The sequence below is a fragment of the Bufo gargarizans genome, chromosome 2, assembly GCF_014858855.1.
Source record: "Bufo gargarizans isolate SCDJY-AF-19 chromosome 2, ASM1485885v1, whole genome shotgun sequence".
Classification (NCBI taxonomy): domain Eukaryota; kingdom Metazoa; phylum Chordata; class Amphibia; order Anura; family Bufonidae; genus Bufo; species Bufo gargarizans.
The window spans coordinates 250,804,795-251,093,152 of record NC_058081.1 but is presented as its reverse complement, the minus strand read 5'-3'; the positions used below and the strand labels follow the sequence as shown (position 1 = coordinate 251,093,152).

The following is a 288,358-nucleotide window of genomic DNA, read 5'->3' as shown; positions in this document are numbered from 1 at the left end:
ATCAAATTTTTAAATTTCACTTTTTTGGCAGATTTTCCATTTTAATCAAATTTTTTGTTTAACACATCGATGGTTAACAGCCAAACAAAACTCAATATCTATTACCCAGATTCTGCGGTTTACAGAAACACCCCACATGTGGTCATAAACTGCTGTATGGGCACACGGAAGGGCACAGAAGAAAAGGAACTCCACATGGTTTTTAGATGCCATGTCCCATTTGAAGCCCCCTGATGCACCCTTACAGTAGAAACTCCCAAGAAGTGACCCCATTTTGGAAACTAGGGGATAAGGTGCCAGTTTTATTAGTACTATTTTTGGGTACATATGAATTTTTGATCATTTATTATAACACTTTATGGGGCAAGGTGACCCAAAAATTGGTTGTTTTAGCACAGTTTCTATTTATTTATTTTTACAGCGTTCACCTGAGGGGTTCAGTCAAGTGACATTTTTATAGAACAGATTCTTACGGACGTGGCGATACCTAATATGTATACTTTTTCTAATGTATTAAAGTTTTACGCAATAATAGCATTTTTGAAACAAAAAAAATTATGTTTTAATGTGTCCATGTTCTGAGAGCTATAGTTTTTTATTTTTTGAGAGATTTTCTTATGCAGGGGCTAATTTTTTGCGGGATGAGGTGACTGTTTATTGGTACCATTTTGTGGGACATACGCGTTTTTGATCACTTGGTGTTGCACCTTTTGTAATGTAAGGTGACAAAAATTGCTTGTTTTGACACAGTTTTTTTTATTTATTTTTTTACGGTGTTCACCTGAGGGGTTAGGTCATGTGATATGTTTATAGACCTGGTTTTTACGGACGCGGCAATACCAAATATGTCTATTTTATTTTATTTTTTCTATTTTTAAATTTTTTTTTTATTCCTTACTTGGGGACTTTTTTTTTTACATGTGAAACTTTTTTTATTTTATTTTTTCAACCCTTTATTTATTTATTTATTTTACACTTTTCGTCCCCCATAAGGTCATACAAGACCTCTGGGGGACATTTACTTCACTTTTTCTTTTTTTTTTCACTGTTGATTTCTCCTGTAACTGGGGCTGACATAGTAGCCCCAGTTACAGGAAAAATACACCCCCCAGAGAGGCTGTACAGCGCAATACAGCGCTGTACAGCCTCAGTGCAGGGCTGATCGAGGTCTGTGAAAGACCTCACACAGCTCCTACACTCTCCGGTCCCGGTGGTCACATCACCGGCGGGCCGGAACAGGAAGCGCATAGCGCTTCCTGCTCTGCATACACAGTGCTCGGTGAGCGCTGTGTATGCAGCGATCTAGAAGGCAGGGACACCTGGGCACCTGCTGTCACTGACAGTGGGCAACCCGATCAGCAGCTGCACGATTAGCGTGCAGCTGCAGTTTCTGAACGGACGTTTTAAAACGTCCATTCAGAAATAGAGATACACCCGTAGGACGTTTATATCCTATGGGCGGACAGAAAGTGGTTAATCACGTGCATGAAAAACGCATCAAAACGCATTGCACCCGTGTGGAAAAAAACTGAACAACTGCACGCAATCGCTGACAAAACTGACTGAACTTGCTTGCAAAATGGTGCGAGTTTCACTGATCGCATCCTTAAGCCTCATTCACACATCAGTGTTTTGGTCAGTGATTTCCATCAGTGACTGTGAGCCTAAATCAGGAGTGGAACCTCCGCAGACATGAGGTATAAGGGAAATATCTGTACCTGTTCTATGTTTAGAGCCACACCTGCTTTTGGCTCACAATCACTGATGGAAATCACTGACCAAACATTGACGTGTGAATGAGGCATTAAGGTCCCTTTCACACGAGCGAGTTTTCCGCGCGGGTGCAATGCGTGACGTGAACGCATAGCACCCGCACTGAATCCTGACCCATTCATTTCAATAGGTCTGTGTACATGAGCGTTGTTTTTCATGCATCAGTTTTGCGTTGCGTGAAAATCGCAGCATGTTCTATATTCTGCGTTTGTAACGCAGGACAGGCCCCATAGAAGTGAATGGGGCTGCGTGAAAAACGCATTGCATCCGCAAGCAAGTGCATGTGCGATGCGTTTTTCACTGATGGTTGCTAAGAGATGTTGTTTGTAAACATTCAGTTTTTTATCACGCACGTGAAAAACGCATCAGAACGCATTGCACCCGCGCGGAGAAAACTGAATAAGGCCTCTTTCACACGGGCGTCATGTTTTTTGCCCGGATAAGAGGCGGGTGCATTGCGGGAAAATGCGCGATTTTTCCGCGCGAGTGCAAAACATTGTCATGCGTTTTGCACTCGCGTGAGAAAAATCACGCATGTTTGGTACCCAGACCCGAACTTCTTCACAGAAGTTCGGGTCTGGGATTGATGTTCTGAAGATTGTATTATTTTCCCTTATAACATGGTTATAAGGGAAAATAATAGCATTCTGAATACAGAATGCTTAGTATAATAGTGCTGGAAGGGTTAAAAATAATAAAAAAGTTAACTCACCTTCTCCTCTTGTTCGCGTAGATGCCGGTCTGTTCTTTAGCTGTGGACTGAATGACCTGAGGTGATGTCAGATCACATGCTCCAATCACATGGTCCATCACCATGGTGATAGAGCATGTGATCTGACGTCATCAAAGGTCCTTCAGCCACAGCTAAAGAACAGACCGGCCTCTACGCGAACAAGAGGAGAAGGTGAGTTAACTTTTTTATTATTTTTAACCCTTCCAGCACTATTATACTAAGCATTCTGTATTCAGAATGCTATTATTTTCCCTTATAACCATGTTATAAGGGAAAATAATACAGTGAATAGACTGTCACCTAGAACCCATGCGTGAAAATCGCACCGCATCCGCACTTGCTTGCGGATGCATGCGATTTTCACGCAACCCCATTCATTTCTATAGGGCCTGCGTTACGTGAAAAACGCACAAAGAGGAGCATGCTGCGATTTTCACGCAACGCATAAGTGATGCGTGAAAATCACCGCTCGTGTGCACAGCCCCATAGAAATAAATGGGTCAGGATTCAGTGCGGGTGCAATGCGTTCACCGCACGCATCGCACCCGCACGGAAAACTCGCCCGTGTGAAAGGGGCCTAACTAAACGCAATCGCAGACAAAACTGACTGAACTTGCTTTCAAAATAGTGCGAGTTTCACTGAGCGCACTCTGAACGCATCCGGACACAATCCGCAACGCCCGTGTGAAACCACCCTAAGGCCTCTTTCACACGGGCGTCATGTTTTTTGCCCGGATAAGAGGCGGGTGCGTTGCGGGAAAATGCGCGATTTTTCCGCGCGAGTGCAAAACATTGTCATGCGTTTTGCACTTGCGTGAGAAAAATCGCGCATGTTTGGTACCCAGACCCGAACTTCTTCACAGAAGTTCGGGCTTGGGATTGATGTTCTGAAGATTGTATTATTTTCCCTTATAACATGGTTATAAGGGAAAATAATAGCATTCTGACTACAGAATGCTTTGTATAATAGTGCTGGAAGGGTTAAAAATAATAAAAAAGTTAACTCACCTTCTCCTCTTGTTCGCGCAGATTCCACTCTGTTCTTTAGCTGTGGACTGAATGACCTGAGGTGACGTCAGATCACATGCTCCAATCACATGGTCCATCACCATGGTGATGGAGCATGTGATCTGACGTCATCAAAGGTCCTTTAGCCCACAGATAAAGAACAGACCGGCATCTGCGCTAACAAGAGGAGAAGGTGAGTTAACTTTTTTATTATTTTTAACCCCTCCAGCACTATTATACAAAGCATTCTGTATTCAGAATGCTATTATTTTCCCTTATAACCATGTTATAAGGGAAAATAATACAGTGAATAGACTGTCACCTAGAACCCATGCGTGAAAATCACACCGCATCCGCACTTGCTTGCGGATGCATGCGATTTTCACGCAACCCCATTCATTTCTATAGGGCCTGCGTTACGTGAAAAACGCACAAAGAGGAGCATGCTGCGATTTTCACGCAACGCACAAGTGATGCGTGAAAATCACCGCTCGTGTGCACAGCCCCATAGAAATGAATGGGTCAGGATTCAGTGCGGGTGCAATGCGTTCACCGCACGCATCGCACCCGCACGGAAAACTCGCCCGTGTGAAAGGGGCCTAAGGCTGAGTTCACACGGGCGAGATTTCCGCGCGGGTGCAATGCAGTAGGTGAACGCATTGCACCTGCACTGAATCCTGACCCATTCATTTCAATGGGGCTGTGCACATGAGCATTTTTTTCATGCATCACTTCTGCAATGCTTTAAAATCGCAGCATGTTCTATATTCTGCGTTTTTCACGCAGCCCTGGCTCCATAGAAGTGAATGGGGCTGCGTTAATAACGCATTGCATCCGCAAGCAAGTGCGGATGCAATGCGTTTTTCACTGATGGTTGCTAGGAGATGTTGTTTGTAAACCTTCAGTTTTTTATCACGCGCGTGAAAAACGCATCAAAACGCATTGCACCCGCGCGGAAAAAACTGAACAACTAAACGCAATTGCAGCCAAAACTGACTGAACTTGCTTGCAAAATGGTGCGTGTTTAACTGAACGCACCCTGAACGCATCCGGACCAAATCTGTCACGCTCGTGTGAACTCAGCCTAAGGCTGTATTCACACGTCCGCAATGTGTTTTGCGGATACACGGAGACACGGATCCGCAAAACACGGAAAGGGGCAATGTGCTTTCCGCATTTTGCGGACCGCACATTGCCGACATAATAGAATATGCCTGTTCTTGTCCGCAATTGCGGACAAGAATAGGACATGTTCTATTTTTTTGCGGAAACGGAAGCACGGATGCGGAAGTGCGGATCCGCAAATGTGGATGCGGACAGCACATTCCGTCCCCATAGAGAATGAATGGGTCCGCACCCTTTCCGCAAAATTGCGGAAAGGATGCGGACCCATTTTGCGGACGTGTGAATGGAGCCTTAGGCCTCTTTCACACGGGCGTCATGTTTTTTGGCCGGATGCGTTCATGATGCGTTCAGTGAAAATCTTGCGATTTTTCTAGCGAGTGCTGTCATTTTACTATGCAATTGCGTCGCGTTTCACGCGCGTGTGGCATGCGTTTTTCACACGCGTGAAAAAAAACTGATCCATCCACTAGATTCACCTGTAATGCAAAGACAATATAAATAGCCCCAGCATGCAGTGTTTTGTTGGACAGCTCCATTTTTTTTGTGGAGTGGTTTTTGTGTGGTTGACGTGTGTCTTTGTTATTGGATTATCCTTTGCAGGATGTCCACTTTCACCCTGTCATCAACTGACCATGTCTTTTTGCACTGGCTGGTGTCCCGTTGTTTTGGGGAGCAGCCAGAAATGATTGAGGAGGAGCCGCGGAGGAAGCGTATGTGGGTGCATCCTATACTTTCGCAGCGGGCCAGCAAAGGTCTCTTTGTTGGCTTGTACGCCGAGCTCCGTGCGCACCCTCCAAAGTTCTTCAATTATAGCCGAAAAAATTTACAGATTGTGAATAAAAAATTTAAAATGTATGGATCTTTTGTGGCTAATGATGTTTTCCACAAATCATAAATCTATATTGTATTGTGTGTGTTTGTGCAAAATAAACACCAAAGTTAACAATTATAAACTTGAAAAATAAAAGTGTTTTATTGCACACTATATTCCAATATACTCTGGCTTTTCCCAAAAAAATAAACAGGGTACAAATATAAATTATAAATTGACATAACGTCTTGATGGCGACGAGGCTTCCTGATAATGAGGGGCAGAAATTTGTTGCTGCGAATGAGGCCCGGAGTAGTGACTAGGCCCAGGTTGAGTGGACGATGGGCCCTGATATTGTGGTCCACTAAATTGTGTCTGGGAAGGGGGCCCAGAGTATTGGCTTGTGCCAGGTTGGCTGGATGATGGGCCCTGATATTGTTGTCCATGAAATTGTGTCTGGGAAGGGGGTCCAGAGTATTGGCTTGGGCCAGGTTGGCTGGACGATGGGCCCTGCTGACTGTAACTGGGTTCCCCCTGATACTGTGGCACATATGGGGCAATTGGTGGCCCATAGGGATCCCTTTGGGGAGGAAATTGTTGGGGGCCCTGTGAGGGCTGACTACCTGCGGGGTGGTGGGGGCTAAATATGTTGCCATGACAGCACAGGCTTTCGAGCGCATCAAACATTTCAGTCGGCTCTTGTGGGCGATTAGCTACCTCCAGAACTATTTCTAATGCAGTTCTGGTTCGCAGTAGTCGTTCTGGAGGTAGCTGACGCATAAAATGGGCCAGACTACGGGCAAACATGTCATGATGATCCTCCTACCGTGCCCTAGATAAATAATCTAGAACTTGTAAATTTATGTTAGATTCGGCAGGAGGCATTTCCCGTCGTCTGGCCCTGCTGGGTAGAGCCAGAGGGGAGGTGGGGGACTCGCCACCAGATGCTGCAGGAGGCCTTGATGTTGCTGTGCTGGGTCCTGGTCCACTTTCAGGCTGGGCTGATGTGGTGTCCTCCTCACATGCACCTGATTGGTGCGGGCCCGACTCATCAGCTTCCTCCTCTAGGTTGTGTTCAGTTCTAAAAACCATAGAAAATGTATAAACATATGTGGAAATTTCAATACTTTAGTTACATTATAAGTACAGATTTAGCAGGAATAACACACACACTCTTTAACTTGAATGTCTATAATAATCATGTTATCTTTAAGCAAAATGGCGCGATAAGCTATTGCATAATGCATTTATAAGCATTTAGTTAGCATCACATGTCACATAAAGCATGTGTATTACCCTGCTACATCTGTAACCTATATGTCTATACCATAAATACAACTCAAATGACCATTTCAGTATGACTATAAAATGAACTTACGGACGCAGCTCCATAACATCACGCAGGAACATCATGTCACGGCTGTTTAAGGGTAACAAGAGTATACACAGTAAAAAGAGCTACTGACCGGACCCAAACTAGGGAAGAGAAAGGGTGACCCCTGTCAGACCCTCAACACTCTCCCTATGCTGCTAAAGCACATGCCCGGATCCAAATGGTGGAACGAGGCATGCCCGCGTACCTTAGACTGATGAGCCCTGTAACCCCTACAATAGTGGAAGGGGCACGGCCTCCGATGCCCTGCACAGAATAAGGAGGGAACCGGGGCCACCTCAGATCCAGTCAGGAAATCACCAGGTACATAACAAAGTCTGCACACTTAGCTGATGGAGCTGCAGCCGTAGAGAAGACGGATCCAAGGACCGCTGGCAATATCCGGAGTGCTTGCAGCAGCAGAACACAGGTCCAGAGAACTAGTAGCTAAAGGAGTGAAGATACTCAAGGCAGAGCTACAACTGAAAGGAGAAATATAATCCACGCCCTGCAATAGGAGGAGGGGTGATTTAAAGGCAGAGAAATCAAACGCAGGAGAGACAGCTGAGAGTAAGACCTCATCACAGGGGCGGAGAAACAGAACAGTGAGAAAACCTCCAACCCTAAGTGACATCATCACAGGGGTGGAGACACAGAGCTTTGAGAACGTCTCAAAGCTCTGGTAGTGACACATCAGCTGCTCCCTGAAAAGATAGGGCCTTTTCTTGGGGGGACCAGCCCCGCTCCACCCACGATGTTTCATCTCTTTGCGGAACTGGTCCCTGAAGCTCCGCCAACGATTCTTGACCTCTTCAACTGGTAATACAAAGACATGAAAGGAACAGGTATCAATATCTACATCTATTCATAAAAAATAGTCAATTAACGCCTATATACTAGGAACAATAACGTATAACTACGACTATATACTAGGAACAATAACGTATAACTACGCCTATATACTAGGAACAATAACGTATAACTACGCCTATATACTAGGAACACTAACGTATAACTACGCCTATATACTAGGAACACTAACGTATAACTACGCCTATATACTAGGAACACTAACGTATAACTACGCCTATATACTAGGAATAGAGTTGAGCGAACACCTGGATGTTCGGGTTCGAGAAGTTCGGCCGAACATCCCGGAAATGTTCGGGTTCGGGATCCGAACCCGATCCGAACTTCGTCCCGAACCCGAACCCCATTGAAGTCAATGGGGACCCGAACTTTTCGGCACTAAAAAGGCTGTAAAACAGCCCAGGAAAGAGCTAGAGGGCTGCAAAAGGCAGCAACATGTAGGTAAATCCCCTGCAAACAAATGTGGATAGGGAAATGAATTAAAATAAAAATTAAATAAATAAAAATTAACCAAAATCAATTGGAGAGAGGTTCCATAGCAGAGAATCTGGCTTCCCGTCACCCACCACTGGAACAATTCTAGTAAGAAGCAGGGCGGCAATACCAGAGGGTTAGACGGATCGTTAGTGATAGGGATATGTGTCAAACAAGATTAGACGATATGACCAATAAATTTAGAGAGCGAGGCTACCCCCCTGATCTATTGAAAATACAGCGTAATAAAGCTGAGATTACACCACCAGATAGAACTAAGAAAGAAACAAGGATCCCCTTAGTGATTAAATACCATCCCTGGTCCCAGCGCCTTAGGACTATTGTTAATCAACATTGGCACATATTATCTAAGTCCTATCCACGGATAGGAGAGTTCCAGAGGCCACCCATGATATGCTATAAACGGGCAGAAAATATTAGGGATAAAATAGTCCGGGCGGATGTGGGAAGTAATAAAATAGAAAGAGGACAGAGTACTTTATCTACACCTAGACGGGGCACTTTTCCTTGTTTAAACTGTGTCAATTGTTCCAGCGTTATAAAGGGTTCATGTTTCTCCCACCCTCACTCAGGTGAAAATATTCCAATAAGGGGCACGTTCACTTGTGATAGTAGATTTGTGGTTTACATTCTTAAATGTCCATGTGGATTACTATATGTGGGGGAAACCTCAATGAGAATGAAGGACAGACTAAGTAAACACAAATCTACTATCCGTAAACAGAATTTATTACTCCCAATACCCCTTCATTTTTATGATAAAAAACACAACATCTCGCAGTTGAGGTATCAGATTATTGAAGGTGTATCATTACCCCGTCGAGGGGGTGACAGAAATAAATTGTTATTGAAAAGGGAGGCTTACTAGATCCATCGTCTTCAGACAATGGAGCCCAGGGGCCTCAATCGTGAGTACAATGTGTCCTGCTTCCTATAAGGCATTCGGCCTTATGCAATCTGATAAATATATTTATTTTTTTCTTCAGCGTGATTAATCACTGCAAGAATGGACTATGTGACTGAAAATCTTCGCCAGTATAGAGTGGATATGTTTTTTGCGAATTTTCAATTGCGAATTTTCAGTTGCGAATTTTCAGTTGCGAATTTTCAATTGCGAATTTTCAATTTTCAATTGCGAATTTTCAGTTGCGAATTTTCAATTGCGAATTTTTCAATGCGAATTTTTCATTGCGATTATTTGATATGCGAATTTTATTTAATGAGGGAGGCGGAGCTTCTTTGATGATGTCAGTTCCTTTGTGTTTCATTTATGTATAAATAGCTGGAGTGTAAGATGTTTTATGCAGTCTGATGAAAGCACATCTGTGCTGAAACGCGTCACTATGCCATTTTGAATATGTGACTGAATAAATCTACATTGTGATCTACATCAGCGAAGTGCCGGTCCTTTCCTTTGAAACCACCACTGGAACAGTCCATTCTCAGATATTTAGGCCCCGGCACCCAGGCAGAGGAGAGAGGTCCCGTAACAGAGAATCTGTCTTCATGTCAGCAGAGAATTAGTCTGCATGTCATAGCAGAGAATGAGGCTTCACGTCAGCCACCACTGCAACAGTCCATTGGCATATATTTAGGCCCAGCACCCAGGCAGAGGAGGGAGGTCCCGTAACAGAGAATCTGTCTTCATGTCAGCAGAGAATTAGTCTGCATGTCATAGCAGAGAATGAGGCTTCACGTCAGCCACCACTGCAACAGTCCATTGGCATATATTTAGGCCCAGCACACACACAGGCAGAGGAGAGAGGTCCCGTAACAGAGAATCTGGCTTCATGTCAGCAGAGAATCAGTCTGCATGTCATAGCAGAGAATGAGGCTTCACGTCAGCCACCACTGCAACAGTCCATTGGCATATATTTAGGCCCAGCACACACACAGGCAGAGGAGATGTCATGGAACCATGAACCAGACGTACAACAAGAGATAAGTGGAAAATAAGAAGGTTTTATTGAAGAGCAAGCCGTAAGCAAAGTCCGAACGGATGGCTAAACCGAAGCAGGGTCTTGCGGAGACAGAGGTCAGGAACCAGAAGGGTAGTCAGACGAAGCCAGGAACAGGAACCAACGGGGTAGTCAGACGAAGCCGAAATCAGGAACCAACGGGGTAGTCAGACGAAGCCGGAATCAGGAACCAACGGGGTAGTCAGACGAGGCCAGGATCAGGAACCAGAAGCAGCAGCAGTCTTGGAAGCATGTGAACACAGGAGGACCAAGCAAGGAACTGAAGCCACAGACCTCCTATATATATGAGCTGGGCATCCAGCTCCTCCCAGTGGGAAGGAGGAGCCGCAGGGTGGGAGGCTACAAGAAAACCCAGAAACCAAGATGGCCGCCAGCACATGTCAAACGAAGGGAACAGCAAGGAGGTAAGACCATGACAGTACCTCCCCCTCAAGGGCCCCTCCTCCGCGGAGTAAGGAACGGTTTCTGAGGGAAGCGTGCGTGGAAGGCTCGGAGCAAAGCAGGAGCATGGACATCTGCGGAGGGAACCCAGGAACGCTCCTCTGGACCATAACCACGCCAATGGACCAAAAACTGCACCCGGCCGCGGACCAGGCGTGAGTCCAGGATATTGCTCACCTCATACTCCTCACGATTGCCCACTTGGACCGGACGAGGCCGAGGAATCGAGGAAGTGAAACGATTACACACCAGTGGCTTCAACAGGGAGACATGAAACACGTTGGAGATCCGCATGCCAGGAGGAAGCGCAAGGGCATAGGCTACCGGGTTTACCCTGCGAAGCACTCGGAAGGGACCAACAAAGCGAGGCGCCAGCTTGGGAGTGGGCACTCGAAGGTTGAGGTTGCGGGTGGACAACCATACGCGGTCTCCGACCTGGTAGGAAGGAGCGGGCGCTCGTCTGCGATCAGCCTGGAGTTTCTGGCGCTGCGCAGAGACCTCAAGGGACCTCTGGATCTGTACCCAAGAAGCACGTAGGACGGAAAGGTGATCCTCCACAGCCGGAATATCCTGGGGAGAGAATACCTCCGGTAACACGGCAGGTTGGAACCCATAATTGGCCATGAAGGGAGACGTCCCAGAGGAAGAGTTCACCGCCGTGTTCCTGGCAAACTCAGCCCAAGGCAGGAGGTCAACCCAATTGTCTTGGTGATCGGAGACATAGCAACGAAGGAATTGCTCCAAGGCCTGATTGGATCGTTCTGCGGCCCCATTGGACTGAGGGTGGTAGGCCGAGGAGAAAGAGAGATGAATCCCCAACTGGGAGCAAAAGGCGCGCCAGAACCTGGACACAAACTGACTCCCCCGATCCGACACAATCTCCTTGGGCAAACCGTGCAACCGGAAGACCTCCCTGGCAAAAATCGAGGCCAACTCTTGTGCAGAGGGTAACTTCTTGAGAGGAACACAGTGGCACATTTTGGAAAACCGATCCACAATCATGAGAATGACCGTATGGCCTCGGGATGCAGGGAGGTCCACAATGAAATCCATCCCCAGGTGTGACCATGGACGCTCCCCGGTGGCTATGGGTTGCAAAAGGCCCAACGGAAGGTGCCGAGGGGACTTACTCTGGGCACAAACGGAGCATGCCGCTACATATGCGGCGATGTCGGAACGTAGAGAAGGCCACCAGAACAGACGTGAAACCGCCCAGGACAGCTGATTCTTTCCAGGGTGCCCCGCGGCCTTGGAGTTATGGTAGGTTCGCAACAACCGAGTGCGCAACTCCTCAGGCACAAAACATCTGCCGTTGGGTCTCCCAGAGGGAGCACCAGATTGAGCCGCCAAAATCTGCTCACCCAGAGGAGAAGTCAGGCTGGTGCGAATAGCGGCCAGGATCTGATTCGGGGGTATGACCGTAGTCGGAATCGACTCCTCCCCGGACAGCTCGGAGTACTGCCGTGATAAGGCATCCGCTCTGATGTTCTTGGAGCCGGGTAGGTAGGAGACCACGTAATTAAAACGTGACAAGAACAGAGCCCATCTGGCCTGACGTGGTGTCAATCTCTTGGCCTCAGAGAGGTAGGTCAGATTCTTGTGGTCCGTCAGGATGAGAACCGGAACCACCGAGCCCTCGAGCAAGTGCCTCCATTCTTTAAGGGCCTGCACGATGGCCAATAACTCCCTGTCACCAATCTGATAGTTGCACTCCGCGGAAGACAGTTTCCGGGAGTAAAACCCACAAGGAAGCAGAGGACCCTCTGGTGTTCTACGCTGAGACAGGAGGGCGCCTACTCCCGTCTCAGACGCGTCCACCTCGAGGACAAAAGGCAACCCAGGGTTGGGATGCGACAGAATCGGAGCCGACACAAAGGCGGACTTTAGAGCCTCAAAAGCTCGGATGGCCTCGAGCGGCCAGACCTGAGGATTACTGCCCTTCCTGGTCAGATCCGTGAGAGGCTTGGCTAGCATGGAAAAGTCCCTGATGAACTTCCGATAATAATTGGCGAAGCCCAAAAAGCGCTGCAGGGCACGAAGCCCACTGGGCTGGGGCCACTGTAAGACAGCCGAAACCTTCTCAGGATCCATGGAGAACCCCTCAGCGGAAATGATGTAACCTAAGAAGGTTACCTGGGATCGGTGAAATTCGCATTTCTCAAGCTTACCGAACAGCTTGTTCTCTCGTAAGCGTTGCAACACTCGTCTGACATCCAGAATGTGGGCCTCCATGGATGCAGAATATACCAAGATGTCATCCAAATAGACCACCACACACTGCTGCAACAGGTCACGGAAAACATCGTTGATGAATTCCTGGAAGACTGCGGGCGCATTGCACAACCCAAAGGGCATAACCAAGGATTCATAATGACCGGTCCTGGTGTTAAACGCGGTCTTCCACTCATCGCCCGCCTTGATCCTTACCAGGTTATATGCCGCCCTCAGGTCGAGTTTGGTAAAGACCGTGGCCCCTTTGAGGCGATCGAACAGCTCGGAAATCAAGGGTATCGGGTAAGCGTTCTTGATCGTGATGCGATTGAGACCCCTGTAATCGATGCAAGGCCTCAACTCGCCGCCCTTCTTTTTCACAAAGAAAAATCCAGCCCCTGCCGGGGACGAGGATTTGCGAATGTGTCCGCGTGAAAGCGCCTCCCTCACGTACTCCTCCATGGCCTCATTCTCCGCTACCGACAGTGGATAGACTTTGCCACGAGGAGGAACGGCACCGGATTGTAACTCTATGGCACAATCGTATGGGCGGTGCGGAGGTAGGGCAACCGCGCGCACCTTATCGAATACATCCCGGTACTCTTCGTATTCAGGAGGCAACAGAGAGTCCGAGGAAGTACACAGCAACTTGACAGGCCCATGGATGCAACTAGCCCCACACTGCGGTGACCACGAGAGGATCTCGACCGATCTCCAATCGAAAGTCGGATTATGCTTCTGGAGCCAGGGGTACCCCAAGACCACCGAGTAGTGTGGAGACGAAATAACCTGGAGACAGACCGACTCTCTGTGAACGGCACCAATGGCTATCCCCACTGGAAGGGTCTCATGAGTCACGTGTGGCGGCAGAAGGGGTCTGCCGTCTATCGCCTCAAGAGCCAGTGGGGAACCTCGAGGCTGCAGAGGAATGGAATTGGCGGCAACGAACACTCTATCAATGAACAAACCACCAGCACCAGAGTCCACCAACGCCTGGGTCGTCACCGAGCCCCCGACCCAGGAGAGGACAACCGTGATCAGTGGTTTGTCAACACGGGAAACCGGGGACGAGGAGACTCCACCCAAGATCTGCCCCCGACAGGACCTCAGGTGCGAGCGTTCTCCCGGACGGTTCGGACATGCCAACCGAAAATGCCCACCGAGACCACAGTACATGCATCGGCCCTCGCGTCTCCGGAGTACCCTCTCCCCCTCAGACAGGCGAGCAAACCCCCGCTGCATGGGTTCACCCCCAGACAAGTCATCCCCAGGAGGCGTGGGAGGAGAGGGAGGCACGGGTGGGACAGCAAACGTAGGCGCCAATCTGTTAGGAGACCTCCGCAGGCTCTCCTTAAAGGAAGGTCTCTCCCTGAGTCTGGTGTCAATCAAAATCAGGAAAGAAATAAGAGACTCGAGCTCCACTGGTAGGTCCTTAGCTGCAACCTCATCCTTCAAGGCATCCGAGAGACCATGAGAGAAAGCAGCGACCAGAGCCTCATTATTCCAGCCCACCTCTGCTGCCAGGGTACGAAACTCAATGGCGTATTCAGCTACGGATCGTGAACCCTGTCTGATGGACATAAGGAGCTTCGCAGCAGAGGCAGCACGAGCCGGCACATCGAATACCTTCCGAAGAGAAGCAACAAAACCGGAAAACTCGGCAACCACCGGATTGTTGTTCTCCCATAAAGGGCTGGCCCAGGCCAAGGCCTTGTCCGAGAGCAGCGAGATCAAGAAGCCCACCCTTGATCTCTCAGTAGGAAAGGCATGTGGCAGCAACTCGAAGTAAATGCCCACCTGGTTAAGGAAACCTCGGCACTGAGTTGGCTCTCCCCCAAAGCGCTGTGGAAGGGGGGCAGAACCGGTCATACCCTGAAACACCACAGGCGCAGCAACAGGTGTCAGGGTAGACTCTGGCGCAACAACCGGAGCGGCAGTAGGAGCGGGCCCAGGAGCGACAACCGACCCATCGGCAACGGAAGCTAAATGAGCCGTGCGTTCAAGCAGGGTTTGCAACGCCACAGCGAACCGACCCAACAGGTGATCCTGCTGATCAAGTCTGGCAACCAGCGTAGGTAGCGAGGGTGGCCCTGTACCGTCAGAATTCATGGCTTGGTCCTAATGTCATGGAACCATGAACCAGACGTACAACAAGAGATAAGTGGAAAATAAGAAGGTTTTATTGAAGAGCAAGCCGTAAGCAAAGTCCGAACGGATGGCTAAACCGAAGCAGGGTCTTGCGGAGACAGAGGTCAGGAACCAGAAGGGTAGTCAGACGAAGCCAGGAACAGGAACCAACGGGGTAGTCAGACGAAGCCGGAATCAGGAACCAACGGGGTAGTCAGACGAAGCCGGAATCAGGAACCAACGGGGTAGTCAGACGAGGCCAGGATCAGGAACCAGAAGCAGCAGCAGTCTTGGAAGCATGTGAACACAGGAGGACCAAGCAAGGAACTGAAGCCACAGACCTCCTATATATATGAGCTGGGCATCCAGCTCCTCCCAGTGGGAAGGAGGAGCCGCAGGGTGGGAGGCTACAAGAAAACCCAGAAACCAAGATGGCCGCCAGCACATGTCAAACGAAGGGAACAGCAAGGAGGTAAGACCATGACAGGAGAGAGGTCCCGTAACAGAGAATCTGGCTTCATGTCAGCAGAGAATCAGTCTGCATGTCATAGCAGAGAATGAGGCTTCACGTCAGCCACCACTGCAACAGTCCATTGGCATATATTTAGGCCCAGCACCCAGGCAGAGGAGAGAGGTCCCGTAACAGAGAATCTGTCTTCATGTCAGCAGAGAATTAGTCTGCATGTCATAGCAGAGAATGAGGCTTCACGTCAGCCACCACTGCAACAGTCCATTGGCATATATTTAGGCCCAGCACACACACAGGCAGAGGAGAGAGGTCCCGTAACAGAGAATCTGTCTTCATGTCAGCAGAGAATTAGTCTGCATGTCATAGCAGAGAATGAGGCTTCACGTCAGCCACCACTGCAACAGTCCATTGGCATATATTTAGGCCCAGCACCCAGGCAGAGGAGGGAGGTCCCGTAACAGAGAATCTGGCTTCATGTCAGCAGAGAATCAGTCTGCATGTCATAGCAGAGAATGAGGCTTCACGTCACCCACCACTGCAACAGTCCATTGGCATATATTTAGGCCTAGCACACAGGCAGAGCAGAGAGGTCCCGTAACAGACAATCTGGCTTCATGACAGCAGAGAATCAGTCTGCATGTCATAGCAGAGAATGAGGCTTCACGTCAGCCACCACTGCAACAGTCCATTGGCATATATTTAGGCCTAGCACCCAGGCAGAGGAGAGAGGTCCCGTAACAGACAATCTGGCTTCATGTCAGCAGAGAATCAGTCTGCATGTCATAGCAGAGAATCAGGCTTCACGTCAGCCACCACTGCAACAGTCCATTGTCATAAATTTAGGCCCAGCACCCAGGCAGAGGAGAGAGGTCCCGTAACAGACAATCTGGCTTCATGTCAGCAGAGAATTAGTCTGCATGTCATAGCAGAGAATCAGGCTTCATGTCAGCCACCACTGCAACAGTCCATTGGCATATATTTAGGCCTAGCACACAGGCAGAGGAGAGGTTCATTCAACTTTGGGTAGCCTCGCAATATAATGGTAAAATGAAAATAAAAATAGGATTGAATGAGGAAGTGCCCTGGAGTCCAATAATATATGGTTATGGGGAGGTAGTTAATGTCTAATCTGGACAAGGGACGGACAGGTCCTGTGGGATCCATGCCTGGTTCATTTTTATGAACGTCAGCTTGTCCACATTGGCTGTAGACAGGCGGCTGCGTTTGTCTGTAATGACGCCCCCTGCCGTGCTGAATACACGTTCAGACAAAACGCTGGCTGCCGGGCAGGCCAGCACCTCCAAGGCATAAAAGGCTAGCTCTGGCCACGTGGACAATTTAGAGACCCAGAAGTTGAATGGGGCCGAACCATCAGTCAGTACGTGGAGGGGTGTGCACACGTACTGTTCCACCATGTTAGTGAAATGTTGCCTCCTGCTAACACGTTGCGTATCAGGTGGTGGTGCAGTTAGCTGTGGCGTGTTGACAAAAGTTTTCCACATCTCTGCCATGCTAACCCTGCCCTCAGAGGAGCTGGCCGTGACACAGCTGCCTTGGCGACCTCTTGCTCCTCCTCTGCCTTGGCCTTGGGCTTCCACTTGTTCCCCTGTGACATTTGGGAATGCTCTCAGTAGCGCGTCTACCAACGTGCGCTTGTACTCGCGCATCTTCCTATCACGCTCCAGTGCAGGAAGTAAGGTGGGCACATTGTCTTTGTAGCGTGGATCCAGCAGGGTGGCAACCCAGTAGTCCGCACAGGTTAAAATGTGGGCAACTCTGCTGTCGTTGCGCAGGCACTGCAGCATGTAGTCGCTCATGTGTGCCAGGCTGCCCAGGGGTAAGGACAAGCTGTCCTCTGTGGGAGGCGTATCGTCATCGTCCTGCCTTTCCCCCCAGCCACGCACCAGTGATGGACCCGAGCTGCGTTGGGTGCCACCCCGCTGTGACCATGCTTCATCCTCATCCTCCTCCACCTCCTCCTCATCCTCGTCCTCCTCGTCCTCCAGTAGTGGGCCCTGGCTGGCCACATTTGTACCTGGCCTCTGCTGTTGCCAAAAACCTCCCTCTGAGTCACTTCGAAGAGACTGGCCTGAAAGTGCTAAAAATGACCCCTCTTCCTCCTCCTCCTCCTCCTCCTGGGCCACCTCCTCTTCCATCATCGCCCTAAGTGTTTTCTCAAGGAGACATAGAAGTGGTATTGTAACGCTGATAACGGTGTCATCGCCACTGGCCATGTTGGTGGAGTACTCGAAACAGCGCAACAGGGCACACAGGTCTCGCATGGAGGCCCAGTCATTGGTGGTGAAGTGGTGCTGTTCTGTAGTGCGACTGACCCGTGCGTGCTGCAGCTGAAACTCCACTATGGCCTGCTGCTGCTCGCACAGTCTGTCCAGCATGTGCAAGGTGGAGTTCCACCTGGTGGGCACGTCGCATATGAGGCGGTGAGCGGGAAGGCCGAAGTTACGCTGTAGCGCAGACAGGCGAGCAGCAGCAGGATGTGAACGCCGGAAGCGCGAACAGACGGCCCGCACTTTATGCAGCAGCTCTGACATGTCGGGGTAGTTGTGAATGAACTTCTGCACCACCAAATTCAGCACATGCGCCAAGCAAGGGATGTGCGTCAAATTGGCTAGTCCCAGAGCTGCAACGAGATTTCGCCCATTATCACACACCACCAGGCCGGGCTTGAGGCTCACCGGCAGCAACCACTCGTCGGTCTGTTGTTCTATACCCCGCCACAACTCCTGTGCGGTGTGGGGCCTGTCCCCCAAACATATGAGTTTCAGAATGGCCTGCTGACGTTTACCCCGGGCTGTGCTGAAGTTGGTGGTGAAGGTGTGTGGCTGACTGGATGAGCAGGTGGAAGAAGAGGAGGAGGAAGCCGAGAAGGAGGAGGTGGCAACAGGAGGCAAAGAATGTTGCCCTGCGATCCTTGGCGGCGGAAGGACGTGCGCCAAACAGCTCTCCGCCTGGGGCCCAGCTGCCACTACATTTACCCAGTGTGCAGTTAGGGAGATATAGCGTCCCTGGCCGTGCTTACTGGTCCACGTATCTGTGGTTAGGTGGACCTTGCTACAGATGGCGTTGCGCAGTGCACACTTGATTTTATCGGATACTTGGTTGTGCAGGGAAGGCACGGCTCTCTTGGAGAAGTAGTGCCGGCTGGGAACAACATACTGTGGGACAGCAAGCGACATGAGCTGTTTGAAGCTGTCTGTGTCCACCAGCCTAAATGACAGCATTTCATAGGCCAGTAGTTTAGAAATGCTGGCATTCAGGGCCAGGGATCGAGGGTGGCTAGGTGGGAATTTACGCTTTCTATCAAATGTTTGTGAGATGGAGAGCTGAACGCTGGCGTGTGACATGGTTGAGACGCTTGGTGACGGAGGTGGTGGTGGTGGTGTTGGTGGTACATCCCCTGTTTGCTGGGCGGCAGGTGCCAACGTTCCTCCAGAGGCGGAGGAAGAGGCCGAGGCGGCAGCAGCAGAATAGGCCGAGGCGGCAGCAGCAGAAGAGGTAGCAGGGGGAGCCTGAGTGACTTCCTTGGTTTTAAGGTGTTTACTCCACTGCAGTTCATGCTTTGCATGCAGGTGCCTGGTCATGCAGGTTGTGCTCAGGTTCAGAACGTTAATGCCTCGCTTCAGGCTCTGATGGCACAGCGTGCAAACCACTCGGGTCTTGTCGTCAGCACATTGTTTGAAGAAGTGCCATGCCAGGGAACTCCTTGAAGCTGCCTTTGGGGTGCTCGGTCCCAGATGGCGGCGGTCAGTAGCAGGCGGAGTCTCTTGGCGGCGGGTGTTCTGCTTTTGCCCACTGCTCCCTCTTTTGCTACGCTGTTGGCTCGGTCTCACCACTGCCTCTTCCTCCGAACTGTGAAAGTCAGTGGCACGACCTTCATTCCATGTGGGGTCTAGGACCTCATCGTCCCCTGCATCGTCTTCCACCCAGTCTTGATCCCTGACCTCCTGTTCAGTCTGCACACTGCAGAAAGACGCAGCAGTTGGCACCTGTGTTTCGTCATCATCAGAGACATGCTGAGGTGGTATTCCCATGTCCTCATCATCAGGAAACATAAGTGGTTGTGCGTCAGTGCATTCTATGTCTTTCACCGCTGGGGAAGGGCTAGGTGGATGCCCTTGGGAAACCCTGCCAGCGGAGTCTTCAAACAGCATAAGAGACTGCTGCATAACTTGAGGCTGAGACAGTTTCCCTGGTATGCATGGGGGTGATGTGACAGACTGATGGGGTTGGTTTTCAGGCGCCATCTGTGCGCTTTCTGCAGAAGACTGGGTGGGAGATAATGTGAACGTGCTGGATCCACTGTCGGCCACCCAATTGACTAATGCCTGTACCTGCTCAGGCCTTACCATCCTTAGAACGGCATTGGGCCCCACCATATATCGCTGTAAATTCTGGCGGCTACTGGGACCTGAGGTAGTTGGTACACTAGGACGTGTGGATGTGGCAGAACGGCCACGTCCTCTCCCAGCACCAGAGGGTCCACTAACACCACCACGACCATGTCCACGTCCGCGTCCCTTACTAGATGTTTTTCTCATTGTTATGGTTCACCACAACAACAAATATATTATTTGGCCCAATGTATTGTATTCAAATTCAGCGGGATATAAATTTGAGGCCTAGTATTTAGGCGCTGGGTGACCGGTATGGATTTAGTGACAGAATTAGACTTGGAAATGCACAGAAGCGTGTGTGTGTGAAGTTATTCTGAATGACCCGATGTGCACCTTGAATATTATATACCCTTTTAGGGATAGATTTCAAATAGCTCTGATATAGCAGAAACCACTAAATTATGAAATTGCTAAATTGGGAATTGTATTTCAACCCAGAACAAGAAATGTGCTTGAACGGACACTAAATAACTCGCCCAGCTACAGCACTAAGGACAGATTTAGCTGGATATAAATTTGAGGCCTAGTATTTAGGCGCTGGGTGACAGGTATGGGTTTAGTGCCAGAATTAGACTTGGAAATACACAGTAGCGGGTGTGTGTGAAGTTATTCTGAATGTCCCTATGTGCACCTTCAATATGATCTACCCTTTTAGGGATAGATTTCAAATAGCTCTGATATAGCAGAAACCACTAAATTATGAAATTGCTAAATTGGGAATTGTATTTCAACCCAGAACAAGAAATGTGCTTGAACGGACACTAAATAACTCGCCCAGCTACAGCACTAAGGACAGATTTAGCTGGATATAAATTTGAGGCCTAGTATTTAGGCGCTGGGTGACAGGTATGGGTTTAGTGACAGAATTAGACTTGGAAATACACAGTAGCGGGTGTGTGTGAAGTTATTCTGAATGTCCCTATGTGCACCTTCAATATGATCTACCCTTTTAGGGATAGATTTCAAATAGCTCTGATATAGCAGAAACCACTAAATTATGAAATTGCTAAATTGGGAATTGTATTTCAACCCAGAACAAGAAATGTGCTTGAACGGACACTAAATAACTCGCCCAGCTACAGCACTAACGAGAGATTTAGCAGGATATAAATTTGAGGCCTAGTATTAAGGCGCTGGGTGACAGGTATGGGTTTAGTGACAGAATTAGACTTAGAAATACACAGTAGCGGGTGTGTGTGAAGTTATTCTGAATGACCCAATGTGCACCTTGAATATTATATACCCTTTTAGGGATAGATTTCAAATAGCTCTGATATAGCAGAAACCACTAAATTATGAAATTGCTAAATTGGGAATTGTATTTCAACCCAGAACAAAAAATGTGCTTTGACGGACACTAAATAACTTTCCCAGCCACAACAGGACAGCGTTAACGAGAGATTTAGCAGGATATAAATTTGAGGCCTAGTATTTAGGCGCTGGGTGACAGGTATGGGTTTAGTGACAGAATTAGACTTGGAAATACACAGTAGCGGGTGTGTGTGAAGTTATTCTGAATGACCCAATGTGCACCTTGAATATTATATACCCTTTTAGGGATAGATTTCAAATAGCTCTGATATAGCAGAAACCACTAAATTATGAAATTGCTAAATTGGGAATTGTATTTCAACCCAGAACAAGAAATGTGCTTGAACGGACACTAAATAACTCGCCCAGCTACAGCACTAACGAGAGATTTAGCAGGATATAAATTTGAGGCCTAGTATTTAGGCGCTGGGTGACAGGTATGGGTTTAGTGACAGAATTAGACTTGGAAATACACAGTAGCGGGTGTGTGTGAAGTTATTCTGAATGACCCAATGTGCACCTTGAATATTATATACCCTTTTAGGGATAGATTTCAAATAGCTCTGATATAGCAGAAACCACTAAATTATGAAATTGCTAAATTGGGAATTGTATTTCAACCCAGAACAAGAAATGTGCTTGAACGGACACTAAATAACTCGCCCAGCTACAGCACTAAGGACAGATTTAGCTGGATATAAATTTGAGGCCTAGTATTTAGGCGCTGGGTGACAGGTATGGGTTTAGTGACAGAATTAGACTTGGAAATGCACAGTAGCGGGTGTGTGTGAAGTTATTCTGAATGACCCTATGTGCACCTTGAATATTATATACCCTTTTAGGGATAGATTTCAAATAGCTCTGATACAGCAGAAACCACTAAATTATTAAATTGCTAAATTGGGAATTGTATTTCAACCCAGAACAAAAAATGTGCTTTGACGGACACTAAATAACTTTCCCAGCCACAACAGGACAGCGGTAACGAGAGATTTAGCGGGATATAAATTTGAGGCCTAGTATTTAGGCGCTGGGTGACCGGTATGGATTTAGTGACAGAATTAGACTGGGATATGGCCAAAAAATAACCACACTATTGCTGGTTAAATGCACTTGGTGATGGGCGCAGCTTGCCCCTGATGTAGTATATGGCCAAAAAATGAACAGACTATTGCTGGTTAAATGCACTTGGTGTCACAGCTTGACCAACCACACTACTGAGGGTTAAATGCACTTGGTGACGGGCGCAGCTTGCCCCTGATTTAGTATATGGCCAAAAAATGAACAGACTATTGCTGGTTAAATGCACTTGGTGTGATAGCTTGACCAACCACACTACTGAGGGTTAAATGCACTTGGTGTGACAGCTTCACCCTGATGTAGGCTTTAGCCAAAAAACAACCACACCATTGAGGGTTAAATGCACTTGGTCGCAGCTTGTGCTGGCGCACCACAAGACACAAAATGGCCGCCGATCACCCCAGAAAAATGTGACTGACAAACGGTCTGGGCAGCCTAAAAACAGTGAGCAATTGAGGATCAGCAGCTCAATGATCCACAGCTGCAGATCGATCAGTTAATCAAGTCCTTTGGAGGAGTTAATCTGCCTAATCTCGCCCTACTGTCGCAGCCGCAACCTCTCCCTACGCTAATCAGAGCAGAGTGACGGGCGGCGCTATGTGACTCCAGCTTAAATAGAGGCTGGGTCACATGGTGCTCTGGCCAATCACAGCCATGCCAATAGTAGGCATGGCTGTGATGGCCTCTTGGGGCAAGTAGTATGACGCTTGTTGATTGGCTGCTTTGCAGCCTTTCAAAAAGCGCCAAGAAAGCGTCACAAAAGCGCGAAGAAAGCGACGAACACCGAACCCGAACCCGGACTTTTACGAAAATGTCCGGGTTCGGGTCCGTGTCACGGACACCCCAAAATTCGGTACGAACCCGAACTATACAGTTCGAGTTCGCTCATCCCTAACTAGGAACACTAACGTATAACTACGCCTATATACTAGGAACAATAACGTATAACTACGCCTATATACTAGGAACAATAACGTATAACTACGCCTATATACTAGGAACAATAACGTATAACTACGCCTATATACTAGGAACAATAACGTATAACTACGCCTATATACTAGGAACACTAACGTATAACTACGCCTATATACTAGGAACAACAACGTATAACTACGCCTATATACTAGGGAGTACTGAAAGGCTCAAACATGGTATACATTGTGTACTTACTTAAATTCCTTCTACTTGGGCCTTGTGTCTACTCCCAGATTGGGGCAAAAAGATCCTGGGTAATTTCCGACCAGGCAGCATCCTTTTTGTAGCGGTCCTGGTACTCCGCAGCCCGAAGATCCCAGATGCAGGGCCTCTCCTGCACCAGGACAATCAGTTTTTCAACGTCAATGACGTGTGGTGTTTTGGGCATTTTTGTGCTCCGCAAGGGCTGGAAAAGTTGGGCAGCAAACTTTCTCCCTCTTCTCAGACACCAAACTGACGCAGACAGACGCAGATAGACGCAGACAGACGCTGAAAAACGCCTACTTCCTGTCATTAAATTCCCTGAGTGTTGCTTAGTTACAAGCGTGAAAAACTCAACGCAACGCATGGTATCCGGATGTACTGCGTTTTTCTGCCAGCCCCATTCACTTCTATGGGGCCTGCATTGCGTGAAAAACGCACAATATAGAGCATGCTGCGATTTTTACTCAACGCACAAGTGATGCGTGAAAATCACCGCTCATGTGCACAGCCCCATAGAAATGAATGGGTCAGGATTCAGTGCGGGTGCAATACGTTCACTTCACGCTTCGCACCCGCGTGGAAAACTCGCCCGTGTGAAAGGGACCTAATGCCTCATTCACACGTCAGTGTTTGGTCAGTGATTTCCATCAGTGATTGTGAGCCAAAAGCAGGTGTGGCTCTAAACATAGAACAGGTACAGATATTTCCCTTATACCTCATGTCTGCGGAGGTTCCACTCCTGATTCAGGCTCACAGTCACTAACCCTAAGTTCACACCTGAGCGTTTTACAGCGCGTTCCTACGCGCTGTAAAACGCTCAACAAGGAGAAACCAATGCTTCCCTATGGGAATGGTTCTCACCTGGGCGTTTTACAGCGCGTACGATCGCGCTGTAAAACGCCCAACGCTCCAAAAAGTTCTTGAGCTTCTTTGGGGCGTTTTGTCGCGCGTTCCCGTACATAGACTTTCGGGAACGAGCGACAATGGGCGTTCGCTTGTCTCTGTATGCGCGATTGCAAACGCCCGTACAATCGCGCATACAGAGCGCTCCTTTCGGAACGCTCAGGTGTGAACCCAGGGTGATGGAAATCACTGACCAAAACACTGATGTGTGAATGAGGCTTAACACAGCCAAACCTAATCCGTCACGCTCATGTGAAAGAGGCCTAAGAAAGTTGTCTTGGATTCTAGGAATGATAGTAGTATTCTGCACTTTGACAACCAATCATTTATTGTATTATTAGTGGTATCATTATTAATAGAGGGCTCAAAGATGGAAGATGAGTAAGACGCATTTACATGACTGTTTCATGGGCACTGTGTACTAATGTCAGACAGGTCAGTACATAAATATAGATAGTATTTATGGGCAGCTTTAGCCATGTGTGAGGGAAGGAGTGAGGACAGAGCAAGGTAGTGGAACATCTTCACTGTTCACTACTGCACTGAACATTGAAGACAGGCAGCTTACTACCAAAAGTCAAATTAAGGGTCCGTTTTTTTTAAGTATATTGAAAAAATGTTCACTTTCCCTACATATTTAAAAAAAAAAAAGTGAAGTGGTCCAGGTGGTCCATGACTCCCTGTTATCAGGCCTAGTAGCTGACAATTCCTATGGTCCTAGGTATGCCCTAGATAAAAAGAAAAAAACACATCTGTCTGACCACTGAGAAACATGCAGACTCCAGATATTAGGCTGATATTAGGCTTATGTGACATTCAGGTAATGTATTTGGTATGCACTCAATGTGTGCGATTTTGAAACCGATATTTTTGTCTTCCCCTGAATCTCATTTTTAAAAAAGGTATGTTTACTGAAAAGCATAATCAACGCTTTCTTTTTTTAAAACCAGTACAAACTGGTCACATTTTGATACTTTTAATAATTTTTCAAAAGGCATACATTAGCTATTAGAATTTAAGGGCACATCATCAAAAAAAAGAGAAAAACATTATAGTCCACATCCAACTGGTCAAGTTGAAATATGTGAATTTTAATGTATCAGGCAGAGAAACATTTAAACCTGTTTTCGGGCATTTCCTTTGCTAAAGATGACAAATCTGAAAAGGAAACTGAAAATATGTATAAAAACAAAAACAGACAAAGCATTGTTTATTTTTGTCTTTGTACTTTCAGCCATGGTGACATGCACCTGCGCATTGGGATGTAACCCCCTTTTTGCTTTGCTGAAAATATCTATTGGAATAAGATAGAGTCTTGTAGGTTAACATGATTCTGTGTCCCAGGCGTGACGGGAAGAATGGCCAATACTTTTTAAATAAACAAATTATCTCCCTAGAGCCTCGGGGTATTTAGAAATGGACTTTAAGGCTGGGTTCACACGGGCGAGATTTCCGTGAACACATTGCACCCGCACTGAATCCGGACCCATTCATTTCTATGGGGCTGTGCACATGAGCGGTGATTTTCACGCATCACTTGTGCGTTGCGTGAAAATCGTAGCATGCTCTATATCGTGCGTTTTTCACGCAACGCAGGCCCCATAGAAGTGAATGGGGCTGCGTGAAAATCGCAAGCATCCGCAAGCAAGTGTGGATGCGGTGCGATTTTCACGCATGGTTGCTAAGATGAAAGTCTATTCACTGTATTATTTTCCCTTATAACAAGGTTATAAGGGAAAATAATAGCATTCTTTAATACAAAATGCTTAGTAGAAGGTCAATTGAGGGTTAAAAAAAATAAGAAAATTAACTCACCTCCTCCAATTGATTGCGTAGCTGCCGGTCTCCTGTTCTTTCTTCAGGACCTGTCAAAGGACCTGTGGTGACGTCACTGTGCTCATCACATGATCCATCACCATGGTGATGGACCATGTGATGAGCTCAGTGACATGACCACAGGTCTTTTGACAGGTCCTGAAGAAAAACCAGGAGACCGGCAGCTACGCAATCAATTGGAGGAGGTGAGTTTATTATGATATTTTTTTTTAATCCTCAATTGACCTTCCACTAAGCATTCTGTATTAAAGAATGCTATTATTTTCCCTTATAATCATGTCATAAGGAAAAATTATTACATCTACACAACCTTGAACCCAAACCTGAACTTCAGTGAAGAAGTTCGGGTCTGGGTACCACATTCAGTTTTTTATCACGCGCGTGCAGAGCGCATGGCACTCACGCAATAAAAACTGAGCAACAGAACAGAACACAATCACAGTCAAAACTGACTGAAAATGTTTACCTACTCGTGTGGGTTTTCCGCAATGCACCCGGGACGCATCCTGAGCCAAAACGTGACGCCCGTTTGAACCCAGCCTTAACCTCTTAGTGACCATGCACATTTTTTAAAAATCGCAATCCATGAGCTAGAACTTTTTTGTTTTTTCATCAATGTATGAGGTCTTATTTTTTGCAGGATAAGTTATAGTTTTTAATGCACTATTTTGGGAACATGTAATGATTGATTAAAGCCAGCTGTAACCCCCGTTGTTAATGTCAGTAAAAAGCTGTATTAGTGGTCACTCTAAGGGGTTAAGACAAGAGGCAATTTGTTCGTATATGTCTAAATGCTATGCAGCAAGTTGTTACATATTCCTGACTTGTCACACAGGACCGGCTTCCAAGCCATTCTGTGACTGTCTGTGTGATAATTAAAGACTACCACCCTGGTGTAAGAAGAAAAGGGTTTTAGGTATTATAGATGACAGATTTCAGGAGCTGCTAAATACATGACTTGTTCCTATCTTTAAAACATCCTGTAGTGTTAGCCACGTGCCAAAACGTGAAAGTCTAAAATCACATTGAGTCGGTCAGGGTAAAGGAAAAAGACACAGCAGTCAGCTTCCACATTCACAGCTTTGAATAAAAAGGCTTTACTGAATGAATAAATGGAGCTTACTGGATTCCCAGCTTAAGGTCTCCTGCACACGAACGTTGCCGTATTGCGGACCATATTTGCGTATCCGCAATACATAGGTGTCGTTCCGTGGGCATTCCACATCACGGATGCGGACCCATTCACTTCAATGGGTCCACAAATCCAGAGATGCGGAATGGTGCGGGACGGAAGCACGGAACTGAACTCTACGGAAGCACTACGGAGTGCTTCCGTGGGGTTTCGTCCCATCCTTCGGTTCCGCAAAAAGACAGAACATGTCCTATCTTTTTGCGGAACGGTCGGATCACAGACCCATTAAAGTGAATCCGCTGCGGATGCCCCACAGACAGTGTTCGTGCATTGCGGCCCGTATTTTGCTGGTCGCAGCACGACCACGGGGCGCACACGTTCGTGTGCAGGAGGCCTAACTCTAAGGGTCCATTCACATGTCCGTATGAGTTTTTTTGCGGATCCATACGGACTCTACAGAGCACCCAGGCACAATGGAAGTCAATGGGAGAACCCGAGCATTAAACCAGGTAGGCCTCATTGACATTGTGGTACAATTGTTCAGGTAGTGGGACTCCTACACTCATAAAGCCTATGCACTAAGGGAAAGGGCTGCCAATAATTTCAAGGAACCGTCACTACAATACGCCCTTTATTACACATAAAGGAGGGTATCCTACACACCCTTGAAAAATTATGATTAATGGCCTGCTGGTGACTCTCAAAAACTAGTGGAGCAAGAGCCTGCTGATCTGACCATCTAAAACATTAGGGGCGAGGGCCTGCTGCTGATGTGACCATCTAAAATATATGGGGTGAGGGTCTGCTGCTGAGCTGACCCTCTAAAACATTAGAGGCGAGGGCCTGCTGCTGATCTGACCATCTAAAACATTAGGGGCGAGTGCCTGCTGCTGATCTGACCATCTAAAACGTTAGGGGCGAGGGCATGCTGGTGTTGTGGAAATTTTATTATTCAGACATTTTTGACCCTCAAAAACATTATGAACAAGGGCCTGCTGGTGACCCTCTAAAACATTATGAGCGAGGGCCTGCTGGTGATCCTCTAAAACATTTTGGATGAGGGCCTTCTGGTGACCCTCAAAAACATTATGGTTAAGGGCCTGCTGGTGACTCTCACAAACATTATGGGCGAGGGCCTGCTGGTAACCCTCGAAAACATTATGGGTGATGGCCTGCTGGTGAGCTGACTATCAAAAACATTATGGTTAAGGGCCTGCTGGTGACCCGCAAAAACATTATGGGCGAGGCACTGCTGGTGAGCTGACCCTCTAAAACATTAGGAGCGAGGGCAGCCTAATAAGCATGTTGATATGATGGAGGAGGAGGACGAGAAAAGGGAGGTTAAACCATATACCCTTTTTAGTGGTGGAAGGGGTGCATGGGAATACAGTGTATTCAATACACCATAAAAAACACATTTAGAGTGTCTTTATGTTAAGCCGCTTTCCTTTGGTGGAGTAGAGAAGTCAGGGGCAATCCAGGCCTTGTTCATTTTTGAAAGAATCAACCAGTCAGCGTTTTCAGTTGACAGGCGGATGCGCTTATCAGTTATTATGCCCCCCAGCAGCACTAAATACACGCTCTGAGAAAATACTGGCGGTGGGGCAGGCCAGCACCTCCAAGGCGTAGAGCACCCAGGGCCGTCTTTAATATTGATTGGACCCTGGGCAAAAATTTACTTGGGCCCCCTGGATCCCGCCTTCCCACACCTTAGCAGGCAATCACGCCCTCCACCACAACACACACACAAAAAATCCACACATCTGGTACAGTCCAGTGAATGACTGTAAATACTTCCAGTTCTGAAGACTCCAGCGGCTCAGGATCAGTGCTCTGGTCTCAGGCTGGAAGTGGGCACCAGGAGTTCAGGAGGGAGACCGAGGCTCGGCTCACCCTAGTGTTACAGTGCACCCCAGCACCCACAGTATGCAGTATAGCACCCCACACTATACAGTACCCCACAGTATATAGTAGAGCAGTATAGCAGCCTACAGTATACACCACCTCACAGTATACAACACCTCACTGTATAAAGCACCCCAAACTATACACGATACAGCCCCCCACACTATACAGTACAGCAGTATAGCACTCCACACTATACCGCACCCACAGTATACAGACCCCCACAGTATACAGTACAGCAGTATAGCACTCCACAATATACAGCCCCCACACTATACAGGACCCCACAGTATACAGTACAGCATTATAGCACTCCACAATATACAGCCCCCCACACTATACAGGCCCCCCACACTATACAGCCCCCCCACACTATACAGGCCCCCCCCACACTATACAGGCCCCCCACAGTATACAACCCCCCACAGTATACAGGCCCCCACACAGTATACAGGCCCCCACACAGTTACAGCCCCCCACACAGTATAAAGCCCCCCCACACAGTATACAGCCCCCCACACAGTATACAGCCCCCCACACAGTATACAGCCCCCCCCCACACATTATACAGCCCACCACACAGTATACAGGCCCCCACACAATATACAGCAGCCCACCACACAGTATACAGGCCCCCACACAATATACAGCCCCCCACACAGTATACAGCCCCCCCACACACACACAGTATACAGCCCACCACACAGTATATGGCCCACCACACAGTATACGGCCCATCACACAGTATATGGCCCACCACAAAGTATAAGGCCCCCCACAGTATACAGCCCCCACTCAGTATACAGCCCACCACACAGTATACAGCCCACCACACAGTATAAGGCCCCCCACAGTATACAGCCCCCCACACAGTATACAGCCCATCACACAGTATACAGCCCACCACACAGTATACAGCCCACCCACCACACAGTATACAGCCCACCACACAGTATACAGGCCCCCACACAATATACAGCCCACCACACAGTATACAGCCCACCACACAGTATACAGGCCCCCACACAGTATACAGCCCACCACACAGTATACAGCCCCCCCACACAGTATACAGCCCACCACACAGTATACAGGCCCCCACACAGTATACAGCCCACCACACAGTATACAGCCCCCACATTATACAGGCCCCCCACAGTATACAGCCCCACACAGTATACAGCCCACCACACAGTATACAGTCCCACACAATATACAGCCCCCCACAGTATACAGTCCCACACAATATACAGCCCCCCACAGTATACAGGCCCCCACACAATATACAGCACTCCACTATACAGTAGTTTACAGTATATTAACATAACATCACCTTTTTCTTATGTAATCTTCACACAAAAAAGCTCCACAGTTAACTTCTGCAACACTCCTGATAGGACCTGTGATGACCTCATAACAATGTGACCAGTAATTTCTAGGTTACTGGTTACATGGTGATGATGTCATTAAGGTCCTAGATCACGACGTTGAAGTACACAGACAGCTTGACACCCGGGGCAGTAGCTAGCAGGGCTCAAGAGGCAGCTGCCTTGGGCCCCTCAGGAGCAACTGGGCCCTGGGCAGCTGCCCCTTTTGCTCCTTGGTAAAGACGGCCCTGAGAGCGCCAGTTCATGCCACGTGTCCAGCTTTGACACCCAATAGTTGTAAGGCACAAAGGGATCACTGAGGACGCTGACACGGTATACGTACTCCTTCACCATCTTCCAAAATGTTGTCCTCCTTGTGACACTAGGCCGCGCATCAGGTGGAGGGTGCTGGCGGGGTGTCATAAAACTGTCTCAGGTCTTGGAGAGTGTTGCCCTGCCTCTGTTAGACCTGCTGTGTTTTCTCCTCGTATCCCCTCCTCGGTTGGCCAAGGAACTGTGTACTCTGCAGCCAGCGTTGTCAGATGGAAATTTTTGGAGCAATTTTTCCAGAAGGACCTTCTGGTATTGCACCATTTTTCTCGTCCTCTCCACCGCAGGAATGCGAGATGAGAGGTTCTCTTTGTAGCGGGGTTCGAGAAAGGTGAACAACCAGTAATCGGTGTTGGCCAAGATGCGTACAACGCAAGGGTCATGGGAAAGGCAGCCTAACATAAAGTCAGCCATGTGTGCCACTGTCCTAATCAGGAGGATGACTCTCAATCTCCTCATCCTCTTCTTCCTCTTCTACCCATCCACGCTGAACAGATGGAATAAAACTTCCATGGGTACTACCCTCTGTAGCAGAGGCAACCGTCTCCTGCTCCTCCTCCCTCTCATCATCCAATTTGCACTGAGAAGATGAGCTGAGGGTGGTCTGGCTATCACCCTGTTTACTGTCTTCCCCCATTTCCACCTCTTCCACATGCAAAGCGTCCGCCTTAATTGTGAGCACAGAGCGCTTGAGTAGACATAGAAGTGGGATGGTTAAGCTGATAATAGTGTTATTGCCGTTCACCATCTGTGTTGATTCCTCAAAGTTGCGTAAAACCTCACAGAGGTCAGACATCAATGCCCACTCATCGCTTGTGAAGAGCGGAAGCTGACTGGAAAGGCGATGACCATGTTGCAGCTGGTGTTCCACTACTGCCCTCTGCTGCTCACAAAGCCTGGCCAACATACGGAACGTCGAGTTTGAGCACACGCTCACGTCACACAACAGTCGGTGAGCTGGCAATTGCAAGCGCTGCTGCAGCGTTGCCAGACCGGTGGAAGCTGTCGATGACGATGAAATGGGCACACACACGGCATACCTTCACCAGTTGCTCAGGCAAATTGGGGTAGGTTTTGAGAAACCGCTGAACCACTAGGTTGAGCACGTGGGCTAGGCATTGTATGTGTATGAGCTTGCCAAACTCCAAAGCTGCCACCAAGTTACGGCCATTATCAAACACAACCATGCCTGGTTCTAGGTTGACTGGCGAGAGCAACAGCTCAGTCTGGTACCTTATCCCCTGACTGATGTCTAACTGATAATTGAGAGGTGGAAGTGGAGGAGGCAGAGGAGGAGAAGGGGGGGTTGCAGCCACTAACTTAGGTGGTGGCGGAAATCCTGATGAAAGTAGTGCCCGCAATCCTTGGCGTCGGTAGCACCTGTACCATCCCAGGGTACGACCCGCGCCCGACCTCCATAACGTTCACCCAGTGTGCCGTCAGGGAAATGTAGCGTCTCCAGCCAAAAGCACTTGTCCATGTGTCAATCGTTAAGTGGACCTTCCCAATAACTGCATTGGTCAGGGCACAGGTGATGTTACGGGACACATGCTGGTGTAAGGCTGGGACTTCACACCGTGAAAAATATTGGCGACTGGGGACAGAGTAACGCGGGACGGCCATCGCCTTCAGGCTGTGGAAAGCCTCAGTGTCCACAAGCCTAAATGGCAACATTTCCAGGGCCAGCAATTTGGAAAGGTGCGCATTTAGTGCTATGGCCTGTGGATGGGTGGCTGGGTATTTGCGCTTTTGTTCAAAGGCCTGAAGTATAGAAAACTGTACGCTGCGCTGGGACACAGAAGTGGATGCGCTAGCTGATGGTGCTTGCAAAGATCCAGGTGCATGGCAAAAGGCATCCGGGCCTGCGTCTTGGACAGTGGATTGGCCAGCACGTAACACAGGGGAAGAGGAGGTAGTCATGTGACCCGCAAACACTGACTGTGGACCTAGGCGTTCGGACCACCTATTAGGGTGCTTTGATGCCATGTGGCGGATCATGCTGGTGGTGGTGAGGTTGCTAGTGTTCACGCCCCTGCTCATTTTGGTATGGCACAGGTTGCAAATAACAATTATTTTTTCGTCCGCACTTTTCTAAAAAAAAAAACACCAGACTGCGGAACACCTACCCCTTGGCAAGGGAGATTGCCGCAAAGGGGTGCTCCTGGGAACAGTTGCAGGCCTGTTTGGTGTGGCCCGCCTTCTCCCTTTTGCCACCCCAGTGCCTCTTCCAGCCTGTTGCGGTGCTGCGGATCCCTCCCTCTCTGTATTTCTGTCCTCGCTCGTCTTGTCACCTTCCCAGGTTAGGTCAGTGACTTTATTATCCACCACCTCCTCTTCCACTTCCTCACTCTGGTTATCCTCCTGACTTGTTGACCTAACAATAACCTCAGTTGACAACTGTGTCTCATCCTCATCATAAACCTCTTGAGACACTAATTGCGGTTGACTTATTGGCAGACAGTGTGCTGCTTAACTGACTGGCAGCATTATGTGCTGCATTCCAACCGACCACCTGGTCGCACTGGTCTGAGTTTGAAAGTGGTGTCCTACGCAGGGCCACTTCAACTTCCCTGACTGCTCGCCTTGCGCATATTAAATGGAATATATGCTTGCAAGTATGTTACACGTACAGTAGCACAGGTTTTGTAAGTGTATGCGCAAATAAAGAACACAGAATGTCACAGATATTTTTAGGATGAGCACACAGTATACAGGAGATGTAGCACAGATAATTTCGTTATGCAGCGGAGTCCTCTCCTGCTTTACTGAAACGGGATGGATCCATTATGCAGCCCATAGACTTCTATTATGACGGAATTAATAAAGGAATACCTCTTACAGTAAGGCATTCCGTTATGCATTCCGTCATAGAATTGCGTTATGGTCTGTGGTAACGGAATCCATAAAGCAATTCACGTTATACCAGTAAACGAAGCATGAACAAATTTAATAACTGGAAATTCGCTCATCTCTAGTAGAGACAGTGGTTGGATGTTTCTAGGGCTTACTGCTCCCTTCCATAACAGGTACATAGGACTGCAGTAGATTATCTATACTCAGATTTATAACTGTGCATTATCTGTGGTGTTACATAGGACTGCATGTGATAGCTACTACATTATTTGTACCCAGAGTTATCACCGTTTTATCTGTGGTGTTACATAGGACTGCAGGTGACATCTACTACATTATTTGTACTCTGAGAGTTATCACCGTGTTATCTGTGGTGTTCCATAGGACTGCAAATAACATCTACTACATTATCTGTACTCAGAAGTCACTGTGTTATTTGTGGTATTACATAGGACTGAAGGTAACAGATACCACATTATCTGTACCCACAGAGTTATCACTGTGGTATGTGTAGTATTACATAGGGCTGCAGGTAATGTCTACTAATTTATCTGTACTCAGAGATATCAGGAGACCAGATGGCATGTAGTTGGGTGCAACATAAAGCCAGAGCACGAGTTATTTCTTAAAGGTACAGCATCATATTTGTTCAATGTCACTTAAAGAGACAGATTATTCTGCTGCCTCTAAATATGGGCTCATGCACGCAACTGAATGTATTTTGCAGTCCGCAAAACAAGGATCCGTGAAAACAATGGATGATATCTGTGTGACATCCGTGTTGCATTAGTTTTTTTTCATGGATCCATTGTAACAATGCTAGTCCTTGTCAGCAAAATGGACTAGGGTACAGTAGGACATGTTCTATTATTTTGCGGAACACAAATGCGGACATACGGACATGAAGTGCACACATTTCAATTTTTTTGCGGCACCATTGAAATTAATAAAAAATATGTTCATGTGCATGAGCCCTAAACTTGTGCCCTCCTTGAAAGACTGTAACCAACAAGCTTGTTGGCTGTGTTGGCTGTCAACAACTAACCTTAACCCCTTCAAGTCCTGGAAGTTTTCAGTTTCCTCATTTTTGTTTTTTATTTGTGTCCTTCAAAGCCACAGCTTTTTTATTTTTCTGTTTACATAGCCATTTGAGGGCTTGTTTTTTGCAGGACAAGTTGTACTTTCTAACGGTACCATTTATTATTGCATATGTACCATGTAGTGGGAAGCTGGAAAGAATTCCAAATGGAGTGGATTTTTTTTTTAAACGCAATTCTGCCACAATTTTATGGGTTTTGTTTTTACGACGTTCCCTATGTGGTGAAACTGACCTGTTACCTTCATTCTTTGCGTCAGTATGATTATGGCCATACCACATAGATTGTTATGAATCATCACTGTAACCTACTGTATGGGAGATTCAATATGTCCCCATAGGCCCCTTTCACACGAGCGAGTATTCCGCGTGGGTGCAATGCGTGATGCGAACGCATTGCGCCCGCACGGAATCCGGACCCATTCATTTCAATGGGGCTGTGTACATGTGCGTTGGTTTTCACGCATCACTTGTGCGTTGCGTGAAAGTCGCAGCATGTTCTATATCCTGCGATTGTCAAGCAATGCTGGCCCCATAGAAGTGAATGGAGCTGTGTGAAAATCACGGATGGTTGCTAAGAGATGTTGTTTGTATACATTTAGTTTTTATCACGCACGTGCGAAGCGCATCAAAACGCATTGCACCCGTGCAATAAAAACTGAACAACTGAGTGCAATCGCAGACAAAACTGATTGACTTTGCTTGCAAAATCGTGCATTTTTCAGTGAACGTATCCACAACACATCCGGACCTATTGCGGACACGCTCATCTGCAAGGGGCCATAGAGTTCTACCACAAGAACATATTGCTGTGATATCGTTGAGCCCCCCTAAGGCTCAGGGCTACCACAAGGAATGGATGGCTTTCCTAATCTCAGCACAAGGGAGATGTTCAGATCCAGGAGCACAGCACTCTCAGGAAATGCCACTCAGATGCCATGGTCACAATTGACCGTGGCATCTGAGGGGTTACCTGAGCTTGTCCATTGTGAGGTGGCGGACTGTAGACCAGGAATTAAGACACAGGAGCTATGCAGAGCTGAGTAGGAGGTCACTTGCTGGAAGACCTGGGTGGGCTTAGGGTACTTTCACACTTGCGGCAGAGAGATCCGGCAAGCAGTTCCGTCGCCGGAACTGCCTGCCAGATCAGGCAAAATGTATGCCAACTGATGGCATTAGTTAGACTGATCAGGATCCTTATCAGTCTTAAAAATGCCTGATCAGTCGAAAAAATGCATTGAAATGCCGAATCCGTCTTTCCGGTGTCATCCGGCAAAAACGGATCCAGCATTTATTTATTTCACCTTTTTTTCAGTCTGTGCATGCGCAGACCGGAAGGATGGATCCGGCATTCCGGTATTCTGAATTCCGGATCCGGCACTAATACATTCCTATGGGAAAAAATGCCGGATCCGGCATTTAGTCAAGTCTTCAGTTTTTTCGCCGGAGATAAAACAGTAGCATGCTACGTTTTTCTCTTTTTGCCTTATCAGTCAAAAAGACTGAACTGAAGACATCCTGATGCATCCTGAACGGATTGCTCTCCATTCAGAATGCATGGGGATAAAACTGATCAGTTTTTTTCCGGTATAGAGCCCCTAGGACAGAACTCGGTGCCGGAAAAGAAAAACGCAAGTGTGGAAGTACCCTTAGGCTACATTCACACGTCAGTATTTTCCTATATCCCGATTTTCGGTCCGTTTTTTGCGGATCCGTTGTTCCTGAAAATGTTTCCGTATGTCATCCGTTTTTTGCGGATCCGCAAAAAACGGAAACATGTATAAATTTCAATAATCAAATAAAGTTGTTTGGAATTCATTGAAAAAAAATTGAAAAAAATAAAATAAAAATTTGTTATGTGTTTCCAGGAACGGATTCTGCAAAAAACGGATGACATACGGAATGACATCCGAATGTCTTCCGTTTTTTGCGGATCCATTGACTTTGTATTGTACCAGGATCCGAATTTTGCGGAAAAGAATAGGACATGTTTTATATTTAAACGGACATGCGGAACGGAACAACGGAAACGGACAGCACACATTGTGCTGTCCGATTTTTTCCAGGACCCATTGAAAATGAATGGGTCCAGATCTGGTCCTGATCTGTTCCACAAAAAACGGAACAGATCAGGAAAGAAAAAACGGACGTGTGAATGGACCCTTATGTGGAGTTAACAAGCCTGGGATAAAAAGAGACATTGTTCTAAATGTGTATATGTTCTTGATCATTCTGCCAGGGTACATGATGCTGAATAGACATCTGGCACTAAGGGATGGTGGAGGAAGGGCTCTTCAAATCTACCTGACAAGAGAACCTGAACAAATCTGATTTAGGACTCTGTTTCGGTCAGTATTTTGTATAAGTACATGTATTTGTAAAACAAAACCAGGAGTTCATCTACAACATGGAAAAGGTACAAAACTTTCTATTTTAGTTTTTCTCTTTGTAAGTTCCACTCCTTGCCTTTGCATAGCAAAACCAAAGTGGCCTAAACCAGTCTTTAATTTTGTGTGTTGCAAAAAAAAAAAAAAAAACCGAACACAGCAGAACAGCACTAAACACAGCACTTAACAGCACTAAAAGCACAATATTACTGGTCCTCTTAAGACATTTGATCTATTCTTGTCTGCTCTTCACATCGGCTTCTACCTTACACCCCACATACTCTATATCTTGTTTCACCAATACATCAGACTCCCTCCCACACTAACCCTGTCTTCTCTGCACAACTGTAAAAGCAGCTTCTTTCCGAATCTCTTTCCTTTGCCTCCCTCTTCTTCTGTGCCAGTCTGTTACCCATGTTAATTGTCCTTGCTTTTTTATTGTTTATTCATGGTACGTAGATGTAGTCAAATCCCTTTTATTTCATTTGCACAGTGGCCTGGAACTTAATGGCGCTATAAAATATTTGAAAATAATAATAATTAAAAGGAAAAGCCACTAGGATGTGGTATAGCCCTTAGTCTTTCATTACACTGTAATATATCGTCCAGATCACAACCGCGGGCATAACCTGCTTGAGAAAGAAAAACTAGACAGGTTGAAACAACACAATAACTGCATGTGGGACATGCGAATAAACTTTAGCACTGAATTTCTTCAGATGCCACCATGTATCTTTACGTTTACTTTAAATATACCTAAATTTGGGATTTTTGGGGGTTCTGTAAATTTTTCCATCCAGTGGCCACAATACCACCATAAATTGTGCTGCTGACAACCTGGTATATGTGATGGTATAACCTGTACCCAATCCTTGGAAACCCACTAGAATGTTCTGTGACCAGCCACTAGAGACCTAATGATGAATTAACATAATGCCACGAAAGTACCGAGACATACGGATGTCACCACGACAGTGAGTGCAGGATATTTTTGAGGCTGGCAACACGTGGTTTAATTTGACATGTTTACCTTGTGGATCAATAGGCGTCTGTGTTGTTTATGGTACTGGTCACACCCTTAACCTCCAGGTGTTGCTATTGTGGACATTAAACTTTCTCTATTTATAGTTGTCTCTCCCACAATGCTGTGCGGTTTATAGCTTCAGTTGGACCTGTGGATTGCTGGTGTTTGGATCTCAGCTGAGTTCCTGGTGCTACCATAGCTTCTTACCTTTCCCTTTGTATTTTGGTTTTTCTGTGTGTTGCATTTCTTTGTTGTTTTGTGTTAGGCCTTTGGGAGACTCCCATTCATCCTTTGTCATTAGTACCAGGGTCATTTAGGGTTAGATAGGACTTTAGGTATTCCTGTGTATGAACTCACCTACCTCTGGGGTCTGTTCATACTGGTAGTCAGTCAGGGCTTTGATAAGGGTTTTCACTAGGAGGTGTTCATCTTCCTTCCCTAGTTTTCAGGCCCTATCTCATTTTCCCTTTCCTTCCTATGGTCAGTGTGGGGGTTTCCCTAACACACTAGAGAATGACACATAAGTGACTGGTCTGCAATAGTCCTTGTAACCAAGCCAATCTCAAATGTTCCAGTCGAATAATGCTCCGTCACTGCTGAACCAAAGTCCAGCCCCAGGTCATTCCCTAGCAATCCAGCACTGCATATAACTACTCCTGTTCTACTGTACCACAGATAGTTTAGTGTCCCGTTCCTGGTAGCCCATTGTTTAATGACATGCCCCTAGGCTCCAGTATTTTGATACTTATTTTTAATACTGTCACATTAATTATGATAATAAGAAGCAGTGAATTAAAACAAATCGTTATATTATTATTCAAAGCTAATTTTGGGTGGAGTCAGAGTGGTTATAAATGTATCGACTCTGACTCCAGCTTAAAAAAGTATTATCAGTTATTAATATTGTTGAGCTGTTACCATTTTAGTACAGTCAATTTATTACTAAATTATTGGCCATTTATGAAGGAGTTGGAGTGTGATAAAAGGCAGGCATTGGAGTCAGAAATTTGGCTTACCGACTCCACAGCCCTGATTATTACTCACTACAAAACAGTGATTCCCAACCCAAAAGTGAGCAGAAAAAAAGACCAAATCTCCAATGTATGAAGCTGAAGAAAAAGGAATGTTATCTCTCACATACAATGTAACTAAGCGCTATAGCTCTTTCGTTTTTGTAAATCAGAAATGAGATCTAACTGCTGCTCTGGTATTTTATCCTGATATCAAATATTTAGCTATAATATTATTTAATGTAATGAAAGAGGACATTCCCACAAGGAAACGTGATTCTTTGAAGGTATTTCATTAGGACGTTGTACTATATTCCTACCTTTGAAAGTCTTAGTGAATTCCCACTGGACTGAATTAATCAGATGAATTTTATTGCCATTTATAATCAAAACTTGCTCAATAATTTCCCTCTTTTCTGTGCTTAATTATGGTTTCAAGTCATAGGGGATCAAAGGCTACTAGCAATTATCTATCCTTTCAGGTTCTTGTCAGGGGCTTCTGTATTAATGGTGGCAACTAAAGCATTTTTGTACTTTCTTTGGATTCAGATACAAGATTTTTTGAAAAACAGTATAATATGTGAATTCTATTCTGTAAAAGACACAGGACATTTTTGAGTAGTCACTTTTAGAAACAGGCATCCAGAAACACACACATTTTTCTAACCAAAATATGGGCTCATTTAGACAATATAAATGGACCAATCTATGTTATATACCCTTGTAGGTGTACTGCTTTTTACTCAGAGTATCCCAGTCCTTCAGTGGGTACCAGATGTCCAGGGATGGACTGGACATAGACCTTTCAAGGAAACCGCCTGCTGGGCTGATGCCCAGGGAGTCACCCATGGCCGCTGGCTGGCTACCTAGCGATCTGATGCTCTCAGCATTAATTAATACTAGGAGCATCTGGTAATTATGCACCTGGATGACAGAAGAAACGTCCATGCATTCAACTTTATTGCCGTCCTCAGGACAGTAATAGAGTTGAATGCTGCAGTGCGGGCGGCAGTATTTTGTGCTGCACTGGGAGATTTGGTTCTACTGAGGTAGCATTTGGTGCTGCACTGTGTATTTGGTTCTGCCAGGGCACTATTTTAAGCTGCACTAGTGTTATTGGGCTCGCCTACTTTTGTTGACTCTGCCTACTTCTATCAATTTGGACCCATCTACAACATGGGGCCACTTTTAGGTTTTTTCCAGGGCCACTTTAGGTTCCCAGTTAGCCCCTGCAGAGACTGGCGTAGCTATAGGGATTGCAGCGTTCACAACTACGACCAGGGTCCTAAGCCAGGGGAGCCCACAACAATACAATAAGGTACTGCGTCAAAGGCACGGGTGCTCCAGGCCCAGCCAGAGGCAGACACAGGCGGCACAACAGCGTAATCATCATTGTGCCACCTCAGCCGGGCAGCGTACGGCTCAGGAAACAAGCCAGAAGAGGCCTGCACCACATTGCTGACAGCGGAGGTAAGTTTCTGGGTTTATTATTTTTTATTTTACACCTTAATGTGGAGGCATCTACTGGGGCACTATGGAGACCATGGGGGAGCATCTACCTATGGGGCCATCTACAGGGGGCACTATGGGAACATTAGGGGGGGGAATACTATAGGGGTATCTACTGGAAGCACTATGGGGTCATTGTGGGTGGATAGCACTATGGGGGAATTTACTGGGGCAGGCACACAGGGGCAGGGTGGGACTGGCATACATTATTGGGGGCACTATAGGGATAGGGATATTTTTTACACTGGCACTCATTTTAAGGAGGTACTTTTTTGTGCTGGCGTATATAAGTAGAAAGTATTGTGTGTACTGGTGCACATTATAAGAGAGTCTTTTTTGTACAACAGGTCATTGTAAAAGTGTATTTGCACTGGCACACATTATAAGGGGATATTTTTGTTACTGGTGCACATTATAAGGCAAATTATTACTACTGGAGAACTATGGGGAACATGAATATTAGTATGGGAATAATAGGGGCATTATTACTATTGGGGGCCCTTTTAACACTAAGTTCAATCTGATAGATAATTATTACTATTGGTGGGACTTTTGGGAGGACTATAGTGTGGGGGCACCAAGGCACAATTATTTTGGGCGACATTATGTTTACACTATTAGTGTCAGGGACACTATTTACTGGGTGCAGTTATTTTCAGGGCACTTTGATAAAAATAACCTGTGTGGTACTAGTATTTTCAGGGGGACTGTTTCTGCAGTATAGTATTGGGGAGCACAGTGGGCACAAGATTGGGGGTATTCGCAGAATGGGGTGTTGAGAAGGTAGGAGGATGATGGAAAAGTAGGAAACTAAGATACTAAGATGTCTTTTTGTCATACTCAGCAGAGATAAGAGATGGCTTAAAGAAATCATCATGGCGGTCTGTTCTGAATAGAGAAGATGAGGAAAGAGAAATATCTACATCAGTGGAGATGTCACTAGATGTAAGAGGTATGTGCTGCTTTATTAACCTGTATGTTTTGTAGCACTGTATGCAATGTTTTCCAAGTATGTCTTTAAGGCCAGACACACACCAGCCAGTTGAATGCGATAAACTTCTAGCGTGTGTCAGTGAGAGTTATTGTTCTGGCCTCCGCTCCTCTGACAGGATCGCACAGAACGATGTCTGTGTAATACGACAGATTCCAGGACTCTCAGGGTTACACAGCAGGGTTACATAGCAGAATGGGAACTCTCACTGACACACGCTGTGAGTTTATCGCATTCAACTCACTTGTATGTGTATAGCCTAACAGTAGGGCCGAAAAAAGGGGGTTAGGTTGAGAGTATGGCATTGGGGGGGTGCAGTTTCCATTTTTGCCTTAGGCAGCTAAAAGGCTAGGCGCAACGTTGCTACTTGCCACAAAGCACTGAGGGAAGGGGGGCCCAAGCTGAACTCTTGCACCAGGGCCTATCAGCCTTTAGCTATGCCCCCTGCCTGCAGATTTTCTAGTTTACAGTTCATGCACACAGACCTGTCAGGGCTCAGAAATAATGCACGCGTGTCATAGTACAGGCACAATGCAAACGGTAATGACACAAGACCAGAAAAAACCCCTGTAAAGGACAGTGTTTAGGCAGATTTCAACTATGCTCAACTATACAGAGTAGTAATATGTACACACAATGATGTCACAGTATAGGAGATAATACACACCATGATGTCACAGCAAGGCACAGTACACAAAATAAATATTACAGTACAGGGATAATTCACAAGGTCATAACACAGCATACAAATTATGCATAGTGATATTACAGTGGCGGCAAAATGTACATGGTGATGTCACAACAAAGAAGTAATGCACATAGTGATGTTTTACAGAAAAAAAGAATGCATACTGTCATGCCACAATGCAGAGATACAGTGTAAGGTCACTATAGATAAATCGGATAATTCAAGCAGTTATGTGTCATGGTCCCTCAAGTGACTGATGTCAGGAAATCAAGGAGATTGGCTGAGCGTGGAAGAATCTAACAGCTTTCTTGATTTCTCTTGATTCGGTGTTGATAGGGTTAATGATCATTCCCTTTTCTCAGCTTTTGCTCAGTGGTCATCACTTCTACCCTTTATAGTCTGACCCCACCCTTCTGACTATGCGGTAGATAGCTTAATTTGGGTTTGGCTGAGCTGGTGTGAGTTTGTCTCTGGTGTTCCTGCTCGTCCGTCTCTACAGAAGTTAAGTGTCACGTTTGTTTGTGTTTGTTATTTTCCCTGTTGTTTGTATCTGGGCCTGAGACAGAGACTTCCATTTGTCCATCTAGGGAGGAATGGGTTGTCTCTGGACCTAACCTTTTCCAGGGCCTTATAGGGATATATAGGCCTAGGTATCCTGCATATAAATATTCCTACCTTCAGGGTCTATTCATATTAATAGATAGTTAGGGCCCAGATTAGGGTTGGTTAGGAGATGACCTGTTTCTTCCCTAGTTTCCAGGCCCAGTTACTGTTCCCCTTCCCTCCTGTGTTTAGCGTGGAGTTTTCCCCCCACACTGATCGTGACATTATGTCCCAGTATAGAAAAAATGACAGCAATGATGTACAGTACAGGTTTAATTGTCTCAATTTAACCACAGTAAGGGTATAACAGAAAGTTATCTAGAAAAGAAGAAAACACAGCAGCATTGAACAAATTAAGAACATATGTATTTAGTACCCTTAGGGCAGTGTTTGGGCTCCAGTAGCCTTTTCCTATAAAGACAATGCATGTAGACAACTAGCCAGGCTATAAAGAATAAACCATGGAGAGAGTTAAGAAAAGAGCTACTAAACTGGTACATGTATTGCAGGATAAAAATTACCAGGAAAGATTAAAGGACCTTAACATGTATAGCTTGGAAGAAAGACGAGACAGAGGGGATATGATAGAAACTTTTAAATACATAAAGGGAATCAACACGGTAAAAGAGGAGAGAATATTTAAAAGAAGAAAAACTGCTACAAGAGGACATAGTTTTAAATTAGAGGGGCAAAGGTTTAAAAGTAATATCAGGAAGTATTACTTTACTGAGAGAGTAGTGGATGCATGGAATAGCCTTCCTGCAGAAGTGCTAGCTACAAATACAGTGAAGGAGTTTAAGCATGCATGGGATAGGCATAAGGCCATCCTTCATAAACTCACGTAAATAATTATTAGGAACACCATAATAATACGGTGTTGGACCCCCTTTTGCCTTCAGAACTGCCTTAATTCTACGTGGCATTGATTCAGCAAGGTGCTAATAGCATTCTTTAGAAATGTTGGCCCATATTGATAGGATAGCATCTTGCAGTTGATGGAGATTTGAGGGATGCACATTCAGGGCACAAAGCTCCAGTTCCACCACATCCCAAAGATGCTCTATTAGGTTGAGATCTGGTGACTGTGGGGGCCATTTTAGTACAGTGAACTCATTGTCATGTTCAAGAAACCAATTTGAAATGATTTGAGCTTTGTGACATGGTGCATTATCCTTATCCTTATCTGGAAGTAGCCATCAGAGGATGGGTACATGGTGGTCATGAAGGGATGGACATGGTCAGAAACAATGCTCAGGTAGCCCGTGGCATTTAAACGATGGCCAATTGGCACTAAGGGGCCTAAAGTGTGCCCAGAAAACATCCCACACACCATTACACCACCACCACCAGCCTGCACAGTGGTAACAAGGCATGATGGATACATGTTCTCATTCTGTTTACACCAAATTCAGACTCTACCATTTGAATGTCTCAACAGAAATCGAGACTCATCAGACCAGGCAACATTTTTCCAGTCTTCAACAGACCAATTTTGGTGAGCTTGTGCAAATTGTAGCCTCTTTTTCCTATTTGTAGTGGAGATGAGTGGTACCCGGTGGGGTCTTCTGCTGTTGTAGCCCATCCGCCTCAAGGTTGTGCGTGTTGTGGCTTCACAAATGCTTTGCTGCATACCTCGGTTGTAACGAGTGGTTATTTCAGTCAACGTTGCTCTTCTATCTTTAATCAGTCGGCCCATTCTCCTCTGACCTCTAGCATCAACAAGGCATTTTCGCCCACAGGACTGCTGCATACTGGATGTTTTTCCCTTTTCACACCATTCTTTGTAAACCCTAGAAATGGTTGTGCGTGAAAATCCCATTAACTGAGCAGATTGTGAAATACTCAGACCGGCCTGTCTGGCACCAACAACCATGCCACTCTCAAAATTGCTTAAATCACCTCTCTTTCCCATTCTGACATTCAGTTTGGAGTTCAGGAGATTGTCTTGACCAGGACCACAACCCTACATGCATTGAAGCAACTGCCAGGTGATTGGTTGACTAGATAATCGCATTAATGAGAAATAGAACAGGTGTTCCTAATAATTCTTTAGGTGAGTGTATAAGATAGGGCCAGGGGCTACTCATAGTATTCAGTATATTGGGCAGACTAGATGGGCCAAATGGTTATCTGCTGACACATTCTATGTTTCTATGTTTCTATATCCTTCACCATAATGAATTATTTATTTATTTAATGCACTTATATAGCGTCACTATTTTCCGCAGCACTTTGCAGACATTAGCATCAAGCTGTCCCCAATGGGGCTCTCAATTTATTTTACCTAAAACAGCATATACGATTTGCAAAATGTAAATCATAATAACTAGTGTTGAGTGAATCATAGTATCAAGTGGAATGTGATCCAAAATTTAGGAAAAATTCGACTCACCACGAATACGAAATTCCTTGTGCTTTTTTTCTAAAATGGCAGTTTTACAAAGTGAAAGTAAGAAGCCAAGGAATATGAGATCACCCATAATGCCATGCAGCCAGCCAATCCGCAGATAGCCATCCTCTGTGATGTCACAGCCCTATAAAAGCCTCATCCCACGTGGTCTCCACCATTTCACTGTGGGCTGAGCATGGGGAGAGACGTGAGAAGCGCTAGGGACAGTGTTGCTGAAAACTGGCAGTCTAATATATCGCCACGTGCATCTTGTTCAGTTGCTGCGACATTCCTAGATAATCAGTTATTTTACACATAGACTTACTCTGCATCAGACTGTCCTGGTCTCTCCCATGACAGAGGTGAGAAAATCGGACAGACTGGCGGCATGTGAGGGTATCTGACAGTCTCTCAGTGTTGTGTTTGGCAATGACCACACCTCTTGTCTGGTGCAGCTGATGGTCATTACTGAGGCTATTTAGTTCTGACTCACACTGCTTACTTTGCTGTTGATATTTTCTGCTGGAGTTGGTTGAGCTGGTGTGTTGTTCCTTTGGATCTCCTGCTCCTCCATTCTGCTTTAAGCTACGGTAAGTGCATTTTGTCTTGCATTTTGTTTATCGCTTGTGTGTGTTGTTGTCTAGGCCTCAGGGAGACGCTGGTTCCTTCATCTGGGGAGGAACTAGTAGTCTAATTCCCTGCCACCATTCCTGGGGCCTTGCAGGGTCTTCAGGGCCTAGGTTACGGTGTATAAGTATTTCCACCTTTAGGGTCTACTCATACTGGCGGGAGTCAGGAGAGGTTAGGGATTCCTAGGAGGTCACCATCCCTCTGCCTTAGCTTTGAGGCCTAGACTCCGGTCTATTCCTTCTGTGTGTCATTTGGTGTTATCCCCTCCCCATTACCCGTGACACAGACTCAGTATTAAAGGGCAGTCTAATATATCAGATGTAGAAGATGATGTAGCAAATTGCACATGGAAGCCAGGTGAAGAGGGGGCATCGTCATCATCAGGGGTAAAGGTGGCAGCATTCCTGTGAGACAGCAGGGTGGAAATGTGCCCATGAGACAGCAGGGTAGAAGCAATAGGAGATTTGCAGCCAAACGGGAGGTGTACACCGTCTGCTACTCGGGAGACTACCTGTGAGAAACACACTGCGCACGGGTTCATAAAAGCAGTGGCATGCAGGGTGGTGGTGGGGAAATGCCATACTCGCCAGTGTGGGAATTTTTCACTACGTTTCTGGGGGACGTTCGTGTGGCAGTATGCAGGATGTTTGGGCAGATGGTGAGGCGAGGCCAGGGTGTTAATGTTGAATGCATCCATTCCGTTCAGACGCAGTTGTCAGATCCATTTTTTGGGGGATCTGAAAAACCCCCAGATCTGGCACTACTGAATTACATTGTTTTTAGTGCCGGATCCAGTTTGTTCCGTTTCACAGACCGGACACAAAAGCGCAGCTTGCAATGGATTTGTGTCCGGTCACAAAATGGAGAAACCAGAACAGAATGCATCCTGATGCATCTTGATCTGTTTCATCCCAATTGACAATGCATGGGGACAAAACGGAAGCATTTTGCTCAGGTTTTGAGATCGGTGTGAAAGTAGCCTTTGAATATGGTAATCATTCTTTGTTTATGCACCCCTTAGGGGGCCAGGTCTCATTGATGACCATCCTCATGTTTTGCTGGCTTTACTTCTTCCAAATCTTCCTTTGGAGTCTCTCTGTCTGAGAAAAGTCAGCAAGATGCAGAGAGAGGAGGAGCTGGATGTTCCTGATGACATATTCTCATCGATATTAGATGATGTGGATAAGGAGGAAAAGCAGATGGCAGAAGAAGGGCTCCCATCTGTAGGTAAGCAGAGCGGTTGGGGTTGGAGAAGTGGGTTCGCAATTGGGGGGGGCCTTTCTTCTTCTGTTTCTCCAGGAATGCGCCATGACCACTTTCTCTACTCTTTTTTCAGTTCATTGGATCCAACTGTCAGGGTCCATTCCCACATCCGTTGAATGGGGCCGGAAAAGAAGCTGACAGCACACAGTGTGCTATCCGCATCTGCATTTCCGATGCGCGGCCCCGAACTTCCAGAACATGTCCTAATTTTTTCCGCAGCTGCGGACAAGAATAGACATTTCTTTTGGGGTGCCGGCCCGGTGTTTTGCGGATCCGCAAAACACTGCAGATGTGGGAATAGACCCTCAGTCACCTGCTGCATCACAAGGTACTCTTCATATGTAGTTTCAGGATGTAAGGGAAGTATAAATTTAATTATTAGGTAAAATGTATATAGTGGTCAACTATTGGCCCCATGTGGCCTCTTTATGTAATTCTCATGCAAAAGGGGCATTTTCAGGAGATTGCAAGACACAACAGCAATAATTTGCTCATTGTGCCATGCACCTAACCAGCCAAACCCCATACCAGCAACAGCCCTTGTTTGGCTAACATATTATATGGCAGCTAATAGTTTTCAGGCTCTTTCCCTTATGGCAATAATTCTGCGGTTTGATCCATCCACCATGTTCAGCCCATCTGTTTTAACCTTAAAGGGGTTGTCCCACTTTGCTTTTTTAATCTTATCAGCAGTAGATGTCCTGATAACTTCCTGGTTCTCAGGCAGTTGAGTGAAGGCCACGCCTCCTCATGACTCACCCTGCGTGCTCGTTCATGTGTATGAGGTCATCCACATGGAGCCGTATGTGAGGTCCCGCCCCCCCCCCATTATAATAAAAATTTAGTGGGGCCCCCCCCCCCCAGTATAATATACATTTTGTGCGCCCCCCCCCCCCCAGTATAATATACATTCAGTGCGGCCGCCCCCCCCCCAGTATAATATACATTCAGTGCGGCCACCCCCCCCCCAGTATAATATACATTCAGTGCGGCCACCCCCCCCCCAGTATAATATACATTCAGTGCGGCCACCCCCCCCCCAGTATAATATACATTCAGTGCGGCCACCCCCCCCAGTATAATATACATTCAGTGCGGCCACCCCCCCCCCAGTATAATATACATTCAGTGCGGACCCCCCCAGTATAATATACATTGGTGGCGCAGTGGGAAGTGCCAATGAGGGTTAAAAAAATAAATAAAAAATTAACTCACCTCCTCCAATTGTTCGCGCAGCTGCCGGTCTCCTGTTCTATCTTTAGGACCTGTGAAAGGACCTTTGGTGACATCACTGTGGTCATCACATGGTACATCATATGATCCATCACCATGGTAATGGACCATGTGATTAGCTCAGTGACGTCACCAAAGGTCCTTTCACAGGTCCTAAAGATAGAACAGGAGACCGGCAGCTGCGCGAACAATTGGAGGAGGTGAGTTAATTTTTTATTTATTTTTTTAACCCTCATTGGCACTTCCCACTGCGCCACCAATGTATATTATACTGGGGGGGTCCGCACTGAATGTATATTATACTGGGGGGGGGTGGCCGCACTGAATGTATATTATACTGGGGGGGGTGGCCGCACTGAATGTATATTATACTGGGGGGGGGGGGGTGGCCGCACTGAATGTATATTATACTGGGGGGGGGGGGGGTGGCCGCACTGAATGTATATTATACTGGGGGGGGGGGGGCGCACTGCGCCACCAATGTTAATACAAATGCAGGAGGTGGGTGCCGGAGTGAAATAGCCGGCACCCGACCTCTATGATAGGGGGCTGCGATCAGCGGCAGTTAACCCCTAAGGTCCCGCTCCCTGTCATAGAGGTCGGGTGCCGGCTATTTGATTCCGGCACCCGCCTGCTGTATTTGCGCATGCGCGGGCGTGCGCGTACTTGTAGGAATGGAGAGGCGGTGACGCGTTATTCTACCCTACCTCGTGAGATTTCCCTACCCTCTGACTTCCTGTCGCATGAGCGATGACGTCGGGGGGCGTGTCTCACCTTTCTCCATCTGCGCATGCCCAAAAGGACACTCTAGTGAAAAGCTCAAGGCTGAACTTAGCAGCACGCCGGGAACCTGCGCATGCGTCTAGGAGCCGAGGTAGGGAAAAATCACGGGTCAGTGCGCAAGCGCAGTTAACTCATTAAAATCCACCCGATATACGCGTCCCAGTGCGCAAGCGCCGAGGGTAAGCATGAATATCCATGCCAAAAGCACTTTTAACCCTTTGCAGGAGCTATTCTCATATTGGTTCTTGACTGATTGTCCTCCTATATATAGGTTCTATTATATAGGGGGTCTGTCTGCACAGTATATGGGGGGGGGGGTCTGTCTGCACAGTATATGGGGGGGGGGGGGTCTGTCTGCACAGTATATTTGGGGGGCTGTCTGCACAGTATATTTGGGGGGCTGCCTGCACAGTATATTTGGGGGGCTGTCTGCACAGTATATTTGGGGGGCTGTCTGCACAGTATATGGGGGGCTGTCTGCACAGTATATTTGGGGGGCTGTCTGCACAGTATATTTGGGGGGCTGCCTGCACAGTATATTTGGGGGGCTGTCTGCACAGTATATGGGGGGCTGTCTGCACAGTATATTTGGGGGGCTGTCTGCACAGTATATTTGGGGGGCTGCCTGCACAGTATATTTGGGGGGCTGTCTGCACAGTATATGGGGGGCTGTCTGCACAGTATATTTGGGGGGCTGCCTGCGCAGTATATGGGGGGGGGGGGTCTGTCTGCACAGTATATTTGGGGGGCTGTCTGCACAGTATATGGGGGGCTGTCTGCACAGTATATTTGGGGGGCTGCCTGTGCAGTATATTTGGGGGGCTGTCTGCGCAGTATATTTGGGAGTCTGTCTGCGCAGTATATAGGGGGCTGTCTGCACATTAAATGGGGGGGCTGTCTGCGCATTAAATGGGGGGGGCTGTCTGCGCAGTATATGGGGGGGGCTGTCTGCGCAGTATATGGGGGGGCTGTCTGCACAGTATATGGGGGGGTCTGTCTGCGCATTAAATGGGGGGGGCTGTCTGCGCAGTATATGGGGGGCTGTCTGCGCAGTGTATTGGGGGGCTGTCTGCGCAGTGTATTGGGGGGCTGTCTGCGCAGTGTATTGGGGGGCTGTCGCACAGTATATGGGGGGGCTGTCTGCGCATTAAATGGGGGGGCTGTCTGCGCAGTATATGGGGGGCTGTCTGCGCATTAAATGGGGGGGCTGTCTGCGCAGTATATGGGGGGCTGTCTGCGCAGTATATGGGGGGCTGTCTGCGCAGTATATGGGGGGGGCTGTCTGCGCAGTATATGTGGCGCTGTCTGCGCATTATATGGGGGGCTGTCTGCGCATTATATGGGGGGGCTGTCTGCACATTATATGGAGGGGCTGTCTGCACAGTATATGGGGGGGCTGTCTGCACAGTATATGGGGGGGCTGTCTGCGCAGTATATGGGGGGGCTGTCTGCGCAGTATATGGGGGGGCTGTCTGCGCATTATATGGGGGGGCTGTCTGCGTAGTATATGGGGGGGCTGTCTGCTCAGTATATGGGGGGCTGTCTGCTCAGTATATGGGGGGCTGTCTGTGCAGTATATGGGGGGGTGTCTGCTCATTATATAGGGAGGTCTGTGCAGTATATGGGGGGGGGCTGTCTGTGCAGTATATGGGGGGGGCTGTCTGTGTGGTACGGTATATTGGGGGATGTATGTGCAGCATATTTGGGGGGGGCAGTGTATTATATTTGTGGCCTGTGTGTTAGATGTGTACAACCCTATTTTAACAAAAAAATAAATAAAAATTCCCTATATCTCCTATGCCATGGCATGTTTTTTGCTACGAAACTGCAGTCATCTCGTCACTTGGAGAAGGATGAGAAGCGGCCCCCATCCAGAAGGACACACCTGCCACCAAATCCGTCTCTCACTGGATTCTGTAATCCCCGTCTGCTGTGTATGTGCGCACCGTCCGTCTGCTGCACTGCGTCTGTTCTGCCATTTGCTCTAACCATTTTAATAAAAAAAAATTGTGTCACAACTCTGACCAGCATGTTCTCCTATGGAACACGAAGTACCTGAAGTGGTAAGAAGAAGCCCATGTTTGAGGCCTGCGCCCTGGCGGGAGCATTGAAGGGGCATCTGACAGGTGACGAGCTGCTCCAGCATTGTGTACTGTGATCACCGCGAGTTCAGAGGTCTTCACCCATAGGCCGTCCACATGCTGTGAATTACATCTCCCATCATGCTGGTAAAGTATTATGGGAGGTGTAGTCCAAAACATCTGGAATACCAAATGCGTATGAATGAAAAGCATGGTGTGTGACTGGTCAGTAACAAGGGTTGAAGCCTTGACGTGGCGTTACTGCTCACATGTGTATCCATGTGCCAATTCAACCAATGTGAGTGACTGTAATTAATACTGATTAGGTAACTATAAATACTGTGACAATGGAGAATTAAACGACCGTATCTCCTACACACCACTTACACCGTGACTGTATCTCCTACACACCGCTTACACTGTGACTGTATCTCCTACACACCGCTTACACTGTGACCGTATCTCCTACACACTGCTTACACCGTGACTGTATCTCCTACACACTGCTTACACCGTGACTGTATCTCCTACACACTGCTTACACCGTGACTGTATCTCCTACACACTGCTTACACCGTGACTGTATCTCCTACACACCGCTTACACTGTGACCGTATCTCCTACACACTGCTTACACCGTGACTGTATCTCCTACACACTGCTTACACTGTGACCGTATCTCCTACACACTGCTTACACTGTGACCGTATCTCCTACACACTGCTTACACCGTGACCGTATCTCCTACACACTGCTTACACCGTGACCGTATCTCCTACACACTGCTTACACCGTGACTGTATCTCCTACACACTGCTTACACCGTGACCGTATCTCCTACACACCGCTTACACCGTGACCGTATCTCCTACACACCGCTTACACCGTGACCGTATCTCCTACACACAGCTTACACCGTGACCGTATCACCTACACACCGCTTACACCGTGACCGTATCTCCTACACACTGCTTACACCGTGACCGTATCTCCTACACACTGCATACACCGTGACCGTATCTCCTACACACGGCTTACACTGTGACCGTATCTCCTACACACCGCTTACACCGTGACCGTATCTCCTACACACTGCTTACACCGTGACCGTATCTCCTACACACGGCTTACACCGTGACCGTATCTCCTACACACCGCTTACACTGTGACCGTATCTCCTACACACTGCTTACACCGTGACCGTATCTCCTACACACCGCTTACACCGTGACCGTATCTCCTACACACCGCTTACACTGTGACCGTATCTCCTACACACTGCTTACACCGTGACCGTATCTCCTACACACTGCTTACACCGTGACCGTATCTCCTACACACCGCTTACACCGTGACCGTATCTCCTACACACCGCTTACACTGTGACCGTATCTCCTACACACCGCTTACACCGTGACCGTATCTCCTACACACCGCTTACACTGTGACCGTATCTCCTACACACTGCTTACACCGTGACCGTATCTCCTACACACCGCTTACACCGTGACCGTATCTCCTACACACTGCTTACACCGTGACCGTATCTCCTACACACCGCTTACACTGTGACCGTATCTCCTACACACTGCTTACACCGTGACCGTATCTCCTACACACCGCTTACACCGTGACCGTATCTCCTACACACCGCTTACACTGTGACCGTATCTCCTACACACCGCTTACACCGTGACCGTATCTCCTACACACCGCTTACACTGTGACCGTATCTCCTACACACTGCTTACACCGTGACCGTATCTCCTACACACCGCTTACACCGTGACCGTATCTCCTACACACTGCTTACACCGTGACCGTATCTCCTACACACCGCTTACACTGTGACCGTATCTCCTACACACTGCTTACACCGTGACCGTATCTCCTACACACCGCTTACACTGTGACCGTATCTCCTACACACCGCTTACACTGTGACCGTATCTCCTACACACTGCTTACACCGTGACCGTATCTCCTACACACTGCTTACACCGTGACCGTATCTCCTACACACTGCTTACACCGTGACCGTATCTCCTACACACTGCTTACACCGTGACCGTATCTCACCTTTTGGACTCTTGTACACGACTATATGCACTAAAACATGTATAGTGTTAGTTAACAGGCCATATTGATCGTGCGTACAGGAGCACATGGCATCTTGATGTTGTTCATGTTGTGCCTCACAATGGGCTATTGTCCCGCATTCATATGATCTATTCTCTATTCGTGCTAAGCAATAGCCCCACCTGAAGCTCGACTTGCGCAGCATCAGTGTAATCTAGGATTGTGTGTACTCCTGTTGGCATGATCAATGCCAGTGCGGGACATATGGCCCTCTTGTAGGGAATACAGTCGTGTGAAAGAGGCCTTAAAATGAGTTTTCTCATCTCAGACAATAGGGGCATATCGCTTGGATATGCCATTGTCTTATAACTGCTGTTCCCCGCACCTATATTGAGAACTGGTCCCCGAAATTGGAGTATGGCGCAATGCGCATGCTCTGCCGTCCTCCACTCTTCTCTATGTGAGAGTTGTGGATTAGCAAACAGTGGTCGACGGACCCCATTAAATCTGGTGTCCTCCAGCCACAGCGCTACCTGCTCCGTTCTCAATATAGGTGCGTGTCCCATCGGTGGTACCCACACCTATCAGACAATGGTTGCATATTCAAGCAATATGCCACCATTGATTGGGATACCCCTTTAACAGCAGTTAGTCCCTTGCGGTAATCACACTAGTTATGTCATAGCGTCATAGGGAAATCATTAATCAAACTGTTAAATTACAATTTATTAATGAATTCCTGATGATGCTGATGGACCGTGACTCCCACAAGGGCTCAAATGAAAAGGGGCAAGATTGAACGACGAACAAGCCTTTGCTGTTCATGTGGCAATCATAGGGTCTACGATCAATAAAGGGCCAAAACATAGCTCATTACTGATGGTATTGTTCATGGTTCACCTTTGGCAATAATGTCGTTTATGGAAAAAAAAAATACCAAGGGCTTTTCAATAAACGTACTGTAGTGACCCTATGGTAGTTGTAATGTCACCACAGCGGTAGTGCTAAAGGGTACTGTTACCCTGTACCGGCCAATGAAAACACAAATACATCGAAGTTAACTATACATTTTTTTATTTTTTTATAAATTACAATATATCCATAAAAAAAAAATATATATATATATATATATATATATATACATACTATACAAAAAAATAATTTTTTTTTGTGGAGTAGGACTGTCGTGTAGGTGGTTTGAGGTTGGCAATGGTAGCCCCCCTGTCCTCTTTATTCTCTGAGCTAAAAATACAGTCCACAAGAAAGGATGCAGGTTGAAATTGTGGGTTGTATAAGGGTCTGAGGAGGAGGGTACCCGAGCATGTGAAGAGGTGGTGGGGAAAATAATGGGACGGAGAAGTAGAAAAGAGACAGAAGGGAACACATGCCCGGGGGCTGGGAATGGGAAGGTTGTCGGTAATGGTCACTGGTGTGGGATGAGGTTGTGGGGGCCGTGGCCAATTTCTGTGACACATTCTCTAAGCATGATATTAAACTCATGCAACTGCTCGGGCGTCATTGAGTCCACCAAATTGATTATGCTTACCCCATAATGGTAGTTAGGGCTGCATTGGATCGCCGACTCTGCTCCCTCCCAGCGGCGAATCAAGGCAGCACTAAACTCCTTCTGATGTTCGTCCAAACCTTCTACAGTGTTGGAAACAACCTCTACACGGGCCACATAATCATTTTGCTTTGGCACACCGGATCTCTGCCTGCTCAGCAGGGCTCTTAAATTTTGATGTCAACCTAAGAGCCTCTGTTGAGCAGAGGGATCCGGTAGGGGACCCGGATTCTCCCGAGCAGATGCATGAGGGACAGGAGGTCTGGCGTTGGCGATCCATTCATTTTCCGCATCAGGAGGTTGTTCAGTCTCCAGAGTGCTGCTCTTAGTTCTGTATGAAAAAAATGAAATAAAAATTTACCTTTAAAAACACCATCCATGTCCGATGCTACGTCTACATTACACCATAAGTTGGCTGTCCAAAACAGGGTAGCCAAACGCTCTGCTGTTACAGACAGTCCCTTAAATTACATTTCTTTTTACATTTCATTTACATTTCTTTAAAAAATATATATAATTTACCTTCTTTGTGCCATTGTGCGTCGTCGTAAACCAAGGCCGCTGTATATGTACTCCCTGAGGTTGCGCCGGACCCAATCGGGACTGAACCTCCTTCTTATAGTCCATCCTGAAGCCGTCCTGGATAGATCAGCAACGCGTTGTGTAACCTGTTTAAATGTTGGAAAAAACAAACATAACATGATGTAAGGTTAAGAACAATATGAATGTTTAAAAAAAAAAATTGCTGTTCTTACAACATATCTTCTGAGACACCGCATTTAAATCCCCCCAGGTCTCAGAAAGGTCAGAACATATGTCCCTCTATGGCCGTGTAAGTGGTGTGTAGGAGATACGGTCACAGTGTAAGCGGTGTGTAGGAGATACGGTCACAGTGTAAGCGGTGTGTAGGAGATACGGTCACAGTGTAAGCAGTGTGTAGGAGATACGGTCACAGTGTAAGCGGTGTGTAGGTGATACGGTCACAGTGTAAGCGGTGTGTAGGAGATACGGTCACAGTGTAAGCGGTGTGTAGGAGATACGGTCACAGTGTAAGCAGTGTGTAGGAGATACAGTCACAGTGTAAGCGGTGTGTAGGAGATACAGTCACGGTGTAAGCGGTGTGTAGGAGATACGGTCACGGTGTAAGCGGTGTGTAGGAGATACGGTCACAGTGTAAGCAGTGTGTAGGAGAGACGGTCACAGTGTAAGCGGTGTGTAGGAGATACAGTCACAGTGTAAGCGGTGTGTAGGAGATACAGTCACAGTGTAAGCGGTGTGTAGGAGATACGGTCACGGTGTAAGCAGTGTGTAGGAGATACGGTCACGGTGTAAGCCGTGTGTAGGAGATACGGTCACAGTGTAAGCGGTGTGTAGGAGATACGGTCACGGTGTAAGCGGTGTGTAGGAGATACGGTCACGGTGTAAGCAGTGTGTAGGAGATACGGTCACAGTGTAAGCGGTGTGTAGGAGATACGGTCACAGTGTAAGCAGTGTGTAGGAGATACGGTCACGGTGTAAGCGGTGTGTAGGAGATACGGTCACAGTGTAAGCGGTGTGTACAAGATACGGTCACAGTGTAAGCAGTGTGTAGAAGATACAGTCACAGTGTAAGCAGTGTGTAGGAGATACGGTCACAGTGTAAGCGGTGTGTAGGAGATACGGTCACGGTGTAAGCAGTGTGTAGGAGATACGGTCACAGTGTAAGCGGTGTGTAGGAGATACGGTCACAGTGTAAGCAGTGTGTAGGAGATACGGTCACAGTGTAAGCAGTGTGTAGGTGATACGGTCACGGTGTAAGCAGTGTGTAAGAGATACGGTCACGGTGTAAGCGGTGTGTAGGAGATACAGTCACGGTGTAAGCAGTGTGTAGGAGATACGGTCACAGTGTAAGCAGTGTGTAGGTGATACGGTCACAGTGTAAGCGGTGTGTACAAGATACGGTCACAGTGTAAGCAGTGTGTAGGAGATACGGTCACGGTGTAAGCAGTGTGTAGAAGATACAGTCACGGTGTAAGCGGTGTGTAGGAGATACGGTCACAGTGTAAGCAGTGTGTAGGAGATACGGTCACGGTGTAAGCGGTGTGTAGGAGATACGGTCACAGTGTAAGCAGTGTGTAGGAGATACAGTCACAGTGTAAGCGGTGTGTAGGAGATACGGTCACGGTGTAAGCAGTGTGTAGGAGATACGGTCACAGTGTAAGCGGTGTGTAGGAGATACAGTCACAGTGTAAGCGGTGTGTAGGAGATACGGTCACGGTGTAAGTGGTGTGTAGGAGATACAGTCTTTTAATTCTCCATTGTCACAGTATTTATAGTTAACTAATCAGTATTAGTTACAGTCACTCACATTGGTTGAATTGGCACATGGATACACATGTGAGCAGTAACGCCACGTCAAGGCTTCAACCCTTGTTACTGACCAGTCACACACCATGCTTTTCATTCATACGCATTTGGTATTCCAGATGTTTTGGACTACACCTCCCATAATACTTTACCAGCATGATGGGAGATGTAATTCACAGCATGTGGACGGCCTATGGTTGCCGACCTCTGAACTCGCGGTGATCACAGTACACAGGAGCAGCTTGTCACGTGTCAGATGCCCCTTCAATGCTCCCGCCAGGGCGCAGGCCTCAAACATGGGCTTCTTCATTCCACTTCAGGTACTTCGTGTTCCATAGGAGAACATGCTGGTCAGAGATGTGACACAAAAAAATAAATTAAAATTGTTAGAGCAAATGGCAGAACAGACGCAGTGCAGCAGACTGACAGTGCACATATACACAGCAGACGGACGGTGCGCACATACACAGCAGACGGACGGTGCGCACATACACAGCAGACGGACGGTGCGCACATACACAGCAGACGGACGGTGCGCACATACACAGCAGACGGACGGTGCGCACATACACAGCAGACGGACGGTGCGCACATACACAGCAGACGGACGGTGCGCACATACACAGCAGACGGACGGTGCGCACATACACAGCAGACGGACGGTGCGCACATACACAGCAGACGGACGGTGCACACATACACAGCAGACGGACGGTGCACACATACACAGCAGACTGACGGTGCACACATACACAGCAGACGGACGGTGCACACATACACAGCAGACGGACGGTGCACACATACACAGCAGACGGACGGTGCACACATACACAGCAGACGGACGGTGCACACATACACAGCAGACTGACGGTGCACATATACACAGCAGACGGACGGTGCACACATACACAGCAGACGGACGGTGCACACATACACAGCAGACGGACGGTGCGCACATACACAGCAGACGGACGGTGCGCACATACACAGCAGACGGACGGTGCGCACATACACAGCAGACGTTGATTACAGAATCCAGTGAGCGACGGATCTGGTGGCAGATGTGTGCCTCTGGATGGGGGCCGCTTCTCATCCTTCTCCAAGTGACGAGATGGCTGCAGTTTCGTAGTATTTATTAAATTAGGGTTGTACACATCTAACACACAGGCCACAAATATAATACACTGCCCCCCAAAATATGCTGCACATACATCCCCCAATATACTGTACCGCACAGACAGCCCCCCATATACTGCGCAGACAGCCCCCCCATATACTGCGCAGACAGCCCCCCCATATACTGCGCAGACAGCCCCCCCATATACTGCGCAGACAGACCCCAATATACTGCGCAGACAGATTCCCCCATATACTGCGCAGACAGCCCCCCCCATTTAATGCGCAGACAGACCCCCAAATATACTGTGCAGACAGCCCCCCCCCCATATACTGAGCAGACAGCCCCCTATATACTGTGCAGACAGCCCCCCCATATACTGCGCAGACAGCCCCCCTATATACTGTGCAGACAGCCCCCCATATACTGTGCAGACAGCCCCCCATATACTGTGCAGACAGCCCCCCAAATATACTGTGCAGACAGACCCCCCCCCCCCCATATACTGCGCAGGCAGCCCCCCAAATATACTGTGCAGACAGCCCCCCATATACTGTGCAGACAGCCCCCCAAATATACTGTGCAGACAGCCCCCCAAATATACTGTGCAGACAGACCCCCCCATATACTGTGCAGACAGACCCCCTATATAATAGAACCTATATATAGGAGGACAATCAGTCAAGAACCAATATGAGAATAGCTCCTGCAAAGGGTTAAAAGTGCTTTTGGCATGGATATTCATGCTTACCCTCGGCGCTTGCGCACTGGGACGTAATTTTCCCCTACCATCACATTGCGCAGGCGCGTATATCGGGTGGATTTTAATGAGTTAACTGCGCTTGCGCACTGACCCGTGATGTTTCCCTACCTTGGCTCCCAGACGCATGCGCAGGTTCCCGGCGTGCTGCTAAGTTCAGCCTTGAGCTTTTCACTAGAGTGTCCTTTTGGGCATGCGCAGATGGAGAAAAGTGAGACCCGCCCCCCGACGTCATCGCTCATGCGACAGGAAGTCAGAGGGTAGGGAAATCTCACGAGGTAGGGTAGTATAACGCGTCAGCGGCCCGAGTACTTGTTCAGCCGTTGTGCGCAGGCGCGGCACAGCGATGCGGCCGGACGAAAGAGGCCGTATCCATGGGATACAGAAAACAACAAAGGAATCGCTTTACATGATTTTTTGAATGAAAGGTAGCTTTTGGATAATAACATGGATAGGAAGATATGTTGTGTGGGGGTAAATAGATTAGATAAAACCTATTTTATGAAGTGGGACAACCCCTTTAATACATTTTTAACGTGAAATACCATCCAGTTCATAGTATATATTTGTATAGTTTTCGATTTTACACTTGGAATATGGAAATCATTCTTTTTTTTAAAGGTATTCATGTGTACAATGTTAAAAAATAATTTCTGTTCTTTCAGTAGTTTTCCATTTGACAAAGCAGAGCCATTTACAATTTTTATATGTACATTTTTATATTTATTCTCAGTCTGTTTTTGAAAGTTCTTCATTGTTTTCAGAGCATATCGTACAGGTCCCATTTTTTGTTTTATATTTTAATTTTTTCCTCCCAACATTCTAATTGACAAAACTTTTTAATTTTCCATTTATACAGCCATATGAGGGCTTGTTTTTTTTGCGGGACAAAATTTAGATTTTATTGGTGCTATTTTTGTGCACCTTCCAACTTTTTGATCACTGTTATTCCAATTTTATTTTTTGGGGGGGTGACAAAAAAATGTGAATCGTGTGTATTCAATTTTTCCATTATGGACTCAGCCCACGGGAAATTTTTATTAACATTTTAATAGAACACAAGCTAAGGCCCCTCCATGTCAGGTGGGTGCTGGCTGTGCTGACACCAATCTGCTGTGGCCAGGATCGGATTTAACTCCACTCCCAGCCATTTAACTCCTCACATGATGTGGTCAATAGCGACTGCAAAATGTCCATAGAATGCAATAGTAAGCTATTGTAGTCTATGGTATAAATGATCAAACGACTGCATGTTAAAGTTACCTAGGGGTACTAAAAATAAAGATAAAAAAAACCTTGAAAAAGCTGACGGCGAAACGCGCGTCGGGGTATGGTCTGGCGGTGGTGTGGTGTACATTTGGGTTAGTATGCTGTGAATTATGCTAACTTTACATGGTGTAGATGTATGGCATGGTGCTATGTTATGTCCGTGTAGGTCTGACGCTGGGTTAACACCTGAGCGTTTTACTGCGCGTTCAAACGTGCTGTAAAACGCTCAACACATGAAAACCAATGCTTCCCTATGGCCCTGGTTCACACTTGAGCGTTTTACAGCGCGTTTGAACGCGCTGAAAAACGCCCTACGCTCAAAAAAGTTCTTGAGCTTCTTTGGGGCGTTTTATCGCGCGTTCCCGTACATAGACTTTCGGGAACGCGCGACAATGGGCGTTCGCTTGTCTCTGTATGCGCGATTGTAAACACCGGTACAATCGCGCATACAGAGCGCTCCTTTCAGAACGCTCAGGTTTGAACCCAGGGTAAGTGTCAGTAATGCTGGTACTGTGATCTCGGTATACTGTGGTCAGAGTAGCACTCTTTATATGTACTGATTATACTACCCTTGGATATATATCCTTGCACTTGCACTTTATATGGATGAACTGAAATTACAACACACCTAAAGCAGATGAAATTTTAAATCTTCTTAATTATGTGAAACCAGATTTTTGTAACTTTTGAAATATTTAATAAAAATGATGATTATTTGAAAGGATATCCAGTTGGTGGAGTTACCGTTTATGAAAATTTTGATCCATAGTATTGGTTCCTAAAACTAAAGATAATTTTACAAAAACTTATGAAAATATTTCCAAAAGTATAAAAAATTTGAATCATCCTTAACAATAAAAAATAAACATAATTGATATGGCCACATCCAAATATGTAGGAACTATTTAAACATGAAAATATTTATCCTAGAGGGTCAATGATGTGATGGGAAAAAAAAAATAGTCAAAATGGTCAAAAATGAGATTTTTTGGGCTACCTAGCCTCTTGAAAAAAAAGCTCCCTCACCAAGCCAATGGACATATACAAAAGAGTGTCAGGATATGGCAATGCAAAAAAAACAGATTTTTTTTTTTTTTATGTACCAAACCTAATAAAAAACTATTGGGATAATTTATTAAACTGGTATAAAGCAGAACTGGCTTAGTTGCCCATAGCAACCAATCAGATTTCACCTTTCATTTTTGACAGCCCCTTTGGAAAATAAAAGGTGGAATCTGATTGGTTTCTATGGGCAACTAAGCCAGATTTACTTTGCACCAGTTTGATAAATGTTCACATGCTCACCCACATAATAAGCTTATGTCATTTTTAGTACACAGTGAACACTGTGAAAGAAAACACTAAAAAACATTGCTTTCTTTTTTTATTTTTTTCATTTTCACCAAATAAATATTTTCCTGTTTTTCAATACAAGATATGGTAAATTAAATTGTGCCATTAAAAAATAATACTTTTCCCCAAAAAGCCATCATACAGCTACGTAAGCAAAGAATTTTTTAAAAAAATGATGGCTCCTGGAAGGCGAGGAAGAATATTTTTTTATGAAAACTTTAAAACTGGCCTGGTCCTGAAGTGGTTAAAGGAAATAATCAGGGCTGCACCACCAATGAGGCCAGGTGAGGCGATTACCTCAGGCAGCACCAGGTAGGGACAATAGATGTGCAGCCGAAGGGCCATGGGCTGAAGGAAGGGGTTAGGTTAAGAAACTGGCATGGGGGGGGGGGCGTTGTTTCAGTTTTCACCTTAGGCAGCAGAAAGGCTAGGTGCACCCCTAGAAATAATCTGTAGCTTTTGGATATGGTTGTAATAAAAGATAACCCCTTTTCAAAAAGGAGCCTCTATCTCCCTCAGCTATCAGTGTTGTTACTGGGAGAGCCCATGGTCAGAAACACATTTTCCCAGCAATGGCCATGGTTGAATCCCCATCCTTGTATTGCATGGTCCACCAGAGCAGCTCTCTGTTCCCACATTGCCCTAAATAGAGGAATGTTTACTGTTTCCAAGTAATAACAAAATGTAAATATAAAATATAAAAAAAGGAAGGGAAAAATATCTGGAAAAAAAATGCAATGAATGTATATTGCAGGGATGTTAGAATTATTATTTTATGACCACATATAACCTATATGAAGATGGAGAATAAATCATCTCAATATTCAATGAAGTCAATGCTGGGTTTGTAAAATAAAACACATCAAATGTGTCTGTCATTAGACAGTCATTGACATCAGCGAACATACTGGTGTATGGAGCTGCTTGACATGGGCCTGATGAACAAAACCAATTTGCAGCCAGCCAGACGACCAGAAATGCTGCTTGACTGAGCCGAGACTTTCGAGCTCTCATTTTTAAATCCTCCGCTCCTGAGTGAGGAAGATAAATAAGGAGATGCTGCGGTTGCCTAGATACCAAGATACTTGGCACTTTAACATGCATATCCCAAGCACATGTCACAATAATTAACTATGTGTGTTCCTACTAGACAGCAAACCCATAGACGGCAGCTGAGAAGGCTTTGCTAACATCAAGGACCCTTATAAGGTACATTTGAACTGAAGCAAAGGTATTATCTATACAGGGAGGGCCCCATCTCAAAATAAAATGGCATATGAGGAAAATGATCACATACAATCATTTGAATAAATTGTATAGTCCAATTATTTACAGGTTACACTTTAATTATTATTCCATGTCAACCAAATTATACAGAATATCATTTTATGCCTGCAGGTAAAGTATAAAAATGCTTAAAATAATGTTAAAAGTTGCAAAAGAGAAACTGTGATCACTAGCCGTTGCACTGCAATCTGCACCTGAAATATGCCTAAAATAGGTGTATTTCAGCGTAATAAATTACCCACTAAAATTTGACATGAACATAAGTATTCAGACCCTTTGCTATGGCACTTGAAATTTAGCTTTGAGGGCCTTACATTTCTCTTGATCATCTTTGAGATGTTTCTACACCTTGACGGAAGTACATCTATGGTAAATTCAATTCATTGGGCATGATTTGGAAAAACACAACCCTGTGTATATGAGGTCTTCCATCTGACATATCAAAGCCAAAACTAAGCCATGAAGAGGGAAGAACTGCCGGTAGATAGTATGGGTAGTAGGTCAAAATTAGGCAGTCACAGCTGAAACGTCAATAAGGCGTCTCACGACGAACCAACTTTTGAATGAAAACAAAGAAAACAGACATAAAAGTGCCAGCGCCACTCTCTACGCAATCAGGGTGGAAAAAAATAATGGTGGCCCAAGAGACCAGGACAACAGGCCTCCGGGTGGAAAGGTGAAACATCCAAACAGTACAATGAAATTATCGTGGTGGTAATGGTGATGTAATTAAAATACTTTGGATATACCAAATGAATAGATATGAAATGTATAAAAGTAATTAAATAAATAATTAGATCATTACACAATCATTGATATTAAATCAAAACCATGTAACACGTACTTTAAAATGATACTTAAAAACAATCCAGAGTAAAACCCTGGTTGACTCACTTCACAGGGGGGTTTGCCACCAGGATAAAGCTCAAGACACCTGGGGCAAGACCCCCCAGCCGGGATCACCTGTAGTATATTGAAGATTGACGTCAGCGCTCCAATCGTACCACAAAGGTGATAAATGGCACGTGGGTCACCAACTCTTCATCAATCGTTTTATTGCAATAATAAGTGGCTTAACGCGTTTCAGGGAAGACAAATAATCCCCTTCATCAGGAGCAAGGGGGTGAGGGTGGCAGATTACCCGTGAGACACGGGCAGTGTGGCAGCGTGCGGCTGAGCCAGCAGGGTGCAAGGGTGCCCGTGAATAGTGATGGACGAACATCTGCCGGGACGGTTCACGAACGAGATCAAATGTTCGCGAACTGCAAGTTCCCATTCGTTTTAATTGCAGGCGAACCTGAAAAACCTTCAGCTCATATTTGCAGCCAAGAAATAATTACTAGAAGTGCACAAATAGTCCCACAACATGGACAGTGACATACCAGATGTATTATTCGAATTTGCGATCTCCATTCATTATGTTTTTCAATGCGAAATATCGGCAATACAATTTTCGCGTACGCGCATGCGCAAATGCACTATACAGTACCCAAATGCACTATAAAGAAAGTATATTGTTATATAACATCCCGCTTCAATCTGTTTTTTTGGGGGACGACTGGTATACCACACCAGTAGAAATTATTTGTTCCAATAACGCATGTCCCTCTATATACCTGCAGTATTGCAGCAGAACCGCACACAACTGCCGCACAATACAAATGCACTATAATATACTTTCTAACATGGAAAGTATATTATAACATTGTACAAGGAAGGCAATCCATTAGAATATACATAAAGATAAAACCCGGACACCGGCAATGTGCATTCCACAATTTGCGGACCGCACATCGCCGGCATTATAATCGAAAATGCCTAATCTTGTCTGCAATTACGGACAAGAATAGGACATGTTCTATTTTTTTGCGGAAACAGAAGCAAGGATGCGGAAGTGCGGATCCGCAAATGCGGATGCGGACAGCACATTCCGGCCCCATTGAAAATGAATGGGTCTGCACCCTTTCCGCAAAATTGTGGAACGGATGCGGACCCATTTTGCGGACGTGTGAATGGAAAAGATATCCCACAAAATGAAAATAAATTAAATTAAAGTTAAGCAAAAAGCATAGATGTGGTAGGCAATAACAAGTGCTCAGCAGCACCAAATCAGAAACCATATGTCCTACCACAATCTGGGGGGTTCCAGTGCACTTCGATGAATCCCGGAGGGAAAGCAAAAAACATCTATCCCTGGGCTAGATGATGATGTGGTATTGAAGGACAGGGTGGGCAAAGAACTGTCCCTGATATTGCCCTACAGGGGGGATGCTATTCTGGCCCTGATAGCCTAACCACAGACCCTAGTAAGCCCCTAGCCCTTAGGCCTTTGACTTCCAGGTGATCACTATATAGATATATGTGTTTTTGACTCATTATAAAAGCACACCTATACCACCCCTCTGTGTATCACAGCTATCGATAGCACCAGGGCCGTTTCTAGGACCGGGCGGGCCGGGCGGCCGCCCGGGGCGCTGTCAGAAGGGGGGCGCCGGCAGGGGCGCCCTCTTGTTGTGCCAGATGTGTCTCCTGGTTATTATTACATTTACTCTCCCGTCTCCTCGCCCCCCCCCCCCCCCCCCCGAGATCTCTCCTGCCGAGTCCTCTCTTACAGTGTCCGTGCGGACGGCGCTCACTTCTGACATCATGCGCCTGCTCCTCCCACTAGGTGGCGCAGGCGCGTGACGTACAGTAAGTGAGTGAGCGCCGGCGCCGCACTGCCTGCCAGCCTGTGTTACCGCCCTGAACACTGCTGAAAAGAAGCACTGCTGTGAGAGACTGGAGTGACAGTCCAGACTCCAGAGGCGTTAAATGTGGTTAGGTTACAACACAAATTATATTATGGGGACACTGTGGTCTGTGGGTGGGCATTAATTACAATGGGGGGCGCTGTGGGAGATATCTGATTTCTGAAAATGGGGGCCACTGTGGGGGACATTAAGTTTAATAAGGTAGGATCACTATGGACATTAGAATGCTGCTGTGGGTGTCATTACTGTATAATGTCTGATAGGCCTAGTCCTGAGCTGAGTTATATTACCCTGCCCATGCCCTGTATAATAATGTCCCCTTCCATGATACCCCATCCCCTTAGTTATATTACCCCTCTGGGGTAATATAACTAAGGTGTATCAGGGTGCATTATTATACAGGACAGGGTAATATAACTCAGGACTAGGCCTATCAGACATTATACAGTAATGACACCCACAGCAGCCTCCATTCTAAATAATGTCCATAGTGATCCTTATTAAAAATAATGTCCCCCACAGGCAGGCTCTGCGGGCGGTGGCGCTCACTCACTGTACGTCACGCGCCACGCGCATTGCCGGATACGATGTTTAGCTTTTTCTGAATGGTTACCATGGCTGCCGGGACGCTAAAGTCCTGGCAGCCATGGTAAAGTGTAGTGGGGAGCGGGGGAGCAGCATACTTACCGTCCGTGCGGCTCCCGGGGCGCTTCAGAGTGACGTCAGGGCGCCCCAGGCGCATGGATGACGTGATCGCATGGCACGTCATCCATGCGCATGGGGCGCTCTGACGTCACTCTGGAGCGCCCCGGGAGCCGCACGGACTGTAAGTATACCGCTCCCCCGCTCCCCGCTCCTACTATGGCAACCAGGACTTTAATAGCGTCCTGGCTGCCATAGTAACACTGAAAGCATTTTGAAGACGGATCCGTCTTCAAATGCTTTCCGTACACTTGCGTTTTTCCGGATCCGGCGTGTACCTCCGGCAAGTGGAGTACACGCCGTATCCGGACAACGCAAGTGTGAAAGGGCCCTTACTCACGTGACGCGCATGCTCGTCTGCTTCATTCATAAAGTAGGTGGAGCAGGCGCGTCACGTGAGTAAGTGACGTTACACCGCCGCCTGCTCTGCCTGTTACTGGAGCTTCATTGTAAGGTAAAAGCAGAAGTAAAGTAAAAGTAAAATAAAGTAAAAGTTACTGCCGGTTAAGGAATACTGCTGTGAGCGGCGGGGCCAGGGCTGTTATGGGAAGGGAGATCTGTGCATTGCACTGTTATGGGGAGGGGGATCTGTGGATGGCACTGTTATGGAGGATCTGTGGATGGCACTGTTATGGGGAGGGGGATCTGTGGATGGCACTGTTATGGGGAGATCTGTGGATGGCACTGTTATGGGGGATCTGTGGATGGCACTGTTATGGGGGATCTGTGGATGGCACTGTTATGGAGGATCTGTGGATGGCACTGTTATGGGGGGATCTGTGGATGGCACTGTTATGGGGAGATCTGTGGATGGCACTGTTATGGGGGGATCTGTGGATGACACTGTTATGGGGGATCTGTGAATGGCACTGTTATGGGGAGATCTGTGGATGGCACTGTTATGGGGAGGGGGACCTGTGGATGACAATGTTATGGGGAGGGGGATCTGTGGATGACACATATAGCATAAGATGCTATACAGTGTCATCCATAGATCCCCCCATAGCATAGTCACCCACCGGTCCCTCTCCCCATAACATTGTCATCCACAGGTCCCCCTCCCCATAACAGTGCCATTCACAGATCCCCCATAACAGTGCCATCCACAGATCCCCCTCCCCATAACAGTGCCATCCACAGACCCTCCATAACAGTGGCATTCACAATTTGTTTTAATAATTTTTCAAGTAAGATTATATAAACCCCTTTTTTGTCATTTTTAGGTTTTTTCCTGATTAATCGATGAAATTATCGACAACTAATCGATTATTCAAATAATCGTTAGCTGCAGCCCTAGTGTCATTATAACTGTATGATGTCTGATAGGCCTAGTCCTGAGTTATATTACCCTGCCCTGTATAATAATGTACCCTGATACCCCTTAGTTATATTACCCCTTGTTACCTCATGTACAGAGTCTGAAGAGGAAGAACCAAAAAAACATACTGCCCAGTGGACGGCATGTTCTTAGACGTTGCCCCCCAGCTGAAGTGGTGTCCGAGATCCCCAAGGTCCAAGCCAAGTAACTGTAAGTTTTCATGTGGAATATGTTTATGTTATACACATATAGCATACACCGTGCCACACAATATACAGTGTACCGCTACACTGTGTAGGGGTTATACTGTTTAATGTACAGCATGGCACAGAGGTTATATTGTTTGGCATGGTGTAACCTCCATACATTTTATGTACAGTATACAGTAATCCTTGCACTATGCCATACAATATACAGTATAATTCATACACCATGCTATACAATGTACATATCCATACACCATGCCAATATACAGCATAGTTCATACACCATGCTGTACAGCATATATTATAATCCTGTACATCCTGTATATACTTTACAGCATGATGTATCAATAAAATAAATAAATGAATAAAAAGGTATCTCTGCATATCGCAATACTCTCGTATTTTATCTTATTTATATATACTTATTTAGTTTTTTTCAGTATGATTAACTGGTGAAAATTATTAGTGCCCCCCCATTTTTGACTGTGTATCCTCTGGGCCCCCTCCCCTATATATTGCTCCTAGAGAATAAATCTTGTGTGCTGTAAAAAAATAAATATATGGTGAGACGGTTGCAAGTACTCTTCTGATATGATTTCATCGAGCAGTTTTGATGGGGGGGGGGGGGAGGGGGAGTTTTTTTGACACTCGCCCTGAGAGAAATTTTACCTAGAAACTGCACTGGATAGCACACCTATACCAGTCCTTAAAAGGACTTTTGTGGCCCTATTAGCTAGCGTTTGGTGTCCCTAACAGCCTGTTCCTGCTCCACACGGCAATCTCTCCCTACACTGGCAAAAGACTGAATGTAAACTGGCGGAGTTTATTTATAAGGTAGGGGGTATGTCCGTGTGCTGAAACGTCTCAATTGGCTGTCCTGTACCACCTGATGGATAAGTCATGAGTCAAAGTTCTTCAGAATGTAAAAGAATATGGCGGGCGCTAATATCTCCATATGTTTGCTTGTTCGGCGAATCGCGAACACGCAAAGTTCGCCGCGAAACGACCGCCGGGCGAACCGCAAGGCCATCTCTACCCGTGAGCGAGAAGGGTGGCAGCAGTGTGAGATCTGGAGCCAAATGTGCCTAGGGTAGACCGTCGGCTACTAAGATGCCTACCTGTCTCAAAATAACTAGCGGTATACAGCTTCATAGAGGCAGTGGCTGACAGTCAGCCTGCAGTGGTGGGGGTAAAATGCCATTCTCGTCGGTGTGGGAATTTTTCATCAAGTCGCTTGAGGATGTCAGCGTGGCCGTATGTAGGATCTGTGGGCAGAAGGTAATGCACGGCCAGGGTACTACGGCCCTGCATCAACATGGAACGTCACAATAAAGTGGCCTGGGAAAACCGTGGAGCTAATGTAGTGATACTACAGTCCCTCCTTTACATGTGGTTGACTCTGCACATTTCAGAAAATGGATGGCTTGTGCAGAGCCAAGGTGGAGAGTCCCAAGCCATCACTTCTTCTCTAATAAAGCTGCACCAGCCCTGCAGACGTACGTACAGCAGAAGTTGGGCCAGTCCTTGAGCCTGTCGTTGTCTATGGGCATCTTTATTCTGAGGTTTGGATTTTTTTTTTAAGAGCTCAGGTCCCAAGAAAAAGGAAGAATCTCACTGCAAGCAAATTGATAAGAACATGTAATGCAGCAGTCTAGAATGGAGGGATAAGATAAGATACTAGTGGATCTTCCTCCATCTTTAAATAAATAATAGCTTGTCTTTCCAGGGGACAGCAGACCTAACAATTATTTGTACTCCTTTCAAAAATGCTTTGTCGCCTCACACAATATATATTGGATAAAAGCTTTGTAATAATGTGCCTTTGGACAAAAAAAGCTATCTTTTTGATGATATACTCGCCGAAATGGATAGCAGAGCAAAACAGTACTATGTCTTAATGACAGAATAAAATGAAATACACCCATTAATTCTACTTTTAAAGAAACCTCGACAATTCCACCATGGATTATTTCTCGGAAAACATTTGCACAAGTCGATGCACAACTGACTTACATAAAGTTGTCTTTGTTTGGACACCATAGGAGCCGGAGAAAATAATGGTCATTAGTCAGGAAAAACTAGTGAAGTGTCTCTTCTATAGCAAACCTTTTTTGTATCAACAAATTTATCATACTGTAGCTACATCATGACTGCTGGGAAATGAATCACGGATGCTGAGCTGTATCATACTGGTACCTTCCATTTACTGTGGCATAGGAACATTTAGCAAAAACGTACAAGAAGAGTAGCTTCACATCAATAATTCAAAAATATTTCCTCTGTCCACTATATCTGGATGGTAAGACGATTATCTAGAAGAACCATTATGTGCATTACTCTTTAGGAGGATAGGTCACAATACTTTGTCTATTGCAGGGCTGGCCTTAGGTGTTCAGGCGCCCTGTGCGAGCTAATCTTGTGGCCTTAATCATACCCAGTGTCACCCATAGCCAGTCTCCTGCCCCCCTTAATCATACCCTGTCACCTTTGCCCAGTCCCCTGCCCCCTTAATCATACCCAGTGTCAACCAAAGCCAGTCCCCTGCCCCTTAATCATACCCAGTGTCACCCTTATCCAGTCCCCTGCCCCTTATTCATACCCAGTGTCTATCACTCTTATCTAGTCCCCTGCCCCCTTAATCATACCCAGTGTCTGTCACCCTTATCCAGTCCCCTGCCCCCCTTAATTAGACCCTGCCCTCATTTAATGAAAGATATTTAGTAAGAAAAACAAAACAATAAGAACAGGTACTCACTATTTGAAGTCTTCTGCTCCCTCCCTGTCTGCAGAGCACCGGCCGCCGCCCTCAAACATTGAGCGGATCCTTCCGCGGCTCTCTGTGAAGGTGCAGCACTTGGACGCTGCGCCTGCGCCCCTAAGCTCCTCCTCCACGCTCCAGAACCTGACCTGGCAGCTGCAGCGGCTCAGCTCGCCGGGCTCGCCTCACACAATCTCGGGCTGGCTTGCCTTAAGAGACTGACTGCGAGCTGTGTCGGCCGCCAGGCGCCCCTGTTGCCATGGCGCCCTGTGCGGCCGCACAGCTCGCACACCCCAGAGGCTGGCCCTGGTCTATTGTTACAGTTTTTTGCAATACTGGGACAACTACATACACGGGGAAGACTCGCCATATTTCCTACAGGGAAATTTCCTGGTGGGCCATGCCCAGGAAGCGACCAAAGCCCTCCTTACAGCCGCCAGCCGGGTACATGAAGATCGGTTGGTCTCAGCATTAATTAATGCTAGGAGCATCAGGTACTTATGTTCCTGGTCAGTGGCTGCAGATGCCCTCCTGACTTCAACTGTATCTCTGTCTTTAGGATATATATGTTGATATTTGATTCTGCTGGGGCGGTATTTTGTGCTGCATTAAGGTGTTGCTGGCCCCACCTACTTGTGTTACCCCATCTTCTTTCATAAGTGGGTCCTGCAGGAAGGAGAAGTATAAATCTTTTCTTCATATTTCTCATTCCATTCCAATACACTTCTGACTTTGGATAAAAAAAACTACATTAAAAACAAAAAAGATGAGGGTGACACCATCCTAAAGGTTTAAAGATTATTTTTTTTACATTTTTTTGTTTTGTTCATCTAAAACATTAAAAGATGTAGCTTCTGTGATTCTGTCTCTGTAACCAAGCCGGACCCAATTTGGGACATCAGTATTGAACTTTATACTTGTCTGTTACTTTTCTACTGGTCCACCCGTCTCTTGGTAATTTCACCAATGAAGATCCTACAATGAGCTTGTGGGATACAAGCGGTTGTGGGACTAATAAGTAGCAAAAAAAAAAACAGCAACTTTTTTCATTAAAAACTAAAACAACTAAATCACACATTAAAAAGCAACAAATAAAACATGAGAAATGAGGGCCCTGCTTGCAAGAACATATAAGGGCTCTTTCACACTTGCGTTCTTTTCTTCCGGCATAGAGTTCCGTCGGCGGTGCTCTATGCCGGAAGAATCCTGATCAGTTTTATCCTAATGCATTCTGAATGGAGAGAAATCCGTTCAGGATGCATCAGGATGTCTTCAGTTCAGGACCAGAACGTTTTTTGGCCGGAGAAAATACCGCAGCATGCTGAAGGAGTTTAAGCATGCATGGGATAGGCATAAGGCTATCCTTCATATAAGATAGGGCCAGGGACTATTCATAGGATTCAGATATATTGGGCAGACTAGATGGGCCAAATGCTTCTTATCTGCCGACACATTCTATGTTTCTATGCTGCGCTTTTTGCTCCGGCCAAAAATCCCGAACACTTGCCGCAAGGCCGGATCCGGAATGAATGCCCATTGAAAGGCATTGATCCGGATCCGGCCTTAAGCTAAACGTCGTTTCGGCGCATTGCCGGATCCGACGTTTAGCTTTTTCTGAATGGTTACCATGGCTGCCGGGACGCTAAAGTCCTGGCAGCCATGGTAAAGTGTAGTGGGGAGCGGGGGAGCAGTATACTTACCATCCGTGCGGCTCCCGGGGCGCTCCAGAGTGACGTCAGCGCGCCCCACGCGCATGGATGATGTGATCGCATGGCACGTCATCCATGCGCATGGGGCGCCCTGACGTCATTCTGGAGCGCCCCGGGAGCCGCACGGACTGTAAGTATACCGCTCCCCCGCTCCCCACTACTACTATGGCAACCAGGACTTTAATAGGGTCCTTGCTGCCATAGTAACTTCAAATGCTTTCAGTACACTTGCGTTTTTTCCAGATCCGGCATGTAATTCCGGCAAGTGGAGTACACGCCGGATCCGGACAACGCAAGTGTGAAAGAGGCCTAAGCTATCAGGATAGAGGGGTGACACAAAGGTAAAAAGTGCTTGTTTTGTGCAAAGGTTCAGCCATCTTAGGAGAGTAGATATAAAGTTGGATGAGCCAGTTACCAGCTGATATCTGTAGTGCTTCTGCGTGCATGGGGTGTGGTGGGGTGTGCTGGATAGTGTTTCATGATGGATTAGGTTCAGAAGAATGACACCTGGTGTAGTTTTGGAGACATCTTAAAAATGGGAGTGGGAGGTTCAGATTATGGTGAATGTTAGTCGTAAGTCATTGGCTAGACTGAAAGCACGATTAGGGTGGTAGACAGAAATGAAGAAGGAGATGTAGTGGGGGTACAGCACTTGTGAGAGCTTTGTGGATGAGAATGAGTTTAAATTGAGTCCTATATAGTACAGGCAACCAGTGCAATGACTGGCACAAGATTAGCAGTTAGACAGCGATATGAGCCAGGCTGCTGCATTAAGGATAGATTGGAGAGGATAGAGTCTGGTGAGAGGGAGACCAATTAGTAATGAATTATAGTAGTTAAGGTGGGAATGGATCAGAGCAACAATGAGAACTTAAATTTCCACAGTAAGAACAGGGGCCGATTCTAGAGATGTTTTTGAGGTGCAGGCAGCATGAGCAGGCAAATGATTAGGTTTAGGGGGTGAATGAAATATCAATTTCAAACATAACACAGGGACAGCGGGTATGCTGCGTAGCCAGGATGGCAGTGCCACACACTGAGAGGAACCAAAGGTATATAACCTAGGGAAAGCTCCCTCACGCCATAACCTGCACGCTATCCCCAGAAGACGCCGTTAGCACGGCGAAACATGTCGGGATGCAGGCACAGCTTTTAGTTCGGACTTAGAGAGGTAGGGCCCCTACAATGGGAAGCAAATACACAGCTAAATATACAGCTTGTGTTGAGAGATTGAACAGTTGATGATAGGTAGAGGGATTGGCCTGAGAACTTATCAGGCACCACATATAGTTCAAAGTGTATCTGATGAAAGGGATACACAGGATATACCAAAAACACATAGCCCCATATCTCTAATTTCCTGAGGAATTTTAATCCTTTGAGTAAGGGTCCATTCACACGTCCGTTGTTTGTTTCCTGATCTGTTCAGTTTTTTGCTGAACAGATCTGGACCAGATCTGGACCCATTCATTTTCAATGGGTCCTGAAAAAAAACGGACAGCACAATGTCAGATTTTTTTTCAGGACCCATTGAAAATGAATGGGTCCAGATCTGGTCCAGATCTGTTCAGCAAAAAAACGGAACAGATCAGGAAACAAACAACGGACGTGTGAATGGACCCTATTAGAGTCCCCAGCAATTTTAAAGTGAAATAAATAAAAGTATATGTTTTATGAAATAAAGATTACAAGATAGTCAGAGAGGTGTACCAAACCATGCTCTGGTCCTAGTGACCCCTGAACTTTACACAATTAATAAAAATAGCATGGTCACCTCCTGTAGGACCTACAAGTTTGTCGGTTGTACACACTGAGAGGGAGACATCACTCAGGTTTAGGTAAGTTAGTAGATGGAGAAAACTCAAGTAGTTCAGTTTTAGAGATATTCCATTTCAGGTAGAGAGAGGACAAGATGTTAGAGACAGCAGTCAGACAGTTACTGCTGTTCTGCAGCACACAAGGGGTAGGGTCAGCAGATGAAATCTATAGTATAGAGCAGGGATTACCAACCTGCGGCCCTCAAGCTGTTGCAAAACTACAGCTCCCAGCATGGTCAGACAGCCTACAACAGGGCATGGTGGGAGTTGTAGTTTCACAACAGCTGGAGGGATACAGGTTGAGCATCCCTGGTATAAAGTATATAGGGTGTCATTATCATAGAGATGGTACTGAAAACTAAATCTACTGATAGTCTTTTCAATGGGGCTGTGTAGACAGAAGAGAGGACCTAGGATTCAACCCTGAGTAACCCCAACAGCAAGATAGAGAGGAGAAGTAGAGCCAGCAAATGATACACTGAAAGAGCGGTCAGAGAGATAGGAAGAAAAACAAGAGAGCAGTGTCCTTAACGAGGACCTTTCATCGGATTTTTTGAATTGAGATAAGTACCTGTACTTGTGGGGTACCCCCCCCCCCCCCCCGCTGATGCTGCCACCCTGCCTGTTTTGTTAAAATAGTGCTCCTACACCGCACTGTGCCCCCCAGTATTTTCCCTGCTCAGTATGCTAATACTGAGCATCGGAGCAATGGGGAGGAGACATCTTTCTCTGTGGGCGTCTCCTTCTCACTAGCTGTAGCGCTGTCCAATCGCATCGGGAAGTGTCACAGCCAGTGAGTTTTTTTTCTCACTGGCTGTGATGCTCTGTGCTGCGATTAGACAGTGCTACAGCCAGGGAGAAGGAGACGCCCACAGAGAAAGATGTCTCCTCCCCATTGCCCCGATGCTCAGTATTAGCATAAAAATACTGGGGGGCACAGCGCGGCGTAGGAACGCTATTTTAACAAAACAGTCAAGGTGGCAGCATCAGCTGGTTAATTAATAAAATCCGGTGAAAGGTGCTCTTTAAGGCGATGGATTGGAGCATGCTGAAGAGGAGGTGGTGGTCTACAGTCAAATGCTGCTTAGAGATCCAGAATAATGAGAAGAGAGTAGTCACCACTGCATTTAGCTGTCAGGAGGCCATCTGTCACTTTGGTGAGGCCAGTTTCTGTAGAGTGTAGGTTGTGGATCAAGGAGAGAGTTAACAGAGGTAGCGCATAAGACGAGAATAGATCAAGAGCTCCAGGAGTTTAGAGATGAAGAGGAGATTATTTATGCCGCAAACTAAATACCCTAAAATTTACTATGTAAAAACTCAATGGTGGTAATGCTGCCCCCCTCCCAAAAAAAAAGAAAGAGTTAATGTTAACAAGTAAGTTATGTGTATCCCAAAATGGTGCCATTAAAAACTACATGAATACAGGGAGAAGGGGTTAAGAGCTCTTTCGGTTTCAGCAAATAAATCTTATTCTTTACATAATGAAAATGTATTCAATTGTCCAATATACTTTGTATACTATCAGTCCTCCAAGTATTTAGTGTTTTTTCTTGCTGTCATTGAATAGGAACCTTCATCTGTCTTGGTCATGTGATGAACAGGTACAGTGTATGTCATTTTTAAAATAATTTTTAAATATAAAACTTTGACCTGTGACCTTTCCTTTCAACCTCTTCCACCAAATGGTAGAAAGAAACTCCTTCACACTCTGCTGAGAAGACATCCACACATAACAAAATATCAAAACATAAAGTCAATGCACACTTTAGCATGAGAGTCCCAATCTAGGACCCAGTCCACATGAAGAGAGTCTTGGCTGTGAATGCAGCAGATCCAGGTAATACTGAAAATGAAACTTGCAAATATTGACCATACAAGTTACCCATAGTACGTATATCTCAAAGCACTAGAAGCTTTTCAAGCCCCCACTTCCCCTGCTTAGAAGTAACATCTAATCAGTTACATCTCAGACCATATTAATACACTGATATAGGAACCTGTAGGGCCCTACTCAACAGGGGCGTGCATGGAGTGAGGCCCAAAGTATTCAACTAAGGAGACCATAGAGCTTCAAATTTTAGTAGCGCTCTGTACAGTATTAGAATGTATTGGTTCCGATGAGCCGAAGCTATTACTTTGTGTAGTCTTGCGGGTGATAACTTCAGAAATTTATTTCTACTGTAAAAAAACTTTTACCGAACTCACTAGGAACCAAAACAGAGTTTGGTAGAAGGTTTTTAAGAGTAGAAATTAATTTCTGAAGTTATTACCCGAAGTCTCGCGAGACCTTGCAAAATAATAAATTTGGCTCATCGGAACCAATACATTCCATTACTGTACGGAGCGCTACTAAAATTGGAGGCTCTATGGTCTTTTTAGTTGAATAGAGGAGAAAGCAGCTAAATTATCAACTGTAGTATATTTCAAAAGAGCTCAATTGTTATTTTTTGCACCTTTGTCCAGAAGTGAAGCTGTGAATTCAGTCATTTTTACTGATCAATTATACAAAAAAGTTATCAAAAAAAAAAAGTTGCTGTGTTTTTGGAAGCAAATAACAGATCGACTGCCTTAAAGACTCTTTCGCACGAGCCAGTTTTCTGTACGGATGAGATGTGCATTGTGAATGGATAGCATCCGGACTGAACCCTGAATTACATCAGCATTGTATATCACGTATCATCTCTGCGTCCAGTAAACATCACATGTTCTATATCGTGCGTTTTTCGCACAGCTCTGGCTCCATAGAAGTGAATGGAGCGTGTGTGAAAAACAGAAGGCATCCGGATGTAATGCGTATTTCACTCAGAATTGCCAGGAGATGTCGACTGTTATTCTTCGGGTTTTCTTCACGAGCATGAAAAGCACATCAAAGCTGATTGCATCCCTGTGGGAAAAAACCTAAAACACTGAAAGTAATTGCAGATAAGACTGAACTTACATGCAAAGTTCATCCGTGAACAGATCCTGGCTCATTCTGAACTGACATGGATGTGTGAATAAGGGCTTACTGAATCTTTTGCCACAAAACTATTTTAGTCATTTATCAAACTGGTGTAAAGTAGAACTGACTTAGTGTCCCATAGCAACCAATCACATTCCAAAAGATCTGTGAAAAATGAAAGGTGGAATCTGATTGGTTGCTATGGGCAACTAAGCCAGTTCTATGAGCTCTGGTTAAAACGTTATCGATGAGTAGAACTCAAGCAGAATATCTGACAGTGCTAAAGGACCCTTACTTAAGGCCTAAGTCACACCCCAAAGCCAGGAGTGACGCCCTCACAGACATAAGGTATAAGGGAAAGATCTGAACCTGTTTTGTGTTTAGAGCTGCGCCTGGTTTTGGCTCAAAATCACTGATGGAAATCACTGACCATGTGAACTAGACCTAAGGCTTTATTATGCTGCTGAATGTTCGGGCAGTGTGAGTGCGAATGGATGATAACACATCCATCTGCATTCGTTTGCACTGGCCTGATGCAACCTGAATGTGGGATAAATATTTGCTACCACAGTCATTCCTCCCTCATTCAGTTCTATTGATTACCAGCAGCACATCCATGGTTACACAGGGAGATGTGCTACCAAAAATCGGGCATCTTTCATCCTGATAAAGGATGCCATCAGCCTACAAACTAGCGTTTGCTTGTTCATCAGCTGCTCGATTATACAGACAGTCAATTATCGGGAATGAGCATTCCTATGAACGCTTGTTCCAAACAACTGGTCTGAAAATTGTGCTATCTAATAGGACCCTAAAAGTCCTGTTACACTGCAGGAATACGAATGCCCATCCCCGATAATGGGCTCGTATTTTCGATCAGCAGATGAATGAGTAAACTTTCATTGAAAGGCTGATCGGGAGCACATCTATCTGTGTAATCAGGGATGTGCTGCCAATAATCAATAGAATTGAATGAGGGAGAAACGACTGCGGTAGCGATCATTTCTCCCACATTCAGTATGCATCAGCCTCTGTAATCAGGTCGGTGCCAATAGATGTGTTATCACCCACTGGCGTTCACACTGCCGATGATCAGGCGGTGTAATACAACCTCAGACTGCTGGATCCATTCAAGCAACTCATGGTGCTTGATAATCAGGAACAAGATGAGAAGATTGCAGCTGATAATAGGGTACTGCTGCTGTGAGGCTACCACTGAGATCTATCATTCTGTAGCAGCTGAGCCAGTCCAAGAAATTCTTCAGTGATATAGTGTCTTTTGGTATCATTTAGAAAGGTTTCCTTCTAACTCTTTAAATAGTTATATGCACTTTTAATGTGCACAAATACAGCAGGCCTGGTGTCCAAATGAAATTAGATGTTAATGTAACCAGCTAATTCAGAAAATAGCTTCTTGTTTTCATGATGTGAAGAGCAACCTGAAAGCCCTCTGCTGTTTTTTACCTTGTAAATACTGCCATCTAGTGGTTGATCTTTAAATTTTACTGGTGAGCAACAAATCTTTGCAGATGCTTATTATAGTGATGAATTGCAGAAAAAGGGCAGTAATAGGGTATGAAAAGCATTGTTAATACCATTAAACACATTCATATAAACACAAATCAGCCATGACTGTGAAAGTGCCTGTCTGGGACTCTACATTATACATGCGTATGCTGCAGATTATATAATATAAATTCATTCCAAGTTATTGAATTCTGCAAAAAGAACGAATACATAATTACTATTAGGATGGCATCGTAAGGAATATAAAAAAAAAAAAATCTTTCTAAACATGTATAGGAGTTTCACAGAATAAAATAGTGCTGTACTCAGCTATCTCTGGAACTCCTATAGAAATGAATAGAGCGGCACATGTGCGACCGGCCGCTCCAGTCATTTCTGGGGAGCAGCAGGGGGCCTACTGGGGGTATGCAGCCTCTGTTCTCGTGACTGATGGGGGTCCCAGCGGTAGGACCCCCACCAATCTGATAGTTATCCCCTATCCTGTGGATAGGGGTTAAATTTTCCCGGAAAAAAAATCACTGAAAAAAGTGGACTAAACAGGTGGAAATGCTTCAAACCCAGACACTGTAGTGTGTCTATAACCTGGGGAGCAATTCCTCCAAATGCGGTCCGCAGATAACGTCAATCTTCAGCAAAAAATGCGTACAATGGAGGATGCCGGGGCGGACCGCATGCACCACAAGGACATCTTACTCAAAATGATACATTGTGCAGATGAAAACATATATACATACACAAATCACTGCAAAAAAATGCACCAAAATGATACGCAACTGACAATACTAGCTAATTCCTCAAGCCGATGTTAAAAGCTGAGAACTTTGCCAATATCTTCCAGTCAGGAACATATTGGATCTCTCATGCACCACGTCACGGTGTCTCAGCACGCATGGGGTCCTACCACTCAACTGCCCGCGGTGTGTGAACAGGGTCTGAACAGAGATAGAAATTAACTCACAGCCAGACTCTCACATGCCTCCATAGTGGTATCACCAATGCATTGTGAGGTAAAATAAAGCTGTGAACCGCACCCACAACAGACCATGTGACACAGAAGCTACCAGGTGCAAAAGAGTGTTACCAACAAAATAAAGTGGCACATTCCATACACATAAAGACAAGAACTCACTGAATAAAGTGGCCTAAACGGGTGGAAATGCTTCAAACCCAGACACTGTAGCGTGTCTATAACCTGGGGAGCTATTCCTCCGCATGTGGTCCGCAGACAACAGCAATCCCCAGCAAAAAAAATGCGTACAATGGAGGATGCCGGTGCGGGCCGCATGCACCACAAGGACATCTTACACAAAATGATACATTGTGCAGATGAAAAAATATTCACATACACAAATCACTGCAGAAAACGCACCAAAATGATACGCAACTGACAATACTAGCTAATTCCTCAAGCCGATGTTAAAAGCTGAGAACTTTGCCAATATCTTCCAGTCAGGAACATATCGGAGCCCCTGGAATGTGCCACTTCTTTGTGGTGGTAACATTCTTTTGCACATGGTAGCTTCTGTGTCACATGGTCTGTTGTGGGTGCGGCTCACAGCTTTATTTTACCTCACAGTGCATTGGTGATACCACTATGGAGGCATGTGAGAGTCTGGCTGTGAGTTGGTTTCTAGCACTGTTCAGAGCCCACGAGCAGTTGAGTAGTAGGACCCCATGCGTGCTGAGACACCGTGACGTGGTGCATGAGGGGCTCCGATATGTTCCTGACTGGAAGATATTGGCAAAGTTCTCAGCTTTTAACATCGGCTTGAGGAATTAGCTAGTATTGTCAGTTGCGTCTCATTTTGGTGTATTTTTTGCAGTGATTTGTGTATGTAAATATTTTTTCATCTGCACAATGTATAATTTTGTGTAAGATGTCCTTGTGGTGCATGTGGTCCGCCACGGTATCCTCCATTGTACACATTTTTTGCTGGGGATTGCCGTTATCTGCGGACCGCATGTGGAGCAATTGCTCCCCCGGTTATAGACACGCTACAGTGTCTGGGTTTGGAGCATTTCCACCCGTTTAGGCCACTTTATTCAGTGAGTTTTTGTCTTTATGTATATGGAATGTGCCACTTCATTTTGTTAGTAATACTCTTTTGCACCTGGTAGCTTCTGTGTCGCATGGTCTGTTGTGGGTGCGGCTCACAGCTTTAGGCCTCATGCACACGACCGTTTTTTTTAAGGTCCGCAAAAACGGGGTCCGTAGGTCCGTGATCCGTGACCGTTTTTTCGTCCGTGGGTCTTCCTTGTTTTTTGGAGAATCCACGGACATGAAAAATGAAAAAAAAAACGGAAAACGGCACAACGGCCACGGATGCACACAACGGTCGTGTGCATGAGGCCTTATCCTACCTCACAGTGCATTGGTGATACCACTATGGAGGCATGTGAGAGCCTGGCTGTGAGTTGGTTTCTAGCACTGTTCAGACCCTGTTCACACACCACGGGCAGGTTAGTGGTAGGACCCCATGCTTGCTGAGACACCGTGATGTGGTGCGTGAAGGGCTCTGATATGTTCCTGACTGGAAGATATTGGCAAAGTTCTCAGCTTTTAACATTGGCTTGATGAATTAGTGTTACGCTGAGCGCTCCGGGTCCCCTGCTGGCCGCGGAGCGCTCACAGCATATGCCCCCAGGCAGCACTCCAGTGTCTCGGCGTGTGCGTCCTCGCTCTCTAGGGCGCGCGTGCGCCGGGACTCTTAGATTCAAAGGGCCAGTGCACCAGTGATTGGTGCCTGGTCCAAAAGGAATATTAAGGGTTAAGGTTTGTGAGAGGCAGTGCTGACTTAATTAGGCTGCACCTGTGCACTGCCCATTTATACCTTCTCCTCCCACAGCTTCCTGCCGGATCTTTGTGCCTTGTGCCTCAGAGAAAGCGTTCCACTGTGTTTGTTTGCCTTGCCTGTTGCCGAACCCGTTGCTACCGTCTACTCGCCTTTGAACCTTTGCCGCCTGCCCTGACCTCTGCTACGTCCGACTATGCTCTTGCCTTCTCCCTGTGTACCACGCCTTATCAGCTGCCAGAGAGGTCGAGTTGTTACTAGGGGACACGACCTGGTAGTTACCGCCGCACCAAATCCATCCCGCCTTGCGGCGGGCTCTGGTGAAGACCAGTAACTGCTTAGAACCGGTCCTTTAGTACAACCCGCGCCATCGCCTCTCTGGTCCAGAGGATCCACTACCTGTCCTGCCGGTACGTGACAGTAAGATCCGGCCATGGATCCCGCTGATGTTCCCCTGCCAAGCCTAGCGGACCTCACCACTATTGTGGCCCAGCAGGGTCAACAGCTGGCCCAGCTGACCGCTATGTTGCAGCAGCTCCTGCCTTCTCAGCAACAGCCAGCTCCTCCGTCTGCTCCTGCTGCGTCACCTCCGACTGCAGTTGCCACCGGTTCCAGAATCCGTTTGTCCCTACCAGACAAATATGACGGAGATCCTAAGCAGTGCCGTGGGTTCTTGTCGCAGTGCTCTCTCCACCTCGAGCTTCTGTCCGACCAGTTTCCTTCTGAGCGAGCCAAGGTAGCCTTTATTCTCAGTTTGCTGTCCGGGAAGGCCCTGGCCTGGGCTACACCACTATGGGACCGCGCAGATCCTGCCACCGCTTCCGTCCAGAGCTTCTGCCTAGAGTTCCGGAATGTTTTTGAGGAGCCTGCCCGGGTTACCTCCGCAGAGACTGCCTTACTAAATTTGACCCAAGGAGGTTCTTCCGTGGGTGACTATGCCATTCAGTTCCGCACCCTGGCCTCTGAGCTGAACTGGAACAATGAAGCCCTTTGCGCCACCTTCAAGAAGGGACTTAATAGTGAAGTAAAGGACGTTCTGGCTGCACGTGAGCTTTCTTCCACTCTTAGTGACCTCATCTTGCTGGCCACTAGGATAGACAAACGTTTCGCCGAAAGACAAGAGGAACTCCTCCTTGAAAAGGAAAAAGCTCGTCCTAGACGCTTTCCCCGTCTGGCTCCCGTTTTTCTGCGTCCACCTCAACCCGCTACTGGGCTTTCCGCCGTGGAAGCCATGCAGGTGGATCGGTCACGCCTGACGCCGCAAGAACGAAGCCGCCGCAGAAACGAGAACCTGTGTCTGTACTGTGCCAGTACTGAGCACTTCCTTAGAGATTGTCCTCTCCGTCCACCGCGTTCGGGAAATGCTCGCACCTAGTAAACGTGGGAGAGGCGTTGCTAGGTGTGGATTCTTCCTCTCCACGTCTCATCATACCCGTGCAGTTGATCATCTCTTCCAAGTCCTCTTTCTCCGCAGCCGCCTTCTTGGATTCCGGTTCAGCTGGCAACTTCATTCACGCCTCCTTGGTTGACAAGTACCGTATTTCAGTAATCCGTCTACCCAAGCCGTTTTTCATCTCTACTGTTAACGGTGAGAGACTCTCTGCCACCGTGCAGTTCCGTACCCAGCCTCTGCAGATGGACATCGGAATATTTCATACCGAGACTATAGAGTTCTTTGTCCTTCCCTTCTGTTCCTCCGAACTCCTCCTGGGTCTGCCGTGGCTTCAACGTCATAGTCCTATCCTGAATTGGTCCACCGGTGAGATCCTGCGTTGGGGTTCCTCCTGTTCGGACCGCTGTCTCAAGCCTGCTCTGGTCAAACAGAACCCGCAAGTTTCTCCGCCTTCTGGGCTGCCCAAGCCATACCATTCCTTCGCGGATGTCTTCTGCAAGAAACAAGCTGAGGTCCTTCCTCCTCACCGATCCTATGATTGCCCGATCGACCTGATACCCGGTTCTACTCCACCTCAGGGCAGAATTTATCCTCTCTCACCTCCTGAGACTCTTGCCATGTCCGACTATATAGGTGAGAACCTACAGAGAGGATTCATAAGAAAATCTTCTTCTCCTGCTGGGGCCGTTTTTTTCTTCGTGACAAAAAAAGACGGCTCCCTCCGCCCCTGCATTGACTACAGAGGTCTTAATAAAATTACCATCAAGAACCGTTACCCTCTGCCTCTAATCTCTGAGCTATTTGATCGTCTCCGAGGGGTTAAGATCTTCACTAAATTGGACCTTCGAGGGGCCTATAATCTGATCCGTATCCGTGAGGGAGACGAATGGAAGACCGCCTTTAACACAAGGGACGGCCATTTTGAGTATTTGGTGATGCCCTTCGGCCTCTGCAACGCACCTGCTGTCTTTCAGGAATTCGTTAATGATATTTTCAGGGACTTACTTTACACCTGCGTGGTCGTATACCTGGATGATATCCTGATCTTTTCCTCCAATTTGGATCAACACAGGGTCCATGTGCAACAAGTTCTTACTCGTCTTAGGAGAAATCGCCTGTACGCTAAACTTGAAAAATGTCTTTTTGAACGGACCTCCCTGCCTTTCCTGGGATACATTATCTCAGCCCAAGGACTTCAAATGGACCCAGCCAAGCTCTCGGCGGTTCTGGATTGGCCACGCCCCTCTGGTCTCCGAGCCATACAAAGATTTCTGGGCTTTGCGAATTACTACAGGCAATTCATCCCTCACGATTCCACTCTGGTAGCTCCTATCGTGGCTCTCACAAGAAAAGGAGCTAACCCCAAATCCTGGCCTTCCCAAGCCGAGGAAGCCTTCCAGTCCCTGAAATGCGCCTTTGCCTCTGCACCCGTTCTCTCTAGACCAGATTCCACCAAGCCTTTCTCTCTTGAAGTGGATGCCTCCTCGGTGGGAGCCGGAGCTGTCCTCACCCAGAAGTCTTCCCGGGGCAAGACTTCTACTTGTGGCTTCTTTTCTAAAACATTCTCTTCCGCAGAGAGAAATTACTCCATTGGGGACAGGGAACTGCTGGCTATTAAATTGGCACTGGAGGAATGGAGACATTTACTCGAGGGCACCACACATCCTGTGTACATCTTCACGGACCACAAGAACCTGGCTTATCTATAGTCTGCTCAGAGATTAAATCCCCGTCAGGCTCGTTGGTCTCTGTTCTTCGCCCGCTTTAATTTTGAGATCCATTTCCGTCCGGCTTGTAAGAACATTAGGGCAGATGCTCTGTCTCGCTCCTCTGATGTGGTGGGCGACGAGTTAACACCTCGATATATTATCCCTCCAGAACGCCTTATAACAGTCACTCCCGTGGACCTGCGCCTTCTTCCTCCTGACAAATCCTACGTACCTCCACGTCAGCGGCTGCGAATTCTCAAGTGGGGCCACGCCTCCCCTTTTGCCGGTCATCCAGGGGTGCAAAAGTCTCTCCAACTAATCTCCCAAAGGGTACTGGTGGTCTTCTCTAGAGAAAGATGTCTCGGACTTCGTCCAGGCCTGTATGATTTGCGCCCGGGATAAATCGCCTCGCCAGAAACCAGCGGGTCTCCTCTTGCCTCTACCCGTTCCTGAAGTTCCCTGGTCTCACATCGCCATGGACTTTATTACAGATCTTCCCTCCTCCCATGGCAAGTCCGTTATTTGGGTCGTGGTGGATCGCTTTTCCAAGATGGCTCACTTTGTACCCCTGCCCGGTCTACCCTCTGCACCCATGTTGGCCAAACAATTTTTCCAACACATCTTCCGTCTCCATGGCCTTCCCAAACATATTGTCTCGGATCGTGGGGTACAATTCGTCTCCAAATTCTGGAGGGCTCTATGTGCTCAGCTCGGGATCAAATTGGACTTTTCTTCTTCGTACCATCCTCAGTCTAACGGCCAAGTAGAACGGGTGAACCAAATTTTGGGTGACTATCTGCGTCACTTTGTATCCTCACGCCATGACGACTGGGCTGATCTACTTCCCTGGGCGGAGTTCTCCTACAACTACAAACAATCCTCTGCCTCTAACAAGTCTCCTTTCTTTGTAGTTTTTGGCCGTCATCCTCTTCCACCTCTGCCGCAGTCTCCCACTCCTTCTTCTGTACCTGCCGTGGACAGTCTTGTACAGGATTTTTCCTCCATCTGGCGAGAAACCCACGCTGCTCTCCTCAAGGCTTCCGCCCGTATGAAGGTTCAAGCTGACAAGAGACGCAGATCTCCTCCGGAATTTCGCCCGGGTGACAAGGTGTGGCTCTCCTCTAGGTACATCCGATTTAGGGTCCCAAGTTACAAGTTGGGCCCTTGTTTCTTGGGACCCTATAAAAGCAAGAGTCGTATCAATCAAGTTTCTTATCAGCTCCATCTTCCTCCCTCCCTCCGAATCCATAAAAAGATTTTTCTTGGTCGACTGGGAGGTCTGCGGTCCTGAGGAGAGGTCATGGGAGCCGGAGGAGAACATCCTGGACCGCAGTCTCATCCGCAAGTTCTTCGGTACCAAAAAGAGAGGGAGACCAAAGGGGGGGGTACTGTTACGCTGAGCGCTCCGGGTCCCCTGCTGGCCGCGGAGCGCTCACAGCGTATGCCCCCAGGCAGCACTCCAGTGTCTCGGCGTGTGCATCCTCGCTCTCTAGGGTGCGCGTGCGCCGGCACTCTTAGATTCAAAGGGCCAGTGCACCAGTGATTGGTGCCTGGTCCAAAAGGGATATTAAGGGTTAAGGTTTGTGAGAGGCAGTGCTGACTTAATTAGGCTGCACCTGTGCACTGCCCATTTATACCTTCTCCTCCCACAGCTTCCTGCCGGATCTTTGTGCCTTGTGCCTCAGAGAAAGCGTTCCACTGTGTTTGCCTTGCCTGTTGCCGAACCCGTTGCTACCGTCTACTCGCCTTTGAACCTTTGCCGCCTGCCCTGACCTCTGCTACGTCCGACTACACTCTTGCCTTCTCCCTGTGTACCACGCCTTATCAGCTGCCAGAGAGGTCAAGTTGTTACTAGGGGACACGACCTGGTAGTTACCGCCGCAGCAAATCCATCCCGCCTTGCGGCGGGCTCTGGTGAAGACCAGTAACTGCTTAGAACCGGTCCTTTAGTACAACCCGCGCCATCGCCTCTCTGGTCCAGAGGATCCACTACGTGTCCTGCCGGTACGTGACAATTAGCTAGTATTGTCAGTTGCGTATCACTTTGGTGCTTGCAGTGATTTGTGTCAAAGTTAAAGGGCTCTCCGGTAGGTAAAAGTTAACAGCCTAAACCGACTTTGTGAGAGCCATGGAAAGAACATGTCCCAATATGAACGGAAAAATAAAGGTGATGTGAACTCAGCCTTACATACTAAAGACAATTGTCCATCAATTGATATCCTACAAGTTGATCCAGAGGAAGGCAAAAAAAATAAAAATGTGAGGTAGCTATAGCCTGTAGTATTATTACACTCCAGAAATACATACAGGACCCTCTTGTACCCTTTTAGTGAACTCACCATCACCACCACTAGAGATGAGCGAATCGACCACTTGGAACCGAACCCAAGTTCGGGAAATGTTTTTTTACAGTACAAATAAATTTATGAGGTTATTACGCAAAGTCTCACGAGAAGAAACAGAAAGAAATAAGAAAAAATAACTTCGGCTCATTCTAATACTGTACGGAGTTCCTGCTCCGTACAGTATTAGGCCTCATGCACAAGACAGTAAATAATGGCTGTGTGACGGCCGTCTAAGCAATGGCCGTCACACGGCCATATTTAGCACCAGTGAAAGTCTATGGGGCTATTCTTATGGCCGTTCTTTTAAGAGCCAGTGAATAGCGTCCGTCGAAAAATTGACATGTCCTATTTTGGGCTGTTTTCACGGTCAGACGGACCCATTGAAATCAATGGGATAGTTTTTAATGGCCGATTGACAGGAGTGCGCCCTTCTAACAGCCGTTAAAAATGGGTACACTTTACCCAGGCCATTTAGGGGTTAAAAAAAACCTCACCTCATCCACTTGCGCGCGGTGCGGCAGTCTCTTCTCCATTTATTGAGCAGGACCTGCGATATGCAAGGTGAAGTAACCATGTGGGAGCTCGCAGTGACATCATCGCGCACCTTCGGCAGGTCCTGTTCAGTGAAGAGAGAAGAGACTGCTGCAGCGCGAGCAAGTGGATAAGGTGAGGTTTCTTTTGTTTGTTTTTGGCTGTGGGACACTATGGAGGCATTATTTAAACCATGGGGGACATTATAAAGCTGGGGGCGTTAAAAAAATAAAAATATCACACACTATGGAGGGCATTATTTAAGATGCGGGTGGTAAAAATAAAAAAAAAATCATACACTATGGGGGACATTATTAACCTCCTCCCGACCGCCTAACGCACGGATGCGTCCAGAAGGCGGTCGATTCATTCCTCCTGGACGCATCCGTGCGTCATCTCGCGAGAGGTGAGATTTCCTGTGAACGCGCGCACACAGGCGCGCGCATTCACAGGAACGGAAGGTAAGCGAGTGGATCTCCAGCCTGCCAGCGGCGATCGTTCGCTGGCAGGCTGGAGATGCGATTTTTTTAACCCCTAACAGGTATATTAGACGCTGTTTTGATAACAGCGTCTAATATACCTGCTACCTGGTCCTCTGGTGGTCCCTTTTGCTTGGATCGACCACCAGAGGACACAGGTAGGTCAGTAAAGTACCACCAAACACCACTACACTACACCCCCCTGTCACTTATTAACCCTTTATGAACCCCTGATCACCCATGATCACCCTATATAGACTCCCTGATCACCCCCCTGTCATTGATCACCCCCCTGTAAGGCTCCATTCAGACGTCCGTATGATTTTTTACGGATACATGGATCGGATCCGCAAAACACATAGGGACGTCTGAATGGAGCCTTACAGGGGGGTGATCAATGACAGGGGGGTGATCAATGACAGGGGGGTGATCACCTCATATACACTCCCTGATCACCCCCTGTCATTGATCACCCCCCTGTAAGGCTCCATTCAGACTGATTTTTTTACGGATCCACGGATACATGGATCGGATCCGCAAAACACATAGGGACGTCTGAATGGAGCCTTACAGGGGGGTGATCAATGACAGGGGGGTGATCACCTCATATACACTCCCTGATCACCCCCCTGTAAGGCTCCATTCAGACGTCGATATGATTTTTACGGATCCACGGATACATGGATCGGATCCGCAAAACACATACGGACGTCTGAATGGAGCCTTACAGGGGGGTGATCAATGACAGGGGGGTGATCACCCATATAGACTCCCTGATCACCCCCCTGTCATTGATCACCCCCCTGTAAGGCTCCATTCAGACGTCCGTATGATTTTTACGGATCCACGGATACATGGATCGGATCCGCAAAACACATACGGACGTCTGAATGGAGCCTTACAGGGGGGTGATCAGGGAGTCTATATGGGTGATCACCCCCCTGTCATTGATCACCCCCTGTAAGGCTCCATTCAGACGTCCGTAGGTGTGTATCCGTGGATCCGATCCATGTATCCGTGGATCCGTAAAAATCATACGGTCGTCTGAATGGAGCCTTACAGGGGGGTGATCAATGACAGGGGGGTGAGCAATAACAGGGGGGTGATCAGGGAGTCTATATAGGTGATCACCCCGCTGTCATTGATCACCCCCCTGTAAGGCTCCATTCAGACATTTTTTTGGCCCAAGTTAGCGGAAATTATTATTATTTTTTTTCTTACAAAGTCTCATATTCCACTAACTTGTGTCAAAAAATAAAATCTCACATGAACTCACCATACCCCTCACGGAATCCAAATGCGTAAAATTTTTTTGACATTTATATTCTAGACTTCTTCTCATGCTTTAGGGCCCCTAAAATGCCAGGGCAGTATAAATACCCCACATGTGACCCCATTTTGGAAAGAAGACACCCCAGGGTATACCGTGAGGGGCATATTGAGTCCATGAAAGATTAAAATTTTTGTCCCAAGTTAGCGGAAAGGGAGACTTTGTGAGAAATGACAAAAAAAATATCAATTTCTGCTAACTTGTGCCCAAAAAAATAAATTTCTATGAACTCGCCATGCCCCTCATTGAATACCTTGGGGTGTCTTCTTTCCAAAATGGGGTCACATGTGGGGTATTTATACTGCCCTGGCATTTTAGGGGACCGAAAGCGTGAGAAGAAGTCTGGGATCCAAATGTCTAAAAATGCCCTCCTAAAAGGAATTTGGGCCGCTTTGCGCATCTAGGCTGCAGAAAAGTGTCACACATGTGGTATCGCCGTACTCAGGAGAAGTTGGGGAATGTGTTTTGGGGTGTCATTTTACATATACCCATGCTGGGTGAGAGAAATATGCCAACTTTGTATAAAAAATTGGGAAAAGTTGTCTTTTGCCAAGATATTTCTCTCACCCAGCATGGGTATATGTAAAATGACACCCCAAACCACATTCCCCAACTTCTCCTGAGTACGGCGATACCACATGTGTGACACTTTTCTGCAGCCTAGATGCGCAAAGCGGCCCAAATTCCTTTTAGGAGGGCATTTTTAGACATTTGGATCCCAGACTTCTTCTCACGCTTTCGGTCCCCTAAAATGCCAGGGCAGTATAAATACCCCACATGTGACCCCATTTTGGAAAGAAGACACCCCAAGGTATTCAATGAGGGGCATGGCGAGTTCATAGAAATTTATTTTTTTGGGCACAAGTTAGCAGAAATTGATATTTTTTTTGTCATTTCTCACAAAGTCTCCCTTTCCGCTAACTTGGGACAAAAATTTTAATCTTTCATGGACTCAATATGCCCCTCACGGTATACCCTGGGGTGTCTTCTTTCCAAAATGGGGTCACATGTGGGGTATTTATACTGCCCTGGCATTTTAGGGGACCGAAAGCGTGAGAAGAAGTCTGGGATCCAAATGTCTAAAAATGCCCTCCTAAAAGGAATTTGGGCCGCTTTGCGCATCTAGGCTGCAGAAAAGTGTCACACATGTGGTATCGCCGTACTCAGGAGAAGTTGGGGAATGTGGTTTGGGGTGTCATTTTACATATACCCATGCTGGGTGAGATAAATATCTTGGTCAAATGCCAACTTTGTATAAAAAAATGGGAAAAGTTGTCTTTTGCCAAGATATTTCTCTCACCCAGCATGGGTATATGTAAAATGACACCCCAAAACATATTCCCCAACTTCTCCTGAGTACGGCGATACCAGATGTGTGACATTTTTTTGCAGCCTAGGTAGGCAAACGCATCTGGGCCCCTAAAATGCCAGGGCAGTATAACTACCTCACAAGTGACCCCATTTTGGAAAGAAGACACCCCAAGGTATTCCGTGAGGGGCATGGCGAGTTCATGGAAGTTTTAATTTTTTGTCACAAGTTAGTGGAATATGAGACTTTGTAAGAAAAAAAAAAAGAAATCATCATTTTCCGCTAACTTGTGACAAAAAATTAAAAGTTATATGAACTCACTATGCCCATCAGTAAATACCTTAGGGTGTCTACTTTCCGAAATGGGGTCATTTGTGGGGGTTTTCTACTGTCTGGGCATTGTAGAAGCTCAGGAAACATGACAGGTGCTCAGAAAGTCCTAGCTGCTTCCAAAAGCGGAAATTCACATTTTTGTACCATAGTTTGTAAACGCTATAACTTTTACCCAAACCATTTTTTTTACCCAAACATTTTTTTTTTATCAAAGACATGTAGAACAATAAATTTGCAAAATTTTACAACTGAAAGTGAAAAATGTCATTTTTTTGCAAAAAAATCGTTAAATTTCGATTAATAACAAAAAAAGTTAAAATGTCAGCAGCAATGAAATACCACCAAATGAAAGCTCTATTAGTGAGAAGAAAAGGAGGTAAAATTCATTTGGGTGGTAAGTTGCATGACCGAGCAATAAATGGTGAAAGTAGTGTAGTGCAGAAGTGTAAAAAGTGGCCTGGTCATTATGGCCCCATGCACACGGCCGTGTTTCACAGCCGTGTGCGGGCCGTGGTATGCCGGCCTGGATCCCTCCTGAGAGCAGGAGCGCACGGCGTCACTAGTTGCTATGACGCCGTGCGCTCCCTGCTGCCGGCACAATACAGTAATACACTGGTATAGATTATACCAGTGGATTACTGTATTGCGGCGGCAGCAGGGAGCGCACGGCGTCATAGCAACCAGTGACGCCGTGCGCTCCTGCTCTCAGGAGGGATCCAGGCCGGCATACCACGGCCCGCACACGGCTGGGTGCATGGGGCCTAAGGGTGTTTCAGCTAGGGGGGCTGCAGTGGTTAAAGCTGGGGACAGTAAAAAAATAAATAAAAATCCTACAGGTTAAACTCGAAAATTTTTAATAAGTTAATTTATTTCAGTAATGCAAATTAAAAGGAATTGCATTAATGCAACTTAAAATTTGAATATTGTGAACAGGTTCAATATTCTAGGCTCAAAGTGTCACACTCTAGTCAGCTAATTAATCCCTACCCCCTGAGCAAAGGCTACCTGAGATTGTGACTTTGGGGTTTCATAAGCTGTAAGCTATAATCATCCAAATTATAACAAATAAAGGCTTGAAATATCTCGCTTTGCATGTAGAGTCTATCACATATGTTAGTTGCGTCACTTTTAAGTTGCATTACTGAAATAAATGAACTTTGCACGATATTCAAATTTTTTGAGTTTCACCTGTACACTATGGGGGACATTTTCTTTTTAGTTGGGGCCAAAATAGGGGGCATTATTAAAGCTGGGGGCAGTAAAAAATTAATTCCTACACTATGGGGGACATTATTTTAGCTGGGGGCCTACCAGCCTGTGGATGTTCTCAGAAGGGTGGGTCTAGAAATGACTGCCAATCAAATTCATCAATTTTTCATGTCCGTTTTTAACTCATTATCTTATTGGCCTTGGCAGAAGCTGCCTGATACTGGTTTCTACAGCTTAGTTTGCTGTTCACTAAAGTTCTTAGCTAGTAAAAGGACGAAAAGTCCTTTTCCATGTCAGTGTTAGGCATCATGCACACGGCTGTGCCATTTTTTGCAGTCCAAAAACCGCGGATCCGCAGAAAACGGAAGCCGCTTGTGTTGCCTTCTGCAATTTAGGGAACGGGCGTCGGCAATATAATTGCATTTTCTTGTCTGCAAAACGGCGGTTCGGATGCGGACCCAAACAACTGTTGCGTGTATGAGGCCTTACCCAGTGTTTTACCATTTAGTATGTACTGTTGACGTGCATAACCTTACATTTGTCAGTTTTAAACCTCATCTGCCACTTCTCTGCCCAAGCCTCCAATCTATCCAGATCCATCTGTAGCCGTTTACTGTCTTCTTCCATGTTAATTACTTTACAGTTTAGTGTCTTCAAAAATTGATATTTTACTGTGCAAGCCTTCTACAAGATCATTAATAAATATATTGAAGAGAATAGGGCCCAGTACTGACCCATGTGGTACCCTTAAAATACTAGCAGTCTCTAATCTTTGTGGTTACTTATCGGTGCTGCAAATCCACCAAGCGACGTGGGTAAAATTCGCTCCACAGTCAAAGTTCCAATAAATGTTGATCGCGCTGCCTTTGAGTGTAGGGTTCCAATCCCAGATTCTTATTCCAAAGGCACAGTTGTTTCACCTTGTAGCTGGTGGACTTTTGGTGAAAACATTGATTTTTAGGCTGAAAATTTATGTCCTTTTCTAAGTAGAATAAAACCTGCTAATTGCGGAACTACCTAGTGGAACTTCACTATTTGTGTTATAACTTCTCTCTAGGGTGCAGGTGTATGTGAGTCCACTAGCCTCTGATAACCGATTGTTTGGCTACAAGGTAAAACAACTGCGCATTTGGAATAAGAATCTGGGATTGGAATCCATGTGGTACCCCACTAGTGACAGTGACCCAATCTAAGAGACCCTTCTTTGGCTGCACCCCTTGGGCCTGCCCTTTTTGCTCTACTAGGATCCAGAAACCAGGGACTAAATTTCTAGTCCAGACTCTTTATATAGATTAGTCTATTCTGTTTTATATAACTTAGGGCTCATGCACATGACCGTTGGATGCAGGGGCGTAGCTAAAGGCTCATGGGCCCTGGTGCAAGGGTTCAGCTTGGGCCCCCCTTTCCTCAGTGCTTTGTGGCCAGGGACCGGGAAGCACATGGCTCTCCTGCAGCCTGAGGCAAAAATTGAAACCTTCCCCCCCCACCCCCATGCCAAATTCTTGACCTAACCCCTTCCCTCCAGCCAGAGGTATAACTTGAAGATTCTGGGGCCCCAGTGCAAAATCTATAACAGAGCCCTCCCACGTTCTAATATACCAGTGTCTTCTTATACAGCACAAGGGTCTTTGGGCCCCCTCAGGCTCCTGGCCCCCTATAGCTACGCCCCTGGTTGGATGTTATATGGTCTGTAAATTCTGGATCCGCAAAACACAGGTACTGGCCGTGTGCATTTCATATTTTTCGGAACGCAACAGCTGGCCCCTAATAGAACAGTTCTACTTTTTTCCGGAACGGACATACGAAAACATAATGCCCACAGAACTATTTCAATTTTTTGCAGCCCCATTGAAGTAAATGGTTCTGCATATGGGCCGCAAAAAATAAAACGGAACGGACATGGACAAAAAAAAAATATGTACAAGTGCATGAGCCCTTAGGCTAGTTTTCACACCTGCGGTAAAGCTATGTGGCAGGCTGTTCTGGCAGAGTAACAATCTTGCCAGAGTTCACCATATCTGACCTAGCCAGATATTGTCTCGCACGGCCAGACCCCATTGACTATAAGGGGATCCGGCACCAAAGCGGCTGGGTAAAAAGAAAGTTTTCATCAGTGTGGCCAGAAACTATCTGGATCCTGTTATAGTCATGAGTTCTGGAGGTACACAGCAGTATCCGGCTAGGCCAGCATAGCTTTGCCGCAGGTATGAAACTCTCTAATTTGAGGTCACATATTTTCGGTAACTACTGCAATTCCTTGTTATCAGTTTTGGAATATTTGTTTCTTTTGTTTATACCGTACTGGCTGCTATATTGATAGGGCTCTGTACTTACAGTTGTGTTAAAAATTATTCAACCCCCAATGCTGCAAAGGGTTTTAGGGAATTTAGTGTACATTTGTAATTGTGTTCAGAATTTTAATAGTATGGGTATTTATAAAAAAAAAAAAAAAGCAAAGTAATATTATTGCATAGCGAATTAAAAACTTATCTGTCTCTAGTCAACTTTCCTATTTGATTGCTAGAATTCGTCATCGTCATCAAATCAGTGATTGCCCAGAATGTATTTAACATAAAAATGTGAGCCACTTCCCTGGACCAGAAATGTGATGTCCTCCGATCCATGATCACATGCCCTGCTGCAGTCATACACTTGCCATAGCAATCACATGTCCCCAAGCAGCACGTGACCACCAAGGCCAGTGATTGGCTGCAGTGGTGCATGTGATGATGGACATAATGGTATACTTCTGGTCCATAGAGGACTATCAACACTGGAATGAAGAACAGGCGACTGGCTTTTGTTATGTTAAACATATTCCAGGCAATAACTGATCTGCTCTACAGAAAGTGACATCACAAAGGTTAATAACCACCCACAAGAAAACAAAGCACCATTCCATTTCATGTTCATCAAAATGAAGTTTTATTTTTTTTACAAGAATTTCTTCATCTTTTTGTTAAATAAAGATCATTTTTTTAAAAAATGTACAGGGTATGTTAATATCCTTACATACAAGATTGTTAGATTAGAATTATTCACAACTTCAAAAAAATAGACTCTCAGACTTCAGACATAGAAATTGTAACATCATTCTAATGCAGTCTGGTACAAGAAATAATAACCGTTTAGATTTACAGTTTAGCAAAAACTAAACATTTCTATACATGAGACAAATGTATATAAATATATATACAATTTATTCTTGAATTTTCAAGAAACTTATGTCTGTGCTGTCACTCTCATAATACACATTTTGCAAAACGGAGGCTGTCCATCGAGTCAATAATATGCCGAGGATCTGCATACTGGTAACAGGTACACTGCCAACCACGTCTACGTATTCTCAATGGAGGGTCACAAATCACTGTAAATAGATGTACTAATCGGTCGTCTTCTAGAATTATTAACCAGGAACTGGTCAATAAGACACTGTTCTGAAAGGTATAAAATACACAGCTTTTCCTTCATAGACAACTCAAAAGCTACTGCCAAGGGGAAAAAGACATACAAATCAGGATCACATAAACCTCCAAATCACCCCGGTCATAAATTAAAGGGGGTCTTCTCATCAAGGCAACCCCTTTATATAAAAAAAAAAAAAAAAAGCTGGTATAGTAATAAGTTAATATATGCTAATTTGCTGAGAGAAGTAGCAGACAGCCTCTATAGGGGACATGTAGTATTAGGGCCCATTCACACAACAGTTTATGCCGCTAGAATGTTGGTGCAAACTTTGTACCAAAATTACAGCAGCGGCCACCAATTTTTACAATGAGAGGCAGCACTGCAGTATGCAGCCGGTGGTTTAAAGCCATGACCGCACCAAGAAGGGGGATGTTCCTTCTTGGGACGGTGTCTGGACGGATGTCGCTGGAGCTGCTGTGGGTGTCCATTCTTGGTTTAGTTCCATTCAATGGGGCTAAACCACAAATGGGTCCAAAGCATCCAAAGGGGGAAACTGGGGCAGAAATAGCAGCGGCTTCTGCTGTGGAGAACACAGCAAGTTTTTTTCAGAGGCAAAATCCCCCATGTGAGTGTAGCCTTAAGGCCTATTGCACACGACCGTATGGCCTTTTCAGTGTTTTGCGGTCCATTTTTCACCGATCCGTTGTTTGTTTCCGTTTCTTCCGTTCTGTTTTTCCATATGGCATATACAGTATACAGCAATTACATAGAAAAAATTGGGCTGGGCATAAAATTTTCAATAGATGGTTCCGCAAAAAACGGAACGGATACGGAAGACATACGGATGCATTTCTGTATGTGTTCCGTTTTTTTGTGGACCCATTGACTTGAATGGAGCCACGTAACGGGATTTGCGGGCAATAATAGGATATGTTCTATCTTTTAACGGAACAGAAAAACGGAAACAGAATGCATACATTCCTTTTTTTTTTCGGACCCATTGAAATGAATGGTTCCGTATACGGAACGCAAAAAACTGCCCATAAACGTGTGCATGAGGCCTAAGGCTGTATTAGACAGCCCGATTCTGCTGAGGATTGTCGGGAGGGAAGCGTTCCTTCCTGGCAATCGCCTGCTCGCTGGTGCAGGAGACTGCTGTTATTACATGCGGCGATCTCCTCCACAGCATGGGGAGTAGCAATAATCATACCATTACTCATCTCCATGCTTTCCAGTTGTTCGCCGACAGCAGATTGTGATTAGACACCACGATCTACCGCTGGCAAATGATAATTTTTAAACCTGTCAAAAGATTTGGACTGTCAGATGAACATCGGGTCATCGGTGGCAGTATTATGCTGCCAGATCATCGGTAATGAGCATTCATATGAATGCTCGTTAGTGATGATTGGCCCAACAATCGCCTTGTGTAATTCAGGCTTTACAGAGTGGCCATTCAAATGAATAGCTACTGGCTCTGGCCACTATAGGCAGGTAAAGACTCCAAGACGTCCATAGGCCCTATTGGAAAAGCACTGCTTAATGAGACAGCCCCTCTAAGTGGCTTTGAATAAGCCTGTGATAAGTTTATACTACAGGCCACAAGCCTATCTTCCAGTTTATGAATTGTACCCTTTGAGAGGTAAACTCTACAAAGCAATGCAGAAAAGTGCATTACTGTACATCGAAAGTGTCCGTTCAGATGAAGCAGAACTCGGAACCAAAAGAAAATGTCAGAGACATATCAGTTAGTCTAACTAGTTGGCACAAAAAAAATATTAAAAAAATGATGCATTCTACTAGGTCCTTGATGCTTGTGATATTTTAAAGTGTAATTCCACAAAAAAAAGTAACTCCCTGAATCTAATAATCCTGATCTCTATGGGCCATTTGTTCCACTGGAGCGCTAATGCTTCTTGCATCAGACAAAGTCTCCAGCATCTACTTAGTTAGGGTGTGTATGAGTTGTGAAACCTCATTCACAAATTACTATATACATATATATTTATTTTTTATTCACTGTGTAGTTGTGGATACAATTAACCCGAAATACCACTATGTAAACACAGAAGCCAGAAAATGGTGTAAGATAGCAACCAGATTAAAACTACTAGAAGTATACTTGATTAAAGCTGGCATGGACTGCTTGCTGCAGAATATTGCACATCATTGCTCTCTATATCATGTAACTTAATAAAAAATATGTTTTGCAATGGTTGTCATGAGTAATAGCATTGCAGAATAATTCCGCTGCACATATGATGCATAAAGAAGGTGCTACTTGGTTCTTTATACAGTAACCCTCCACAGAAAATACAAAGTGTAATGCAGGTTTATCATATCAGCAAATAGGTAGACCCTCTGCATTATAATAAAAAACATCCTAAAGTCATAACATGAGAGTATCAATACATAATGAACTCATCAAGCTGCCTTCATTTCCCCTTACAATGGTAATGGAACTCCGACAAGCCAGATTGATTGCAAAGATACAAACTACAATTACCCTAAACATACATTATTGAAAACCTCTCATAAAAAAACAAAAACTGCAATATAAACAGAAATCCACATTTAACAGTCCAACATCAGCACTGCAAAACAACTACAGTAGTCAACTTTCTTCATGTTGCTTTCTCTTAACAGAAAAGTAATTCCCGTGCCTTGTAACATTTGGTCATACTGAAATTTGTAATGACAACTTACATAACGGTAAATGCCATACACAATATGTTTTCCAATGTAATTGTAATAGAACATGTACCCAAAGAAAAGAACGAGAATCCTGTATTTCTATATGACATCCATCAAGGTATTTCTGTTTTGCAAAATTCAGCCAAAGAATAAACAAGAAATAAGAAAACGTCTCCAGCTCAATAGACCCACATATGAATTGAAAAAGAATAAAAGACTGGCCAAGTGTAAAGAAACTCCTTCTAAAAAGGTGGCTTCACCAATGGTGTGCAGTTTTTAAACAAATCCAGAAGTGTGTGAAAAAATGTTAAATATAAAGGAAGGAATTATACTTCTGACTCCTGCCGGCTTAGAGTACTTTCACACTTGCGGCAGAGGATTCCGGCAGGCAGTTCCGTCGCCGGAACTCCCTGCCGGATCAGTCAAGACGTATGCAAACTGATGGCATTTGTCATACGGATCAGGATCCGTATGCAGAACTGTGTTTTTGTAGTCCGCAATATGGGCACGGTACCCAGTCAACTGAATAGGGCCTATGACTCTCTTTTCCAGGCCTGGGCTGTGATGACTATAAAGCTGGTTCTCGACAACCACTCAACTCATGAGTGACACACTGCTGAAATCAGCATGTCTGTCACTACTTTATGCTGCCATCGGGAAGGGCGGCTTAACGTTGTTGACAGTTTTCCCTTAAGAATCAAAATACTCATTATGTTGTAGAAATTCTTCAGATTTTAAACAAGATTTCACCCTTTGTAATACAGTACATACAGATTTGCTGCAAATTTGCATCAAATTCCACAGTGGAAAATATCTGGCCTCTTCCTAGACATTTTCTCCAGTCTCAGTCATATTAACAAGCAGATTCCCTGCAGCAAACACGCATGCTAATCCCAAGAGAGAAGAGGTACCTGAGGAGTAACAGCCAAACCCACCATTGGGAATCAGTCAGCCAGCACTTGGCCATAAAATAAACCAGTGACATCATTCGTATCTTGTTATTTGATGGGTTCCATTGCCATGAAAAATAACAGCACACAACATGACTGTCCCCAATGGAACAGGTGGCAGATGGGCTTTACACAAGACACACTTTTTTATATCCACTTTGCAGCAACTAAAGCACATACTTTTGTAATTGGTGTGCCAATGACAGGTTCTTTATAAAAAAAAAATTAGGGGGGTAATTTACTACGCTGAAATACGCCTAAATACACATAAGCATTGCGCCGCTATCTGTGACTTCTCCCCACTCATGCCAGGTCTAAAATTGTGGGCGAGGCATGGGCAGGGAAGGAGACGGGCTGGCAGGCCTGTCTCATTCACCATTTCCTAGCCTGTTTTAGTGGTAGAAAAAAGGTCTAAATGTAAGACCACTCAGAAACGGTATTACATTTAGAATTGGCGCTGGATACGCTAAAGTTATGGAGAAGCCTGCGCCACTTCATAACCTCGGCCAGTTTAGGGCTTTATTAAGTCCGTCGTCTAAAATGACAGTCTTAATACATGTGCCCCTAAAGTTCTACCACTTGATGATTGATCGAACAGTGAGCGTGTATACCAAGCATAAAGCTGTAACTGTAAGAACAGCCAACTATGGATCTTTTAGGCATAATTTGTCCAGCACCTACTGTATTGTCTTGTTTATTCCATCAATAAGGCAGCAAACTTAGAGCCCTTAACCACACAAGCTACAGGATGGGTTTGCAGCATTTTTTTTCTTTGTAGCCCAATAATATTGCTGATGGTAACGGTTCAGTAATAGCCTGCATGTCCAGGTAGGGATGGTGCATGTCTGACCTCCGCATATCCACTTAGGTTAGCAAAGCTGTACAAGGACAAACAGCTGTAAAGGTCCCTTTACATGGGACAATTCGGCAGGCTGTTGTCGCGAATGAAGTTTTCCTTCTTGGCAATCGCCTGCTAGTCAGGGAAGGAGACCGCTTATTTACATGCAGCAATTTCCTCTACAGTAAAGCCCTTGAAATGCAATGTCTTTTGGACTACAAGACTTGCTAGCTTGCTTACTGCAAGATAGTGTGTGCGATTTGTAATGCAGATTTAAGGGGGAGTGTTGGCACCAGATTCCCCTAACTATTCCTTTCCTGATCCTACAGGGCACTCATAAACTTGTTTTGCTTGATCATAGAGAGAACAATGTAGCTCTTCTACCCTAGACCACAAAAAAAGCAAAAGATGCTACAGCAGATAGCCAGAACATTAACTACTTACTCATTGTTCTACCCAAGACCACTCAAATCAAATATTTAGCTTTACACTAGGTTGAAAACCCATAGCTAGCCGTCTTAACACTTCCACTACCTTAAGCAAATCATAAAGGAAGTCCTAATGAGTCCGAAATAATTTAATTTCCTATTGTGATTTGTAGAGTGATGTTCCTCAACTCTGGTCCTCAGGGTCTACCTGTCGGTCATGTTTTAAGGATTTCCTTAGTATTGAGCAGGTGATATAATTAGTGTCAATGCATCAGGAGTTACCCCAATATCTGTTGGATATTCTGAAATCATGACGGGCGGGTGGGCCCTGAGGACTGGAGTTGAGTCTGCATTATAGCTCAGTTGAGTTTACAATGCATATGGCTTCCAGAGGATTTACTCTGGTTTGCATTCTGGGGAGTCATCTTTATACCAGGCCATAAACATTCATCTAATGTAGAATAAATAAAAAAAATTACTGTCCTATTGCAGTACAGGAACCTAGAACTAGGTACTGAACTTTTAAACCCTATATTCTCCAGCCTGAGCTGTGTGACTCAGCATAGAGCTGAAGGACGAGTGGCTTGTAAAGCAGTCACAAATAGTCCAATTTTTTTTTTTTTTTTTTAACAATGCAGTTGGGTAGAGGGTTGCAAGGGTAATAAAAAAATCAGAGCATTTCTCTACAGCATAAGATCTAAAGTGAGTGCAAGACAAATAATCACCAAGCAATATCTGTGACAAATGAAAAACTATTTAATCAGTGTGAACATCTACTATCCTGTGAAGTTTCTATAAAATACTGCCATTTTCAGTCTTGTTTTCAGGATGTCATTATCGCTTTCTAATCCAAGGGAAGAAACTCCAGAATAAAATGGATTTTACCAGCTACCAAATTGTTCAATATGAGATTAGTTTACCTAAAATTACTGTTTTGTAAAATAACTTAACTGATCTTTACTTTATGAGTAGATAAGATGCCATACTAAAGTGATTCTGTGTTATGATCAGCTCCCTATTATATCCAGTCTTCAAAATGTTGTAATAAAACAGTGCTCACTATCCACCCTTCCAAAGGCGGTCACATAAGCCCCTTCCCCTCTGTACGCTGTCGTCACCACATTCAAGAATGATCATTGACAACTGCCTGAGAATCATGAAGAGCTTTTTTCCTTAGGCTAGCTTTACACACTACATACCCGTTTGTCTATAGCTATCAGCGTACTGCTACCTCTCGCGACCCCTTCATACAAGTGTACCATCAGCCTGGGAAAAAGAGGATTGGGCAGTTAAAATTCATCTACTTCATCCTCTTCTCCTGTGACATCTGCCATTGTGGACACCTGTGACACCCTCAGACATAAAATGAAAGGCACTTAAAGGGGTTTTCCAGGAACAATACAATGATAACCTATCCATAAGATAGGTCATCAATATGAGAATAGTGGTGATCCAAGACCTAGCACCCCAACTGTTCAGCTGTTAGTAGACTCCAGAAGTGAACAGTTGCCATTTATAGATAGGCTATCAATAGGTTAGTCCCGGAAAATCCCTCTAATTCCCGTGGCCCTATTATTAGCACATTGCTATGCTTTTTATTGGGTGTAGCAGCTAGTAATAAGCTAGTTTAGATATGAAAACCTCTCCAGGTGACAGATTGCCCAAATTACTCAATGGAACATGAAGAAAGTAGTAAACTAACGGCAGCACTAGAATATAAATACCTCATTTATCAAATATGTACCATATAATTTAACAACTCTACAAAACTGTAGAGGAAAAACTTTTGTACAAAACAGATTGTGGCAGTGTTCCTAGATATCAGCCTACAGACCTGCTGCTGGAGTAATAAAGCTGTATACACTGCCTTTTACTGGCCTACAGCATTATGTTAAAGGGGTTGTCCAAGTTATATTCATTGATGACCTCTCCTATCCCCGCCGACCAGCTGTTTGAAGAGAAGGCGCTCGCGTTGCCAGCGCTGCCTCCTCTTCATTGTTTATCTGCAACGGTGAGCAGCTGTAATTACACCAAAGCCATCCCATTCATTTCAATGGGACGGCTCGTTCCTATTCACTTCAAACAGCTGATCGGGTGTCGGACCCCTGCTAATCTGATATTAACCTGGACAACCCCTTTAAGAGGTCTGCAAAGTCACAAATCAAAACTGCACGTGTGTCAAGAAATTGTAGGTGCAACAATTTAAAGGCTATGAACATTTTTGGGGCAATTTTTTATTATGACTGCATTTTACTTATTTTCGGCAAAAAAAAAAAAATCTTTATAGGACTTTATTTAAAAAAAATATCAACATCTTTTCCTGTACAGTTTTACATTTTGTGTGTACTTGAAGACAGGCAGGCTCTACCTTCACAGTGAATCCTATCAGAAAACTGCTCTGATGGCTTAGACTGTAGTCCTCATCTCTGAACCCCTGACAGCTCAAACACTCATTATAGCTAAACCCTCAGTTTGATAACAATATGGCTAAGGGTACTTTCACACTAGCGTTAGAAGATTCCAGCAGGCAGTTTTGTTGCTGGAACTGCCTGCCGGATCTGGAAATCTGTATGCAAACAGATATCATTTGTTTCAGTATTTATCTTTTTCACAGATTTAAAGGTCTGTGCATCCGTTTTTCTGGAACACTTGGTACCGGATCCGGCTTTAAGACATGTCAATGGAAAATCATGCCGGATCCAGGAATCCGCCAAGTGTTCTGGAATTTTGGCCAGAGAAAATACCACAGCATGCTGCAGTATTTTCTGTGGCCAAATACCGTAAAGGGGACTGAACTGAAGACATCCTGATGCATACTGAACGGATTGCTCTCCATTCAGAATGTACTGGGACAAAACTGAAGAAGTGTTTTTTTTTTTTCCAGTATTGAGCCCCTATGACAGAACTGAATACCGGAAAACTGTAACGCTAGTACCCTTAAATGAGTATTTATGAGCTGCTAGGAGTTCAGAGGTGAAGGCTACACATGGAGCCATAAGAGCTGCTGTCTGATGGATTCAATGTAAAAGAATAATTAAACCAGTCTGCAGATATACTGCAAGTGAAGGCTGTAGACCAAAAACTTTGGAATTATTTTTTTTTAAATAAAGACCAATTGAAAAAAAAAAAAAAAATTAAGCCACAAATAAGTAAAATTCAATGATAAACAAAAATTGTCTCCAAAGGAGGTCACAGCCTTTAACTTATGATAAGTACTAGATTTATCTTGACATTGAACCCCATAAAAGATCATTTTTAAAGTTAAAATGCATCACTAAAATGCATGCTTACAGCTAAGGGTACTTTCACACTAGCGTTTTTCTTTTCCGGCATAGAGTTCCATCCTAGGGGTTCTATAAACGGAAAAGAACTGATCAGTATTATCCCCATGCATTCTGAATGGAAAGCAATCCGTTCAGGATGCATCAGGATGTCTTCAGTTCAGTCTTTTTGACTTTTCAGGGCGGCGATAATACCGCAGCATGCTACGGTTTTATCGCTGGCCAAATAAATGGAACACTTGCAGGCAACAGAACTGCCTGCCGGAATCAAACAACGCAAGTGTGAAAGTACCCTAATACAATATGGTGAAAAGTGTTCGGTTCACCTCTGATGTGTATTGCCAACTGTATAAATGGAATACTGGGAACTACAGCTGCATAGGGAAAACTCTTTACAAAGGAAGTTCCCCACATTATACAACTACAGTATCTTTGCTGTTTTTATCAATATCCCATCAAAAAAGCCGGATGACTAAAAAAAGCAGTGATGCATTTTAGGGTTATTTCTAGGCATTATGGCTTCCAGGGCCATAGGGATTTCATTATTTGACATCAAACCAAGTGCAATTTTTATGTTTCATAGATCACTTTCAGGGGAAACGTATTAGAAACAGTTTTCCAATAGTTATCTGTGTTTTTACTGCTCTATGTAACAAATTCTCTCAAAACAGTACTATTGTACCACATATCTGACTGAAAACCAATCAATTTCAGACTTTTCACAGTACACACATTAAAATAAACATAAAAATATAGTACATGAAACAAGGGAACAATTGTTTGCCAGGTGAACCATTTCGTAAAAAAATAGGGGAAGATGCTTAAAAAAAATAAAGCACGTATAAAAGACAGAATGCTTTCTCTCTGTAACAGCAAAATAAATCCCCACTATTCAATTAGGTTATTGCAAAATAGACTAAAGAAGTGGAAGGCAAAAATGAAGATTATAAAGTCAAGGTGACTGATGACGTTGTATCTCATGTGTCACTGTTCATTGCTGCAGAAGTGATTTTCATATATTGGCTGAAGATGGTCTCAAATGCTTCATCTCTGTGCCCCATGGCACCAAAGATAAGTGGCTGAAAAAAAAAAAAGCTGAGATTATTAAGCAGAAGACACACATGCAAAGGCATTCATTATGGGAAAAAAATCATCCAGTGGTATACAGCATATGACCTTGTGTGGCTCATAAATTGCAAAACAGTTGAACAGTTTTGGCAAAATTCTAACGTAATAAAGCAGCTATGTATGGCTTGCAACTATATTATATATACCGTGTATATATAGTACATAAAATAATAAATACCTTTTGTGTTGATGGGGTTGTAACTGAAATTCCCATGCCAGATCCTGGGAGAACTGAAAGAACTTTATACTGGGGGGAAAAAAGGGGATATTTTGCAATATATTAGGCTGAATATATATAATTCCAAATACACAAATCTACATTTTAAGGCTCTTTATTAATGTGCTCTGGTGCTCGAGCACCAAAGTGCTTGTGTGCTCGAGTAGAACACTTCCTGATGCTCGGGTGCTCTACAGAGCACCCGGGCACAATGGAAGTTAATGGGATAAGCCAAGCATTAAACCAGGCACCTATTTTCGGAAGAGGGGAGGGTGTCAGGACTCTAGTTGGGCTCTATTTCTGAAAAGTTTCTTGCGGTATTCAAACTCACAACCTTCTACATTACAGCCAAGAATGTTAACCACTACACTATAAAGCTGCATGACCAGTTACTTAAAAAATAAAATATGAGACTTCTGCTGTATAGCAATACTTACTAGTAGCAAGTATTCCTATACAGCAGAAGTCTCTTTTCTTTTTTTTTTCTTTTTTTTTAAAGTAACTGGCCATGCAGCTCTATAGTGTAGTGGTTAACATTCTGGGCTGTAATGTAGAAGGTTGCAAGTGTGAGTTCGAATCCAGTCAGAAACTTTTCAGAAATAGAGGCCAAATTTAATTTAAACATATAGGTTTTGAGCCATAATATATTGTCATTTATTATTATATATTTAGAATTTTTTGCAGATCTGTGTAGCCGATCCGCAATTTACTGAACAAGTCATATTCTGGTCCGCATTGCAGAAAAAAAAAAAAGCAGAATGTACAAAGAAGGTACCCGTATTTTGCTAATCCATTGTTTTCAGACCGAAATCCAGACATGGCCGTGTGCGAGAAGCCTAATGTTCAGTAAAAGCATAGAAGATTTGCAATGCAGATTCCTTAATGCAAATCTCCAGCAAATTACAGTACAATAGATGCAGATTCACAAACCGCATCCACATGTAGCCGAAAACCTCTCTGTGGATTTCACCCCTTCAATATTTATCTGCACAGAAGTCCTCTGCTACATTTGGATTCAGCCTTATAATTGTTTTAGCGCACAAAAACTTACGTTATAAATAAATATCCACTATGAAGACTCTGATGGAAGGAAATACAAAAAGCTCAAGAACAGACAACAGAGGAGTAAACTGGGCTCAGTGCATTTCAAGGTGAACAGAAACAGCAAAAGTACCTTCTGGATGTCTGTAATATCTGATAATTTTATCACTTTGTTCCGCTTTGATGAACCAGATCTTGAGCTTTCAAAGCATAAGTAGCTGAAAGATAAGTAATGAAAAAAACTGTTTTTAAAGTGTTTTACTCATGAAAATTCAAAAACAACAAATAAAACCAGCAAATGTATTGTAATGTGCCTGGAAAACAATAAGAAGGGCATGGCCATTACGAGACAGCCACAGCCTCTTCAGTCAGTTGACTCCTGCCAATCGGATACTAATGGCCTATCCTAAGGCTACTTTGACACTTGTGGCAGAGGATTCCGGCAGGCAGTTCTGTCGCCGGAACTGCCTGCCGGATCCGTCAAAACGTATGCAAACTGATGGCATTTGTAAGACGGATCAGGATCCTGACCCGTATGACAAATGCATTGAAATGCCGGATCAGTCTCTCCAGTGTCACCCGGAAAACGGATCCGGCATTTTTTATTCAAATTTTTTGCGGTCTGAGCATGCGCAGACCACAATGCTGGTTCTGTTTTGCCGGGACTGGATCCGGCATTAATGCATTTCAATGGGAAAAAAGCCGGATCCGGACAGTGATAAAACCGTAGCATGCTGCGGTATTATCTCCGTCCTGAAAAGGCAAAAAGACTGAACTGAGGACATCCTGATGCATCCTCAATGGATTGCTCTTGATTCAGAATGCATTAGGATAGAGCTCCTAGGACGGAACTCAATACTGGAAAAGAATAACGCTAGTGTCAAAGTACCCTAAGGATAGACCATCAATATTAAAGCCCTGGAAAGCTCATTTAAAGTTAAAACGGAGTTGGAATTAAAAACTGAAAAAAGCCCTGATTATTTTCATTGTACAGTAGAAGAAATGTCCTGCAAGATGAAAGGCTGACATCTAGACACATTTCTATTATAAGTTAATGTCTGATCACAACTTACAAAGAGAAATATAAAATCAGTGACCTTGAGTCTCTCATTCCCTGCAGTAACTCACACACTTGTAAGATGGTCAGTTCTATATGTGGCCCTTGACCCTATTCTGGAGCCCCATTCAAGGATGGCACAGCAATGAGGAGAAAACCTTAGCTGAACTTGCAGCTTAATTTTACTCCAGCGCAGTCTTAGCATTTTGGTTAAATGCACATGATCAGGATTGCGGGTGGATTTTCAGCAAAAATCCGCACCGTAGGTCATGTACATTGTATTCTATGAGAATTTTAAATTCTTAATGAAAACTACGCCGTTTTTTTCCACACAGATTTTAAAATCCAGAGCATGTCAATTTATTTTATTTTTCCTGAACGGATTTTCTTCATACACTTAGTAAAATCTGCATGCGGAAAATTCACACAATTTGATGCGAATTGACCGCACGGATTTGCCTGCGAACACCTACAGATATCAGTGCGGATTCTCCACACACGAATCCTGAACGTGTGAATGTACCCTTACAGTCACAATAAGGCACAAAGCGTGATGGTTACAGATGTATTCTAAGGCTACTTTCACACTAGCGTTCGTCGGTCCGCTCGTGAGCTCCGTTTGAAGGGGCTCACGAGCGGACCCGAACGCCTCCGTCCAGCCCTGATGCAGTCTGAATGGAGCGGATCCGCTCAGACTGCATCAGTCTGGCGGCGTTCAGCCTCCGCTCCGCTCGCCTCCGCACGGCCAGGATCCGTTCAGACTTACAATGTAAGTCAATGGGAACGGATCCGCTTGAAGATGACACCATATGGCTCAATCTTCAAGCGGATCCGTCCCCCATTGACTTTACATTGAAAGTCTGAACGGATCCGCTCAGGCATCTTGCGCACTTAGAAATTTTTCTAAGTTATTAATGCAGACGGATCCGTACTGAACGGAGCCTCCGTCTGCATTAATATGATCGGATCCGTTCAGAACGGATCCGATCAAGCGCAAGTGTGAAAGTAGCCTAAGCTTGGTGGTTACTATATGGAACTAAACTGACATCTAACAGAATCTCCCTGACGGTGCTCGGCATATTAGCCATAGCCCCCTCATGCTACCAAGGCGTGGCACTCTGCAAGTCAGTGCTCTCTGGTCAGGGCCATCAGCAGCTCAATCCTCTCTGCATCCTCAACACCCTGTTACTGTCTTCTTTCCTCACTGACCATCAGCTCATCCTGCTCACCACACCTCCGATTGGCACACAGTTCTCTTCAACCCCCATTTACACTTCAGCCAAAACCAGACAGAAAACCTAGAAGACCGATATGAAACACCAAAGCTGGGCTCAGAAACAACACCCTTATATTCAAAGGATGTATGAAAGTTTTCAGATTAGCCTATAATTTACGTTATCCTCTTGTACTTCTCACTGTCACAAGTACTAGTAGATTGATGCCTCAGCAACTAACATAACAATATGTTTTGCACCTGCGGCATCACACTGGGCTACTGGTATGTGAGGTCATCATAATGGAGAGTAGGCATGCGGATCACTGCAGATTTATTATCACTATAAGGCTAGGGCTACACAACGACATGTGACGCGCGACACATAGGGCACAACATTTTGTTGCGCCACAATTTTTATAATGACAGTCTATGGTGTTGCACTGTGACATGCAACGCAACAGTCGCAGAAAAATTCATCTTGGATTGGTTTTTTGCTACTGTTGCGTCACAGTATGTCGCAGTGCGACACCATAGACTGTCATTATAAAAAATGTCACCCGACATTGGTGCGACAAAATGTCATGCGACACATGTAGCCCTAGCCTAAGGCCTCATGCACACAACTGTAGTTTTGGTTCCGCATCCGATCAGCCTTTTTTGTGGACTGGATGAAGACCCATTCATTTCCATGGGGCTGCAAAAGATGCGGACAGCATACAGTGTGCAGTCCGTATCGGTGCATCCGCCCCAAAAAATAGAACATGTCCTATTCTTGTCTGTTTTGCAGACAAGAATAGGCATTTGAAACATATTGCAGCACCTGCGGAAGGGAAAAAGCAGGATGCACATGGCCGGTATTCGTGCGGTCATGTACATGAGGCCTAAAACAGACCATTGACGAAGGACTCACACATTTTAAGGCTCCATTCACACGTCTGCAATTCTGTTCCGCATTTAGCGGAATGGAATTGCAGATCCGTACTTCCGGGTCCGCAATTCCGTTCCCGCCCAAAAAATAGAACATGTCATATTCTTGTCCGCATTTTCAATTAAGTGCCGGCGATGTGCGGTCCGCAAAATGCGGAACGCACATTGCCGGTGTCCGTGTTTTGCGGATACGCAAAACAATTACGGATGTGTGAATGGACCCTTAGGCACATAATAAGGTATCATATTTCAATCCACTAGCTTGTGAGCTAAACAAAGGTCTGCTTTAAAGGGATTCTGTCAACAGTTCTAACCATGTAAACTGCTGACAGCACTAGGTAGAGGTCAGGTGGAGCAGGACAAATCCTTTTTGTGGAGATTTTATCAGGAGTAGCGTAAGTGGTATTCTGCCGGGCACTGCTCTTGCAAATACCAAGGAGGAAGACCATTGTCTCTCCATGCTACTGGAGACAAACTGGGGGTGGACTATTGAGCTCGTCTTCAGCACTGGAGAGAGACCTTTTTTTCTCGTTCTAGTGATAAGTGAGACTCTTAGCACTTAGACCCAGGGGTCAAGTCCTGGGAAAAAAAGTGTGGGAACTCACCCAAGATCCACTGCAACCCCCCCCCCCCCCCCCCCCCCCCTCCAAAAAATAAAAAAGCACAGAAAATCTAGCATGCTGTAATTTGTGTCGCTGCGGACTAAAAAATAAATTAAAAAAATAGCACTTTTAGAAAAGTTTGTCCTGGGATTCGATCTCATGACCTCTACACAGCAGAAGCAAGGCATATGCCCTCACAGCTATGAAAGCTGTCTAGCTTGCTACTTAAAAAAAATATATATATAAGACTTCTACTGTAGGTAACTTTGCCCACTGTGTATGGATGTAGCAGAGCTGGGTGTGTTGGGGCAGCTGTCATGTGTATGGTTGTACACAAGGTATCAGTAGAAGTATCAGAAAAAGAAAAAAAAACACTTTTAGTTTGTCCTGGGATTCGAACTCATGACCTCTACACATTACAGGCAAGGCATTTACCCTCACAGCCATAAAAGCTGTTGAGGTAGTTGCTTAAAAAAAAAAAACTAAGACTTCTACTTATACCTAGTGTACTGATACCTAGTGTACAACCATACACATGACAGCTGCCCCAACACACCCAGCCCTGCTACATCCATACACAGTGGGCAGCTGTCATGTGTATGGTTGTACACTTGGTATCAGTAAACTAGGTATCAGTAGAAGTCTTATAAAAAAAAAAAACACTTTTAGAAAAGTTTGTCCTGGGATTTGAACTCATGACCTCTACACATCAGAGGCAAGGCATTTACCCTCACAGCCATAAAAGCTGTCAAGGTAGCTGTTTAAAAAAAAAAAATAAGACTTCTACTTATACCTAGTGTACTGATACCTAGTGTACAACCATACACATGACAGCTGCCCCAACACACCCAGCTCTGCTACATCCATACACAGTGGGCAGCTGTCATGTGTATGGTTGTACACTAGATATCAGTACACTAGGTATAATTAGAAGTCTTATATTTTTTTTTTTAAGCATTTACCTAGACGGCTTTCATGGCTGTGAGGGTAAATGCCTTCCTCTGATGTGTAGAGGTCGTGAGTTCGAATCCCAGGACAAACTTTTCTAAAAGACATTGATCTCGTAGTAAAGGAGATGATGTCATTAGGGGGCGGGGCGCCATGAGAGGAGTCGCAGGCAGCGGCACCGCACAGACAGCTTCCTCTCAACTGAAGCCGCCCCTCCTCCCTTAACCTGCCCTGCACAGTGCGCTCCGTCTCCCCCTGTGAATCTGATTCAGCCGTGTTCTCCTGGCTTGAGGCTGAAAGGGAACGGCGTTCCTGCCATGAAAAAAGTGCAGGAACGCCGTTCCCATGCGTTCCCCCTCCACTCGACCCCTGCTTAGACCCACATCAATCAAAACCATTGTTAAAGGGACACTAAACCCACGCCAGCCATGCCTTCTCCCCAAGGCTATTCTCACACTAGCGTTTTCAATTCCGCTATTGAGATCCGTCAAAGGATCTCAATAGCAGAAGAGAACACTTCAGTTTTGTCCCCATTCATGGTCAAAACTGAACTGAACGAAACGGAGTGCACCAAAATGTGTTCTGTCCGCAATGTGGTGCGGAGCAAGACAGATCCATCCTGACACACAATGTAAGTCAATGGAGATGGATCGGTTTTCTCTGACACAATAGAAAACGTATCCGTCCCCTATTGACTTTCAATGGTGTTCATGACAGATCCGTCATGGCTATAGAAGACATAATACAATCTGATCCATTCATGACGGATGCATGCGGTTGTATTCTGCAAAAAATGCTAATGTAAAAATAGCCTAAGGCACACGGCCGTTGTTTTGGTCCGCATCCGAGCCGCAGTTTTTGCAGCTCGGATGCGGATCCATTCACTTCAATGGGACGGCAAAAGATGCGAACAGCACTCCGTGGTCCGCAAAAAAAATATAACCTGTAATATTCTTTTGTGGACAAGAATAGGCAGTTATATCAATGGCTGTCCGTGCCGTTCCACAAATTTCGGAACGCACACGGACGCCATTCGTGTTTGCGGGTCCGCGATTTGTGGACCGCAAAACACAAAACGGTCGTGTGCATGTAGCCTAACTTTGACACTATTGCATGTAAGACAGGACTTTTAGGAGGAGGGGGCTGGGTGTAGTCTCGATAACTTTTGTCTACACAGTGAGAGTGGCCGTTTTGTTTGAAGCAATTTTCTAGTTTCTAAAAGTACAAAATAGATTTGGGGACAGCATCAGCCATAATACCAGCTGTAGTATATACATAGTAGTAGCCATAGTATATACAGCTGAATAGCTAAGCTGCCTAGTTATGTAATTCCTCCCTTCTCTGCATAATTGTGCAGATTTGCCTTTCAGCAGCTTTGAAAAGGTAGGTAGCATGTTGTGGTATGATCAAAGTAGATATACAGTATGTACTCACGGTTATCCCGATGTTATAATTATGGATATAGTGTACACAGAATATATATAGCAAGTGTGGCCTCCATTATACCTCTGCAGAGGTTGTTACCCAGCTTTCCCATGAAGCTGCATTGGAGACAGATATCAAGGCACCAATGTGTGCATTTTATGTAACCAATTTGCCCCCATCACCGCTCCACAGAGGTTGTTACACCCAGCTTTACCAGACTGCTGTCATTGCTAGTCATCAGCCTGGAAAGTAAGAATCTCAGCGCCAAATCCTCCATATAGATAAATTATATTGTTATTCAGCATCCCGGGAAAGCTGGGCAACAAATAAGTGATGACAATGCCTGTAAAGTACTGTGGAATATGTTGGCACTATATAAGCGTGTAAAATAAATAAATTACATGGACCTGTAATAGGGACTGCTAATAATTCTACCTAAACAAGTCATTCTTGTTTCCCCCGAAATAGTGCCATGGCTAGGCACATTTGTCTTTCAGGGTCCTAAGACAGCTGGGTTATATCCATGTGTATCTGTAAGATACTGTAGAATACCAAACCTACCAAGATAAATCCCCTTCCTCACTCCTAAATAGTGCCACAGCTAGGCAGATTTGCTTTTTTCAAGGTCCTGGGAAAGCTGGGCTGCCACCATGTGAAGCTGTAATAGACTGCAGAATACTACATCTACCAAGATAAACCCCTTCCCCATTCCAAAACAGTGCCATAGCTAGACAGATTTGACTTCCAGGGTCCTGAGAAAGATGGGTTACTTGAAAAATGCAATGGTGACATTAAGACTTGTAATCCAAGTCTCCAATGCTAATGTGTTGAGTGTCAAATTTGTCTAAACCAGGCATGCTCAACCTGCGGCCCTCCAGCTGTTGCAAAACTACAGCTCCCATCATTCCCGGTCAGCCTACAGAAGGGCATGGTGGGAGTTGTAGTTTTACAACAGCTGAAGGGCTGCAGGTTGAGCATCCCTGGTCTAGACATACAGTGAGAAATTTCCCCTGGGTATATAGGCAAAAATTACATCCCCACACCTGGGAAAGCTGGGTAGCACTTTCTATAGCACTGTCTAGTACTGTCTAGTATCCCTGCACACATACAAGGGGAGGCTTTATAAGAAGCTACTGAAGTTTTGCAGTCTTAAGCGCCGCCCCTTTCTCGAACTGTGAGTTCAGGCTAGTGCACAGAGCCAGTCTCCAGCCAAAGACTGAGAGGCAGGGAGAAAGGAGACACTTCTCTGACTGCAAGATAACTGTTTAACTGCTTTCTGCCGCAGTTTGCAGATGCCCATGAAGAAAGCACTATAGACAAACTTTACTGAGCAGGTTATACTTCTTTTTTCTTGTTTTTCAGTGTTAAATGTCCCTTTAAGTCATTATGACGTATAATTTCTTTTAAAGAACTGGTCACTTTAAACATAGTAAACTTTCAAATGGAAAACTAGTCAGGACTTCAGGAGTTAGCTCAAGTTACACAGATCAGCTAAGAGTACTTTTACACTTGCGTTGCTGGATTCCGGCAATCTGTATGCAAACAGAAACCATTTGTAGACCGGTTTCGGATGCAGATCAGTCTCACAAATGCATTGCAATACCGGATCCGTCTCTCCGGTGTCATCCAGAGAAACTGATCCCGTATTTATTAATTTTTTTACATTTTCCGTCAATGTGGCAATTTTAATACCATTCCAATGTATGCTGCGTTTTTTTCTCCATCCAAATACCGTAAAAGGACTCAACTGAAGACATCCTGAACGGATTGCTCTCCATTCAGAATGCATTAGGATAAAACTTTTTCCGGTATGGAACTCAATACCGGAAAACTTTGACGCAAGTGTGAAAGTACCCTAAGAGCTAGGAGACAGGTCAAACTGACAAAACAACACTGGACAGCTTACTTTTCTGTAACATAAAGCACACCATTTCGGATGTAGTCTGTGGGCATTTTACGATCTCTATTAATCAAGCAGCAGCGCCAGCCAGTTTCACAAGCTAGAAGAAAGGAAAAAAGTGGAAGCAACTCAATATGTGGGTATGATCATCAATCATCAGCAACTAGCAATGCATACCAATGAAAAGTAACTACCGTATTTTTCGCCGTATAAGACGCACTGGCGTATAAGACGCACCTAGGTTTTTGGGGAGGAAAATAAGAAAAAATATATTTTTAACCAAAAGGTGTGCTGTGTGTTTGGAACTAATGGTGGTCTGTGGATGGCACTATTACTGGGGATCTGTGGATGACGGACACTGTTATGGGGTGATCTGTGGATGACGGACACTGTTATGGGGGGATCTGTGGATGACGGACACTGTTATGGGGGGATCTGTGGATGACGGACACTGTTATGGGGGGATCTGTGGATGACAGAAACTGTTATTGGGGAAACTGTGGATGACGGACACTTATGGGGGGATCTGTGGCTTGCACTGTTACAGGGGGATCTGTGGCTGGCACTGTTACAGGGGGGGGGGGGATCTGTGGATGGCACTGTTATACATGTGTCATCTACAGACCCTCCCAGCCCATAACTGTGCCATCCACAGATCCCCCGCCGCTCCAGTATACTAATATAATATCTCTTATTCAATTAATAGTTATTAAATATGCCTCTTTATTCCTAATAGTACCTTAAATCCTAAGCGTTTCAGTTGCCGGCAGGCCGGGCGGCTGGCGCGACGCGTCTCTCACTGACGTCACTTGCCTGCGCCGCCTGCTTCATTCATAAAGTAGGCGGCGCAGGCACGTGACATCAGGGAGTTACGCTGCCGCCCGCCCGGCCTGCATACTACTGAAGCGCTAAGGATTTAAGGTACTATTAGGCATAAAGGGGCATATTTAATAACCATCAATTGAATATGACATATTATATTAGTATACCAGCGGGGCGGGGCTATAGTACAGTGACTGCACCGCCCCGCCGCTATTGCCGGCCCCAGCTCCTCCTCCCAGTCCCTCCCCGAGTCCCCGCTCGCTTTACATCGCAGCTTGCGATGTAAAATTGACAGCATTCGCCGTATAAGACGCAGGGGCATTTTCCCCCCATTTTGGGGGGAGAAAAAGTGCGTCTTATACGGCGAAAAATACGGTACCTACTTTCTAGGGCCACACCGAGACCTTTTATCTCTCACTGCATTCTGAGAGTAACAACTTTATTTTTGGGTCTAAATGAAGGCAATCGTTTTGCCCCATTTTTGTGACCCATAAAGGCTGCGTGGCCTTTCTCTGACTTGGATCATGGCTCATATGTACAATAAGTTTACCATCTTCTCCCTTTTGTCCCCCTTGCATTTTTCGGGAGGTAGTTTTTAACATGGAGAATGATATGAGATGGGGGGACTCAACTGAGTCTATTTCTGGTGAAGAATTAGTGTTTTACAGCATCTGCCATTATGAAGAAATATTACTCAGATCAAAAAAATGTAGGAAGGAATAGCATTTGAACTTTTGGACTACTGGATAGAATGACTCCTTTGGACATTTTGCAGGACATTCGTCTCTGATATCCCTATGGGGACGCCATATGTATTACTGTTTTTATGTTTTATATATTTGTATCTATTTAATCATGGTCTTTGTAGGTCTATGAAGTATATTATTTACTTTGAGTACATTATGCACTTATTGATTATTGTATGCATTTTACTGTTGTCTAATCATGTCCCTTAAAGGGGTATTCCCATCTTGCCATTTCATCCTCACCTTCAGCCAAGCTCTGGAGTTCACTTCCTGCTTCTATTGCTGGATGGGCTTAGGCAGTTTGAGTGAAGGCCTGCCACGCCCCTTTATCACATCACACTGAGAACTCAGTCTTTGCATGCTATTTCATGTGGATAGTATGAGTCATCAGCCTGCAGTGTCTGTAAGGCCCCTCCCCCCTGCTGGGAAATCATCACTCAGAGAGCTGTGATAAGTGAGCTTAGTAGACAGTAACATGTGGCTGTCCTGCAGTCTAATAGCTTCACACACAGAACCTGTCTTATCTTTTACAAACCCAATCTGTGTAGCAAAACAATAATTCACTAATATACTTTAGCAAACCACCCAAAAAATTACCCTATTTTAGAAACTACACCATCAAGGTATTCAAAACAGATTTTATAAACTTTGCTAACCCTTTAAGTGTTCCACAAAAATTAAAGGAAAATGTAGATTACATTTCCGAATTTCACTTTTTTGGCAGATTTTCCATTTTAATCCGCTTACAAAGCAAGGGTTAACAGCCAAACAAAACTTTATATTTATTACCCCGATTCTGTAGATTACAGAAACACTCCATTTGTGATCGTAAACTGCTGTACGGGCAACATGGCAGGGCACAGAAGAAAGGAGCGCCATGTGGTTTTTGGAGGACAGATTTCACTGGAATAATTTTAAGTTGCCATGTCACATTTGAAGACCCCCTGATGCACCCCTAGAGTAGAAACTCCAAAAAATGTACCCCATTTTGGAAACTACGGGATAAGGTGGCAGTTTTGTTGGTACTATTTTAGGGTACATATGATTTTTGGTTGCTCTATATTACACTTTTTGTGAGGCAAGGTAACAAAAAATTGCTGTTTTTATTTTTTGTTATTTACAATGTTCATCAAACAGGTTAGATCAAGTGGTATTTTTTATAGAGTAGGTTGTTACGGATGTGACAATACCAAATATTACTTTTTTTGGTTGTTTGTTTCAGTTTTACATAATAAAGCATTTTAGAGAAAAAAACATTTTTTGGGTGTCTCCATATTCTAAAAGCTATAGTTTTTTTTTAATTTTTTGGGCGACTGTCTTATGTAGGGGCTAATTTTTTTCGAGATGAGATCACGATTTGATTGGTAGTATTTTGAGGTGCGTATAACTTTTTGACCGCTTGGTATTACACTTTGTGTGATGTAAAATGTCAGATTTTCCTTTTTTTTTTTTACAATTTTATGTGTTTTATTTTGGATCTCACAGGCTTCTGTAGAAGGGAAGGCATCGGTCTTGCCTTCTCTGCCATCCGGTCCCTGCCACTGTAGCGTGGGGACTCGATGGGGAGGCGGAGGGCACCTGTACCCTCCGCGAACCCTCTGCATGCCGCGGTCAGCTTTTTTTCACGCAGCATTTAGAATGAATTATCTATTTATTGATGTGGTTATTAAGTGTCCACAATGGTTCCATGGTCTATAACTACATCTAGTGATCTTCATATATGATGTTATTGATGTGGGTGAGGGTGAATGCCCTCTTTCAAGATGGTACTTGGGGTGAATTCCCTCACTCAGGATGGTGCTTAGGTCATGTAGGACGGGGTCAGGTGACACGCTGCCAGGCAGAGCTATGGCCAACTCAGGTCCTTGGTACAGGTGGCGGCGGCTGCCCCTTACCACCACCACTACGGAGCATGGTCATGTGATAGGGGAAACTCGTCCCATCGTGAGAACATGCAATGAATGGTGTCCTGTGAGGCAGGAATCTCGGGTGTTATCGTGAGATCCTGTGCCTTCTTGAGCAAATACACTTGATTGCACACCCCAGCTGTCATTACAGGTGAAGGTGTTTGATTAGAGATAGCTATTGATCATTCATCAAGAAACAGGTGGCCCATATAGGGAGAGCAGGCAGTGAGGTTAGATACGCCCCTACGAAGAAGCTGGGCGAAACGTACATCGGGGTGGCCGGTCACACCCTGAACTCTGGGTCTGTACTCCATCATGCTCTTGTTTATGATTTATTAAGTGCATATATATGTTATTGTAGGAACGCTTTATAGCACATTATGTGATGATATAGCACCTTATACGATGTGGTAAAGAAGAAATAACCTTTGATGGTCCTACAATATGTTGGAATTGCTCTGATTTTATTCTCAGTACTTTCACCAACCTCCCACTCGGGATACCGATATAGTGGGATGGGTGTTTACTCATTCATGGTTGGTAAGTGCTTGTGTATCATTTAGGAGCATACCAATAGTATTGTGCGGATCCACGGCACTATATATTTGTTAGAGCTTTGTGGTGGGGAGCTGTACCTACAGTTTAGGAGGGAGGGCTGACTATACTTTGAGTCCATACTGCATATTTGTATGATTTTACTTTTTTTTTTTTTATGTAATAAAGGATGTATTTATATTTGATGTGTGGCATTGTGGCTTCTTTTTTGCAGGAGAGGTTGCAGTTTTTATTAGCACCAGGTTACTGTAACTTATTATTACATTTTCTGGGTGGCTGAGACCCTGCTGGATATATCCGTTGATCTTTAAAGGGTTAACTCAAATGAAGAAGCTTATGTATCCTACTGGCTAAAAATGTTTCCATATGGCAATTGATGGTTTCTGTAGCAACTCTGCATGGTGCTACAATATCAATCTCCACCTAACACTACTGCTTTGGAGATCACAGTGATGGCCAGTTGAAGGCTCAGAGGAAGGACAATTGGCTGACGAATGCACAGAGGTCCTAAGGTGTTGAACCGTCTAGTCAATCCAGAGGTCCAGCTGATCGGCCAATCATATATATTTTTTCAGTCTATAAAGGAGATATATGAAGTAGCTTCATCATTTTTTATTCAGTTACCTGGCAAGGGGCGCTCCGTTTCTGATAAACTGAAGACCTCAAGAAAACTGCTCTTTTTTGCAGTATGGTATCTTCCTCCCTCCTCATCTCGGCTTGTTGTTTGTGGAGCTCCGGAAGTCACATTAACTCTCGATACTGACTGCATCTGAAAATAAAGCCGACTGTTATTTTCCTAAAATAAAACAATGTATGTATAAACCGGTTAAAGGGAATCAAGCTAGGGCATACACATTAAGCAGAACGCAAAGGTCTAAGCAGAAAATTACTCATTCCTGATGCAGTGATATTAGGTCTAGCTTACAGGGTAAGGCCTCTTTCAAACGAACGCATACGGCATGTCCGCAATACTCGGGCACCGGCCCGTGTGCACTCCGCATTCCCTTGAATGGGTCCACAATCATGGAGAAGCACTGATCGGAAGCACTACGGAGTGCTTCCGTGGTTTTTCTGTCTGTGCTTCTGCACCGCAAAAAAATATAACTTGCTCTATTTTTTTTTTTTGCGGTGCGGACGGATCAGGGACCCATTCAAACTGAATGGGTCTCGATCCGTTCCGGCCACCGCACGGACGTTGCCCGTGCATTGGGGACAGCAAATTGAGGTCCCCAATGCAAGGAACGGACCCACAACGACGGTGTGCAAGAGGCCTAAATGTAAGAAACAAACTTCTGCTGTTACCCTCAGGGTAAATAGCTACATTTATTGAGAGAGAAGTCAATATTTGATAGACACTTGTCATTGTTGGGAAAATAGCTTGCATTTGACCATAACTGAATACTTTAAGGTGGGAGGGTATGTGACACAAGCTTTAGCCATACAAACATATACACATTTCAGCTCTTTGCCTCTAACCTTTTTACTACAAAATCACAGTGACCACTTTATCCAACAGCGATTTTGTAGTAAAAAGATTACAGAGAGGCATAGAGCATTATTAATCATGTTAATACTCTGTCTCTGCTGTCCGGAACAGAGCTTGGCTCCCTTTCACGCAGCATTTCTTTCAATAAAATTTTGCTTTAGCCCCAAATTTTTCATTTTCACAAGGAGCAACAGGAGAAAAGGCACCCAATAATTTTTTCCGCATTTTCTCCTGAATACGGCAACACCCCAAATGTGATTGTAAACTGCTGTGGGGGCACATGGCAGGACTCAGAATGGAAGGATCGCCACGTGGCTTTTGCAACGCAGATTTTGATAGTTTGGTTTACGGGCGCCATTGGTTTATTTTTTAAGAGATTGTCTTATGTCAGGGTTCATTTTTTGCGGATGAGGTGACGTTTTATTTGCAACCATTTTGGGGTACATATGACTTTTTGATCACTCAATATTACGCATTTGGCAGGTGACAAAAAATTATTGTTCTGGCACAGTTTTTATTTATTTATTTATACAGCGTTTACCTGGCTGGGGAGGTCATGTGATATTTTTATAAGGCAGGTTGTTTCAGATGCGGCGATACCCAATATGCCTATTTTTATTTTCATTAAGTTTTACTCTGTAAAAGCATTTTTGACAAGAAAAATATCTTTTTTTTGTTGCCATTTTCTGAGAGCCATATATTTTTTTTTAACTTTTTGAGCAATGGTCTTAGGTAGGGTCTCATTTTGTGCGGGATGAGATGACGGTTTGATTAGTACCCTTTTGGGAGACATATGACTTTTTGATCGCTTGGTATTACACTTTTAGTTTTTTTGTTTTTTACAGCATTCACCTGACGGGGTGGATCATGTGATATTTTTATAGAGCCATAGAGCCGGTCGTTACGAACGCGGTAATACCTAATATTTTTCCCCTAATTGGCGGCAGCAGTAGTCACACATCCGTGTCAAGAGGGAGCAGGTGGTAGAGACCAGTAGGGTATCCAAAAGAACTTTAACAGGAGAATCAAACAATCATTTTTTTTATACTCTCTCAGTATTTTTTAACGCCTTTAAATGGCTGGACAATCCTTTAAAAAAATATTTTGTTGTACGGAGGCTACTTGCCTGAGAATGACTGACAGAAGCAGTAAGAATGAAGAAGGCAGTCTATCAACCCACTTTTAGTCCAATTAGCAAAGATAATAGTCACACAGAGAATGCATGGCACAAGTGCATTTTAGATTTGGTGAACAGCTTTGAATACAAATGTTAATTCAGTGTGTTCATAACACATTTTAGCTCTTCGCTAAGCTTTGCGTCAGGGTTACACATTGGAATACCACAAATGCTATTCAAAAGTATACCGTGATGGATCCGATCCATCACCCTCATGTAAAGCTCACTGCACGGCTAAAATGTGGTGTGAGCAACATTATTCTTATATCAGTCTATGGCAGAGAAATCAGGAGATGCATTTAGAGACACTGAAAACCTGTGAAGTCATTAAAATGAATGTAAACTGTTGGCTTGAATCATTATTATGTTTTAGTTACCCTATTATACTCATCTATCCAAACTTTAATATATTTCTAAAATGTTAGATTTTTTTTAACTTATGTGACCAGCACCATGCCACATACAAATGTAATTGACATGCACAAGTGTCAAAATGTCAATGTAAGATAGCCTGTAACTGAACACACAGGTTAGAAGAGATGCGGTGCAAAAGAAAAAACAACAAATAGGTCAAGGAAACGATAGTAAGTGGTTAATGGAATCCACAATAAAACCAGTTGCACTCTAGAGTTCCGTACCTTTTCATGCCCTGACAGCTAGCAGGGAAGGAAACAAACACATATGTGACAGTGACAAAAGAAAAAAGGTGACAGCTTCGACATTATCCACGCAGTACACACACGAGCTGAGCAGAAAAATGCACAAACACTACAGATATGCACAATAAAATCAATACTCTACTACTGACTGCGGCAGTGAAATGCAGGGAACATGATGTGAACAATGGACAAAGCTGGTAGTAACATTAAATGTTCATGTAGTCCACCGCTCCTTAAGAACTAGGTCTCCACTGACAACATTCATCACACCAGTGTGGTGGCTCTCCTACATATACTGTTCACAGTGGCGTAAAACTACCATTCCTATCATTTCAGATAGCTATGATCCAGTGAGAGAGAAGCACTGGAAGAAATCCGACGTGTTCATGGACCATATTAGAAAATATCTGAACACATACACAAAAAGAATTTGACCTTTTCTTTCTCTAAATCCTACAAGGAATCCGTTTAAAGGGAGTGTGTCACCAGGAACTTAAACCAGGCGCACTGCCCTGTAGGGATAGCTCAGCTGACTGTAATGCTGCCTTTCACTTAGCAATCCGTTGCATCTCCCTCCCCTTCTTGATTGACAGGGCCAGGGTTCCTGTATAGTCATCTAGCAAGGCCCTGTCAATAAATGAGAGGGAGGGGTTGGCAGAAGATGCAGGAAGAGCCAGAGTACAAAAAGTGACTTGGGCCTGCCTTCGGTGCACTTTAAAGGGGTTATCAGAGTTATGAAAAAATATATATAGCACTGTAAATCTGAAGATCAGCAATATATACATAAGCTAAGCAAGTTTGTTTACCTGCAATAACAACAATCTGAGGTTTTCCTCATGGATTTTTGTGTCCCTTCCCCGGCTCTGCAAAGGGAGTGAATAACAGGTCTGCCCTGAGTGAAATGTCTGACTGCTGGGATACTCAGCAGCATTCTGTATGTGTAGGGCTACAAGTTTACAAGCTGTACAGTGACACTACTGATACACACAGGAGCCTCCCTTCTCATCCTACAGATAACAGATGACAGACTGGAGGAGTTCTGCAGAGCATTGAACAAGAACAGGTAAGGTGAAGATCCTGTGTGTATCAGCACCTACCTGTTCTTGTGAAATGCTCTGCAGAACTCCTCCAGTCTGTCAGCTCTGTTATATGCATGCTGGCGGGGTAAGATCCTGTGTCTCTTCACTGCCGGCAGCTGCACAGCAAAGCCTCCAGCATTAAGTCTGTGCTGGTGATGGTAGAATGGGTTAAACTTTCCTGAAGAATCCAGTGGGAGGGAGACACAGGAAAGACAACAGCAAAGGGCAATGCAGAGGATTGGGCCGAGCGCACAGACACAGACCTGTTCCCAAGGCTTGTGCACGAGACATCAGAGCAGGAAGAGAGGCTGACATCACAGGTCATGTGACCCTCAGTGAAATCTGAGAAAGGAGCTACTGCAGATGAAGTGAATTGTAAACCCCTTACATTTGATTAGTAAGAAACATACAAAGAAGAAAAAAATAACTCAGACAACCCCTTTAACTGCTCACTTGCACAGGGATTAAAAGCACCTCTCCAGGACAAAAGCAGTAGATTGTTATGTGAAATATATCAATACATTCAGGTAAGCCAGACCTACAAGGGCTGTGCATGGCTTAAAGGGGTTCTCCTGGAATTAAGAAAAGGAAAATATGTAAATATTACTTTATTATAAATATATTCCCTAATACCTTTCATTACTTATAATGGCTCGTTTACTCTGGGGAGCAATTATTAGGAGAAATAAAATGGCTGCCGTCCTATTAGTACTCACAAAACCTGTCCTTATCACACAGGAGGACAAGTTACTTCACAGGACTGAGCTAATGAGCTGCCTCGTCCTCCTCTCTATGGGATTATGGTCCTGAATACAGTTTAATATGATCTTCAGCTGAATCTCTGCAGGAATGGAGATCATGAGGAGACATGAAGTACAGAGAGGAGATGGGGATGTGGCTGCGTCCTGCTGTGTGACTAGGACAGGTTTTGTATGTACTAGTAGGACAGAAGCCATTTTATTTCTTCTAATGACTGCTCCCCAGACAAAACGAGCCATTATAACTAATGAAAGATATTTGGGAATATATTTATAATAAAGTAATATTTAGGTCTTTTCATTTTCTTAATTCCTGGAGAACCCCTTTAACAGTGACTTTTCTTGTGACAAATTCCCTCTGAAAAACATAAAAAATAAAATAAAAATGATATGTCGCATTTGACCATTGTCAGAACTATTATACACATGATTAAATAGAGTTTTATACAGCTGCATAAAATGCACCAACTAAGCAGAGTATACCTTCCGCCAGAAAGCATGCATTAACTTTCACTGCCAAGGAGAAAACGTGACTAAAAGCATTGTGCAGCAGATGGGACATGCTGAGATTTGTTTATTTTTTATTTTTTTATTACTGTGTACTACTATCTAACTATATAATGATATGCATAAGCACAGACATTTTGGTGCCCGTCTGGGATATTTTTCCATAAGGGAACCCTTGTTACTACAAAATATCCTAATGTACCCAAGTCCTGACTGATCATTTTCAGTGTTGTGGCCAAAGAAATGTCAACTGCATGAAATTTGCAATCTCGGAGGTTGCATCTGTATGACTCAAAAGCCAACCACTAATTTTATTTTACCTTACATTCTGCCTATGCCCCACACAGGGTGCATACGTACCACAAGGAGTCTCTTCAGTGATAAAACATACAAACATAAAATATTAACCATGACTTTATAACCTACTGTAACAATGACTTTCATAATGCAGCGCAGCACAGAGTATTGGATTGCAGGAGCTCAGCCAAGCGGAGTACTTACTTTTTCCACCAAAGGAAAGGGCAGATCTGAACATAACTTTGTTTAGTGAATTACTGCAAACTCTGTTTGTTAGTGTCTTTTTCTCCATTATCTTTATACAATGAATGAGAATCAGATGGTTATTTGCGCACGTTAAAAGTAGAATAAATTTTAATGGGATGTCATTACTTTTTCGCGTAACTGTATTACTGAAGTGTTGACAGCAGAAATAAAAGGCTTACAAGGCACTTACTAATGTATTGTGATTGTCCATATTGCTTCCTGAATCAATTACTGGTGGTTGTGCTTGCACACTACAGGAAAAAGTGCCAGTCTATGTGCGCTCCCACGGTCCTGGCCAACCGAGAGGTCCGCACTTTTTCCTATAATGTGCAAGCATGGCCACCACTGCTGGATTGCAGAAAATGGATACAAAACCTATTGAAAAATGGGCATGACCGTGTATCATGGCCATCATGGCTGAGAATGTAGCCTGAGGAAGCTACACACGAAACGCACATCAGGGTTTTTGGGAACCATACTGATTTGTATTATTTATTATTATCTACTTTCCTTTGTTGTCTATTGATTGTTTCGGCACTATGCACTTTACACACACATTATATATATATATATATATATATATATATATATATACATATACATATACATACATACACACACACATATAGTACAGACCAAAAGTTTGGACACACCTCATTCAAAGAGTTTTCTTTATTTTCATGACTATGAAAATTGTAGATTCACACTGAAGGCATCAAAACTATGAATTAACACATGTGGAATTATATACAGGTCCTTCTCAAAAAATTAGCATATTCTCATAAAGTTCATTATTTTCTGTAATGTACTGATAAACATTAGACTTTCATATATTTTAGATTCATTACACACCAACTGAAGTATTTCAAGCCTTTTATTGTTTTAATGTTGATGATTTTGGCATACAGCTCATGAAAACACAAAATTCCTATCTAAAAAAATTAGCATATCATGAAAAGGTTCTCTAAACGAGCTATTAACCTAATCATCTGAATCAACTAATTAACTCTAAACACCTGCAAAAGATTCCTGAGGCTTTTAAAAACTCCCAGCCTGGTTCATTACTCAAAACCGCAATCATGGGTAAGACTGCCGACCTGACTGCTGTCCAGAAGGCCATCATTGACACCCTCAAGCAAGAGGGTAAGACACAGAAAGAAATTTCTGAACGAATAGGCTGTTCCCAGAGCGCTGTATCAAGGCACCTCAGTGGGAAGTCTGTGGGAAGGAAAAAGTGTGGCAGAAAACGCTGCACAACGAGAAGAGGTGACCGGACCCTGAGGAAGATTGTGGAGAAGGACCGATTCCAGACCTTGGGGGACCTGCGGAAGCAGTGGACTGAGTCTGGAGTAGAAACATCCAGAGCCCCCGTGTACAGGCGTGTGCAGGAAATGGGCTACAGGTGCCGCATTCCCCAGGTCAAGCCACTTTTGAACCAGAAACAGCAGCAGAAGCTCCCGACCTGGGCTACAGAGAAGCAGCACTGGACTGTTGCATGTCATTCGGAAATCAAGGTGCCAGAGTCTGGAGGAAGACTGGGGAGAGGGAAATGCCAAAATGCCTGAAGTCCAGTGTCAAGTACCCACAGTCAGTGATGGTCTGGGGTGCCATGTCAGCTGCTGGTGTTGGTCCACTGTGTTTTATCAAGGGCAGGGTCAATGCAGCCGCTATCAGGAGATTTTGGAGCACTTTATGCTTCCATCTGCTGAAAAGCTTTATGGAGATGAAGATTTCATTTTTCAGCACGACTTGGCACCTGCTCGCAGTGCCAAAACCACTGGTAAATGGTTTACTGACCATGGTATTACTGTGCTCAATTGGCCTGCCAACTCTCCTGACCTGAACCCCATAGAGAATCTGTGGGATATTGGGAAGAGAAAGTTGAGAGACGCAAGACCCAACACTCTGGATGAGCTTAAGGCCGCTATCGAAGCATCCTGGGCCTCCATAACACCTCAGCAGTGCCACAGGCTGATTGCCTCCATGCCACGCCGCATTGAAGCAGTCATTTCTGCAAAAGGATTCCTGACCAAGTATTGAGTGCAGAACTGAACATAATTATTTGAAGGTTGACTTTTTTTGTATTAAAAACACTTTTCTTTTATTGGTCGGATGAAATATGCTAATTTTTTGAGATAGGAATTTTGTGTTTTCATGAGCTGTATGCCAAAATCATCAATATTAAAACAATAAAAGGCTTGAACTACTTCAGTTGGTGTGTAATGAATCTAAAATATATGAAAGTCTAATGTTCATCAGTACATTACAGAAAATAATGAACTTTATCACAATATGCTAATTTTTTGAGAAGGACCTGTACATAACAAAAAAAGTGTGAAACAACTGAAAATATGTAATATTCTAGGTTCTTCAAAGTAGCCACCTTTTGCTTTGATGCTCTTGGCATTCTCTTGATGAGCTTCAAGAGGTAGTCACCTGAAATGGTTTTCACTTCACAGGTGTGCCCTGTCAGGTTTAATAAGTGGGATTTCTTGCTTTATAAATGGGGTTGGGACCATCAGTTGCGTTGTGGAGAAGTCAGGTGGATACACAGCTGAAAGTCCTACTGAATAGACTGTAAGAATTTGTATTATGGCAAGAAAAAAGCAGCTAAGTAAAGAAAAACGAGTGGCCATCATTACTTTAAGAAATGAAGGTCAGTCAGTCCGAAAAATTAGGAAAACTTTGAAAGTGTCCCCAAGAGCAGTCAAAAAAACCATCAAGCACTACAAAGAAACTGGCTCACATGCGGACCGCCCCAGGAAAGGAAGACCAAGAGTCACCTCTGCTGCGGAGGATAAGTTCATCCGAGTCACCAGCCTCAGAAAGCTCAGGTTAACAGCAGCTCAGATTAGAGACCAGGTCAATGCCACACAGAGTTCTAGCAGCAGACACATCTCTAGAACAACTGTTAAGAGGAGACTGTGTGAATCAGGCCTTCATGGTAGAATATCTGCTAGGAAACCACTGCTAAGGACAGGCAACAAGCAGAAGAGACTTGTTTGGGCTAAAGAACACAAGGAATGGACATTAGACCAGTGGAAATCTGTGCTTTGGTCTGAGGAGTCCAAATTTGAGATCTTTGGTTCCAACCACCGTGTCTTTGTGCGACGCAGAAAAGGTGAACGGATGGACTCTACATGCCTGGTTCCCACCGTGAAGCATGGAGGAGGTGGTGTGATGGTGCTTTACTGGTGACACTGTTGGGGATTTATTCAAAATTGAATGCATACTGAACCAGCATGGCTTCCACAGCATCTTGCAGCGGCATGCTATTCCGGTTTGCGTTTAGTTGGACCATCATTTATTTTTCAACAGGACAATGACCCCAAACACACCTCCAGGCTGTGTAAGGGCTATTTGACCATGAAGGAGAGTGATGCGGTGCTGCGCCAGATGACCTGGCCTCCACAGTCACCAGACCTGAACCCAATCGAGATGGTTTGGGGTGAGCTGGACCGCAGAGTAAAGGCAAAAGGGCCAACAAGCGCTAAGCATCTCTGGGAACTCCTTCAAGACTGTTGGAAGACCATTTCAGATGACTACCTCTTGAAGCTCATCAAGAGAATGCCAAGAGTGTACAAAGCAGTAATCAAAGCAAAAGGTGGCTACTTTGAAGAAACTAGAATGTGACATATTTTCAGTTGTTTCACACTTTTTTTGTTATGTATATAATTCCACATGTGTTAATTCATAGTTTTGATGCCTTCAGTGTGAATCTACAATTTTCATAGTCATGAAAATAAAGAAAACGCTTTGAATTAGAAGGTGTGTCCAAACTTTTGGTCTGTACTGTATATTTTTTTTTACTTGTTGGTATGTACTTCTGGTATATTGTATCCTAGTATCCTAGGTCAGGGTTTTATATTGGTATTACTAGATATCTGTTCCAGCATCAGTATACACATTGGACTGTAGTTAACACTTACTTGTGATGCAGTTATATGGTCCTGTTTGTTCCTGTGTATTTTATCCGCTGTCCCTTTATGTAAAGATTTTGATTTGTACTAATAAAGACAAAATTTTACTATCTTTGCTGTGAACATTTAATTGGTGTGGTTGAGTGTATGTGATTGTGCATGGCACATTACCTGTCACTGATTGATATTGTGCAGTTTATACATGTCCACTGAACATACAGCATGGAGTCTGTGCAAGTTAGTTACTCAATGCAACGGCTATGGATGGGGGTGCAGTACTGACCAGATGCAACAACATTATACTTATCTGTTCCACTGACATCAAGACAGAGTTTCCAGTACACAGCGTATACTTATATCCTATCACTTACTGATCTGCTACGTACACGGATAAATAGTAGAACAATAAACTAAAATCTATCATACAGCAATGCAATGTAAGTGTAGTGTGCAAAATATGAAAATATGTGCATGGGTAAAAGATTAAAAGGAGTCTGTCACCACATTTGGACATTATAGACCACTTACGTTCTGGCATAACTTTAGGTGATTCAAATGGTACCTCTTTTGCATTCTTCTGCGGTTCACCTTCAGCAAAAACGGGCTTTTATTCATATGTAAATGAGGGATCATATGTAAGTGAGGGCTGATCATCCTCTTTTGTTTATATCCCCGACCCAGCCTCTGCCCGCCCTTCTCTTCCCTTGCGTCCTCTCCCAGTGAAATCCTGCGCCTACGCTCTGCCTTGCTTGGCCGGGGCATGCACTCTGCGATGCCCACTGTGGGCACGGCTTGGCTGGAGCATGCGCAGTACCCACAGTAGGCATCGCAGTGTGTATGCCCCGGCCAAACGAGCCAGAGCGCAGGATTTCGCTGGGAGAGGAGGAGGACACAGGAGAAGAGAAGGGCGGGCAGAAGCTTGGGCGGGGATATAAACAAAAGAGAATGATCAGCCTGGGCTCCAAATAAGTTAACGCCGCCCCTGGGCTCTTGCGAGCCCTCATTTACATATGAATACAAGCCCGTTTTTGCAACAGGTGAACCGCAGAAGAATGCAACAAAGGTAACATTTGATTAATCTAAAGTTATGCCAGAACGCTATTGTAAGGGGTCTAAAATGTCCAAATGTGGTGACAGACTCCCTTTAAGATGTGTAAGAAAAAGTACTTCTGACCAGTAACTGGATGCCTTTTCTTTCCCATATTAAATAGCCATTCAACCTAGATAATTTCATGTGAGCTGTAATATAAGACAGAATAGAAGAATTTCCGGAGAAAACGGTCTCCGATATTATAACTGAAGTCTAATGGATTGGAGACGTAATCGCGTTTTAGGTCCAGAGATAACCTCCTCTATTAACTATAAGCAGATAGATGTTCAGCTGAAGTGAGGTCTGATTTTCTCGAATGTAATATATGCGTTTTATATGCTCACCCTTCTAGACGCAGTTACATTTGTTCGTTCTTTAAGTTGTGGATCTGTAGGTAGGTTTGTCCAGATAATGTATGGAGTGTCATACTTGTCTCGAAGCCTTGGGCATCGCTTGAAAACGAAGTCAATGAGGAAAAACTTTATTCCAGCGTAGAGCCCTAAGAACGACAAAAGATCACATGATGAAATATTATGATAATACCTATAGAAAAACCACACATTTATGGTACCTTAAGGCAGGCCACAAAATATTGTTTTTACAGAAACTGATTTGGGAAAATGTCAGTAACTCTTACATACTGTACTTAACATTCTGAATCTATAACAAATTTTTCCCGGTTATTTTTGAATATATCATATCATCATCTGTGATCGCTAGTGAACATTTGCACCTATGCAACATACAACCTCAGAAGGCATATGATATAGAAAGATGAAAAAGAGAGAGACGGATGTGATTCTAACTTCAGTTTAAAGGATTAATCCTATCATGTGGCTAGGACAGGTATGGCCAACCTGCGGCTCTCCAGCTGTTGTAAAACTACAACTCCCACCATGCCCTGCTGTAGGTTGATAGCTGTAGGCAATCTAGGCATGCTGGGAGTTGTAGTTTTGCAACAGCTGGAGAGCCTCAGGTTGGCCATCCCTGGGCTAGGAAATGCCCTCTGAGTATGACTGGTGAGGGTCTGTCCTTTGGGACCCTCACGGACCCTGAAAATGAAGCACCGCAGCACTGGCTTAGTGCTACATCCCCTTCTAGTTTTCTCTGCACGGCATCATTTCCTTCTCACAACCGGTGGAGGTTCCAGATTTCAGACCCGGAGTGATCTAGGGCCTCATGCACATGACCCATTCATTTCTAAGGGGCCATGCACACATCGATAGTTTTTGCAGATCCGTGTAACTGTTCTGCAAATTACAGAACACGTCCTATTTTGGTCCACATTGTGGACGAGAATAGTGATTTCTAGTGATAGGTGTGAGAAAAATGCAGAATACACATGGAAGGTGTCCATATATTGTGGATCAGTGGCCTAAAGGTAGGTTTAGATGCTGCAGATATTCTACTTGTGAAGAGTCTATCAGTTCTCCACCTAGTAATGATTGGTCTCCCAACATGAAGTGAGTTGGGAAATGATCCTAGAATTGCAGGTGGCAGTACCACAATAAAAAATTATATGCAACAGTGTACCACAAGCAGCAAAAACAGTCAAATACACTTACCTATACAGAGTCCAATTAGTCTATATGGAAATAAGCAGGATGTGATGAAGGCCGCCCATAAGCAAACATATAGCTTCTGTGTAATTTCTGGCTGTACCCACATGAATAGACTGCAAAATTGGAATGTAATAAGAGTATACTGTAGGTTAGTTATAATCATACCTAAACTCAGGTTTTTTATACTAAAAATGTATGAAAAATAAAAACTTACTTTTTAATTTTTTCCAGTATGTCTGCCATCTTTCCAAAAAGGTTCTGAGAAAGGAGCACAAGTATATTTTCTTGGACGCTGTCACTTGACATTAAACAAAGTATTCATAGGAAGTGACCCATATTGCTCGGACAACTTATTATAAGGCACTCACTTCACAAAATTCTGGTGGAAAATTCCACAAAGTTTATAATTTTAGGGATATGTACACCTTTGTGGGCATTTTTTTTAAAATTATTGCATTGTACTTATTTTGAGCTAAAAATCATTTTTTCAATTGGTCTTTATTAAAAATATGAAATCCTTTTTTGTGTACAGAGCCGACATGCTCTAGTAGCACCCTTTGGATTTTCTGTCTATTCCGTCAGACCAGGAGCTGACGGACTCCTTATCTCTAATCTCTAACCCTATAAACATAAACATTATAGCGCAGTTGGTATCTTACTGATAAGAATGTGGCTTAAATAAGTGTTTAAGACCTCTTAGTAGTTTAGAGATAAGGGTTATTAGATGACCGGGACAAAGTGAAAGTACCAGTCACCCGTTAAAAAATAAAATAAAAATAAAATAAACCCTTTGTGACAGAATGGCTCAATATTTCTAATAAAGGCCAATTGAAAATATGATTTTTAGCCAAAAATTTGTAAAAATGCAATCATAAACAAAACGTGCCGCCAAAGGTGTACATAGCCTTTAACAACATTTTAAGATACACAAGTTGTAAAGGTCCTTGATGGAAACATAACACACACTGTACATATCATGCTACTACATTACTGTACAGTAATAATTATGATTAAGAGGTGTCTGATTTCAAAGACAGGCTAGGTATTGCTACTGGTCTAAATCCAGCTCCACAAACCTGTGCTTTCTGTGCTACATCGAGAACCAACTGAAACTTCTCAGAAACCGTCAGGTCTTCCTTTGGAGGCTCCTAAAAAGAAAAAAAAAGCATTATTATAATTTCCCATTCCAAACTGGTTTTCTTTCAATATTTCAGCAAGAGTTCCTCATAACCCTATAGTAAAGCCTTAAATGCTAATCATCAGAGGTAAAATGACATAAAGAAAAACATGGAGGTACCACTTTGAACGGAGAGCACATTGCTCTATTCACTGCTATAAGACTTCTGAAACTAGCCGAACAAGTGCTTACGTATCTTCAGAAGGCCCACAGCAATGAATGGAGAAAGGTGCAAATGCGAAGATAGCTCTCCATTCATGGCGATGCCCCATTCTGGTTATAGGAGCAGATCTCAGAAGTGTGACCCACTCCTAACAGATGTTTATGGCGAATCCTATTGATATACCATAAATGTCCCTATGGGAATATCCCTTCAAGCAGCTTTCACTTCCATAGATCACTGCGGTTCAGGTACTGGGTATAAAATGCTTTAAAGAGAGAAGCTTTGTGAATTTTACACCAATGTATGAGATCTCCAGGAGGCAATTTTTTTTAAAATCATCTTAAAATCAATTAGGCAGTGCTGGCCAGCTTGTGTCAGCGCTCAGGAACATGCTTTCATGAATTCCTTTGCCGTATGTTTTTTTATTTTTTATTATTATTTTAGACTTTCTAAAAGTTTTTGGACCTTTTGTAAACACCTGGCGATTCAAAGTGGTTGCCACTAAACACCAGTTAGGCTATACTGACATTACATACATTTTAGGAGAAGAATGCTGTACTGTTCCAATATTTGTCTTTTTTGTTTTTTGGAGGTGGGGAGGCGTGTTCCTATTGAATATCTTGCATGAATCGAAACATACTGTACGACATGCAACATTTGTAATTTTGTTTGCTACTAGAAAACAGTTTCACAAATGAGAAAACCTAATTTTTGGTCAGTCACCCTTTTCACTATTACTAAAACAGGCATCACAGTCACTGGTATAGCACAATGCACACCAGTACACACGATAGCTGGTGAATTCTGATCTTCCATAATACCAGACTTGCACATTTCAAATAAAAGAAAATAAAATTTTCATTCATCTAAATGCTACATAGTGAGACAGGAATTTGGGACTATTCTAAACCAAACTTTATCACCTAAGAGGGTTCACTTCACGGGTTAATAAAAATCTACAACAGCTATAAATTCTGATTATATAAAAAGGGAGTGCACAGGAAACAGGCTGTGACTGTACAGTATAACCCATTACTGAAAGCAACGGACGTGAACAAGAATGGATAGTCATTTTACTAAAAGTCTACACCAATCAGCCATAACATTAAAACCACTTGCCTTCTACTGTGTGGGTCCCAAAAGTGTCGCCAAAATCACTTTGACCGTTTGAGGTATGGACCGCACAAAATCTATGTTGGTGTCTTGCGGTATCTGACAACAAGTTGTTAGCACCAGATCCTGTAAAGGGGGTGTGCTACGAAAAATATTTTATTTTTCAAACCAGCACCTGGATCTGAATACTGTAATGTAATTGAAAGCAATTTAAAAAATTACTATTGTCACTGAGCTATTTAATAAATTGTATCTGTATATCGCCATCTGATGTCTGTTCTTTTCCTTATTTCTCCATCCACCGCACTGAGGTGGTCATACATGCTCAATTTAAATCATCAACTGCTACAAGCCATATCTTCTATGGCAGTTACAGGGAAAGAGCTACAGAAAAAAAAAAGAACATGTCCTCTAAGGGTACTTTCACACTAGTGTTTTTCTTTTCCGGCATAGAGTTCCATCACAGGGGCTCTATACCGGAAAAGAACTGATCAGGCATATCCCCCATGCATTCCGAGTTGAGAGCAATCCGTTCAGTGTGCATCAGGATGTCTTCAGTTTAGTCGTTCTGACTGATCAGGCAAAAGATAAAACCGTAGCATGCAACGGTTTTATCTCTGGCCCAAAAAACGGAAGACTTGTCTGAATGCCGGATCCGGCATTTTTCCCCATAGGAATGTATTAGTGCCATATCCGGCATTCAAAATACCAGAATGTCGTATCCGTCCTGCGCATCCACCGGTAAAAATGTTAAAAAAAAAAAAAAAAAAAAAAAAAAAAAGGATACAAGACGGGTCCGTCTGTCCGGAGAGACGGATCCTTTCTTGCAATGCATTTGTGAGACGGATCCGCATCCGGATCTGTCTCACAAATGCTTTCAGCCACATCAAAATCAGCGAATTCGGCGGGCAGTTCAGACGATGGAACTGCCCGCTGGTTCACACTGCCGCAATTGTGAAAGTAGCCTAAGCTGCAAGTCTGAAATAAATCTAGTAGAACAATTGGAGTAATGAATGGGGAGATCTCTGGATCTTTGTGAGGTACAGGGCTGGTTCTAGCTTGGTCTCCGATTTGAATTCCAGCAGGCAGTTCTTAGCAGAGCTCAAGTCAATAGCTGCATTTATTTACAATTAGTCTAAGACTATTAGTTGCCTTCTTTTACCATATATGTTATATTTACCATAAAACGTAACTTTTAATATAGTCATTAATATTGTGCTTTGATCATTAAAGTTTGTTTTAAAACTCTCAGTTGTGTCGCCCTATTGTTCACAGTGTGTATTGTCGGCTCTAAATTATCAAGGGGGGCAGCGTTTGAGGGAGAGCTTTTAGAGACAGAAGTGAAGCCTGTAAGGCAGAAAGAACTAGTAAATTATATGCGGTAGGTAAAGAGGAGAGTCAGAGAAGGTTTTCGGGCTAGCACGCAGCTACCAATCTCCCACCACAAATAATGCAGCACTTGATAATTTAGTGTTGACAACACACACTGAACAATAAGGTGACACAACAGAGTTTTAAAACGCACTTTAATGATCAAAGCACAATCTTAATGATGATATTAAAAGTTATGTTTTATGGGAAATATAACATATGTTAAAAGAAGGGAACTAATAGTCTTGGACTAATTGTAAGTAAATGCTCCTAAGTGCCTCTACATACGTTAGGGTCTGAATTATGTAAAAACAAGTCAATAGCTGAACTCTGTCATGTTCCCACAGCTCACAGGCGCAGAGCGGTAAACACACACCTGAACCAGGTGACATGGGACATTAGAAGGCGTCAGACTGACGACAGCGTGACAAAGGGCGATCATATACAGCCCGAAACATTGCCGCATTTGCACTCCATTTTGATGGTGGCGAATTTCTAAGGCTACTTTCACACTAGCGTTTTAGTTTTTCCAGCATTGAGATCCGTCAAAGGGGCTCAATACCGGAAAAAAAACGCTTCAGTTGTGTCCCCATTCATTGTCAGAACCATGACGGATCTGCAAAAAACACTAGTGTGACAGTAGCATAACGGAAGGGTTTTTGCTCAACCCTGCCGGATCCAGTAAAAATGATAGTGTGAAAGTAGCCTGATAAAACTGTTCCTAATTGCACCACATCTTTGTGTTGTCTGCTTTCTAGGAAAGTAGTAGTAGTACACACAAACAGTTTACACAAGGAACACATGCTGCACACACAGATTTTTATCTCATCTCCTACTTCAAAAATTAATCCAGACTTACTATCTGTTATTAATCCAGATCACTAAATAAACTAAAAGGTGGATTTAGACGTGCAGATGAGCAGCAGATTGTCGGGAAGCAAGCGTTCCTTCCCAGCAGTTGGCCGCTTTGTCAGTGGGGGTAAAGCTCTGTATTTACCTGCATATCCTTCACAGTATTAGGACGAGAAATGTATTTTTCGATAGCTCGTCCTCATATAGCTGCATTGTTTCTTGGCAGCAGATTGCCGCTTAGACAGCACAATCTGCTGCCCAGAAACAATAATTTAGGTGCCCACACCAACGACAGTTTCACCCGATAAACAAGCGTTCATCAGCTGATCGGCAGCATCTTTAGACGGGCAGATTGCGAGGAACGATAATCTGCCCGATTATCTGGACGTGTAAAGGCACTTTAAGACCCCAGAAAACGAGTGCCTAAATTAATCAGACCAATAATTTAACGCAGACCTCAGGCCAGTAAATTAAAGAAGAAGAACTCCCACAAAAGTTTTCATTTTCTGAACTGTTAGAAAAGTACATGATATAAACTGTGGTGGAGGTCATTTTCTTATCAGTGTCTGTATTTGTGAGTTATTCCCTCCCTTCTGACCCTCAGCTGTGTCATGTGACCAGCATCTGAATCTCCAAATAACACAGCATCTTATGTGTGGACAGGAGGTCAGTTTCTCTGAGGCTCCCATAGGGATACATAATGTCAGTCTCACAGGAATAAATAGAGAAGTCACTGACTGAGGCAGGCAGGAGGAGGCCGGGCAACGCATCACTCACTGCGTCACGAGCCCGCCCGCCCTGCCTCCTCTGGAACTTAGTTGTAAGTAATACAGCTGGATTACAAATGATTATTATATCTTAACAATTCCTACAGGTTAGATAAGATTATACAACAGTGAGCGAGGCCGAAGCAATTGCCATATCGCGTCGCGGGATTCGTCGGATTCGAATTTTACTAAATTACGTCGGGATTTGAGTCCACGAATCTAAGAAGATTCAAGGGATTTGTGGATTCGACGAATTCGTCATCCCACCTCTATTAAAAGGTATCAGTCAGGAGAAGGGTACAAAAGAATTTTTAAGACATTAGATATACCATGAGACACAGTGAAGACAATCATCATCAAGTGAAGAAAATATGGCACAACAGTGACATTACCAAGAACTGGACGTCCCTCCAAAATTGATGAAGACGAGAAGAAAACTGGTCTGGGGAGGCTACCAAGAGGCCTACAGCAACATTAAAGGAGCTGCAGGAATATCTGGGGCAAGTACTGGCTGTGTGGTACATGTCACAACAATCTCCCGTATTCTTCATATGTCTGGGCTATGGGGTAGAGTGGCAAGACTAAAGCCTTTTCTTATGAAGAAAAACATCCAAGCCAGGCTACATTTTGCAAAAACACATCTGAAGGCTCCCAAAAGCATGTGGGAAAAGGTGTTATGGTCTGATGAAACCAAGGTATTTTTTGGCCATAATTCCAAAAGATATGTTTGGCACAAAAACAACACTGCACATCACCAAAGAAACACCATACCCACAGTGAAGCATGGAGGTGGCAGCATCATGCCAAGGGGATGTTTTTCCTTCAGCTGGAACTGGGGCATTAGTTAAGCTAGAGGGAATTATAAACAGTTCCAAATACCAGTCTATATTGGCACAAAACCTTCAGGCTTCTGCTAGAAAGCTGAACATGAAGAGGAACTTCATCTTTCAGCATGACAACGACCCAAAGCATACATCAAAATCAACAAAGGAATGGCTTTACCAGAAGAAGATTAAAGTTTTGGAATGGCCCAGCCAGAGCCCAGACCTGAATTCTATTGAAAATCTGTGAGGTGATCTGAAGAGGTCTGTGCACAGGAGATGCCCTCGCAATCTGACAAGATTTGGAGTGTTTTTGCAAAGAAGAGTGGGCAAATCTTGCCAAGTCAAAATGTGCCATGCTGATAGACTCATAGCCAAAAAGACTGAGTGCTGTAATAAAATCAAAAGCTGCTTCAACAAAGTATTAGTTTAAGGGTGTGCACACTTATGCAACCATATTATTTTATTTTTATATTTTTTCTTCCCTCCACCTAAAAGATTTCAGTTTGTTTTTCAATTGAGTCGTACAGTCTATAGGTCACATTAAAGGTGGATGGAAAAAGTTCTGAAAGGATTTATCTTTGTCGAATTTTTATTTACATCCCAGAAACCTGACATTTTAACAGGGGTGTGTAGACTTTTTATATCCACTGTATATCCTACCTCTTGACATGTGCCATTATATGGAGATATTAAAGCGAACCTTTCACCTCATTTTCACTTTTTAAACTATCAACAGTACGTTATAGATTACCTTTAGTGTGTTGTTATCCATGTTAGGTGCGCTTTCCTGCGCTCTTTATTCATCCAGAAATCGGCTTATAAAGTTCAAATTTTGTGCTGTAACAGTCAAGCAACAAGTCAAGGGGGTAGCCCTTTCCTCTCCTCTGGCCGTACCGCCCCTGCCCTAACGCCGCCTCTATGCCATGTAATTGACAGCAGGCTCACTCGCAGGGACGGCGCTTCTGAATCTTCATAGTGGAGCGCGCGCACGGGAGGTAGAGAAGAGAAGCAGGCAGGAACCACGTACGGCGCATGCGCTATTCTCTTACATGGTTGCGCTTGTGTCCGCAAGAAAGACGGGAGCGAGTGGCGAATGAGGAGGACGGCGCATGCGCAGGATTCAGAAGCGCCGTCCCTGCGAGTGAGCCTGCTGTCAATTACATGGCATAGAGGCGGCGTTAGGGCAGGGGCGGTACGGCCAGAGGAGAGGAAAGGGCTACCCCCTTGACTTGTTGCTTGACTGTTACAGCACAAAATTTGAACTTTATAAGCCGATTTCTGGATGAATAAAGAGCGCAGGAAAGCGCACCTAACATGGATAACAACACACTAAAGGTAATCTATAACGTACTGTTGATAGTTTAAAAAGTGAAAATGAGGTGAAAGGTTCGCTTTAAATGTTATTCGTTTAAACTGTTAGTGTCATTGGCATGTCAGTTTCAATGTTATGTCTGATCGGTGTATACCCTACTTGACGATTAGTGTTCACCACCTAAACAATACAGTTTATATGTGCAAGTATAAACGTAGCTCAAACATAATCTGTAATTCTGAACTGTTCCATAAGATGGCAGTAAAACTCAATTATTTGAAATACACCATTTTATATATATATACACACACACACAAAGCAAGCATAAAGGACACAGCTAATCATTGAGCAAAAGCTCTAACAAGCAGGGTCCTTCCTCTCCATGTTTGATTTTTAGAGTTACATTCTGTTGTTTTACAAAGTCAGTTCTGATTATTGTATTCATATTTATTCCATTTAAAAGGGTTCTTCGAGACTGGTATCCCCGTTTGATATTGTCAGGGAGGTTGTAGGGATGTAAGAAAAAAAAAAAAAAATACCTTACCCGCTACCTGTGCTCTGGTTCCAGTACCAAGGGCCGTTCATTTACACTCCTGGACTGAGGTGTGATGCGCTGTCTACGTGCATGTCATCTCTACAATATCAAAAGTGGTGCCTGGTCTCAGAGGAACCCTTTGATTTAAATTGTTAAGGTCTGCAGAATATGTTGGTGCTCAGCTAAAACTTGCAAAGACTGTGATTCGTATAATAACCAAGTGCATTTTTCTTAATATAACTATAATAGAATTTTAATTAAAGAGCTGCAAAGGACTGTTTAAGCTATATAAACCTATTGCTGGGGTAAGACTGCTTGAGGCTGACGTACTGAGAGAGTTATTGAATCCCCCATTTTATCAGGTACACTATTGCCCCAGTGACCTTGCAGATATCCAAACCACCATCCACATCAATATCTACAGTATCTCTCAGATGGCTTGACTTCTGTTAAATTGGTCTATATACAGAATGTGAACAATAATTAGGCGTTGATTTGAACATTATACCTGAGAAAAAAAAAATAACATACGGGGGGAGATTTACGTTGGGCTTCCATTAAGTTATGAAGTTGCCTCTCTCCAGTGACCACAAGCCCGGTTCCGGTTGGCCAATTGGAGCACAACCTTGCAGATTAAAAGAGGTGTTACCTTGAACAACCGATGGTTACTGTGAGTGCCTGACGTTTAATTTGTCTTGCGGAAAAACAGCTTACGTTAAATGCACCAGAATTCTGGCTTATTTTGTTCCCAAAAATATGTATACGAGCTTTTCACAACTATTTCTCGTCAGTAGACACTCAACGAGTAGAAAAGGAGCATGACTTACTACAAAAGAACATGACTTAAGATGGACCAAAGTGCACCAACACTTTGTTGAAAAACAATAGTGCAAAGTAAGCCAACCAATGAGTGGTGTAAAGTTGGGAAAAAGGGTCCAGCACCAGACATTGTGATTTGGTGCATCTTTAAACTGCACAGTTCTTAGGCCTCTTTCACACTTGCGTTGTCTGGATCCGGCGTGTACTCCACTTGCCGGAATTACACGCCGGATCCGGAAAAACGCAAGTGAACTGAAAGCATTTGAAGACGGATCCGTCTTCAAAATGCTTTCAGTGTTACTATGGCAGCCAGGACGCTATTAAAGTCCTGGTTGCCATAGTAGGAGTGGGGAGCGGGGGAGCGGTATACTCCAGAGTGACGTCAGAGCGGCCCATGCGCATGGATGACGTGCCATGTGATCACGTCATCCATGCGTGTGGGGCGCCCTGACGTCACTCTGGAGCGCCCCGGGAGCCGCACGGACGGTAAGTATACTGCTCCCCCGCTCCCCACTACACTTTACCAAGGCTGCCAGGACTTTAGCGTCCCGGCAGCCATGGTAACCATTCAGAAAAGGCTAAACGTCGGATCCGGCAATGCGCCGAAACGACGTTTAGCTTAAGGCCGGATCCGGATTAATGCCTTTCAATGGGCATTAATTCCGGATCCGGCCTTGCGGCAAGTCTTCAAGATTTTTGGCCGGAGCAAAGAGCGCAGCATGCTGCGGTATTTTCTCCGGCCAAAAAACGTTCCGGTCCGGAACTGAAGACCTCCTGATGCATCCTGAACGGATTTCTCTCCATTCAGAATGCAGTAGGATAAAACTGATCAGGATTCTTCCGACATAGAGCCCCGACGACGGAACTCTATACCAGAAAAGAACGCAAGTGTGAAAGAGCCCTTAGGACGATATTACAGAAGATTGTCGGAAAGGAAGTGCTCCTTCCTGCCAATCTGCTGTTCGCTAGCAGAGGAGACCGCAGTCATCGCAGCATTTTTATTTAGCGATCTCCTCCACAGTAAAGGGAGGAGCAATCGCTAATGCCATGGCTCTTCCCCTTTGTATGTGCACAAACGATAGGATTACCTGATGAACAAGCGTTTCGCCCATTGGTTAATCGCCAATACATTAACAACGCCCATTCATAATCGCTAACAACCGTTACTATGAACGCTCATTAGCAATAATCTGTGCGATTCTCAGCCCATGTAAAAGACCCTTTAAGACCATGTACACCTTTGGGGGCTTTTTTATTATTATTATTATTATAATATTGTACTCATTTTTTACTGAAAATCATTTTTTTTATTGGTCTTTATTAAAAATATGGCATCCTTTTTTCTGTACAGAGCAGACATTTTGTCTTTTCCATCATCTGGGGAGCAGAAGGACTCCTTATCTCTGCTCTCTGACATTATAAACACTCATTAAAGCTCAATTGTTATCTAACTGATAAAAATGTTGCTTAAATAAGTGTTTATGACCCATTAATTGTTTAGAGATAAGAGTTGTTAGATGAGGCACAGTTAGAAAAACAGTTAACCCTTGGTGACAGAATGGCTCAATATTGTTAATAAAGGCCAGTTGAAAATATTATTTTTAGTCAAAAATGAGTGCAATCATAAACAAAAATTGCCTCCAAAAGGTGTACATAGACAAAGTTTAAATTGTATAACTATTCGACAAGATTAGTAACTCTGTCCTAATGGGTTCATAGTCTCTCAGTCAACCAGCCTCATTGACTCCTTGCAGAACAGACATATCCGTGTGCTTTCTGCATCCAAACATTATGTTCCACAAGATAGAACATGTCCTATTCTTGGCCAGAAAATGTGGACCACTGACCCTTTGAGGTCAATGGGTCCACAAAAAAAAAATTAAAAAAAAATGCAACACTGATGTCACACGGACTTCGTCCATATTTTGCAGATCGCAAAATACACATGGTTGTGTATATGCATGAGGCTTTAAAAAAAGATGCCTGAAATTAAAATGTCTGTCAATAGACACCTTATTGAGGCCACTGAACACAGATTCTGTAGACCCACGCAATCAACTGTAATATATCTACTGAGAAACTTACTATAGGTTCTGAAACTTGAGGCACAATGCACCACTGTATCCTCCAACCCCTATATACAGGAAGACAGACCGAAAGACAAACCATGAAAAATAAATAAATGGTAAAAGTAATGCAAACCACACAATGTTTAACACATTATACAAGTATGTGCTCCTGTGCCATTGAAAGGTGTTTCCGGGAGTTTAATATTGATGACATATCCTTATGATAGATCATCAATATCAGATCAGTGGGGGTCTGACCCCTGACACCCGTACCTATCAGGTGTCTGAAGAGACCGCAGAGCTCCAGTGGGTGCTGTGGCCTCCTCACAACATCCCAAGCACAGCAATGTACACTTTATAGAAGTTGTGCTTGGCAATGCAGACCAGGTCTATTCACTTAGGGCTACTTTCACATCTGCATTTTTGCTGGTCATGGATCAGCACAAACGCTTCCGTCATGATAATACAACTGTCTGCATCCGGTGGTATTATCTGTAAAATAGCCATGACGGATCCGTTTCCTTTTGTGTCAGAGAAAACTGATCCGTCACCATTGATTTACATTGTGAGTCATGACTGAGCAGTCTTGCTCGCATCCCAGGACGCACTTAAAAACGCTGCTTGCTGCGCTTTTCTGTGTGTCATGGGAATGCAATGAAACGGAAGGGAAGGCATTCTGATGCATTCCGTTCTCTTCAGTTCAGTTTTGTCCTCTACTATTGAGACCCTATGACGGATCTCAATTGCGGAAAGGGAAAGCACAGATGTGAAAGTAGTCTAACCGGAACTGAGCTGCAAATAGGCCATGTCACCGATGAACGCGACTTCAATGGCCTAGGAAAGTGATCGGCAGGGGTGAGGATAGGTCATCAATATTGAACTCCAAGAAAACATCTTTAAATTTCCTGACTTAATAATAAAGTAAACCATTTACAAAAATATTCTTACGGGTGGAATCACACATGTCATTTTTGCGGCACCTTTTAATGCAGTTCTTAGAGTCAAAACCCAGATTGGGTATGAAAGGAGGCCAACACTTTAGCCTTTGCTTCATATTTCCCATTCTCTTTGGATTCACTTCTAGCATCAAAAAAAGACACAAAAAGGTGTGATTCCAGCTTAAAACGGAAATCGCTCCTCTTAACACAAAGGCGATCCATAAATGAAGATGTCACAAATAAAACATAGATGAAGTTATTCAGAAGAGCAAGAAAATCAGACCAATGAAAACCATCAGGAAAATAAAGTTACAGTTAAACATGCAAGATAAAACATACTATAATAACATAGTAGCTCGACATCTATTGTCATATTTAAAAATGGGACAAAAAATACTTTAACCCCTTCCAGTACAGATGTAGCCGAGCTCAAATTGACTCTGATAACACATGTAACACTGTAATCTCATGACAAAAGCCATTGAAATCCATTAAAAAGGCAGTCTTGCCACAGTTTACTTAACATGTTAACCATCAATTTTAGCTTGGATGCATCTGTATGTTATAATGGTGGAAAGCCCGCTGCATACGTGGCGGGTGTTGGCTGTGTTATACAGCTGAAAAATGTCCACAGTGACTGAGATCAGAGTTATCTTAGTTAGGTTGAGTCAGTCTCTGATAAGTTAGCTGTCAGTCACTAATAACTGTACGCGGATGAGGTGTTATTAGTGATTGATAGCATTCTCTGTGTAAGTGTGTATACATAGATAGCTGTCAGTCACTGATGGCTGTACACTGAGGAGGTGTTATCAGTGATTGATAGCATTCTCTGTGTAAGTGTGTATACATAGATAGCTGTCAGTCACTGATAGTTATACATGGGGAGGTATTATCACTGATAGCATTTTCTGTGTAAGTGTGTATACATAGATAGCTGTCAGTCACTGATAGTTGTATACAGGGGAGGTGTTATCAATGATTGATAGCATTCTCTGTGTAAGTGTGTATACATAGATAGCTGTCAGTCACTGATAGTTATACATGGGGAGGTATTATCACTGATTGATAGCATTCTCTGTGTGTGTATACATAGATTTCTGTCAGTCACTGATAGCTGTACACGGAGGAGGTGTTATCAATGATTGATAGAATTCTCTGTGTAAGTGTATATACATAGATCGTTGTACACAAGTGCTGTCAGTGATGACAGCTGAGCTGAGAAAGACTTAACTGTATAAAATACAAGTATTACTGAATCCATAAAACTATATATCAATCTGCTCATATCCTTCTGCTCTATAATATGCTGCATGCATCAGTTAAATGTAGAGCGTCACAGATGACACTGTATGAAAGAATTTGTTATGTATACAGAAACCATGGAGAATTTCCTGAAGACTTAGCAGCTCTAGATAACATACGGTATATTGAAATAACTGGAATCCAAACTCTTACTTCAGACTAATTGTAGTCCTTCTATCTTCATTGAAAGTCTTTACCTGTTCAGACATTTCATCATCCACACTTGTCCCTTTTCATTTAATAGTATCACTTAAAATTACTATAGCAGTAATCCAGATCCACAGTAAAAAAACACAGAAATGGTTGTGGATTCCACCATCTCTATTGCAATGGATGAAAGCTGGTGTGTGTGGGGATGGGGGAGGATTTACAGTGGAGGAAATAATTATTTGACCCCTCACTGATTTTGTAAGTTTGTCCAATGACAAAGAAATGAAAAGTCTCAGAACAGTATCATTTCAATGGTAGGTTTATTGTAACAGTTGCAGATAGCACATCAAAAGGAAAATCGAAAAAATAACTTTAAATAAAAGATAGCAACTGATTTGCATTTCATTGAGTGAAATAAGTATTTGAACCCTCTAACAAAAAAAGACTTAATACTTGGTGGAAAAACCCTTGTTTGCAAGCACAGAGGTCAAACGTTTCTTGTAATTGATGACCAAGTTTGCGCACATTTTAGGAGGAATGTTGGTCCACTCCTCTTTGCAGATCATCTCTAAATCCCTAAGGTTTCGAGGCTGTCTCTGTGCAACTCTGAGCTTGAGCTCCCTCCATAGGTTTTCGATTGGATTAAGGTCCGGAGACTGACTAGGCCACTCCATGACCTTAATGTGCTTCTTCTTGAGCCACTCCTTTGTTGCCTTTGCTGTATGTTTTGGGTCATTGTCGTGCTGGAACACCCATCCACGACCCATTTTCAGTTTCCTGGCAGAGGGAAGGAGGTTGTCGCTCAGGATTTCACGATACATGGCTCCGTCCATTTTCCCGTTTATGCGAATAAGTTGTCCTGTGCCCTTAGCAGAAAAACACCCCCAAAGCAAAATGTTTCCACCCCCATGCTTGACGGTGGGGACGGTGTTTTGGGGGTCATAGGCAGCATTTTTCTTCCTCCAAACACAGCGAGTTGAGTTAATGCCAAAGAGCTCTATTTTGGTCTCATCAGACCACAGCACCTTCTCCCAGTCACTCTCTGAATCATTCAGGTGTTCATTGGCAAACTTCAGACGGGCCTGCACATGTGCCTTCCTGAGCAGGGGGACCTTGCGAGCCCTGCAGGATTTTAATCCATTGCGGTGTAATGTGTTTCCAATGGTTTTCTTGGTGACTGTGGTCCCTGCTAATTTGAGGTCATTAACTAACTCCTCCCGTGTAGTTCTAGGATGCTTTTTCACCTTTCTCAGAACCATTGACACCCCACGAGGTGAGATCTTGCGTGGAGCCCCAGAGCGAGGTCGATTGATGGTCATTTTGTGCTCCTTCCATTTTCGAACAATCGCACCAACAGTTGTCACCTTCTCTCCCAGCTTCTTGCTAATGGTTTTGTAGCCCATTCCAGCCTTGTGCAGGTCTACAATTTTGTCTCTGACATCCTTGGACAGCTCTTTGGTCTTTCCCATGTTGGAGAGTTTGGAGTCTGCTTGATTGATTGATTCTGTGGACAGGTGTCTTTTATACAGGTGACTAGTTAAGACAGGTGTCCTTAACCCCTTAAGGACACAGGGCGTACAGGTACGCCCTTGTGCCCTGGTACTTAAGGACACAGGGCGTACATGTACGCCCTGTGCATTTTCGATCACTGCCGTGCGGCTGGCAGTGATCGGAACCCGGTGCCTGCTCAAATCATTGAGCAGGCACCTAGGCTAAATGCGCGGGGGGGTCCCGTGACCCCCCCATGTCGGCGATCGCGGCAAACCGCAGGTCAATTCAGACCTGCGGTTTGCTGCGATATCTGCAGTTTATGATCCCCGCGGTCCCTGACCGCGGGGATCAGAAACTTTAGGATTCAAAACTTTGTCCAGTATTCCTCCCCCTGCACCCCTGAGTTATTTGGGCACGGTGGGAGGTGCAGGGGGAGGGTTGCAGGCGGTGCGGGAGGCGGGCGGTGCGGTAGGCGGGATCGCGATCCCCCGCCCGCCTCCCATTGCGTAATCGTTGGCGTCTAGTGGGTATACCAGGGTGCCAGCACATTGCTGGCACCCTGGTATAAACGGCTGACATCGGTGATGCGATGTCAGCCGTTTAACCCTTTCCATACAGCGGTCCGTACGGACCGCTGTATGGAAAAGGTTAACAGTAAGAGGGAGCTCCCTCCCTCTCCCATCGGGGGGCTGCTGTGCCTTTGCAGTCCCCCGAATGGAGAGGGAGAGAGCTCCCAGGCAGCCCCCCCAAGCCCCGTCCTTACCCTTCCCCGTCTGCGCAGTTCTGACCATAACTGAGCAGACGGGGAAGGTTCCCATGACAACAGGACGCCTTCTCAGGCGTCCTGCTGTCCATGGTTCTGAACAGATCTGTGCTGAAAGGCATAGATCTGTTCAGACAAAGTGTAAAATACAGTATAGTACTATATATTGTACTGTACTGTATTATGTAGACATCAGACCCACTGGATCTTCAAGAACCAAGTGGGTCTGGGTCAAAAAAAAAGTGAAAAAAGTGAAAAATAAAGTAAAAATCAAAAAACACATTTATCACTGATTAAAAATGAAAGAAATAAAATTCCCTACACATGTTTGGTATCGCCGCGTCCGTAACGACCTGATCTATAAAACGGTAATGTTACTTTACCCGAACGGTGAACGCCATAAAAATAAAAAATTAAAAACTATGATGAAATTGGAATTTTGCCCACCTTACTTCCCAAAAAAGGTAATAAAAGTGATCAAAAAAGTCGCATCTATGCCAAAATTGTAACAATCAAACCATTATCTCATCCCGCAAAAATCATACCCTACCCAAGATAATCGCCCAAAAACTGAAAAAGTTATGGCTCTTACACTATGGAAACACTAAAACATGATTTCTTTTGTTTCAAAAATGAAATCATTGTGTAAAACTTACATAAATAAAAAAAAAGTATACATATTAGGTATCGCCGCGTCCGTATTCACCGGCTCTATAAAAATATCACATGACCTAACCCCTCAGATGACCACCGTAAAAAAATAAAAATAAAAACGGTGTAAAAAAAGCCATTTTTTGTCATCTTCCGTCACAAAAAGTGTAATAGCAAGCAATCAAAAAGTCATGTGCACCCCAAAATAGTGCCAATCAAACCGTCATCTCATCCCACAAAAAATGAGACCCTACTTAAGATAATCGCCCAAAAATTTAAAAAACTATGGCTCTTAGACTATGGAGACACTAAAACTTTTTTTTGTTTTAAAAATGAAATTATTGTGTAAAACGTACATAAATAAAAAAAATTGTATACATATTGGGTATCACCGCGTCCGTGACAACCTGCTCTATAAAATTACCACATGATATAACCTGTCAGATGAATGGTGTAAATAACAAAAAAAAAAAAAACGGTGCCAAAAAAGCTATTTCTTGTTACCTTGCCGCACAAAGTGTAATATAGAGCAACCAAAAATCATATGTACCCTAAACTTGTACCAACAAAACTGCCACCCTATCCCGTAGTTTCTAAAATGGGGTCACTTTTTTGGAGTTTCTACTCTAGGGGTGCATCAGGGGGGCTTCAAATGGGACATGGTGTCAAAAAAACCAGTCCAGCAAAATCTGCCTTCCAAAAACCGTATGGCATTCCTTTCCTTCTGCGCCCTGCCGTGTGCCCGTACAGCAGTTTACGACCACATATGGGGTGTTTCTGTAAACTACAGAATCAGGGCCATAAATAATGAGTTTTGTTTGGCTGTTAACCCTTGCTTTGTAACTGGAAAAAAAATATTAAAATGGAAAATCTGCCAAAAAAGTGAAATTTTGAAATTGTATCTCTATTTTCTATTAAATCTTGTGCAACACCTAAAGGGTTAACAAAGTTTGTAAAATCAGTTTTGAATACCTTGAGGGGTGTAGTTTCTTAGATGGGGTCACTTTTATGGAGTTTCTACTCTAGGGGTGCATCAGGGGGGCTTCAAATGGGACATGGTGTCAAAAAAAACAGTCCAGCAAAATCTGCCTTCCAAAAACCGTATGGCATTCCTTTCCTTCTGCGCCCTGCCGTGTGCCCGTACAGCAGTTTACAACCACATATGAGGTGTTTCTGTAAACTACAGAATCAGGGCCAGAAATAATGAGTTTTGTTTGGCTGTTAACCCTTGCTTTGTAACTGGAAAAAAAATATTAAAATGGAAAATCTGCCAAAAAAGTGAAATTTTGAAATTGTATCTCTATTTTCTATTAAATCTTGTGCAACACCTAAAGGGTTAACAAAGTTTGTAAAATCAGTTTTGAATACCTTGAGGGGTGTAGTTTCTTAGATGGGGTCACTTTTATGGAGTTTCTACTCTAGGGGTGCATCAGGGGGGCTTCAAATGGGACATGGTGTCAAAAAAACCAGTCCAGCAAAATCTGCCTTCCAAAAACCGTATGGCATTCCTTTCCTTCTGCGCCCTGCCGTGTGCCCGTACAGCAGTTTACAACCACATATGAGGTGTTTCTGTAAACTACAGAATCAGGGCCAGAAATAATGAGTTTTGTTTGGCTGTTAACCCTTGCTTTGTAACTGGAAAAAAAATATTAAAATGGAAAATCTGCCAAAAAAGCGAAATTTTGAAATTGTATCTCTATTTTCTATTAAATCTTGTGCAACACCTAAAGGGTTAACAAAGTTTGTAAAATCAGTTTTGAATACCTTGAGGGGTGTAGTTTCTTAGATGGGGTCACTTTTATGGAGTTTCTACTCTAGGGGTGCATCAGGGGGCTTCAAATGGGACATGGTGTCAAAGAAACTGTCCAGCAAAACATGCCTTCCAAAAACCAAACGGCGCACCTTTCACTCTACGCCCCGCTGTGTGGCCGTACAGTAGTTTACGGCCACATATGGCGTGTTTCTGTAAACGGCAGAGTCAGGGCAATAAAGATACAGTCTTGTTTGGCTGTTAACCCTTGCTTTGTTAGTGGAAAAAATGGGTTAAAATGGAAAATTAGGCAAAAAAATGAAATTCTCAAATTTCATCCCCATTTGCCAATAACTCTTGTGCAACACCTAAAGGGTTAACAAAGTTTGTAAAATCAGTTTTGAATACCTTGAGGGGTGTAGTTTCTTAGATGGGGTCACTTTTATGGAGTTTCTACTCTAGGGGTGCATCAGGGGGCTTCAAATGGGACATGGTGTCAAAAAACCAGTCCAGCAAAATCTGGCTTCCAAAAACCATACGGCGCACCTTTCACTCTACGCCCCGCTGTGTGGCCGTACAGTAGTTTACGGCCACATATGGGGTGTTTCTGTAAACGGCAGAGTCAGGGCAATAAAGATACAGTCTTGTTTGACTGTTAACCCTTGCTTTGTTAGTGGAAAAAATGGGTTAAAATGGAAAATTAGGCAATAAAAGGAAATTCTCAAATTTCATCCCCATTTGCCAATAACTCTTGTGCAACACCTAAAGGGTTAACAAAGTTTGTAAAATCAGTTTTGAATACCTTGAGGGGTGTAGTTTATAGAATGGGGTCATTTTTGGGTGGTTTCTATTATGTAAGCCTCGCAAAGTGACTTCAGACCTGAACTCGTCCCTAAAAATTGGGTTTTTGTAAATTTCTGAAAAATTTCAAGATTTGCTTCTAAACTTCTAAGCCTTGTAACATCCCCAAAAAATAAAATATCATTCCCAAAATAATTCAAACATGAAGTAGACATATGGGGAATGTTAAGTCATCACAATTTTTGGGGGTATTACTATGTATTACAGAAGTAGAGAAACTGAAACTTTGAAATTTGCAAATTTTTCCCAATTTTTGGTAAATTTGACTTTTTTTTATGCAAAAAAAAATATTTTTTTAACTTTATTTTACCAGTGTCATGAAGTACAATATGTGACGAAAAAACAATCTCAGAATGGCCTGGATAAGTCAAAGCGTTTTAAAGTTATCAGCACTTAAAGTGACACTGGTCAGATTTTCAAAAAATGGCCTGGTCCTAAGGTGTAAAAAGGCTGTGTCCCTAAGGGGTTAATGAGGGTGACTAATTGAGTAGAAGTGTCTAACCACTCTGTGGGAGCCAGAACTCTTAATGGTTGGTAGGGGTTCAAATACTTATTTCACTCAATGAAATGCAAATCAGTTGCTATCTTTTATTTAAAGTTATTTTTTCGATTTTCCTTTTGATGTGCTATCTGCCACTGTTACAATAAACCTACCATTGAAATGATACTGTTCTGAGACTTTTCATTTCTTTGTCATTGGACAAACTTACAAAATCAGTGAGGGGTCAAATAATTATTTCCGCCACTGTATATGCAGAGTGAACGAGATTTCTCAAAATCTCATCCACTTTGCTGGTACTATACAACATTGTGGATTTCCTGCACAAAAATCTGATATGGCAAACGTGAAGCATTTCAGTAACGTGGGAACTAAAACCAGGCTAATTTATGGTCAGTGTGTATCAGAGGCCATCTTTCTCTCTTATAAAAGTCGACAGAGTCTGTCAGGTGCCATCAATAACATCCGCATATACACCATCTAGTTTTTAGATCCCAAAGTCTGACCTCATAAGGTCTTAACATATATTAATAGTAGTTGAGCCTCCATTTTTCTGGTGCAAAGTTCCAAATTCCCTGCAGAGACAAATTAAATTCTGACTACCTGCAGCCACCACTAGAGGGAAAATAATCAGCACAGATGTTAGACAGATTTAGAGTAACGCAAATCCCCAGTTATACAATAAAGAAAGCCATAATGCAGGGCCACACTCCAGGCTGCTCATAACTATGCAGTAGAGGCACAGCAGCCTACTCCATCTACTAGCCTTCAATCTTCAGTAGGGAAATCACTAACAGTAACTTCCATATACTTTACTTGGGACATAACACTCTAGAAACACCACTAATTGGCAAATATGCAAATGGTGCTAAATAGAGATCTAAAACGCTCTTTTTCAAGGAAAGTACTCTATATTCAGAGTTTTTTATTTCTTCTGGTTTCAGTAACAGGCAGGAGTCAATATCTAGTAATCATTGAAAAGGAGCTTGTTGAGTCTAGATATATCATGTACACCGATCCCCAATTTACAAAATAGTCAACAGACCTTACCTGGCAATGAGGTAATTTAGGGATAACCTCAAAATAGCTAAGAATAAAAACATAGGAATGGCCCAGCCATGCCACACAGCATTCATGTAAATCTAGAAGCGAAAAAAAAAAAAAAAAGTATTACACAGTAGACTTTTTGGTAACCCATAATGCTCATAAAACATGCTGCATATTGGCAAGAGATAGTTTCTTAAACTGAGTAAATACTAATCCAAAGTTAGACAAATTTAAAAGCATAGCTAATATTGAATGAAACAGCACATACTTACAATAAAGGCAATAGCAGACGTATACACAGAATGCCAGTCTGAAAAGGCAGAAAGGTTCTTCACAAAATTTGTAACAGGTTTGGCACCTCTCTCTAGCGAGAAAAAAAAAAATGATACTTTTATTCTACTCCCAACATTGTGTACAATCATTTTCCATTGTCACATACAGTAGTATTCTCTATATTTTATATGGAGCTTACGTGGATTAATGAGGCTCTGAGCAGAATCTCTCTTAGGGATCATGCACACTTCCGTGTGTTGGCTGGGCCCTTGCTGCGGACTGCAAATTGCAGTCCGCAATGCACGGGCACCGACCACGGGGCAGCCGCATGCGGATCGCGGACCCACTTACTTGAATGGGGTCTGTGATCCGCACCGCAAAAAAGTAGTGCATGCACTACTTTTTTGCTGTGTCGAGGCACGGCCAGAAACACCATGTAAGCAATCCGTAGTGCTTCCGTGAGGTTCCGATCCGTGCTTCCGCACACGAATCTCTGGCTTTGCAGTCCCATTCAAGTGCTGGTGCCCCGTGTGCAGACCCGCCATACGGCCATGGTGGGGTAACGGCCGTGTGCATGAGCCCTTATATCGTGTCTCTGAAGCTCCAGTTATAAGAAACTGAATATGCCATATAAAAATACTTCATAGAATCAGACTCTACCTAAATTTCACATCCTCCTAAAGAGGTTAATTAAAAATCTCGGGCAAGCTGTGTTAACAGCCATGACATGAAGAATCCATGTTGTGTTTGGTCTGTGCGCCCTCCAGGTTTCATGGACACTGCTAGACTGAAAACTGTCCCAGTCCATCTCCTAGCTATGTCCAGTGACAACCCCAGACGAAACACTGATGGCATATGAGTTGTTTTTGTGGACCCATAGACTATAATGTGCGTGAGGGATCCGTAATCATGAACAAATATAGGAAATGATTCTGTGGGGTCACCATGGACCCCAGTCCATGGAAAACCACTGACCAGTGACTACACACATTAAAGTGAATTGGTACGTGAGCTGTCCATGGAGATTTCAGACAGCACTGATCCGTAATTCATTGGTGTGTGAATGAGGCCTTAAGACAGGAAATGTGGAACGGGAAGTTCTATACGACACATCTCTGGCTAATAAGACAATGTATTACAAGGTCTTGTGAATATGATTTCATAATCAAATTTCTAAGTCTTAAAATATGACAAATGATCAAAAATTAGCACTCTTATTATTATTATTAAGTAATAGAGATGTCGCGAACATAAAATTTTCTGTTCGCGAACGTGAATTTCTGCAAATGTTCGCAAACGTGCGAACCGCAATAGACTTCAATAGGAAGGCGAATTTGAAAACCCACAGGGACTCTTTGTGGCCACAATAGTGATGGAAAAGTTGTTTCAAGGGGACTAACACCTAGACTGTGGCATGCCGGAGGGGGATCCATGGCAAAACACCCATGGAAAATTACAGAGTTGACGCAGAGTGTGGTAAGTTGAAATCTCAATGTGATTTAAAGAACTTGAATTAATCGCATTGCGATTTCAACTTTCTCAAATTTGACAGTACATTCTAGCATGGAGTCGTTCCCATGGTGATGGGGACGCTTAATGTGCACGGAAGTCAGCAGAAGTTCTAAGTTGAAATCGCAATGCCATTAACCCCTTAAGGACACAGCCTTTTTACACCTTAGGACCAGGCCATTTTTTGCAAATCTGACCAGAGTCACTTTAAGTGCTGATAACTTTAAAACGCTTTGACTTATCCAGGCCGTTCTGAGATTGTTTTTTTGTCACATATTGTACTTCATGACACTGGTAAAATGAAGTAAAAAAAAATATTTTTTTGCACCAAAAAATACCTAATTTAACAAAAATTTGGAAAAATTTGTAAATTTCAAAGTTTCAGTTTCTCTACTTTTGTAATACATAGTAATACCCCTAAAAATTGTGATGCCTTTACATTCCCCATATGTCTACTTCATGTTTGAATTATTTTGGGAATGATATTTTATTTTTTGGGGATGTTACAAGGCTTAGAAGTTTAGAAGCAAATCTTGAAATTTTTCGGAAATTTACAAAAACCAAATTTTTAGGGACCACTACAGCTCTGAAGTCACTTTTCGAGGCTTACATAATAGAAACCACCCAAAAATGCCCCCATTCTATAAACTACACCCCTCAAGGTATTCAAAACTGATTTTACAAACTTCGTTAACCCTTTAGGTGTTGCACAAGAGTTATTGGCAAATGGGGATGAAATTTGAGAATTTCATTTTTTTGCCTAATTTTCCATTTTAACCCATTTTTTCCACTAACAAAGCAAGGGTTAACAGCCAAACAAGACTGTATCTTTATTGCCCTGACTCTGCCGTTTACAGAAACACCCTATATGTGGCCGTAAACTACTGTACGGCCACACAGCGGGGCGTAGAGTGAAAGGTGCGCCATATGGTTTTTGGAAGGCAGGTTTTGCTGGACTGTTTTTTTGACACCATGTCCCATTTGAAGCCCCCTGATGCACCCCTAGAGTAGAAACTCCATAAAAGTGACCCCATCTAAGAAACTACACCCCTCAAGGTATTCAAAACTGATTTTACAAACTTCATTAACCCTTTAGGTGTTGCACAAGAGTTATTGGCAAATGGGGATGAAATTTGAGAATTTCATTTTTTTGCCTAATTTTCCATTTTAACCAATTTTTTTCCACTAAAAAAGCAAGGGTTAACAGCCAAACAAGACTGTATCTTTATTGCCCTGACTCTGCCGTTTACAGAAACACCCAATATGTGGCCGTAAACTACTGTACGGCCACACAGCGGGGCGTAGAGTGAAAGGTGCGCCGTTTGGTTTTTGGAAGGCAGGTTTTGCTGGACAGTTTTTTTGACACCATGTCCCATTTGAAGCCCCCCTGATGCAACCCTAGAGTAGAAACTCCATAAAAGTGACCCCCATCTAAGAAACTACACCCCTCAAGGTAGTCAAAACTGATTTTACAAAGTTTGTTAACCCTTTAGGTGTTGCACAAGATTTAATGGAAAATAGAGATACAATTTCAAAATTTCACTTTTTTGGCAGATTTTCCATTTTAATATTTTTTTTCCAGTTACAAAGCAAGGGTTAACAGCAAAACAAAACTCATTATTTATGGCCCTGATTCTGTAGTTTACAGAAACACCCCATATGTGGTCGTAAACTGCTGTACGGGCACACGGCAGGGCGCAGAAGGAAAGGAATGCCATACGGTTTTTGGAAGGCAGATTTTGCTGGACTGTTTTTTTTACACCATGTCCCATTTGAAGCCCCCTGATGCAACCCTAGAGTAGAAACTCCATAAAAGTGACCCCATCTAAGAAACTACACCCCTCAAGGTATTCAAAACTGATTTTACAAAGTTTGTTAACCCTTTAGGTGTTGCACAAGATTTAATGGAAAATAGAGATACAATTTCAAAATTTCACTTTTTTGGCAGATTTTCCATTTTAATATTTTTTTTCCAGTTACAAAGCAAGGGTTAACAGCAAAACAAAACTCATTATTTATGGCCCTGATTCTGTAGTTTACAGAAACACCCCATATGTGGTCGTAAACTGCTGTACGGGCACACGGCAGGGCGCAGAAGGAAAGGAATGCCATACGTTTTTTGGAAGGCAGATTTTGCTGGACTGGTTTTATTGACACCATGTCCCATTTGAAGCCCCCCTGATGCACCCCTAGAGTAGAAACTCCAAAAAAGTGACCCCATTTTAGAAACTACGGGATAAGGTGGCAGTTTTGTTGGTACTAGTTTAGGGTACATATGATTTTTGGTTGCTCTATATTACACTTTTTGTGCGGCAAGGTAACAAGAAATAGCTTTTTTGGCACCGTTTTTTTTTTTTGTTATTTACAACATTCATCTGACCGGTTAGATCATGTGGTAATTTTATAGAGCAGGTTGTCACGGATGCGGCGATACCTAATATGTATACAAATTTTTTTATTTATGTAAGTTTTACACAATGAATTAATTTTTAAAACAAAAAAAAGTTTTAGTGTCTCCATAGTCTAAGAGCCATAGTTTTTTCAGTTTTTGGGCGATTATCTCAAGTAGGGTCTCATTTTTTGCGGGATGAGATTACGGTTTTATTGGCACTATTTTGGGGTGCATATGACTTTTTGATCGCTTGCTGTTACACTTTTTGTGAAGTAAGATGACAAAAAATTGCTTTTTTTACACCGTTTTTTTTTTTTTTTTTACGGTGGTCACCTGAGGGGTTAGATCATGTGATATTTTTATAGAGCCGGTCGATACGGACGCGGCGATACCTAATATGTATACTTTTTTTTATTTATGTAAGTTTTACACAATGATTTCATTTTTGAAACAAAAAAAATCATGTTTTAGTGTTTCCATAGTCTAAGAGCCATAGTTTTTTCAGTTTTGGGGCGATTATCTTGGGTAGGGTATGATTTTTGCGGGATGAGATGACGGTTTGATTGTTACAATTTTGGAGTACATACAACTTTTTTGATCACTTTTATTAACTTTTTTGGGAAGTAAGGTGGGCAAAATTTCAATTTCATCATAGTTTTTAATTTTTTATTTTTATGGCGTTCACCGTTTGGGTAAAGTAACATGACCGTTTTATAGATCAGGTCGTTACGGACGCGGCGATACCAAACATGTGTAGGGAATTTAATTTTTTTTATTTTTAATCAGTGATAAATGTGTTTTTTGATTTTTACTTTATTTTCACTTTTTTTCACTTTCTTTTTGACCCAGACCCACTTGGTTCTTGAAGATCCAGTGGGTCTGATGTCTGTATAATACAGTACAATATATAGTACTTTACTGTATTTTACACTTTGTCTGAACAGATCTATGCCTTTCAGCACAGATCTGTTCAGCACCATGGACAGCAGGACGCCTGAGAGGCGTCCTGTTGCCATGGGAACCTTCCCCGTCTGCTCAGTTATGGTCAGAACTGCGCAGACGGGGAAGGGTAAGGACGGGGCTCTGGGGGGGCTGCCTGGGAGCTCTCTCCCTCTCCATTCGGGGGGCTGCAAAGGCACAGCAGCCCCCCGATGGGAGAGGGAGGGAGCTCCCTGCGCTGTTAACCTTTTCCATACAGCGGTCCGTACGGACCGCGGTATGGAAAGGGTTAAACGGCTGACATCGCAGCACAGATGTCAGCCGTTTATACCAGGGTGCCAGCAATGTGCTGGCACCCTGGTATACCCACTAGAAACCAACGATTATTCAAGGGGAGGCGGGCGGGGGATCGCGATCCCGCCTCCCGCACCGCCCGCCTCCCGCACCGCCCGCAACCCTCCCCCTGCACCTCCCACCGTGCTCAAATAACTTAGGGGTGCAGGGGGGAGGGATGCAGGAACATTTTTGGAATCCTAAAGTTTCTGATCCCCGCGGTCAGGGACCGCGGGGATCAGAAACTGCAGAAATCGCAGCAAACCGCAGGTCTGAATTGACCTGCGGTTTGCCGCGATCGCCGACATGGGGGGGTCACGGGACCCCCCCGCGCATTTAGCCTAGGTGCCTGCTCAATGATTTGAGCAGGCACCGGGTTCCGATCACTGCCAGCCGCACGGCAGTGATCAGAAATACACAGGGCGTACATGTACGCCCTGTGTCCTTAAGTACCAGGGCACAAGGGCGTACCTGTACGCCCTATGTCCTTAAGAGGTTAATTCAAGTTCTATAAATCGCATTGCGATTTCAACTTGAAGCTTCTGCAGACCTCCGTGCTCATGGAGCGGGACGCCCATCACCATGGGAACGACTCCATGCTAGAATGTACTGTCGGATTTGAGAAAGTTGTAATCGCAATGCGATTAATGCAGGTTGTATTAATCGCATTGCGAATTCAACTTAGAGCTGCTGGGTTCCTAATGGTTATATTGATAGAATATAACGAAGATTGAGAATATGGTGCTATATTCGTTGTCAATTCTAGCAATACAACCATTAGGAACTCAGATCTAAGTTGTAATCGCAATGCGAATAATGCAGGTTATATTAATCACATTTCGAATTCAACTTAGATCTCAGTTCCTAATGTTTGTATTACTAGAATTGACAACAAATACAGCACTATATTCTCAATCTTCGTTATATTCTATCAATATAACCATTAGGAACCCAGCTCTAAGTTGTAATCTCAATGCGATTAATATTAACCTGTATTAATCGCATTGCGATTACAACTTTGTGACACTGCAGCTTCAGAATGAATCTAAGATGGATGCTGTCCTTGCTTTTTGATAGGCGGGAGGGTCTGGGAGGGAGGGTATGCTGATTGGCTGGAATGTGTCTGCTGACTGTGAGGTACAGGATCAAAGTTTGCTCAATGATGACTTATAGGAGGCGGACAGAACATCGCATATGTTCGCCTGCCGCGGCGAACGCGAACATGTGATACTCGCCGGGAACTGTTCGCCAGCGAATAGTTTGGGACATCTCTATTAAGGAACCCATCACAACATATGTCAGCAGGAACAGTCAGTACGTACTTAATCTTCTCATATTTTCTGTCAACCTAAAAAAGAAAATATATTGGTATAAGATCACTATAGAAGTGTTTATCCTTATTCATACACCATCAATGTGATTTTCAAATGTGCAAACATAATGGCATTTTAAAGAGGTTTTCCAACGTCTCCAACAGCCCCCCCATATGCCGGGCCCTTCACAAGTAATAAACTTACCCCGCTTCTTCCTGTACACGGATGAAAACATCCGGTGTCGGGGGGAAAGCCAATAGAAGGTGGGGACGGGGACTAGCCTCCCTAGCATCACCCGCGATGCTAGGGAGGCGCGTCCCCGTCCCCACCTATTGGCTTCCGCGCTCCCCCCCCCCTCCGGATCTTTTCATCCATGTACAAGGTGAAGCAGCAGTGGCAGTGCGGGCACCAGGAGAGGCGCAGGAAGCGGGGTGAGTATATTACCTGTGAGGGGCCTGGCACATGGGGGGGGGGGGGGGCTGTTGCAGACGTTGGATAACCCTGTTAAAGTGTGAAGTCAATGTAAAATTGATAATGATAAGAGTTGAGCACTGTCTGGCTAGAATAGTTCACAGCAACCTATAGATAACCACCTGTAGATTGGCACCATAAAATTACCTTCGAGCACTCAGCGGTTCTTCTGTTTCAACCGTGTTCTCTTCAGGCTGAAATCGGAAATCCTCGATATATTCACCGAAACGATCATAAAACCATTTCTGAACTCTAGAGCACAAAGTTTGCTTTCTGGGTTTATCTTAGAAGGAGAGAGAGTAAATTAATGTGTTAGACTTTTCATTTTAATCTACATAAAAATGCCATAGAGTCGATTGCTAAAAGGCATTGTACCCCATTGTTTCTACACTGCTCTCCGTAGTTTATGGACTCAAACTTTATTTGAGAAGTTCTCCTCTTCGAGGAGAACCTTTCAACCCTTTTCCATCTAGTGATCACGACACCCAGACCCACACCCACAAACTTCTGACATGGCACTACAACATGTTAAACATTTTTTTAAACGATAAGTAGCTTTAAGCACTGCAAATATATTGTCTAACTTCTCTAGTTTTTCCATTCAGACAAAAGGTTTAACAGGTTTGTCCAGGATTAGCTAGAAACGTAGCTACGTTCTTCTAGAAAAACAGTCCCATACCTCTACACAATATTGCGGGTGGTATCACAGTTCTGCCCCATTCACTTCAGTCTAACTGAGAAAATACTGCACACCATCTAAGGAAAAGTGTGGCATTGTTTTTGGAAGAAGGCATTCATTCTGGAACAGGCAGCAGAGACTCTACAGACCACAAACAGGCAGCAGTAATACACTGCTCCAGATGACCTTAGCGGCTCAACCCCATCTCTCACTGTGATGGCCAGAATCGAAGATAAGGCTACTTTCACATATGCGCTTTCCCATTCCGCTATTGAGATCCGTCATAGGATCTCAATAGCGGGGAAAACGCTTTCATTTTGTCCCCATTAATTTCCAATAGGAACAAAACTGAATGAAACGGAATGCACCAGAATGCATTCTGTTCCGTTTGATTGCGTCCCCATCACAGACAGAATAACACTGCAAGCAGCATTTTTCTGTCCACGATGTGGTGCAAAGCAAGATTGACACACAATGCAAGTCAATGGGGACGGATCATTTTTTCTCAGACACAATAGAAAACAGATCAATGCCCCATTGACTTTCAATCGTGTTCATGATGGATCCATCATGGCTATGTTAAAGATAATACAACCGGATCCATTCATAACGGATGTAGGCGGTTGTATTATGACGGAAGTGTTTTTTCTGATCCATGACGGATCCATCAAAAACGCTGGTGTAAACGTACCCTAACTCTGGTCCCAGCCATTGAACCACCTAGATGCCAAGGTCAGTAGCTACTGACCACACCATCTAGACAGCTGAAAAGAGGGTGAGCAATATAAAGATTATAATTTAAATTAATAAAGCACATTTAAAAATAAAAAGTGGTTTTATTTTGTAAAAGTAGATAAAAAAAAAAAAAGATAGAAAAACACACACATATGGTATCAATGTTTGTGCATTTAGTAGAATAAAGATGACATTATTTAAATCTTCTTGTGAACATAAAAAAATTCAGAAAATACCAACGGAATTGTTTTTTCTCATTCACCCGCCCCCAAAAATAATAAATGTTAATAAGTCCTACATACCCAAACATAGTACCAATAAAAACACTTTGTCCCACAAAAAAAAAAAAAAAAAAAGCCACACCGGACTACATCCATAAAACTACCGTATATCAGTGATGGCTGTGGAGACATAAAACACTACTATATTTGCATGAGGTGTGCCGTTATTGTGAAAATGTAGTAAAAAGTTAATAAAATAACACACATTTGGTATTGCCATAGTCATACTGACCCGCAGAATAAAATTAACATGCTAGTTAAACCGCAAAATGAACGTTGTAAATTTAAAGCACAAAAAACTGCTTTTTTTTCCATTTTCCATGGATAAAGTTATACGTACCCGAATATGGGATCACAAAAAAAAAAATTCAATGTGTCCCAAAAAAAATAATAAAATCACAAGCCTTCATACAGCTACACCAATGGCCACAGCTATGGCCAAAACAAAACTGCCACCAAGCATTTAATTTCATACTTCTCCTTGGCTCAAAATACTCCTCAAAAATACTTTGATTACTTTCACTGTCGGAACATATACATCGCAACCTCCGATTTACTCTACAATGATATTTACCTTTATAAGGATGTAAATGTGAACAAAATATAAATTAGTTCAACTGAAATAAATGTCAAAAACACGGGCTATTTTGTCGCAGATTTCGGGAAAAAAGAACATGCTGGAGATTCAAAAATCTGCAATATGCATTAAAATCTGTGCTTTTGCTAAATTCCATTAACTTGTGATGTACTAAACAAATATGTGTTAACATGGCCTTATGTCTGGTCAGACTGATGTAATTCAGTATTATTTTGCTTCCTTATTATAGCTAGTGAACTTAACTTAGATCACCACAGGGTCCGACAGTAAGGGGACTTTCACATTTGCATTAAAGTTTTCCAGTATTGAGTTCCGTCCTAGGGGCTCAATACCGGAAAAAAATGATCAGTTTTATCCTAATGCCTTCTGAATGGACAGCATTCAGTTCAGGATGCATCAGTTCAGTCCCTCTTACGTTTTTTGACCGGAGAAAATACCGCAGCATGCTGAAGTTTTCTCTCTGGTCAAAAATCCAGAACATTTGCCGGATTCGGCATTCATTTCCATTGAAATGCATTAATGCCGGATCCGGCCCCAAGTGTTCCGGCAAATCGGATCCAGTTTTGCGGTCTGCGCATGCGCAGACCATTAAAAATGAGAAGATCAATAAATACCTGATCCGTTTTTCCAGATGACAACCAGAAAGACGGATCCGGTATTGCAATGCATTTGTGAGAGACGGATCCGCATCCAGGTCTATCTCACAAATGCATCAGTTTGCGTCTGGATGGCCGGATCTGGCAGGCAGTTCCGGCGATGGAACTGCCTGCCGGAATCCTTTGCCACAAGTGTAAAAGTACCTTTATCTAAGTACAATTCCATAAGGCAAAAGAGCATGCATACATCAAAATTCTTCTGATTACTGGCTATATATTCATGAGTTTGCTGGCAGAAGTACCTGTTCCATTGTTCTGAGTCTGTCCCTTTGAAGGTGGTTGTGCCACACATTCTTCACTCCTTAAAAACAAAAATGGAGAGCAAATAATTAATAAAGTGTTCTGGCCAGCAGATGGCAGAACGATACAATAATACGGCAGTGCATGTAGTCGCTGCAGTCTGTATGCACTTAACCATATAAACCAAAAACAGCCGCATGGTAGTTCAGTTTGGTTATCTTGAGATATTGCAATGTGTTCTGTTTTGCTGTCATGGACAATTTAATTTACTAACAAAAGTAACAAGAAATGCTGTGATATCAGTTGTTACTTGTACATTAGCTTCAAACGAATAAATCAAGATTTTTTTGTTGTTTTTTTTTTGCTCAACATTAACAAAACAAACCCAAAGTAAGGCCTCAAGCACACGGCCGTAGTTCCGCATCTGATCCTCTTTTTTGTGGATTGCATGCGGACCTAGTAATTTCAAGGGGATCGCAAAAGATGCGGACAGCACACCCGTAAGTCCGTTCCGTGGCCCCAGAAAGAAAAAAAATAAAGAAAAAATGCCCCATTTTTGTCCGCTTTGTGGACAAGAATAGGACATTTCTGCAGGAGTAAAAAATATTGATACAGGTCATGTGCAGGAGGCCTGTGTCTAAAACATGCAGTTCAATAAGCCACCAATTATTAAATCATGCAGGACAAAAACTGAAGCATAAAAAAATAAATAACTTTTATTGATCCAATTAAAATCAAACATTCATAGAAACCCACACAAAACAATTGACAGAAATAAGAAATGAGGGTCACTCCGTGGATAAGATGTATCGCAACATCCATAAAAGCACCTGATGCAAACAATATAAAGATGTGCAAATACTAACCTCACAAATGCACCAAGGGCACAAAACAAATGCAACAAAGCGTTGTTTAAAGTAGTCAATGTGTTATGAAATGCATTACAATGTTTGTATTGTATTTTTTTAGCATTTTTAGTTTTTTTTAGGCACTTTATTGGAATTGCACTACGGGAATAAAAATATCTGTTTAAAATAGTACAATAAAAATGCTAACAAGCTGCAAAAGTCACCACAAAAAACCGTGAAGAAGCCTTTTATTTTCTTAAAATCTGCCAACAATATCAGGGATCAATTGAATGTGCTTGTCCGCTTTTGTTATATCGATGAGCGTAGAAACCCAAGATGCGCCTAACTGCACCAGGTAGACAAAGACATTTTTAGAGCTTGATGCACCGGTGCCTTCTCAAAGGGTTGATGGGTAGGGGTCCGGGGTGTCAGATCCCGACCGATCAGATACTCATGACCTATCCAGAGCAGACCACAGAGAGGCTTGGAAAACCCCTTTAATGTAAAAATTTGCCTAATTTCATGACTGCCATCAAATGCCCTCACCTGAATGTTTTCTTATTAACTAAAGCCAGATACTGAAACATTCTTTTTTTTTTTCTACCCTGTTTTTTGTTTCCTGGGCAGCCATCTCGCCTGAGCATTCTCCAAACAGCAGTTCAGATATATTTTATAGCATTCACATGGACAGAGGAAACTGGTGTCTGGAAATGACTCGGTGACCTCTATAAGAGTGTGTTGTGGGCATGCTCTGCGCGGAGGTCAATGGCAGGGAGGAAGTGGTGGTCATCTGGATCCTCCATTGATTGTCAGTGGTGTGATCGTGTGTCATCTGCCTCCAGCTTTCTAACAGAGGTGTTACCTTTCATTGTAATCCTGCCTGTAATGATAATAAGACGACTGACAGCTGAGAAGTGATTTTCAAAAGTCTGAAGCCCTTTTAAACAGATTTGCTAGAAATCCTTAGCAGCAAAAACTTTGCAATATGGATTTTCCACATGAAGTCCCACTGAAGAAAATTTGCCATGTGTGTACCCTAGGAGTTTTATTTCAGATCTCCAAGCTAATGTTAACAACTAGAGCTCACAGACCCCCTACTAAAGTGCAAACTAGTATCTACGAAGATAAACCTTACTCCACAGCACTAGCTCTATACACAGAGTTCAACTAGTCTTATATACTTTTGCAAACATCTGTGTTTAGCACGTTTCTTATGGCTTTCTTTAATTTATTTTACAGAATGTGCTACTTCAGTTCATCTACCATACACTAGTCTGTTTGGCACAGCAATGATCACTGGAGGTTCTGTCCTACTCCATACTACACAGATTTGTTAGAGGTACTTCCTCTACCTGAAAGCATTGCGCTCAAAATATCTATTCAATATCCAAAGAAAAAAAACACAAGACAAGTAATGAGGAACGTATTGCAGGAACAGTGGAGGACCACTACAGATTTCAACCTGCTATACGGGTAGTAAAGAGATGAACAAAGGGGGAGATTTTATCACATTGCTGCACCACAATTTTAAAGGGAACCTGTCATCTGAATTTTGGGTATAGAGCTGAGGACATGGGCTGCTAGATTGCCTCTAGCACATCCGCAATATCCAGTCCCCATAGCTCTGTGTGCTTTTATTGTGTCCAAAAAACAATGTTATAGATATGTAAATGAGGCAATTAAGAAGCCCAAGGAGCTGTTACTAATGTTTCCGGAGCCCAGCACCGCCCACTGTGAAGGAGCCCAGCACCGCCCACTGTGAAGGAGCCCAGCACCGCCCACTGTGAAGGAGCCCAGCACCGCCCACTGTGAAGGAGCCCAGCACCGCCCACTGTGAAGGAGCCCAGCACCGCCCACTGTGAAGGAGCCCAGCACCGCCCACTGTGAAGGAGCCCAGCACCGCCCACTGTGAAGGAGCCCAGCACCGCCCACTGTGAAGGAGCCCAGCACCGCCCACTGTGAAGGAGCCCAGCACCGCCCACTGTGAAGGAGCCCAGCACCGCCCACTGTGAAGGAGCCCAGCACCGCCCTGCATACTCCGAATCTCCTCCTTGCTCCCTGACGTCACAAAGCTAGAACACCGTAATATTGTGATGCGCGAGCTAGTGCATGCGCAGTGTCAACATAGTGTTCCTTCCCTGTGCTGGCATCAGCCTCAGGGAACAAACTGCGGATGCGCTAGCTCGCGCATCGTGAGATTACGGCGCTCAAGCTTTGTGACGTCGGGGAGCAAGGAGCAGATTTGGAGGATGCGGGCGGTGCTGGGCTCCTTCACAGTGGGCGGTGCTGGGCTCAGAGTCAGAGAACGCTGGACTCCTCTCTCAAGCATGGAGGAGACAGGACTCATCTAAGGTTAATTTAGATATCTATAAAATCGTTTTTTTTTTTTACACAATAAAAGCACACAGAGCTATGGGGCCTGGATATTGCGGATGTGCTAGCGGCGATCTAGCAACCCATGTCCTCATCTCTATACCCAAAAAGGGGAGTGGTGAGGGTGGAGAGTTGGTGGAGCCATGGGAATTGTAACAGTTACCTTCATCTGCGCCTGTTTTCAGGCATAAATGAAGACAGAAATCTACAGCAGCTTTGGACACGGACAGCCAGAGATGCACATACATTGGTTGCATCCTCTAGCAGCACAGGAGATTTACTAGGCCAGGCATGGCCAACCTGCGGCTCTCCAGATGTTGTCAAACTTCAACTCCCACCATGCCCTGCTCTAGGCTGACAGCTGTAGGTAGTCTGGGCATGCTGGGAATTGTAGTTTCGCAACAGCTGGAGAGCTTCAGGTTGGCCATCCCTTTACTAGTCCTTTAGATGTTGTAAACTTAAGCGGTCTAGACCTTAACCAGTGGCTCATACTGGATGATACACTTGGTGCATGGCTAGATACATTCGTCTAACTTTAATTAAACTATTGTTGGGCTAACTTTGTGACCGAAATATATCACAGAACTGCATATAATTTTGCCACAAATGTTCCCATTCAGCCAAGTGACCTTAGGGCTTGGCATCTAAAACTAGATGCCTTAAATTGTGCCAATTTAAAGACAAGGTGCACTCGCATCAGAAAAGGGACTAGCGTTGTGGTGGTGGTGGGTTTCACTTTTCGTGCACTTTTTCTGTCCATGGAAAAAAAAAAACATGACATGCCTCAAGTATGGTGGTTTGTTCAGCCATTTTTTCATAGGTTTCTCTATAGAAACAAAATGCATGAAAAAAAACTAGTAAGACTGGTGATCAACAAATACTTGCAAAAAAATAATAAATAAATAAAAAAAAAGTGCATGAATTTCATATTTTGTTTTTTTTAACAAGACCCCAAAAAACTAACATTTTAAATAGTGTGTTAAGTAAACCTAAATAATGGGAGGAACACAGATGTTAGACTGGGTCCATATGTTGCAAATTAGGTGCGATTGTGAACAGATGTTTCAAAATTCTATTCACAAATTGCATTTAAACCCATGCAGCTACATTTAGGATACAGAATGCATAATTGGCATCTGCATTCTTTTTGCAAAGGTTTATTTCTATAATTGTACTGACTGGGCAGGTTTTTCCTGGTGTGGACCAGAGAGCTGTGCTGACCAATCAGTCTCACAAAAAGGATGGGCATAGAAACTGTAACATGATCACCTGCCCTGTGTCTTCACTTACTGTGGAAGTGGTTCTCAACATTTACAGTCTGCACGCATATAAAAAGTGAGCATACAGGCTGCTGGAAGATGAAGATGTCTTTCCCTCTGACAAGGTACATTGCAAAGTTTCATATATTCATATTTACTACTGGTTTATGAAAAGCAGAATGACAGGTAGATTGTAAACTCCATTAGCAAGCTGAGATAGGCCACACATAACAGTTATGTTACAGTTTAATTGGTGGTCTTCTAGTGATTTCTGGGGAAAACGCAACAAAATCACAAGAACAAGGGTTGTAAAGTCAAGAAAACAAACCTGTATTCTGTGCTCATAAAATCTCACATCACAACATCATGGCAACCCTCTGAGAAGGACCATTCGGAAGCTTAGGAGATATCTAAACATGAAATAATTACTAAAACATTGTAATGAATCTGCCGTCCATGAGTAAACGAGAAACAAGAACATATTATGCAGTCTTAAGAGAAATAGAAAATGCCACCAGTGTCCCCGTGAGGAACCTATGTGATTAGCTCAATGATGTCTGCAGGCACAAAGCAACACTTTAGAACAAGCACTTACAGAGCACGTGCTGCGACATTTGACTAGGTTTTCTTATCGACACATAGCTGGCAGATCCTTCTACTCCACGTGAAGGAGTCTATGTAAGGCTTAGAACAAAGTCCAAGTTATTTAAATGGTTTCCACAGTAAAAAAGCACAGATCTTAAACTACAAGTAACCTACAACAGGCGGTGACAAGTTCAAAGGGCTTTACTAGGACTAGGATATTAATGACCTATCCGCATCAGGGATGAATCTCATTTACATCAGGGCACCAAGGAGGAGGAATGACCAAATTATTTTATTTATTAAAAGGTACTGCTCCGCGAGAAAATACAATTCCCCTAAATTTTCTTTAGCTTTTGGAATTAAAATGGTAACAAAATGGTGGCGGCGCAGGGGGCTGACCTGCAGGACAAGACCAGAGTGGCACTGTTTCTAGAATTATGCAGACCTTTCATAGATTTTATGCACTTACCGTATATAGTGCAGCGCTTTACAGACATTAGCACCCAATTCACACAGCTTAGCATTTTGCACCACGCCTGGGACTGTGCTAGCTGCGAATACATGCTCTATACTTAGAATACATGTAACAAAGATTTTTTTTTTACTTATTAGGTTCAATAAATCTTAAAGGGGTCACCAATATCCGATCAGCGGGGGCCTGACACCTGGCACCCCCGCCGATAAGCTAGTTGAAGAGAAGGTGCGCGCCGCGTCATCGTAGCCTTCCCGTCATTGTTTACCTGCTCACACCGATCTGATATTGATGACCTATCTGCTGAATACAGCAGACGACCCTTTTAAGGGGGGAAAAAAAACTGAAAATGAAGAGAACACTTTTTTGAAATATAACAATATATGCTTTTTAACACAGAATGGCGAGCACAAAATGCACGATGCACTTAGACAAAGTGTACGGCACAGCCTCTTTCTATACAATACAGCGCCCAGGGCTACATCTGTAAAGAGATAAAGGCTCGACGAGTTTTACTAAATTAAATACCAGGCAGCATCTGTTCCAAGTAAAGTTCAGATGAAACTGCACTGGAAGCATTAAGGCATACAGAAAATGAATACCTTTCCCCCCCAACTAATCTTATCACATAAGAACCGTCATTGTGTAGAAGGTTCATTGTATGAAATCCTATTACTGTTATTTTACCATTATTTATCTATTATATAGATTTCTTCCGCCATATTTTTGTTTCTTTGTAATGTGACTGTAAAAAGATACAAACCGTACATAAAAACACACTGCAAATACCAGGAAAAAGTATATGATTAGTGAGGGGTAAGCCAATTCCAAACATGCCAAAAGCCAGACACTTATTAAATAGCTCTGTATGCATACTAAAAACATGGTGTAGCCGTCTTTTTTTTAATTAGTAAAGTATTTCTGTTATAATTTTTTTTAGAAAATGCCCCTAAGAAGCTTTTAAGTCCAGTGCTTGTAAATTCTTCCAGATAAATCCAAATTTGGTAAGGAGTTCACTCTACGCCTGGGATAATAACTGCTTACGATTGTTTTATATAGGAGTATAATAAAACCCCTTTATGACTTAAAAGGGGTTGTCTCACTTCAGTAAGGCTACTTTCACACTAGCGTTTCCCTTTCCGGTATTGAGATCCGTCATAGGATCTCAATAGCGGGGGAAAACGCTTCAGTTTTGTCCCCATTCATTGTCAATGTGGACAAAACTGAACTGAACGAAACGGAGTGCACCAAAATGCATTCCGTTCTGTTTGGTTGCGCTCCGGTCGCAGACAGAATAACACTGCATACAGCGTTTTTATGTCCGCCATGTGGTGCGGAGCAAGACAGATCCGTCCTGACACACAATATACGTCAATGGGGACGGATTCGTTTTCTCTGACAATAGAAAACGGATCCATCTCCCATTGACTTTCAATGGTGTTCATGACGGATCCGTCATTGCTATATAAGACATAATACAACCGGATCCGTTCTTGACGGATGCATGTGGTTGTGTTATTGTAACGGAAGCGTTTTTTGGAGATCATGACGGATCCGCAAAAAACGCTAGTGTGAAAGTAGCCTAAGTGGCATTTATCATGTAGAGAAAGTTAATACAAGCCACTTACTAATATTTTGTTATTATCCATATTGCTTCCTTTGCTGGCTTCATTTATGACATTATACACGGCTCGTTTCCATGGTTACAGACCACCCTGCAATCTATCAGTGGTGGTCGTGCTTGCACACTATAGGAAAAAGCACTAGCCTATGTCTGCTCCCATGGTCCCGGCCACCAGAGAGGCTGACGCTTTTTCCCATAGTGTGCAAGCACGACCACCACTGATGGATTGCAGGATGGTCTGTAACATTGGAAACAAGCAGTGAATAATGTAATGGAAAAATTAATCCAGCCACCAAAGGAAGCAATATGGATAGACAATCACAATACATTAGCAAGAGGCTTGTATTAACTTTCTCACTTGCTTAGCAGTGTCACACTGTGTGTGGTCTGATCTAATTATACAGTTGAGATACATCAGAAGTGATCAGCCTTGAATAATACATACATCCAGGAGAAGATAGGACTGTCAGTATAACGTCATAGCACTGCAGAAGATCAGAACTAAAACATCTCTAATACCTGCAGGTGGGAGCGGTCCAGCACAGGAAGAGACTAGCAGAGTTTACTGTATCCAGCACACTGCCGGATCCCCACTAACTATAATGGGATCCAACAGGATCCGTCCGTTTTCCAATATAATTTTCAGCTCTCAGCTGGACAAAAAACTGGAAAGTGGCTGGATTACGGTCAGATCTCATTATAGTCAATGGGGATCCAGAGGTGTACCACAGTATCCGGCTATGCAGATTGTGCTGCATATGTAAACCTAGCCAAAATCCTCACACAAATGACAAATATCACGAGATCACGATGTAAGTATCCTTATTCATAGCTAACTGTTGAGTGACTAATGGTCCCTTTACACATCTAGCGGGATCTAGCAGATTGTCTGGAAGGAAACGTTCCATCCCGGCAATCTGATGGTCGCTAGCAGAGGAGACCAGTGCATTTACAGGTGATCCTCAATGCAGACCTTTATTAAAAAATAAAAAAAAATAATCAGGAGATTCATGTTAACACATACCGAACACTTAGTAGTGACCCTGCCAATGGTTACAGGGAGTCTGTCACCAGACCTCTCTTAATTACACACAGAGAACTGCTAGATAGCAGACCTGTCACTTACCAGTAGGAGGAGCGCCGGCCGGCCACAGACAGCGCAGGTAAGTATAAGCTAAGTAACCATGGCAGCCAGGACTGCAGTAGCGTCCTGGCTGCCATGGTAACCGATCGGAGCCCCAGCGATTAAACTGGGACTCCGATCGGAAATGCCGCTCCGCTGCCACCAATGATGGGGGAGGGGGGGGGGGGGGTTGTTAGCCTGTGGCCACTGCCACCAATGCTTTTAATACTGGGGAGGGAGGGGGGGCCGCATTGGCCACCAATGCTTTTAATACTGGGGAGGGAGGGAGGGAGGGGGGCCCGCACTGGTCACCAATGCTTTTAATATGAGGGAGGGAGGGGGAAGCCGCACTGGCCACCAATGCTTTTAATATGAGGGAGGGAGGGGGAAGCCGCACTGGCCACCAATGCTTTTAATACTGGGGAGGGAGGGGGTCTGGCCCCTGCTGCCTGGCAGCACCCGATCAGGGGTTAATTGTGCGGATCACAGCCCCCTGTAAGAGATCGGATGGTGCCAGGCAGCAGGGGGCAGTTATGTACACAGTTCTTAGTATATTCTAACTTGAAGCGTCCCCATCACCATGGGAACGCCTGTGTTAGAATATATACTGTCGGATCTGAGTTTTCACGATCGTGAAAACTCGGATCTGAAAAGCTGCTATGCAGACGGATCCGCACTGAACGGATACCATCGTTTGCATGTATAGGTGCGAATCCGTCTGTGCAGATACCAGACGGATCCACACCTAACGCAAGTGTGAAAGTAGCCTCAGAAGTAACATCATTGTAATGCTCATTCAACTCAGAATTCAATGATGTTACCTGCAACAATGTGTACTTACCATGTGAGTGTGATGTTTTAATTATATACGAGTGTGACCAGTTAGATTACGCATTGGTTTTAAAGAGAGAATTATTCACTTGACAGCCATGAATAAGGATTACTCAATTTAGGTGTTAGACTTGTTTTTAAACTGCATGAATAAACGTGGATCTCATTTGGAAGCTTTTACAAGTGCTGCAATTTCTTTTTGCATTGTATTGGGGTGTGTCTTCCCTGTGTGCATGATCTTTTACCAAAATAAAAAGGCAGCGGGTCTTATAAAGAGAATACTAGTGAGTGCTTTCACTATGGTAACGGAGGCGCTTCAAGCGCTGGCTGTACACATTGCTCCCTGGTCTTCTCCAGGTGCAACACTGTCCTGACCAGGGAGAAGTAAGAGTAGAAGAGCGGCAGCGCCGTCCAGAGAGGTAAGTTCATTTAGTTATTTTTAGTCTGATCTGAGGATCTGATATTGGCGCGGGTCTGACCTGAGGATCTGATATGGATATGGGAATAGATATGGGGGTTTGATCCAAGGTCTGATTAAATGTATTTTGATGTGTTGTGTCTTAGTGATAAATACAGTATATATGGTGTTCAACGTCTAGACTTTGTAATAATTGAATGCAAAACTTCATAGTTTACTTCCAGGGGATGAAAATCTGTGCAATTCATATAACGTCTAAAATGGTGGATCACTTGTTAGAAGAGATTTATGTTGTCTGTACTAAAAGTTGTCCACTTTTGAAAACTCCAACTTGTTTAAAAGGGTCGCTTGGCGGGGCCCCAAACAATCCCTGGGACTCCCATATTAATGGAAAAGAATGTTGAACATGCACACAGAGGCTCCATTCATTCTCTATGGGACTGCCTGAGAATGCTTAGTACAATTCCATACTAAAGCCTGCAAGGACTCCTGGGCAGATTCCTGGTGGGTCATGCTCCCTGACAACACAGTGGGACGCTGGTCCTGGCCCCTTTAAATTCTATAATTGTTTTGTTCTCCCATAATCCACAAACCACATGATGCCCCTGGTCCTGGTCGCAGCACATACAGAGTCCTGACACTGCATCAGCACATTCTGCGGAGGCGGAGCTTACACTGCCTGCTTCTCACCGATCCCTGAATGCTGGCTCCGCCTCAGACCTCACTGTTTTGCCTGTGCTTGCTGTTCCTGTTCAGGGCAGCAGAATCTCTCCCACACTGCAGTCCACCTCTTCTGCCCTGCAACCCTGCCTGGTGATTGGGTGTGTCAGTCAGTGAGTGAGTCGCTGAGCTAGTAAAGTGCAAACTGCAGTATCCAGAGGTTGTGCCAGGGAGCCAGAAGCCATTCAGTGCCCTAGGATTGACCATCCATGGTCTAAACATGCTGGTTAGTGGGATGGGATTACATGGACCATGGATGTTTAGAAGCCAAGATGGGCAGTCCAGGGCTGACATGATTTCAGGGATGGATGGTTGCTGCAGCTCACACAAGTTTCTGACACTATAGGTATGCTCACACATAGTGGGTCCACTGTGGATTTTAAGGAACTTAATTTAAATTTATAATAAGAGTCAACACAGATGCAGAATATCTAGGGTTGTCACCTTTCCCAACAAAAAAAATACCACCCAAGTTTACATGGGGAAAAAAAAAACATGTAATTTCAGTTCAGCAAATGGCATTTATTATACAGAGGAAGTTAATACAAGGCACTTACTGATGTATTGTTATTGTCCATATTGCTTCCTTTGCAGGCTGGATTCATTTTTCCATCACATTATACACTGCTCATATACAGGGGTTACGACATCAGGAAAGCACTATTTCCTATGGTGTGCAAGCACAACCACGTCTGATGGATGTTTTGATTAGGCCACTTTGCAATAAGCACTGTTTTTGCTCTCTCCAACCCCATTTTTATTTAGCCTATTCGCGACCTCTGGCAGACATGTACAATATTTGTTTCAGAATGACATGGAGTGTATGGCAAATGACACAGCTCAGGCCCAGAAGGAAGTGATTAACTTACAAATACAGATACTGGGGGAAGAGAAAAAAAAAAAAAGCCTTCCCTACCATACACGTTTCAAACGGGTCGGAGAATATAAATGTTTGTGATAGTGCTCCTTTAACCTGTTCCCGACCGCCATATGTCTATATACGTCAGTCGGCACTCTAAATATGGTGCACCCTTGTGAGTGCACAGGGCGCCATAGCCGCCAGGTGTCCGCTTTTTTTTAAACAGCGTTAGGATTTATTTTTCCTTCTTCCTACTACATTGTATGCAACCGCAAACGGTGCCATTAGAAATTACAACTTGTACCGCAAAAAAACAAGCCCTCATACGACTGACTGTAAAAATAAAAATAAAGTTATGGCTTTGGGAGGGCAGGGATTAAAAAATGAAAATGGAAAAAAAAAAAGAAAGAAAATGGAGAATTTGCATGGTCATTAAGGGGTTAAGGAGGGGGATGATTGACAAGCACCCAGGAAGATGAACTAATTGGTGAACTAATTTTACGAGGTATATAGACTTTGTATATTACCTTGGCGTTGAACCAAAAGAGGCAGAAGGGAAATAGTGAACTACAACTGACATTTTCCGATTCTCATGTGACAAATAATTGAATATGGAAGTGTGATGGGTACAGCTGCAGCCAAAGCAGGTAATCTGTAAGGCGTATATCATGGCTGTCCCTGTGGAAAACACAGAGCAGTCAAGCCAAGTTATTAGCAAGCAGATCTATTTTTACAGCTGATGCCTGAAGGTTATGCTGGAGATAACACTGTTATGTGTTGTCTAGTTCACCCCGGCTCCTAAATATCTCACAGAATAACAATATGCGATCATTCAAATCCTATCCCTTGGGTGGATCGGGTTCAGCATGAAATGAATTACTCATCGCTATGAAATCAAGATCCATGCCAGGATCGGCAAAATTATTGGCGGACTGTGGTACTAAGCGCATATGCAGGATCTGAAATGGCCCATTGGTAATGATGAGCTTTCCTTTCTGTTGAGAACCTCTGTTACAGCAGAATAGCAGCTGCAAAAATGCCCCATGAAACGTGTCTCAGCAAACATATGTGCCTTATTTACAAGCTCTGCACATGAGCCGGCACCGATATTCTCATGGGTGCCTTTTCTAAAAAAATCTACACCAGTAAAATGCCAAAATGATAGCTTGATTGATACATACAGCAACCTCACTGTATTAAACGGGCTGTCTCCGTTCAGCAAATGGCATTTATCATGTAGAGAAAGTTAATACAAGGCACTTACTAATGTATTGTGATTGTCCATATTGCTTCCTTTACTGGCTTGATTCATTTTTCCTTTATACACGGCTCGTTTCCAGGGGTTACGACCATCCTGCGAGCCAGCAGTGGTGGCCGTGCTTGAACACTATAGGAAAAAGTGCCGACCTCTCTGGTTTATAGCAATCGGCTATTGAGAAGTTACCCCATTCTTGTGATCGGCGGGGGTTCCAGAGATATAACCCCCACCGGTCCTGTGGAAAACAATGTAATTGGAATACCCCTTTAACTTTGTCTGCATGATAAATGCCATTTGCTGAAGTGAAGTTAATACACCACTATAATGTAGTAACTGGATTATCCTAGGAAAAAGATGGTGCTTTACAGAGGAGCGCAAAGAATTAAACTGCAAAATTCAAAGGTTAGATGACCATAGAAAAGGTTACATAACCAGGATCTCTGGATCCATGTAAGGTACAGAGCTGGTTCTAGCTTTGGTAGAAAGAGATTGTCATGTATTATATGAGGTCTGATTCTTTCTTTTTTTTTTTTTTTTTTTTCACATTTTCACAGGAGAACCCCTTTAAGTTACAATAGGCAGAGAAAAATGAATAGATTACAAGTTTCACTGAATCTTTTTCCATAAAGCTATGTATTAATCTGCTCAGCTCCTCCTGCTCTATAACATGCTGCAGACTGCATTTTGTGGGGAGTTTACACTACCTTGCTTTCGTCAATTCGGTCATCTTCTGTTCCAGTTCGACCCTTTTTTGCCTTTCCTTTTCCAGGTCCTGCTTTAACGCTTCAATGTTGGTCTCTTCCCGTAGCTTCCTGAGCTCTTCCTCTGTGACAAGTCAAAAATAGGGGGGGGGGGGGTTGAGATCAGTAAAAATGTATACAGTTGTCCCTCAAGATACAATATTTTCTACAATGGCCTTTCCTGGGCCATCACAAGTTGAAACTAGACCCAACATACAACGCCTAAGACTCCGGTGCAACCAAACAACAACGCCATTTCTCTGGTAAATCACCTGTATAAGTTGTTCACAGTACAGTGCGGCACTACATGTCCTGTACGGTCTGTGCAAGCGTGAGCTGCTCCTTTATAAGTGCGATAAGGGCCGCTCCATTTTATTTTTCTGGTACACTGTGTGCTATACAGGACTCTGTCCTCATCATAGAAAGTTACCATATTTACAGCTTTTAACATGTATCCATGAAAGGACATGCTTTTACTGGATTAGTTATCTGCTTATTTTTTTCTTAAACCTTCATTTTCTCTTATTTTGGGGTCTTTGAACCAATTACCTGCTTTTCCATAGAGTTATGGATGCAAGTTACAATAGTTTAAATCATTAAAAGGGGTTCTGTCACTTCAGCAAGTGGGATTTATCATGTAGAGAAAGCTAACAAAAGGCACTTACTAATGTATTGTGATTGTCCACATTGCTTCCTTTGCTGGCTGGATTCATTTTCCATCACATTATACACTGTTCGTTTCCATGGTTACAACCACTCTGCAATCCATCAGTGGTGGTCGTGCTTGTACACAACTACAGGAAAAAGTATCGGCCTCTCTGGTCGCCAGGACAGTGGGAGCGCACATAGGTAATCGCTTTTTCCTATAGTGTTCAAGCACGGCCACCACTGATGGATTGCAGGGTGGTCATAACCATGGAAACGAGGCGTGTATAATGTGATGGAAAACTTAATCCAGCCAGCAAAGGAGGCAACATGGACAATTACATACATTAGTAAGTGGCTTGTATTAGGTTTCTCTACATAATAAATGCCTCATGAAGTGACAACCCCTTTAACAAATAACGCTGACATATTGTATAGTACTTTATACATATTATCATCATTTGCTAACCCCACAGGGGTTCACAATCTAAATTCCCTATCAGTATGTCTATGGACATACAATCGTTGTCCCGGAACCAAAAGATGCAATTATGCCATAAATAAAGGGGTTGTCCAGCCATTTAAAAATGTTGTAATTTTTTTTTGCTGAATTGTGTAACAGGGATGCTCAACCTGCAGCCCACCAGCTGTTGTAAAACTCCCAGCATGCCCGAATAGCTGTAGGCTGTCCAGGCATGCTGGGAGTTGTAGTTTTGCAACAGCTGGAGGGCCGCAGGTTGGGCATCCCTGGTGTAAAATATTAAAGAGCTTCTGTCAGTATGATCAACCCTATTAAACAAGGCATACTGGGTTGATCATGCTGATTAACGATAATACCTTTCGTTTGTCTGTGTGTTAAACAGCAGCAGAGATAGGAGTTTTCATTCATATGCAAATGAGAACATCGGAGCACCAAGGGGCAGGGCTGAATCCTTGGAACACTGCTCTGTAACACCCTCCTGATCTGCACACTCCCCTAGACATCAGCATGAGGGCAGAGCTGCGTCCTGGCATGTACATATCACAAGCATAGAAATCCACTCTTCTGCAGATATCTCTGCACCTGTTTAACATACAGACAAAAGAAATGCATCATTTTAATCAGCATGATCAACCCTACCAGGCAGTTTGTCTGGTTGAATGGGGTTGATCATTCTTTAAAATAAGAAACGTTCACGTTACCGATCCTCTGACGCTCCCATTCTGATGCTTCCTGGTCTCCACTGATCAGTAAGGCAAGTATAGCTTGTTTTATAGTCTTGCAGTTCTGAGCCATTTTTTGTTAACCAGGCAACCATTTTACTCTGATAAATGGACAGAACCAAAGTATCAATAATTCCCTTACATAACATCATTGTTATAACTCCTTGTACAGCTACTTTCACACTTGTGGCAGAGTGATCGGGCCGGATGGCATTTGTAAGGGCTCCTTCACACTTGCGGCAGGACGGATCCGGCAGGCTGGTCTCCCTGTCGGATCCGTCCTTCCGCTGTTTCGCCGAGCCGCCGCTCCGACCCCATTGACTAATGGGGACGGGGGCTGAGCTCCGGCGCAGCACGGCGAAAGCCGCTGGACTAAAAAGTCGGACTTGCAGGACTTTAGTCCGGCGGCTTTCGCCGTGCTGCGCCGGAGCTCAGCCCCCGTCCCCATTATAGTCAATGGGGACAGAGCGGCGGTCCAGCGGCTCGGCGAAACAGCGGAAGGATGGATCCGACAGGGAGACCAGTCTGCCGGATCCGTCCTGCCGCAAGTGTGAAGGAGCCCTTAGACTGATCAGGATCCTGATCGATCTTATTCATTGCAATACCAGATCAGTCTTTCCGGTGTCATCCGGAAAAACGGATCCGGCATTCCGTTTTTTTGCATGCCGGATCCGGCACTAATACATTCCCATGGCATTCAGGCAAGTGTTCAGTTTTTTGGGCCGGAGATAAAACCGTAGCATGCTGCGGTTTTATCTCTGTCCTGATCAGTCAAAATTACCGAACTGAAGACATCCTGATGCATCCTAAACGGATTACTCTCCATTCAGAAGGCATGGGGATAAAACTGATCAGTTCTTTACCGGTATAGAGCACCTAGGACGGAACTCTATGCCGGAAAAGAAAAACGCAAGTGTGGAAGTACCCTTAGAGCTCCTCCAATACAGAAGGGCAGCTAGCAAATCCAATTTATCACAACACCCTTGCAGCAAAGCACAAGTGCCACTTATGCCAGTCAGTATTTTGTTGAATCCATCGACTGGAGAGTCTTGTGAAAGTTTGGGATTCATCTGCATAGCTAATGGCATAAACTACCATTATTTTCTTACAAAGAACCATCTATGCACTGCATAGTCCGGTAAGTTATGCTAAAAGATCTGTAAACCTTGTTTATTCAGCAATACCAGGCATAAAATCATAGAGTAAATCTACAAGCTACAGAATAGGTATAGTAAGGGAACCAAGTGAGCCCTCAGAGGGAGAAAAACAATAATTGCTCTTACCGGTAATTGTTTTTCTTGATACCCATGACGGCAAGCATGCGACCGGGACCTACCATCCAGGACAGGAAACCTGATGAGATAAGAAGGTTCACACCCCCACCACACCTCAGTGATTATAATAACCGAACGCCAGAGGCGTGCCAACCACCAAGAAGAAGAAGAAGAAGGAATAAATTCAGTAACTCCCCTGGACTTAGGGGAATTGAAAAAATAACAAAAAAAACAAAAACAAAAAAAACAAAAAAATATTTGTTAATTTTTTTTTTTTGGGGGGGGGGGGGGGATTTGAGGGTGCAGTCATGGGTATCAAGAAAAATAATTACCGGTAAGAGCAATTATTGTTTTCCCCTCACCCATGCGAGAATAAAATATAAATAAAAAAAGATTAGCGGGGGGAAGACGACTATGGCCTGAAGCACTTTCCTGCCAAAGGCCGCATCCGTGTTGAGATGCAATCTATAATGTTTGGAAAAAAATGTGGGGAGAACTCCAAGTAGCTGCTCTACATATCTGGCTCAAAGAAGCATCGGTCCTTTCCGCCCATAAGGTAGCTATTGCCCTGGTAGAATGAGCTCCGAATCCTGAAGGAGGAGGAAGATTGAGGGAAGAATAAGCCATCGATACAGCATATTTAACTCCTCTAGCTATCACACTAGAGGGTACTTTATGGCCCCTACACTTACCCTGGAACTGAATAAGAAGGTTTTCATCTATTCTCCAAGGAGAGGCGGAATCTAAGTAAAAAAAAATAAAAAAATGCAAACACCTTCTTACGTCTAAACAATGAAATTTTTCCTCTAATGCATTGGCCGGGTTAGGGCAAAAAGATGGAAGAACAACATCCTGATTCATATGGAAATCAGACAACACCTTGGGTTGGAAGGAAGGAATAGGCCTGATGATAACCTTATCTTCCAGGATCATAGTATATGGAGGAAAGGCAGAAAAGGCTTGAATTTCGGATACCCTTCTAGCCGAAGTAATAGCAAAAAGTCAACTTGTAAGAGAGAATCTTAATAGAAATGTCACTTAATGGTTCAAATGGTTTCTGAGATAGAGCTGTAAGAACTGTATTCAGATCCCAAGGAGGGGACAAGGATCTGAGGGAAGGATGTGCCCTAGAGGCAGCCGATAAAAATCTCCTGACCCAGGGATGCTCTGCTAATTTGAAATAAAAAAAGTAACTCAGGGCGGCTACCTGGACCAAGGTTGAAGCTTTAAGATGTATGACCTAAAAAGGAAGAGAATACATTCCAGACCTTTATATATTTTTTTAGAGGTAACCTCTTTTACTTTTCAGCATTGTGGAGACCACCCTATCTGACAAGCCCCTTGCTAACCAGAGTTTCCTCTCAACATCCATGCCCACAAGTGAAGTATTTCTGGATTGGGGTGAAGAAGTGGACCCTGAAAAAGATCTTCCCTCAACGATAAGGTGAAGGGAGGGTAAATTGCCAGTTTCAACAGACTCTAGTACCATGACCTCTTGGGCCATTTTGGGGCTATTAAGATGATCGAGGCTCCCTCTTTCTGTACTTTGTTTAAAACCTGAGGGATAAGGAAGAAGGGAGGGAAGGCGTACCCCAATTCCAGACTCCAGTCCTGGGCTAATCTATCCACTGCCGATGGGTTGTTCAAAAAATGTAGGGAGAAAAACCTTTCTACCTTACTGTTAGATTGGGAGGCAAACAGGTCCACTGTTGGTAGACCATACTTCTGAATTACTTGACAGAAGACTTCTTTGTTCAAGCACCAATCTCCCTGCCTTACGGGGACTCTTTCCTTCCCTTTCAGGTGTATTGCAGAAAGGAAGAGTCTCATTTATTCCGCTAAACAGAAAATTTGTACTTTTTGTACAGTAGGGATTTGTTCAGTCTTTTGAGATTTGGTACAACCCTGAAAGAACCAATTCGGTTTCTATACTAGGAACAAAGGGGAATAAAAACCCTTGCCTCTTTCTGCCTCTGAAAAGACCTCTGACTGCAGTGCCTCCCTCTTTTCTTGATTTTTGGGGCAGACTGTCTGGACAAAAAGATCTTCTGGATAAGAAACTCCAGTCGGAAATCTTTTTCTATTAAATTTAAAATCTATTTGTTTTGGGACACAGATTTCCAAGCTGGAAGGAAATGAAACAGCCTTCCTCCCACCTGACTTCTGGCATCATTGAGATTCGTCTTTGGGTTTTGTGTCCATTGTTCCGTTTTCCGTGATTTTCTGCAGACCCACTGACTTTCAAAGGGTCCATGGAAAACTCAGCTAATTCACCGTTTGTCATCCGTGTCCGTGATCAGTGTTTCCAGTCTGTGAAAAAAATATGACCCGTCCTTTTTTTTTTACGGACAACGATTTGCGGACCCATTCAAGTCAACGGGTCCGTGAAAAAACATGGATGCACACAAAATTGTCATCCGCGTCCGCGCGCCCGTGTCCGTTTTTTTTTCCTATCATTTGCATGGCAAACTAAACAGATTTTTTTTTTTTTTTCTTTCCTTCATGTTTGGAGATCCTCCAAAAATAAAGGAAGACACACGGAAACAAAAATGGACACGGAACAATGGACCCCCTTTTTGCGGACCGCAAAAAAATACTGTCGTGTGCATGAGGCCTTACTTTGCTTGTTCTTTTGACTTTTGAAACCAGCCTGACATTTGTGAAAAAAAAGTTTTCTTCTGGGGAACTGGAAACTTCTTTTTGTTGTCCGAGGCTCTCTCTAGAATCTCATCAAGAGAAGAGCCAAAAAGTCTAGAGCCTTCACATGGGAGTGAGCAAAGTCTAGACTTTCAGCCCTGATCTCCTCTCCAAGACCTAAGCCATACAGCCCGCCTGGCTGTGTTTGACAAAGCCACAGCTCTGGCCGAAAAACGCACTACATCAGTGGAGGCATCCGCCAAAAAATCTGCTGCCTTATGAAAGGTTGGTAGAGAAGCAAGTAAATCTTCCCTTGCGATTTTGTCTCTGATGTAGGATTCTAACTGCCCCAGCCATAACCTTAAAGACATAGACACCCATGAGGCCGCAATAGCTGGTCTGAGACTTGTCGATACACATTCCTATGACCGCCGAAGATAAATATCCGCCTTTTTATCTAGGGGATCTCCTAAACAGCCTAGGTCTTCAAAAGGAAGGTCTGATCTCCTGGCAATGTTGGCTACCGATGCATCAACTAAAGGTGCTTTGTCCCATGCGCTAGAGACAGATTCCTCAAACAGGTAATTATGCATGACAGAATTTGGGATAAAAAATATTCTGTCTGGATTATTCCATTCCTTCTTAATTAATGTCTCAATATTCTTGTGAATGGGAAACGCCCTATGGCGCTTTGGACCCAGACCCTCAAAGGCCTGATCAGCTATAGATTTAGGCTCTTTAGTGTTCTCTAATTGCATAGTAGTCTTCACTGCTTTTAATAAGGGCTCTACATCCTCTGGTGGAAAAAGAGATTTTCCTGCCGTATCCTCGTCAAAAGACATATACTCAGAGGATAATTCCTGGCCTGATTCTATGTCTTCTTCAACCGTTGAAGTCAGAGTCCCAGTTAAGGCCCCGATTCTCTGGCGACTTGTGTCGGCTTTGCCTGAAGGATTTTAAAAAGAGGACTTAACTTCTGACCGCACTAAGGCTTTAATGGATTTTGAAAAGCTATGGGATTCTTCCATTACTAGCTTATCAATACATGATTGACAGGGTGGCTTAACGTAAGTAGAGGACAGGGGCACTTTACACCCCCCACATTCTTTATGCTTGGTTTTCCCAGAGGCTTTTTTTAGGAATTTTAGCAACCAACAAAAAGAAAAAAAAAAAAAAAAAAAAGCACACAACACCCAGGCATAAGAAGGGGTGATAGAAAACAATAAAATCTCACCCAAGTATCGTGTCAATCTTCCCCATTTCTTAGGTCCAGTACTGGGCTTCTGGGCCTTGAGGTTACCACGGAGTCGGCGCGTCCGGTATCACCTGGATCCAAGAGAATATGCGTCTGCTCCAGATACTGCACAACACTGTGTGCGTCCACGGCTGGCTGCTCCTCCTGCTGCCGTATTTTTTTCCACCTTGGCTCCTTCCCATGTCCTGTTATTAAAAGGACCGCCTAATCCACGCTCTCACACTTCCAGCTCCAGCGGCGCCACCGGAAGTGCCGTCTATGCGCCGGAAGCGCTTGATATTGCACATGCGCCGAGCATCCCCGAGCCTCGATCCGCCATTTTGGCAATGGGACGCCGTCGCTACCACAGCAATGAACCGTCTGGGGGTGTGAACCTTTTTATCTCATCAGGTTTCCTGTCCTGGATAGGAGGTCCCGGTCGCATGGGTGCGGTAATGGGTGAGGGGAAAACATACCCTTAGGCCTCTTTCACATGACCGTATGGCTTTTTCAATGTTTTGCGGTCTGTTTTTCATGGATCGGTTGTTCCGTTTTTTGTTTCCATTGCGTTTCCGTTTCTCCGTATGGCATATATAGTATACAGTAATTACACAGAAAAAATTGATTGCGGGCAATAATAGGACATGTGGAAATAGAAATATGGAAACGGAGTACATTCCTTTTTTTTTTTTTTTTGCGGAACCATTGAAATGAATGGTTCCGTATACAGAACGCAAAAAAAGGCCCGTAAATGGAAAAAAAAAAAAAACGGTCGTGTGAAAGAGGCCTTAGGGTAACTCTCCAAGAACAGGGATCCGCCCAATTTTTACGCCCTTGAATGGTGAAATATATTTGTACATTGAGCCATTTAAATCATTATAATGAGTAACATTTAACTTGTACGCAAATAGGTTTTTGCTGTCTTTGACTTCAGAAGCAAAGCTCAGGATCCCAAGCAAGCAGATATAGGAGCTGCCACACAGGACTGGTTTAGATTATATTACAGAAGTAGAAATACTGAAGAGGAGGGGAAGTGGTTAAAACTTATCCCCAATCCACAGAATCTGATCAGTGAGGGTCTGACCACTGGGACCCACCCCAATCACAAGGTGCTGGGGTCTCCGGAGTGAAGGAGCACTGTACTCTGCTTCTCTTCAGCAGGCGTGGTGTTGAATAGAGTGGCATCAGACATGCATGATCCCCTCTTCGTGCACTTCAGGGACTCTGGAACCTTATTCTTCTGATGTGGATAAGGGATAAGTATTCTATTCATAATGTACAGGGTTGCAACTGAACTTACTATTGGGTGCAGAATAGTGATGTGAAACCCTATTCGGGGGCTTATAATGTTAATGAACATGCTGTATCACCTGAATTTGCATCCACGGTGCCTTAGTTGTAAGAACCTCTTACTGGTAGTAGGATTTCACAAATAAAGAGGACACGTGTTATAGTCACTAAAGTAAAACCCACATTTATTCATTATTTACAATTAATGCCAATCTAAGGAAATCACATAGATACGATGAGGATATGTTTTATGACGCTTAAATCTAGCACTAGTAGAGGATTCAGTATAAAATGTATAGATTGTATAAGCCTATCAACTGCAAACCAGCTCTTTCTATGCTTAGTAGTCCAGCTGGCCATCCTACCTAGCAACTGACAGCCTTTCCTGTAGGACTGTATACCTTAAAGGGGTTGTCTCATCATAGACAATGGGGGCATATCGCTAGGATATGCTAGCATCGTCTTAAAGGGTCTGGGACCCGCACCTATATCGAAAACGGAGCCCCGTAACGTGGTGGCTGGAGGACTCCAGTCCGGCCACCACCAAGCCGGCTCCACATAGAAGTGAATGGGAGTACACCGCACACGACTGGCCACCGCTCCCATTCACTTCTATGGGCTCGACAGAAATAGCCAAGCCAGAGCTCCGCTATTTTCGCCGGCCCCATAGAAAATGAATGGAGGGCAGCTGCGCATGCACAGTGCGCCCTCCTGCACTTTCGGGACTCAGTTCTCGATATAAGGACCCGCACCTATAAGACAATGGGGGCATATCTTAGCGATATGCCCCCATTGTCTGCCATGAGGTAACCCCTTCAATCTTTTAAACCTTATCCTACATCAATCTGCTCAGTTCTTTCTGCTCTATATAATTACATGGTGATGGCAGCCTGGACAGCATGTTCAACGTGACAGGTTCCCTTCACACTTGAGGCCCTTCATTCTGGGAATCGCAGGGACACAAGAACAGAAGAGTAGTTGAAGAATGACATGCTGAGACAAAAACCTAACCCTAGGGAGTGTGCAGGAACCACCTAAAAACATGAAAGATGCATCTGGTAACAAAAATGTACACTTACAACTTCTCATGAGTCTCATTAACTACTTTGAGGAATCTTAACTAATTCAATTCTTGTAATCATCAAACCCATGCGATTTCCATTGTGTTTATAATTAATTAACCTCTCCATTACACTTCTGCACAAAATATCATAAATTATATCGCTGTGGACTGCAATCGGAGTAAAGCAAAAAACTATACTAAAGCTCACCTGTAAAAAGCATATATTGATGAAGTGCATTTCAGCTTTGCAAATTTTATATATTATCCCATTAAAGTTTACATTATTCCCTCTACTTTGACATCACTGTGCATCCGGTTGCCTGTACTGTGACATCACTGTGCATCCTGTTGCCTGTACTGTGACATCACTGTGTGTGCAGGTAACTCTTTGTACTGTGACATCTCTGTGTGGGCACATTATTACCTTTACTGGGACATCACTGTTTCTGCAAGTTATTCCCTGTATGTGACATCACTGTGTATATGCACAATATTTCCTTTACTGTGACATCACTGTGTTCACGCAAGTCACTGTACTGTAACCTCATTCTGCGCGCCCGTTACTCCCCGCACTGTAACATCACTGTGTATGTTACTCCATGCTGTGACATCACTGTTAATGGTGAGCGAATCAAACTGTCCGAAGTGGACTTTGTCCGAATTTCAGGGAAAATTTGATTAGTCACATAGCCAAATCTCCTCGTGCTTCGTGGTAACGAATCGATTTTCCCTGAAATGGGGTAAAAAATAATAATAAACACACTCATCTGCGTTTGATCGCGAAGAGCCCATCATGGCCATCTTGAGTGAAGATCCCACGCGAAATCTCATGCACGCCGACGTATGACGTCACAACGCCGGCCAATGTAATGTCGTCATCACGAGCTGGGTTGGATCTTCAATCAAGATGGCAGTGGCGGGCTCTTCACGATCTAATGGATGAGGCAAGTATGATTTAATATTTTTTTTTTTTTATTATAGACTTTAATATTTATGTCAGATGCCACGATCAGTGATGAACGCAGTATCTGAGGGGTACAATGACTGGGGGGCGGCGCAATTGCTGTTCACAGTCATTGCACCCACTATTTACAAAAAAATGAAAAGCGCATCATGGTTGTTCAGCTATACTCTCCAACACTCCGTACCCTCCATGCATTTCCCCTACACATCATTTCTTTCAGCATTAACCTATCCATTCCATAGTAGTATTTTGCATACCATCTCTCCCTTTCAATTCTAAACACGAATTTCTGTGTTGTCTAATAACCGTTCACATGTAATGTGCTGCGTCCCTCCCAGTACATTTTTGTTCTACATGTCGGTTAGTCTATATAAGGCTTGAAGTAACAATAGGTCATCTGTATCTGAGGAAGAAGGCGGACCGCCTCAGAAACACATTATACCTGCTTGATCTTATTTTTAACGCTGTTTTAACTTGTTTTTTGTCAATTAGGTGTGGTCTCACTTTCTGATAGCACCTGGTAAAACCTTTCGTTCTATCCCTCCCTGTGACATCACTGTTTGTACACATTATTCATGGTGCGTATTATATGTGGATTTTCTGTGTGGTTTCTCGTGTGAATACTCTGCAGCATAGGACGGTACCAGCTACAGGAAGTGGGTGATATTTTCTAAATATCTACATGGGGCAGAAATTGTGTGCTCGGAAACTGACCTGTGGATTTTGAAATCCACAACATGTCAATTCTACAGATTTTAAGAACAGATGTCATCCTTGCAATGTAAATTATGAGATCTTAGAAAAATCTGTGTTCAAATCTGAGCGGAAAAACCGCAATTAGACTTACCGGTAATTCAGTTTCCTTGAATCCACCATGACGGCCCACATTGAGATTGACCCTTGACCTCTGTAGGGGCAGGAACACAGAGAGTTTAAGAACCCCCCACCCCTCCACCTCCTCAGTGCTTTACAATTACCCGAAAAGGTGGAACAAAAGTAAAAGGATATTGATCCATACCCTTAAACTCCTGCATGTATATGCAACATAAATCCCAAAAATCTTTTTTTTTTTTATTTATATATTTTATAGATATTTTTTATTTTATATATATATATTATTTTTTTTTTTTTTTTTTGGGAAGGGGAATAGTATGGGCCGTCATGGTGGATTCAAGGAAACGGAATTACCTGTAAGTCTAATTGCGGTTTTTCCATTTCATCCACCATGACGGCCCACATTGAGACATATCAGATAACTAAATGGGTGGGGATATCGCCTGTAGAACCTTCCGGCCGAAAAGAGCTTCATTTGCGTCCGGAAGATTAAGACGATAGTGTCTTACAAAAGTATTAGTGCTAGACCAGGTTGCGGCTTTACAGATCTGGTCCAGCGAGACCCCTCCTTTCTCGGCCCAAGAAGAGGACGTGGCCCTAGTAGAATGGGCTTTAACATTACCAGGACTGGGTTTGTTCTGGATCTTGTAGCAACATTCAATAGTGGATTTGATTCATCTAGCTATGGAAGACCTGGCTAACTTCTTTCCTTTATTCTTCCCTGAAAACTGAATAAGGAGATTGTCATCCACCATAAAATCTCTGGTAGAATCCAGGTAACGGATAACTATGTCCCTAACGTCCAGGAGATGTAACCTATCACTAGACCCTGCATGATCGGACCTAGGGATAGAGGGTAGGAAGATCTCCTGCTCTAGATGGAAAGGAGAGACTACTTTAGGGAGAAAGCCTGGGTCGAGAGTTAGACGGATGTGATCCTTGTTAATTTGGAGGTAGGGCTCTCTACACGATAAAGCCTGGATCTCCCCGATGCGTCTGGCTGAGGTGATGGCGATCAGAAAGGCAGTCTTAAGGGAAAGGTGTTTTAAAGAGATCTCCGACGAAGGTACAAATGGAGGTTTTGTTAAGCCCTCTAGTACGGTGTTAAGATCCCAGGTCGGAGTTCTGGATCTCAGGGAGGGTCTCAACCTTGCAACCGCTCTGAAGAACCTCCTGATCCATCTGTGGTTGGCCAGGCTACAGTCATAGAAGGAGCTTAGGGCAGAAATTTGGACCTTCAAAGTACTAGGTCTAAGGCCTAACTCAAGGCCGCACTGTAGAAAGTCCAAAATTCTGTTGATGGGAGGAGAGGTGGTGTCTGGGCGCTCAACTCCTAACCAGGAACAGTATTTCCTCCAGATCTTGAGGTAGATGGAGGAGGTCACCTTTTTCCTACTTGCCCTCAGAGTACGTATCACCTTTTCCGAAAGTCCTCTGCTTCTTAGTGTCTCGCTCTCAGGATCCAGGCTGACAGCCTGAACATGCCTGGGTCTGGATGAAGAAGAGGGCCCTGGACTAGAATGTCCCTCTGGAAGGGAATCTCCCACGGATCCTCCAGCGATAGCTGTCTTAGAGTGGAGAACCAACTTCTCTTTGGCCATAGAGGGGCTATCAGGATGAGAGTAGTCGGTTCCTCCAGGAGCTTCTGGACGATCCGAGGTAGTAGTGGTATTGGGGGAAAGGCGTAGGCTAGTCTCCAATTCCATTGTATTGATAGAGCATCGATTGCCCATGGATTGTCTCCTGGGTTTAGGGAGCAAAAACAGTCTACCTGCGCATTTTTTCTGGTGGCGAATAGGTCTACCTCTGGACAGCCCCATCTTTCTGAGATTTTTTGGAAGATATTCCTGTTCAGAGACCATTCTCCTGGGTCTACTATCTCTCTGCTCAGAAAGTCTGCTACTGTGTTTTCGCAGCCCCTTAGGTGGATGGCGGACAGAGATAAAGTGTTTACTTCTGCCCAGGAGAAAATTATTTTTGCTATCTCGCCAAGAGGCCGTGATCTTGTTCCCCCTGGTGACGCAGATAGGCCACCGTTGTAGTGTTGTCTGACATTACTCTTAGATGTCGCCCTTTTAGAAGGCACTCTCCTTTTAATAATGCTTCCAGGACTGCGTAAAGCTCTCGGTAGTTGGAGGATCTGTCTCTTATCTCGGCGGGCCAGGTACCCTGTAGAAGATGATCTCCTATCTTTGCTCCCCAGCCTCCGAGGCTTGCGTCCGTGATTACCTGAATGACGGGATGATTCCGCCACTGAAGGCGTCCTAGCAGTCTTCTTTTTACTTTCCACCAATCCAAATCTGTTTTTACAGACTGAGGGATCCGAAAGACCCTGTCTAGACTTAACTGTCTTCCGTCCCAGATAGTTAGGATCCAATTTTGGATTATTCTTGTGTGGCTTTGGCACCAAGCCACCGAGGGGATGCAGGCGGTTAGGCTTCCTAGGAGACTCATGGCCTTTCTGATGGAGCAGTTGCGAGACTTCTGGAATGTTCTGACTTTCTCTGTCAGTGCAGTAGCTTTGTCCTGAGGGAGGAAGGTCGTCAGCCGGGACGAATCTAATTCCACACCCAGGAACTTTATTCTCATGGACGGGGTTAGGGTGGATTTTTTTATATTTATAATCCATCCGAGGCTCTTTAAGAGTTCCGAGAATCTCTGGGTCGCCAGAAGGTTCTCGGATTCTGTCTTGCCCAGAATTAAAAAGTCGTCGAGATAAGGAATAATTGTGATTCCTTCCTGACGAAGGCAGGCCACCATCTCTACTACGATCTTTGTGAAGACCCTGGGGGCCGAGGAGATACCGAAAGGGAGGGCGACATATTGGAAGTGATGTATAGACCTGTCTGGACCGCTTAGAGCGAATCTTAGATACTTTTGGGAAAGATGATGGATGGGGACGTGGTAGTAAGCGTCCTTCAGATCGATTGACGACATGAATGCCCCTTTTGGAATCAGAGGGATTGTGGATGGGATGGTCTCCATCCTGAACCTCCTGTATAAGATAGACCTGTTTAGGGGTTTTACGTTTATTATCGTGCGAAAGGATTGGTCTGTTTTTTTTACTAAAAAAAGACTGGAATAGAATCCTCTCCTTTCCTCTGGGATAGGAACCTTTCGAATTACCCCTAGCTCTAAGAGGTCTTGGACGCCCTGCCAGATTTTCGGGAGATCTGATCTGCTCTGAGGTGTAATGCAGTATCTTCTTGGGGGGACTGATGTGAACTCTATCCTGTAACCCTGGGAGATTATATTTAGCACCCAGGGATTTGAAGTTACCTGACTCCAGGAGGATAGAAAACCCATCAGTCGCCCCCCTACCCTGGCGTCATTGCTGCTTAGGTTGCCTATTCTGGGGATTGAGGATAAAGCCTCTTCCTCTTCCCCCTTTTGGATAACTCCATCGGCCTGACTTCCCTTTCCCCCTGTAGGATCTCTGCTGGGGTTGGTACTGCCGAAAGGGCTTCTTTTTTGGTTCTTTGTCCTCTGGAAAACCCTTCTTCTTGTCTGCTGCGCCCTCTAGGATTTTATCCAGAGTGGGGCCGAAGACAAATTCCCCTGAAAAGGGGATAGAACAAAGCTTGGCCTTGGATGCCTTGTCTCCAGACCAGGCTTTCATCCATAAAGCCCGACGGGCAGCATTAGAAAGGGCAGCATCCTTGGCGGAAAATCTGATGGACTCTGCAGACGCATCGGCCAAAAATGCCGTGGCGGAGCGGAGAAGGGGGAGAGATTCCCTGATCTCTTCTCTTGGAGTCTTGTTTTTCAGATGTTCGTCCAGTTCTCCAAGCCATATATACATTGCTCTGGCAACGGATGTAGCGGAAATATTAGTTTTTACCCCAAACATCGCCGCTTCCCAGGATTTCTTAAGGAGGCCATCTGCCTTTCTATCCATAGGATCACCTAGCTGAGAGGAATCCTCAAAGGGTAGGGCGGTCTTTTTTGCTACCTTGGATACCTGCAAATCGACCTTAGGCGTTTGGTTATATATTTTACTTTCAGACGGGTCAAAGCAGAGCCTATTTCTGAATTCTTTAGGAACGCCAAGTCTCTTTTCTGGATCTGACTATTCCTCTAATATCATTTCCTTTATATTTTCATTGATGGGGAAAACAATAGGAGACCTAGCTCTAAGGCCCCCAAACATTTCATCCTGAACCGTACGGGGTTTAGGAATATCTTCAATGCCCATAGTGGACCTGACTGCTCGGAGCAGCTCTTCCATTTCATTAGCGGAAAAAAAGTATCTTTTATCCTCCTCCAGAATCTCTCCGTCCGACAAGGGTTCCTCATTAGGAAATTGTCTGGACGAGGCAGAAGCAACTTCAACCTCTTCACCCTCAGAAGAAGAAATAACGGATATTTTGCGCTTCTTAGAAGGGATGGGGTTGCTGGCAGGGGTAGATAAGGAGGCTAAAGAGGACTTAATCTCGTCAGAAATAAAGGACTTCATCTCCGAGAGTATATCTGGTTGCTCCTCTTTCCAAATCTCCGAAGTGCAAGGTTTGCATAGTCTCTTTTTATAATTTTCGGGGAGACGCTTGGAACAAGCACAGCATTTTAAGGGTTTTGTTTTGGATTTTAACTCCTTGCTGCCCTGCAGAAGGAAGCAACCAGATAACCCAGCATTAGTAATTCAGGCTTACAAAAACTGAAATATACACCCCCCAGAAGGGGACTCACGGTGCTGGAGGCAGAAGGATCAGGACCTTCCTGGAGGGGAGCAGGTGTCTCAGACATCGCGGTGTAACAGGTGAGGTGCCGAAAGGAACCGCGGTCTTCTTTTTTTAAAATTCCCGGCGTCTGACGTCATCTAGCTGCGCCCTGCATGACGGCGTAGGCCTGCGCCGCACTAGCCTACTAAGAGAGGCGTGCGTCGCCCGGCCCGCCCATAGAGACGCTCCATGCGTCGCACCTGCTCCCCCTGCCGGACGCCAGAGCTCGGTCCTCCAGAAGGAAAGGACGCCGAGCGCCGCGCGCGCTGAGAAGCCGGCACCTTCAACTGCTTCCACAAGGAGGGAAGGAAGTCCGAAGGTATGGGGAGGACCACAGGCCTCGGCATAAGCCAAGACGAGGGTCCTCGATGCTCCTAGCTGGCCAGCCTTGGCCCCTGCCGCGGGAGGCCAGCTGGAGAACCTGTAAGAGAGATAAGGCTATTTCATCCTCCATGAAGGAGGAACTCTCCACGTGTTGGCCCCTGTAGGGGCAGGAAAGCACTGAGGAGGTGGAGGGGTGGGGGGTTCTTAAACTCTCTATGTGTTCCTGCCCCTACAGAGGTCAAGGGTCAATCTCAATGTGGGCCGTCATGGTGGATGAAATGGAAAATCTGCATAAACAACACTACAGTGAATGTGACATCACTGTGTGTGTGCGCACGTTGCTCCCTGCACTGTGACATCACTGTGTGCGTGCACGTTGCTCCCTGCACTGTGACATCACTGTGTGCGTGCACGTTGCTCCCTGCACTGTGACATCACTGTGTGCGTGCACGTTGCTCCCTGCACTGTGACATCACTGTGTGCGTGCACGTTGCTCCCTGCACTGTGACATCACTGTGTGCGTTCACGTTGCTCCCTGCACTGTGACATCACTGTGTGCGTGCACGTTGCTCCCTGCACTGTGACATCACTGTGTGTGCACGTTGCTCCCTGAACTGTGACATCACTGTGTGTGTGCACGTTGCTCCCTGAACTGTGACATCACTGTGTGCGTGCACGTTGCTCCCTGCACTGTGACATCACTGTGTGTGTGCACGTTGCTCCCCGCACTGTGACATCAGTGTGTGTGCACGTTGCTCCCTGAACTGTGACATCACTGTGTGCGTGCACGTTGCTCCCTGCACTGTGACATCACTGTGTGCGTGCACGTTGCTCCCTGCACTGTGACATCACTGTGTGCGTGCACGTTGCTCCCTGCACTGTGACATCACTGTGTGCGTGCACGTTGCTCCCTGCACTGTGACATCACTGTGTGTGTGCACGTTGCTCCCTTAGTCTGTACAGATCATTTTACTGAAGTTACCTGTCATTCTAATCCTACCTGTAATTATATCCCCTCTGTGTATAGATAACACAGGATCCACCATTCACGGCAGGTGATCGTACAATGACCTCTGCACAGGTTACAGAGCATGCCTAGAAATCTCTCCCATATATGTCAATAGGGTCCCCTCCTGTCCATTGTGCAGGGATGGACTGGAAACTTAAAGGGCAGCCCCAGCAGAACCGAATACCAGTGTTGCCCCATATACTGCCCCAGCAGACACCAATACTACAGTGCAGCACAAAATACTGATACTGCCACCCCCGCTGCAGTACTTAACTATCACTATACTGATGACAAAAGTTTAATTCTGGAGTGTGCCTGCAGCCACCGGCTAAGTGCAGTATTTGATGCTTCTAGTATTAATGCTGAGAGGATCAAATAGTTATGTACCTGGCTTTTGGCCATGAGGAGAGCTCAGACAGCACCCTGGGCATCGGCCCATGAAGAAATTTCCCTATAGAGTCTATGGCCAATCCACCTCTGCTATTGTGTCTATGGCCCATGTGGCTGCCATAAAGCAATTTTCTTAACCCTTTCTAAATACTGTTAAGAACAGCTCAGGCAAGACGGCCGCCCCCATAATCCTGTTCAGGGAATAGAATTAAAAAAATCTTAAAATAAAAACTGATTTGAAAAAATTGATATGTTATTTGGTTTTTATTGGCAGATACATTTTTGTGACACATATCCTTTAACTGCCGTTTCAGGTTCTTTTTCAGGATCAGCTGCCATGAGGAATAACACTATTTCTGACAATTGCATGACTTGTATCTAGCATTTTTAGCAGTTTCCCCTGGGTGGAGGCTAGCTGGGATCATGTCTGCCCATATACAGGACATGAAGAAACACGGGCTCTTGCTTTCAGCATTAATAATGGAAGTCATTACACAGCAAAACTAAGCCGTTAAGGGCAGCAAATCACTAGCAAGCAGCAGTCTCCGGCAGCCCTTCCTCCCCTCCCCTTTGCATCGACTTATATGTAATCTGATCCTTCAGTGAGTAAGCAGGCAGAACCTCTTCACTGGAGATGGATCTGAGAGGGAGAGCAGAAGAGGAGCCTAGTACAAGGAGAAGAAAGCATTTTTCTCCGATATGATAGATTACAACGTTTTTTATATTTGCCTATACTATTATTTAATATTTTATTTTTCAATAGATGAGCAGTTAAACTATAGGTGCTTACTGATTATCAGAAAATACCAACACTGAAAACTCCAGTAAAAAGCAGTTTCCTATCATCTGTGTGAGCTTGGAGGAAATGTGGGTCTCATGTATTTTCTTTTCATAAGTGGGCCAGACCGTAGCAGCCCAGCAGACATTCCTTCAAGAGCCCGAAACACAATGTCAAAATGATATTTCTCCAAAACATGGCAGCAGCATAGACTTGAGATGCTCTTACACGTTGAATAGATGTCAGCCTAATAGCCAACAGCTATCCCTCCCTACTCTCCCCTACACATACATGCTTGGCTCGGTGGCTTATCGCCCAGGAGAAAAAAAAAAGGATTGGGTGTTGAAAGTCAAGGCACCAAACCTTCACTCCCTAACATCATCTTTCAGGAGAGAGTTGGGTGCTCCCGATACATTTTAGATTGCTGGCTGGTACCGTCAAAAACAGCGGGTTTGGCAACAACAGTCTATGGGTGCATTCACACAACTAACTAACTAAGTATTTCGCAGTCAAAATATGGATGATGTCCATGTGACGTATGTGATCTGCAACAGTTTTTTTCCGGACACATTGACGTTCTTTTGTGAAACATACATATGGATGCAGAAAGCACACAGATGTCTACCATGTGCTTTCCACATCTATATGTTAATTCTTGGCTGTCAATGGGTTCACAAAAAAAATAAAAAATGTGTGTATATATATATATATATATATATATATATATATATATATATATATATATATATATATATATATATATATATATATTAGTCAAAACATCATCCTTATTTTGTGGACCGCAAATACATATGGTCGTGTGAATGCAGGTCCTTCGGGGGAAAGAGTATGATGCCCCCATAGTGCTGTCCCTCACCGTTTGATGCTTCCTTAATGTCTTTTCTCACAATATGATGCCCCTGTGCAGTCTGATGCTCCTAGGATGCTCCTAAGTGTCCTGTTCAGCAGAATGTCTCAGCACAGCAGGATGTCCCTTAAGTGCCCCACACAAAGCAATGTCCTCTAAGCGCCGGCTACACAATATCATGACCCCTTAAGTGACCCCCACACCCAATGATGCCCCCCTTGAGTTCCTCAATCTCAGAGAGGTGGCCCCCAGAGTAAGGCCCCATCATACTGTGTGACGCCCCCTAAGTGGCTCCCACACTATATAATGTCCTCTTTAAGGGGTTGTCTAACTTAAAAAAATTGCATTTATCATGTAGACAAAGTGAATACAACTGAATGTATTGTCATTTTTCCATCACATTATACACTGCTTGTATCCAGGGGTAACGACCACCAATGCAGAGCAGATCCATGAAGTCGGGATGGAAGCTGCTGTGGCATGTGCGCCTATGCACCCTCCCACAGTCTCGGCCAGCACTATTTCCTACAGTGTGCAAGCACGACCACCACTGTTGGATTTCAGGGTGGTCGTAACCAATGGAACAGAGTGGTGTATAAGGCAATGGAAAAATGAATCAAGCCAGCAAAAGGAGGCAATATGGACAATCATAATGCATTAGTAAGTGCCCGGTATTAAGGGTTGGCTAGTTTCTGGCTACTGTTGACCAATGTGTTTGTAAGATGTCCATATGGGACGTACCTATATAGTCTTTGTTGCAATTCTGTGCTATTTTCTATATTTCATAAGGCAGGCATGCTCAACCCGCGGCCCTCCAGCTGTTGTAAAACTACAACTCCCACAATGCCCTGCTGTAGGCTGATAGCTGTTCGGGCAAGCTGGGAGTTGTAGTTTTGCAACAGCTGGAGGGCCGCAGGTTGAGCATGCCTGTCATAAGGCCTGCCCCCTTGCTTGTCAAGCCTTTGGTGCTGTCCACAAAATGGCTGCTGATGGAGGGTCATGTGACCAGGCAAATCACCTCCGTGTGATGTCTACTCTGTTCAAATATACTGCACCTGACATCTGCACTTGGTGCAGTGTGTTAGAATGGAGGAGACATAACCATTTACCTGGTCACACGACCCTCCACCAAAGATATCAGCAATTTGACTACCCTAGACCACCAGGGACATTACCTATCATTGCAAGGGAAATTTATACCTGCCAATTTTCCACAGAGATAACAGAAAAGACAGGGCCCTGGTGTATGTATATAATAATGTTATTGACTACTATTGCCAAGATTTAAAGGAAAATAATGACACTGGAAATTGACATGCAACGCCAAGGCAGATAAATACATGAGAGGGAGTCCCACTGCATACAGTCACAATGAACCTCACTCCCACCCACAGCCCTTCAATGACCCTTGGGCCACTCTCCCACGTGTTTCTTCTTTTCCTACAATGCATTCCGTCTGTCAGCCCAATATCCAGGGCCGAGTCCTAGAACAACATATTCTCTATACTCCTTGCTCCTTAATTGTACAAAGGTTGATAACACTAAATGAAGTTTTAATAAAGCAAACAATGACACAGCATAAGCACATAATGATATCAGCGGCCCGTCATACATGTCAGTGTAAGGCTACTTTCACACTTGCGGCAGAGGATTCCGGCAGGCAGTTCTGTCGCCGGAACTGCCTGCCGGAGCTAGCAATCCGGACACAAAACGGATGAATTTGCGAGATGGATCCGGATGCGGATCCTTCTCACAAATGCATTGCAATACCGGATCGGTGTTTCCGGTTGTCATCCGGAAAAACTGATCCGGTATTTATTTTTTCTCTCATTTGTAAAGGTCTGCACATGCGCAGACCGCAAAACCGGATCCGTTTTGCCGGAACACTTGGGGCCGGATCCGGCATTACTGCATTTCAATGGAAATTAATGCCGGATCCGGCATTCCGGCAAGTGTTCAGGATTTATGGCCGGAGAGAAAACTGCAGCATGCTGTGGTATTTTCTCCGGCCAAAAAACGTAAGAGGGACTGAACTGATGCATCCTGATGGGATTGCTTTTCATTCAGAATGCATTAGGATAATTAGGATCAGTTTTTTTCCGGTATTGAGCCCCCGAGGACGGAACTCAATGCCGGAAAACTTTAAGGCAAGTGTAAAAGTACCCCAAGGCGCAGAACCACCATAGTAAAAACAAAAAAATGTATTCTGGTCATACACGGCTAGCAGGCATAAGACTTTATATAGTTTTCCAGGATACAGTGTACTTACGCAAAAAGTGCTTTTCCAGTAAGGCAATTTCCAGATGCCCCTTAACCTCATTGAGTCGGTCAGCCTCCGTCCGGTTATAGTCTGCTATTCCGGAAGCCATGATGATGGTATCTGAACTAGCCTATGGAAGAGTTAAACAGCAATCAGTCAAATCCAGAATCACCAGGCTTTCATAAAGCAAGCCTACAGTATGTACATGAGAACTGAGGATACAACTATTCCCATTACTTCTACATCAGGCAGACCTGGCACTCTGCTCCACGAAGACTGGTAAATAAGGCGGCAGTAACCTTACCCCTGGGGTGTCACGTAAAGTGGAAAAGCAGCATTCTGCCGAGGTCCAAACTAGAGCAGAAAGAGAAATAGGACTACTCCAGGCACGCAGGCGCAGACAAGCAAAGCCAGCATTCCTGCAGCAAGGGAGGCACAGACGTCAGTGAAGCTGTATATATTGATAGGGAGGGACCCGAGTAAAAACACTGCAGGGCTGCAAGATTCAGACCTGGACGGGACAGCATTTTCTATCCATTTTCTCAGGGGGCGAGTAAGGTTCCAAACAAGAAAAGATACTGCTCAATGAAGGAGACGCAATTGACTCATATGCAGAGTTAGCCTATGAGCATATCAGGAGCTGGAGTATTAGAAATGATAGCCATGCTACACACAGGGCTTTTATACAATAAATCACAAGTCGCAAGAAGAATCTGGTGTTTGTCCTTAGGTTGGAGTCTATCATGTTCTCACAATAAGTAAATGCGACAAGTCACACATGTTGCTGCTATACTGATGTATACATTATAAACACGGTGCTGTAAAACACAGGCTCAGCAAACTAGATTACCTTGTAAGGCAGACATTTTATTATACTGTTATGCACAGACATGCGGTACATTTTTCTTTTCACCTTTTTTTTAATCACTTGTACAAAATGTCCATAAATGTTGTCTCTGAGCTGATGGAATGGGTCCACCATATTGATGGCCTATGATCAGGATAGGCCATCAACATCAGATTGGTGGGTGTCTGACCCCTGGCTCCCTTGCCAATACGCGGCCTTCATTGTTTACACTGTACGCCATATATTTACTAGTGGCTATTTATCCAATTCACGCCAATATCAGCAATACTGCAATGGTCTGCACAGAGCAGAGTAAAACATTAACCTCTTTATGCAGTGCTCACACATCCAATTCAAACAGCTGATTTTTTTTTGGGGGGGGGGGGGACACAAACAGGTGATAGTTACCTATCTTAAAGGGGGTGCCCATGCCCGTATCAACTTATCAAATCCCCACCAACCCTGCTCCTCAACACTCGGTTCTGGGTTAGGGTCTTCTTCGAACTTTCAGGACTAACATACCAACACCGGGTACAGACGGGGGTCACATGGTCTGCTGCAGTCAATGTCTGGCTGAAGATGTTATTTACTCTGTACCCGACGTTAAAATGCGGAACTGGAATTACAGAGAAGATCCTAGAAGCCAGAACCATGCGTCAAGGAGCCCCAAGTTAGGTTGTTTTATTTCTATCCACTACAGTCTCCTCTTTATTCATATATAAAATGCATTAGTTGGGAAAATTGCTCGTCACTGCATCACAATAACTTTTTGTTAACACAATTTAAGGTATAGCGTTATTGGTATTTTTTTATTATTCGACTAGGTAACTACCGTATTTTTGGGACTATAAGACGCACTTGGTCCCCAAAAAATGTGAGAAAAGTGGCAATGTGTCTTATAGTCTGAATGGTAATGAACACTTCCATTATGGAAGCAGTCATTAGTATGTGGGAGGCACGGGAAGGTGAGGGCAGCGCTGTGCTGGCTGTACTCACCTTCCCTGGTTTTCTTTCAGGTCCCCGTTGCGGCATCTTAATCGTGCACAGCGGCAGGACACAGTGCACGTAGGCGTGTCAGGTAACAGTACATAGAGGGACCCAGAAGAATGGTTGCGTTGTGCCCTGGATATGCGGCGCCGTCTGGAACAAGCAAGTTTTTTATTAATTTTTTATGTCTGATCTGAGGTCTGATGGAGGCTGGGGGTGCGATCTGAGGCTGAGAAGGGCTGGAGGGTCTGATCCGAGGCTGATAGGGTCTGATTGGGGGTCTGATATGAGGCCGATTTGTGGCTAATGGAGACTGGAGGGGGGGTCTTATCTGAAACAGATGGCACTTGGGGGTCTGATGAAGAATGGGGGTCTGATCTGAGGTCTGATGGAAAATATATTTATTTATTTATTTTCCTCCTCCAAATACTAGGTGCGTCTTATTGTTCAAAAAATCTGCTGTCCTGGAAGTTGCAGTCTCAATCATATGGACAGTGCTCATTGAGCTCTGTGTATACAGGTACAGAGAGGGTAAAAACGGTTTTAAAAAACTGCCCTTTTTCTAACACTGTGGACTAAAGCCCCCTAAAGAGAACCTTGTATAATAAAAGTATTTTTTAAACTCAATATTCAAAGAAAACAATTTTTTAAGAATTTGTTGTAATTTCAGTAGTACTATAAAACTTTGTCCTTCTGTAGCACAGACGGATAAAACTCCTATATAGATAAGGTTCCTATTGTTACTGTATTTTACTGCAGGTGCCGAGGGGCAGATGTTATCTGTTAGTAAAATAGTAGATTCATAGAATTGGGATAACAATATGGAAGCTCTACTGTTCTCTTGATAGGCCTAGATAAAGATTAACACAGAAGAGCACTGTACTTATCAGTGTAATGTATGATGCTCTGATTGTGTCACTCATCCACCTTCCCTCTCTGGTCACAGTGAATAGTGAATGAGTAAGAAAGTCAAGCAATGCTGTTTGCTGTGCTAAAAGCCTCAAAAACCTTAAAAAAAAATATATTCACATATAGGTCGTTAAAATTTGATTAAAAAAAATGTTAATGGTAGTGTTCCTTTAATGGCTGCCAGCTGTAATAATTAATCATTTAAACACTGCATAAACGCATGTAGGCAGGGAACTGCATTTCTTATATAGTAAGTTCCAACAGATACAGACGTGGACAAAATTGTTGGTACCCTTTGGTCAATGAAAGAAAAAGTCACAATGGTCACAGAAATAACTTTAATCTGACAAAAGTAATAATAAATTAAAATTCTATAAATGTTAACCAATGAAAGTCAGACATTGTTTTTCAACCATGCTTCAACAGAATTATGTAAAAAAATAAACTCATGAAACAGGCATGGACAAAAATGATGGTACCCCTAACTTAATATTTTGTTGCGCAACCTTTTGAGGCAATCACTGCAATCAAACGCTTCCTGTAACTGTCAATGAGACATCTGCACCTCTCAGCAGGTATTTTGGCCCACTCCTCATGAGCAAACTGCTCCAGTTGTGTCCGGTTTGAAGGGTGCCTTTTCCAGACTGCATGTTTCAGCTCCTTCCAAAGATGCTCAATAGGATTGAGGTCAGGGCTCATAGAAGGCCACTTTAGAATAGTCCAATTTTTTCCTCTTAGCCATTCTTGGGTGTTTTTAGCGGTGTGTTTTGGGTCATTGTCCTGTTGCAAGACCCATGACCTGCGACTGAGACCAAGCTTTCTGACACTGGCTAGTACATTTCTCTCTAGAATTCCTTGATAGTCTTGAGATTTCATTGTACCCTGCACAGATTCAAGACACCCTGTGCCAGACGCAGCAAAGCAGCCCCAGAACATAACAGAGCCTCCTCCATGTTTCACAGTAGGGACAGTGTTCTTTTCTTGATATGCTTCATTTTTTCGTCTGTGAACATACAGCTGATGTGCCTTGGCAAAAACTTCGATTTTTGTCTCATCTGTCCACAGGACATTCTCCCAGAAGCTTTGTGGCTTGTCAACATGTAGTTTGGCATATTCCAGTCTTGCTTTTTTATGATTCGTTTTCAACAATGGTGTCCTCCTTGGTCGTCTCCCATGTAGTCCACTTTGGCTCAAACAACGACGGATGGTGCGATCTGACACTGATGTTCCTTGAGCATGAAGTTCACCTTGAATCTCTTTAGAAGTCTTTCTAGGCTCTTTTGTTACCATTCGGATTATCCGTCTCTTAGATTTGTCATCAATTTTCCTCCTGCGGCCACGTCCAGGGAGGTTGGCTACAGTCCCATGGATCTTAAACTTATGAATAATATGTGCAACTGTACTCACAGGAACATCTAGTTGCTTGGAGATGGTCTTATAGCCTTTACCTTTAACATGCTTGTCTATAATTTTCTTTCTGATCTCTTGAGACAGCTCTTTCCTTTGCTTCCTCTGGTCCATGTCGAGTGTGGTACACACCATATCACCAAACAACACAGTGATTACCTGGAGCCATATATATAGGCCCAATGGCTGATTACAAGGTTGTAGACACCTGTGATGCTAATTAGTGGACACACCTTGAATTAACATGTCCCTTTGGTCACATTATGTTCTGTGTTTTCTAGGGGTACCATCATTTTTGTCCATGCCTGTTTCATGAGTTTATTTTTTTACATAATTCTGTTGAAGCATGGTTGAAAAACAATGTCTGACTTTCATTGGTTAACATTTATAGAATTTTAATTTATTATTACTTTTGTCAGATTAAAGTTATTTCTGTGACCATTGTGACTTTTTCTTTCATTGACCAAAGGGTACCAACAATTTTGTCCACGTCTGTATATATGGGCAGCATGGTGGCTCTGTGGTTAGCACTGGTGCCTTGCAGCACTGGAATCCTAGATTCAAATCAAACCAAGGACAATATCTGCATGGAGTTTGTATGTTCTCCCTGCGTTTGCATACGTTTCCCCTGGGTGCTCCGGTTTTCTCCCACACTCCAAAGACATACTGATAGGGAGCATAGATTGTGAGTCCCACTGTGGATAGCAAGTGATGATAATGTCTGTAAAGTGCTGTGGAATTGTTGGTGCTACATAAGCGGTTGTCTCAGTTCAGCAAATAGCATTTATCATGTAGACAAAGTTAAAAAGTGTATCCACAGCGCATGCGGGAGCTTATGGCTCAGCGAACGCATTCCGTGGATACACATGTCAGCGCCTGAAATCGGCCTCACTGCACATGCGCCAGCCGACAATGAGTAGTGAATAAATTAGCAGTGAGGGTTGGTGCTGGGCTCCAGGAGAAGGGGCGCGTCTGGGCTCCAACGGCCGGAGGGACAGCCCCTTGGGCTCCTTACTCAGGTAATTACCATATTAATAAAAGTGATTTTTTAGACAAATGACAACACTTAGGGTAGTAATACTAGTATATTTTAATACAAAACGAGCAGACTGATGTGATGTTAAATGCTCTGTCACTAAAATCCAGGTGACAGAATCCCTTTAAGTAAGACAAACCCCTTTAAGGCCCTTTAATATGGGCCAATACACAGACAATTATCAGGAACAAACTGAACATTCCCAATAACTGCCTGATCGTGAGAAAAGGTGAAGGAAAGGTCCCTATTAGAGATAACATCTAGTCTGTAATGTTTAAAGAAGGTAGACGGAGTGGACCAGGTGGCAGCCTGACAAATCTGGGCCAAGGAAGCAGAGGCACCTTCTGCCCAGGAGGTTGACATTGCTCTTGTTGAATGAGCCTTCAGATTCAAAGGAGGGGCAACCCCCTTTTTCCTGTAAGCCATAGCAATAATCATTTTTATCCAGCGGGAGATAGTTATTTTTGAAGCACCCTGACCTCTGTTCTGCCCTGCATATTGAATTAGAAGGCAATCTGACTTCCTTATTTGCTTGGTGTCTTCCAAGCAAGACAAGAGACATCTTCTGACATCTCAGATGTGAAATCTAAATTTGTCTGTCGGACCTGGCCTGTGGACAGAAAGTAGGTAATGAAATCTCCTGCAGACAGTGAAATTTAGTAAATACCTTAGGCAAAAAGGAAGGTTCATGTCTTAAAACGAAGGTTTAGTCTTACCGGTAAACGGTTTTCCAGGAGTCCGACATGACAGTACCCACTGGAGGATGTCCTATTGGATCTCTGTAGGGACAGGAAGCGTGAGAGGTTAAAAGGCCCCTCCCCTACCCTCCCACCAGTGTTCTTTCCAATTACTACACCAGATAGGATCCAACGTATTTATTAAACTTCCATGTTAGACACACATCGGAAAGATAATTTTAAGGATCCTGGCAATAACCGAAAAGAATTATGGGGGGGAAAATAACGGGTACTGTCATGTCGGACTCCTGGAAAACCGTTTACCGGTAAGACTAAACCTTCGTTTCCAGGACGTCCCTCCATGACAGTACCCACTGGAGAACTACCAGCTCAACCACTAGGGGGGGACCACAGCCTGAAGGACCTTGCGACCAAATGCCAGATCCTGGTTGGCCAGGGAATCTAATCTATAGTGCTTAATGAATGTAGAGAAACTGGACCAGGTTGCGGCCTTGCAAATCTGCTCTACAGAAGCATCTGCTTTCTCTGCCCACGATGATGCGACTGCTCTGGTGGAGTGGGCTCTTAAGGGGAACGGACAAGGAAGTCCTTTCTGTGAGTAAGTCTCTCGAATCAAGTCTCTGATCCAGCGGGCTAGAGTTTGTTTCGAGGCCTTGTTGCCTCTGTTCTTTCCCCCAAAGGAAACAAAGAGGTTCTGTGATCTTCTCCACGGCTCCGTCCTTTGGAGGTAAGCGAGAATGGTTCTTCTTACGTCGAGGCAATGGAACTTTTCTTCTTTCGCATTCTTAGGGGAGGTACAAAAGGAGGGAAGAATTATTTCCTGCTCTCTGTGAAACGGTGATACCACTTTTGGCAAGAAAGATGGGTCTAATTTCAGAATGACTCTGTCATCCAGAATTCTCAAGAATGGTTCTCTGATGGAGAGGGCCTGAATCTCCCCAATTCTACGAGCTGTGGTAATAGCTAGTAAGAAGACTGCTTTAAGGGAAAGCATTTTATCTGATAATTGGTCAATAGGTTCAAAGGGGGACCTACAAAGACTCTCTAGGACTACATTCAAGTCCCATGGGGGAACCGTCTGTCTAACAGTGGGTCTTAACCTGGAAATCGATTTAACAAACCTCCTAATCCACCTGTGGTCGGCCAGAGGGGTGTCAAGAAAACTACTCAAAGCCGAAATCTGGACCTTAAGGGTACTGGGCTTTAGGCCCAGGTCGAACCCTGCCTGTAAAAAGTCCAGAATGCAGCCTATAGATGGGGCCGAGATTCCTGGATGAGTGCCTGCGAGCCATGATAAAAACCTTTTCCATATCTTTAAGTATATGGCAGAGGTTACCGGTTTTCGGCTCTGCTGTAAGGTTGAGATTACCTTATCCGAAAGGCCTTTTCTTCTCAGGATCTGCCTTTCAGGATCCAGGCTGTTAGCATTAACTTCTCGAGATTCGGGTGTTCCAGGGGCCCCTGAACGAGAAGGTCCTTCCTCGCTGGAAGGGTTATTGGGTCTTCTAGGAGTAAGTCCGTCAGGAGCGGAAACCAGGCTCTCTTTGGCCAGGCTGGGGCGATCAGGATAAGGGTCGCTGAGCAAGCCTTTAGTTTTTTCAGTACCAGCGGAATTAAAGGAAACGGAGGAAAGGCATAAGCTAATTCCATGTCCCATTTCTGGGATAAGGCGTCTACACTCCTCGGATTGTCTCTGGGGTTCAGGGAGAAGAATTGATCTACCTGGGTGTTCCTTCTGGAGGCAAATAGGTCTATCTGTGGGAACCCCCATTGATGGCATATTTGAAGGAAAACTTCTCGGTTTAGACACCATTCGCCTGCATCTAGACAGTGTCTGCTCAGAAAATCTGCCGCGGAGTTCTCTGCCCCCTTTAAGTGGACCGCTGTCACCGAGAGGACTTTCCTCTCTGCCCAGTGAAATATTTTTTCGGATAACTCCAGAAGTAGAGGGTTCCTGGTACCCCCCTGACGCTTCAGGTAACATACGGTGGTTATGTTGTCTGACAGCACTCTGATGTGGTGGTTGGAGAGAATATATTCGGCTGACGTTAGTGTCTTCCATACCGCCTTCAGCTCCCTGTAGTTTGATGATCTGCGGCTGTCCAGGGTGGACCATTTGCCCTGGAAGACATGTCCTTCCAGATGGGCCCCCCAACCCCACTGGCTTGCATCCGTGGTGATGATTATAGAAGGAGAAAGGTTCCAGGCAACCCCCTTCTTTAGGTTTCCGGGATTGGTCCACCAGGATAGAGAATCTAGACACCGCTCTGTAAGTGTTACCTCCGAGTCCAAGGACTGATGATCCCTGTCCCAAGCTGCCAGCACTGCGGACTGTAGGCTCCTGGAATGGAACTGGGCCCACGGGATCACTGAGATGCATGAAGTCATTAAGCCAAGGATCTTCATTGCCTCCCTTAAAGTATGACGCTTCTGTTTCTGGAAGGCCAATATCTTTCTCCTTATTGTCTCCTGTTTGGATTCTGGAAGGAAGGAGAACTGACTTTCTGTGTCCAGGAGAACCCCTAAGAACTGTTTTTTGGTGTTTGGTACCAGGTCGGATTTGGGGTAATTTATCACCCAACCTAGATCCTTGAAGAGGGCTAAGGTCTGATGAATACTGTCCTCTAGATCTTGTTTCGTGTTGGCTATAAGAAGAAAATCGTCCAAATATGGAACAATCCTTATTTGCTGCTTTCTCAAATGTGCCACAATTTCCGTGATGACTTTTGTAAAGATTCGAGGGGCTGAAGAGATTCCAAAGGGGAGACACTGGAATTGATAATGAAGAACCGTCCCCTCCTGAATGACTGCAAACCTGAGATATTTCTGGTGTAGGGGGTGAATCGGGATGTGGTAATACGCATCCTTCAGGTCCAAGGTGCATAGGAGGTCTCCCTCTGAAATCAATGGAATTGCCGACTTTATGGATTCCATCTTGAATTTTTGATAGGTTATTGATTTGTTCAGGGACTTCAAATTGATAATTGTCCTGAAGGATCCGTCTGGTTTCTTTATTAGAAAGAGACTTGAGTAGTGACCTAGAAATTTCTGATTTTTCGGAACCTGGACGATAGCATTTAATTTTAGTAGTTTCTGCACGTCCAGACCTAATTGATTCTGCTGACTCACTGAATGGACTTTTGTAACCAGGAATCTTTCCGGGGGAGGACCACGGAAATCTAATTTTACCCCTTCTCGGATGGTCTTTAGGATCCACTGGTTTTGGGTAATCCGAGTCCAGGATTCCCAAAATAAGCGGAGCCTGCCCCCTACTGGCCTGATGTCATTGCTTATTTGGGCCTGAGCTGGGATTGAAGAGGAAACCCCTACCTCTCCCTCCTTTAGGGTAGCTCCATCTACCTGTTTTACCTTTCCCTCTCTCTGAGGGTGTATACTGTTTGGAGGTCTTACGAAAGGGCTGCACAGGTTTTTTTGCTTTTTCCTCTGGAAACCCTTTCTTTTTATCGGCTGCGCTTTCCAGAATGGAATCGAGGACCTGGCCGAAAAGGTATGTTCCGGTGAAGGGAATTGCGCATAATTTGTTTTTAGAGGCAATGTCTCCCGTCCAGGATTTGAGCCAGAGGGCCCGTCTTGCGGTGTTCGTAAGAGCGTCGTTCCTGGCAGCGAAACGAATGGACTCTGCTGAGGCGTCCGCCATGAAGGATGCAGCAAATTTTAATAAGGGTAAGGACTCAAGAATTTCCTCCCTGGAGGTCTTTATCTTGAGATGCTCCTCCAGTTGCTCCAGCCATAAGCACATTGCTCGAGCCACTGAGGTTGCTGAAATGTTAGCATTAATAGTGGCCGCTGAGGATTCCCAGGCCTTCTTCAGGAGTCCATCCATTTTCCGGTCCATGGGATCTTTTAATTGTGAAGAATCCTCGAATGGAATAGATGTCTTCTTCACCACCTTGGCCACCTGGATGTCGACTTTTGGAATTTCATCCCAAAGTTTAGTCTCCTCTGGATTGAAGGCCAGTCTGCTCTTGAATTCTCTGGGAATATAGAGTTTTTTGTCACCTTCTTCCCATTCCTCTTTGATCAGATCTTGAAGGTAAGAATTCACCGGGAAAATCTTTCTTTTCCTGGCCCTTAATCCGCCGAACATCTCGTCCTGTATAGAACGTTTCGGCTCCTCCTCCTCCACTGCCATGGTCTGCCTTACTGCAGTAAGGAGCGAGTCCAGCTGATCCGAGGAAAACAGGTATTTCCTAGGCTCCTCTGACACCGACGGGGGGATCTGATCCTCCAGATCGTCTGAAGGGTACCCGGTTTCTTCCTCTGAATCCGATACTAAGTGTACCCTGGTACGCTTGGACGGAGGGGAAGCGGGAACTGGAAGAGAAGGGGGCTGATTCATTCCGGCCGCCTGTACTTCCTCCCTGACGATGGTTCTCAGCTCTTCCAGAAAGGATGGTTGTTCTTCCTTCAGGATTCTTGCTAAGCAATCCATGCAGAGGGCCTTTCTATACGATTCAGACAGCTTTTTTGTGCATGTCGCACACTTCTTAGCTTTTTTCTTAGTGTCTCCATGCGGTCTATGTCCCGCCTCCTTTTCCACCTTAATAGGGGGAGAAGGAGATATAAGAACCAGCCTAGGGGGAACTATACACCTGCCAGCCGGATACTACTTACATTACCCTGGACGAGGGGGTCAGCAACCGCATCTAGCTTGCTCACACCTTGGGCCTCCATGATGCAACCGCCACATAAGCACACATCATAGCATTTAAATAAGGTTCCTACCTTACAGGCCCTCCCCTCATCGCCGCCGGGACCGCCTCCTCTTCTGGGGGACTCTTCCATAGAAAAATCAACCCCACATGCGAGGCCCCAAATCGAGGCCTCCAGCATGTATGCGCGCCGCCATCTTGGACGCGTCACTTCCGGGTCGCACAGGAAGTGACGCCGATCGCGTCATAGAGGAGGGCGGAGCCGCTGCTGAGCGCAGAGCTCCGTCGGAGAAGCCGCTCAGCGTCCAGGTACCTGCGGCCTGCTCAGGAAAAAAAGGTACCGGACAAGCTAGGGGACCCCTTCCCAGAGGGGTGCTGGCTTTTAGGCCCCACGGAGGCTGAAGAGGAGAGGCAAGAGCCCCCCGACCAGCCTCGGCCTAGTGTTCGCTCCCTACATTTAGCAGGGATCCACTCACTGCCTCCTATCCCTGTAGGGACAGGAAGAACACTGGTGGGAGGGTAGGGGAGGGGCCTTTTAACCTCTCACGCTTCCTGTCCCTACAGAGATCCAATAGGACATCCTCCAGTGGGTACTGTCATGGAGGGACGTCCTGGAAACTAGGGCTGCAACGATTAATCGATGTAATCGATTATATTCGATAACTGGATTCGTTGTCGACGAATCCAGTTATCGAATAATCGCCGATTCGTTGCTATGCGGGCGGGCGCTGCATCTTTATTTTACCTTTTTACAATGACGCTCCTGTAACAGCCAGGCAGAGCGGACGGCGGCGTAACGTCACTCACTCACGTGACACGCCTGCTCCGCCTTCTTCATTCATGAAGTGGGCGGAGCAGGTGCGTCACATGAGTGAGTGACGTTACGCCGCCGTCCGCTCTGCCTGGCTGTTACAGGAGCGTCATTGTAAAAAGGTAAAATAAAGATGCAGTGATTAGTCCGACTTATAAGCATCGGGGCCGGGGCTGTTATGGGGCGGGGGGAGGATCTGTCTATGGCACTGCTATGGGGAGGGGGGTCTGTGTATAGCACTGCTATGGGGAGGAGGGGGGGTCTGTGTATGGCACTGCTATGGGGAGGGGGGTCTGTGTATAGCACTGCTATGGGGAGGAGGGAGGATCTGTCTATGGCACTGCTATGGGGAGGGGGGTCTGTGTATAGCACTGCTATGGGGAGGAGGGGGGGTCTGTGTATGGCACTGCTATGGGAAGGGGGATCTGTGCACTGTTATGCCCATAACAGTGCACATATCCCCCTCTCCATAACTGCGCCACCCACAGATCCCCCTCTCCATAACTACGCCGCCCACAGATTCCCCTCTCCATAACTACGCCGCCCACAGATCCCCCTCTCCATAACTACGCCGCCCACAGATCCCCCTCTCCATAACTACGCCGCCCACAGATTCCCCTCTCCATAACTACGCCGCCCACAGATTCCCCTCTCCATAACTACGCCGCCCACAGATTCCCCTCTCCATAACTACGCCGTCCACAGATCCCCCATAATAGTGTCGTCCACAGATCCCCCATAATAGTGTCGTCCACAGATCCCCCATAATAGTGTCGTCCACAGATCCCCCATAATAGTGTCGTCCACAGATCCCCCATAATAGTGTCGTCCACAGATCCCCCATAATAGTGTCGTCCACAGATCCCCCATAATAGTGTCGTCCACAGATCCCCCATAATAGTGTCGTCCACAGATCCCCCATAATAGTGTCGTCCACAGATCCCCCATAATAGTGTCGTCCACAGATCCCCCATAATAGTGTCATCCACAGATCCCCCATAATAGTGTCGTCCACAGATCCCCCATAATAGTGTCGTCCACAATTTGTTTTAATATGGCCTTTGAACATAATTTTTCAAGTAAGATCATATTAACCTCTCTGTTTTGTAATTTTGTCGTTTTTCCCGATTAATCGTAGAAATTAATCGGCAACTAATCGATTATTCAAATAATCGTTAGCTGCAGCCCTACTTAAAAATATTCTGTCCTGGGGCGTGGCCTAGCCGTTCATGGAGCAGGACATGTGAGCGCTGAGCTCCGCCACCAAGCCGCCATACCAGAGGCACCAAGCCCGGAGAACTGCTCCCCACATGGGCAAGAAACAGCCCAAGCAGCTCCCGCAAGCGGCCCTACCTCCTCCAGACTCCCTGCATCGCGGGAAGCTCTGGGGCTTTGTCCTGCGCTCAGGACAGAACGCACCGCCATCTTCTCTGCCCGACCTGGCAGCTCCGACAGACGCGCTCCCACAGCACTGCAATGAGAGACAGGCGCTTACAGATTCCCCTGCAACAGGGGTTCAGCCAGCCCCGATCAGTGAGGCCACAGAAGTCATTCAGCCTCCAGCCTCTCCACCACAACCCCAGACGTGGGCTCAGCATCCAAGATGGTGCCCGCATGTGCTGGCGCACTAGCTACAGAAGAAGTGCCCCCACAGGTCAGTGTCCAGAAGAATCACTCTGACCCACCTCTACCATCCCCCCCCCCCTCCCCCCGGCTCTCTCCCTCCAGATTTAAATAATATAGTTGCAGTGCTCCCTGCTCCTCTTTGGAATTTGAAGAAGACATAGGGGCTACCCCCTCCATGCAGCAATACGCTGACCCCACTCCCGCTCACTCCCCATTCTCTGACCGCGGAACCAGCGGTGATCTCCCCCCCCCCCCACATAGAATGGGTTCGGGAGCGCACGGCTCAAATTAACTCGCTACAATCCCGATTGAGCCCTAAGCCAAGCCTTTCTCTCCTCATGGAGTTAGTGGAGACCCGCGCAAAACTGAAGGATGCCTTCATACATAATGTGGAACTCATGCTGCTCTACTCCAAGTAGAGACATTATGAGAAGGGAAACAAAGCCCACACCATTTTGTCCCATCAGCTACGGGACTCTGCCTCCAAATATACTCCCCAGGCGGTGAAAGACACAACTGTCTGCCCCCAATACCATCGCAAAGCGATAGCCCAATGCTTTCCTGATTATTACTCTAAATTATATAACCTCGCCAGCAAACACCCGCACACTCCACCGCTACCCCACATACGGGATTACCTATCCTTTTGTAAATTGTCCAGGCTCTCACGGAGGCGTCTGCCTCTCTGAACTGCCCCATATGAGCTGAGGAACTAGGGGACATGATCAAAACTCTCCCCCCAGACAAATCCTCAGGACCTGATGGGTTCACAGACTTGTACTACAAAACGTTTCAATCAGAGCTCTCCCCTCGCCTCCTGGTCTTACTTAACTCGTTTTTATTAGGTTACCCAATCCCGTCATCCCACATTGTAGTCATCCACAAGACAGGTAAAGATGCACATGATTGCGCTAACACAGATCTAAAAATCTTTACTTGCATTCTCGCCACCCTGTGTGGCTCCCCACCCTGGTTCATAAAGATCAGGTGGGGTATATATCTCTTACCGTCAAGGTGGAGATAACACTCGCCAGGTAATTAATTTAATTTATGTGGTGACTCGCATAGCGTCCCCCACAGTAGTTTTAAGTCTTGGCGCAGAGAAGGCCTTCGACTGGTCCTTATTCGAAACCCTTCGAACCTACGGTATCACGTGACCCTTTTTACAAGCCATTTTCAGCCTCTACTCTGCCCCCTCGGTGCTTATCAAGCTGCCTTTCTGCTCCTCCACTCCGTTTAATATTTCTAATGGAACGCGTCAGGGTTGCCCATTCTCACCGCTTATCTTTGCACTATGTATAGAACCCCTGGCATCACACATATGGCTGAACCTTGACATCCAGGGACTTAAAGTACGGACAAGGAATTTAAGATTTCCTTTTATGCGGACGATGTCCTCCATACCCTGACCAATCCCCATATCACACTTTCTAATCTACAAAAAGCCTTATCACAATACGGTGCCCTCTCAGTATATAAGGTTAAAGGGATACTGTCACCAGGTTTCACCCCCTCCAGATAAAAATATGGTTATGTTCAGGGAGCTTTAATCATTCCTAATGTGGTCTTATAAATGTAATCTGTAGGCTCATTTTGCTAAAAATACGCTATTACTAACCTGTCATTCATAAAAATAAGGTGCCCAAGGGGATGTAAATGGATCCGAGCTGCTGCCCGCACCCGCCGCCGTTCGTGCCCAGCTCCGCCTTTCCCGAACCTCAGCGCCGCCTCATAATCTTCTGTGACGCCTCCCGCTCTCCCTCCCTCCCCCCTCCTCCTGCTGTAACAGCGATTACAGCAGGAGGAGGGGGGAGGGAGAGCGGGAGGCGTCACAGCGATGTTACAGCAGGAGGAAGGGGGAGGCGTCACAGCGATCGTACAGCATGAGGAGGGGGGAGGGAGGGAGAGCGGGAGGCGTCACAGAAGATTATGAGGCGGCGCTGAGGTCGGGAAAGGCGGAGCTGGGCACGAACGGCGGCGGGTGCAGGCAGCAGCTTCGATCCATTTACATCCCCTTGGGCACCTTATTTTTATGAATGACAGGTTAGTAATAGCGTATTTTTAGCAAAATGAGCCTACAGATTACATTTATAAGACCACATTAGGAATGGTTAAAGCTCCCTGAAGATAACCATATTTTTATCTGGAGGGGGTGAAACCTGGTGACAGAATCCCTTTAATACTTCTAAGACAGGCCCTGCCCATTTCTATACCCACCCGTGACCTAGCACTGCTTCGAAGTAACTTCCCTAATCGTTGGTCGGATGCCTCGCTAAAGTACCTGGAGGTTTATATTATTCCTACGTACGCCTCCCTGTAACTTCCCTCCCCTCTTTCGAGAGCTTAAGTCCCTCCTCCCTAAATGGAAACCCCTGTACATATCTCTCTTAGGCCGCATAGCAGCAGTCAAGATGTCTCTCCGCCCGAAATTGCTCTACTACTTTGTGCGGACCCCATGTCAGAACTACGCCTCCTCCAACAGGCCATTTTCGATTTCATTTGGCAAGGTAAACGCCACTGCATCCCCCACAAGGTCATGTTTGCAGCCACAGACAGAGCCAGCCTATTGGTCTCCAATATCTTGCACTATTACTGGGCTTCTCATCTACGTGTCATGCCATTTTGGGCGTCCCAACAGGCATACACCAAATGGGTGGAAGTTGAAAAGCTCTGGCCTGCTCAGATTCATCCAAACACACTACTATGGCAACAGACACCTGTTGCCCCCCACACTCCCTTTCTGGGGCCCATGGCATTTACCAAGCATATATGGGAAACCTGCCACTGCCGATTTGCCTTAGCTTCCCAGCACTCCTCCATGATCTCCTTCCTCTCCAATCCATCTATCCCCTCTAGCTTAACCACCTCTATGGTCCAGGTCTGGTCGTCGTCAGGTCTCGTTTTCTTAGCGGACATTGTAGATGTTGCTACTTTGACACTTAGATCCTTTGCGCAGCTCCAGGAGCAATCGAAAGTACAGACGACAGAGACTCCACTATCTCCAGGTTCGTCATTATGCGAGTACTGCTTTTGGATCACTTAAGGTGTCACTTCCTACTCCATTTGAACGTCTATGCCAATTAGGCACCGGAACAAGGGGACCGATTTCACTCATTTACCGCCTCTTGGCCACATATGCGGAGGGCGAGATCCCCCACCATGCGTACATGGATAAATGGGCCACTGCCCTTGGATCACCTCTTTCTCGCAGTGCCTGGCAGACCAAATGGAACAGAGAAGCCAATTCCTCTATTTGCACCACGTACAAGGAGACCCAGTACAAGTTGCTAATGCACTGGTATACTCCTGCTCTCCTACATTGTATAAACCCCACTGATCCGTCTGTCTGCTGGCAGGGCTTGAACGATGTAGGCTCCTTGTACCACATTTTCTGGACATGCCCTAGCATTACCCCATTTTGGGAAGAGGTAAAAGATGTGGCTCTCTCCCTTTTCATATCCCCTATAACGCTGAACCCAAAGGTCTACCTACTCAACTTACCACCTCCAGGCTGAGCAAGTGATCTTCCAGACTGTTCCTCTCCCTATGTACCGCAGCTAAAACCTTGATCACTAAATCCTGGAAACAGACTACCCTCCCACCAAGTCCACGCTACTGGCCAGGGTCCATGGACTATCTCACAGCATTCCTTAATACCACTGTGGAATCGTTCCAAGCGATCTGGCTTCCATGGGATACCTATTCGACATCCCCCTAAGGACCCTCCCCACCCCCATCATCCCTGTTCTTACTTTTCCCCATCCATCCCTTTCCCTTTGTGTTCTGTCAGTTGTCTTATCCAGTGTCCTGAGTTTTTTGTGATACATTAGTAGACAAGGCGCTGTCTCTGTGCCTTTTTTACATCTCAATGGTCCACTGTGGACTCTGTACGAACTATGCTGCATCACTTTGTTCTTTTTCTTTATTTCTGTATTATTGAAAAATGTGCACGTAATGTGCTAATAAAATCTAAATCTACAGTTTAAAAAAAACTAAAAAAAACAACCAAAAAAAAAAAACAAAAAACACTATTCTGTCCTCCAGGACGGTTAGATATGGTGGTCTGCAAGATAGTGCCTGGATCTCCCCCAATCTCCTAGATGAGGTAATAGCAATCAGGAAAGCGGTCTTTAGGGAGAGTAACCTAAGAGGGATTTCATTAATGGGCTAAAAATGAGGATCTATGAGTACCGAGAGCACCAGATTAAGGTCCCAAGGAGGAACAGTGGATCTAACCAATGGCTTTAATCTATAGGCTCCCTTAAAGAAACGTCTGATTAAACCTATGTCAGCTAATTTCACATCCATGAAGGCGCTAAGGGCCGCCACCTGGACCTTTAGGGTACTGACCCCTAATCCACCTTTCTGCAGGAAATCCAGAATTACTTAGGGCATAAAGCATTCCTACCGGCCAAGGCCCTGAAAATGCATCTACTCTCAAAGGATTGTCATTGTAGGATAGAGAATAGAATTGATCTACCTGCCTATTTGTTCTGGAAGCAAAGAGGTCCAAGATTGGGGTTCCCCATCTGCTGCATATTGCGCGGAATATATCTTCTTGTTTAAAGACCACTCTCCTGGTTTCAGACTCTTTCTGCTCAGAAAATCCGCCAGGGCATTTTCTTCTCCTTTTAGATGGACTGCTGAAATTTAACTTTTAACTAGCGTTTTTGATCCCAGGAGAATAGCTGGAACGCCGCCTCCCGCTTTTCGTGCCGCCCTATTGGTTTATATAGGCTACTGTGGTTTTGTTGTTTGACAGAATCGATACTGGCATGTAACAAGGTTTGTATGTGGTAGACGAACGCTCATTGTATCAGGATCTGTGAGTAACAAATACATGAAGCATTGCTGATAACTATTGATTAAAGAAAGCGCTTTACTAATTAGGGATCAACCGATTATCGGATTTACCGATATTATCGGCCGATATTGAGGATTTTGAACGCTATCGGTATTTATTTTGCCGATATTCCGATAGCGTATGGGGAACACAGATCGCGCTGCTGACAGCGCTGTCCGTGTTCCCCTTAGTAGCACAGGGAAGAAGGAAGCAGTGTCTCCTCCCCCTGTGCTGCTGCTGCCGCTGCCACCAGTGGGAGGACAGGGGACAGGAGGAGGGGAGGAGCTATGGCCACTGCGCCACCAATGAAGATTAATCTATCATTTATTCATATACAGGAGGCGGGAGCTGGCTGCAGAATGACATAGCCGGCTCCCGACCTCTATGAGCTGTAGCTGCGATCTGCGGTAGTTAACCCCTCAGGTCCCGCTACAGCTCATAGAGGTCGGGAGCCGGCTATGTCATTCTGCAGCCAGCTCCCGCCTCCTGTATATGAATAAATGATAGATTAATCTTCATTGGTGGCGCAGTGCGCCCCCCTCCCCCCAGTATTAGACATTGGTGGCGCAGTGCGCCCCCCCAAGTATTAAGCATTGGTGGCGCAGTGCGCCCCTCCACAGGATCCCCTCTCCCCTGCTCCTCCGATCGGTGCCCCAGCAGTGTAATGCTGGGGCTCCGATCGGTTACCATGGCTGCCAGGACGCTATTGAAGCCCTGGCTGCCATGATAAGCTCCATGCTGCTGTGTGCACAAAGCACACAGCAGCAGGGACAGTGTGAGCTCCTATTCACCCTGATAGAGCTCTATCAGGGTGAATAGGACAAGGGTTCTAGTCCCTAAGGGGGCTAAAAGTTAGTAAAAAAAAAAAAAATATAACATAAATAAAAAAAAAAGTTACAAAAAATAAAATAAAACCCCAAAATATTAAGTATAAATGAAAAAGAAAGATTTACAAAAAAAAAAAATACACATTAACAATAAACATTAATTATCAGCAGATTTGTGGGAATTTTAATTTTTTTTTTCAAAAATGAAAATTCCCAGAATATCGGTATAAATTATCGGCTATCGGCCTGAAAGTTCACAAATTATCGGTATCGGCCCTAAAAAATCAATATCGGTCGATCCCTAAATATAATATATGCGCATTACATACAAGTTAACTGGCAAACAATACAATAAGCCATTTAACTACAAGGGAAGATTGGAGAAGACTGTTAGGATGTTTTATAAGTTTGTTACCAATTAAGAGAACCTTACAATTCGGTTAAGGCTCCTTTCACACTACCGGTTTTTGCGGATCCGTCATGGATCTGCAAAAACGCTTCCGATACAATTATACAACCGCATGCATCAATCATGAACGGATCCGGTTGTATTAATGTCTTGAACACTATTGAAAGTCAATGGGGGATGGATCAGTTTTCTATTGTGCCAGATTGTGTCAGAGAAAAAAGATCCGTCTCCATTGACTTACATTGTGTGCCAGGACGGATCCGTTTGGCTCCGCTTCGTCAGGCAGACAGCAAAACGATGCAGGCAGCGTTTTGGTGTCCGCCTCCAGAGCGGAATGGAGACAGAACTGAGGCAAACTGATGCATTCTGAGCGGATCCTTTTCCATTCAGAATGCATTAGGGCAAAACTGATCCGTTTTGGACCGCTTGTGAGAGCCCTGAACGGATCTCACAAACAGAAAGCCAAAACGCCAGTGTGAAAGTAGCCCAACACCGAAGAGAGATACAATTGACAAATATCAACTGACACTACTAACTGCACACCAAAGTGAAGAACTACAAGACACGGAAACAGTGTTTTAAAAATTTTTTTATGCACCTGTATTCCTTTGCCATGAGCGTGGATGCAGCCCCTGGAAAGTGCTGGCAATCACAGATTCAACAACTTGAAAAAGTCCAGCTTCAATTGCCAAAGTAGAAAAAAAAAGTATCTTTATTTCAGCGACTTTGTAAGAATAACCGGACAAATTGTTAAGCTTTTCGGACCATTTAAGTGGGGGGTCATTCTTCATGACAATACAAGACTTAACTGACCATGCTATATACCGTATTTTTTGCCCTATAAGAAGCACTCCTCCCCCCAAAAAACGAACAAAAATAGTACTGCGTCTTATGGGGCGAATGCTGCAATTTTACACTGATACATCGCTGGAGCGCTGCTACACAGCGCAGCTGGCGTATGCATCAGCGGGAGGGAGGAGGGGCCTATATCTTGTTTTGTAATGGCAGCGAGACCCGGTGCAGTAACTGTATTCTACTACACTGAGCCCCGCTCACTGTAGTAATCACATAGGCAATGTTAAATTGTCAATTCATTCATCCAGGTTGTAGTACGGTACTTACTACTTACTTCCATAGCAGGCAGAAGGCGGCAGCGTAACTCACTACGTCACGCGCCTGCTCCGCCCACTTTATAAATGAAGCAGGCGTAGTGAGTTACGTTGCCGCCTCCCGCCCGGCCTCCTGCCTGCTAGGGAAGCTAGTAGTAAGTACTGTACTACAACCTGGATGAATAAATTTACAGTTTAACATTGCCTATATGATTACAACAGTGAGCGGGGCTCAGTGTAGTACAATACAGTTACCGCACCGGGCCCCGCTGTCATTACAAAACAAGATGCTGACCCCCACCCCCTGTATTGGGGGTCATTCACTACACAGGGACACTATTATGGGGGGGGGGGGGGAATCTGTGGATGACACATAGCATAAGATGCTATGTGTCATCCACAGATCCCCCCCCCCCCCATAGCAGTGTCATCCACAGATTCCCCCTCCCCCCCCCCCAATAGCAGTGTCGTACCATCCACAGATCCTCCCACCATAGCAGCGTCGTGCCATCCTCAGATCTAAAACATTTACTGATTATCATGTGCTCAAAACATATACACCTGGCAGGTGTCATGGTGGGGACACATCCGGATTGTGTGCACAGGGTATAGAGTGATGGCCCCTGAGAGAGGAGGCGATCATAGAAGGAAATTATTAAATAGGGAGGCTTACTGGATGTTCCAGTTGGCCACACGCTATCCGCAGGGTTTAAAGAGAAGATGTGATCTTATTCTGCAATATTAATAGCATATCATTTTTATGTATCCACTTTTGTGTTGTGCCAATGCATTGTGCTGCTTTAATGATATTGAATTTTTACTTATATGTATTTTTATGAAGTTTAAATGAAGCACATATATTTGTACAATTTTTTCTAGTATTACATGTGATTTTAAATCATGCTGTTTGTGCCTCCCCCTTCACCTGTTCCTAATTAGGAGCCTTATTGGTGTGGATGTGGGGGGATGGTATATATAGCATGGTCAGTTAAAGGGCTTCTGTCACCCCACTAAAGTCTTTTTTTTTTTTTTTGGGCTACTTATAATCCCTATACTGCGATATATCAATCTATAATGCTATTACTCATTTTGGTTCAGTAGTTAAATTAAAAAAAAACTGACTTTTATAATATGCAAATTACCTGTCTACCAGCAAGTAGGGCGGCTACTTGCTGGTAGCAGCTGCATCCTCCTTTCATAAAGACGCCCCCTCCTCATGTTGATTGACAGGGGCAGTGAACGCGCTCGTCATCTGCTGGCCCTGTCTGCGTTCAAAATCTAGCGCCTGCGCCGTACCTGTCTTCAGTTGACGCAGGCACACTGAGAGGACGACGCTCGCTCGGCCGCTCCTTCCTCAGTGCGCCAGGTGTAGATGTGATGTCATCGTCGCAGGTGCATTGAGGATGGAGCGACCGAGCGAGCGTCCTCCTCTTAGTGCGCCTGCGCCGACTGAAGACAGGTACGGCGCAGGCGCCAGATTTTGAATGCAGACAGGGCCAGCAGAGGACGAGAGCGTTCGCTGGCCCTGTCAATCAACATGAGGAGGGGGCGTCTTTATGAAAGGAGGATGCGGCTGCTACCAGCAAGTAGCCGCCCTACTTGCTGGTAGACAGGTAATTTGTATATTATAAAAGTCCATTTTTTGAATTAACTACTGAACCAAAATGAGTAATAGCATTATAGATTGATATATCGCAGTATAGGGATTATAAGTAGCCCAAAAAAATAATAATAAAGACTTTAGTGGGGTGACAGAAGCCCTTTAAGTCTTGTATTGTCATGAAGAAGGACCCCCACTAAAATGGTCCGAAACGTGTAACAATTTGTCCTGTTATTTTTACAAAGTCGCTGAAATAAAGATACTTTTTTCTACTTTAGCAAGTGAAGCTGGACTTTTTCAAGTTGTTAAATATATGAATTTTTTATATGAACATTATATATGCGAGAGCTCCGCATTTAAAGGGGTCGTGATCATATAATCGGGTGTATGAATTCAGGTGATTTTTATTCATATTTATGTATTGTTTCTTAGTGTGTTGTATTATATACTTGAATTAGTAAAGTTATATGCAAATTACTTACTGAGAGTCAGCCATTTTTTTGAATTTTTTGTGCTTCAGGATTAGATCTGGAAGTAGAGGGCTTCTGAGGGATTACAGCCATCTTTGCTTCAATGGCGGTGCTAACTTCCTCTATTATAAGAGATTTTAGGCTATCCACCAGAGATGGGGCTTCCTCACACATGATCTTATCTGTACACTATTGGCAAAGGTTTTTTTTCTACATGGCCGGCTAACTGCTTCTTGCAGATGGCACTTTTTTTCTTTAACCACTTCAGCCCCGCTAGCTAAAACCCCCTTCATGACCAGAGCACTTTTTACACTTCGGCACTACACTACTTTCACCGTTTATCGCTCTGTCATGCAACTTACCACCCAAATGAATTTTACCTCCTTTTCTTCTCACTAATAGAGCTTTCATTTGGTGGTATTTCATTGCTGCTGACATTTTTACATTTTTTGTTATTAAATCGAAATGTAACGATTTTTTTGCAAAAAAATGACATTTTTCACTTTCAGCTGTAAAATTTTGCAAAAAAAACGACATCCATATATACATTTTTCGCTAAATTTATTGTTCTACATGTCTGATAAAAAAAAAAAATGGTTTGGGTAAAAGTTATAGCGTTTACAAACTATGGTACAAAAATGTGAATTTCCGCTTTTTGAAGCAGCTCTGACTTTCTGAGCACCTGTCATGTTTCCTGAGGTTCTACAATGCCCAGACAGTAGAAAACCCCCACAAATGACCCCATTTCGGAAAGTAGACACCCTAAGGTATTCGCTGATGGGCATAGTGAGTTCATAGAACTTTTTATTTTTTGTCACAAGTTAGCGGAAAATGATGATTTTTATTTTAATTTTTTTTTTTCTTACAAAGTCTCATATTCCACAAAAAATAAAAAATTCTAGGAACTCGCCATGCCCCTCACGGAATACCTTGGGGGGTCTTCTTTCCAAAATGGGGTCACTTGTGGGGAAGTTATACTGCCCTGGCAATTTAGGGGCCCATATGTGTGAGAAGAACTTTGCAATCAAAATGTGTAAAAAATGGCCTGCGAAATCTGAAAGGTGCACTTTGGAATATGTGCCCCTTTGCCCACCTTGGCTGCAAAAAAGTGTCACACATCTGGTATCGCCGTACTCAGGAGAAGTTGGGGAATGTGTTTTGGGGTGTCATTTTACATATACCCATGCTGGGTGAGAGAAATATCTTGGCAAAAGACAACTTTTCCCATTTTTTTTATACAAAGTTGGCATTTGACCAAGATATTTTTCTCACCCAGCATGGGTATATGTAAAATGACACCCCAAAACACATTCCCCAACTTCTCCTGAGTACGGCGATACCACATGTGTGACACTTTTTTGCAGCCTAGATGCGCAAAGGGGCCCAAATTCCTTTTAGGAGGGCATTTTTAGACATTTGGATCCCAGACTTCTTCTCACACTTTCGGGCCCCTAAAAAGCCAGGGCAGTGTAAATACCCCACATGTGACCCCACTTTGGAAAGAAGACACCCCAAGGTATTCAATGAGGGGCCTGGCGAGTTCATAGAATTATTATTTTTTTGCATAAGTTAGCGGAAATTGATTTTTTTTTTGTTTTTTCTCACAAAGTCTCACTTTCCGCTAACTTAGGACAAAAATTTCAATCTTTCATGGACTCAATATGCCCCTCAGTGAATACCTTGGGGTGTCTTCTTTCTGAAATGGGGTCACATGTGGGGTATTTATACTACCCTGTCTTTTTAGGGGCCCTAAAGCGTGAGAAGAAGTCTGGAATATAAATGTCTAAAAATGTTTACGCATTTGGATTCCGTGAGGGGTATGGTGAGTTCATGTGAGATTTTATTTTTTGACACAAGTTAGTGGAATGTGAGACTTTGTAAGAAAAAACAAACAAAAAAATATATATATTTCCGCTAACTTGGGCCAAAAAAAATGTCTGAATGGAGCCTTACAGGGGGAGGTGATCAATGACAGGGGGGTGATCACCCATATAGACTCCCTGATCACCCCCCTGGTAAGGCTCCATTCAGACGTCCGTATGATTTTTACGGATCCACTGATACATGGATCGGATCCGCAAAACACATGCGGACGTCTGAATGGAGCCTTACAGGGGGGTGATCAATGACAGGGGGTGATCAGGGTGATTACCCCCCTGTCATTGATCACCCCCCCCCCTGTAGGGCTCCATTCAGACGTCCGTATGATTTTTACGGATCCATGGATCGGATCCGCAAAACACATGCGGACGTCTGAATGGAGCCTTACAGGGGGGTGATCAATGACAGGGGGGTGATCAATGACAGGGGGGTGATCAGGGAGTGTATATGGGTGATCACCCCCCTGTAAGGCTCCATTCAGACGGCCGCATGTGTTTTGCGGATCCGATCCATGTATCCGTAAAAATCATACGGACGTCTGAATGGAGCCTTACAGGGGGGTGATCAATGACAGGGAGTGTATATAGGTGATCACCCCCCTGTCATTGATCACCCCCCCTGTAAGGCTCCATTCAGACGTCCGTATGATTTTTACGGATCCATGGATACATGGATCGGATCCGCAAAACACATGCGGACGTCTGAATGGAGCCTTACAGGGGGTGATCAATGACAGGGGGTGATCAGGGTGTGTATATGGGTGATTACCCGCCTGTCATTGATCACCCCCCCTGTAAGGCTCCATTCAAACGTCCGCATGTGTTTTGCGGATCCGATCCATGGATCCGTAAAAATCATACGGACGTCTGAACGGAGCCTGACAGGGGGGTGATCAATGACAGGGGGGTGATCAGGGAGTTTATATGGGGTGATCATGGGTGATCAGGGGTTTATAAGGGGTTAATAAGTGACGGGGGGGGGGGGTGTAGTGTAGTGTGGTGTTTGGTGCGACTGTACTGAGCTGCCTGTGTCCTCTGGTGGTCGATCCTAACAAAAGGGACCACCAGAGGACCAGGTAGCAGGTATATTAGACGCTGTTATCAAAACAGCGTCTAATATACCTGTTAGGGGTTAAAAAAATCAGATCTCCATCCTGCCAGCGAGCGATCGCCGCTGGCAGGCTGGAGATCCACTCGCTTACCTTCCGTTCCTGTGAGCGCGTGTGCCTGTGTGCGCGCGTTCACAGGAAATCCCGGCCCTCGCGAGATGACGCGTATATGCGTCGTCGTGCGCAGGGCTGCCGCCTCCGGACCGCACATCTGCGTTAGGCGGTCCGGAGGCGGTTAATAAAAGGTTTCCCACTTTTGCTGGCATCTCTGCCCTACAATAAAGAATTAACTCCCTCAGCAAGGGGCTGATTTAAAAAGAAGGGGAACCTTCACCACAAAAAATGACCCCAAGTGCACATAGAAAAAAACTAACCCAGGAGGAGGCTCATTATCACGAGTCTCAGGCCCTGGAGCGATGCTATGCCGGCTTCCTCCCCCAGCAACCTTACCAGAAGGCGCACCAATACCCAGAGCTGCCTGCCACACGCAGGACTTGGGCTAAGGCGGACGGAAGGACCCTTATCTCATCCCGGAGCCCGTCGCCTGACATCAGCCCTCCTGACACCCGTCAGGGCAACTCACACCAAGGCTTAGCGAGATCCTGAGCAGGAGGGAACCCCTGACGCATTTCTCCACTTTATCCCAAGGGACAGGAAACAACTGGACAAGGTAAAGGGGAGGAAGCTTTTAAACCTTTGTTTCTCCAAGTTGTTTCCTGTCCCTGGGAGGCAGGTACCTCCTGCTTAGTGTCGTTGGGGAGGCATATGGAAAATAAAAATTAGCGCTGACACACTTCATATATCATCGATTGGTGCTTGTTTGAGCAGGACCCGTAAGGTGGATTTACACGGCCTGATATTTGGGCTGACTATTCTAATCCGCCCGCCTAAATGTGCTGAAGATAACTTGATGAGACGCTCGTTCATCGAGTGAAATGATCATAGGTGCGGACATCTCAGTCATCATTTCCGGACAGCAGGTCGTGCAGTCTAAACAGTACTCTGCTGCCTACTTAACAAGCAGCCCACTTAACACTTCCTTTCCAACAATCAGTTGCTCCTCGGTATGTGTAAATGCACCTTTAGACTGTGATGGAATTATCTTAAGCTGGCCATACACATTAGATCTATATCAGACAAATCTCCTGATTTTACCCTGCCATCTAAAGTGTACAGCCTATGTCGGGGGACATGACAATTTAAAGGGGTATTCCAGTAAAGTAACTTAATTTTTGAAAAACTGCATTAAGGCTGCAACCCAACAAGAACCCATACCTACACATATAACCAGAGCTTTATTTTACCTTGCAATCCATTTGTCCTGTTCCTGTGTGAGCCTGCAACACCCTGAGAGTATCATGGCGCCTGATCTTCTCTCACAGAACTACAATCCCCACAATCCCTAGCTTTCCTGCTGTGAGTACTGATGTTTACTGATTGGCTGCCTGATATACAGTCCGGCCACGCCCCCTCTACTCAGTAATCACCAGCACTGACACTCCCTTTGTTTCACAAGACATTTAGGCTAAATGCACCCGATCAGGATTGTGTGCGGATTTTCCGCACAGATTTGCGTGCGGAAAATCCGCACCGTAGGTCATGTACATTGTATTCTATGAGAATTTGAAATTCTTAATGCACATGATGCAGATTTTTTCCGGGCGGATTTTAAAATCCGCAGCATGTCAATTTATTTTATTTTTCCTGACCGGATTTTCTTCATTCACTTAGTAAAATCCGCATGCGGAAAATCCGAACCGAATCCGCACGCAAATCCGCACCAATTAATGCGGATTGACCACACAGATTTGCCTGCGAACACCTGCGGATTTCAGTGCGGATTCTCCGCACATGAATCCTGAACGTGTGCATGTACCCTTAGCTACAGAATTGATAGCAACACACTGAGCATGCTCGACCTAACAAAGGCTCAGAACTACAGGTCGATGCCATGGTAATTTATGAGGAAACACAGTGGGTAGCGGAGAGAGAAGACTACTTTTATAACTGCTGAACGGTAGATATTTAAAGTTTACATTATATTAGGTAATTATTGATGATGATTTAGTCTAAAACATAAGTTATATTTATGGTAACCAGAATACCCCTTAAATGTCCATGCTGTGACTGGATAATAAAAAGGTTTATGTCTTATTACCCAAAGAAAAAACACTTTCCCTCACTTTTAGGTAATTTGCTCAGGCTTGGGATGCATTGGTTTAGTGTGTGGTAGCACTTGTGAGGCATGAGCGTTGCAGGTGTCCTATACACGAGTATGATCTGGTAATAGTGCATATGTTCAGACACTTCACACAGGGACCCTTGCAGTTAGGTCCCATCCCTGGATATATGTGCCAGCACACCTGCTATACCTAAACATCATGCAATATTCAGAATGTAAAGCAACTGAGCCTTGTAAATACCATATTTATACACAGTAGCTAAACTGTACGGGCCAGAACCCAGAGCAAACTACACAACCAGAACAAACTACACAACCAGAACCAGAATAAACTACACAACCAGAACCAGGATAAACTACACAACCAGAACCAGAATAAACTACACAACCAGAACCAGAATAAACTACACAACCAGAACCAGAATAAACTACACAACCAGAACCAGGATAAACTACACAACCAGAACCAGAATAAACTACACAACCAGAACCAGGATAAACTACACAACCAGAACCAGGATAAACTACACAACCAGAACCAGGATAAACTACACAACCAGAACCAGAATACACTACACAACCAGAACCAGAATAAACTACACAACCAGAATAAACTACACAACCAGAACCAGAATAAACTACACAACCAGAACCAGGATAAACTACACAACCAGAACCAGAATAAACTACACAACCAGAACCAGAATAAACTACACAACCAGAACCAGAATAAACTACACAACCAGAACCAGAATAAACTACACAACCAGAACCAGAATAAACTACACAACCAGAACCAGAATAAACTACACAACCAGAACCAGAATAAACTACACAACCAGAACCAGGATAAACTACACAACCAGAACCAGACTACCAGAGGCAATAATTGATAAGGGCTCTATTAGAAAGAATGATGTTTGGGCCATAATCATGCTGCCAATCAGACAATAAATGAGCAAACGCTTGTCTGTCAGCTGATTTGCATCACACATCAGAGATGTGCTGCCGATAATCAATAGAACTGAATGAGGGAGGAATGACAGCGGTAACCTGCCTGTGTAATCAGCCAGTACTAACGAGTGTCAATCAACGTGTTTAATGTCCATCAGTGCTCGTCCTGTCCGAATATCAGGCAGTCTAAAAAAGCCTTTATACTCACAAAAGGAGATAGACCTAATTTAAAGATAACAATATTTCAAAAGATAAGCAAGAGCCAACATGACTGGTCAGGTGCATTGAAACTGAGAGCATGGAATTCTGGGTACACTTTCTTTTGCCTCTAAAATGTTAGTAGCCGATGTACATCTCTCTTGTCAAGTTGCAGCCTGCTTACTGAGGAGCACAACACCCATACAGCATTTGTCATTATTAGTGTTGAGCGAATTGTCGAAGTCGATTGGCTCAAAACTTCGTTTTAATGATGTACGTAGACCCGTCTCCGCACAGCATTAAAACGCATGGGCTCCGGCGAGGTGAACAGAAAGAGACTTAAGTGAATACCTTTGGCCATCGATTTTTAAGCTTGAAATCCATTTTACAACATGGATCTGAAGTCTGCTTCAGTACCGGCTGTCACGTCAGTACCTAAGCAGACTTCGGATCCAAGTTTAAATATCAAATCCCTAAGTTATTCATCGAAGTCCCACAAGACTTTGTTAATAATGAATTTGCCTTGCCAAAGCCCATACATTTGAATGCTGTATGGAGACGAATCTCCGTACAGCATTCAAACGAAGTTTTGAACTAATTGACTTCAGATCTAGGATCCGAAGCTCGATTTTGTCAACACTAGTCATTATGCATCACTCCCACTGTTCAATAACACAAATTAAAAGCAGTGAAATTAGAGATTACTCCAAAACTCAAAAGTGTGTGCCCAGAGTCAGGGGTATACATTGGTTCAACCCTACAGCACTGGTGCAACCTGTACAGCTGCACAGGGGCACTACTATCTTCATACTTACCTGCATTCTGACACTCCGACAAACCTGCAGTAAAATACATTGAAAGGACCTTTCTTTGAGTCCTCTCGAAGGATCGACCGATATTGATTTTTTAGATCAGATACTGATACCAATAACCTGTGAACTTTCGGGTCGATAACTTATACCGATATTATGTGCATTATTTTTATTTATTTTTTTATGGCGCTCAGCACATAGATTTTATTTTATTTTTTAAAATATTTTAATAGTTTAGACTTGTCAGACGTGGCAATATGCGATATGTTTATTTATATATTTTATATGTAAAATTGGGAAAGGGGGTGATTTACACGTAATATTTAGGTGTTTTTTTTTTTTTTTTACTTTTTTATGTATTTTAAACTTTTTATTTAATAACCATTTCCCCCCTTAGAGGCTAGAACCTGGGATCTTTTAATCCCTGTCCTATTCACCCTAATAGAGCTCTATTAGGGTGAATAGGATTTCACACTCTCCCTGCTGTCCTGTGGATAGTACACACAGCAGCAGGGAGATTACCATGGCAGCCAGGGCTTCAGTAGCGTCCTAGCTGCCATGGTAACTGATCGGAGCCCCAAGATTACACTGCTGGGGCTCCGATCAGAAGCTGCTAATGCCACCAATGAAGAGGAGGGGACCCTGTGGCCACTACCAACAATGACTTTAATATTGGGGGGTTGGGGGCCCACTGCGCCACCAATGATTTTAATACTGGGGGGGTGGGGGCGCACAGCGCCACTAATGATTTTAATACTGGGGGGGTGGGGGCGCACAGCGCCACCAATGATTTTAATACTGGGGAGGGTGCACTGCGCCACCAATAATAATTAACGTTTAATACAGGAGGCGGGTGTGTCGGCGCAGAACCACATAGCCGGCACCCTGCCTCTAACAGGGAGCTGCGATCAGCGGCAGCAGTTAACCCCTCAAGTGCGGCATCTGAGGGGTTAACTGCCGCTGATCGCAGCTTCCTGTCATATAGGATGGGCACCGCCTTCCGTATTTGTATTAGCGTTAATTATCATTGGTGGCGCAGTGCGCCTGCCCCTCCTCCTCCCGTCTCTCCTCTTTGGCAGTGCGGCACAGGCGGGAGGGAAAGAGCGACTACTCCTCTCCTGTGCTGCTGAGGGAACAGGGGCGCGCTGGACGCATTATTGGCATGGTTAGATACCGATAACTTTAAAAACCGATAATATCGGTAACTCACTAGTACTCTCCATTATATGAATGAGCTCAGGAGCCCTGTCAATGTATTTTACTGCTGGTTTGTGGGAGCACAGCATCAGAATGCAATTAAGTATGAAGATAAAAATTACATAGCCGAACTCAGCACCACTTAAACTATACACCACTAACTCTAGTTTGGGGGGCCGACAGATTGCCTTTAAAGCAGTAAGAATGTTCCTATTGTCTAGTAGACTGCATGTAAGGACCTGAGCTAATGAACTTCATAATTCTTGCTAGAGAAACATAAGAGGTGTGCTTTAAGATAAACTATTAGACAGCAAGGAAATAAACAAATTGTTCTTGCAAAAAGGCCCCTTCTGTATGTACCCCTGTCCAGGGTCACTTACAAAAGAAAAGAACAATGCCAAATTGTGGGTTACAAAAGCAAGCACTCACAGGGTCCTTCAAATCTTCATTTTCTTTTGATGATCGAGTTATTTTCAGGGTGATTTCATCGCCATATTCTGTATCAGAAGCATTGGGAGACTCGGCTAAGTACGGGAACTCTTCTCTCTTCGGACCTCTGAACCTGATCTTGTCCAGTCTCCTTAGCATGTTCTGCACGGCACCTTTCTGCTTCACTTTAACATGACTGTTTATGTCGCTGTAAGGTGGAAAAAAGGAAGACATTTAGAAAACAGGCAAAGCTTCAGCATTGCAGGCATTGTCTGGCTGCACATACTTAACTTTCCAAACTCCACGCCCAAGTAAAGCATGTGACAGATTAACACTGGCTGCAAACTTTACCAGGCTGGATAATTAAAGTTCTCCTGACTTTAAAAAAAAATCCATTCTATCTTCACCCATGTGGAAGGAAGATTGTTTAGTAAGCATTTACCCATTCCTCACTCTGCCGTGTTTACATGGCCCAAAGCTAAAATAATTCAGTATGAACGATCTTAATTACGGTCATTCATCCTCCATTCAGTTGTCATTTTGTTGAAAGCACATCCCGTTTACATAGGGAAATGAGCTGATCCCAAACTATTTCAGGTGAAGGATGCCATCACCCAATAAATGTGCATTTGCCAAGTGATCATCAGCATCTTTACACAGGAAAATGATCTGGAACAAACATTTCTATGAATATATTAATTCCCAATAATTCGCCCAATCCTCACCAGTGTAAAAAGGCATAAGACTGGTGTGTATTTTGAAATTGGATTAATCTTTCCATTGAGCTGTAAATATTTTCATGATATATAAGCAATGGGGAAAATTAAGAACAAATAAGTGACGCTAGGGAGATGCAGCAGCGGCCGTGCAGGGATCAGAAACGACACTGGTGCCTGGGAGTGGGATAAGCATTACCTATATGAGGGGCATGTTTTATACTTTGGATAACTCCTTAAATAAAAAAAATAGTAGTGATAAGATTGATAGCTGTGGGCACCAATCCAGAGTACCTGGAGCAAAGCTATGGAAACACTGGCAGAACATAGGCTCTCCATACAAATATTTCCCCTGGTCATAGGAGAACCTACAAGTGGAGTGCCAGAAAGCAATTATTAAAAGTTAAAGTAATCTTCATAAATGACACCCAAGGCAATGTACAGTGTACGAGGTACAATAAAGGTTCCAAGTCAACGTGCACATTGCCACATTAGTTTCCATTGTATTAAAAGCATAAAATATATGCACTACTCACAAAAAGTTAGGGATATTTGGCTTTTGGGTGAAATTTCAGGATGAACCCAAAATGCACTCCAATCTTTACAGGTGAACTTAATGTGACCTTCTCAAAAACTTTGAATGCACATGTCCAACTGTTCAATGTTTCAGTACTTTTTGCACAACTTGCTGTTCTCCAACAAGGAGCTTAACAGCAAAATTCACAACAGGTGTTTGATCCATGAATCTCCCAAAAAAATTCCTGGTTTAATTAGAATTGATATTTAAAACAATCCTCCTCATCATGCTGATCACATTTTGACATCATGAAACAAAGACAACACCTAACAGTTGATCAACAGTACCTCACCATTGCACGGCTTCAAGCAGAATGTTCTCAGACGGAAGTGGACACTGAGCTTACAGTGTCACAGAGTGTGATCAAGGGTTGCTACAGAGATACAGAGAGACTGGAAGAGTCACAGAAAGGCATAGAAGTGGGTGTCCTTTGGCCTCATTCCACATTGATGACTACTTAAATTGTGAACAATGCCCTGTGGAACCGGAAAATAAATGCCACACAACTCCAGGCTCATTTAAGGGAGGTGAGAGGCACCCAAGTGTCATGTCAGACCATCGAAAACCATTTACATAAGCGTGGTCTGAGTGCTGGATGACCTGCAAGGGTACCTGACCACACCACTATGCACAGGCATTATCGTCTTGCATGGGCCAGGGAGCATCTACGCTGGACGAGGGACCAGTGGTCCTCAGTGCTGCTCACAGATGAAAGTCATCTCACGCTGAGCAGAAATGATGGCCACCAACAATGTTGGATACATCAAGGAACGCGCTATGCATCAGCCACTGTTGACACCAGACGAGCCTTTGGTGGTGGTGTCACATTGTGTGCAGATGTGTCTAGTCAATACAGAACTGCTCTACACTTTGTGGATGGTACAGTGACAAGCCCATCCTACTTGATTTGTGCCTCTGCATGAACACAGGCCTAATTTCATCTTCATGGATAACAATGTGCCAGCTCATCAAGGTTGCATTATTAGGGAACGGCTGCTGAAGACCGGGGTACTTCAAATGCAGTGGCCTGCAACTTCTCTAGACCTAAATCCCATTAAAAACCTATGGGATCAGCTGAGTCGCCGTGTGGAGGCTTGTAAGTCTGTACCCCAGAACCTCAATGACCTGAGGTCCGCCCTTCAAGTGGAGTGGGATGCCATGCCTCAGCAGAAAAAAGTCGACATCATTGTCAAGATGTAATTGACGCTCAAGGCCACATGACAAGTTATTGACATTGACATTTTTGTAGGGATATACCCACCACTGTTGTTGGCTTTTGTTTCAATAAATTGTTTGAGATGAGGAAATGACCATTGCATGCTTCTATTTAAATGCCCTACTTTCATGATATAATATCACTATAGTGTGAATTTTTACGTTTTCCATAAATTTCACCCGAAAGCTATATATCCCTAACTTTTTGTGAGATATATATTTGTTTATTTATTTAGTTTCAAAAATAGTTTGGACCTATTCCTAGAGTGTTCTTGCCATTTAAATTTGATGAAACAACCCTTTCAGAATGTATCTGCCATAGCACCCACTCCAGTCAAACGGTGGATTTTGCCAGGGAAAGCCCAAGCCAGACAATGCAGTATTACAAGGGAACTTCCCTTATAGAGACTCTCTGTTCAGGTTCATAGAGGGTGATCCTTGCTGCATCATGACCTTATGACCTAACAGGAGTGTTTTTCAACCTATCTGGGAATTCTATGTTTTATAATTGCCCAATAAAAAGAATTCAGTTCACACTTTGCATCCTTTTTGCAGGCTCCTTGACCTAATGTGCACATCTCCCAAGGCTTCTTGATAGAACTTGGTGGCCCTTAGCCTTGGACAGTGATGTTATAGGCTCTACAAACAGGGATGTATCATGGTAATAATGGATTATCATATCTGTGCTAAATACTGCCTAATAGATTAGAAGCAAAAAAAGCTAAATCTTAAATATCCAACATTCCTTCTCGCATTACACATCATCTCAAACCACATGAACTTTGGACCACTGAGCGGGAGAAAAAACCAGGACATACTGCATTGTGAAAGAGCGGAAAGTTGCAATTACAAGGATTCCCACATGTAAACTAAACCACAAACATTGATCATGAGGTCCTAGGCAAAGTAAACCACAGCACGTTTCTCCCTACAGTTGCCTTCACAACAAAAGTTCTGTTTTTACTTTTCCTTGTCTTTTTAGAGCAAAAGTCAGTGAAATTCAACAAAGGAAAAGGAGACACAAGCTCCGGAAACTGCGGCCCTGACCGCGTTAGAAAAGTGTCCTGATGAACTGTATAAAGGCTGGCAGTTTGTTTTTCATTTATAAGGCATAACTAAAGTATACTTCATAAATGCAGCCTATGAAATAATCTCTAGTACTGCTTCTTAGTCCTTAGGACGCAGCCTAATAAGGCGCTTAAAGGGGTTTTCTGGTCTCCATCAGCCACCTTTCATTTAAAGGGGTTTCCGAGATTTTAATACTGATGACCTATCCTCTGGCCAATCAGCTGATTGAAAAGGCACCAATGCCGTTATGAGCGCTGCCACCTTCTCACAGCTTTTCTTAGGCCGGTGACGACACATTCTCCTGTCACGTGGCCTAGGAGCAGCTCAGCCCCATAGAAGTGAATCTAATGTTTGCCCATCTGTAATGTACTGTAATTGCCCAATCCACAAGACCCTGTCCACTCTTCTCTCTGAAACTTCCTAAGATGTCACATGCATTCGTTTTCAGCTCGTCTTCCGGTCCCTGCTGTGTCCCGTAATGTAATAAGCATGGGCGGGGGAATGGCAGGCCCTTATCCCCTGCATCCTCAGCAGTGAAGCAGCATATTGGAAAATTGTAAAGCTTACGATACAACAAATGACATTTATTTGCTGAAACTGGGAGATCCATTTAATCAATTTTGCTGCCAATTAAAGGGAACCTGTCACCTGGAAAAGACAATTTACACTAATCACAGTACCTTAAAGTATCTCTCATAGTGTGCCCAAAGATGTATTCATATCTTCTTTCTGCGTTGTGCTGTCTCATAAAATCGACTTATAAAACTGTGTTTGGCACCTTTTTGAAGTCGTGCTGAAGTTTTATAAGTCGATTTTATGAGACAGCACAACGCAGAAAGAAGATATGAATAAATCTTTGGGCACACTATGAGAGATACTTTAACCACTTAAGGACACAGCCTTATTACACCTTAGGACCAGGCCATATTTTGCAAATCTGACCAGTGTCACTTTAAGTGGTGATAACTTTAAAACCCTTTGACTTATCCAGGCCATTCTGAGATAGTTTTTTTTGTCAAATATTGTACTTCATGACACTGGTAAAATGAAGTAAAAAAAAAAAAAAAAAAAATTGCAGATTTCAAAGTTTCAGTTTCTCTACTTCTATAATACATAGTAATACCCCTAAAAATTGTGATTACTTTACATTCCCCATATGTGTACTTCATGTTTGAATTATTTTGGGAATGATATTTTATTTTTGGGGATGTTACAAGGCTTAGAAGTTTAGAAGCAAATCTTGAAATTTTTCAGAAATTTACAAAAACCCAATTTATAGGGACCACTACAGCTCTGAAGTCACTTTGCGAGGCTTACATAATAGAAACCACCCAAAAATGACCCCATTCTATAAACTACACCCCTCAAGGTATTCAAAACTGATTTTACAAACTTCTTTAACCCTTCAGGTGTTGCACAAGAGTTATTGGCAACTGGGGATGAAATTTGAGAATTTCTTTTTTTTGCCTAATTTTCCATTTTAACCCATTTTTTCCAGTAACAAAGCAAGGGTTAACAACCAAACAAGACCGTATCTTTATTGCCCTGACTCTGCCGTTTACAGAAACACCCCATATGTGGCCGTAAACTACTGTACGGCCACACAGCGGGGCGTAGAGTGAAAGGTGCGTTGTTTGGTTTTTGGAAGGCAGGTTTTGCTGGACTGGTTTTTTGACACCATGTCCCATTTGAAGCCCCCCTGATGCAAACCTAGAGTAGAAAATCCATAAAAGTGACCCCATCTAAGAAACTACACCCCTCAAGGTATTCAAAACTGATTTTACAAACTTTGTTAACCCTTTAGGTGTTGCACAAGATTTAATGGAAAATAGAGATACAATTTCAAAATTTCACTTTTTTGGCACATTTTCCATTTTCATATTTTTTTTCCAGTTACAAAGCAAGGGTTAACAGCCAAACAAAACTCATTATTTATGGCCCTGATTCTTTAGTTTACAGAAACATCCCATATGTGGTCGTAAACTGCTGTACGGGCACACGGCAGGGCAGAAGGAAAGGAATGCCATACGGTTTTTGGAAGGCAGATTTTGCTGGACTGTTTTTTGTTTTTTACACCATGTCCCATTTGAAGCCCCCCTGATGCACTCCTAGAGTAGAAACTTCAAAAAAGTGACACCATTTTAGAAACTACGGGATAGGGTGGCAGTTTTGTTGGTACTAGTTTAGGGTACATATGATTTTTGGTTGCTCTATATTACACTTTTTGTGCGGCAAGGTAACAAGAAATAGCTTTTTTGGCACAGTTTTTTTTTTTCTGTTATTTACAACATTCATCTGACAGGTTAGATCATGTGGTAATTTTATAGAGCAGGTTGTCACAGACGCGGCGATACCTAATATGTATACAATTTTTTTTATTTATGTAAGTTTTACACAATTAAATCATTTCTAAAACAAAGAAAAGTTTTAGTGTCTCCATAGTCTAAGAGCCATAGTTTTTTCAGTTTTAAGGCGATTATCTTATGAAGGGTCTCATTTTTTGCGGGATGAGATGATGGTTTGATTGGCACTATTTCAGGGTGCATATGACTTTTTGATTGCTTGCTATTATACTTTTTGTGACGTAAGATGACAAAAAATGGCTTTTTTTACACAGTTTTTATTTTTATTTTTTTACAGTGGTCACCTGAGTAGTTAGGTCATGTGATATTTTTATAGAGCCGGTCGAGACGGACGCGGCGATAAATATGTATACTTTTTTTTATTTATGTAAGTTTTACACAATGATTTCATTTTTGAAACAAACAAGAAAAATCATGTTTTAGTGTTTCCATAGTCTAAGAGCCATAGTTTTTTCAGTTTTTGGGCGATCTTGGGTAGGGTATGATTTTTGCGGCATGAGATGACGGTTTGATTGTTACAATTTTGGCGTACATGCGACTTTTTTTGACCACTTTTATTACCTTTTTGGGGAAGTATGGTGGGCAAAATTTCAATTTTCTCATCGTTTTTATTTTTTTATTTTTATGGCGTTCACCGTGCGGGGAAAGTAACATAACCGTTTTATAGATCAGGTCGTTACGAACGCGGCGATACCTAATATGTGTAGTGTATATTTATTTTATTTTTTTCATTCAGTGATAAATGTTTTTTTTTTATCTTAACTTTTTTCCCTTTTTTTTTATTTTTTTGACCCAGACCCACTTGGTTCTTGAAGATCTAGTGGGTCTGATGTCTGTATAATACAGTACAGAACACTATATAGGGTTCTGTACTGTATTTTACTTACACTGAACAGATCTATGCCTTTAGCATAGATCTGTTCAGCACCATGGACAGCAGGACGCCTGAGAAGGCGTCTTGTTGCCATGGGAACCTTCCCCGCCTGCTCAGTTGTAGCCACAACTTCGCAGACGGGGGGAAGGGTAAGGACGGGTCAGGGACCGCGGGGATCAGAAACTGCAGAAGTCGCAGGTCTGAATCGACCTGCGGTTTGCCGCGATCGCCGACATGGGGGGGGGGGATCACGGGACCCCCCTGCGCATTTAGCCTAGGTGCCTGCTCAATGATTTGAGCAGGCACCGGGTTCCGATCACTGCCAGCCACACGGCAGTGATCGAAAATACACAGGGCGTACATGTACGCCCTGTGTCCTTAAGTACCAGGGCACAAGGGCGTACCTGTACGCCCTGTGTCCTTAAGGGGTTAAGGTACTGTGATTGTCTTTTCCAGGTGACAGGTTCCCTTTAATATTCATTACAGGGTCCATTGTTTTTCCACTTTCAAAACACATAATTTTGCTAATTCTTTCCAAGCTGATTGACCCTTGACCTCACATTGTCTGCTGAGCAACAGTGGTTATCAAAGCCCTCTCTGAACAAGTCTACTGTATAAGCTGTAACCCAGGGGTTGACAACCCATGGCTGCTGTGTAGCTCATCTGCGTCTGCTAGACTGGTAAATATGGGGATGGGTGTAGCAGTCTGCCCACTAATTTTTGTGTAGTGCAGTGGAAGTCTGCGTACATGACAGGAAGAGGAGGGTCGTTAAAAGGCTGTAACAGTCCTGCAGTCCTGGTCCATTCACCACAATCCTGCTGCATGGTACATGCATGGTGACTCCAAGACTGAGCAGTCATGGCTGCGTATCTCTGCCCGAAACCTGGCCTCCTCCATGAGGGTGTGCAGTAAGAAGAGGGCAGGTTACAAGCACATGGAGTGCAGGTTGGGTGAGCTGGTGAGCAGTGATGCTCATGTTTGAAAGGGATGGCCACTTTAGGGCAAGTCCACACTTCAGTTATTTGATCAGTTATTGGAAGCCAAAACAAGTGGTGAAGCCTACACAGAGATATGGTATAATGTAAAGATCTGCACCTGTTCTGTGTTTTTGACCCACTCCTTCTTTTGCCTCTCAATAAACTGATGGAAATAACTGACCAAATAACTGAAGCGTGAACTTGGCCTTACATAATCATGTCAAATGTATTCGAAAATGTGAACATCTTATTATAAGCTGAAGCCATGCCCCTTTATTAGCCAGCCCTCCTGTCCCACATGCAGTCCTGTGTGTGCACTTATTCCCTGCATGCCCAGGGGCTGTGCAGATGAAAGTTAGGTGAAGGACAAGAGTGGTGTACAGTTGGGACAGAAAACTTAGGCTTGTTTCACACTTGCATCCTGCCCGAAACTGCCTGCCAGAATCGGATGCTACCGGAATGCTGTCCGGCCCTATTAACTATAATGGGGTCCGGCAGTGATCCACCAGATATGCAGAAAAACAGTCTAACAAATAACGCAGCGGTTTATGTCCGGCTGTCTCCCGGCATTCTATGCTGGAGAAGCCTGCTGGAACAGCCTGTTGGCAGAGTGAAACAAGTAGGCATGGCTCCAAGCGTCACATAACTGCTCTAGGCAGTCCTGACTACAGTGGTGTAGGTGACCATGTCCATAACCAGCTGAAAGACAACAAGCTGGGAATGGAAGATGGAAGAACAGCAGTCAGCATGCAAACCTGGGGTGGCAGACAGCAGGCATGTCTGAATCTTTTAGTAGGCAATGCAGGCATCTCTCCTATGCCTGATCCGACATTGGGCACAGAGAGAATCTGCTGCATTCCGGGTGAGATAGCTGCTGTGGTAACCACCTAGTGCCCGAAGAGTAATGTGCACAGGTCCTATTAATCATGGATTTGGACTTCGCTGCAGATAATGCACCAGGCTGCTACTTCCACTTGGAGTGCTCTCTGTGTGGTTGGCTGCTGACTGGACAGGCAAAACGAGCAGTCAGTAACAGGCCAAGGTACAGTATGCGCTATGCCATTGAACAGTCCAAAGGTCAGGGCAGACAGTGAAGTCTCAATACAGTAATCAGTCACAGAGAATCAGACTCAGGAAGCGAGAAGTCGGTACATGGTGTAGTAAGGAACAAGGGGCCGTCATTGATGGTCGGTATGCGTCACCGAGGTTCCTGGCCTCGGTGAGGCAAGAGCCAGTTTTTCTCAAGTGTCATTATTGCAGATTGCAGCCTGACACTTCAGCTGTTTAGTATGGTTGTAAAGCTGATCCGGGACGGCTTTTACTGGGAGTAGTCAAAAGTGTTGGGTGGGTGGCTACTTCCCACGTTCCAGGCAGAGTCTTGGCAGGCTTCTAAAGCAATCAGCACTATCAGGTGGTGTGGATCTACTTCCATCTGACAGTGAAGCTGTGGAGTCCTCTGTGCTGAAGACTTCAAACAGGCCTGCAGGCCGCCTGGAAGCCTGCCAGTGAACTTTTCTGTAGCTGAGCATTCAGCCAGGTGTGAACCGACACCTAGAATTCCAGGTGAACATTGTTTTGTTTTGCTGTGTATGAACAAGCACCAAGACTTATGTTTTGCAGAGTGTGGATAAAACACTGAAGTTTGATTTACAACCTGGTTCCTTGACTCTATACTGCGTCCGCTAACCTGTCTACCACAGTAAATCCCCACAATGGGCAACAAAATGGAAGAACACTCCCTTGCAGGAACTAGAAAGCTAGACAAACCTATTGTTGGGGGATCCTCTCACAGGGGAAGGTGCCTTAAGTACCCTAGAGTTGACAGCCATTGGCTGGTGAAGATAAGGGTGCAAGCGCTTGCCTTTTATGGGCCAGAAAGCATATGCAGTAAGGGAAGATTGGAGAGGCCAAGTGGCAAGCCACAGGCTGTGGCCTGCAGCAGGAGACAGCCTATGGGATTCCAGAGACAAGGCCTGGGGGTTCCGACCACTTGTACAAAAGCAGCGGGATAAGTAAAGCGGCACATGTGCCCACCCTGGGGAAGCAGGGTGACAAATATAACATTAAGATGGAAAGAAAAGTAGGAGTAGTTACATTTAACTACATACTCCAAAGAAAACACACTATATTGTAACAATGCCTATAACAGAATAATGCTTGCCCTACATATAAGCTCTGGGAGTAGCTATGTTTACATAGGACCTTATAAGAAGAATATATGACAAAAATACCTAAAGTCTAAGGGAAGCTTTAGGGGATAAAGCAATAAAAAAAAATTCAGACGAGGACAACTATGCAACCATCATAGCCGTTTCACTCATCTGAACTTGATGCATGATGAACTCCTCTTCATTTACACAAAAGGTAATCCATTTTATGAGAGTGTACAGTGCAACCCTATAATAGACATCTAGATAATATCTAGCGCACAGTACTAATATGTGCCCACAGGACAGGAAACGCTCAGAATTGGCATGTATCCAGTGTAAAGTGTTAGACAAGAAAGACGGCACCACTCCTTTTGCTTTCTTCCTAAAGCAGGGTAGATGCCAGGCCAAACAATGTCGGGAGTGCATTTACTGTATTAATATAACCATAACCCAGTCCACAGCACAGATTCACAGATTGATTGTTAGGCTTATAGGAGAGGAAGGATCCAGCGTATTGTATAAAATCTAAGACTTAATTAGATAATTGCAGTAAATGCACATCTTCTATATACACCATGCAATGACTAAGACCAAACTAAATGGTGTTAAGCTTTTATTGAGAAGATGTACGTTTACTGCAATTATCTAATAAAGCCTTGATTTTATACAACACGCTGGATCCATCCTCTCCTTCTACTTTCGCATTTACTGTATGTCTGCAAAGAGGTTAAACCATGTTCCCTACATGATAACAGCCGTTCTTTGTAGTGACCATCTCAGACAGGCACCTGGGAGAAAATGTCAGCTCTAAAATGTGTGACATAAAATGTCACAACAGCAATGGCTCCGTTAGAGTAAACTACATAATCAGATTTAAGAGAACAGAAGTACCATGTTATGCCCGTCTTTGCAATCACATAACTTTGCTGAGAGAGGTATAGCTCAGAAATGTCTGATATGTTGGCGTAAGATTGCTGGGACCCCAACAGATCAGAAGAACGGAGATCCTGTTTTCCCAATGTAAAGAGAGCGTTTGGCTGAGCATGCACACTGCTGGAAATGATGAAGTGTAGAGTTGAGCGAAGCAAGCTTCGGATTAACCTGAAGTCGTTTCGTTCAAAACTTCGGAATTATACTGAACGGAGATTCGTCTCTGTACAGTATTAGAATGCAAGAGCTCCGATGAGCCCGAAGTAAATTATTCATGAAGTCGTGCGGGAACTTCATTGAATAACTTCGGTAGTTGATTTTAAAAGTGGAAAACCACTTTAAAACTTGAAACCAAACTCTGCGGTACTAGTCAAAACGGAAGCAGAGTTCGGTTTCAAGTTTTAAAGTGGTTTTCCACTTTAAAAGTCAACTACCGAAGTTATTCAATGAAGTCACAAAGAAGGCATGGCATTGGAGGCCCATCTCATTTATCATTTTCTACGTCTCTTTTACGAGTAAAAAATTGTCTAAATCTACGCCGAAGTAATGTGGGGGCCGGTGCCTCTACATAAATTAAATGCATGCAGTGATAGCTAAAGGGGTATTATGAACAGTATCTAAAATGCCGGCTTTAATAAATTACCCCCTTAGTGCTTTTTTTTTTAAAAAAAGGGGTAGTCTTCACGAGACAAATAAAATTAGTTATATATATATATATATATATATATATATATATATATATATATATATATATATATATATATATATAACTAATAGTGAATTTTACATTTACGACTACGTAACACAATACCTCAGTGTGTATACACACTAGACCAGGAGCCTTCAGGACTTTAGATTGTAATATTCTAAAACAATGATTAATATTTTTCCCTGAAATGAATCACAGTGAGAACTTGAATTTGCGGCAATGTCAATGTGATATTAAATAACAATAAATCTCAGAAAAGTCAGACCAGTACACAGTATGTAGCGAAAGTTCACATCTGTGTCACTTCAAAGCTCGGTCACGCAAAAAACTCCACAAGAAATGGCAGCAAAAACACTGGTTCAAGAGCAAAATATAATAATAATATGTACTGAGAAGAAAAGTTGTATATTGTCATAAGAACAAAACTGAACCAGTCCACCTTTGAATATGTTCTAAACGGGTTCATAAATTAAGGGCAACAATATTCTCAGAAGAAGAGAAGTCTGCATTTTTTTTATTTATTTTTTTGCGACACCAAGAATATAAGATGAGAAAGATTTTTAAGGGCATAGTACAGAAGACCTTAATGGGGTTCTCCGGGAATTAAGAAAATGAAAATACTTATGTATTGTAAGGGTATTTTTAAGTCACTGATTGGTTCTCCCCTTAAAAATTCAGTTTAATACTCTGTGTAATAGTTTATAAGTTTCCCTTGTAATGAAATGGGTTAGAGATAGTACCCATCCCCCATTGTGCTGATAAGACTACATTTGTGAGTGATCTCAGAGACATGCGTGATTCACACTGGAGGAGGGGCTAACAGGTTAAAACTCTGCTACCCACCTTCACTTTGCAGACTCCACCAGGCCTCCATTATAGGTAGGATGCGAGTATGACTTGCCCTATTTCTCTTGTACACCCTGGGGTGTCGGTCATGTGTTATAATGGGTTAGAGAGCCATGGGTTATAGCATGATCGACGGAGTCTCCACCCCATATAGGCTAGTGATGTTTATTTACCTTTTATTACTCTGTATGTGATTTATGTTATCGTATATTTAACCGACTCCGGACCGCCGTATGCAGGATTGCGTCTTTGCGGCGGTCCTGTTCTTCTGGGTGGACGGGCCGGTGCGTCCTCTCGCGAGACGCGAGACGCGAGATTTCGGGGAAAGCCGGCCCGCGCATGCGCATCGCGGGCCGGCAAAATTCAAAAGACAAGTTCGTCATCAACCTGCCAGCCAATGATCGTGGCTGGCAGGTTGCTGATTTTCAAAAAAACGAATCAGCAGCCAGATAACCCATCATATAAGTAAATATGATGTGGTTATATGGCTGCTGTGCTCCTCTGCTCCTTCTTTTGGTCGGTTGGTTCCAGCAGAGGAGCACACATCACTGTGAGTACCCACTACACCACACTTAGCCCCCAGATCACCTCCCAGCACCCCAATTAACCCTTTGATCACCCCTTCTTGCCCCTGTCAATCACTAGTGAAAAGGAAAAAAGTGATCAGTGCAAACTGTCACTTTTTTTTTTTCACTGGTATTGACCGTTAGGTTTTAGTATAGTTTAGGTCCCTTGGTTAGGTAGTTTAGCGATCAGTTAGCGCCCAGCCCACCGCACCGCAGTCCCTCATTCTCTGATTAGCGTATCGCTAATCAGCATTTGTACTTTTATAGTATCTGGAAGTGATCACAGTCAGATCTATAATAGTATTAGTGTCACTTTAGTTCGCCCTCCACCCAAAACGCAGTGTTTGCCCGATCAGGCCTGATCGGTCGCCCCACACGTGCGTTCGCCCACGCCCGCCCCACCGCAGTGACAAAAAAAAAATTTTTTTTACCACTGCACATTCACTTTACACGCACTGCGGCGATAAAAAAAATCTGTTTTGATATTTTTTATCAACCGCAGCAGCCTCCGGTACTTCGCTAGCCTCCCCTTTGTAAGACAGGCTTGCTTTTTTTTCTTGGGTAGTCTCAGGGAATACCCCTAAATTTAGTTGCCCAAATGTCAAACAGGGGGTATTCTTCTGAAGAGGCCTACAGGCTTCTGACCCAGTCGGATGAGGAATGGGAACCCTCATCTGATGAATCTAGCGGGTCAGAATACGAACCTGTAGAAAGCAGTGGCTCTCTGACCCAAAGTTCGGACGAGGAGGCTGAGGTCCCTGATAGCACCAGGCGTACCCGGCCCCGTGTCGCTAGACAGCAGGTTGCGCAGGATCCGCTTCAAGAGCAGCAGAGTGGGGCTGGTGCTGTCGGATTACGTGGTGAGGCATACACCAGCAGCGCAGCCCTTCCTGGACCTAGTACCAGCACTGCCGTACAACCTGGTGAAGTGGCGAGCACCAGAAGGGCAGTTGAAGCTGGTACGGTGGCACGAGCAGTAGTGACCCCGTCGCAGCCACCGCAAAGACGTGCCCGTAGAGCCCCTAGAATCCCTGAGGTGCTGGCAAACCCTGATTGGCAGTCCCCAACTTCAGCCGCACCTGTAGTTCCCCCTTTCACCGCCCAGTCTGGAGTTCGGGTTGAGACAGCTCAGATCGGTTCGGCCCTGGGATTTTTTGAGCTGTTCTTGACTGCGGAGCTCTTGGACTTAGTCGTGGCCGAAACAAATCGGTATGCCACACAATTTATATCCGCCAACCCGGGAAGCTCTTATGCCCAGTCTTTCCGGTGGAAACCAGTCCAAGTTTCCGAAATTAAAACTTTTCTGGGCCTTCTCCTCAACATGGGTCTAACTAAAAAGCATCAATTGCGGTCATATTGGTCCACGAACCCAATTCATCACATGCCCATGTTCTCTGCTGCTATGTCCAGGACACGATTTGAGACCATCCTGCGTTTCCTGCACTTTAGTGATAACCCGTCCCGTCCCAGAGGCCACCCTGCTTTTGACCGGCTCCACAAAATTCGGCCCCTCATAGACCATTTCAACCTGAAATTTGCAGATTTGTATACCCCAGAGCAAAACATCTGCGTAGACGAGTCCCTGATACATTTTACCGGGCGCCTTGGCTTCAAACAATACATCCCAAGCAAGCGCACCCGGTATGGGGTCAAATTGTATAAGCTCTGTGAAAGGGCCACAGGCTATACCCACAAATTTCGGATCTATGAGGGAAAAGATCAGACCCTGGAGCCGGTCGGTTGCCCTGACTACCTGGGGAGCAGTGGGAAGACAGTCTGGGACTTGGTGTCACCCTTATTCGGCAAGGGGTACCATCTTTATGTGGACATTTTTTACACAAGTGTGGCCCTCTTTAGGCATTTGTTGTTAGAACAGATTGGTGCCTGTGGCACCGCATGAACTAGTCGCGCGGGCTTCCCCCAACGGCTCGTTACCACCCGTCTTGCAAGGGGGCAGAGGGCCGCACTGTGTAACGAAGAACTGCTCGCGGTGAAATGGAGAGACAAGCGTGACGTTTACATGCTCTCCTCCATTCACGCAGACACGACAATCCAAATTGAGCGAGCAACCCGTGTCATTGAAAAGCCCCTCTCAGTCCACGACTATAACCTTCACAGGGGAGGGGTGGACTTCAATGACCAGATGTTGGCTCCGTATTTAGTGTCCCGCAGGACCAGACGCTGGTATAAGAAGGTGTCTGTATATTTAATTCAATTGGCTCTGTATAATAGTTTTGTTCTTTACAGTAAGGCTGGGAGAACTGGATCATTCCTCAAATTTCAGGAAGAGATCATCGCGAACCTCCTGTACCCAGGAGGTTCCGTGGCCCCATCCACCAGTGTAGTTAGCCGTCTACACGAGCGACATTTCCCCAGTGTCGTTTCTGGTACCTCAAACCGACCGCCACCCCGAAAAAAATGTTGTGTCTGTAGCAGGAGTGGAATAAGGCGTGACACCCGCTATTACTGTCCTGACCACCCTGCCCTATGCTTTGGAGAGTGTTTCCGGAAGTACCACACACAGGTACACTTAGCATAGGGATCATCTCACCAGGACAGGCACACAGGGCTATTAGGGCCCATTCACATACAGCTGCTGCAAACCTCTCCTTTCACCTGGGACAAAGTGCATAACGCACTTTGCCACATCTTTGGGCGATTTGCGCTTTGCACATTGACCCATGGGGAAGGAGAGGTTTGTTCTATAAAGGTTAAAAAAAAAAAAAAACACACCAGTAAGCAAAAAGGTTAATGTTTAGTTCAAAAAGTTAAAGTTTATATGTTCTGTTCCAAAGTTAATAAAATTATTGCGTTGCGGCCTGTTTTTTTTTTTTTTTTTTTTTTTTTTTTTTTAACCTTCCAGGTGGACCAACCGATCGACTAGCTGCAGCACTGATGTGCATTCTGACAGAAGCATTGCGCTGCTGTCAGATTACGCGCAAGTCGGTGTATGCGGCGCTGCAAGACGAGATTTCTACTCTGCAGTAAGATACGTTTGCCAAGGCATACGAGCTGAGGAGGAGGCGGCATTCCTATGCTTTGGCAAACACTTTGTATGTAAAAAAATAAATAAAAAATCCCGGCAATGATTTATTCATCCACATCGATTGATGTGAATGGAGAAATCTGGTTTGCCAGGGCATACGAGCTAAGTGGGTATGGATGTTGGGCGGAGCTCCTATGTCCTGGCAGACGCCTTTCCCCTCCTTTTTTTTTTGGCAGAGATTTTTTCATCCACATTGATCGATGCAAATGAAGAAATCTGTGCCGTTCATTTTTTTCTTTCAGCCCAGAGGCTGAACGGAAAAAAAAATTTCATTACCTGTATGCTCATTATAAGGAGAATAGCAGGAACTCCTAATGCTGGCCATACATGTAATGATTGCGGAGACCCTCAAATGCCAGGGCAGTACAAACATTTTGGAAAGAAGACACCCCAAGGTATTCCGTGAGGGGCATGGCGAGTTCCTAGAATTTTTTATTTTTTGTCGCAAGTTAGTGGAATATGAGACTTTGTAAGGAAAAAAGAAAAAAAAAATCATCATTTTCCGCTAACTTGTGACAAAAAATAAAAAATTCTAGGAACTCGCCGTGCCCCTCACGGAATACCTTGGGGTGTCTTCTTTCCAAAATGGGGTCACTTGTGGCGTAGTTATACTGCCCTGGCAATTTAGGGGCCCAAATGTGTGAGAAGTACTTTGCAATCAAAATCTGTAAAAAATGACCGGTGAAATCCGAAAGGTGCACTTTGGAATATGTGCCCCTTTGCCCACCTAGGCTGCAAAAAAGTGTCACACATCTGGTATTACCGTACTCAGGAGAAGTTGGGGAATGTGTTTTGGGGTGTCATTTTACATATAACCATGCTGGGTGAGAGAAATATCTTGGCAAAAGACAACTTTTCCAATTTTTTTTATACAAAGTTGGCATTTGACCAAGATATTTATCTCACCCAGCATGGGTATATGTAAAATGACACCCCAAAACACATTCCCCAACTTCTCCTGAGTACGGCGATACCAGATGTGTGACACTTTTTTGCAGCCAAGGTGGGCAAAGGGGCACATATTCCAAAGTGCACCTTTCGAATTTTGCAGGCCATTTTTTTACACATTTTGATTGCAAAGTACTTCTTACACATTTGGGCCCCTAAATTGCCAGGGCAGTATAACTACGCCACAAGTGACCCCATTTTGGAAAGAAGACACCCCAAGGTATTCCGTGAGAGGCATGGCGAGTTCCTAGAATTTTTTATTTTTTGTCGCAAGTTAGTGGAATATGAGACTTTGTAAGAAAAAAAAAAAGAAAAAAAAATCATCATTTTCCGCTAACTTGTGACAAAAAATAAAAAGTTCTATGAACTCACTATGCCCATCAGCGAATACCTTAGGGTGTCTACTTTCCGAAATGGGGTCATTTGTGGGGTTTTCTCTACTGTCTGGGCATTGTAGAACCTCAGGAAACATGACAGGTGCTCAGAAAGTCAGAGCTGCTTCAAAAAGCGGAAATTCACATTTTTGTACCATAGTTTGTAAACGCTATAACTTTTACCCAAACCATTTTTTTTTTTGCCCAAACATTTTTTTTTTTATCAAAGACATGTAGAACAATAAATTTAGCGAAAAATTTATATATGGATGTCGTTTTTTTTTTTGCAAAATTTTACAGCTGAAAGTGAAAAATTTCATTTTTTTGCAAAAAAATCGTTACATTTTGATTAATAACAAAGAAAGTAAAAATGTCAGCAGCAATGAAATACCACCAAATGAAAGCTCTATTAGTGAGAAGAAAAGGAGGTAAAATTCATTTGGGTGGTAAGTTGCATGACCAAGCGATAAACGGTGAAAGTAGTGTAGTGCAGAAGTGTAAAAAGTGGCCTGGTCATTAAGGGGGTTTTAGCTAGCGGGGTTGAAGTGGTTAATAACTTAGTAAATATACATATACTCATGTAGCCTGCATAAGCTTATTCCTCTACAATCTTTTGAATTTGCTTTAGGTTACAACTTAAATATTACTTCATTATAAATATATTACCAAATACCTTTCATTAGTTACAATGGCTCGTTTTGACCGGGGAGCAATCATTAGGAAAAATAAAATGGTCGCCATCGTACTAGTCCACGCAAAGACCTGTCCTAATTACACAAGAGGACAAGTTAAAGATGTGCTTCATCTTCCTCTCTTACTTGTCAGGGATTATGATCCTTAATACAGTTTAATATGATCTTCAGATAAATCTCTGTAGGAATGGAGTTCATAAGGAGACATTAAGTACAAGGAGGAGGGTGGGAATGTGGCTGATGAGCAGCAAAACTTGTATGCAGTCTCCATTACCATGGCCCCACATTACCTGTCCTGTCCGGCATCTCAGTACTTCATGTCTCCTCATGAACTCCATTCCTACAGAGATTCAGCTGAAGATCTTATCTGTATTCAGGATCATAATCCCTGACAAGTAGAGCAGAGAGGAGGCTTAGGCAGCTCTTTAGCTTAGTGTTGTAAAAGTAACTTGTCCTGCTGTGTGATTAGGACAGGTTTTGTGTGTGCTAATAGGACAGCGGCCATTTTATTTCTCTTAATTGCTCCCTCGACAAAATGAATCATTATAGCTAATGAAATGTATTTGGGAATATATTTATACTAAAGCAAGTTTAATTCCAAGAGAACCCCTTTAAATGGTATGTTCACTTTTTTTGGAGGATATTTTAAGGCAGATTTTCCAGCAAGTTTTTCAACCGAAGCCAGAAGCAGATCCAGCAGAAAGAATACATAAATCGAGAGAGAGAGAGAGAGAGAGAGAGAGAGAGAGAGAGAGAGAGAGAGAGAGAGAGAGAGAGAGAGAGAGAGAGAGAGAGAGAGAGAGAGAGAGAGAGAGAGAGAGAGAGAGAGAGAGATATCTATCAGTAGAGAGCCTACAAACATAGCATTGAACTCTGACAGCATGGACAGGGAACCAAGATGTCAATCATGAAGCAGTCAAGCACATCTGGCATTAAGCTGCATGATCGATCACTATAGCCAATGCGCATCATGTGCTTGTATCACTTCTTTTGTGCTGCAGGTTTTCTTCTACATCAATCTTAGAATAAACAGCTTAAAAGTTAAATCTTTTCTATCTGTTGTAGATTAGACTGAATATCAGCCGACACTCCATGATCATCATGACTTATTACACAAAAAAAAAAAAACTAACAAATTCTGTATATTGTTGTTTCCCCACTCTGCGCTACTTTATAATGTTAGGCTATCAAGACCAGTCAAGTAATGAATGAGTACTTTCAACCACTGGCTAAGAGCATCCAATTGATTGGGAATTATTTTCAGATAACGGAGTGACGTACAGTGTCTTGAAAAAGTATTCATACCCCTGGGAATTTTTTCACATTTTTTCGCGTTACACTCACAAACATAAATTATTGGGATTTTATGTGATAGACCAACTCAAAGCAGCAAAGTATGTGTCAAGTAAAAGATACATTGTTGTCAAAATAAAAGAATAAGGTGTGGTGTGCATTTGTATTCAGCCCCCTGTACCCCTGTTGCTAATCAGTAATGACAATTTACCTTTGAAAGGGATTCTGTCACCAGATTTAACCCCATTAAGATAGCTGACATTAGCAATGTGCTAATGTCAGCTAAACCTAACTAGCCTATCCCTACTTTTATCTATGTCCCCGTTACGCCTCCCTCCAAGTCCCATCAGGACTTTGAGGGAGGCGACAAAGGTGGGAGAACGGCGCCTCTAGGAGCAGGAACAGTGCCCCCCCCCCCCCCCCCCCGCTCCTAGAGGCTAATTAGCATATTATAAAAGTTAGATTTCTGGCGTAATGGGGGCATAGATACAAGTAGGAATAGGCTAGTTAGGTTTAGCTGACATTAGCACATCGCTAATGTCAGCTAGCTTAATAGGGGTAAATCTGGTGACAGAACCCCTTAATAAAAAAAAAAAATAAAAAAAAAAAAAAGGATCTTCATTGAAAAAAAACAATAAAAATGTTGTAAGAGGGTGTTGAGACTTCAAGAAAGTGCCCATGAACCCAAGCAATTTAGCAGCCGTATGGGAAATACTTTAATGAAGTGCTTCTACAAGATACTATGACAACACTGACATAAGAATCAGCTCCGCTCTTATTCTGGAAGTGCTCTGCCACTGAAGTGAATCTGCCTCTGAAAAGGTTTGAAGGTTAAATTGTAGGGAACTAAAAAGTTCTGCGATTGCACCATAAATCCATTCGCAGCATGAAGGATGTGACAGCTGACAAGAAAGCCACAGGGATATTGACCTCCCTCTGGAATGCTAAACTTAGTAAATGACATGAGGTAATTGCTGTTCATGCAATTCCCCAATATAAAGGGGATCGTACCCAAAAGCTAAAAAGGAGCATCCTTCCTTGCATCATATACATTTGCCCAGAAGCAAATCCATGTTACACACTATAAAATCCCCTGGGTTCAGACCTGAGCGTTCTGAAACGAGCGCTCTGTATGCGCGATTGTACGGGCGTTTACAATCGCGCATACAGAGACAAGCGTGCACACATTGTCGCGCGTTCCCGAATATCTATGTACGGGAACGCGCGACAAACGCCCCAAAAAAAGCTCAAGAACTTGTTTGAGCGTCGGGCGTTTTACAGCGCTGTAAAACGCCCAGGTGAGAACCATTCCCATAGGGAAGCATTGGTTTCTGCCTGTGTTCAGCGTTTTACAGCGCGTAGGAACGCGCTGTAAAACGCTCAGGTGTGAACTTAGGGTTAGTGTATTGTCAGCAGAACAAATCAAAAAACGTCAGGTTAGGTCAACAGTCTAATGAGGGGAGCTCCAGACATCCTCTGTCAGGGAAGAGTCGGGCAAAGTGAATATTTTCCATCCTTTTTGTCTCCAGGGAGGAAAGCCACTGCCAAAAGTGTCTGGCAGCAGCTTTCTCCCATCTCCCCATTGAGTACACATACACATTCTGCTGAGCTGAACATGTATGCGTATGGGAGAGTCGGGAGAGATATCTGTCAGGCAGCCTAACAATTGTCCAGTTGTTAACGGCTATTAAATGTGTATAGCCACCCATAGGCCCACAGGAGGATCTACTGGTGGGCCAGTCTGAACCTGCTGCCTACCTATTAAATATTACCAATGACAGGGGAATCTTACATGTTGATCTGCCCGACAGAGGTCCTAAACTCCTGCATCTAATAGTTCACCTATAACATTGCTTTAGAATATCTAATACTACATGCTTTTGTCAACAGAAACCATATCGCAACTCCTGCACAGACGGTACACAGAGTCTATACAGGTCCCTTTACACAGGATGACAGCGAAACAGATTATCGGGAAGGAAGCGTTCCTTCCCCCCACTGGTGGAGGAGACCAGTGCAATCTCCTACACAGTATGGGGAGGAGCGATCGCTAATGTCATCGCTCTTCCCCATACTGACTCGTTGTTTGCCAACAGCAGATTGTATTTACATGGCACGATCTGCTGCTGGCAAACAACCATTTTTGTGCCCGAAGCGAAGCGATCGGATTACACAACGAACGAGCGTTTCAGTACATTTACACCATCAGATAATCACTAACAAGTATTCTTATGAATGCTCATTAGCTATTATCTTTAAGATTCTTGGCCCGTGTAAAAGGCCCTTAAGACTCCAGTTTTTGTATACAATTGGCCTACAGATTGACTCTACATGCTCACGCTGTCATTTGCCCCTGGTGGATACTATGTATATGTTGTTGGCCTGAATTGCAGATATACTGGCAGGGGGTGCTTGCCCTAATCCAGTGCACCGTCTCACTTTACCAATGAATCCCCTTTTATGTGTCTTAGGGTTGGTTTCTAATATCTCCATGTCCGTTCCTGTTAAGTTGGCTGTCATATGACTTGTGTCAAGCGAGAAAGCGTATAGCTCAATATTTGATAGCTGAAACTCCACCTACTCTAATACAGTTTGCCCAAAAGGTTAACCGGATTCTGCAATTGAAGAAGTCAGTTTATGTAAAAAAGGGCCAACACTAGCCCTTTGAACTTCTAGGAGCTCCATCGCTAGACTCCCCCATGTTTGGCTTCTTTACTGTTTTTTGAGGAATAGCTTTTATAGTACCTGATTTAGTTACATTCTCCAAAGATCCTACTATATAGACCATGTTACATTTATTCATTTTCTGAATATGTATCTGATAATTATTTCAATGCACTGTACTGATACTATATTCCATATAAATATTTGATTAAAAAATAAAAAATTAATAGAAACCATGAATTTGTCATTGCCCATCTTGTCTAAATTGCTGTTAGTAAGGCTGTAGAATATAGACTTCATCCAAATGACTGGCAACACCCACCAGCCATACAGATATAACGTTTTTCATGCTAACGAGCGGAAATGTAACAAAGATCAGATTCTTCTAAGGTAAGGCCAGAGGAAAGTATAAAACTACCGGCATTTACAAATCTCAGTAATTGATTCAGAGGTTTTCAGACATAGGCACTGTAGTGATCATAGGAGCAGACATTTTTCTGGACTTCCTGATGGTAATCCAATTAAAGCAGACCACAAGGAAGCTTTTTTCTATCCTGAAATTGCTGATAGCAATGTGTAATAGGTGGCATTCAGCTTAAAAGCAGTTGGATACAAGTTGAGTTTTAGGTTAATGTTTTTTTGGAGGCGTTGTCTATGCTTATAGACGATGTTCACTCAACTATCTGGGAATGACATTTGGGCAGAACTTCCAAAGGATAGCCCTGAAAGTCACTGGCTCTCTTTCAATGAGAGGCAACCAGGTATGCTACCTTTTTTAAACCTATATCCAAGTAGCAAATATGACAGCAGACAAATTATAAAAAGACAAAACATAAATAAAAAGATGCACTACCTCATACTGCAATGTTCTCAGCTCAATCCTGAATGTCGACAACTTACAGCAGCTTCAGGGCTCTATGGAATGTATCGTCCTCATTCTTGTCTCCAAAGTGAGGCAGGGCCACCATCCTCAAGCTAAGTACAGACAAAGAGCAGAAGAGGAACTACTGGCCAGTTTCCATGAGAAGACAAGATTCGATGTTGTCAGTCACTATAGGTCATCTCTTCATAGGGTACAGAAGGACAAAGTACTCTAGATCAGGCATGCTCAACCTGCGGCCCTCCAGCTGTTGCAAAACTACAACTCCCAGCATGCCCGAACAGCCTACAGCAGGGCACGGCAGGAGTTGTAGTTTTACAGCAGCTGGAGGGACGCAGGTTGAGCATGCCGACTGCTCTAGATTATAGAAGCCAGTAAAATCACTACAAGTTTGCTTTTAAGTAGTAGGACCTAAAACGCCCATAAAAAAAAAAATTATATATATATATATATATATATATATATATATATATATATATATATATATATATATAAAAATCTACCCAAAAAATATTAATAGCATTCTTTTGTACAATTTATGTATAAGAAATATTTTACCTTCGCGGTAAATGAGTTGGAGACTCTCACCAATGGGCAGCCAATTGCTGTCATGAAGGGTCTCTAGGCATGTGAAGCATCTATTAACACTTGATCACAAGCAGTCACTTCCCAGCATGGCTCTTCTATGAAGAGTACAAGCAAGGCTCCATTCAGATGTCCGTATGAATGGTCCGGATCCGTTCCGCAATTATGCAGAACAGGTGCGGACCAATTCATTTTCAAAGGGGCCGGTAAAGATGCAGACCGCACACAGTGTGCTGTCCGCATCCACATATCCGTTCCGCGGCCCTGAACTTCCAGTCCGCGGCTCCGCCAAAAATATATAACATGTCCTATTCTTGTCCGCAATAGCGGACAAGAATAGGCACTTTCTATTATAGTGCCAGCCATGTGCACATGGCCGGTTGTCAGTGTTTTGGGGATCTGTAAAACACTTACGGACGTGTGAATGGACCCTAAAATGAAGTAGGACACCTGCTGAAAGGACCTGCCATGACTTTTACACATTAAAACTGCATACATGTTCTTATTCCCACCAGCCCCAAGTTTTCAGCTTTTTTTTCTGACCCCTTTATTTCAGTTACTACTCCCAAAAGCATTTGTTTCCCAGTTCTCTTCTGGCGGAGTTAACAGCACCTCTTTGACGCTGTCCACTATGATGGGACATCATCAGGGCGATGCTGTATAGTTCTAGAGAAAAGACCGGTGACAAACTACTCTCAATTAGTTTATAGGGAGACAAATAATTGCCATATGGAAAGGACAGGTACAGTTTTAATATGTAAAGATCATGGCAGGTTAACCCCTTAGTGACCAGCCTGTTTTGGGCCTTACTGACCAAGTGTTTTTCTTCCTTTTTTTCATCATCGCGTTTCAAGCGCTATAACTTTCTTTATTTTTCCGTTTATGTAGCTGTATAAGGCCTTGTATTTTGCGGGACAAGTTGTCGTTTTTAATGGCGCCATTTTGCGATACAAAAAACTTAACAACTCTTTCTAGGAGGGAGATGGGAAAAAACAGCAATACTGCCACTGAGTTTTTACATTATACATTTTGCGGCGTTCATTTTTTGGCATAAATAATATATCAATTTTATTCTCTGGGTCAGTACAATTACAGCGATACCAAATACATATTATTTTTTTTTGTACGTTTTACTACTTTTGTGCAATAAAGCACATTTTGTTAAAAATAAGAAAATCTTTTTGCATTACCCCATCCCAAGACCCATCACTTTTTTTTAATTTTTCTTTCTATGGAGTTGACCTTTGCAGGACGACTTGTAGTTTTCATTGTTATCATTTTGGGGTATGTGTTCGCTTGTTATTATGTTTTTTTGGTGGTGACTAATAATTTAGAAGTTAGCAATTGTGTTTTTTCTTTTTGTTTTGTTTTTATGGCGTTTACCGTAGGGGATAACTTACTTGATATTTGTGTAGTACAGGATGTTACAGATGTAGCGATACCAAAACATGGGGGGGGGAGATTTTATTTTTGCCATTTTTTTCCCCATTGAAAACCGCACTATAGTGCTTTACTATGAACACAGGTTGCAGAGCTTTTCTTGCAGTTACAGCAACTCTCATCTAGCAGACTTGAACTTTTAAACGGTAATGGACACGATTAGATAATTGATTCAATCCTGCAATGGACAAGGTGTTCACGTTCGAAAGACAACCCTTCAGATGCGTAGATAGAATATGGTATAAAAAAAAATTCAGAATGCGATCACGTAATAGATCGCTCGTCAGGCAAACAGTTTCTTTCCACACCCACTGTAGAAACGTCTGTGCTGTAAGTGATACCTGTTTACACTTGTAGGACTCTGGAGGACTAAAGATGATTTAGGTGTGTACATCAGCGACCATAAGAACAAACCAAACAATAATCCCTTGTCATTCGATCATTCAATGCTTTTACACCACTCAATAATTGATCGCCTTCGCTCGATTTTACAATTTTTTTAAACAATTATCTACTCATGTAAAGGGGCCTTAATAGTTCACAGCAGAGGATCCATTATCCCATCTTTAACAATGAGACAATTATGGAATAAAAAAAGGCCATGACCTCCACAAAGAACTGTTATGACCTTGTTCAGCATCTCTGGCAAAACTGCTTCTGTCTCCATTCAGGATCCTGTCTCAAAGTTGGCAGTGTTTAGAAGGTAACAGTATATGGAGAAGACAGAAGACTGTTTAGAGTCCTCAGTCAGGAGGCACCGGTGGAAGAATTTCAAGATGAACACTAGATAACAGTTATGCACCATATTAAACTCTTAAAGGGGTTGCCCCAACAACCTTTATAAAAGCCCAGAAGAGTGTCTAAATGAAAAGGGGGGGGGGGGGGGGGGGGAGTCACTCACCTACTCAATGCTGCTCTGTTCCAGTGAAGGGGCTACACTCTGCTCCTTCTGGTCCCCTACGGCAGAGGGGCTCAGTGGTCACGTGCCATGTAGGGACAAGTCTCAGTTTAACACACCAACAAAATTTGGAAATACCATAGCTATGTTGCCACATTGCCACAGATATCACCCTCTGCATTGCAAACGGTAAAATCTAAAGCAGAAATGAGCAACATAAATTTATATGCTGTGAACCTAAAATCTGCACCCACTTCCAAGCTACTTTAAATGCTGTGGATTTCATACATGCAATTCTGCTGTGGAAAATCTGCAGCATTTATGCTGTGGGGCTGCAACATTGACACCAGCCAGCTAACCAGCGGACCGCCGGCTGGCAACACCGACAGCAACCAGCGGACCGCCGGCTGGCAACACCGACAGCAACCAGCGGACCGCCGGCTGGCAACACCGACAGCAACCAGCGGACCGCCGGCTGGCAACACCGACAGCAACCAGCGGACCGCCGGCTGGCAACACCGACACCAACCAGCGGACCGCCGGCTGGCAACACCGACACCAACCAGCGGACCGCCGGCTGGCAACACCGACACCAACCAGCGGACCGCCGGCTGGCAACACCGACACCAACCAGCGGACCGCCGGCTGGCAACACCGACACCAACCAGCGGACCGCCGGCTGGCAACACCGACACCAACCAGCGGACCGCCGGCTGGCAACACCGACACCAACCAGCGGACCGCCGGCTGGCAACACCGACACCAACCAGCCGACCGACCTCTGACAAAATTGACACCAGCCAGAGGACAGCCCGCCGGCAACATTGAGACTAGCCAGCGACCGTCGACAACAATGACACCAGCCAGCAGACTGATCGCCGGCAACATTGACACCAGCCCGACCACCGACAACATTGACACCAGCCAGTGGAATCTGGATATCGCCATCTGGAACTATGAAAGGTATTTGAACTAAGATACCAACATCCTATCTTGTTGCATATGAATTACATTATACGGTTTTGTAAAAGCAGTAGTAGTTCTCTTCACCACTGTAAGGCTACTTTCACACTAGCGTTCGATCGGATCCGTTCTGAACGGATCCGATCATAATAATGCAGACGGAGGCTCCGTTCAGAACGGATCCGTCTGCATTATTTTAGCATATAACAGCTAAGTGTGAAAATAGCCTCGTACGGATCCGTCCAGACTTTCAATGTAAAGTCAATGGGGGACGGATCCGCCTGAAGATTGAGCCATATTGTGGCATCTTCAAACGGATCCGTCCCCATTGACTTACATTGTAAGTCTGGACGGATCCGCACGCCTCCGCACGGCCAGGCGGACACCCGAACGCTGCAAGCAGCGTTCAGCTGTCCGCCTGTCCGTGCGGAGGCGAGCGGAGCGGAGGCTGAACGCCGCCAGACTGATGCAGTCTGAGCGGATCCGCTCCATTCAGACTGCATCAGGGCTGGACGGCTGCGTTCGGGTCCGCTCGTGAGCCCCTTCAAACCGACGAACCGCTAGTGTGAAAGTAGCCTTACCTTGTGATTTCTGCACAAACCTTCAATGAATGTTCGCACCTCAGGAATAAGTAATCGCTCATAGTATAGGTTATAAACATAGGGTGGAATTTGTGCTGGTTTTTATGACAATATTAAGTCTGTCTTTGCTTTGTGAGGTTGTGCCAAATTTATGAAATGGCGCACAGCAATAATATACTTGGTGCAAGTGCAATGTGGCGTACACCGATGTCCGTAAAAGTACACCAGGGGTTGCCTGGCGACTAGAGATGCAACTTTTTTGTCAGTTTTTAAAATGTCACACATCATAAATGTTACTTAAAGGGGTTGTCCGGGTTCACAGCTGAACCCCGATATACACCCATAATTTCACCAGGGCAGTCCCCCTGACTTGAGCTGAACCCGGATAACCCCTTAAAAGGGGTTGTCTCACTTTAGCAAATGGCATTTATCATGTAGACAAAAAAGTTAAAGGAGTTTTTTGGACTTTCACTATTGATGACCCATCCTCAGGATAGGTGATCAATAACAGATCAGCGGGGGTCTGACATGTGGCACTTACTAATGTATTGTGATGGTCCATATTGCCTTGTTTGCTGGCTTGATTCATTTTTCTCACAAACAGCGTACGATGTGAAGGAAAAATTAATCCAGCCATCAAAAGAGGCAATATGGACCATCACAATACATTAGTAAAGGCTGTATTACACGGCCCGATTCTGCAGGCGATTGTCAGGAAGGAAGCAATCCTCTGCTCGCTAGCGGAGGAGCCAGCTGCTATTACATGCTGAAGGATCAGAATTGCCTGGCTTCATTGGTAAATTGGCGGCAGTATTACACTGCCCGATGATTGCTAACGAGCATTACTACAAATCAAGAAAATCTGCCAGTGTAATACAGGCTTAAAGGGGTTGTCTCATCATAGACAATGGGGGCATATCGCTAGGATATGCCCCCATTGTCTTATAGGTGTGGGTCCCGCACACGGAGCCTCGAAAATGAAGGCGGGCGCACTGCGCATGCGCAGCCGCCCTCCAATCATTTTCTATGGGGCCGGCGAAAATAGCATTAGAGAATGAGAGTGGTGGCCGGTCATGCATGGTGCACTCCCATTCACTTCTATGGGGAGCCAGCTTGGTGGCTGGAGGACTCCGGTCCAGCCACTACAACCTTGCGGGGCTCAGTTCCCGATAAGCCCCCATTGTCTATGATCAGACAACCCCTTAAAATGCCTTGTATTAACGTTATCTATGTGACAAATGCCATTTGCTGAACTGAGATAACCCCTTTAAAAAGGTGTTATAATATGAAATCCACTTTTCACTCCACTTCTAAACGTGACGAGGCTCACCAGATGTCACAAAAAATGCCCCAACTGTCCCATGCGGGCATCACTTGCGACATTCTTACACCACAAAACTGGCAGACTTGATAAATGTCTCCCGCAGTCTGTTCATGATAAGTGGTGATAAAGAGCATGATCTGCAGACCTCAAAGAAATGTACGCTTACAGTCTCACTTCACGTAGTCAGCCTCAAGTGCACTGGAAGACCCCCTTGCTTCTGATAGGCAGTCTTCCTGTTCCATCATCTAATTATCTACTATATAATGACTAACGAATAAATATATTCTGACTGGATCATCTAATGCATTAAAGGCTATAAACCCCTTCGGGGGCAATTTTTTTAATGATTGCATGTTATTCATTTTGGGAAAAAAATAATTTTTTTAATTGGTCTTTGTTAAAATATTGAGCCGTTCTCTCAAATTTTTAACTGTTTCGAGCTGGGTGAATGGTGCATGTCACCTAGTAACCCTTATTTCTAAATTACTAAAAAGGTCATAAGCACTTATTTACACCACATTCACATCAGTAGAATCAGGATTGAGCTATAATCAGTGTTTATAAGGTCAGAGATAAAAAGCCGTCAGCTACATGACTGACCAGCAGAGAGAGAACTCAGGATCAGCTACTAGATAAACTCAAAGCTGTGCAGGGAAAACGGCTCAATATTTTTAATAAAGATCAATTGAAAAAATGATTTTTGGCTCAAAATGAGTACAATGCCATAAAAAATAAAAATAAAAAGCCACCAAAAGGGGTACATAGCCTTAAAGGGTAACCATCATTTTCACTCAAAATTCATTTTTCATATATATTGTTGCTGCTGTGGTGATAATCCATAATCACTAATTATTGTGTTCACATACCACTTGTTTAATAAGATTCCGTCCATAGCAACCCCTCCACACAAGACTTCTTTCTGATTATATTCTCAAGATGGCCGCCAATGCCCTTACCCTGAGGCTAAGACCTCCCTCACTAACTACCCAGAATTCATTCAGCTCATCTCGGGAACGCGCAGCCTCACCCCAACCAATCGGCTTTCCCCAGACTTAAATATGCCCCCTTCCTTTTAAGTAGTTGATCGCAAATTTTTATCGCCAATATCTGCACTATCCCAGTCCGACGGGAGCACGCATGCAGCGTTCGGGACTGCCCACTACCATGTCCTCCGTCTTCTGTATATAGAAGATAGGAGACGGAGGACACCTACAACGCTGTTTTAGCCGCACCACTGAAATACCGCAATTACTAGGTACTTTCACAGTTGTGTTGCTGGATTGCCGTCGGCAAACGGAAACCATTTGTAGACAGATCCAGATCAGTCGCACACATGCATTGCAATACCGGATCAGTCTCTCCGGTGTCATCCCGAAAAACGGATGCAGTATTTATTTTATTTTTTCACATTTTTAAAGGTCTGTGCATGCAGACAGTTACCCTTTAAATGATCTGGCACTTGAAGGTAATGTATGTTGCATGATCACCATCCATTCATACAAAAAAGAGTCAGAAAAGAGCTTCACTGTTCTCTCACCTCCCACTATTACAGCAGACTAGTACAGCGACTCTCAGACTTTCCAATCTTGTGAATCATTGGCCACATGATTCAGATTTAATGACAAAGCAATATTGCATTTGTGCAAGACTGTGCTGTGAAGATGTAAAGGACAGCATAGATCAAAACAGTCTTTTAATAAGGCTCCAATGTGACCAAAACAAAATGAACCACGTGTTCTCCACGATACAAAACTTCAATGGATGAGACTAATAACCACAGAAATGGCCTCCTATGATACCACTTACAGTAATTGCATAATTGGTGAATACAGGATTGTAAGAGTACAGCCACACAGTGAGGTTTCTGCATACAGTTTTGGAAGCCAAAATTAGGAGCAAATCATAAAAAATACAGTATAAAAGGCATATATCACTTCTCTTTTTAATCCACTCCTGGTTTTGGTTTCCAAAACTGCATCAGGAAACCCGATTGTGTAGTCGTCCCCTAAGGTGCATGAACACTAATAGAAAGGGCAGTGAAGTTCACATTTAATAGAAAGGGCAGTGAAGTTCACATTTCTAACAGAACAATTACATAAATCCCTATGTAGCTTAAAGCTAGTCATAGACTTTAGAATATCGCCTGCCCTCCTGATCCCCTTTCTTGTCTTTAGCCTATAGTATCACCATGTACCTGTATCGTCCTGTCTTCCTCCATCAACAATCAAGAAAAGCTCAATCAACTACATTGACTCCAGATACAGTCCTCATCAAAAGTTTAAGACCACTTGAAAAATTGCAAAAAATCATATTTAGCCTGGCTGGATCTTAACCAGGTTCCAAGTAGAGCTTCAACATAAAACAAGAAGAAATGGGAGTGAGACAAAACATTTTTTGAGCATTCAATTTAATGAAAACAACAAATAAACTGAAACAGGTCATTTTTCAGATGATCAAAAGTTTAGGACCACACCTCCAAAAAAAAAAAATAGAAAAATAAACCGCACCAAAACAGAAATCCAACTTCCAAACATGAACTCAGTAATGAGTAGCTTCGCCGTTATTGTTTATCACTTCAAAAATTTGTTTCGGCATGCTTGATACAAGCATTTCCATGAGGTGAGTGGGAACATTTCTCCAAGTGGTGAAGACGGCTGCACGAAGGCCATCTACTGTCTGGAACTGTTGTCCATTTTTGTAAACTTCCATTGCCATCCATCCCCAAAGGTTTTCAATTGGATTTAGATCAGGGGAACATGCAGGATGGGCCAAAAGAGTGATGTTATTTTCCTGGAAGAAGTCCCTTGTCCTGCTGGCATTGTGTACTGAAACCTTGTCCTGTTGAAAAACCCAGTAGTTACCACACAGATGAGGCCCCTCAGTCATGAGAAATGCTCTCTGCAACATCTGGACATAGCCAGCGCCCGTTTGACGCCCCTGCACTTCCTGAAGCTCCATTGTTCCACTGAAGGAAAAAGCACCCCAGACCATTATGGCGCTCCCTCAACTGTGGCGCATAGAAAACATCTCAGGTGGGATCTGCTTGTCATGCCAGTAACGTTGGAAACCATCAGAACCATCAAGGTTACATTTTTTCTCATCAGAGAATAAAACTTTCTTCCACCTTTGAATGTCCCATGTTTGGTGCTCTCTTGCAAAGTCCAAACGAGCAGTTCTCTGGCATTCAAGGAGACGAGGTCTTTGAAGACATTTTTTGTTTTTGAAGCCCTTCAGTCTCAGATGCCGTCTGATGGTTATGGGGCTGCAGTCAGCACCAGTAAGGGCCTTAATTTGGGTAGAGGATCGTCCAGTGTCTTGACGGACAGCCAATTGGATCCTCCGGCTCAGTGCTGATGAAATTCTTTTGGGTCTTCCACTTGACTTTTTTGTTCCATAACCCTCATTTAAGAAATTCCAAATGACTGTCATACTCCGTCCCACCTCAACAGCGATGGCGCGCTGTGAGAGACCCTGCTTATGCAGTTCAACAACCCAACCACGTTCAAAAAGGGAGAAGTTTTTGGCCTTTGCCATCACAACGTGTGACTACCTGACAGAAAATGACAATGAATACACATCTTTGCACAGATTTGGCCTTTTAAAGGCATGTGGTCCTAAAATTGGGATCAGCTGAAAAACAGCCCGTTTCAGTTTAATTGTTATTTTCAATTAATTGGATGCTCAAAAAATATTTTGTCTTACTGTCATTTCTTCTTGTTGCATGTTGAAGCTCTACTTGGAACCTTGTTAAGATCCAACAATGTAAAATAAGATTTTTTGCCATTTTTCAAGTGGTCTTAAACTTTTGATCAGGACTGTATTAGCTTATTTCTAATCTACCTAAATCTACGGTACTTATTTTTCTGTTATTTCTTAAGCTCTTACTAACTTTATGTTACAATCACTGTCACCCAAGTTTCTAACTATTTACAGGGTTCTAAAAATAAAGGTCATTATCCTGTACGTTTCAGGGCATTTCCAATACTTTTCTCTGCCTGTGGGGATCACAGGAGGTCCATGCACACCAGCGAGGAGCTGGCATATACTACAGTCTACAGCTATAACCTATGCCTATTTTCTGGCACAGGTTACCCTAAATCTGTTGGGCAGCATTGGTCAGCCCACCCAACTCTTCTGGAAAGTGGTAAGGAAGGTTTGAAATTATAAAAAGTTGCCAACCGTTGCGCAAAGCAACCTTTGTGCGAAATCTGTGACTTTTGTAATAAAAACAAAAACTGGCAGAATGAAGAAATTCTCCCAACAAACTTTTATTGAATTTTAGCTCAAGTATACCAGCCCAGAAGAGGCTAAAAGGAGACTCAATGGGCCTCCTTTGGGCAAAGCATAAGGGCAATATAGGAATAAGGAAAGGGTCACCCTACTTCTAGAACAGACATGCTGATTTCAGAGGCACTTACCTGTAAATACATTCAGCATAGTGCAACTTTCATTTTATTTGTTGTAGGGCGATGCCGGAGCTGTGAACAGGAGTCCCATAGATTAATGATATGCAGACTCCCCCACCCTCCAGCAGCTGAGTGACAGCTTACTCATTATGTACAGTAATAGGGCTAGGTGGGCAGTAAATAACCTGCCAGATCTACAAAAGTAGCACATTCACATATAAGTGACAGACTGCTGGAATAAGCGCGTATATTACCACTTCATGCTAGGGAAGGGGATAAAAGACGGACTGGCAGTTTCCCTTTATGCGTCACGGATTTAGGTCATGTCCCCTATAGAGAATACCAATGGTTCTCCAGCTGAAGCTCCAATCATGCCCTGATAACCACAGGCTATGAGGCCGCGACGGCAGTTGTAGTCCTGCAACGGTTGGAGATCCACAGGTTGGGGACCATTGCTTTAGAGAATACAGATTCATTACCCTAAATAACTATCTCATGCCAAGCCACTCCAGAAGCCATGTCCTTAGGGTGCATTCACACGACCGTATAAATGGATCCGCATCCGCTCCGCAAATTTGCGGAACGGGTGCGGAGTCGGACCCATTCATTTCAATGGGGCCGCAAAAGATGCGGACAGCGTGTGCTGTCCGCATCCATTGTTATGTTCCGTGGCCCAGCAAAAAAGATAGAGCACGTCCTATTCTTGGACAAGCTTAGGCATTCTCTATACAGTGCTGGCCATATGCGGAACGCACACGGCCGGTATCCGTGTTTTGCGGATCTGCAATTTGCAGACTGCAAAACACTTACGGTCGGGTGAATGCACCCTAAGGCCTCTTTCACACGGGCGTCATGTTTTTTGCCCGGATAAGAGGCGGGTGCGTTGCGGGAAAATGCGCGATTTTTCTGCGCGAGTGCAAAACATTGTCATGCGTTTTGCACTTGCGTGAGAAAAATCGCGCATGTTTGGTACCCAGACCCGAACTTCTTCACAGAAGTTCGGGCTTGGGATTGATGTTCTGAAGATTGTATTATTTTCCCTTATAACATGGTTATAAGGGAAAATAATAGCATTCTGACTACAGAATGCTTTGTATAATAGTGCTGGAAGGGTTAAAAATAATAAAAAAGTTAACTCACCTTCTCCTCTTGTTCGCGCAGATGCCACTCTGTTCTTTAGCTGTGGACTGAATGACCTGAGGTGACGTCAGATCACATGCTCCAATCAAATGGTCCATCACCATGGTGATGGAGCATGTGATCTGACGTCATCAAAGGTCCTTTAGCCCACAGATAAAGAACAGACCGGCATCTGCGCTAACAAGAGGAGAAGGTGAGTTAACTTTTTTATTATTTTTAACCCCTCCAGCACTATTATACTAAGCATTCTGTATTCAGAATGCTATTATTTTCCCTTATAACCATGTTATAAGGGAAAATAATACAGTGAATAGACTGTCACCTAGAACCCATGCGTGAAAATCGCACCGCATCCGCACTTGCTTGCGGATGCATGCGATTTTCACGCAACCCCATTCATTTCTATAGGGCCTGCGTTACGTGAAAAACGCACAAAGAGGAGCATGCTGCGATTTTCACGCAACGCACAAGTGATGCGTGAAAATCACCGCTCGTGTGCACAGTCTCATAGAAATGAATGGGTCAGGATTCAGTGCGGGTGCAATGCGTTCACCGCACGCATCGCACCCGCACGGAAAACTCGCCCGTGTGAAAGGGGCCTAACTCTAATCACCTCCGCACCATCTCTGACGATGGACTGCTCACATCTCTTCCCTGAAACCTCTATCACCCCCAAGCCTAGCCAAAGGGGCAAATGTATAGGGTGCATGTAAATGCTTAAAGCCTATCTGTTGTTCAAATATGCCAAGGTCTAAAGAGCCATTATAGAAAGAGGAAAAAAACATTACACAGCTCGGAGAATCGCCTGTGAATCCAGCACTCCCCCGCCTCATCACCGGTGATTGATGGCTGCCAATGGTTAGAGATGTATATCACATCTGTCAGTGGTGAAGGAGGGGGGGCCTCGCTCAGAAACACAGCGAATTAAAAACTATAGCTACTTACACATATGCGTTTTTGCCTGATCCGGCAGGGATCAGCAAATAACGCTTCCGTTACTGATAATACAACCGTCTACATCTGTTATCAACGGATCTGGTTGTATTATCTTTAAAATAGCAATGACAGATCTGCCACTAAAACCATTTTAAGCCAATGGGTGCCGGATCCGTTTTTCTATTAAGCCAGAGAAAACTCTGCATCCCGAGCCAGACAGAAAAAACGCTGCTTGCAGAGGTTTTCGGTCCGGTATGGGAACACATTCTGGTGGATTCCGTTCCCTTCAGTTCAGTTTTGTCTCCATTGACAAAACGGAAGTGTTTTTCTCCGGTATTGAGATCCTCTGCCAGATCTCAATACTGGAAAAGAAAAGCTCAAGTGTGAAAGGCGGAATCAGGCAAAAATCTGAGGGATACAAAGGTACAGCAGATAATGGCATTTCTATGGCAGCCCTATGGCTTAGTACAAAACAGAGCAGGAACAGCAGTGTCAAAGCACTTATGCCATGCCTGTGATGGCTAGCCTCCGGCACTCCAGCTGTGGTAAAACTACGACTCCCAAGATGTTTAGAAATGAATAGAGCATGCTGGGAGTATTAGTTTCACCACAGCTGGAGTGCCGGAGGTTAGCCATCACTGACCTAAGCTGTGATATAGTTTCATGTAGACAGAAGACTTTCTATTTAAAGTTAGAGAAGTCATCTTAAGGCTATGCCTAGCCTGGCCATACACATCCCGATGCCCTGATGCTGGCAGACTCCATCTGCTCAAGAAGAAAAGGATCAGGCAGCTGAAATGTTACTGCCTCATCCTTATGTCCCCCGACATCGAGCGAGAGTCATAGATGTCTAAGGGTTAATTCCATGTGGACAGTGTCAGATCAACAGAGTGCGACATTAAATGTTTCCCATCTCATAAACAGACACATAAATAGCACAAGTGGTTAATCTGGGGGGTAATAAAGAGACAACATTGTGTGTAGGGACCCTTACCCAGAATGCTTCTCCCCTCTTTAGTACATACAGTACAGGCTACACCGACATTCGTTTACCTCACACTGGAAAGTACAGCATGTGTCAGAATGCTTCATTCACACAACCCACTCATCTCCACGGCTCTACGAGACTCCGACTCTGTGGCCCAGAAACTATACAAGGTGTCTGCCTGGTGCTAGGGGAACATCTCAACACTGAATGGAACACAGAAAACACACATTGGGTAGAATAAACCTAAGACTGCCTCATCCCAGAGAACAGCACAGGGTGTTCCCTCTAAGGGTACTTTCACACTAGCGGCAGGCTTTTCACCCTGTCGGATCCGTCCTGCCGCTATTTCGCCGTGTCACCCCTATATTCCAGGATGGAAAGCAAACCGCAGAATGCTGCGGTATTCTCTCCGGTATGGGAACGGAATGCATTTTGCAGGATTCCGTTCCGTTCAGTTACGTTTTGTCCCCATTGTCGATGAATGGAGACCAAACGGAAGCATTTTTTTCTGGTATTGAGACCCTATGACGGATTTCAATACCGGAAAATATTAACGCTAGTGTGAAAGTAGCCTTAATAGACTTTAGAGAACTAGGAAATGCCATCATGCATTAAAAAAATTAAAAATGAATAAAATCCCATCTATTATACATTAACAGTTTACGGGTATGAGGGATCCATCAGACACATCATAACTGATCACAACAGAGGCCTCATGCATTCTCTATACAAGGAAGCCATGACACCAGTGTGAACAGAGCAGAATACTGTACACCCTAACTTTCCACAATGTCTATGTACGTTCATATACGAACACAGCTTGTGACTACATGTTCGCAATTAATTGTTGGGTCAAGGTGCCCCAAGAGCTTGCAATCTGTCTTAGGTTCTTAGGTGACTGGGTTCAGCAATGTAGGAATTAGGCTACATTCACACATCAGTATTTTTCTACATCCCGAATTTCGGTCCATTTTTTGCGGATCTGTTGTTCCTGAAAATGTTTCCGTATGTCATCCGTTTTTTGCGGATCCGCAAAAAACGGAAACATGTATAAATTTCACAAAGCAAATAAAATTGTTTGGATTTCTTTGAAAAAAAATAGAAAAAAAAAAATAACGTGAATAAGTGATTTCTGTGGGCAGGATTTAATTTCCAGGAACGGATTCCGCATAAAACGGATGACATACGTAATGACATACGAATGTCATCCGTTTTTTGCGGAACCATTGACTTTGTATTGAACCAGGATCCGATTTTTGCGGAAAAGAATAGGACAAGTTTTATATTTAATCGGACATGCGGAACGGAACAACGGAAACGGACAGCACACATTGTGTTGTCCGATTTTTTCCAGGACCCATTGAAAATGAATGGGCCCTGAACTGGTCCTGATCTGTTCCGCAAAAAACAGAACAGATCAGATCAGGAAAGAAACAACGGACGTGTGAATGGACCCTTAATACAATAAAATCAGGTATGGCAATAGATTTCTAGAGGAAGATGATGCTGGGTTGACAGCTGAGGACGTGCGGGATCGGTATATATATGTGACAGGTGAGGGTGTGCGGGATCTGTATATATAGGGGTGACAGGTGAGGATGTGGGGGATCTGTATATATTGGGGTGACAGGTGAGGATGTACGGGATCAGTATATATAGGGGTGACAGGTGAGGATGTACGGGATCAGTATATATAGGGGTGACAGGTGAGGATGTGCGGGGTCTGTATATAGGGGTGACAGGTGAGGCTGTGCGGGGTCTGTATATATAGGGGTGACAGGTGAGGCTGTGCGGGGTCTGTATATATAGGGGTGACAGGTGAGGCTGTGCGGGATCTGTATATATAGGGGTGACAGGTGAGGCTGTGCGGGATCTGTATATATTGGGGTGATAGGTGAGGGTGTGCGGGATCTGTATATATTGGGGTGACAGGTGAGGGTGTGCGGGATCTGTATATATAGGGGTGACAGGTGAGGGATCTGTATATATAGGGGTGACAGGTGAGGGTGTGCGGGATCTGTATATATAGGGGTGACAGGTGAGGATGTGGGGGATCTGTATATATAGGGGTGACAGGTGAGGATGTACGGGATCAGTATATATAGGGGTGACAGGTGAGGATGTACGGGATCAGTATATATAGGGGTGACAGGTGAGGATGTGCGGGGTCTGTATATATAGGGGTGACAGGTGAGGCTGTGCGGGGTCTGTATATATAGGGGTGACAGGTGAGGCTGTGCGGGATCTGTATATATAGGGGTGACAGGTGAGGCTGTGCGGGATCTGTATATATTGGGGTGACAGGTGAGGGTGTGCGGGATCTGTATATATTGGGGTGACAGGTGAGGGTGTGCGGGATCTGTATATATAGGGGTGACAGGTGAGGATGTGCGGGATCTGTATATATAGGGGTGACAGGTGAAGATGGGCGGGATCAGTATATATAGGGGGTGACAGGTGAGGGTGTGCGGGATCAGTATATATAGGGGGTGATAGGTGAGGATGTGGGGGATCTGTATATATAGGGGTGACAGGTGAGGATGTGCGGGATCAGTATATATAGGGGGTGACAGGTGAGGGTGTGCGGGATCGGTTTATATAGGGGTGACAGGTGAGGATGTGCGGGGTCTGTATATATAGGGGTGACATGTGAGGGATCTGTATATACAGGGGTGACAGGTGAGGGTGTGCGGGATCTGTATATATATATAGGGGTGACAGGTGAGGTTGTGCGGGATCTGTATATATATAGGGGTGACAGGTGAGGATGTGCGGGATCTGTATATATATAGGGGTGACAGGTGAGGATGTGCGGGATCTGTATATATAGGGGTGACAGGTGAGGCTGTGCGGGATCTGTATATATAGGGGTGACAGGTGAGGCTGTGCGGGATCTGTATATATAGGGGTGACAGGTGAGGATGTGGGGGATCAGTATATATAGGGGTGATAGGTGAGGGTGTGCGGGATCTGTATATATAGGGGTGACAGGTGAGGACGTGCGGGATCTGTATATATAGGGGTGATAGGTGAGGGTGTGCGGGATCTGTATATATAGGGGTGACAGGTGAGGGTGTGCGGGATCTGTATATATAGGGGTGACATGTGAGGGTGTGCGGGATCTGTATACATAGGGGTGACAGGTGAGTGTGTGCGGGATCTGTATATATAGGGGTGACAGGTGAGGCTGTGCGGGATCTGTATATATAGGGGTGACAGGTGAGGATGTGGGGGATCAGTATATATAGGGGTGATAGGTGAGGATGTGGGGGATCTGTATATAGAGGGGTGACAGGTGAGGGATCTGTATATATAGGGGTGACAGGTGAGGCTGTGCGGGATCTGTATATATAGGGGTGACAGGTGAGGATGTGCGGGATCTGTATATATAGGGGTGACAGGTGAGGGTGTGCGGGATCTGTAAATATAGGGGTGACAGGTGAGGGTGTGCGGGATCTGTATATATAGGGGTGACAGGTGAGGGTGTGCGGGATCTGTATATATAGGGGTGACAGGTGAGGATGTGCGGGTTCTGTATATATAGGGGTGACAGGTGAGGATGTGCGGGATCTGTATATATATAGGGGTGACATGCGGGGGATCTGTATATATAGGGGTGACAGGTGAGGCTGTGCGGGATCTGTATATATAGGGGTGACAGGTGAGGATGTGCGGGATCTGTATATATAGGGGTGACAGGTGAGGATGTGCGGGGGATCTGTATCTATAGGGGTGACAGGTGAGGGTGTGCGGGATCAGTATATATAGGGGTGACAGGTGAGGATGTGCGGGATCTGTATATATAGGGGTGACAGGTGAGGATGTGCGGGATCTGAATATATAGGGGTGACATGCGGGGGATCTGTATATATAGGGGTGACAGGTGAGGGATCTGTATATATAGGGGTGACATGTGAGGCTGTGCAGGATCTGTGAATACATACACACATGGAGGAGGAGGAGCAGGACCAGCAGCACCGTACACAACAGGCTCATCATTAACCCCTGCCGTGCAGGACACAATGTGAGGGGCCTTCCTTACCCTGCACCGACATCCGAGCAAACTTTCATCCAAGCAGCAGCTCCCGGTCCCTCTGGCACAGCGCGCAGCCGTCTCCTTCCCTCTCTGTAGCGCGGCAGTACAGTGGTAGCACACAGTCCTACTACGAGGAGCTCTAGGGCCCCCGCCTAGCGCACAGACATGAGCCGCTTCCACTCTCCTCACCCCCCGCTCCTGTTCCTCCCCAGCTCTGCAGCTAGCCCCGCCACCTACTGACTACGCCGGCCACGGGCTCGGCTCCCCCGCTGCCTGTTCACTGGTGACGTCACCGGAGCGCGCAAACCAGCAGCGCCAGACACTCGGCCCCGCCCCCAGCCGGCCGCTTCTTCTATTTTTAATGCAGGGCGCTCCCCCTCCCTGTGCCCTGCGTGCAGGCATGCACATTGCCCACCGTTCACATGGACCGGCACTGCTGCTGCCGCGTCACCCACATGTGGCCCAATCTTCTGCACCTCCTTGTATGCCCTGTCAGTGTGAGGAGACTATTAGCATTATTACTACTAGTGTCCTCAGTAAATATTGTCACCCTGGTCATCTGGCCACAGCAGGTTGGGCTCGGTTCACACTTGTTGGATACCGCTGGTGCCTGACAGATCCACATCTGGTGCATCTAATGGTCATGGTTTTTGCAGGAAAAATGTAAAATGCTACAGACTGTGAACGGAGCATTTATGGCTTTTTGATGTTTTTTTTTTTTTATGTGGTATATGTCCAGGCTTGGACTGGCCCACAGGGGTACAGGGGAAACCCCCGGTGGGCCCCTGAGCAAGGTGGGCCCCTAGTCTCCCACCCCCTGCACAAGTGGCACATAACACATTAAACTTACTGCACTACATACATATATTCAGTGTACAGCACCTCAACCAGCTTATAGTCATATAACAAACTTGTTAGATTATTTATTATATTTGAATGTATCCGTATGGTGGGCCCCTAAAATACATTTTACTGGTGGGCTCTAGGTACCCCAGTCCGACACTGTATATGTCTTTCTAAGGGCATTTTTTATTTATTTTGTACATTAGTTTTCGGAAGTCTTGTGAGGAACACACCAGAGAAAATGCTATATCTACTGCCCAGCACGCTGCCTCCTGGCCTCACAAATGCTGGTCACATGCGAAATAACGCCACCGAAAATCCGGGTAAAACGTGTACCATCCTGAGGGTATGTTCGCTGCGGATACAGTCATGGAACACGGCCTGCGGTGTAATCTGCAATCTAAACACTAAGGACAGCTTCCTATTTACTCCGGTGGGAAAACGCCACCATGTGTGACGAAGAATTGGCGTGTTACCAACGGTGGAGATCAGAGCCTGAAAAACAGCAGTTTTAACTGTCCTAGGCACGGACTGGTACAGACTAACCCGAGCAATGGCTGGCAGGGGACCACTTCTCCAGCGTCTCTGCTGTCCGTGATAGTGGAGACTCTGGGGCTGTGACACTTTATTGGGTCCAGTAAGAGTTCGGACGTAGCTGTACGTCTGATTGAGGAAATGTACATGAAATCTGGATGTACAGCTACGTCCAAGGGTTAAAGGGAACCTGTCGGCCCCAAACTAGAGTAAGCGGTGTATAGTGTAAGGCCTCATGCACGCGGCCGTTGTTTTGGTTCGCATCCGAGCCACAGTTTTTGCAGCTCGGATGCGGACCCATTCACTTCAATGGGGCCGCAAAAGATGCGGACAGCACTCCGTGTGCTGTCCGCATCCGTTGCTCCGTTCCATGGCCCCACAAAAAAAAAAATAACCTGTCCTATTCTTATCCGTTTTGCGCAAATTGCGGAACGCATACGAACGCCATCTGTGTTTTGCGGAACGCAGTGGTGCTGAGTTTGGCTATGTAATTTTTATCTTTATACTTGCATTCTGACGCTGTGCTTCCACAAACCAGCAGTAAAGTACATTCTGTCCTGTCAATGTATTTTACTGCTGGTTTGTCGGAGTGTCAGAATGCAGGTAAGGCTGCTTTCACACTAGCGTTTTTTGCGGATCACCCCTATTTTTACAATAATACAACCGCATGCATCTGTTATTAACGGATCCGGCTGTATTATGTCTTCTATAGCCATGACGGATCCGTCTTGAACACCATTGAAAGTCAATAGGGGTCGGATCCGTTTTCTATTGTGTCAGAGAAAACGGATCTGTCCCCATCAACTTACATTGTGTGTCAGGATGGATCCGTCTTGCTCCGCACCACGGACAGAAAAACGCTGCAGGCAGTGCTTTGGTGTCCGCCTCCAGAGTGGAATGGAGACTGATCGGAGGCAAACTGATCCTTATCCATTCAGAATGCATTAGGGCAAAACTGATCCGTTTTGGACCGCTTGTGAGAGCCCTGAACGATCTCAGAAACGGAAACCAAAACGCCGGTGTGAAAGTAGCCTTAGTATGAAGATAAAAATTACATAACCGGACTCAGCACCACTAGTTTAGTTCGCAGCTGACAGATTCCCTTTGGTTTATGTGGCCAAATGTATCAGGCAATTGCTGGGAAGAAAGCCTTCCTTCCCGACAACTGCCTGCTCGTCAGTGGAGGAGACTGCTGCTATTACATGCAGTGATCACCTCCCCTGTATAGGAATGAGCAATGGCTACTGCTATCACATGTCCTCCTACGGAGGCAGGGAGAGAGATTTATCAAAAGAGGTGTCAAGAAAAAAGTGGAATCTGATTGGTTGCTACGGGCAACTAAGCCAGTTTTCCTTTGCACCAGTTTTGCTAAATCTCCCCAATTGTTTCTGGGCAGCAGATTGTGCTGTTCACACAGCACAATCTGCTCCCACCAATGATAATTTAGGTGTCTGCATGAAAGATTGATGAATGAGCGTTTCATCAGGTAATCTGCAGCACCTTTACATGTGCAATGAGCGTTTGTCCCCCATGTAAAAAGACCTTTATTGGTGGTCCAGCCTTATTTATGGTGTAAAAGTGCTCAGTGGGGGTCATTTACAAAGACTGGCTTTTTACGGTGGACTTTTACTCCCTTTTGCCTTGGTGGACTATACACCTAATTTATGACGATACGTGCACCGCATCATAAATTGGGTGCACCTTCAGCAGTCCATGTGCCTGGCGGAAAAACTAGACCAGTCCCTGGCTGGAGCAGTTTTTCGCCAACATTTACTTCCTGTGAAGCCTATGAATTCTGGCGGCTACACACACAGCAGAGAAGTGCAGTTGGTGAAGGGAACACAAGGTAAGTATTCTCTCCTGCCCACAAAGCGCTCGCTCCCTCCCTCAAATGGCTACATATTGGCTCAGGGTAATCATACATTCCCTCTCATTGGCTACATGATTGCGCACACAGAGGTGACAAGTAGCAGCACATGTATGGGGTCATTTATCAAACTGGTGTAAGCTCCTTTGGAAAATAAAAGGCGGAATCTGATTGGTTGCTATGAGCAACTAAGCCAGTTCTACTTTACACCAGTTTGATAAATGACCCCAATAGTGTGCTGCTCCTCATTACCTCTATGTGCATCCAGCAACCAATGAGAGGAGGAGTCCGCACAGCTATATGTACCATCTAATCAAGGTCGCCTGCGGATGTGCAGGGCTACATTTATATAAGAAAAATCACAGAAAACAGAAAATAATGCACACAATATATGCAAACATTATATATGGACTAAGCCCTCACTCTGATGTGATAAAATCTGAGACACCCAGCCAATATATTTTGATCAAAACACATCTGTGCCCGCCTACCTGCGCCAAGGTGGTCTCAGTCAGGGAGGGACTTACTGAACGTGGATGCTGAATGGCATAGAGATGAGTATTAGGGAGCATTCACATGAACTTGTTTTTATTTCCGCATCCGAGCCACATTTTTTCACTTCAATAGGGCCACAAAAGATGTGTTCTTTGGCCCTGCGAAAATTAAAGCTCATGTCCTATTCTTGTCAGTTTTACAGACAAGAATAGGCATTTCTACAATAGACCGCCCATTCCGTTCCGCAAATTGTGTAACACACACGGGAGGCATCCGTGTTTTGTGGATCCTCAATTTGCAGACCCCAAAACAAGGCACATTCGTGTGAATGCGCTTTTAGAGTAAGTTCCTGCCTGACTGCCACACCTCAAAATGCATACTGCAAAACCAAAGACAAACTTAGTCAGCACATCCTGTAAAATGAAGTGAATGTGCAGGTGTGTGTCATCATGGCTGAAAATAAACAAACGTGACAGCAAATATAATGTAACCGCACTCAGCAAACAGAATATACGAGCTAATGCTTGTTATGTTCAGCGGATGCAAACCACTGTCCCACGTGACCAACTCCCTCAGAAGGCGATGTCTAAGTACACCCCTCGTTCTTCACACTACCTCTGATGGTGAGGATAGACTTTACCGAGGGGTGTACCAGGTGTTACCTCTGAGGGGAGCTGGGGCACAAGGAAACCAGGACCTGGATGTGGACCCACTGGACTGACCTACAGATGGTACAGTACACCCATAGGGCGCGATCAGGCAGTAGCGAGGCAAGGTCACAACACTGGGGCAGGCGGCAGTATAGCGAAGTCTGTAACAGGGTCCGAGGTCAGGGCAGGTGGAAAAGTAGCAAGGTCCGTAGGCAAGAAAAAATTACCGACAAGTATAGGACTGTTCTATTAAGGCCTCATGCACACGACCGTTGTGTGCATCCGCGGCCGTTGTGCCGTTTTCCGTTTTTTTTTCGCGGACCCATTGACTTTCAATGGGTCCGTGGAAAAATCTGAAAATGCACCGTTTGGCAGCCGCATCCGTGATCCGTGTTTCCTGGCCGTGAAAAAAATAAGACCTGTCCTATTTTTTTCACAGCCAACGGTTCACGGACCCTTTCAAGTCAATGGGTCCGTGAAAAATCATGGATGCACACAAGATTGTCATCCGCGTCCGTGTCTGTGATCCGTGTCCGTTTTTTCCTATCATTTCAATGGCAAACTTGACTTAGATTTTTTTTTCATTTTTCATGTCCGTGGATCCTCCAAAAAACAAGGAAGACCCACGGACGAAAAAACGGTCACGGATCACGGACCTACGGACCCCGTTTTTGCGGACCTTAAAAAAAAACGGTCGTGTGCATGAGGCCTAAGGGCCAGCTGTTCTGCAAAATACGGAATGCGCAGGCTCGGAGCACCAGGTCTACAATGCTACTGTGTATTCACTATATAAAATGAATATGAGGTACTTAAAAAATAGGGGGGTTTTTTGTTGTTTTTTTTTTTTTACGTGGTGATACCTGATATGTATATATTTTTATTATTTATATTATTTGGTAAATATGGGAAAGAGGAGTGATTTAAACTTTTTATTATTTTTTTTTAACAATAACTTTTAACCCCCTTAGAGGGCTAAATCTGGGAGTTTTTGATCCCTTGTCCCATTCACCCTAAGGGCTCATGCACACGACCGTATGTATTTTGCGGTCTGCCCAGTGTGCGGCAGTCCTGGTTGCCATGGTTACTTAGCAATATTAGAAGCATCATACTTACCTGCTGCGCTGTCTGTGGCCGGCTGGGAGCTCCTCCTACTGGTAAGTGACAGGTCTGTGCGGCGCATTGCTAAATGATCTGTCACTTACCAGTAGGAGGAGCTCCTGGCCGGTCACAGACAGCGCAGCAGGTAAGTATGATGCTTCTAATATTGCTAAGTAACCATGGCAACCAGGACTGCAGTAGCGTCCTGGTTGCCATGGTTACCGATCGGAGCCCCAGCGATTAAACTGGGACTCCGATCAGAACTCTCCGCTGCCACCAATGATCGGGGGAGAGGGGAGGCTGCACACTGTGCCACCAATGAAAATAATACAGTAGAGGGAGGGGGGGCCGCACACTGTGCCACCAATGAAAATAATACAATAGAGGGAGGGGGGGGCCGCACACTGTGCCACCAATGAAAATGATACATTAGAGGGAGGGGAGGGGGCCGCACACTCTGTTACCAATGAAAATAATACAATAGAGGGGGGGGTCTGTTGTACGGATCACAGCCCCCTGTAAGAGGTCGGGTGCTGCCAGGCAGCAGGGGGCAGTCATGTACACAGTTGGCAGTATATTCTAACTAGAAGCGTCCCCATCACTATGGGAACGCCTCTGTGTTAGAATATACTGTCGGATCTGAGTTTTCACGAAGTGAAAACTCAGCTCTGAAAAAGCTTTTATTCAGACGGATCTTCGGACAGGAAACACGGATCACGGCCGCTGATAAACAACGGTGCATTTTCAGAGTTTTCAACGGACCCATTGAAAGTCAATGAGTCCGCAGAAAATCACAGAAAACGGCACAACGGCCACGGATGCACACAGCGGTCGTGTGCATGAGGCCTAACTGCGCTGTGTGCCAGCACCCTTAGGACCTCACAACCAAGATGGAGACAGCCACACCTCCAAATGCATTCTGTAAAAACAACAAAAGGCAAAGTTAGGCTAGTTCACACGAGCATTCAGACATCTTGCAGTCTGTTCTGGAGCTCTCTCATCTGGAATTGCCAGTCACTGCCTGAATGCCCGCTGGCCCTAATAACTATAAGGGCTCATGCACATGACCGTGTGCTGGCTGGGCCCATGCAGTCCGCAAATGCACAGGCACCGACCACAGGGCCACCACATGTGTATCGCGGACCCATTTACTTGAATGGGGTCCGTGATCTGCATCCGACTATCCGCACCGCAAAAAAGTAGTGCATGCACTACTGTTTTGCGGTGCGGAGGTACGGACAAAAAACCCACGGAAGCCCTCCGTAGTGCTTCCGTGGGCTTCCAATCCGTGCCTCCGTTCCGAACCGCATCTCCCGGATTGCTGACCAATTCAAGCACACAGGGTGCATGAGCCCTAATGGAGATCCGGACGCAACCTAGCAAATATAGCAATAATCTGCTCGACTAAAACCGATGTGTGCAACATTATTAGCATATTTGATGGGTTGCAGCCAGGTTCCCACCAGGCCCTGCCGGCAGGCGTTCAGGCAGGGCCTGGCAATGCCAAATCCAGAGAGCTCCAAAACATCCTGCAAGATCTCTAAAACCTAGTGTGAAACTAGCTGAGTCCCCATCTGCATTGAGCTTTCTATTCTTCTAAGGGTACTTTCACACTAGCGTTATTCTTTTCCAGCATAGAGTTCCATCAAAAGGGCTCTATGCTGGAAAATAACTGATCAGGCATATCCCAGTGCATTCTGAATGGATAGAAATCCGTTCAGTTTGCATCAGTATGCCTTCCGTTCAGTCACTGTCAGGCGTTTTGGCCGGACATAATTCTGCAGCATGCTGCGGTATTATGTCCGTCCAAAATGCCTGATCAGTCGCCGGAATGCCGGATCCAGCATTAATTCCATTTGACTTGCATGAGTGCCGGATCCGGCATTGCAAAACCACTGAAGGACAGATCCGTCCTTCCGGTCTGCGCATGCGCAGACCAGGAAAACTGTAAAAAAAAGACTGCAAGACGGATCTGTCCATCGGCATGACAAGCGGAGAGACAGATCCGTTCTTACAATGCATTTGTAGACGGATCCACACCCGGGTCCATCTACAAATGCTGTCACACTGATCGGCGCATCCGGCAAGCAGCTCCGACGACAGAACTGCCTGCCGGATCACACTAACGCTAGTGTGAAAATAGCCTAAGGCCGCATGCACACAAACGTGGTGTGTTTTGCGGTCCGCAAATCGCGGATTCGCAGAACACGAATGGCGTCCGTGCACGTTCCACAAATTGCGGAACGGCACGGACAGCCTTTACATATAACTGCCTATTCTTGTCCGCAAAGCGCAGATAAGAAAAGGACATGTTATTTTTATTTTTTTTGCAGGGCCACGGAACAGAGCAACGGATGCGGACAGCATACTGAGTGCTGTCCGCATTTTTTGCGGCCCCATTGAAGTGACTGGGTCCGCATCCGAGCCGCCAAAGCAGCGGCTCGGATGCGGACCAAAACAACAGCCGTGTTAATGAGGCCTAACCTGAAGAATGTAAAAAACTGATGTGTCACATTTTGAGCATCAATTATGCTCAGTTTTTCATCAGTTTGTGTCAGTTCCCATCAGACATCAACTACTTTTGCGAGGTGAAAAAGTACAATGGGCAGGACTTTTTCTGCTGTCAAAAATAACTGATATCTGACGGAACTGATACAAACTGAGCACAAGTTAAAAATGAGACCGTGATTTTATAATTCTTTTGACAAATACAAACTGAGCCCAACTGATGCTTATTCATACAAAAATGATTAAAACAGATCAGTTATGTTTCATTTCCCTGTTTTGCTGATGAATCAGAAGAACGGAAAGCACATTGCAGATGTGAATGAACATCCTGTAAAATGAAGTGAATGCGCAGGTGCTCGTCACCATGGCTGAAACTGCAAAAGTAGAGGCAAACACGTTTGTTTCTGCAGTATGCATTTGAAGCTGTGGCCATCTCCATTTTGGTCGTGCACTCCTAACTCATCCTTTCCACAGGCTGTATTTAAGTAGTGCAGAAACCTGATCTTCCCAAATCATTTGAGGCCAGTTTAGCATAAGGATAGGTATCGTGTAGTGCAGATTCAGTATATAGGTGGAGCCTGCTTTCCCGAAATTCATTGGCACAAGGAGAGGTATCATACAGCGTAGGTTCACATCCAAAAGAGGTCACCTTGCCGTAGTGGATGGGCACAAATGAGTTTGATGAAAATACATTTGCTAAGTATTTTTTATAATGTTTTCTAACTTTGTCTTTTGTTTTTGCAGGAGATAGGAATAAGATGTCACATCAACATTGTGGGGCAGATTTACTGGCGTAAACGTAGGGGGTAGTGAATCGTGCCAGAAAAGTGGAGTGATTTTTGCCTGTTTTGTCGTGGATTAGGCATTTGCTCCATTTTTAGGTTGGTCTGTGCCATGCCCAGCAATTCGCATTTACTAAGGAGCAGACAGATGTTTTGTGGGCATAGATGCCCTTTTAGCCAGATTTATCACTGCAATTAAAAAAAAAAAGTACACAGTTCCCTCGTGATGTACAAACTGAAACTTTGTAATAAATATACCGTATTTCCTGCACCAGACCATAAGACGCACTCAGGTTTTAGATGGGGGGGAGGCTGTTATGTTACAGTGATAGCCCGTAGCCTCAAGCAGGCCCCGATATCTATCACTGGTATGTTCCATACAGGCCTGCAGGTGGCAGCATTGCATTGGAATACAATAAATGGTCCACAGAATACAATTGGCAATCTAATAATTTCTGGTTATAGTCACCTAGGGTGACTTCAAAAAAGTAACATAACGGAAAAAATTCGAAATTTACAATTTCACCTCCAAAACGTATGACTGAAAATTACAGATCTCCTCACAAAAAAAAAAAATTCCCTCTCACGGCTCCATGGACCTAAATATAAAAAAGTTATAGAATATGGCAATAAAAAGTTGTTTTTTTCTGTATTAAAACACAGGAAAAACGATACAAGTAGGATATTGTAATCATACTGACCTGGAGAGTTAAGGTGGCAGGTCAGGTTTACCGTATAGGGAATGCTGTAAAAACATTGGATTGAATTGCATTTTTTCTTTCCTGGAATTTTTTTCCAGCTCCCCCCTACATTATATGCAATATTAAATGGTGCCATTAGAAAGTACAATATGTCCTGCAAACAACAAGCCCTCATACATATATGTGAGCAGAAAAATTAAAAATAGTTATGGCTCTGGGAAAGCGGGGAGTGAAGAACCGTCATTACTGTCTTTTGGGGGGGATCTGTGGATGACACTTTTGGGGGATCTGGATTACACTGTTTTGGGGGGATCTGTGGATTACACTGTTTTGGGGGGATCTGTGGATTACACTGTTTTTGGCGGATCAGTGAATGACACTCTTTTGGAGATATGTGGATGACACCATTCTTTTCATAAAAGTAATACAAATACCTGTGCTGCTGAATTTCTCCTAACGTTGCTAACGACGTGACAATATTAGCATCCGTAAGCACGTTCAGAGCCGTCCCACCTGCATATCAAACTTACAGGCAGTCATGGACCCAGGATGAGGGCACCAATTCCCAGGAACAGGCTCCCACCACTTCAGTGACTGAAGGTATGGAGCAAGCAGGGACTTCTGAAGTAGCTGTGTTTTCCTCAACGCTCCCCCTGCAGTACACAATACCCTTACAGTGTAGGTAGAGACGGTAGGCAAAGTGTTTAAGCTGTGTTTTTGCATCATACGATGCACTAGATTACCTGATTTTTTGGGGTAAAAAAAGTGCGTCTTATGGTACAGGAAATACAGTAATTCGACTGAAAAATCCACAGGTATTTAGTGCAAAAAAATTTAACAAATGGTGTGCAACATTTAGTAAATTTGTAAAAATGGTTCAAACCAAACAGACACTCCAAAAATAAAAAGCAAAAAGTCAGACATTACCCCCTGATAAATGCGGTGCACCTTTGTCTAATTCTATACCAGCTATTGCTTGGCTTACAGGAGAAAACCACATTTAAAATGGTTCTCTCGCTAAATGTATGTTTATAAAATTATGATGCATAGCACAGCAAGGATATGCAAAAGACATTTCTAGTCAGAGGCCCAGAAGCTTCTGTACAGGACTAAACTGGAGTGTACAAGTGACTTCATTGCCAGAGAGACGGGGGGCAATTAATCAAGATATTGCCTTTGCCAGTCTTAATCAGCTGTGTTCAGAACTGAAATGTGCCTAATTTTTAAGAAGCACATCTCTGGTTTCCCATGAACTAGAAAGTAAAATTATGGCTGCTATGAGCTGGAGTAGATGAGCTATAATTTACACCAGTTTGAAGCATAAATTATAATAAACTTGCTAGGCTGTGAGAGACAACCTACTTCTAAGTCCAATCCTTTTTTGTGCAAATGAAGCAAAATTTGCATTTTTACGCCAGTTTTCTGGCATAAAGCATATGCTAAATCTTCCCCGTGGTGTGACCCTAGTTCTAGCGGGTTAATGCAGGCATGCTCAACCTGCGGCCCTCCAGCTACAACTCCCGTAATTCCCGGCTCCAGCTATCAGCCTACAGAAGGGCATGGTGGGAGTTGTAGTTTTACAACAGCTGGAGGGCCGCAGGTTGAGCATCCCTGGGTTAATGGTATCACTATGCTATTTATTTATTTTTTTGGGTGGGGGCTTAGTTTGAAGCCATTTTTTTGACAAATTTACAAAATGTCACACACCATTTGTTAAATTTGTCACATGAAATACCCAAGGATTGTTCAGTCTAATCATTTTCAGTTTATACGCCGCTAGGTGACTGGAGCACACTTGTGACTTTTTGCATAGAGTTGCAATAATAAATCTGGCTTCAAATGTAGCTCCGCCCATAAAACATCTGCCCCCATCCCCCCATTAGTGAATGCAAAATGCCAGGCATGGCGCAAATACATCATAAATCTAGCGCAAGAGCAAGATCACTTCACTTTTCTGATGCTGCACACTTGATACATTACCCCTAAGTACTACCAATGCTGCAACATCCCTGGTGCTTCTAGGGCACAATAATATCTGAAGGAGACCACTCCTTCACTTCTTCTGGATCCACCCTCCAATCACAAGCATGTGTGCTCAATAGGGAGAGCGGAATAAGCTGATGCTAGACAACGTATCTCCTGTAAGAGCAAAGCGTGAGGAATGTTGAAGCCCAACATGCTTAATCCTTCTAACCCTCTTCTATCGGTGGTTGGGGAGAGCCAGGATACCCTACATGCATATTAAATGGTCAGCCATGTAGCTGAAATTGGTGGGATCTGCTGACCCAAGCATTTCTGAGTCTTCTCGGTCTTTAGTTTCGTGTAAGTCTTCTCGATGCAGACTGGCTACTAGGGATCCTGCTAAATATCTACCTCACCTCCATCGGTTGTAAAGCGGTAATATAAACTACAGTATTTCATTTTGCCTGGAAACTTCTATACATATACAAATGAAAAGCACAAATATAAAAATGCATCATATACATGGGACAACATCCTCTTTTGTGAAAATTGCATCGTTTTCTGACCAGAGATGCTGGGCACTTTTATGCAGGCTACGAAAATATATTTATTCCTTACATTATTCCTTATATATAAAAAAACTCATCAAAAAGAAAAAAAAAAAACTTTTGAAGAGGTAATGTGGCAGCTATATGGGGTCATTTATCAAACTGGTGTAAAGTAGAACTGGCTTAGTTGCCCATTGCAACCAATCAGTCAGATTTCATTTTGGACAGCTCCTTTGGAAAATGAAAGGTGGAATCTGATTGGTTGCTATGGGCAACCAAGGGTGAGTTCAAATTAGTATTAGAAATTCCATTATAGTGTTTTATTATAACAGAATTTTTCGGATGGAGTGCAAAACTGAACCCTTTAAGAGGCATTCCGTTTTGCTCTGTCCTAATACATTTCTATTAGGCACAAATAACAGTTCACTTTTTTCCGTCCTGTTGATAGGAATGCCTCCTAAAGGGTTCCGTTTTCCATCAAGTCCTAAAATTATGTTATATTCTATAACAGAATTTCTAATGCTAATGTGAACCCGCCCTAAGCCAGTTCTACTTTACACCAGTTTGATAAATGTCCCCCATAGTGTGTATTACAAGGTGATGTGGTTTCCCCATAAAAGAGCCAGTTGCTGTGCCCTTATAACAAAGTCATTAGCACTACACTGAAAACAGTTCTAGCCCCATAACAGCAGCAATGTCCCATAATGATACCTGCTCCTGTGCTGTTCTCCTCTAGGAAAAAGGAATAGAATTTGGAAGATTCTACCTATTATTATTCTCTCTACAGGAATAGAATCGCAGAGCCCATGTAGCATTCTAATGTGATGGTTAAGCAAATATTATTCACATCAACGGAAAAATGTCATTGATGCATATTACAATTTAAATATTATATGCATATTATCATTTATTATCAGTTTTACAGTGGGGGTAGGAGTGACAGTGGAGACATTGTAAGTTATTATTGGCATCCTCACTCAGCCAAAGATAACAATATGGGGGAAAATTGCTGTTTGTACAGTTCTTATATATTAAGTACAGGTGGAGCTTCACATTACAAAAAACAACAAGAGAAAAAGAGGAGGTAGCACAGTTACTACACTCTGAACAATCTCCACTGCAAACCAACTGGCGATCCACCGCACGTCTGTGCCTCCAGTACAATATAGCGGTGCGCAAGACCAACAGCAATAAATATATCCCAATATGTAGAAAATGATAAGGGCGGCACTCACCAATGTAGTAAAAAAAAGAATAATCCTTTTTTTTCATCCGGGATAACATTCAGTAGAGCTTATAGGGGCGAGATGTCTGTTTCTCAAACATGATAGAGGCGACAGCCATTTTGGGCGGCTTTGCACTTCCTCGGGTCACTGACGTAAGAGCTACCTTTTTGACACCTGGGATATGGTTGCCCGGGGAACCCCTGGCAAAACAACTGACCTGGTGTACTTTAAAAGTACACCAGGCGAGTAAATAAACTACAAATGTGCTTCTACAAGTAATGAAATCAGTAACCCTGTGGCATATACCCCCAAAATCGAGCATTTTTCCTTTAGAATTAAAGCCACAAAAGTAGCAGCTCCCACGTTTGAAATTTCCTGTTGGTTTGCTACTGCGTAGCCAATTGTTGTCTGTGCCTTGCATAAAGTGGCTTCTTACTAACTTATCCCTAACAGTATGGCTTCTCCTAAAGGTGACCAGAGGCATTCTGACGTGTTCCATTAATGCAGTAACTCTTTCCAAAATGTCCCAATTTTTATACACGGCTCTGCGTATGCAGTTAGCTAATGGGCTATATTTAAAGGAGAACACAAACTTCTTCTTGTGTTCTCCTTCAGCACCCGAACCATGTGCCACCTTCTTTTGACAAGTTTATTTTACGTACAAGTAAGTCATATAGGGAAAGCTCCTCCGCTTTTCTCATTGCCGTGTTTAACATCTCTAAGGGATAGCCCCTATTCTTCAAACGATTCTTTAATTCAAGGGCTTGATTCTGAAAACCATTATTAGTATTACTAATGCAGGTGAGTCTAATAAACTGCCCATATGGGACAGATCTTTTTACATTATCGGGATGAAAACTGTCATGGTGTAGTAAGGAGTTGGTCGCCGTGGGTTTACGATACCCACTGGTGACCAACTCGTCACCAACTACCCTGACAGCTACGTCCAAAAATTCCAGGCTCAAACCCCCAAAATTGAGGGTAAAAAGCATGCCCATCTTGTTGGTACTGTTCAAATAGTTAACAAATTAATTACATTGAGTATCAGTACCCGATCATACCATGAAGATATCATCAACGTATCTTAAAAACTGTTTAACGTGGCAAAGGTAAGGGTTGCCTTTGGGAACACATACCTGTCTTCCAGGACAGCCAGATAAATGTTAGTGAAAGTACATGAAACGGAGGTACCCATGTCCGTCCCGAGTTTTTGTCTGTACCACTGGTTACCAAACATAAAACAATTGTTGGTCAAAATAAAGAAAAGAGCTTCCCCAACAAAGTCACAGAACATCATATCTTTGCCTGTGCACCTAAGTACGTCGAGAACAGCTGCAACACCCGCATCATGAGGGATGCGGGTATACAGGCTCTCGGCGTCCGAGGACACCAAACCGAAACATGTCTGCCAATGAAAATCTTTCAGTGTCAGAAGGAAATCGTTGGTGTCCCATAGGTAAGCAGGGGCACAGGTAAGTAAAGGTCTCAGTAACCAATCAACATACTTTGACAACGGTTCAGTCGCCGAGCCAATCCCCGCCACAAAGGAACGGCCCGGGAGTTTGCTCAGCGACTTGTGAACCTTAGGTAGGAAGTACCAACAGGGTTTTGTGGGAAACAGTGGTATGAGCTGACATCTCGCCCCTATGAGCTCTGCTGAATGTTATCCCGGATGAAATAAAGGATTATTCTTTTTTTTACTATATTGGTGAGTGCCACGCTTATCATTTTCTACATATTGGACGAGCTTCACATTACACTTTTGGCACTTTGCTTGGAAGAACTGATAATACATTACTATTTGAGCACTGCGAGAAACTATATTTCTCTGCACTTTCACACTGCTTTGCTCAGCCCTGTGTCAGGTATGGCACAGCCAGTAGTGTGACGGCATGGATAAATACAATTTGGTTATTCTAATGGTGCAGTCCTGCCGGAGGTTCAGGGCAGTGGTTTTGTGATTCAAGGACAAGCAATGCCCCTCATAGTTTTCTTACCTAACTAAAAAGCAACCTACTTTGAGCAGTTTCTCCTACCATGGAGAGAGAACCATGGTTCTTGAAGGTGTTTGGTTCTCAGACATGGCATAATCTTAGGCTACAATTCACTAGCACTGACATTCTGTTCACCGTGGAAGGCTGTCTTCTGTAACCCAGCGCCCTCCCCTGCCCCAGCACTGCTGCGACCTCCTTTAATAGTTCTGCAACTGACTCTGCCATTACTGCCTAGACTTGCAGAGAGATGTCATTCCGAGGGAAGTTCAGTGGTTTTAGCCCCACCTACTGTTAATGAACATATATTGTTGAGCTAAGTCCACTACTAATTAATATCTATTTAAATATTGTACAACCTCAAAATAAAAAGGCAAATTGACTCTATTTTGAAAACTACACCCCAAGGAATTTTTCAAGGAATGTGGTGAGCACTTTGACCCACAGAAGTTTGAAACACTTGGCATCGAAATCATTTTTTATTTTATTTTTTCAAATAAAAGGGACACAAGAAGTAACAGGAGAAAATTACCCCACAATTTGTTATCCATTTTCTCCTCAATATGGAAACACTCTATATGTGGTCATAAACTGCTGTATGGGCACACCGCAGGATTCATAGGGGAAGGAGTGCCATATGGCTTTTGGATGGTAGAATTCGCTGAAATAGTTTTCAGGCTCCATGTCATATTTGAAAAGACCCTGAGGTACAGTTGAAACCATGAGTTTACATACACTATATAAAAAGACACATATGCATGTTTTTCTCAATATCTGACATGAAATCAGAATAAACCTTTCCTGTTTTTGGTCAATTAGGATTACCATAATTATTATTATTTGCCAAATGCCAGAATAATGAGAGAGAAAAAATTTTAAGGCATTTTTATTACTTTCTGCAATGTCAAAAGTTTACATACACTAAGATTACTATGCCTTTAACCACCTCAGCTCCCCTAGCTTAAACCCCCCCTTAATGACCAGACTACTTTTTACAATTCTGCACTACACTACTTTCACCGTTTATTGCTCAGTCATGCAACTTACCACCCAAATGAATTTTACCTCTTTTCTTCTCACTAATAGAGCTTCCATTTGGTGGTATTTCATTGCTGCTGACATTTTTCCTTTTTTTGATATTAATCAAAATTTACCAAAATTTTTGCAAAAAAATGAAATTTTCACTTTCGGTTGTAAATTTTTTTAAAAATAAATACATTTCTATATAAACTTTTCTCTAAATTTATTGTTCTACATGTCTTGGATAAAAAAAAATGCAATAAGTGTATATTTATTGGTTTGGGTAAAAGTTATAGCGTTTACAAACTATGGTACAAAAATGTGAATTATCGCAATTTGAAGCAGCTCTGACTTTCTGAGCACCTGTCATGTTTCCTGAGGTTCTACAATGCCCAGACAGTATAAACACCCCACAAATGACCCCATTTCGGAAAGTAGACATCCTAAGGTATAGTGAGTTCATGGAAGTTTTTATTTTTTGTCACAAGTTAGCGGAAAATGATTTTAGAGAGAAATATCTCTCTAAAAGACAACTTTTACCATTTTTTTATACAAAGTTGTCATTTGACAGAGATATTTCTCTCACCCAGCATGGGTATATGTAAAAATACACCCCAAAACACATTGCCCTACTTCTCCCGAGTACGGTGATACCACATGTGTGACACATTTTTGCAGCCTATGTGCACAAAGGGGCCCAAATTCTAAAGAGTATCTTTATGATTTTACAGGGCATTTTTTACACATTTGGATTCCAAACTACTTCTCACGCTTTAGGTCCCCTAAAATGCCAGTGCAGTATAACTACCCCACAAGTGACCCCATTTTGGAATAAAGACACCCCAAGGTATTCCATGAGGGGTATGGGTGAGTTCATGTAAAATTTAATTTTTTGTCACAAGTTAGTGGAATATGAGAGGAGCAAAGGCGCCCAAATTCCAATGAGTACCTTTTTAGGAGGGCATTTTTAGGCATTTGGATTCCAGATTTCTTCTCACGCTTTAGGGCCCCTAAAATGCCAGGGCAGGATAAATACCCAACAAGTGACCCCATTTTGGAATGAAGACACCCCAAGGTATTCCGTGAGGGGCATGGCGAGTTCCTAGGATATTTTTTTTGGGCACAAGTTAGCGGAATATGATTTTGTAAGAGAAAAAAATATATAAAAATCATTTTTCGCTAACTTGTGCCAAAAAAAAATAAAAAATTCTAGGAACTCGCCATGCCCCTCACGGAATACCTTGGGGTGTCTTCTTTCCAAAATGGGGTCACTTGTGGGGTATTTATACTGCCTGGCATTTTAGGGGCCTTAAAGCGTGAGAAGAAGTCTGGAATATAAATGTCTAAAAATGTTTACGCATTTGGATTCCGTGAGGGGTATGGTGAGTTCATGTGAGATTTTATTTTTTGTCACAAGTTAGTGGAAGATGAGAATTTGTAAGAAAGAAAAAAAATAATAATTTCCGCTAATTTGTGCCAAAAAAAATAAATTCTTCTATGAACTCGCCATGCCCCTCAAAAGTAATCTTTTTATAGCACTGCAGCGATTTTACGTTGTTTTTGCAGTGATCAGGAAAAAAAAATTCTGTCACTGCGGTGGGGCGGACTGAACGTAAGATCAGGCCTGATCGGGCGAACACTGCGTTTTTTGTAGAGCCTATAGAACATGTCCTATTCTTGTCCACAATTGCGGACAAGAAAAGGCATTTTCTATATAGTTATAGCAATGTGCGGATCTGCAAAATGCGGAAAGCACATTGCCGGTGTCCATGTTTTGCAGATCCGCGGTGTCCGTGTTTTGCGGATCCGTGGATCCGCAAAACACATACGGACGTCTGAATGGAGCCTTACATGGGGGTGATCAATGACAGGGGGGTGATCAGGGAGTCTATATGGGGTGATCACCCCCCTGTAAGGCTCCATTCAGATGTCCATATGTGTTTTGTGGATCCGCGGATCCGCAAAACACATACGGACGTCTGAATGTAGCCTTACAGGGGGGTGATCAATGATAGGGGGGTGATCAGGGAGTCTATATGGGTTGATCACCCCCCTGTCATTGATCACCCCCCTGTAAGGCTCCATTCAGACGTCCATATGTGTTTTGCGGATCCGTAAAACACATACGGACGTCTGAATGGAGCCTTACAGGGGGGTGATCAATGACAGGGGGGTGATCAGGGAGTCTATATGGGGTAATCAGGGGTTAATAAGGGGTTAATAAGTGACAGAGGGTGGGGGGTGTAGTGTAGCGGTGTTTGGTGCTACTTACAGAGCTGCCTGTGTCCTCTGGTGGTCGATCCAAGCAAAAGGGACCACCAGAGGACCAGGTTTATCAGACACTGTTAACAAAACAGCGTCTGATATACCTTTCAAGGGTTAAAAAAATCGCATCTACAGCCTGCCAGCGAATGATCGCCGCTGGCAGGCTGTAGATGCACTCGTTTACCTCCCGATCCTGTGAACGCGCGCTCCTGTGTACGCGCGTTCACACGAAGTCTCGCGAGATGACACGCCGGTGTGTCTAGGAGAAACAAATTGACCGCCTCCGGAACGCAATCATGCGTTAGGCGGTCCGGAGGCGGTTAAACAATTCTGGACTGCCCATATGATGATGTCATGTGTTTGGAAGCTTCTGTGAGGTTTGTTGGCAACATCTGAGTTAGGCTGAATGCACACGGCTGCGAGCGGTCCGTGGTAACATGGCCTGGATTCCTGCTGAGAGCAGGAGCGCATGGTGTCATTGGTTGCTATGACGCCATGCGCTTCGTGCCGCCGCTGCACTACAGTAATACACTCGTATGATCTATACAAGTGTATTACTGTAGTGCAGCGGCGGCATGAAGCGCACGGCGTCATAGCAACCAATGACGCCATGCGCTCCTGTTCTCAGCAGGAATCCAGGCTGTGTTACCACGGACCGCTCACGGCCGCGTGCATTCGGCCTTAATTAGAGACACACCTGTGGATATATTTAAATGCACACCTGAAACACACTGTTTCTTTGTGTAGCACCATGAGAAAGGCTAAAGAAATCAGCCAAGATATCAGGAAGAGAATTGTGGACTTGCACAAGTCTGGCTCAACCTTGGGTGCAATTTCAAGATACCTGAAGGTACCTCGCTCATCTCTACAAACAATTATACGCAAGTACAAACAAGATGGGAATATCCACCCATCATACCGCTCAGGAAGTAGACGGGTTCTGTGTCCCAGACACGAACGTGCTTTGGTCTGACATGTGCATATCAACCCAAGAACAAAAGCAAAAGACCTGGTGAAGATGATGGCGGAAGCTGGTAAGATTGTGTCAATATCTACAGTGAAACAAGTATCTGTATCAACATGGGCGGCAAGGCCACTTTGCCAGGAAGAAGCCATTACTACAAAAGAAACATAAACAAGCCAGATTAATGTTTGCAAATGCTCACAGGAACAAATACCTACATTTTTGGAGACATGTCCTGCGGTCTGACGAAACTAAAATTGAACTTTTTAGCCATAATGACCATCGTTATGTTTGGAGGGAAAAGGGAGAAGCTTGAAAGCCTAAGAACACCATCCCAACTGTGAAACATGGGGGTGGCAGCATCATGTTGTAGGGTTGTTTTGCAGCAGGAGGGACTGGTGCACTTCACAAAATAGATGGAATCATGAGGAAACAAGATTATGTGGAAATACTGAAGCAACATCTCAAGACATCAGCCAGAAGGTTAAAGCTTAGGCGGAAATAGGTCTTTCAAATTGACAGTGACCTGAAGCATACTGCCAATGTAGTGTCCCACTAGGTAAATGTGGGCACTACACAAGGGTCAATTGGGCCACGTTGTTCTCCAACTCCTGAGGAACAGTGGCATTGTATTTTACAGTCCATTTTAATGTATATTGCTATATTATTTATGTATATTTTCCCTGTGTATCAGGCCTGTTACGGTGTAGTTCCTCCTCCTAGACAGTAGAGGGAGCTAGGGAACCCCTAATATATATAGTCAGGTCCTGTGGAGGGAAGGTAGTGTAGAGTCAGGAGTCTGTGTAGAGACAGAAGAGAGTGTGCACTTTAGCCAGAGTGGAGCTGAAGGCCACCTCCTGACATGCAGCTAGACAGCCCAGGCTTCCAGTTGCCACCAGTAGAAGTTGCCTCCTGAGAGAAACCTGAAGTTCCTATAACCAGAGTAGAGCCAAAGTGTTTCCAGCCAACCTGAGGGCTGAAGGGCAGAAGGATTTTACCTAAAGCAAGGATA

General features: G+C 44.4%; 1 protein-coding gene across 2 annotated transcripts; it reads right to left on the bottom strand.

Moving 5' to 3' along the window:
* Positions 1–102,693: 102,693 nt before the first annotated feature.
* On the bottom strand, positions 102,694–268,150 carry GRAMD4 (GRAM domain containing 4). 2 transcript variants are annotated; one of them, XM_044280227.1, is made up of 20 exons: positions 267,899–268,150; positions 227,707–227,914; positions 196,703–196,823; positions 175,167–175,287; positions 162,095–162,153; positions 159,051–159,186; positions 158,442–158,467; positions 151,946–152,037; positions 151,677–151,768; positions 142,238–142,286; positions 132,296–132,367; positions 131,434–131,477; positions 131,223–131,332; positions 130,002–130,156; positions 121,740–121,757; positions 119,063–119,207; positions 114,415–114,508; positions 106,467–106,551; positions 105,254–105,322; positions 102,694–105,026 (listed from the first exon to the last, which is right to left on the bottom strand). In XM_044280227.1, exons 1-20 carry the CDS (start codon positions 267,925–267,927, stop codon positions 104,925–104,927), a joined length of 1,827 nt encoding a protein of 608 aa, XP_044136162.1. In that variant the 5' UTR covers positions 267,928–268,150; the 3' UTR covers positions 102,694–104,924. The 2 variants fall into 2 exon arrangements, with proteins under 2 accessions (XP_044136162.1, XP_044136163.1); XM_044280228.1 differs by lacking the exon at positions 121,740–121,757.
* Between the last annotated feature and the right edge of the window lie 20,208 nt (positions 268,151–288,358).

What these genes read in the sequence shown, in the direction of transcription:
- GRAMD4 (XM_044280227.1), bottom strand. Translation starts at nt 267,927, where the DNA reads ATGAAAGTTTGCTCGGATGTCGGTGCAGG. An exon ending in CTAAATTACCTCATTGCCAG is followed by an intron (nt 142,287 to 151,676) that starts GTAAGGTCTGTT and finishes TCCTGTATATAG; the next exon opens with GGGTTGGAGGATACAGTGGT. An exon ending in ACTAATTGGACTCTGTATAG is followed by an intron (nt 130,157 to 131,222) that starts GTAAGTGTATTT and finishes TGTCGTTCTTAG; the next exon opens with GGCTCTACGCTGGAATAAAG.